The sequence below is a fragment of the Watersipora subatra genome, chromosome 3 (assembly GCF_963576615.1).
Source record: "Watersipora subatra chromosome 3, tzWatSuba1.1, whole genome shotgun sequence".
Lineage (NCBI taxonomy): Eukaryota > Metazoa > Bryozoa > Gymnolaemata > Cheilostomatida > Watersiporidae > Watersipora > Watersipora subatra.
In genome coordinates, this window is record NC_088710.1 from 557 (window position 1) to 243,208 (window position 242,652).

Here is a 242,652-nt window from a genome sequence, read left to right on the forward strand (position 1 = left end):
AACCCCAAACCCCAAACCCCAAACCCCAAACCCCAAACCCCAAACCCCAAACCCCAAACCCCAAACCCCAAACCCCAAACCCCAAACCCCAAACCCCAAACCCCAAACCCCAAACCCCAAACCCCAAACCCCAAACCCCAAACCCCAAACCCCAAACCCCAAACCCCAAACCCCAAACCCCAAACCCCAAACCCCAAACCCCAAACCCCAAACCCCAAACCCCAAACCCCAAACCCCAAACCCCAAACCCCAAACCCCAAACCCCAAACCCCAAACCCCAAACCCCAAACCCCAAACCCCAAACCCCAAACCCCAAACCCCAAACCCCAAACCCCAAACCCCAAACCCCAAACCCCAAACCCCAAACCCCAAACCCCAAACCCCAAACCCCAAACCCCAAACCCCAAACCCCAAACCCCAAACCCCAAACCCCAAACCCCAAACCCCAAACCCCAAACCCCAAACCCCAAACCCCAAACCCCAAACCCCAAACCCCAAACCCCAAACCCCAAACCCCAAACCCCAAACCCCAAACCCCAAACCCCAAACCCCAAACCCCAAACCCCAAACCCCAAACCCCAAACCCCAAACCCCAAACCCCAAACCCCAAACCCCAAACCCCAAACCCCAAACCCCAAACCCCAAACCCCAAACCCCAAACCCCAAACCCCAAACCCCAAACCCCAAACCCCAAACCCCAAACCCCAAACCCCAAACCCCAAACCCCAAACCCCAAACCCCAAACCCCAAACCCCAAACCCCAAACCCCAAACCCCAAACCCCAAACCCTAAACCCCAAACCCCAAACCCCAAACCCCAAACCCCAAACCCCAAACCCCAAACCCCAAACCCCAAACCCCAAACCCCAAACCCCAAACCCCCCAAACCCCAAACACCCCAAACCCCAAACCCCAAACCCCAAACCCCCCAAACCCCAAACACCCCAAACCCCAAACCCCCCACGCCATCTAAACCCCCTAAACTCCCCAAACCCCAAACCCCCCACGCCATCTAAACCCCCTAAGCTCCCCAAGCCTGCCAAATCCCATACCCCCCAAACCCCCCAAATTCCCCAAGCCCCCATTTCCTAAACCCCAAATCCCCGAACTCCAAACCCCAAACCCAAAACTCTGCAAACCCCCTGAGCCCCCTGAACCCCCCGAACCCTGAAACCCCCCGAACCCCCCGAACCCCCCCCCCCCCCTGAGTTCCCCGAACCCCCGAACCCCGCGAACCCTGTTAAGTTAACCGAATTAAGTAACACTGTATCAGTAACTAAGACTTTAATGCATTTATTCATTAGTTTAGTCCTGATGGTTGTTTCGTTTGTCGGTTGCAATGTTGAATCGTTGAGCTCACTGCATTTGATTCTAATAATTCATGACAGACTTATTCCACAAAGTTGTAGTTCGTCATCGATAATATTTTATTAAGGATCTATCTTTTGAATCTTGTTATTTATAACTTCTGACTGTCAGTCGAGTGTGATAATTTTTCTTCATTTTCTCCTTTTTTTTAATTGTGGAGCCTGATTCATGCTTCTTATGGGAGTTTGACTATCAGCACATCAAAGTTACCGAGTTGGAGGCTGTCGGTCGCGGTATCAATTTGGCGATCGCGTGGGGGTTCAAAACCTCCACATTGGCTATTGATTCGCTTACAGTTGTTAACTGGTTGACCAACACCATTGATGGACGAAGCAGTGTCTGAACAAATGTGATGCGGAGATGCTTGTGAAGCGTCGTTTGAGGTTGATTTGGGACACTATAGCCAGGTGTGGACTTGCAGTGTCCGTTCACTTTGTTTATTCCGTAGAGAATAAAGCTGATCAGATGACCGGGGTACCAAGACGTTGGCTAGAGTACCGAGAGGCTGACTGTGAAGCAGCTGAGGTGTCAGCTGCGGCTGTCAGCGGCGAAAGTCTTAGAGACGCCATTTGGGCAGCATGTTTGCCGCACCATTTGGGGGTTTACAGGACGCTTTTTCTTGCATGACAGATTCGTAAAGATCTGTCACGGGAACATGTAAAGACTAACCTGGATGAGTGTGAGGCATGCCAGCGCATTGACCCTGCATTCCGGGGCGAGAGTATTGTGGTCGTTGGAGATTTGGCCGTACAGGAGAACTGGTGCTGAGTTGCTATCGATGTGACTCATTGTGGTGACGGTCCTTTTCTGTTAATGGTGGACTGTGGGCCATTGCATTTTGCCATCTGGTGCAGGCTGCAAACTGAATCTGCAGCCCACATAGTGATTCAGCTGTGTGGCATCATGGTTGAGTGCGGGCCATGTTATGAGTTGTTGCTGGACAACTCAGTGGCATTCAGGTCAGAAGCTATTCATCAGTCTGCTGACAGGTAGGGATATTCTTTTTGTTTTCGAGCGGCCTATGCTCCTGGCCGTAATGGAATAGTAGATAGAAATCATCAGACAATCAAGAGGATTGCCGAATGGGGTGGGATCAACCCGGAGGAGGCGATTTTTTGATATAATGTAACGCCTCGAAAGGAGACAGAGGAGACCTCTGTTCTTTCAGATGTGCTATTTCGATACCAATGGCGAGTGCCCTTTGATATCAACAGTAAGGCATCTGAGGAAGATGTCAAAAGCTGTTTTAGTGTAGGTGATGAGGTGTGGGTGAAACCATACCCCCCATTTTGCACAAAACAGTGGACGCTAGGTCAGGTTACCAGCGTCGTCTCTAAGCACTCAGTGTGTGGATGGCATGCTTAGGCATGTAAAGGATGTCAGGTGACGGTGCTATGGCAACGACACAGGTACTGGTCATGTCAGCCATGGACTTGTCAGTGACATTCGACCTAAATCATTGGGTCTAGGTGGCAACCACTTTCCGGAGGCGGATGCCAGCAGTATGCCGCCGGTGGAACAGGCTATTGACTCTGTATTGCCTGTTGGGCCTCTAAGTGAAGCTGATGAGGAAGCGGCAGAAAATCAGGGAAGTGACGGAGCGCAGCTGCCAGCTGAGGAAGTCGAACCCGAGGCTAATGCAGACAGGCCAGCGGTCAAAGCGAACAGACTGCCTGAGCAGCCTGAACCGCTTAGACGGTCATAGCGTTTGCGACGGCGTCCTGCATATTTGGATGAGTATGAGTGCTAGTCACTCAAGACCAATGCATCTTTCATGTGAGCTTTGTAAGAAGCTGGGGGAGATGTGGGATATTATGTAAATTTTCAAGGCTTTCTAGTGATTAGATGGTAACAAGGGAATGGCTTTCATGAAGAGCCAGGGCTTTGAAAAGCTAGCTTTTCACAGGAAAGCCGAGAGACTAACAGGTCTCGCTATATAAGCAGGCGTTAAACAGATGCTTGACAAAAGGCTCAGTGGAGAGCAAGTAAGCTGATCATCAATTTACACTGTGGAGATCGGACTTGAGAGTCCATTGGGTAGCAGTGAGACTGCTGATTTGGTTTGCCTTCAGGTTGGCAGTAGTGACTGCCGTGAGATCAGTGACAGCATTCCGCTGTGGGTGTGTATCGCTGTGGTATTGAAGGCTGATGGCAAAGGGGAGGTTGGTGTGTCATCATGGCACCTTAGCGCTGCTTAGCAATATCCATGTTATATTGCTAACATGTACTTCGCTGGTTGAGCCCCAGCCAATCCATTTTGCTAGCTAGGTGGCACTTAAACAAACTGTACAATCTATTGTTATTGCATTCTAATATCAGCTCATCTAGCATGTTGCTATCTCATCCTTACTCACCCGTTTGCTTCTTCACCAATTCCTAATAAAGTTTACAATCACAAACATGTACTATTACTGCTTGTCTTGGTTTTATGTTATGATGAGAGAAGGGTGAATTAATCGGGCTACACTCATGTTTAACTCAAATTAAGGCTACTATCATTCATGGGAACCATCAGATGCAGCTAACGAGAGCAACTTGTATGTCAACTTTCTGATAGATTACCTTACCAATTGCTGTTAGCTCTACTCTAAACACACGCCAGGTACTCTTAGCATTATATTTGATTTCTCTTTTTTTCAAGTTTACAGAAACGCTCGCTATCCCTTTTATAAAATTTTTCAGTTCTTTAGTCATCCTCATTTATTTTTTCTTGGTCATTTTTATTACATGTGAGCTGCTCAGTTTTCACTCTGTGAACTGAAATTTTTGTTGTTATAAAACACTCTTATACATGGGCTACGCTTTAGCTTGTGAATTGATTTATAAATTGATTGACTAGCATGTAGGAGCATATATAATCATTTTCTTTTGCCATCTTTTTTATTGTTCACTTTGATATAGAATCATTCATTTTTAAATTGGTGTTACTACCAATATATGTTTAGACTAGCTAAATATCTCAGTAGTATGAAAATTATGATGCTGCTCCTTGTTGCCTTTCTGCGTACTCAGATATCACTTCTGTTGTTACAATTTGCTACAGGATTTGTAATTTTCTATTTGTGAAGTACCAGTAATGCTGAGATTGTCTGTTACAATTTTTGCTATTTTAGATGAAACAGAATGTATGGACAACTTCTAACACTTTCAGTGAGTCTTTTGCTGATAACCCTAGTGTCAGCTGAAAATGGCAGCAATAAAGGTAATGAGCTCTGATATATTTCAGTCTCAGTCTTTTGTACTGATATCAACTTTGACCAGCAAATACTCTACACAAATGATGTCAACAGCTACATGTAACACTTGTAAGGGCCTCCCTGTGACCTTTGAAGCTCATATCTACAAACTGCCACATTTATATTATTGTTAAATTATTACTGACAATTCCATTATACATTTCATGTAATAGTTGCATCTGAATTAGACAAGTTCAGAAACTAGCTCCAAGAGGCCAACCTAGGAGACAGGTGTATTGGGTGCTGAGGTTTTATAAATGCCAATGTATTTTTTCATGTGTTTGATTTCTCTGATCTCCACTATTGCAAGTTTGACACAAATCTTTGCATTATTGTATGTTAAATTGTTACCAACATCATCTGGTAACGCTAATAGAGTAACAAACTATATTGGGGTGTCAAGCATGGCTGGTTCTGTGTCAATGACCAGCTTATTTTATTTTTCTTTTGAACTACTTAGTAACAGCTATGTCAGTTTTGAAACTTATGCTGCTACAATATCTTACTTAGGGATTGACTGTCTGTCCAGCAGTACGAACATAGGATTTTGGATGGAAGGACCAAAAAGTGCTGACCATGATGACGCCCCATCTTCTGTTGTTTGCCCAGGTAAAAACTTGATATTTCTTACTTTTTAAATTGATTGAAACACATGAAGTATTGACTTCCAATGCAGCAGTGAAATAGGTTAGTTTATTCGTCAGATAGTAGTGTAGTGGTCAATATGTAACTTGTTTTTTTTTGTCTGTCACTAACATGTGAAAGTAGTGCAGTAGCTAATATCTAACTTTCTTATTTTTCTCTTTTACTAGCATTCTCATGTCTTCATCATTGTCTTGTTTCACGTTAACACTATATTTCAAAACTTATCGTGTTTTACCAGCCATAGACTTCGATATACTGATTAATTTGGATTATTTTATGAGATTTAAAAGTCAAATGACTACCCGGCTTTGTTGGAGTCAATACTTTTTCTATAAAACTTGAATTAAACTTTATGTAGATGATTTAATAATCTCACATTTAAACGTTAATCAAATTTGCTTCAGCATATAAACATTATCATTTCCTTAAAAAAATTAAAAGGCCAACAGTCTGTGTTTTAAAGCTAATCAGCAATGTTGACATTAATTGTAAAATATAAAACTGGTTGAATTTCATATAAATGTTTCAATCTCATCGTCGTTCGGACAAACAGCTTTTTAGAAAAGGACATTCAGTAAAAGGTTCACGGAACTGATGGTTAATATCCATAATTTTTTCTAGACAGTTCCGTGATAGCATTGCTTTGATACTAGTCATGCACACAGAGGCAGTTTATGGATAGTAGTGTTTAGTGTACTTTCATATTTTACTATTTTTAGAGAATTTCTATGCAGCTGAATGTGTTTGCAAGGATGAGCTTTTCTGCGACGGAACTGCTTTTGATGTCTCTAACGCAAGACACTGCACAGCCTACCAGCAAGCGGGGGCAACATCTCGGGCTGTGGTGAGTTAACGATTTAATACGTTTTGTACTAGAAGCCGAGAGTATTATCCATATAAAGTTATTATTTGTTTTGACATATAGCTCAAAGTGACAGTTTTAAGACAATGTGTGACTATGAATGAAATATAGCGTATTATAATATTATGGAAAACATGTGATAGTAATGCTACTCATGAAACATGAATAATAGTAATGTTTCTTCTACCAATTACAATAGCATATGTACCATTCTCACAGCAAAACCGTCATGATATCTACTCTACTATGTAACAGATGGTAAGATATTATTCTTTACAGGCTATGGTGAACTGCAAATACTCTAAATATCTACAAGCCAAGGTTGTCAACCAAGACCTCACCATAACATCCCAGCCAATTCGCTGTCCAACTGGGTGAGCTTTTTATGAGATAATCATGGAAGTTTCACAAGTCAATATGAGACGTAGTTCATCTGCATTTTATTTGTACATGCACTTAACTTCACCTCAATCTTGTAGTATCTCTACTAACTGTATGTAGTCTCTTTAAAACAATTAATCGATCATGTCATCTTTAGTCTATTTTCAGTTTCATAGTTCTTCTTAGTTTTTCTAACTTTATTGCAAATTTTAAACTCTTTTAGCTTCAACATGGTATCATGTGCTAAACAAGACCCATGGTCACATGGTAGAGAGACTCATTTTGTGAAAAAGGTAGACATCACCGAAGAGCTCACATGTGGCTGGGCAGCAGTACCAAATAACATCCAGCGTTACGTCCATATATCAGCCATGTGTATTAAGGATGAGGCATGTGCAGATGATGTTGCTGGATAAATATTGCATGTATTTTGTAAATGTTCATAGAGCGGAAAGCTCAATAAAGTTGTGAAACATCTGATAGTTTTCCATCAACTGATAAATCACTTACTATTTTACTGAAAGAACAGACAACCTTTAACAAATAAAACAACGAAAAACACTTTTCGTTTTTTAGAGTGTTAAAAGGATAGACAATTCTGAAAGCTGATATAGCAGATTAATCACAATTAATAAAGAAAGAGTCAAAGTAGTGTCAAGTTCTGAAAAATGTTAAAAGTCCCAGGCTGTAAATGAGGTATCTTTGATATGACAGCTATTTGCACCTAGGTACACCTACTCATGAGATCTACTCTGGTATGACAGTTATTTCTACCTAAGTACACCTACTCATAAGATCTACTCGAATATGACAACTATTTCTACCTAGGTACACCTACTCATAAAATCTACTCTGGTATGACAGATATTTCTACCTAGGTACACCTACTCATAAGATCTACTCTGGTGTGACATTTATTTCTACCTTTAGGTACACCTACTCATAAGATATACTCTGATATGACAGATATTTCTACCTAAGTACACCTACTCATATGATCTACTCTGATATGACAGATATTTCTACCTAAGTACACCTACTCATATGATCTACTCTGATATGACAGTTATTTCTACCTAGGTACACCTACTCATAAGATATACTCTGGTATGACAGATATTTCTACCTAGGTACACCTACTCATAAGATCTACTCTGGTATGACAGTTATTTCTACCTAGGTACACCTACTCATAAGATCTACTCTGGTATGACAGATATTTCTACCTAAGTACAACTACTCATATGATCTACTCTGATATGACAGTTATTTCTACCTAGGTACACCTGCTCATAAGATCTACTCTGGTATGACAGTTATTTCTACCTAGGTACACCTGCTCATATGATCTACTCTGATATGACAACAATTTCTACCTAAGTACACCTACTCATATGATCTACTCTGGTATGACACTATTTCTATCTAAGTACACTTACTCATTAGATCTACTCGAATATGAAAACTATTTCTACCTAAGTACACCTACTCATTAAATCTACTCGAATATGACAACTATTTTTGCTTAGGTAGAAATAGTTGATTGGCAGAAATAACACACACTCAAAAGCGATCAAAGAGTTTTTTCAAGTTTGTAAGGAAACTTTTTAATACTCATCATTGTGTGAGATCTTGTGAGCTCTATGATTCGCTCTATGATTCGCTCTCTGGTTCGCTCTATGATTCGCTCTATGATTCGCTCTATGATTCGCTCTATGATTCGCTCTATGATTCGCTCTATGATTCGCTCTATGATTCGCTCTATGATTCGCTCTATGATTCGCTCTATGATTCGCTCTATGATTCGCTTTATGATTCTAGGCAGCAATTGCGCATATCTTATCAGCAGCTAACAATATCTCTTTCGGCATCGCCTTTTTGCTCATCTTTCCTAAATAGTATCTATAAGGATATTCTAAAACTCTTCAGCTGGCAGTAGACATGTGAATGTTAGCTTCTCGCGTAAAGAAGATTGAAGTCATCAGTTTTTACAACTCTACTTACTTTTTCATTGGCTCTGCGAAAAATTATCTATGTTTGTTTAAACATCTGCTCTATCTTCTCAGGCTCTTTTGTGGTTTGCTTATCTTATCGTGAACTATAACTGCTGACTTACTCCAGTTGGTTGTTTGTGTAATCGGTTCCAATTTATACAGTAACTTGAGTGCTGCTGATCAAAAACTACGCAATATAATCGCCAGCTTTGTATTTGTGAGTTTGACTAGGAAAAACTTCCAAATCAAGTTGCTTTCATGAAGACCAACCTAACTTCTCAGAGTTCAACTAATAGCATATCTTGGTAGTAAACTTTTCATCAGATGCAGTGACTAGCCAACTTTGTTAAAATAATTGCTACATCCATATATAAATCACAGTGTCTGTTTGTTGCGTGTTGTTCATCCAGTTATAACGATAAAGTTATAGCAACAAAGAATCTCCTTCGTACTGGATTAAAACTTGCACCCTTCAAATCGCAAGTCTGCTAACAGTCGCGCACAACCACAAGGCTAAACCATTCTCATCACTCCCATCGTTCGTACCACATACTGTATATCTTTTTCGTGATTACACACGCTAAATGTGCCCTTTTTATTATTAATTAATATTAATTTTTGTAAAATAAACATGAAGTATACATATACTTCATGTATACTTATACTTACAAAATGTATATTACAAGAAGTAGTAGAAGCTAAGTAATATAAATATATCTTACGCCAACAGCTAGCTGTATCTGCTCGTGAGCTCAGTTTTGCACATCTACAAGGCGTCACTGTCAAAAGAGGATGAACTATTATAAATGTTCTCTTTTATAACATTTTGATTAGCCTGAGGTTAGATGTATAAGCGTTAAGGGTTGTGTTTTTAGGTTACTGAGGTTGGTCATTGAGGGAGCACTTTGTTCAAGTAGGTCATCGGAAGAAAGCTGTCCTAGTGGGACAAATGTTGTAGTTGCGTAATGTTGCTTCTGTTGTACGTCAGGGAAATTCACCATATCGATGAAATGATATATTCAGTTATTTTGCCAATGTCCGATGTCAGCTGGGAGAAGATTGTTTTTCAGCTTCTCTTGGTGATTGATTCTCCTCAGTTTAGAGTTCTTAATCAGCATGTTGCTGCTTTTTAATTATTGGGCTTTGAATGCCTTCAGGGATCTTGTTGCTGGTGTGGCTTGCTATTTGTACATTCCGATGTGTGCATTGTATACCGATATATATTATAGCTGTACCACCCGGCATTGTCCAGGTAATAAAAAAGTCTTTGGACAGAAATTTAATTTGTATTTAACATACAACAACGTTTCCCATTTTACTTTCAAACTACATATCATGAGAGAGGTGTTTTGTGTAGTTGAAATAAATTAAGAGAAAAATAAAAACAACTGTAAAGGTTTTAAAACTTTGTCAAACAACTGTACATTTCAAGCTAGTAGCCTGGCATATTGCCAATGGAAAATTCCACTAAGCTAGTTAATAAGGCTAGGCTTTCAATGACGGTACTCCATGACTTTACGTCTGCATTGTTGTCCAGCTCCGCTGTTCTAATAATAGCTATAGCCGGAAAACCAACAGATATATGACAGACATACTTCGAGAAATATATATATAGATTGTATATCTTCTTGGGCTTACTCCATTCTTTGGCGGTGTCTTAATATCTCCCAGCAACGGCATAATATATGCATATATATCTAGTAATCTGTCCTATTCCCAGTCGGTATTGAGTTTTAGTGAAATGTCAATATAACAACGCTCAGAAGTCATTTAAACAGTCACTACTTTCTTTTTCACTACCTTTCTTGACTACTTGTGAAAACTGGCAAGTTGTATATCAGTGTGGCAAGAGTCTGAAATTCCTTACCGCCTAATATACATGTATGACATCATGGAGGTACCAACTTTTTTAACCCCTTTGAAGTGATGCATTCTTGAGTCACTAACATACCCCAATTGGTGAAGGATTATACTATTGCTGGCTCATGCATCATGTCATCATGTATTTGAACTTTCATCAGCAATTCTCTAACAAATGCATACTCTTGTTCTAATTGCAGTATGAAACTAAATACATACATCTGAGTTTAGCTTGATTCATTTTAATAAATTTGCAAATAACCGTTAACTTTAATGCAACTCCTTTAACTCCATAATCTAGCAAACCATATTTTAAATAATGTATTTTATATAACTGATGGCCTGTAGCTAGTAATCAGAATAAAAATGTATAGATTCACTGCAGACATCATTTTTATTAAACTAAATGTTAACTGGTGTAAAGTCATAATTGGATATCTGCATAAAACAATGCTATTGCTACCATGCAAGTGCTGCTGCATTGGTTTTCACATGCGAAAATAGTAGACCGTAGGTAGCGTTATTGGCCTTTTTGTGTATGCTAAAATGAGCGGGGGTTTAGTCATTGAATGCCGCTGACTGTTTTGTCATGAAAAACAATCGCGTACATATGGTCATTTTGGCCATTATCTAGGGCAAATGCTCTGAACAGCGAATTTAACTCAGTAATGCCCAGGCTGTAAATTAAATATTTTATTTGATTAGCTTTTCCGTTTCTGACTCAATTATCCTCACTAATGCCATCCCAAATATTGTTCTTCAAATTCACATTTTGCTATGACCTAAACTTATGTGGCATATGATGAGATGCACTGGATCACAGTTCATGATCATATGACTATTAACATTTTTGGCTTTTTTATTATTTACCGTTCAAAGTGAAAGTAAATTTTTTTCTTTGACCAAAGCTTCTTGTTCTTTCATTCCCAAAATATAAATATCGCAAAATATAAACATCAGCTAACTAATTTCTAGACGTAAATTAGTGAGACCTTTTTATTCTTTACTAAAATACTATGAGTAATCCTGTGGGAGTATCTTCCAAAAATTCCTGACGAAGAATTTTTAAAACACATCAGAGATTTGGGAAGATAAATTCAACTCTTTCACAGGCCAAATGAATGTCGCTTATATTTTGCACTCTCCTTCGGCAGAGCGACATTAACCCTTTTGGATGCAAGAAATTTGCTAACTTACTACCAACTTGTCATAGATCTCTGAATAAATATGCAGTTGGAAAGTTGATACATGTCTCCACCAGTTGATATTTGTTGCTTGCAATTAACCTACGATGATTTTATAGCCTTTGTTGCAACTTGTTGGAGCTTTCAAGTGTTTTATTTCACTTTAAATTTGAAGGCATGTTTCCATTTTGTAGCTATATTTAATAAGGTTGCATAAAAGCTCACTGCAATTGTTGATATTTTTGCTACAGTTAGCAACCAAAACTGTTTTTTATGTGCAATAAAAAGGAGTTAGGAGCGTCGATCCATTGTAAGTCAAGTTCAGATTATCACAATGATGCTATTAATTAATATATTACAAATCTCCAAATTTACGAGCTATATAGTAATAATCAATCAAAGGCTACAAATATAATTATATTCAATGACAAGCGGACATTAGCAAACATATTTATGATACATTCATAAACAATTAATTTTTCTAAAACAAGAATATTAGCATTGTTTAAGTTGCGTTCTGATTGTTGCTTTTGTTTGGAACCATTTCATATGCTGGCTGTTCAATACCTTTCAGTGTCTCCTGACCTCAACTCCTCTTTGGCACAGCTGAGCTAGTCGATATTCGTGTCCAAACAATTTTTGTAGCTGAGCAAAATTTTTAGGCGTTGCAATTTAGAATATATACTTCTTGTGCAACTAATGAGAAACTGCTTGTAATCAAAATAGCCTCAAAATTTTAGTCTCAAAATACATGGTAAGCACAGATTTCATTGTAAATGCTAAAGCGTCTTTCGCATACATCAACATATTAAGACCGCATTAGACAAGGAACTACTATTAGCCTGACACAGTTACTAATTATATCTTTGGTTTTGCATTCAAAGTTTTAACAAAAAACCTTGAAGACTTGGAGTTGGAGAACGGACTTCGGTACGAACATAAACGAACAAATTGTTATTGATGTAACTGAGTCACTATTAGTACGGTTTTGTGGACACTTTTTTACTGATCACTTGCTATTAAAGTTCGTAAAGATCAAAAATATCAAATAGTGGTAGTCAAATAGAAGTGGTGTTCAAATAGATGGGATGTTTAAATAGAAGTGGCGTTGACTTGAAGAGGTGTGCTTTATTTTTCAATTCTTGTACCAGAGTGGCACTCAAATGTAGGTGGCGGTCAAATAAAGGTGGCGTTCAAATATGGGTTTTACGGTAAGCAAGTAGTGGTGTACAACATTGTCAAAGCTGTGTTGTCAACCATCTAACTGCAGCAGTATTCTTGTTTTCATCTACTCTGTAATCATATGAACTATGGCCCTTTTTTCTTAGAGCTGACTCATTGTCCATGATTCTTGGAAGCCTGTTCTGTCTGACAGTACCGTCTGTCTGTCTGACAGTACCGTCTGTTTGTCTGACAGTACCGTCTGTCGGTCTGACAGTACCGTTGTAGTATATTGCATCATCTCTAAATATTTTCGATAAAGGTATATTTGTGAAGAGATTGTCAGTATACGCATTGTAACTTTGATGTATAGGTAAAGTTTATGTAAGCTTTGCAACGACATCGCCTCCTTGACCTAATTTTGTCTGAGTTTCATCACAAGCTCGATAAACATCGAAATCACTCCGCAGTCTTCTAATGTTAACCCTTGCCTATATTTTCAACCCGCTAGGGTGAGGTTTGCTTTTTATATACTGTAGTATTGGACTTCTAATTCATCTATACTGACACATCATTTCATCAACTGATGAGTGTGCGTCTGGTACGATTGCTAGACATTGTGTCCTCGTAGCGTTTAGTCAAAGACGAATTTTCCATAATTTGTCTTCCCGCTCTGCATCATTCTCCATAGATGCTTTATCTATGAAGTGGATCATGGTACTGAGTAGTTCAAACTTATTCTTTGGCATGGCACCACTGACTAGCTTATATACACTCTCAGCTTCTCAGTCTTGACGCGCACTAGCCATTCTAAGCCTAACTAAGCCCATTCAAAAAAAAATTCCTATCATCTGCTCAAATTCTTTCGTTGTGGTATTGGCACTCATTCTCATTTTCTGGACATTGCAAGCCAGTACCTTTTGTGAGGTTACTTATTATGTCGGGTGGTACAAACCTCTGAAAGTATTTATAAGGTGTGAGTAGATGTTGATTTTCATTAGATTGCTGTGGTGAATTTTCAACGTCTCCTGAAGGTAGACCAAATTTCTTCTTTCCCTAGGGATAATATGGCTTAGTATATCTGGGCGTGGAAGCAGACTGTGGAACTAAAATCGCTGCTGCTGTCACTCTCACAATCATATTGAGCATCATCATAAGTTTATCTTTTTATGCTAAGCTTTACAGAACTTGTAGTCTATCCAGCGTCTAATTCAAAAAATAAACTGATATATTATTTTTCTTATAAAATGTCATATTTGTATTTCTTATACGTGTTAGCTTGTATTCACCAGTGGATTTTGGAGTTTAGCCTTCATCTGAATTGCTATCGTCCTCAAAGGTTTTTAAATCACTGTCATTCGCGTCAATCATATCGAGTTTCCACTCTAACATGTTTCTTATGTAATGCCATGATTGTTAAGTTTTACCTGGTTTGCAGTATTGGATCTATACAGATAAATTAATGCGTGTAAAATTTTCCACTTCTAATGTATGTATGGATTTTAGCTCAACATTATTAACAGCAAATTTCATGTAGCATTGACAAAGCTGCATTTTGGATAGTTGGTGCTATTAGAGTAGACTGTTTTTAACCAGCCAGGTATAAAAGTATCTGAATCAAACATTGACTGATAGTAGAGCAGGAGGTCATCAAAAAGCTGTTAAAAAGTGATTTATTCCTTTTAAAGGTGGACTATGTAATAAGAGTGGCATCTAGATCAGAGTTTTGAGCTGATTTCAAGTATCTGGTTTCTACGCTTCTCAGATTGTTCATTTTTGAGCAATATAATTAATATATTATTTTAATTGAATAGATGTCTGTAATGTTTTATGTGCTTCTACCAACAATGTGATAATGAAAATGGCATATAAATACTAAATAATTAGCAATAACCCAAGTTGGAATCAATTCTGATAACACTAAAATATTTATTTTTCAAATATTAGAATAATATTAGAATTGTATTATATAATATTATGTATTCTCAGTTTGGTTAATATTGTGGCAGCTTTACAGTTTGTCCTTGTTATTCCGCAACTCCTATATCATTACAGATCTGCAAAACAAAATGAAAAGTATTTTTAAAGACTCAGACCAAGTATATATAATGTTTTAGTATACATATATTCATCATTAATGGTTATTATGTTGAACCACGTACTTTATTAAGCAAGTGAAATCGCAATTACCCTAGGACACTTATGTATTCGCGTCATCTAACTTTCGCATTTTCGCGGTGTCATCCTCGCGCGAAAATTTCATGAGCAAAACTTAACTATCATAACGAACGAGCGAAAACGTGAAGTTAAATTGTTCATTGATATCCACAATAAAATCGTCATATTAGAAATGCAGGCAATTTTCGTCTGTGGTTGGGCTCAATGGGAAATTTCTGGTAAACCCATTATAGCTAATACACTGACTGAGCAGCATGGCAAAGCAAATTAAGATGATATCAGTTTAGTCACCGAATTTGTAACTGATGAGGATGAAAGTCTGGTAGGTGAAGTCATAAATTTGAAGAATAATTATTGTAGTGATGAATTTTATTACCAACCAAAAACAATATCAACCCTCATCAGGTCTAACCACATTATCTCGTTCACTGCCAACCATGTACAAATTCGCTATCGGCCTAGTGCTAGCCATTTTACCGAAATTGCCGATATTGCTTCATGATATGTATACAGTATTTTTTAAGTTCAATCTCTATCTAGAACATTTTTGTTACATATTTTATTTTGCCAACATTTTAACCAATATTGCTATGCAAAAATTCAATGTATCTCTACTTGTGCGCGATGATCAAGCTATGTGAAGCTACGATCGATCAGAAGCTAAAACGATCCTCCACAATGTTCCTTACTCTTACAAAACTATTACATTCACCACTGTCAGAGACAGTGCTGCTACTTTAATTATCTGCATAATCACGAAAATCTAAATCTTAATTGGCTATAATGTCATCAACAACTAATTACCTGTTTTATGACTCGCGCGCGGTAGTTAATGAGCTCAAAGAAAAATGTTTGTTTTTAGATTAGAAATTCTCAAACAAAAGTTTAAAATTGCTTCGTTGTTTTAAGCTGATTTTATAGAGAAATCTTCGGACAACACTGTCAATTTCATAAAACTCTTAAAGGTTGACTTGCAACAAAATTCACATTACAGTTATTTGGTATCAAAAGATTCGCCATGTCTTACTCTGTTGTGTAGTAGGTGCCAAATATGTGGGAATGCGATTAAAAGCTCTTAAAAGCGAACAGAAAATTGCAGCGACACGAGACCGCCCTAGTTTGGATTCGTTTTCCAAAACGGCTAAGATGTGACGTATGTGTGCCGGATGGTTTATGTTTACACTTTCATGCATCCTTATTCGTCGAACTATTTTCACAAATGTACTTCACGCTTGCGATAAAAACCATGTCTATTGTTCTTACGCGTCTATTTTATCGGCATCGTAATGCTGCAACTTTGAGCATTGATATCTCAAAACATAAAATAAAAATATGCTTAATTTTTAAAACTTAGCTTGAACGATTGCATGTCATCCTCTGATAAAAATGATGAGCCTTTTGGTCCGCTATGATGGTCGAAAAATGCTGTAGAAGTTGTTCGCGCCATATGGCAGGAATTGTAAGTCACATGATCAGATAATGTTAGTTTCAGTTCAAGTTTGATCTATCGCAAATAACAGATACGCTTTCTCGTATTAAACTTGTTAATTTCAATTTGTCATAATCTCTAACGCGCCACATCGGGTTTGTGCAACTGGCAAGCTGAGAAGCACCTTTTTTCTTAGCCAAGAGCAGAGAAAAGACCAAACCTTCACCGGGCGTGGAGCAACTGGGTGAAGCTGGATGTGACAAACTTTATTTATTCGCCTACTTACTCTTACCTTTGTTTTCGCCATTTCAAAGACGACATGTTTTCTAACCTGTTTGCATACTCCACATTCCACCAAAGCACGTGAGTAATTTATTTTATGAACCACTTGTACTAGTAGTAGTAACTCGGGTTATTTTCCAGTATTCTCCTAATACTACTGTATTAATTTATATTCAGTATTACAATATTAATGTCATTTAATTGTAATATGATATTATTAGTATTTTATTTTTTTAATTACGTGTATTATTCTTATTATAATAACAAAACTAATCCATACTGCATATCTATCTGTAAAACGTAATGTCATATTTATCTATAATTGATAAAATAATGTTATAAGTTTCACGATTAATTTCGCCAAATTTCTTAACCCCACTCACTTATAGATATGTTATATAAAATAGTTATTGTCATTTTCTGGTATCATCGTTAATAGCATATAGTATTATTAGATGATTATTATTAGTATTAGATAATGAAGAGTTTGTGCCAACCACTGAAGACTGGGCAGAGTTTGAGTGCTATGTTGGCCAGCGTCAAACACTCTCCAATTACATGTAAGATAGAGCTGAACCTAACCAAACTTGACAAAATATAAAGAATATCCATAGTTATTACTCACATTTTTATGTTCACAATATCATGGATTCTGATAAGGTTTTGTAAAATTTGTGTCATGATTGCATGGCTATATATTTATTCTTTTTCTGATCAAGCAAATATGATATAATAACAGGAAATGATGTTGTACAAATCTCATTGCAAGTCAACTATTGTGTTGTGATTTCAGACCCAAATCCTTCAAAGAGGAGAAAATAATAGTAAGTGTGACAGCACTCCAGCGACTATTTCACTGTCACGCCTGCACCCTCCCCTGCTCATTCACGATGGTGCGAGAAGGCGGATGGGTAGAGTTCAAGGTTACATGTGCCTCCTGTCACCAATCGTACACTTGGGAAACAACTGCCAGGGTGAACAGAGCTCACGTCATCAACCCTCTGCTGGCAGCTGCATCACTCTTTTCTGGCGGATGCCTTACGCAGAACCTCCGTTTTCTGTCGCTCCTGAACATCGCGATACCAAGCCACAGCGTTTGCCTTTACCAACAAAGAGAATACTTACATGGTGTGAGTCTTAATATTTACCCATAAACTTGGAAAATGTGAGTAAAAGCTAGGCACACTAACTGAATAACGATATTTAGAAACAACTTTTTTCTTGAAATGAAAACATGTCATCCTTCAATCGAAATATATTATAATTTGAAATTCTGATTCTTCATCATAATATAACACAAAAGGGGGAAGAGGATTCTACATTCTTAGATTAATGATATGATACAAATTAATCTGGTATAATGAAGTTTTACAATATTTTACAGTGTATTGATGAGCAGTACACCCTACATAACGAGGGACTGATGGCAGCAATCGATTGGGAGCTTGATTTGGCAGGTGACAGTAGATGTGATAGTCCGGGGCATTGCGCACTATACGGGGCCTACACTATGATGGATCAGAGCTGCGGTTTAATAGTCAGCAGCCATCTTGTCAAGGTAAAACTTTGACAGTTTTTACTTCACAGCCTGACAAAAACCGAAATTTTTTAGTAGTTATTAATACATAAACATGAAGTTGCTGATCTAGCTAAATAATTCATTCAAATAATGTGAAAGTGATTGTTGGTCGTAACTTTTTCACTTTGCAGTCAACGGAGACCACCAGCTCTAACGCCATAGAGCTGGAAGGCTTCAAGCGATGCCAGTCCAATCTAATTTCCTACGGCCTGAGAGTGAGGTCCATTACAACGGATGTTGTTACAAAAGTTGTGTGCATACCACAAGCTTGTGTTTTGGCTTATGCCGCAAATTCGTCGCGGTGAGCGACGGCCTCTACCTGCCTGCTTGGTGTCTAAGATTCGGGCTTTTTTCCCACCAACGGATGATGAAGAAGAGTTTGCAGACTTGCAAACAAGATTTGCGGCATAAACCAAAACACAAGATTGCGGTATGCACACAACCTTTTCCGAGCATTTGGCGATGGCTCCCCAAATGGGAATAGATTATCTACCAAAACAATTATTGATAAACACTAATTGCTGATCATCAAAATAATCTCGATCTTTATATAATAAAATCATAAAACTAATACACTCTCTACTGTAGTAAGTGTACAAGCCAGATATAACAATTCTCCTTGTGTTCCACTAGTTCAGAATATGTGTGTTCAACCAATGCATTAAATGTGTAACACAAGAATTGTGGATAATGCATGACACATTAGCATAGCTTTGGTGTTATTGGCCTTAAATGAAAATCCAACTCACTATGATATCACAGGTAATTATTCCACCCCAACTCAAGGGGTGCAGGCGCCACAAGTTCGTCCACACCAGGATGCATACACAGGCATTCATGCTCCCCGCGGTCATGGAGATGATGCGCAAACTCAGCATCATGGCAGCACAAACATTCAAGAAGAGATGGCATGTCTTGACAGCGCTTGCAGACACACCACTCTGTAGCCGGTAGTATTAGCTCCTAAAGAAATTAACAGATATGCCTATGCAACCATAGCTAATACATCGGGTCGATGTTATCCAACAGTATATCAGTGCAGCACTAGATTTAAATATTAAAATTGTTAATGTTGTCATTCGAGAAAAATCTGTAATTATTTTTTCGCAATATGAAGCGATAATTATCATTATTAAAATCATGTACATGTATATAATAATAATATTCGTTCTATCACTCTTAAGCTAAAACTATTACTACTAGCTAGCTTGGCACATAAGAGCTGGCTAGTGGCGGTGCTTACTTGCTGGGAGGTTTGATTCTGTTGAGGATCTTCTTCAGATAGAGCGTCAGGCTCGAAACGCCAGGGTCTTAACTCTTCAGAATTTGACATTTTTTATGATCGCAACTCGGACATGTACACGTATGTTGAATAGTCGGACGAAATGACCAAGCTGAAACTGTAAAGTAGCGAGCATCTATATTTGATACGGGGTCTTAGGTAAAACCCGAAATGTTCGTCATAAACTATTGCTACGATAAGTTTGATATTGAGCTTTGTATTGGCCTTTCAATTCACGCGAGAACATCACGTGACAAGACAATAACCAAAATCCGCGGATACGTCATCGAAATCAAGAGATTCCAATCTACGGCGGCTTTTTGTTTTTGAGCTTTTAAGAGCTTTTAATCACATTTCCACATATTTGGCACCTACCACACAACAGAGTAAGACATGGCGAATCTTTTGATACCAAATAACTGTAATGTGAATTTTGTTGCCAGTCAACCTTTAAAGACCGTGGGTTATGTAGTCAAGGAATAATAAAATCAGGTTACCACGCAATTGCTGAGAAAGTCCAAAAATGTGTTTATGGCAGTGTCCCCTAGAAAACGCATAAATGCGTTTATGGCAGCGAAAAGGTTAACAGTTTTGGTTGTGAAGTTGGTTGTTACCCATCTATTTTCTTCTTGAGATTCGAGTGTGAAAGTCACGGCGGGAAGGACCTAGACATCATTGATAGTCCAAGAAACAAATGGCAGCAAGTCATCAAATTGAATTATTGATCTCACCCACACATTTCAACCTGCGGTTCACAAATACGAACTAGTCCCAAATTGAATTTTTTTTCTTATTAGCGAACCGGACCTGAAGAATGTAATCTGTTTTTTCCACTGCATTTATTTTCACATCACTATATTTTCGCACTTATCAGAGCCGCGAAATTAAGTTGCAGCGGAGTTTTACTCTGTGTGCTACTCACGAAACTAAATACTAGCAAAATACAAGTGTCCTAGGGTAGTCAGTCTTTTATACGGTATGACATACATGTAAATGTATTCTAATCAAACATGAAGCACACCTCTGGTTACAATACCACTCGATTACTAACCTTCTAATTCACAGTCATCTGAGTCTTCTGCATCACTACTTTCTTCTCCATCCTCTTTATTTCTATTGCTACAGCAGCTGCGTCTGCACATGTCCGTACACTTGAGATCTTTATTGTTGCGCTGACAACGACGAGACTGGCACCAGTTTTGCATCGACAAAACATGTCCATGAGCACATCAGGAGCAGACCTGCCAACCCAAGAGTGGGGCAATGCGTGATATTTTGTTTTGGGGCAACTGATGTATCAATGATAGTATATATAAAATTGTGGAAATTGGGGCAAAAATCTCACGCATTTCTCACGCATTTTAATTTTTTCTTTGGGGTGATTGCGTGAGTCTCACTCCCAATGCGTGAGAGTTGGCAGGTATGGTCAGGAGGTGCTAGTTGTTGTGTCATCCATCTAGCTTTAAACTCTTCACTTTCCATAAACCATCCATGTTGCTAGGGGGAAGGGGCATTGATGATGATTTGCTTGGCTCTTTTGGAAGTCGCGGCCTGATAGGCAGCCCTAGATATATAGATTTAACTCATTTAGTGTGGGTGGTAGGTTTGATTGTGATGTGCGAGACGGTGAGCAGAAGATCTTATACCATGCTTCATTGATAGAATTTGTCTCTTCACCATATAATCTGCACATGAATGTCTCAATAGATTCTTTTATTGCACCATTAACTTCAAAATCTGTTCCCAATAATTTCAGTGTGTTACAGAATTCAGGATTGTTCTTTAGCAGCTTGAAGAAAGTTATCTTCCCTTTGGAATAGAATGCGCTTACACTGTCGCATCCACTTACAGCATGGAGCCCGAGCAGTGCTTTGCATCGTTCGGGTGTGAGGACGGTAGGCAGACAGCCTATGTTTACATATCTCAACTGCTCCTTACCACAGCAGTAAATAAGTTTCAGTGATGGCAGCTCATCCACTAGAGACAAACAGCTTAAGAAATCATCTGTGTCTTGGCATTTGACTAGAACTTTTGAGCTGGGTTTGTCTTCCATTATCTTTGCGATATGTGAAAACATGCACCTATCTGCCTCCTCGTGGCCTGATGTCAAACTCTATTTGGCTTACAGCGATTGATACATCAAGGTCATAGCTGATCATGTGGCATTCATCAAGCGTGTGATACATGCTTGCAATACTAACTATCCATTGCAAAAGCTGACTTGCAACCATGCCAAAAGTTGGAGGAGCTTTCAGGGTCTGAATTTTGGCCATAGCATCAACCACAACAGTGTCAAAGACTGGTAGCTGATCCTGGTTAACATAGATTGATGGTTGATCATCAATATCTTTCTCAACAGCAGCCATTAGAGCCGACTTAGCAGTCTTCAATATAGAGCCATCAGAGTTAGCCAGGGACCAGCTGATGTTGCCAAGAGAGAATGATAACACTTTTCTCAAATCCAACTTGGCTGATCACTAACAAATTCTCAAACAGTCTGTTCGAACACTCTAGGACTTTTTCTTTTGATTTTTTCTTAGCTGATAGTAATATTAGGAAGGTTTTGAGCTTGTTTGACTTGATGGATGCATTGAAATCAATCTTTTGGGTGCTTAACCTCTTCTGGACAAATTCTGAAAGCTGTTTCTCTCCTATAACATTTGCCATTTCAAGATCCTGCTTCACTTCAATGGAGGCTTTTGCACCATTGTAGTATGTACTAGCTTGGTGGTTTGAAATGCAAATGGATTTATTCTTGCTGTTATGAGTCTTTTATGACTTCCCTCATTTTCTCATCTGCCTTCCATGCCTTCTCAAGCATCTCATAACTTGCTGAATCTAATCACCAACCTCACTGATCACCAACCTCACTAATCACCAACCGCAATCACCTGCTAACTAATCACCAAGCACTAGCATCTTCATCATGTCTGTTGTACAGCTGTTCGTTCCGGGTGAGATAGAGTCCTGCATTGAGAGGCCGATGACTTTCTGGTAAACCCTATGATTCCACCATGAGACTTCGAGTCTCTTTTAACTGTTTGCTCAATAGATTGATCACAAGCGATAGAGTTGAACGGACAGTGATGTCATGATTGATAAGTAAAATACCCCTTCTTCATAAGAGCCTCATACACCTTGCTATGCGATAGTTTCAGATTAGTCATCTCTGCATAGTACAGCGTGCCATATTTAGCGTAGTTTGTTTGGTCATATGCAAAAATCCAAGTAAGGATCATACATGTAATTTATCTATCATTTATGTCCAAATTGTAGACTAACACATCATGTAAACTGCAAAGAGTTAGTTTTGCTGCTCACAAAATGTGCAGACAAAAATAAAAATGTTTTCTTTTACTCCCACCAAAGTACCATCATCATGGAGTAATCATCATGAATTTGTAAAGTAATAAATATCTCGTCTCACTGCTTCTGCTGTATCACAATCTTTCTGTTTCTTCTCAATTCTTTTCTCAGCTCTTTCCATGACGAGTTTGTTACAATACTTTTTTATAACAGGCATAATGACATAACAAGTCTGAACTCCCATCAAAGTTCTCAATGCTTAACACCTTTTGAGCAATTTCACCTTGAATGCTCTCTTCTTCCAATATCAGCCATCTGTTTGAATACTGTTTGGCCATCTCATATTGAAGTTTAATCACTCTGACTAGGTTTTCATTCACAGACTGATCAAGACAGTGAAACAAGCTGTCTTGCTGCATCCTTGGCATGGGTTAAGGAATGCTGAGAGTTGACACATTGAATCTCAAATAAAAGCATTTATTAGTTTTCGAGATTATAAAATAGTTTTCTTTGTCTGATATGTAAGGTTTTCCAACCAAACTTGGAGTTGCCCCTCCCATTTCGAAAGTGCTTTCTAGCTCAGAAATGTGCAAACACATACATGTAGGTGTAGAAACATTATAATTGAATTCAGCGTAAATTTCTGACTATGAAACACCTTTGAGTAGCCCACCCTCTGAAGGAAAAGGCTGAAAGATAAGTTTATGTTCCTGCTCTACTATGAGTAGAGATTTTTAATATAGGGTTCGCATACAAGCATCGCAGTAGCTGAATGAGCCAAGCAGGTCTTATTGTGCTCAATAATAAATGACACTAAATGGCTAATGTGACACATTTTTCACATGGAAATATTTCTCTCTGAAATTGTTTACCCTATGGAAAAACAAAAAAGTAGTGGCTAAAATTAAAAACAGGCATCCTTGAACACAATTATGGAAAGTAATAAGTTGTAAACTTACCATTTATAATGTTTTTCACTTGAAGCTTTAGCAGTAGTGAATAAGACTTGACAAAATGAAGAGCAACAAATTCAAAATGGCTCTCAAGTCATAATTTCAAGTAGCCAATGAAGATTAGTCTGCATGCGTTTTTAGCATTACAGATGGATATTGTAATAATAGCAGCTTCATGGTTTTAAAAGCTATCTCGTTGTGCTTTCTAAAAGCGTTCTGCTTTTTGTTACAATAGCCTGTTCATAATACCTTCTCTTTGTTCACAACTGTCAAGATGAACACAGCTAATAAAGTTTCTGTCAATAAACTGAATGTTCAAAGTATTTAAACAACAATGGAATATAGTAACAAAAAGCTTTGCCTATATGTGGGTATTAATATCTCAAAAGCTTCCCGAGTGTTCGGTGACATATGTGTTACTATGGGCACTATCGGGTTCTCATTATGCCCTTTATTATGGGATGCCAGATTATGTCAATGTAAACCTTGTAGAGTTTTGCATAATGAAAAAAATCTTGGTTGGTTTTTGTTTAAAATGTTGAAACCATATTCTGACAAACTAACTAAAAAATATAACATTATTTGTGCTTTCATTGCTAATTGAACTGGAAGTACATGTTCTATATGCGAATGCATACTATCCATAGCGCACATATTGACAATGTAGGTTCCTGACATCTAATTAAATATTGATAGAAAGGATGGTAACTCTAACAGCTTATTATAAACATGCTGCAGGCTGCATACATTCTCCTTATTATAAAAGTGCTGCAGACTGCATACATTCTCCTTATTATAAACATACTGCAAGCTGCATACATTCTCCTTATTATAAAAGTGCTGCAGACTGCATACATTCTCCTTATTATAAACATGCTGCTGGCAGCATACATTCTCCTTATTATAAACATACTGCAGGCTGCATACATTCTCCTTATTATACACATACTGCAGGCTCCATACATTCTCCTTGTTATAAACATACTGCAGGCTCCATACATTCTCCTTGTTATAAACATGCTGCAGGCTGCATACATTCTCCTTATTATAAGAATGCTGCAGGCTGCATACATTCTCCTTATTATAAGCATGCTGCAGGCTGCATACATTCTCCACCCTTGTCCTTTGCTTTAAATGCATTCATGACTTTTAATATAAAACTGTACATATTCTGTACTGTCTCTCATAGTTTACTATAATAGTTGCTAGCTAAAAGAATTGAAAGAATTATATTCAATTGCATATAAAACCACACATCTTCAGTTTAAAACAATAATTTGCTGTTGCGCCTGTCAATAGTGGCTAAATACATACAGTCTTTTCACAGCCAGTGCTTGAGCCACTCCTAAGGACATGGCAACTTCTAGTAGAATAACATATCAAAATGCACTAGCACAGTTGTTTTAATTTTTAAATATTTCATTAGTCTACTGATATTTTATGAGAGTGATGAAATCAAATTTGTCAAGTTACGTGCTATTTTCCTCAGTACATTTCCAATACTATTTAGATTAGAATCGTGTATTACTAAGGGTGGTTTCTTTAGGTTTGCACCTCAGTTCCCACAAATAGATGCGCTTGATAAACATACATGATAACTTTAAAGGATCCGTTAAAATGATTCCGCAAACAACACTCGGCAGTAGCACACCAATCATACATTTTGTAAATACGATATTGTAAATAACTCTGCAATGGCTATAATAAGTAATAGAACGCGCTTGCTACATTAATGCTAATTTCATTTTTGTTCCTACTTAAGTACCCTCAGAGGCAATAATCACAAGAATGCTGCACATTGATTTCTCTTGCACTATTTAGGTCAGGGGTTCTCAACCTTTTTCGTTCAATTCCCCCCTTTTGCCTTTTCATAAATTTGATTCCTCCGCATGACTAAAAACAACCGATACAAAATATAATCCTATTTTATTGTACACATCTAAACATATAACAACATAATATAAATTTTTATACAGCACACAACAAAACATGACCGTCAGCACGGCGGTGGCTCAACTTACTATCTAATCAAAATCTGAATAGATGTATTCACATATATATTTGGGTTCTGACTAGTAGCTCATTATTAGCAACTAGTGTTATAGATGAAACCAAAATGTTAAATGATGAAACCCAAACTTACACGGCACTGCAGGACATAAATTAAAAATTTAACAAATCAGACACCTCTCCGTTTTCCCTTGTGTATTCAAAATTCTCCCCAAATTGGAATTCTTCCCTGGTTGTGAACCACTGAGTTAGATTGTCCATCAATATTTTCAGGAAGTTATAGAATTACCTGTTCTAACTGCATTAATGCATTTGTATACTTTTGTCAGTTGACAAACTCTCATTCTACAATTTCTGGTTTTAATTTTATCTAAGAAATATTTGATCTGTTGGGTATGTCTAATATCATATCCGCTTACATGCAACACTACTTAATTGGCATATCTAGATATTGTTGTAGAATGGTTATGGAGTTGGTAGAGAAAAGGTCAAATTGTTCTGGTACAGTGTACAGGCACCATTGCCACCACATATATGACAACTGCGACACCCTTACACAACCCAGTTTAATATCTATAAATCTCAAAGTTTGTCTGTCTGTCTGTCCTTCGATAGCAATTAAAATCTTACAATTAAAATCTTGCATCCTGCTGGATTTGAACTCACAAAGATTGCAACTGCAGGGGTGTAATACATTTGTTGAACCACGAATCTACGAAGACTCCTACGGTTCATGGCTCTTACTATACACTGTATGCACCCTTTTCCCTATTTAACACGCTAAATGACGTATTAAACAAAACTATTAACTCTATGAAAAACAATGACTATTTTTCATGTTTTTGGGAACTTCTACTTCCGGTTTTTCATAAAGTTTAATTGCTATAACAGTGAAGGCTAATACTTTTCATGTAAACAATTGTATTATCTCAAGTAAGAATAGCCTCCAAGGAACACATTCTCTCCCATTCGGTCAGACAAAGACACTCCGACATCTCATTTTTACATTTGTACCAGTATCAAGGGGTACCAGTATCGTCGTATTCAAAGTTTTGATGGATAGCTCCTGGTGGAACAGTAGCCTTTATTACACTACACACTTTTATGCCCGAATTGTTATTCAACGTTTCCAGGCTTTTTATTTTTTTGTCTCAATTCGTATTAATTGTATCATTACCAAATCTTTTATTGAAATTGTAGCAAAACAGACTTGATTTAGTTATTGCTTGCTAATTATTTCACATTTACATATAAACACTTTTATAGTTGTTTTATTTTGTTTCTTAATTTATGTGACCTGCACAAAACATTTCCCTCATGATATGAAGCTTGAAAGTTATTGTTTGATAAAGTTTGAAAGCCTGAACAGAAATTTCATTTTTTCTCTTAATTTATTTTAATTGCTCAAAACACTTTTCTCGTGATATGAAGTTTGAAAATTGGAATGGCAACTGTTGTGATATGTTAAATAAAAATCAAATTTCTGTGCAGACTTTTATTACCCAGGCAATGCCGGGCATTCAGTAGTGCATGCGTATAAGGCATGCGTATAAGGCATGCGTATAAGGCATGCATATAAGGCATGCGTATAAGGCATGCGTATCAAGCATGCATATAAGGCATGCGTATAAGGCATGCGTATAAGGCATGCGTATAAGGCATGCGTATCAAGCATGCATATAAGGCATGCGTATAAGGCATGCGTATAAGGCATGCGTATCAAGCATACGTATAAGGCATGCGTATAAGGCATGCGTATCAAGCATGCGTATAAGGCATGCGTATAAGGCATGCGTATAAGGCATGCGTATAAGGCATGCGTATCAAGCATGCGTATAAGGCATGCGTATAAGGCATGCGTATAAGGCATGCGTATAAGGCATGCGTATGAGGCATGCGTATAAGGCATGCGTATCAAGCAGACATATAAAGTGTATCAATAAAGAAGCGTATCAGTATTATACTTTTTATTATAATCATTTTAGAACTCTTGCTGTCAAACTCATCTTACTCTCAGAAGGTTGTTCTCTTCAACCTTTGTTACAAATTCCATAGGTTCAACGCGGCAGGGACCAATCAGAATGCTCAACAATCAGTATTTGTACTCTAAGGGGCTCGCAACGTGTGAGACTCTTCGACCTTACCAATTGGAAGGCGTTTCATGGCTAAAAGGTATGTGTGTAGCATACCATATACACTACATTTCATCATCAATGACCAAAGTAAATGCAATTTTTATTTTACATTTTATATTCAAGCTAATACCACCAGTTTTGCAAAGTTAATTGATTATCGTTAATGGGGCCCAAATTTGTTACACGAGATGCAGTTGTGACAAACTTATTTTAGCTTAGGTGTTATTTCTATATAATTCGCTTTCCTTTGATTAATGTATAGTAAGAGCTGTAGATTAGTGTGAACTCCAGAGTATATGTCACATGTTTATATGTCGCATGTCTATATGTCACATGTCTATATGTCACATGTCTAGATGTCACATGTCTATATGTCACATGTCTAGATGTCACATGTCTAGATGTATGCTTTTATGTTATTACCTGCTAGTTGGGTTTTATTGAAATCTTGTTCAAAAAAATACAAGGAAATTCGAAAACATTGAACAATTTGGTATTAAACCGGTGTCCTAATATTTGACAATATATTGCATAAATTTAACTACTACAAAAATGTAAGTATTGTGTTTCTGAGTTTAAGTGAGCAATCTGACCAGATGTACAGCTGATGGATATCAATTCTGTTAAACAGATCGACTCCTCTCTCAGTCAAATTGATATTTTATTGCTTTGAGGCAGAACACTTTATTTTCATGCGGACATTCGCAGACCATAAGTCTAATAAGCTAATAATGAGTTGTATACGTGTAATTTGCAGTATCTACGTTGTATAGCATAGTCAGTCACAGAAAGCTTACTTAAGGTTTTATGTTTTTTTTTTGTATTTTACAGCTCATTATACAACCAGTGGAAAGAACTTATTTTCTGATCATGGCAGGATATCAGCCCTTAAACTAACTTGAATGACATTTCATGCAAAGAAAGAATTTAATATTCCAATTAGACTTGAAATAGTTTGATTTCTTCAAGGACATGTGTCTTTCCAAAGTAGAGGGTTTTTGCAAAGGTCCCAGTTGCCTCCAGGCCAACAAATCCATGTCTGTTAGTTAGAAAACATTTTGAGATCTGTGGTTAAGTGGCCTCTTCCTGTGATTATAAAGTGCTATGAAAGAGGAGATGGCGGGCTATTATGTGATGAAATGGGACTCTGTAAGACATGCCAGGCTATATGTTTCTTGATGTCTGTATCCAGCATTGAGAGACCAACATCTTTAATGGTCTGTCCCTTGACCGTCCTAGATACTTGGAAGAAGGAGTGCATCAGGTATCTACAGTTTGTCAGCCTTCACAATATCAGAGTTCATTACACATCCTTGCAGCAATTCTTTCTTTACAGTGTTCTTTTTCTATTCTTCTTTTTCAAACAATGCCAAATTTCCTTTGATAGCAAAGTTCGTATAATATTTGACTCTTGACTGTATGATTCCTCATTCATTAGCAGGTAGTTGTGTGAATACTGCCAATTGTGTTTCTTCTCCTTTTTTTCAATCAATGTTTATGAACTGTTTTACATTTTTTATAAGGAAATTATGTTATTAATTTTGTGAAACGTTTCCATAATTTTTATAATAATCTCACTATCTGCAGCCTGCCTGGGCATGAGTGTACAATGAGACTCCACTCAGATAATGGACTATTCTGCACACAGTTTAACTGATTGTCTTTTACATGTCTTTAGTAACAACTAAACATCATTTAGCATGTCTGCTGAAAAGAGACATTGTGAGTGTATAAAGAGACATTATGAGTGTATAAAGAGACATTGGGAGTGTATAAAGAGACATTGGGAGTATATAAAGAGACATTGGGAGTGTATAAAGGGACATTGGGAGTGTATAAAGAGACATTGGGAGAGTATAAAGAGACATTATGAGTGTATAAAGAGACATTGGGAGTGTATAAAGAGACATTGGGAGAGTATAAAGAGACATTAGGAGTGTATAAAGAGACATTGGGAGTGTATAAAGAGACATTAGGAGTGTATAAAGAGACATTGGGAGTGTATAAAGAGACATTGGGAGTATATAAAGAGACATTGAGAGTGTATAAAGAGACATTGGGAGTGTATAAAAAGACATTGAGTGTTTGAAGTGTAAGGGTTGTTATGGGGGTACTCTATGGTGACAGGTAGGCACGATGACTCGCGGGCCAGCGGCCCGCCCAAGCCGCGTAGTGGGTAGAGGGGGGTGCGGGGGAGAGGTGGAGGGGGTGCGGGGGAACTCCCCTGCAATTTTTTTTTAAGATAGTCTGTCTTATACCTAATTTCCAGTTTTTTAGTGAGAGAACAAATATTTTGCAATGGTATAATTGGTATTATTTTATTACACAGTAAATTCATCTTGAGTGCTTAACTTCACAGATATATTCATTAAAATGGAAATAAAATGAGTTTGAAAGAAACAATCAGTGCAACAAAAAATTAAGAAGGGAAATTTCAAGTTTTTCCAAGAAAATCAACTACTCAGGAAAAATGAGAATGGTTTAATTTTTAAGCAAGCACATACAGCCTCATCTTTTAATATAGACACAAAAGGAAACCTAGCAAACAGAGATCACCTTAAATTTCAATAATATCACCCATTAAAGGCGTGCCCCAAATAGCTAAGAAACCAGCGAGTCTTAAATTTAATGGCCTCAGACTTCCATCATTCCTAATCATCTAAGATGAAGCTTAGGCTTGATGTAGTATTAGCATAATTTAGGTAACGAGTCGGTCAGTTATACGTAATACATTAATTTATAAGCATTGCCTTGCATGATATTAAATATTTGGAGCTGTGTGATACACATACACTCATCAGATATTCTGGAAAAAGCTTTGTGAATAATTGAGGTTTCATAATAGCCTGTGCACCTGATGTGAAAATGCTATCTCTTCCACTTGAGAGCTATTTGGGGTACACCTTTAAATAAACTGAGAGATTCACGTTGGCATCACAATGAAAGTAAATGATCTTACCATTTCTTTGCCATAATTCTATCATTTTAGTGGCAGGGCTGTGATAAGCTACCATTTCTAGTTCAGGTCATGATAAGTAAGGGATTTATAAGTTTCTAGTGCAAAAGGTAGATAGTTAGTATGTAGAATGTTAGTAAGGTAAATCAATCATCACATAATCTCACTTCCCTTTGAAGTAACCATCAATTGGTCCATGACGATTCATCATTAATCAAGTAAGAATGATAATGAAGAAGCAATTTGCTTTAGAACTACTAGATAAACTAGATAAGTTTTCTGAGAAAGCTTTCTTCGGTTAGCTCAAGACGAAAAAATGCCTGCACACGGAATAATCCCAAGCTATTTGATGATGTCTTTGGACAGGTGACAAGGACGCCCGTTGATTGCGTTGCTTGAAGAAAAGTTGGAATGAATTTATGCTTTTCACAAAGTAGCATAGTTGATCCGTTGAGGCGAGGAACTTGCTCAATGATTAGTGGCGCGGACGTAGTGTCACACCATCCGATAGTGCTTACTGTTTTCCGCTTAAGAGACACTCAGGTTAAAAGATTGAGAAAAAATTATGTGAATATTTGTTGACTTCATAGAGATTTTATCGCTATGTAGTCATTTTATCGCTATTTTATCGTATATGAGAAAACTAATGTTAGGGGATACGCTTTCCAGAGAGTACCCCCATAATTTCTTCTTAGGGATACGCCGTATCCCTGCGTATCCCCCTATTTCCAACACTGTATTCAGGTCCAGTCCTAACCGTAATGTCTGACCTGAATTAATGAATATTGTTATCCTCAGAGCCGTCTAGACTCAAGAGCATTGGTCAGCCTACATCCCTTGAAGGACTTGACGATTAGCATCTTTGGATTCGTGCCTGCTCAACATGTCTGCCTATGTTTATAGGTACATTATCGTAGTGCTCTGAGGAAGTTTAACTCACAACTACGCGGTAGAAGCGATTTTAATTGAATGTCAAGGCCTCAATGTAGTAGGCCCAATCTCTGGGCACCGTGATCCAGGTATGTTTATTTACATGTTTGATGCATGATCAATGCATTTAATATTGGCCCACAAAACTCAAAGTCCATCAAATTCATCAAAAGGCCATTCAGTACAATATGCCTAGTTGGGTACCTTTGGTTACTAATTAGCGTGGTAAATGTCAAAGCTTTGCTCAAATATAGGTGGCCCTTGAATAAATAGTGGTGTTCTATTTTTCAACCTTTTTATAGTGGCCTTCAAATAAAGGTAGCGTTCAAATACAGGTTTTACGGTATATAGATCTTTTATCTAGAGTTAATTTCTTCTTATTCTTTTTTACAGATACTTTTGAAACTGAAAACACAATCTCCAAGATTAAACTATTAAATATATTGATGCAGCTTAGAAAATGTGTCAATCACCCATACCTTTTTGAGGGGGTAGAGCCTGAACCCTTTCAACTTGGAGAGCATCTCGTAGAGGCCTCAACTAAGCTCATAGTCTTAGATCGAATACTTCAGTATCTCGCAAAACATGGTCATAAAGTTCTTATTTTCTCGCAGATGATTTGCATGCTCGACATTCTCCAAGACTATCTCCACTATTATAGAGGTCAGTATTCAACAATGAATGCAGCTTAAAGATGTGATTGCGTCAAATTTTAGTTGATTTGAACAAAATGTATTGATTTTTTTCTATTAGTTGATTTGCGGTTTTAGGTAATCTCATTTTCAAGATATTTGAAGATTAAAATCGACAAACTTTGATCACAGTAAAAACACTAAAATAAAAGATGAGCCCAGACTTGCCCAAAATGATATATATAGTGAAACAGTCTGTATCTATCCATCGTATTCACATCGGCTATTGCGATAAAAGTCTAATCCTATGCAACTTTATTAGCATGTATTTTATTTTGTATTTGCTCATGTTGGCTAGAATAAAATTTTAAATCCATCCACAAATACATTATGATGAATGTTTCAAACGCCTCAAATAAGGGAAATTGAAAACTTGTCATATTAACTTCCTCTAAATGCTGTGTACACATTTGAGTGCCGTCTAACGATTTTGTCTGTCTATGGTAATTGGGTCATCGAGTTAACTCATTTCATCGCAGCCTTTGTATCAGCGAAGTTCTCAGTTGCTACTCCACACTGGAAACTAGTTACTAAATAAAATAAGCCAGCGCATCTTTGAAAAGAATATGTTTGAATATATGGCGAAACCAACTACATCCCTAAAACAGTCATGTGTAGTCAACGTCATTAGTATCAATATGTAGAAAAAAATTTACTTGTCACATTTGATTAGTTCATTCAAGTACAAAACAAATGGTTTTATGAGTTGGCCGAAATAGTGAATGCAAAACAACATCAATTTTTTTGAAATTAATTAACCCACCGATCCTTTGGCTGAGGAAACGAGCAAAATGTCGTTTATCGGTCCCGTGGAGAAACGAATTTTCAGTCGCTTTCGGTAAACGTTTATAAAGCTGTCGCCTAGTAACAATAAACAAAGGATATAAATGCTAGTAAATCTTAAATTTTATCGACAAGATATTTGTCGAATAATCACAGTGTGCAGCCATCATCTGAGAGGTGTTGCCTTCTGCTAAAAGCTAAAGAAATCGCAACTCCTTAGAAAAAATGGAAGTTGGAAAAACCAGTCAACATACGGCTCGACGTTCAAAGCGAAGGCAAAAAAATTTATTTGATCCCGCGATTGTTAGTGATCTTTTGTCCAATCAGTATGATAATAAGTCAGAGGATAGTTGTGATGTAAACTCTGAAGACTTTGAATATACAGAGAAAAGTGATGGCTATGGTAGCTCGGACAAAGACGATGCTACTGGTGTTGGCTACGCTGTGGCATTGTATTCTGCCGGACAGAATATGGTTCTAAGCATTTCATACATAGACAACTGTACATAGCCATATATTTTTTGTAATAGTACATAAGTAAATGAATGTTTATGTTCAAAAGATTTTGTTAATAGAAATAAACTTCAGTTTGAGCTATGCATGTTTTTATAATACAGATTATATTGAATTTTCAAAAATAAATTACACGGTTTTCGGCAGTTTCTGCGGGGCTTTTACCTAGCCAAAGGGTTAATAAAGCCATTTTTACACCTAGTTGGCGGTTTGTGGACTCACCTGCTTTCACGTAGTAGCATAGAGCCTAAATTTTTGAACTTTTAACGTTTGGTCCGTTGGAATTGAGTCGAGCTATGCAAAAGTACCTGTCAATACAGCCCTGATTACATTTCATCCATCCATATATCAGACACTATTTCAGAACAGGCGGAAATGGGGCTATGATGTATTCAAGATGTTCTGCAAATCATGTTTTGCATTATCTTCAACCATGTTATTTTATGATATAATTTTTACACGCCAAAAATTTTTCATCGACATAATTTTTTTATTAAAAAACATCCATCCAAGTCGTGGCCACTCACATAGTTTCAGCTCATATAATAGAACAAATTAATCAACTGCAGCAAACTCAAACAAAACATATCATGGTTTGTGCTGCACACATTCATGTCTCTCTTTCCCATTTATGGCAGTTTCCAAAATGACACAACTGCTCCGCTGGTGGCGCCACATAAACATCCTGTAATCAATAAAACAAATGTAATAAATATATATGTCATTCCTAGAAATGTCGTTCTAACATGTATCTACTGAAAGCCTTCAATTTGGGAGTTAGGTAGATTGTGAGTGTAATTTTCAAAATGAGTAATTGTTTAACGAAAAGCATAAGTACGCCAAGCCAACAATTCGAAGCTTTGTTTCTGGGAGTTAAAGATGAGCATTGGTCAATCGATTTTCCTCACTTTCTACAAGTGAGAAGTGAACATAAATTCTAATCATAAATCTAATTCACTAGGTAAAGCTGCCAAAGAAAATTTGAAGCAAGTAATATAGCTTAGACTTAGATAACTAGGTGAAACGATGAAAAAGTTATGAAACGATAATTCGATATAGCAAAAATAAATTTATCAATTAGTAAATGTATTCATAAGTACTAAAGTTATTACCTTTATTTTAGTATATATATATATAGGATACTCAATGTTAAAAATAAATTTACCTCAATTCTCCTATTTTCCTCTGCAGCATAACGCTGCTGACGCCTGTCAGCTCTAACCATAAACTGTTTGGCTCAATCTTTAACCACCTGATGCTCAGAAAAAACTTGAGTCACCTTCGCTGGAACTGGAAGCTTTGGAACAATTCTGTTGTTCGTCAATAAAACGTGTCGTTGCAGTAATTCAGTAAATTAAGAAGTTAATTATTTCAGTAAATTAAATAAGATGTCGATGTGTAAACTAGTAATTGAGTAAAATCCTAACTACAAGAATCTTCGAGATTACAGACAACTCGTTTTACGAGCGGTAACATCTATTATGACCTATAAAAAGATTTCGTGCTGATGATTGGCTAAAGAAGAGATCTTATATTTATCGCTTGTGGACTCTTTTCATATGTATCACTATATAGGTCATGAATAAATCGCCCGCTGGAATCTGAGCGTTTCAGAAAATGATCTCATTCAAACGCTTATATCTCTGGACAGGGTCTACAAAGACCAAAATGACATCAAATTGTAGCTATGTTTTAGCCTTTTATTGGTCTCAATATCATTTGATCAACTTTTTTGACGCAATTACATCTTCAAATTAGAATTGTCTGCTCCTCATATATAAATTTTTACTGCTCATTTATTTGATTTGGGTGCTTTTTTTTTTAAAGTATTTTTACTGTTTAAAGTTCATCTAAAAGGTTTTATTTTGAAACCTGCCCATGGAGTGGTGTAGCATCTGAGCAGTAGATTTAAGTAAGATTTGCCTCGCCTTCACATCGAACAAAATATTTAATGAGATAAATGATCTCTAATTTTGCTGCTGAGTTTTTAGTGATTCTAATAAGATTAAGTATCGTAACATACAAAGTGAAAGATAACTCCCGCGGTATTTTTGGTGCTAGTCGCTTTGCTGCTGACTTTTTTGCAGGTTGAATGAAGCCCAAAGACTTTCACCCACAAACTGTTTTAACTCAGTACACAATGCCAAGAAATAGTTTTGTACAGCGAAGAGGTTTCTTCTATGCTCAGGTTACTTTTGTGTTCACAGTGTTTGGGTATTCATACGGGTGTTCATTGACAATTCCTTGTTGACACAGTTGGCTGTTGACTTTCCTATTCAGCTAAACACACTTTTAAACCCATAAATTGATTAGCTACTTTAATTTATTGAAGTTTGTATATTTACTATATATTTATATTTGCTGCGCACGTTTGAAGCTCAGGCTATTAGAATCCTTTACTTTTCAGGCTATACATATGAACGGCTCGATGGTTCAATGAGAGGCAAGGAACGGTTTGTTGCTATCAAGAACTTTAACTCAACCAAGCAAACATTTGTTTTTCTGTTGAGTTCAAGGGCTGGAGGTCAGGGGTTAACTCTTACAGCTGCTGACACAGTGATATTCTATGACCATGATTTCAATCCTCAGGTACCATTGCTTCCAAAGTATGGCTTCATATTTTTCCATCTTATTGCGCTGTGATATTTCATATCTCCTATGCATCTCTGCCATATATATATATATATTTGTGTTCCTTGCCTAAGCTCTGAGCTGCACTGATGAGGCTTCAATAGCCGAAACAGTACTGTCTGTAGCATGAGTATATATATATATATATATATATATACACTAATAAATCATTTAAAAGCAATACTTATCTTTTTTCAGCTACTGTCAGTTTCATGATATTCTCATTCGTCAGGCTGTGTTGGAATAAACAAGATGGTGACTAATCTCTTCTTGGCTATTTTTCCCTCCCTTTGTTCTTATTGTTTAATTTCTTCTTCTTCTGATTGGCTGTTGGTTAGTAGCTACAAAATGAGAGAGAAGATAATTTCTGGAATGACGACAGGTTGAGACTAATTCAGATTTTTTATTAAGTGTTGCTAAGTCAGGTCTATTAATGATGTAGTATTTTTCTGTCAAACATAGGTTGCACCTTTTGCTGGAGTTGTTGTAGGATTTTGTCTGCTTTAGTACAGTCCAGTCTAGTTTGTAGTTAATGTCTTGGTCTTTCAGTCTCCAAATGTGTTTGCTTAGTTCAGTTGCGTTTCGCTTGGTGCTGTTTTTGATACTATTTTTGTGGTTACTATATCGTGTTTTAAGGTCAGTTTCACAAAGTCCTATGTATGATTCAGTAGTGTTGTTGTCTAGTCGTGTCACTTTGGCTTGGTATATCACACTTTTTTGCAGGCAGTTTTCATTAAGTGGGCATTCACTTTTGACTCGGCAGTTACAATTTTTGTCATTTACTGGGGTTTCATTGCTTTTACCAAGGATTTTTTTGTTGTGTGCATCAATTTTACTCTTCATGTTGGGCATTGTGGAATAGCTGATTTTTACTGTGTTCTTGTTGAATATTTTGCCTAGTGGGTTCTTTTTGTCAAAGCATTTGTTTACAATTTTTAAGAATATTTTGCCAATGTTAGTCTGTACATTGCTGTTATATGGTGGGTTGTACCATATTACTTTGCGTTGCCTGTTACGTTTTTTAGTTGTGGTTTCTGGTTTGTATTTTAGCCTGTACTTGTAGTTACTGTCATTTAGTGCTTGCTGGTATGGTGCTTTTGATTGCTCAAAAATATGTTTGTTAGCAGAGAGTCGAGAGAGTCTTTTGTTGACGTTTTCTGGTAAGTTTTTAATTATGTTAGGGGGGTGGTTACTTTGGGCATGAACATATTGTATGTTGTTGTTGGGTTTAGTGTATGGGCTGTGTGTACCACTGTTTAGGTCTAGGGTTACATCTAAGAAATTGATGATTTTTTGGTTAGCTTCAATAGTGATTTTTAGTTTGTTCTGTTTGAATGTTTTGCATATTTGTTTCTTCATGTTTTCAATGCTGTTTTCAATGAAAACATGAAGAAACAAATATGCAAAACATTCAAACAGAACAAACTAAAAATCACTATTGAAGCTAACCAAAAAATCATCAATTTCTTAGATGTAACCCTAGACCTAAACAGTGGTACACACAGCCCATACACTAAACCCAACAACAACATACAATATGTTCATGCCCAAAGTAACCACCCCCCTAACATAATTAAAAACTTACCAGAAAACGTCAACAAAAGACTCTCTCGACTCTCTGCTAACAAACATATTTTTGAGCAATCAAAAGCACCATACCAGCAAGCACTAAATGACAGTAACTACAAGTACAGGCTAAAATACAAACCAGAAACCACAACTAAAAAACGTAACAGGCAACGCAAAGTAATATGGTACAACCCACCATATAACAGCAATGTACAGACTAACATTGGCAAAATATTCTTAAAAATTGTAAACAAATGCTTTGACAAAAAGAACCCACTAGGCAAAATATTCAACAAGAACACAGTAAAAATCAGCTATTCCACAATGCCCAACATGAAGAGTAAAATTGATGCACACAACAAAACAATCCTTGGTAAAAGCAATGAAACCCCAGTAAATGACAAAAATTGTAACTGCCGAGTCAAAAGTGAATGCCCACTTAATGAAAACTGCCTGCAAAAAAGTGTGATATACCAAGCCAAAGTGACACGACTAGACAACAACACTACTGAATCATACACAGGACTTTGTGAAACTGACTTTAAAACACGATATAGTAACCACAAAAATAGTATCAAAAACAGCACCAAGCGAAACGCAACTGAACTAAACAAACACATTTGGAGACTGAAAGACCAAGACATTAACTACAAACTAGACTGGACTGTACTAAAGCAGACAAAATCCTACAACAACTCCAGCAAAAGGTGCAACCTATGTTTGACAGAAAAATACTACATCATTAATAGACCTGACTTAGCAACACTTAATAAAACATCTGAATTAGTCTCAACCTGTCGTCATTCCAGAAATTATCTTCTCTCTCATTTTGTAGCTACTAACCAACAGCCAATCAGAAGAAGAAGAAATTAAACAATAAGAACAAAGGGAGGGAAAAATAGCCAAGAAGAGATTAGTCACCATCTTGTTTATTCCAACACAGCCTGACGAATGAGAATATCATGAAACTGACAGTAGCTGAAAAAAGATAAGTATTGCTTTTAAATGATTTATTAGTATATAGCTGCTCCAATACATTTGTTGAGCACTCTAATTTTAGTAATACTAGCCCATAATTCTTAGGAATTTATAGTTTATATATATATATATATATATTGATAGAAGCATGGATTATATATTGATAGAAGCCTCCTAGTTGGGAAATATAGTTCTATATATATATATATGTATATATATATATATACTAGCTGCATTACCCGCCTACAGTAACAGATTCACGTGCAGCATAAGGTTTATTGGGAGTTGGCTTTCATACTGTAAAACAACTCCAAATATGCAGTTACATCTCCCTCTCTCCATCTCTCCCTCTTTCCCCTCTCTCCCTCTCTCCGTCTCTCCCCTCTCTCTCCGTCTCTCCCCCTCTCTCTCCCCTCTCTCTCCCTCCCTCTTCTCCCTCTTTCTCTCCCTCTCTCTTCCTCTCTCTCCCCCCCCCTCTCCTCCTCTCTCTCCTTCTCTCCCTCTTTCCCCTCTCTCCATCTCTCCCCTCTCTCTCTCCCCTCTCTCTCTCCCTCTCTCCCCTTTCTCTCCCTCCCTCTTCCCCCTCTCCCTCCCTCTTCCCCCTCTCCCCCTCTCTCTCCCTCTTTCTCTCCCCCCTCTCCTCCTCGCTCTCCTTCTCTCTCCCCTTCTCTCCCTCTCTCTCTCTCTCCCTCTCTATCCCCACTCTCCCTTTCTCTCTCCCTCTCCTCCTCGCTCTCTCCCTCTCTCTCCCCTTCTCTCCCTCTCTCTCTCCCCCTCTCTCTCCCTTTCTCCCCCCTCTCCCTCTCTCTCTCTCTCCCTTAGTTCAATGCAACACTTGCGGATAGACAACATTTTTGGTTTTTCTGTCGGACGCATGAAGAAATAGTTTTCGGCATGTGCCTACTTTTGAGCAGGCGACGTATAGCTGGTCATGGCTGATGCAGGGTGACAGTAAGTCGATAGCAGCTGCTCTCTTTCTTTTCACAATAGCGTATCGCAACCCTCGGAGTACTCGTGAAAGTTCTGTAATAGTAAGTTACAGTAGGCCTACTAGTAGCTGGAAAAATAATAGTAACTCGGCTGCTGAAGGAAATGAACATGACCCACTATCACGAACAGCGGCAAATCCAACGTTATTAAGTAGTGGAGATGTGGCAATTCATATACAATACAACATCGTATAAGAAACACTTACCTTTTTGATGTGGAAATTTAGTAGGTGAGAAATGCGTTTTTCCAGTGGCTCCAAGAAACAAACGTTTACGTGACCTTCTCGGTACACGTTGGCAGTAAATATTAATTGCATGTAAATAACTACTCGTTAATTTATTTTATTTAATAAATAGTACATTTGTATAGCTGTATAGACACCTTTGTATAGGCCGCAGAACTCAGGAAGGCGCTTTTTAACACGGCAGAAAATTTGCTGTTTAAAAAGCGTGCTAACCGGGGATTTCGGTTAATGCGCCCGAGCGGTGAAAGAAAAACAACAGAATGGCCACACCTTTATATAAGCCGGTTGGCTCAAATCGTCAGAGAAAAGTAGCGGCTAATAGTCCATATTACGACATTACGATATTTAGTATTCATATTAGTTCGGTTGGCTTCGTTCGACCGAATGGAAAAAGAAAGACCGCTCTATAATTTATTTACCGTTACTACACATATTAATTCAGTTCGCTTCGTACGACCGAAATTCGTACTGAAGTAAACGCTCATAGCCAGATGAACAACACTCTTGTACAAGGTGGTGGCCCTGAAGAGGGCCCTTTGGGGGAAAAATCAGCTCGGAACTATAGGCTATAGTCCGAGTCGATCACGAGAGTCAGGTCAGATCGCGAAGACTACTCGCTTTGGAGGAGCATTAGAATTAGCATGTTAGAACTAGCTTACGGTATTTATGGGTAATAAGCGGGCGTATCGGAGAGAGGACTTGTAAAGCGGAGGTAATAGACACTCGTTTTGTTTGTTTGCGCTAACTTTTGTGGTAAGATTTGACTGGATCTTATCGTTTTGCTGTCTTATCCATGCGTGTAACCAATTACAGTCAGTAAAATTGACCTATATTATTTTAACCAATTATCTTAGTTTTTGCCATTTTTGTGTGTATATAAGAACATGCAATCGTGTTGTTAGAGTGTTCTGCTCGTGTTGTGCTTTGTGCTGATATTTGTAAATAAACTTTGACGCTTTCTCAAAGTTTTGTTAATTGATTCATAGCAGACTATCTAGTAGGGAGCACTAGCTTTATTTGTTTTGTCTTCTCCTCATAAGCCGTGGCTTAAGACTGCGTTTCATAGCTGCAGCCACACAAGGCTTCGAGGGACGACAGACAGATTTGGCGAGTCTGTAACGCTGTGCGTAGGCATGTGGTATTAGACAGCGAACCACAGCTGCATCCACGCTAGTGCACCACCTCAGCCAGACAAGTGTTCTGCCAACTAATAGGAGCTAGACATTTAATGATAGTTGGATAATTTCATGCCTGAAGCCGAGTAACTCTAACTTCCAAGAGTTTTGTTCAGGAGTTACCGTGTTGGGGTATACCGGCAACCAGGTTACGAGGCCAGCGTTCGGTCTGATCCTACGAGGCCAGTATTCGGTCTGATCCTATGAGGCCAGTATTCGGTCGGATCCTACGAGGCCAGTATTCGGTCTGATCCTACGAGGCCAGTATTCGGTCTGATCCTACGAGGCCAGTATTCGGTCTGATCCTACGAGGCCAGTATTCGGTCTGATCCTACGAGGCCAGTATTCGGTCTGATCCTACGAGGCCAGTATTCGGTCTGATCCTACGAGGCCAGTATTCGGCCTGATCCTACGAGGCCAGTATTCGGTCTGATTCTACGGGCCTGTGTTCGGTCACAAATTCGTCAGGGCCAGTCTTCGGTCCAGCTTAGTCAGACTTAGGGTAGCTCCCGTATAATCTTGACGGTCGGGTGTGGCATCATTAGCGAGTATTACTTTAGTACGACGATTAAAGGAAAGACCGCTCTAGAAGGCGGACACTCAATCAAACAGACAGACAACGATTGCCGTTTATATAGTAGATAGAGAACAGCGTTTTTCTAGTGGTTGCAAGAAACAACCTTCACATGACCTTCCCGGTACACGTTGGCAGTAAATATTAATTAGATGTAATTTACTACTCATTAATTTATTTAAAGAGTAGTAAATTTTATTTAATTCACTACTAATATTTACTACTAATTTAATTTTATTACTTATATTAATTAAGTTTGCTTCGTACGATCGAATCGAAAAAAAAAGACCGCCATATAATTTATTTATACTGCTCATATTTGGGAGTTATCGGTGACTCAATATATCGAGAAGACAACTCATACTATTAGCATATCAGTATTTATCGTCCATCCCTACGATGAATAGTAGGTTACGTATTATAATAGAGGCGTGTACTAACCGGAGATTCTCGTTAATGCACCCTAGCAGTAAAAAAAAACACAGAATAGACCCGCCCTTATATAAAAGTAGCGGCTAATAGTCCGAAAAGTACGGTACTCTAAAAAGCGAACAGACAGATACACAGATAGATAGACAGACAGACAACGATTGCCGTTTATATAGTAGATATACACTCATGCTACAGACAGTACTGTTTCGGCTATTGAAGCCTCATCAGTGCAGCTCGCGACATTCAAGTTTGTCGTAATAGATCGTTAACTGTGTCGACAAAAATAAGAATAGGGTAGCCGCACAACTGTTCATAAATACAAGGGCAATCGATTGGTGCAGGTGTTACAATGTCAGTCTACCAGTCTTAATGTCACGAGTTGGAGTTTCGTTGAAAATTATCTTTATCCTAACCTTGGCCCCTGGATAGTGGTTTCAGTGATAAACGACGAACAGGTAGAACTGCTTTTTATAATAGAAAGATTTTGTTGTTGTAGAAGAGTAAGCAAATCATTGTAAATGAACGTCGAAAATGTGCACTCCTTATCAACTTGAAGTAAACTTACCGCAATCATGGTCGATCAAACCAGGGAGATGGGTCATAAAAAGTAGAAAGTTGTTGATGCAAACCAGTAATTCTACTGTTACGGTACAGCTCACAAATTAAAAGAGTTAAGTAAAGTTTTTCTTTTTTGCATGGCCAAAGGAGTGAGTTTGAAAGATCTTAGAACGGATTTGGCAATTTACATGTATTTTACTGTTCTTATAACGTAAATTCCCTATAACGTAAATGTTCCTGGAACAGATTATTTACGTTGTAGGAGCGTCTACTGTATATATATATATATACTGTAAAACCTCTAGTTGAACGCCATGGCGCTCTATTTTTCAACTCTTCTGTGATGGTCAATTGAAGGCGGCGTTCAAATAGAGGCTGGCGGTCTACTTTTTAAATAGCTTGTCAGAATTTTCGGAAGATAAATTTAGCCCTATTATGGGCAAAGCAAATGTCGCCTATATTTTGCCCACCTTTGCCGGTGTACCGATATTAAACATTTTGAATGCAATAAATATGCTAACTTACCTCAAACTTGTCAAAGATCTTCTAATAAATATGCATCAAGAAACCGAGAAATATCTTTACCAGTTGATATCCATTGCTTGCAGTTGACCTGCGATGATATAGCCTGTGTCCTTCTTTGCAATTTGTTTGCATTTTCAATATTTATTTCATTTTGAAGTTGAAGACATATTTTTATTTTATATCTATATTTAGCAATCTTGCATAAAAGCTCATTGCATTCACTGATATGTTTGCTACAGTTTGCAGCCAAAACTAGCTTTTTATGTGCAATAGAAGTGGAGTTATGAGCATCGATCCATTGTAAGCCGTGTTAAGATAGCCGCAAAATGCTATTAAATAACATGCTATAAATCTGCATATTTATAAGTTATACAACAATAATCTATCAAATGATACAAATATATAAATATATATTCATGAACAAGTGACATAAACAAACCACACTTATATTACATGCAGAAACAAATTTGCACGTTTTTAAAACACAAAATGTTTTCATCATTCGCTCGGATAGCTGCGTTCTGATTGTTGCTTTCGATGGAATGAACATCTTGTAGTTGTCCAATACCTTTCACAATATCTTCTGATTTTAATTCTTCTTCTGCACTGCTGAACCAGTCGATATTAGCATCCAAACAATTTTTCGGCCGAGTAAAACTTTCACGTGCTGCATTTAGCACTGATGCAGTGCTAAAAGTTTGTTCACTAAACGTATAACCTTTGGTCCGAAATTTGCGAACCGGTTTTTATATGCATGTCCTTCAAAGTATTAAGGACCGCGTTAAACAAGGAACTACTATTAGCCAGAGATAGTCAGTAGTTATTTCTATGGCGTTGCTTTCCAAGTTCCATCTACTATCATAAATTTAAGCCGTTTTTTTATATATATGTAGGCTAATTCAAAATAGAAAGACCGCGTTATGCAAAGATTCACTACTTGCCTGAGACCGTTATTGATTATTGCTATGGAGTTGCTTTCAAAGTTTTAACGAAAACAACGAAAAGCTTTGGAATTGGACAACGACAGAATTAACTGTTATTGATATAAACGATGCATTATTAATACGATTTTGTGTACACTTTTCTACTGATCAGTTGATAATATTGGCTCAGAAAAATCAAATAATGTCAGAGTGGCTGTCAAATGGAAGTGGCGTTCAATTGGAGAGTGTCTGTCTATTTTTCAACCTTTCTCTCAGGGTGGCGGTCAAATAAAGGTGGCGTTCAATTAGAGGTTTTACGGCATATACAATATATAATTATATATAATAACTGTGCTACTTGACGTTGCCCGGGTAATAAAAAAGTCTTTGAAAAAAAATTGATTTGTATTTAACATAAAACAACATTTGCTATTCTAACTTTCAAACTACATTTCATGAGAGAAGTGTTTTGTGTAGTTGAAATAAATTAAGAGAGAAAATAAAAACAATGGTAAAGTTTTTTAAACTTTGTCAAACAACTGTAACTTTCAAACTTCATATCATGAGAAAAAGGTTTTGTGCAGGACAGCTACATTAAAAATAAATAAAAACAACTGTAAAGGTTTACAAACAACTGTAAGTATGAAATTTCATAACTTGAAAAAAGTGTTTCGGTGAAATAAATTAGAAAGCAAAATAAAAGTTTAAAAGTTGCATGCCAATTTTCGCGTGGCAGTGTTGGCATGCGAATATATCGTAGGCCAGGATTGGCAAAGTTTTTTCTCAAAGAGCCAAATTTTGAAGTTGTGAGATTTTTGGGAGCCGCATAATATGTGTATTACAGTATAACATTTCATACTGATAATACAAGTTTGATAGTTGTATTGTAATTAAATTTATTTATTAGAATACTTTTACAATAGCATAGAATAATGTTGAAGTGAGCCTGAAGAGCTTTGTTTAAGTTAAAATTGAGTGAGATAATCCGGCTCTCTACTGCAGCGTACTATTCTTAGGAGCTGAGATACATGGAATTGTTTATGACTGCTCATTATCTCTTGGTAATCTGGCTCTCTACTGCAGCACACTATTCTTAGGAGCTGAGATACATGGAATTGTTTATGACTGCTCATTATCTCTTGGTAATCTGGCTCTCTACTGCAGCACACTATTCTTAGGAGCTGAGATACATGGAATTGTTTATGACTGCTCATTATCTCTTGGTAATCCGGCTCTCTACTGCAGCGTACTATTCTTAGGAGCTGAGATACATGGAATTGTTTATGACTGCTCATTATCTCTTGGTAATCTGGCTCTCTACTGCAGCGTGCTATTCTTAGGAGCTGAGATACATGGAATTGTTTATGGCTGCTCATTATCTCTTGGTAATCCGGCTCTCTACTGCAGCGTACTATTCTTAGGAGCTGAGATACATGGAATTGTTTATGACTGCTCATTATCTCTTGGTAATCCGGCTCTCTACTGCAGCGTACTATTCTTAGGAGCTGAGATACATGGATTTGTTTATGGCTGCTCATTATCTCTTGGTAATCCGGCTCTCTACTGCAGCATGCTATTCTTAGGAGCTGAGATACATGGAATTGTTTATGACTGCTCATTATCTCTTGGTAATCCGGCTCTCTACTGCAGCATGCTATTCTTAGGAGCTGAGATACATGGATTTGTTTATGGCTGCTCATTATCTCTTGGTAATCCGGCTCTCTACTGCAGCATGCTATTCTTAGGAGCTGAGATACATGGAATTGTTTATGACTGCTCATTATCTCTTGGTAATCCGGCTCTCTACTGCAGCATGCTATTCTTAGGAGCTGAGATACATGGAATTGTTTATGACTGCTCATTATCTCTTGGTAATCTGGCTCTCTACTGCAGCACACTATTCTTAGGAGCTGAGATACATGGAATTGTTTATGACTGCTCATTATCTCTTGGTAATCTGGCTCTCTACTGCAGCACACTATTCTTAGGAGCTGAGATACATGGAATTGTTTATGACTGCTCATTATCTCTTGGTAATCCGGCTCTCTACTGCAGCACACTATTCTTAGGAGCTGAGATACATGGAATTGTTTATGACTGCTCATTATCTCTTGGTAATCCGGCTCTCTACTGCAGCGTACTATTCTTAGGAGCTGAGATACATGGAATTGTTTATGGCTGCTCATTATCTCTTGGTAATCCGGCTCTCTACTGCAGCGTACTATTCTTAGGAGCTGAGATACATGGAATTGTTTATGACTGCTCATTATCTCTTGGTAATCCGGCTCTCTACTGCAGCATGCTATTCTTAGGAGCTGAGATACATGGATTTGTTTATGGCTGCTCATTATCTCTTGGTAATCCGGCTCTCTACTGCAGCATGCTATTCTTAGGAGCTGAGATACATGGAATTGTTTATGACTGCTCATTATCTCTTGGTAATCCGGCTCTCTACTGCAGCATGCTATTCTTAGGAGCTGAGATACATGGATTTGTTTATGACTGCTCATTATCTCTTGGTAATCTGGCTCTCTACTGCAGCATGCTATTCTTAGGAGCTGAGATACATGGATTTGTTTATGGCTGCTCATTATCTCTTGATAATCCGGCTCTCTACTGCAGCATGCTATTCTTAGGAGCTGAGATACATGGATTTGTTTATGACTGCTCATTATCTCTTGGTAATCTGGCTCTCTACTGCAGCATGCTATTCTTAGGAGCTGAGATACATGGATTTGTTTATGACTGCTCATTATCTCTTGGTAATCCGGCTCTCTACTGCAGCATGCTATTCTTAGGAGCTGAGATACATGGATTTGTTTATGACTGCTCATTATCTCTTGGTAATCTGGCTCTCTACTGCAGCATGCTATTCTTAGGAGCTGAGATACATGGATTTGTTTATGGCTGCTCATTATCTCTTGATAATCCGGCTCTCTACTGCAGCATGCTATTCTTAGGAGCTGAGATACATGGATTTGTTTATGACTGCTCATTATCTCTTGGTAATCTGGCTCTCTACTGCAGCATGCTATTCTTAGGAGCTGAGATACATGGATTTGTTTATGACTGCTCATTATCTCTTGGTAATCCGGCTCTCTACTGCAGCACACTATTCTTAGGAGCTGAGATACATGGAATTGTTTATGACTGCTCATTATCTCTTGGTAATCTGGCTCTCTACTGCAACATACTATTCTTAGGAGCTGACACAAGTGATCTTGAGTCAAAGTGGATCTCAACTTGCTCTTGATATTATTCATGTATGAAAACACTGATTCACATATATATGTTGCAGCAAACACAGTGTGCAACCATCTTTCTAGTTGAGCAAACTGGGGATATTCAGCCTTTGTTGAAGCTTTCAAGTAGAACCCTTCCTCAAGTTCATCTACATGTATATCTGTACCTTTGAGGATACACAACTCCAGTTGCAGAGATTAGACATTAACACTTTTCAGTGGCAGCTGAGTAACCCACTCTTCATTAGGCTTTGCCTTCTGAGGTGCTTTTATGAGGCGTATGATGTGTTTCAAAGATTGAAACTGACTGAATCGATTGTTAAACTCTTGTTGCAGCTTTTCTATAAAGTGAGTGTAATCAGCTGTACAAGAGGCCATTTCTTAATCTTCATCTAAAAATGCTTTTAGAGTAGGAAAGTAAAGCATGTCACCTTGCACATCCACCAGAAACAACTCCAACTTATGAGAGATGGCCTGAACAGCTGGTATTTTATCAACGATAGTCTTGTTCTTTCCTTGAAGCTTGAGGTTTAGGTCATTCAAATGGCCACAGATGTCGACAAGGAAAGCAAGGTCACTCTAATATCTTTAGAAGAGCTCATCATCTCTTGAAACTGTCTTGTATTCAGGCTTGTGCATGTATTTAAAAATGAGGTTAGCTCCTGACGGATACTTCACAACCTCGACAGAGCATTTCCCTTATTTAGACATCTAATGTTATTGTATGTTAGTAAATCTTCGCAAGTGGCATTGCTTTCTTTGAAAAACTTTCTTCAGTTTCTGTGTCTGAGAGCTGATTGACTTCTGAGGAAGTTGATCATCTTCATAGCCTTACACACTAGTTGTTGAAAGTGATCATTTAGTTTTCTGCATAAAACAGTTTGGTGGATGATGCAATGGTATGCTAACATTGATAGCATATCCTTCTTCAATCTGACTATGACATCTTGCTTTTTTCCAACCATGGCTGGTGCGCCATCTGTTGTTACAGATATGCATTTGTTGAGAGGTATCTTCATATTATCAAGTCCTTTAACGAGGGCATCATGGATCGCCTGGCCGGTGGTTTCTCCTTCTAATCCAACCAAATTAAGAAGCTCCTCATTTATCACTTCACCATCAAAGAATCTGTAACACAGGGTATAGAACTAAAGCATAATACTATGCCTTATAAAGAAACATGCTGATGGTTCATAAAGAAAGATGTAGTATAAATGTGTGGGTTGGTGATTTTGAAACAAGTATACATGTAAAATAGGTACATCCTTTTTCTACTTGGAGTTGTGTTCTCTCTTTACTGTTTCTTAAAATGCACTTGTATGACTTCAGCTTGCAAATACATGGTAAAAATGGCATTACCAGTTGTTAATGTACATACAGTAGCCTACATACCTTACAAAGATTGCTAATCGAACTAACATAACTGCATCCATAGTATCAGTAGATTCATCAATAGCGATTGATAAGTAATCTGCCTGGTCTATACGGGTTAGCCAAGTCATACTGAGATAATCATTAATGCTTTCAACTCCACCAGTAGCAGTTTTCCTAGGAAGTAGTATTGCCTTGACTTTACCAATCTCATCACGCTTTTCTGAGAAAAGTGTCTTTGACACTCGTAAAGAAGCTTCTGTAGCACGTTTATCAGCAGCTGTAAAAGAAACTAGCATATTTTATAAAAAACTTAGTGATTTTTTAAGTTTATCTAGCTTTAGATAAGCTACAGATCCCAGTGGAAATTTAGTAGTAAATTATCTGTGCTTCATCTCATGATGTCGTTTGATGTTCATCTTCTTGTTAGCGGAATTGCTTCCTGGCACAATAGACATTGCGGTTTGCCATGCCTAAAGATGAACGCATATTCCAGGGTTCACTCGTTTTGGAATTATCTTGTAGATTTTTTTTTAATCCGTTTATTTTGTGAGGCTCCTATTCTAACTCTAGAAATGGTTCATTTTGTTGAAGATCCCATTGCTACCCCTCCCCCACCCCGCTGCATTATGCAATTGACATGGTCAACTAAGACACAGCATCTTATATAAGCCAGCATTATGAAATCATGATGAAATTACTTCCTGATTAACATTTCTGGAGCATTCTAATTTTGTCATCTTTAGGTCAGCAACGGACGTTATTACATCGGTGAATCTACACGTGCATGATGCCATGAATTGTGACTCATGATGCATGCGTAGACTATATATAATGCAGTAATAATGCACTTTTAAATAAGCCTAATATGTCACAATGCATGTAGTTGTGTACAGTATATAATAGGGATATTTCTATATACGTTAAAAGAGTTTGAATTTTCAGAGTTGAAAGAGCCGCAACAAAATTTGCTCTAAAGTCGCACTTTGCCCAGTCCTGTCGTAGGCTATAGACGTAAATAGAGCAGTGTAGAAACCCATAGTCATATTCTAATGCAATCACTTCCTGGCAAAAGTCATCGTCATTAAAAATAATACTGAAATACTATGTTAACCTTAGTATAGGTATCTACAATGACTTTAGTGTATTTTGTGATTATGATCTGCAAGGTAATATAACATTACAATATACTACATGGAGAGTTCTTACCTCCGAGACAGACGTGTAACATAAACGCTGAATCTAACTTAAATGAATTTAGTTTACTTAACGCATACTTGAAGGAAGTTTTAGTATGTATTTTAGTAAACTTCAAACTTCTAACTAAAATTTTATCATTTATCCATTTGCGAATCGTTTTTATTATAGCGGATACCAGATATACTGGAAAACGGATACGGATAACTCGCCATGGCGAGTTGAACGAGGTATATCTTTTATTAACGTATATAATCAGTACACAAATCGCCAAATTTTAAGTTCGAGATAAATTATTGTTGATATCGTGAGGCGGAACAAATTTGCCCTAACGCAAAAAGACGAAGCATTGTGTTGCATATATATATACTCTGTACATACGCAGTGATGTAGAAAATAAACGGACTGCCCTGAAATTTTGACTTAACTTGCATAAATATCCTGTCAAAGTTGCTAGCCAATGCTTTGAAGTTGCACTTATTATCTATCAAAGTTGCTAGCCAATGCTTTGAAGTTGCACTTATTATCTATCAAAGTTGCTAGCCAATGCTTTGAAGTTGCACTTATTATCTATCAAAATGAAACTCTGAGTCTCCTCTATTCAAATATGTTATTTAAAACCCATTTGAATTAATTAACCACTCAAAATGCAACCTTGAGCTGCTTGCTAGTACAAAAACTTAAAACCAGGTCTTTTTCTGTAAAGTATTAAGTTTATTACAGTGAAAACTTATTAGGTTTGCTATAGTTAGCTGTGAACAAACGCTGCATAAATTGCAGCATTTTGCATTAGTTGCAGAAAACTGGCATTTCTCTAGACTATTTTAGTAACATATTTGGGTAGAAGAGCCTCTGAGTTTATGTATATATTAGTGATTTCGCATTCTCCTGATTCAGTAGTTTCCAGATCCTGGTGATGTTATCGAATTTGACTATTTTCAAAATTTATTGCGCTTCTGAGTTGGTGTGTAGTTGCGTAATAGCTCCTGTATTAGAAGTCAATTTTATGAGATAATAACACCTGTATTTCTCATTTCCCATTAATGACAATATAACGCTTGTAGTCATCTTGATAAGTTTTATAATATTACAAGGTGTTTTTGTGTGATGAGCTAGTCCTTTGATTTATCATATCTCAACTGCCTCTGCTTTTTTGCGAGGAGGCAACTCCTAAATTTGCTCTAATTTTAGAATAAATACTTTGGCACAAATAATCTAAATTATTCGATTTTACGACAGTCGACTCTCATAGAAACAGACTAATAGGGGTGGTGTGTTATCCGTTTTAAACACACCACTGTTAACTGTTTAGCTTGTTGTTTCATTAAACTGATGCACCCAAATAGAGGTGTACATCTATATATATAAGAAAAGCCACTTTACTAAAGCCAATATACATTGCACTATGTACTGTACTGTACTATACCATATATGGCATGAAATATTTTAACTCTGGGAAAAAATTCTAAGCTAAATTTTAAAAATTGTAATACAGGATAGACAACTTATGCAATGGCAAATTATTGGCGAAATGTTTTATTCACGCAAAGTATTGTAACCATTTTGTTTTACTGATTAATAAATGATTCACTCATTCAAATCATTATGTGGTCTAACATATCTATAAATCATGTAAAATTATATTTAATCATCATGAGAATTCAATAGCATGCAAATGATATGATTGAAAAACATACACATTTCACTCTAGCCAGTGATTTACATAAATAGTTCCATAAAACAAGTGTTTCTTATGTTTAATAATTTTCTAAGTATTTACCACATAGCATAAAAAATCCTTTATCAATAGTTTGAATGTAACTGCACTTTGATCGCAGCTGCTATGGCCAACTTTGTCTGTCCTATCCAATATCTCGACTAACAGGATTGGTTTTAACGAGAGATGACTGTAGTAACACTTTATTAAAAATAAAATCACTTGTTATGGAAAACGTAGCGAGAAATGATAATACAGTGTGAGATTACCTCATTAGCTATAAGCTCAGTAAAAGGTTGTAATGGACACCGAACAACCATTATGTTAGGTTTGTAGAAAACTGAGCTCCCAGTATGGAAGGTTAACACCATCAAAAGTTGAATCTAAATATTATTCTCAATGTTGGTATGTGTATCATTCCAGCTATTGCTATTAAAATCTTGGAATTAAAAGTCCGCATACTGATGGATTTGAACTCAAGACCATTACAACCACAAGTTTCTTTTCCAGACACTCTTCCACTGAGCTACAATGGCATATTGATCACAGATGTTATCATATTCCCTATACAGTATGCACACGCTAATTATTGCAGTGTGTCCATGCATTACGATGCGGATTTTCATTTTGTTTTCTCAGTTCGTATTAATTGTATCATTACCGAATCATATTTTATTGTAATCGTAGCAAAACCGACTTAATTTAGCTATTACTTGTTAATCATTTCGCATATACACTAAACCCTTTTATAGTTGTTTCATTTTTTTTAATTTAATTGACCTGCACAAAACATTTTCCTCATGATGTGAGGTTTGAAAGTTACAGTTGTTTGACAAAGTTTGGAAACCTTTACAGTTGTTTTTATTTTCTTTTAAATTATTTCAACTACACAAAACACTTTTCTTGTGAAATGCAGCTTGAAAGTTAGAATGGCAAATGTTGTTATATGTTAAATACAAATCAATTTTCTGTGCAAAGACTTTTTTATTTCCTGGGCAACGCCGAGTAGTACAGCTAGTATATATACATGTATATGACTGAAGAGCCAAGGATAATTCCTTGTGCTCACCACTAGTTACCTGACTTTCTGGTTATGCTCCTTAGGTTGACCTGCAGGCAGCTGCTCGAGCACATCGAATCGGGCAAACTCGACCCTTGAAGATCATACGGTTGGTCGCAAAGTCTACTGTAGAAGAAGTGATACTTGCTCGAGCGCAAGAGAAACTAAGGCTAACCCGGGCTGTTATGACAGCGGATAAAGGTGCTTGTTTCTTATTTAGCACTTCTTTTCTGTCGGCAGAGTAAAATCAATCAAGTTGGTTTTGCTGTTCACCGAATTTGGCTGTTTAAATGGAAATTCTTTTTACCAATTTTCTGTTCATACATCGGAACATGAAATGACAATACATGTATTTCGTTTTTGTGAATCATTTTTTAACTATGAATAAATTGTTTCTTATTTTCTACAACTATAGGTGTTACCGCAGGTTAATGCATATCTCTTTTTTTGACAGATCTTGAAGATTATCCGTCCAACCAGGCATCAAAAGATTTACAAAATATGCTGAAATATGGCTTGACATCACTTCTGTTCCCTGACACTAGAGATGATGAACTTAATATCAGAGAGCTACTAGGTGAATCAAAGAACTCAAGGTGGGTGATTGAGGGATTTCTTGCTGAGAATGGCCAAAAAGTCAGCAGTCAACAAATCGAAACAATCTACCAGTTTGAAGGTGAGCTGACATTCTGGCATTATTTGGTTGAATTGGTCATGTCATAGAGAGTGTTACATATTTGGGCAGTATGAGCTGGGTGCAATTAGGAGCTATTTGTATTTATCAGAATATACTAGAACTTTTACACCGTTAGTCTCATTCTTGAAGGCTTGTTCACGCCGTATTTCAGCGTTGATGCCGCAATACTTCGGTGATCGTCAATGATAACAATCTTCACACTATCACAAACCCATCCGCTTTTGCATCAGCAAATACTCCGTGGTGTAGTGTTTTCATTTTTTTTAATATTTATTTGAAGTAACTTTTTGTTTTCACATGCTTGAATCAAATACTAGTCTCCTAGCAAGTATCATGAAGAAAAATAAATGAACCATTCTATCCGCGACAGCGAATTACCATTGTCGATATGGTGCGAATTGTGCAAGCGGCCCATCGATGCTCGGCGAAATATCAAAAAGAATTGACAGCTGCAAATTTTCTTGACATATCCGCATTGCTTCATCGCTGCTATCAGTTTGCAGTGCACATAGTCGATGATGAATGGTGAAAAGACAACTCCTACATACGTACGTACCGACGTGTAGCGATACGATGCGGACCAGCTTTGACCCTCTGTAGTTTTAGTGGCTCCACTTTTCATTGTTTTTTGGTGTGATTTGATATCACAGCATTCTTGTAATCTATGATTTGAGCCTATACATGTAGACTACATCACTTTGTCTTTTGGTATGGTGCAAAATCTGTCTCAAGTGCATAATACATCAATTTTTCATGGTGAAATGTGCATTCTTTCCGTACGTCTAGTGTTAAATTCTGTCTGCCTGCACTATACATGTATAACACTATAACGTTGTGTTTCATTATATATCATTATGTCTATGTGTCAAATAATGCATTAATTTCATGTATTCAACGTGATAATCTCTTTCTGATCAGTGTGACATTCCGTCTGCACATTTTTGCAACATTCTATTCCTGATGGCAATCTGTCTGTGTATAGAGTGTGATATTCTATGTATCCAGTTTACTATTATATCTCTGTATCCAGTCTATGATTATATCTGTGTATCCAGTGTACTATTATATCTGTGTATCCAGTCTACTATTATATCTGTGTATCCAGTCTACTATTATATTTGTGTATCCAGTCTACTATTATATCTTTGTATCCAGTCTACTATTATATCAGTGTATCCAGTTTACTATTATATCTGTGTATCCAGTCTATTACTATATCTGTGTATCCAGTGTACTATTATGTCTGTGTATCCAGTCTACTATTATCTCTGTGTATCCAGTCTACTATTATATCTGTGTACCCATACTATTATTATATCTGTGTTTCCAGTCTACCATTGAATCTGTGTATCCAGTTTACTATTATATCTGTGTATCCAGTCTATGATTATATCTGTGTGTCCAGTCTATGATTATATCTGTGTATCCATTGTACTATTATTTCTGTGTATCTAGTCTATTCTTATATCTTTGTATTCATTCTACTATTATATTTGTGTATCCAGTCTACTATTATCTCCATGTATCTATTATACTATTATATATGTATATCTATTCTTCTATTATATATGTGTATTCAGTCTACTGTTATGTCTGTGTTTTGGGTGCACCATTCAGTCAGTCTCCAGTTCAATCTTCTGTCTTGTGTACCCATCATACTATCTGGTCTATTTCTAGTACAATATTTAGTCTGTGGACCCACTATAACTTGCTGTCTACATATTTTAATAGTATTATACTTTTGTCTGCGTGTCTAGTATGAATTTTGTTCTGTGTATCCAGTAGGACATTTTCTCTGTGTGTGTGTTGTATAACATTTTCTCTGTGCGTCTAGTATAACATTCTATGCTACAGGTAAAGACTATTCCAAGGAGGCAGAAGCCAGCAGTAGTGCGAATAATGAAGCATTTGAGGAGAAGTTAATAGCAGAAGTGAAAATAGTAGATTCTGAAGAGGAGACAGGGAAATGGCGGAGGAGAGTACCAAATTCTGTGAGTATCTTTTTTTAATTTTTACTGTTGAGAAGAAACTGGTCCGTAGTTTTTGGGTGTGCCGAATATACGCCAAGTCCTCTGACAATCTAATCATGTACCGGTTGACTTGGATTGCTCAATCTTATCATGGCTTCAGATTGTTACACAAAGGCAGATTTGAAGAGCCTGATGTTGAACGCTATCGTTGTTATTGCTATGGAAACAAAATAATTGATTGTCAACTTTTGAAGCATGTTCAATTGGCTTATTCGCATATCAAAGAAAACTTCCATTTCAAGGAAGCTCTTCCCCAATCCTTTATCTAAATAAGGATCGTGGTGGCCATTCGTAGCTGTAACTATAAAGGAAAGTCTAAACTACTTTACATGTTTTTTTCAACTTTTTTATTCAAATATTGGGTAATAGCCTCTCTAGCTCCTTGTCTCAAGGCACATTATAGCATCTCAAGACCAGCATCACATTTTATTAGTATGTGAACTTGATTATCGAGTTATTACACATCATTGTATCTAAATGTAGATTCGTCTGGTTGAGGCTAACATATACAATACGTGTGTCATAGAAAGATGGTTCTTCGAAAATATTCTATTAGTAAACGCAAGATTTCAACTTTCGAATAAATGAATACAAACTTTTATTCAAGATGAATTTCTGATGATTCTTGTTGCGAGGAAAAGTCTCGCAAGCCTTTTGTTTTTATTTGTAACTAAAAACTTAGGAAACTTGTGAAAAGTCACTTACAGCTCACACTGGGCAAATAGTAGTTGTTAACCATCCCTAACTTAAAAACTAAAAGCTATTTGTTTGCTATATGATAGGTAGTATTAAGTTTGCTATATGTGAAGTAGTACTAAATTTGCTATCTGTTAGGTAGTATTAAGTTTGCTATATGTTAGGTAGTATTAATTTTGCTATATGTTAGGTAGTATTAAGCAAAATACTAAATAGCTGTCATGAAAAAAGGCAAGTTGAAGCAACTGCATCTCATCAGAAACTGGAATAAAATTGGTTGCACTTAATAAACATCCTATTATTTGATTATATACAGTGTATATTAGTTGTGTTAATTACATGTATTTGGAATAAGACAAATTTTAAATTCAATTGGCGTAAGGTTTGGCCAAGTTTTCGGTGCATTTCAAATGTGGGAATGGCAATCACTTCACTGTGAAATATTGTTAAAGTTAAGTTATTGTGATAAAATACTCGATTGTGGTCGGCTCATATTATGTAACCAGTGGTGTCTCCTAGGCAGGTTTATTGTGAGTAAAAGTGTGAGCACAATACAAACACTGAGTGCAAGTTTCAGATGCTCAGACGTGAGAGCTGGGGCCTTGTCAGATCACGTGAGCTGAGAGTTAGTGCCTTATCAGATCATGTGAGCTGAGAGTTGGGGCCTTATCAGATCATGTGAGCTAAGAGTTAGGGCTTTATCAGATCATGTGAGCTGAAAATTGGGGGCCTTATCAGATCATGTGAGCTGAGAGTTGGGGCCTTATTAGATCATGTGAGCTGAGAGTTGGGGCCTTATCAGATCATGTGAGCTGAGAGTTGGTGCCTTTTTAGATCATGTGAGCTGAGAGTTGGTGCCTTATCAGATCATGTGAGCTGAGAGTTGGGGCCTTATTAGATCATGTGAGCTAAGAGTTAGGGCCTTATCAGATCATGTGAGCTGAGAGTTGGGGCCTTATTAGATCATGTGAGCTGAGAGTTGGGGCCTTATTAGATCATGTGAGCTGAGAGTTGGGGCCTTATAAGATCATGCGAGCTGAGAGTTGGGGACTTATCAGATCATGTGAGCTAGGAGTTGGGGACTTATAAGATCATGTGAGCTGAGAGTTGGGGCTTTATCAGATCATGTGAGCTAAGAGTTGGGGACTTATAAGATCATGTGAGCTGAGAGTTGGGGCCTTATCAGATCATGTGAGCTGAGAGTTGGGGGCCTTATTAGATCATGTGAGCTGAGAGTTGGTGCCTTATCAGATCATGTGAGCTGAGAGTTAGGGCCTTATTAGATTATGTGAGCTGAGAGTTGAGGCCTCATCAGTTCATGTGAGCTGAGAGTTGGGCCTTATCAGATCATGTGAGCTGAGAGTTAGTGCATTCTCAGAATGCGAATACTGAGTAATCTTTCAGTTTTTTATTACTGAAAAAAATATTTTGGTAAAATGTTTCCAAATAATATTTTTCACAATTTGTGGCTTTTATATAATATGTAGCTTCTACATAATATATGGCTTCTACACGTATGTAATCTTTTTTTAGTACTTTATTGGCTATAATTCTATTTCTAAATAATATTTTTTGCATTGAATGGAATAATTGTAATAAAATTGGGTAAAAATAGTGTTTAGTTTTTTAAACAAACGAGAGAGATTATAATGCATGAAATAGAATACCTAATAACCCATAGGTTGTGTTTTAAGAAGGATGTGTAAGCTGCCTATGCTTATGCATAAATGAAATATTTTTCCCTTGAATGATGGTTTTGATCAGGCAATCTGATCAAACCATCATCCATTGATATTAATCTTTTCAAAACTGACCTTTAACAGCTCTGCGAAGTATTCAATGCCAAGCTGTCATTGTTGGTCTACAGTTATATTTCATGACTCTGTTTTGTAGTTCTAGTAACCCAAGTGAAAGTGTGATCAGAGTTGACACTCAAAGCTTTCTTAAGACGATTGTAACCAAAGAGTCTACCATTAGTGGTCGTTTTTTTGGTATCGAAGTTCTTTTTGGGTTTTTCAACTTGCATCAATTTACTGTGCAGTTTCTAATATTAATGTAACAGGGGAAAAGTTGTTATGCATATAGATGGCCTTTAAATAAAAAGCAGCTAGTGACTGTCTAAGATCCATTTACTACACTCGCTAAAGCTTGTATTAGAGCAACAATTATCTAGTGTGTGTGCTCAAAATATCTACATGTATTTGCCAAAATACAAAACTATCTGCATGTACTTCATTATAATGCATGTATTGGGCTCAAGCATATCAGCTATCAATATTAAGTATACCTCCTAAGGGAGCAGCCATGATCTAGTCATCGGTAACGCTTAACCTCTGAGTAACCGGTTGAGGTTTAATAGTTTTAAAGAAGATCGCTGTTTTCTCTTTCCCACTTCCTTACTATTTCTTTTATCATTCATCAATTATCAACAACAACAAAATTATTTATATTTTTTAAAGCTATGGCATAGGTAATCAGTGCAACCTCGTGTGTGTCATAAGTCAATATCACATCTGTTTATTCAAAAGGGATTTCGGCATTCAGAGATTTTACTATTCCAAGATTTCCGTTGCACCACACATCCTTTTAAAAAATTTGTGTGAATTTAGATGATATTTGTTTCTCATAACCTCATGTGCAAGCATTTTGATCTGAGCGCATTAGCAAAATACATTTAGTCTTGCAGGATTGAGGGGCTATTGCATAGGAACTGTACACATGAGTTTTTGACCGTTGAGTTTTATTGGCCAATGAGGAAGCTCGTAAATAACATCTCCGGTGCTCTGTTAGACATCTGTTCCACATGATGACTTGAGGATTTCGCTCAAATGCCAACTCATCATTTTAGCGCTGACACTGAAGCCTATGCTTAACGTTGTCTACGTATATACATAATGGATTAAGTGGATTAACTCTGAATAATATAAATTAGTTGGTAAATGATTGCTCTGATCTCTAGTTCATTCTACGTCAATGTGTTATTTATATTTAACATAATGCTATGTACAGGAATGCTATGAGCACTGCATTATGGATTATGGACTGCATTAGCGATGAAAATGATACATGGCGTCAATATTTCTTATTGCGTTTGTCTGAAATTTAGTAAGTGGTTATATGACCATTCTTGCTGGCTTGGTGTTATAAAAGGTTTGCTTGTACTTCTAAGACGATGATAGCATGGATAACATTTACACGAACTCCATTCATTGCTATGGTGCAATGTTCAGCTTCACACAACTTCATATGGACATTTACTTAAATTGTAAATGAAGATTTACCTAATAATTTTGTTGTTTACAAATCATGAAATAATTTCTTTTATGTTCTCATGCAGACGGCGTTGAGTTGGTGTCACTTCATAAACATGTTGTATTCAAAGTGGGTACATGCGTATTGATTCCTACAGATTCTCATGTAATGAAATAACTAGTTATATGTGTGTTTATTCTCATTGATTTTTTCTCATAAATCTCAATGAGATTTATCTTCTCAATTGCTAGGCCCCTGCTCATCATATACAACTGTGGCATGTCACATACAACTGTTCTATTCAACTGTGACATGTGACTCTGACAAGAAACATAAACCTGTAGTATAGGACTGTATATAAAACTGGCAGGTGACACACAGCCGTGATGTAAGACATAAAACTGTGACAAGAGACGGACAACCGTGATGCGAGACATAAAACTGTGACAAGAAACGGACAACCGCGATGTGAAACATAAAACTTTGACAAGAGACAGACAACCGTGATGGGAGACATAAAACTGTGACAAGAGACAAACAACTGTGATGTGAAACATAAAACTGTGACTAGAGACAGACAACCGTGATGTGAGACATAAAACTGTGACAAGAGACAGACAACCGTGATGTAAGACATAAAACTATGACAAGAGACAGACAACCATGATGTAAGACATAAAACTGTGACTAGAGACAGATAACCGTGATGTAAGACATAAAACTGTGACAAGAGACAGACAACCGTGATGGGAGACATAAAACTGTGACAAGAGACGAACAACTGTGATGTGAGACATAAATCTGTGACAAGAGACGGACAACCGTGATGTGAGACATAAAACTATGACAAAAAACAGACGACTGTGATGTGAGACATAAAACTGTGACAAGAGACAAACAACTGTGATGTAAGACATAAATCTGTGACAAGAGACCGACAACCGTGATGTAAGGCATAAAACTGTGACAAGAGACGGACAACCGTGATGTAAAACATAAAACTGTGACAAGAGACAGACAACCGTGATGTTAGACATAAATCTGTGACAAGAGACAGACAACCGGGATGTAAGACATAAAATGATGACAAGAGACAGACAACCGTGATGTGAGACATCAAACTGTGACAAGAGACAGACAACCGGGATGTGAGACATAAAACTGTGACAAAAGACGGACAACTGTGATGTAAGACATAAAACTATGACAAGAGATAGACAACCGTGATGTAATACATAAAACTGTGACAAGAGACAGACAACCTTGATGTGAGACATAAAACTGTGACAAAAGACAAACAACTGTGATGTGAGACATAAATCTGTGACAAGAGACGGACAACCGTGATGTGAGACATAAAACTGTGACAAGAGACAAACAACTGTGATGTAAGACATAAATCTGTGACAAGAGACCGACAACCGTGATGTAAGGCATAAAACTGTGACAAGAGACGGACAACCATGATGTAAAACATAAAACTGTGACAAGAGACAGACAACAGTGATGTTAGACATAAATCTGTGACAAGAGACAGACAACCGGGATGTAAGACATAAAATGATGACAAGAGACAGACAACCGTGATGTGAGACATAAAACTGTGACAAAAGACGGACAACTGTGATGTAAGACATAAAACTATGACAAGAGATAGACAACCGTGATGTAAGACATAAATCTGTGACAGGAGACAGACAACCGCGATGTGAGACATAAAACTATGACAAGAGACAGACAACCGTGATGTGAGACATAAAACTGTGACAAGAGACAGACAACCGGAATGTGAGACATAAAACTGTGACAAGAGACAGACAACCGTGATGTAAGACATAAAACTGTGACAAGAGACAGACAACCGTGATGTAATACATAAAACTGTGACAAGAGACAGACAACCGTGATGTAAAACATAAAACTGTGACAAGAGACAGACAACCGGGATGTGAGACATAAAACTGTGACAAGAGACAGACAACCGTGATGTAAGACATAAAACTGTGACAAGAGATAGACAACCGTGATGTGAGACATAAAACTGTGACAAAAGATGGACAACTGTGATGTAAGACATAAAACTATGACAAGAGATTGACAACCGTTATGTAATACATAAAACTGTGACAAGAGACAGACAACCGGGATGTGAGACATAAATCTGTGACAAGAGACAGACAACCGTGATGTAAGACATAAAACTGTGACAAGAGACAGACAACCGGGATGTGAGACATAAAACTATGACAAGAGACAGACAACCGTGATGTGAGACATAAAACTGTGACAAAAGACGGACAACCGCGATGTAAGACATAAAACTGTGACAAGAAACAGACAACCGTGATGTAATACATAAAACTGTGACAAGAGACAGACAACCGGGATGTGAGACATAAAACTGTGACAAGAGACAGACAACCGTGATGTAAGACATAAAACTGTGACAAGAGACAGACAACCGTGATGTGAGACATAAAACTGTGACAAAAGATGGACAACTGTGATGTAAGACATAAAACTATGACAAGAGACTGACAACCGTGATGTAAGACATAAAACTATGACAAGAAACAGACAACCGTGATGTAATACATAAAACTGTGACAAGAGACAGGCAACCGGGATGTGAGACATAAAACTATGACAAGAGACAGACAACCGCGATGTAAGACATAAAACTATGACAAGAGACAGACAACCGTGATGTAAGACATATAACTATGACAAGAGACAGACAACTGTGATGTGAGACATAAAACTGTGACAAGAGACATCTGCTATAAACATGCTCAATGTTCGAAACCGCCTTGCCTGATTTAATTATGCAGGATTTTCAGCCATTATTGACATCTGTACATAGAAACTCCCATTAGTATCTTGCTTTCTAATACTTGCATTAATGTCTTACACCTTTATCACAGCATTATCACACTTAGGTGATACGCCACTTAAACAAATCCAATATGGTAAGACAGAATGGTTCTGCTTAAAATTGCCAGAGATATGGTTATATTTCTAGTGAAACAGCTCAAGTGGTTGGATCCATTATATCTATAAATCCATTATATGTATACCAGCATTTTAATATCCTTAAAATGACTTAGAATAATATCTCTTTTGTTAAACTATTTTGTGGATATATTTTGTGGTTTGTTTGTATTTGTATACGACCAACAATTAACATAAAATTGCTTAAGAAATTAACTTAACTTTTTAAGAAAATCTTTTTTAAAAGATTAAGTTTTTAAAACCACTGTTTTAGAAACAGTGGTTAAAACTGTCTAAAACCAGTTTCTGTTTTTAAGAAAGACCAAAAACATATTGAAAATGTTGCAAATATTATGTCGTGCTATTTTATCGTTTATTATATAATCTCTACCACTGTAGACTCACTACCACTGTTTTCTGTATTCCCCAAAAGGTCTCACAATTATTAGGCTTATTCATTTAGCGAATAGACATTGTGGAGTTTTTTAGCACAAATAGTTTTCTTTAATAACTGTTCCGCTCTAAATGTCTGGGTCTCATTTGTACCTTAAAACCCTTATTTGAATGCCACCTTTAATGAAACGCAACTATAGAAGGGTTGAAAAATACAGCGTCACCCTTTAATGAATGTCACCTCTATTTGACAGCCACCTTGACATTCTTTGATCTTTATGAAACCGTAATAGAAAGTGATCAGTAGAAGTGTCCGAAAAAGATATTAAGAATGACTAATAATCCCACGACCAAACACGAGCGAAGCGATTGGTTGGGAAATTCATGATGAATGCATATATGCACGCAACTCCCGAAAAATTATTCGTTAACAGCCGTTACCAAACCCTTGTACCGAAATCTCATCAAAAGATTTAACCATTTTGGTGTAGAGTCGTTTAAGTATAATAATGATACAAAACACATATAAAAAAATTTAAATATGCTACCCAGCCTTTGAAAAGTTTTTGCAATATCCTAAAACTAATCTATCTGATCGGATTATACATATTAGACAGATTAATTTGGCCAAAATCGCGATAAAAACTTGACAAGCTTTTTCTAATCAAAATTGAGACCGTGCACATTTCACGAGAAAAACGTGCGCATTTCACCAGTCTATAGCATGGTCTAATTGCCGAAGGTTTCTGTAATTAACGTAAAAGTACTCAAAAGTTATCGTTTCTTTTTTACCGATTCTACCGGACTCTGACATTTTGGACACTTGTAACGAGTACTTTGGTATTCCAACTGATGTCCAAAGCAGTGATAGTAAAGGAAATGACGATGATATTTTTTTAACGATTTTTACAATATTACCTATAAAATTATTACAATATTTAATTGTAAGAATAATTATTTGATTTCATAAGATTTAGTTATAAGAATAATCATTCGAATTTACAAGATCGAAGTATATAGTGACCGATGGTGTGCAATATGTTACTGTTATTATTTTCTAAAGATTTTGTTGATGGTACTACGGCTGTGCTCAATATTGCGGTACTGCCAAACCGTTTTTAATATCTGAAAAATTAAGTACTAGGCCTACATTTACTTGTAGATATACATCTATTTCTATGGCAACCAGCTAAAATCTGTTTAGATTTTTAAACTCAGCATAATTCTTTAGATATAAATACAGAAATCTAGATAAATATCACAGCTTCTTGATATTGGATGCTATGACCAATGATATACAACCCCCAGCTATATAGATAATTATATATATAATTATATATATGTATATACATGTATATATATTTATATATATGTATATATAACTATATGTATATATATAATTATATATATGTATATATATAACTATATATATATATATATATGGATTATGCAAAGCAACATCAACCACGAAGCAGAGGTACGTCACAAAGCCATTACCGAATACAAGAAACGCCTTCGGCAGGTCTTACGGAGCCAACTCAATGCCAAGAACCAAATCATGGCAATAAATACCTACGCACTGCCAGTAATAAGATATCCAGCAGGCATAATAAAGTGGACTGAGGAAGCCATCAAAAAAACAGATATAGCAACTCGTAAACTGCTGACCATGCATGGAGCACTTCACCCAAAATCTGATATTACTAGATTGTATCTTGATAGGAAAGATGGCGGTAGGGGACTCAAAAGTGTACAGCAGACAGTTAAAGAGGAGAAGCAAAGCATCAAAGCATATGCAGCCTCCATGGCCATCTCAGATAAGTTGCTAGCTGAGTTTCAATCGGCTGCTCTTACAACGGACCTATGCCCTGATGATGAGGAAATTGACTGGCACACGAAACCTCTTCATGGTGCTTACCACCAACAAATATCTAAGGTTGGCGATCTTCACCAGACATATATGTGGCTGAACAAAGGAAACCTAACGGCCAATACAGAGTCGCTAAACATGGCAGCCCAGGAGCAAGTGCTCCCAACAAGGCAACTCCAAACGAAAATCTATCACACCAGAGACGATCCTAGATGCAGACTGTGCAAAGATGCACCTGAGACCATCCAACACATCATCAGTGGACGCAGGCAGCTAGCAGGGAACGCATACACTGAGCGGCATAATCATGTAGCAGGTATTGTGTATAGAAGTCTATGTGATGAGTATGGCCTTAATAAACCACAGCACTGGTGGGAAGCTCCTGGTAAGGTCAATGAAAATGACCGCGCTAAGATCCTCTGGGACTTCTACATCCAAACTGACAAGCATGTCCTAGCAAACCAACCAGATATAGTGGTGGTAGACAAGGAGAACAAGAGGGCTACTATAATAGATATAGCAGTACCCAATGACTACAATATAGCCAGCAAAGAAAAAGAAAAGGTAGAGAAATATCTCCCTCTTGGAGAAGAAATTGAAAAATGCTGGAATGTAAGAACAACTGTAATCCCTGTAGTCATTGGGGCACTGGGCGCAATAACACCGGCGCATAAAATGTGGCTTGCCCAAATACCAACAACAATCAACTCAGGTGAGTTGCAGAAAAGTGCGCTATTGGGAACAGCTAAGATCTTGAGGCGAGTGCTCAAACTCCCAGGTCTCTGGTAGGAGACCCGAGTTAGAGCAGAATTTACCACCCATAGGGGGTATCCGGGGTGAGGAAACAATTTTATATATATATATATATATATGCTTTGAACAAAGCATCAAAGCCTATGCAGCCTCCATGGCCACTTCAGATAAGTTGCTAGCTGAATTTCAATCGGCTGCTCTGACAATGGAGCTTCGCCCTGATGATGAGGAAATTGACTGGCACATGAAACCTCTTCAAGGTGCTTACCACCGACAAGTATCTAAGGTTGGCGATCTTCACCAGACATATATGTGGCTAAACAAAGGAAACCTAACGGCCAATACAGAGTCGCTACTCATGGCAGCCCAGGAGCAAGTGCTCCCAACAAGGCAACTCCAAACAAAAATCTATTACACTAGAGACGATCCTAGATGCAGACTGTGCAAAGATGCGCCTGAGACCATCCAACACATCATCAGTGGATGCAAGCAGCTAGCAGGAAACGCATACACTGAGCGGCATAATCATGTCGCAGGTGTTGTGTATAGAAGTCTATGTGATGAATATGGCCTTAATAGACCACAACACTGGTGGGAAGCTCCTGGTAAGGTCAATGAAAATGACCGCGCTAAGATTCTCTGGGACTTCTACATCCGGACTGACAAGCATGTCCTAGCAAACCAACCAGATATACTGGTGGGGGACAAGGAGAACAAGAGAGCTACTATAATAGATATAGCAGTACCCAATGACTACAATATAGCCAGCAAAGAAAAAGAAAAGGTAGAGAAATATCTTCCTCTTGGAGAATAGATTGAAAAATGCTGGGATGTAAGAACAACTCTAATTCCAGTAGTCATTGGGGCACTGGGCGCAATAACACCGGCGCATAAAATGTGGCTTGCCCAGATACCAACAGCAATCAACTCAGGTGAGTTACAAAAAAGTGAGCTATTGGGAACAGCTAAGATCTTGAGGCGAGTGCTCAAACTCCCAGGTCTCTGGAAGGAGACCCAAGTTAGAGCAGAAAGTACCACCCATACGGGTTAACCCGGGTGAGGAAACAATTTTTTTATTATATATATATATGTATATTACACAGCAGATTGCCATTTCACTTCTAATATTGCATTTCTCCTATTGCAGGGAGAGATCTTTTACAATCAGGGAGAGATACATACAATCTTTTCCTTTCATTATTGCTGTTTGTTGTACATACATGTAATAACACCCAGTACATTACAGCTACCATTGCAGCTACCATTGCAGTTCTCCTACTGCACTGCAGTGCCATTTGACTGCTAATATTGCATTTTTCAACCAGCAGTACCCTTTCTTTTTCCGTTATCACTTTGCTCGTGGGCTGTATGACAGGGGAATTTCTAATGTTATAATAATTATAACAATACTTACAATAGTTTCAATACTAATAATTTTACATCAATAACAATTTTTTTGTTGTGACTGTAGTGGCTACAGTGCTATTATGCTTATTGTGCCTATTCAGCTTTATGTAGCTTTATGTATAGCTCTATGTATAGCTCTGACTATATATTGAATGTTTAATTAATGAGCAATCAGTCTGCTTCCTGCAACTATGTAGTAAAGAAATATACTCATTAAATTGTCTATTCATCAAAACTTTGTCTTATTAATCAAAATATTATTGTTACCATGGTTTTTGTGACGGCTACCTGAGAAGATCGATCATCACAATCATCAAAACTACACTCTGATTCGAAGCCAATAAGGATTAAATTCGATCAATTTGTTTTCAGACTCGTCGATGTTGTGATTTACAATCTGTGATTAAGACTTGAAAGCATCTTTCTGAATGATAAGAATACTTTTCAAAAACGTTGTAATAGCAGTCATGGTTTATGGCATATTGACGTCTGTTTGTCCACTACAAAAGCTTTGCGGATTTTCTTTTAATGTTGAAGGTGATGCCATCGAAATAATAAATAACTGTATCTGGCTAATAGCAGTTCCTTGTTTAACTTGGTCTCATACTTCGACATAAATGAAAAACAGTTTAACATAAAAGCTGTGGCTGATGACGTGTTGGCTGATGTCGTCCCACCTGAAAGAGTACAAAATATAGGCGGCATTAGCATCGTTTTGCCTGTTAAGGGTTGAATTTATTTTCCCAATTTTTTAGGACAAACTAGTCGAAAAAATTTAGTGCTGATCTCTATTGGGATGTCATGATGTCTCCCATGATGGCCTCCTATTGGAGGCCATCATGGGGAAGGGGTTAAAAAACGCGCTATGGCGTTTCAATAGAGGTTTTATGGTAGCTCCATCTGTACTCGCTTGCTTGAGTCATATGCTAGGTATGAAATGCCATGTAGTCTCATATAGCCTCAACATATACTTGTACATCAGTGAGTAAATATTTTAGTGTTAGGCCACAATCAGACCAAATTGGATCGGCTTTGGAATGCTCTACTGAAGTCGGAAGTTTTCCTACATCCTGTTTGACATGGTATTCTCGATTTGATCCGCCGTATTATCATTTCTGTATAGTTGGTTTTGAGTATTCATTACACGGATTCATCACAGCAAAGAGTGTTACTAGGTCATATATTTCTGGATTATCCATAGATTAGTGTTGATGCATCCCCGCAGGTTACCATGACAATATTATTGCGCTTCTAACGATTCACCAACTCGTGATGCCAACATGCAGATCTTTGCCTCTGACACCATTTATATTGTTAAGAGTTGCCTGCTCTCCGTGCTGATGTTTGTGTGTTGCTTGCTGCAGGACACAAACATCAGCACCGAGAGAACTGTTTTAAGGCTAATCGTAACCATTGTAAGCTTGAATAACTGTACCTTTTTCAGTTTTTTGTATTATTATTGAAGAAACAATACCCTGGTGTTTTTGTTAGGCCTTAGCAAGTCTAAGTCTGGCAGATCGTCCCACTAGAAAACCGCTTACACCCGCACAGCTTGAAGCTAGGAAAAAATAGGGAGGCATTTTTAAAGAAACAACAAGAACAGGTTAGTGAAGCTATTTTTGGAAGGTGTTTGTGGATAAAGGTGGAATGGCTTTTAGCAGAAAACATGCGACTCCAATTGTATTGGAGGATCTAGTACCTGGCTTCAGCCACGAAATTTAATGGTAATAAACTGTTATCTTACCATAAAGTGCTACATGGCATTGCATTTGCTAAATTTTTACTGCTTCATTTGTTGCATTATAATGGTCGCCATGGTGTTGCATGGGTACAAACTAGTCATATTTCCAGCTTAGAAAAGTGTTAAATTTCTTTCCCAAAAGTTGATTTTCTGTGTGAAAGTGCTAAAGGTTTGTTAGACCCTTAACCCTTTCACTGCCACCATGTACAAATTTAGCTATCGGCCTACTGCCAGCCATTTCATCGAAAATTGCCAACTTTGCTTCATGATATGTATACATTGTTTTTCAACTTCAACCCCAATCTAGAACACTTTTATTATATATTTTATTTTGCCAACATGTTAGCAAATAGTGCTATGCAAAAGAATTCAATGTGTCTATACTTTGTGCATTACTAAAGCTATGTGAAGCTACAAGCGCTACGAAGCTAAAACGATCCTCTACAATGTTCCTTACTCTTACAAAACTATTACTTTCACCACCATCAGAGTCGGTGCTGCTACTTTAATTATCTGTGTAATCACGAAAGTCTGAATCTCAATTGGCTATAATGTCATCAGCAGAAGTAATTCTCTGTTTTCTAACTCGGGAGGTACTTACGAAAGCCATAATAACACTAAATAGTTCGAACGTCAGAAAAAAATGTTCGTTTTCAAGTTTGAAATTTCCAAACAAAAATTTAAAATTGCTTTGGGATTTTAGGCTAATTTTATAGAAAAATGTTCGGACAACACTGTCAATACCATAAAAGTCCTAAAGATCGTGGGTTATGTTGCCAACAAATAATAAAATTAAGTTATTACGCAATTGCTGGCCAAATCGCAAAAATGCGTCTATGGCAATCTACCATAGACAACGTATAAATGCACCTACGACAGTGAAAGGGTTAACAATGCTCAGGCCCACTGAATTATACTACCCCTGGAATGGCATTGGCCTATCTAAACCAATGAACTTCCGTATGACAATTTGAGCGCCATCTTGAACAATGCTTAAAAGGTTAAACAAAGGGTTAAATAAAGGCTCATGTAAATATGACTTAGCACTGTATCAAACACTGGGTGTTACAAACACAAGGTATTACAAACACTAGGTATTACAAACGCTAGGTATTACAAACACTGGGTATTACAAACACTAGGTATTACAAACACTAAGTATTACAAACACTGGGTGTTACAAACACTGGGTATTACAAACACTAGGTATTACAAACACTGGGTATTACAAACACTAGGTATTACAAACACTAGGTATTACAAACACTAGGTATTACAAACACTAGATATTACAAACACTAAGTATTACAAACACTGGGTGTTACAAACACTGGGTATTACAAACACAAGGTATTACAAACACTAGGTATCACAAACACAAGGTATTACAAACACAAGGTATCACAAACACTAGGTATTACAAACACTAGGTATTACAAACATTAGGTATTACAAACACTAGGTATTACAAACACTAGGTATTACAAACCCTAGGTATTACAAACGCTAGGTATTACAAACGTTAGGTATTACAAACACAAGGTATCACAAACACAAGGTATCACAAACACTAGGTATCTCAAACACTAGGTATCACAAACACATAGTATCACAAACACTAGGTATTACAAACACAATGTATCACAGACACTAGGTATTACAAACATTAGGTATCACAAACACTAGGTATTACAAACACTAGGTATTACAAACACTAGGTATTACAAACACTGGGTATTACAAACACAAGGTATTACAAACACTAGGTATTGCAAACCTGAGAAACCAAAAAGGATATCAGAAAGTGTGTACATGATGGAAATGGGGAAGTGTTATGACATTAAGGCTATAGTTCGTTACCATAGAGATATGATTGCTGTTCTCTCAATGTTAACCAAATTCATGAGACTCAATCTTTTGTTCCTCATCATCATAGAAATTAGCTATTTAAATTTATACATGTTACCTTTTTATCACAATTTTACGGGTAAAACTTGCAGTTGCTCATGTCAACATTCTCCAACAACTGAAATTATCGATATACATGTATGTCTATTATGCATAAAAGGTAGCTCTCATTTTTTGTCTCCGATGTCATAATTAAAATGTTTACTATAATAAGAGTCGTGTGTGTCAGTCTGTCCGAAGCCACGCTCAGAACTTTGGGAAAAGATTTCACGGCTCAGAATTCGATCCAACCACCAACCCATATCTGAGAATACTTGTGTACATAATTATTACACATGACGATCTCTCAGGGTCCACGGCACGGAAAGTGTATTAGTACATATAAAAATGTAAATTGTGCTCTTTTCATGTAATATTGTGATTCAAATTGGCTGCAAAAAGTTCTATTTTTCTATTCTACTTCTGTATTTCTATTTTTTCCAATTTAAAGATTGGAGAAATATTCAACATGTGTGAGTCAATGGTTTTAAACATCCGTTTCCACAATTATACACTCTTGTGAAAAAGTTACTAGCAGTTGTTATAAATAACTCAATAATTAAAACACAAAATAAAATATATAACATAAATAAGTACTATAATATAAAGTTACTCTGACTAACCAAACAGATAATTTTTTGTTGCTTGCTGATTTACAAAGACATCGAGTGAAACATGTAATAAAGTATGCTACACCATTCAGCACTTTCTTATACACGCTTCTATAAGCAAAGCCAAATTTTTGACATGTGTATATGCCCTGTGCGTGTACATTGAAAAACTATGCAATATTACAGTTGAGGCTATATATCATTTCTGTCTGATTGTCTCTGACGTACAGTAACTACAGTGCTATGTTGAGGCTAAATATCATTTAGCCTCACACATAGCACCACATAGTACCAGCTTTACTGATCATTGTGTTCTGCACTTCTCCTTAATGATCAGTAGAGCAGAATATTATTTCTCATGGCGCCACTCTCTTGTTCATCCGCTTGAATGCCATTGTTCACACAATTCCTTTAACTTGTTTTTTGGGATTAGTACGCTGCAAATGTACATTTTTATGAACATGAAATGTTATCACATGTTAGCAACTAATAATATATCTTGAAAATATGTTATAGGCTTCCACTTTATTGTAAATTTCATTAGTATTGAAATCCCAGTTCTTCTGCTATCGATGTATATTTCTCAAAGTTTGTGCATGTTTGGGTATGTCCAGCTATAGCTATTAAACTCTTGGATAGAAAGCTTGCTGTATTTGAACTCACAGTGATCACAACCGCAGTCTTTTAATCCACACTCTTAACAACTGAGCTATACAGACCTTATAAATGTGTTGCACTTACCTTATAGTGTATACCATACACACACACATACAGTGCAAAAGTGCACGCCAAATGTGCACTTTTGATTATTAACTAATATTACCTTTTACATCTGTTTTTTTTTAAATTGTTGAAAAATTTCTTGAAATTTCTTGCTACCATTACTTATTCTTTTCATTTGTAATTTTTAATTGTGCCATTTCAATTTCAAATATGGGTTACACATCTATTTCCAGTTTTTCGTAAGGTGTGATTGCTAAATTGGTAAAGGGCAATATGTTTCACACGGACAATTATATTATCTTGAGTAGGAATAGCCTCTACATTCTCTCTCCATTCGGTCAGACAAAGACAGTCCGATATCTCATTTTTACATTTGTACCAGCATCGAGAGGTACCAGTATCATCGTATTCCAAGTTTTGATGAATAGCTTCTGGTGGAACAGTAACCTTCTTTATACACACACACATTTCTATGCATGAATTGTTATTATTAATTCAACATATTCTGGATTTCAATTTTGTTTTTTCAGTTAATATTAATTGTATCAATACCAAATCATCATTTATTATAATCGTAGCAAAACAGACTTAGCTATTACTTGCTAATTATTTCACATTTACATTTAAACACTTTTATAGTTGTTTTATTTTGTTTCTTAATTTATTTGACCTGCACAAAACATTTTCCTTGTGATATGAAGTTTGAAAGTTAAAGTTTGACAAAGTTTGCAAACCTTTACTGTTGTTTTGATTTTTCTCTTAATTTATTTAATCTGCACAAAACGCTTCTCTCATGTTATGAAGTTTGAAAGTTAGAATGGTAACTGATGTTATATGGCAAATAAAAAATAATTTTCTGTGCAAAGACTTTTATTACCCGGGCAACGCCGGGCATTCAATAATCTGAATACATATTGGAGGGATGACATCAAATATCTTTGATGCTATCAGGCATCTCTCCGCGCTCGTCTATCATTGACTAAACATCTCTTAGGAAGATTTTCTATTTGGCTCACATCAATTGCTAACCAAATGTCAACGAATTTATACAAACTTTTAGCAGACATTTTATTGTTTTTGTATAGGGAGCACGTTTTTACCTTAGATTTAGAGTGTTTTATATAAAACATACATGCACTTATTAGTTTTGTTTGATATTTTATTAATGACCTAGTAAAAAGGGCCTTTACAAAAATATAATCAAGTAATCAACCCTGTATGTGCGATTAATTTAACCCAGACTCTACCATGACCTCATCACTAAGCCTGCATTTCTGTGCGAGTGTCTCTGACGTACAGTAACAATAGTAACAATAATAACAATAGTAACAATAATAACAATAGTAACAATAGTAACAATAGTAACAATAATAACAATAATAACAATAATACCCTATTGGTTATTATTTTATTGCTAGTTTAGATTTTTGAATTGGATTTTATGCAGTTTATATAATGCATTCACTTTAATGCTCTATGGGCAACTACATGCTTCATCTATTAACGATTTGTCATATGTGTTTGGGTTGTGAAACAAATTTAATTAATTACAGCGTAATGTTGCGCATAATATTCGGTCCAGCATTTAATGGTTTTATCATACGACTCAGATCTTGGAACGAGTTAACTTCTTATGTAGAGATTCAACTCTATTAAAGTATTTCAATTGATTGGATAGGTATAATAGGGGTAAAGTTTCACCATGGTCAAACCACTTTAGCGTCATACATTCCTGAACAGATCAGCAATGGGCCAAAATAATTTTGAAAACTTTTCGAAATTCCTGTGTCACCTGGGCCAGTTAGCTCTCACATGACTCGCTCAAGTGTCTTTTGGTGAACACTGCGCCTGTCACTAGAGGGCACCAACTTATTCTAGCTTAGTCATTCTGGTGTTCCATCAATCAAGGAAAGATTAGATGGATTGTTTTTCTAATGTAGGCTGAGCTGCGAGCAAAGAAAAAAGAAGAGCAAAAGCTTCAAAAATGGTCAGCAGCTGGTTATAACTCGCGCTCTGTCACCCTACCATTCGAGTTGGAAGATTCGGAGGCTACGGATACTGATGAAGATGAGGTTGAGTACATGCACTTTGTTAGCGGCGACGTAACAGCCAGTAGACTTCAAGGTCGTAGTAGTGCAATGTGTAGATGACTCTGGGCAGTGGGGTATTGGTGGGGTATTCACAGCTTTAAGCGATCAAACTAAAGAACCGGAGCTCTACTATGATCTAGCTGGAAATATGGGGGACCTGCATGAAGGCGATGTCCATGTGGTGGATTGTAATAATGTCTCAGGCTATGATGAATACAGTGTTGCACTTATGGTAGCCCAAGATCGCAAGCTGCGTGTGAAGCAGGGACTGTTAGCTACCTGCCTGAAGAAACTGGCTCAGGCTAGTAAGGATTTGGGTGGACGAAGTGTGCACTTACATAGGATAGGTTACAGTTCACCGGGATTTGATTGGTACAGCACAGAGAGACAACTTCGCAAATATTTGTCTAACCGCAAGATACACACATACATCTATTATTATAGACGCCGAAAACGGCCAGCTTCCCCTCTCATATCTACTGTCAAATCTGGATGTAGCAGCGATGTTGGTCCATCCCCTTCTTGAAACGAGACTAATGTTTCCCACCAATCCATCTCTGAAAACCCATCAGGTGTATTTGAGGACCTTTTCACAGATATTAACTTTTTTATCGATGCTGCATTAGAACCCACTGAAAGGAAAAAGCTTAAACGATATATAATAGCCTTTGATGGAAACATTGAAACCACAGAGACTGAACACACTAATTTTGTGGTTACTGCGGGTGCTTGCAATACGGCCCCGAATGCTAAGTGCATTCTCATTGAACCAAATTTTGTCTTCAATTGTGTTTGTGAAGGCAGACTTATTTGCGCTTAAATTCATGTGTCGGTGTTCTTTTTCATAGTTTTAGATGTTTTTATTTGTAACTTCTTTTGTTGCTAAACACCGCTTGATTTGCTTAGCAGTAAAGTAGATGGTATTTTTATGTAAAAGTTTTTACTGCTTAAATTTCAGTATGATTGTTTCATCTTGTTGATGCCTTTTCCTTTGTAAACATGAGGATTTAAAACTTCTTTTCAAATACAATTTTGATAGCAAATCTGTAAATTAATTCAACACTACTGTGTATTGTAATATCAGTCAAATGATTACAATTTTTATAACTTTTTTTCTCATTTGAAAAAACGTGGTCATTGAGAGACAAAGTTATATTTTTTAATCTAACAGGCAAATAATAAAATTATGTTTTGCCATAAAAATCCACGAATTTGCTAATGCATATATTGTGCATTGGGTCTTCCTTGAATTAAAAGCAATTTTGTTTGAAGCTCTTCATCTTCTATGTTTAGTCGCATTATTAAATTCAAACTGATTTGAAAATGAATCTGGAATATAGGAATCCAAGCAGTACCACTGTGCAGTCATCCACTAGTTCAAATACCATTCAAGGTTGATATGACATCATGTGTGTAAGCATAAAAGGCTTATATGACATCATGTGTGTAAGCATCAAAGGTTTATATGACATCATGTGTGTAAGCATAAAAGGCTTATATGACATCATGTGTGTAAGCATAAAAGGTTTATATGACATCATGCGTGTAAGCATAAAAGGTTTATATGACATCATGCGTGTAAGCATCAAAGGTTTATATGACATCATGTGTGTAAGCATCAAAGGTTTATATGACATCATGTGTGTAAGCATAAAACGTTTATATGACATCATGCGTGTAAGCATAAAAGGTTTATATGACATCATGCGTGTAAGCATCAAAGGTTTATATGACATCATGCGTGTAAGCATCAAAGGTTTATATGACATCATGCGTGTAAGCATAAAAGGTTTATATGACATCATGTGTGTAAGCATAAAAGGTTTATATGACATCATGTGTGTAAGCATAAAAGGTTTATATGACATCATGCGTGTAAACATAAAAGGTTTATATGACATCATGTGTGTAAGCATAAAAGGTTTATATGACATCATGCGTGTAAGCATAAAAGGTTTATATGACATCATGTGTGTAAGCATAAAAAGTTTATATGACATCATGCGTGTAAGCATAAAAGGTTTATATGACATCATGTGTGTAAGCATAAAAGGTTTATATGACATCATGTGTGTAAGCATAAAAGGTTTATATGACATCATGCATGTAAACATAAAAGGTTTATATGACATCATGCGTGTAAGCATAAAAGGTTTATATGACATCATGTGTGTAAGCATAAAAAGTTTATATGACATCATGCGTGTAAGCATAAAAGGTTTATATGACATCACGTGTGTAAGCATAAAAGGTTTATATGACATCATGTGTGTAAGCATAAAAGGTTTATATGACATCTTGCTCATTGCATTTAATAAACTCTCTAAAAGTGATAATCTGACAACATGTTTTGCACGAAAACGGTATTTAGATCTCATCATTTAATAATGTATATAATTATAGCCCGTGAACCACCATCTCATCTTTCTAAAGCGTGTGCGCTTAATGTGTTGAAAAGCCATGCAGTTCTAGTAGTTGCCCATCATTACTCATTTTACTTTTAAACAAATAACATCATAATGATGCTTGCTTTACAATTTCATTGTTAAGTTTTATGGGCTAGCAAGACTACACTGATTGAACAAACAGTTTGAAGCCTTAGAACATAACAAAAAGGAGCAGTGAGACTACTAAACTCACTCTAGCAGCAATCATAAGCTCATGTTGAAGAAAAACCAAGCTTCCAGAAATAACCAAAGAGGCAAAAAGGTTTTGTAAAAAACAGTATTCTAAAATAGAGCTCGCTAGATTTTTAATGAAATACATAAGAATTAAAGTATTACAAGTTTCTATTAAATTAAGTTTATGATTATTAGGTTTCAACTCCAGGAGCATATTGAGTCCACAAATCTCATTTATTTATCTGGTTATGTAGATCATGACTGAAGCCATACAAATATTTTAAACTAAAGGAGATAACAGTCAAGTCACGTATCTTTTAAAAGATATATAACAATACTTAAGGATAAAGGCAAAATGTGTGTTTCTCTGGCCAGTGTGGTAATATTTGTGATAAAACTAACCACCCAGATTACCCCCTCCTCTCCCTCAGCACTAGGATGAGGCAATCAATTTAGCCAGATGTTCATTCAGAGGTTATTCATCCATAGCTGAGGGTCGCTCACTCTCATCATAAGGTGACTTAACAGTTTAAGAGATTAGGTTGCCCATATAAATAGTGGCATCACTGCACAGGACTTCATTCACTCTTTGAAAAAGACTTTGTAAAGAAGAGGTAAGTTCGGAAAGATTTAGCTCAATCGAGCAACATCTCCAAGTAGTTATTTACAAGTCTGGGTAGCTTAGGAGCGCCGTTTGAGATAATTATAAAATTCGGTGTAACAATAATAGCATAGATATGATTCTCCCTTAAATTTAAAACAATTTGTATAACCGATTTTAAAAAAGGTATAGCATAGCTGTTTTATATAGGAAGCGTTTTCAACTACAGCAAATTTTATTATGTTCTATTGAAAACTGAACTTACAAATGCACTATTACTTTACTTAATATGCTAAACAGATTAGTTAAATAGAGGTTTTGTACTGGCATTAAGGCAACTTGAAACACACACACATTCGTCTCATAAAGAATTGCAAATATTTTGGTTTAATCTATTTATAGATAAATATAGTTATACTGATAATATCACAGGTAATGTAGATATTTTGACTATATATGGTATAAAACAATTATGGTGATATGTAACAAAATTTCTGATTTTAATCAAATTTGAATTTAAAAATACCGTATGCCTGCAAAGGCCAGCACTAGTATTTGGAAAAATTATATTAGAGGCAAGCAATTTACTATTAAAAACAATTTTAATATGCAAATTTGCAAGAAGAAAAAGATTTCATTAAACAATTGTGCAGTTTAATATATCTCAGCGGGAGAAAAATATATTCTGCCCTGTTTCTGTGTTGCATGGTGTAAAATGAGTCGGATACCTGACGAAAACAGTAATAAAAAACGATTGTCTAAAAATTTCCAGCAACATACACTTCTAATTTTATAAGCGATGTAACACATAATCTACTGCTTTGCAGACGTAGTAAACAAGAATGAAGCTGATAGAGCTGCTTGTTCTACTTGGCGCAGTGTTCTGTGTCATGGCCAATGGAGGAAGAGGATTTGGAGGGTAGGCTATTGTCAGTTATGCATCAAGTTTAGGGCAAACAAGTGATTAGTCAATAGAATTTATAAGTTGACCAATCAGCAGTAGATACCTACATTGTATTTAACCAATTCATCCATCTATTGTGAGTCACATCCAAGGTTGTAAAGATTGATAAGTGTTATGATGGCAGAGTTTTAGCTAGAATACTTCATAGACATGGTTTGGTGTGACCCACAATGCACTGCTGTAGCTAAGATCTGAGATTATCACCCAAACACAATAAAACAGCATAAAACTTGTTTTCCGGTACTTCAAGTAAGAAGCTTTTAAGATTTTTAAATTCAGAAAATGAGACTCATTTACTTGAAAGATGTAATAAGTTATGATTAAATTAATAATTTGACATTAGAACCTGCTATTCGATTTACATGTATAAAGATCAGATAATAAAGAACCATTTTAAGATATTGCATCACCATTGTCAAAGTTATTACTACCCTAACAATTGATATTTGGTTTAGAGGAGGACAAGGAGGCAGTTTTGGTGGTAGCCAAGATGGCGGTTTTAGAGGAGTGCAAGGTGGTGGCTTTGGAAGTGGACGAGATGGTGGCTTTAGAGGTGGAGGAGATAGTGGCTTTAGAGGTGGACGAGGTGACGGATTTGGAGGTGGACAAGATGGTAGATTTGGAGGTGAAAGAGATGGCGGATTTAGAGGTGGACAAGATGCTAGATTTAGAGGTGGACGAGATGGTAGCATGGGAGGTGGCAGAAATGGCGGCTTCGCAGGTGGACGAGGTGGTAGAAGAGATGGTGGCTTTGGAGGTGGACAAAATGGTGGCTTCGGAGGTGGACGAAATGGTGGCTTCGGAGGTGGAAGAGATGGTGGTTTTGGAGGAGGACCAGGTGGTGGCTTTGGAGGAGGACCAGGTGGTGGCTTTGGAGGAGGACAAGGTGGTGACTTTGGAAGAGGACCAAGTGGTGGTTTTGGAGGAGGAGCAGGTGGTGGCTTTGGAGGAGGGCGAGGTGGTGGCTTCGGAGGAGGAAGAGGTAGTGGTTTTGGAGGAGAGCCAGGTGCTGGCTTTGGCGGAGGACTAGGTGGTGGTTTTGGAGGAGGACCAGGTGGTAGCTTCGGAGGAGAACGAGGTGGTGGCTTTGAAGGAGGACAAAATGGGGGCTTTGGAGGAGGGCTCAACAATGGCTTCCGAGGAACACAAGGTGGACTCTTCGGGTAAGAGAGTAATTACAGAAAACTTAGAAAGTAGTACTCTAATATATTTTGGATCTGTAGCAGCATATAAATCCACACATGAGCTGTCCACACATGTAACATCAACTGTATTCATTTAATTAAATGCGGTTAAAACTCAGAACTTCATATTCATATCTCCTCGTTGTTAGAAAATGCAGACAATGCAGATTGTTATGAAAATCTGTTTTCGGCGTTCTTCTAATAAAACATTGAAATTTTTGCAAAATTGACAAATGAAGCGCGTCATAAAAATCACACACTGAAGACTTTTAAACATTTATAGTTATATACTAACTATATACTTATTTATTACTTGTGAATGTCTTTAAATGGTGGCACATTGATTGACTTTGACTTTCCCCATCGTAACAAGCTTCAAGCTTTCCATGTAGCAACCTGATATTTGCTATATACATTTCTAAGCTTTTGATTTTGGGATGGCGTTTACAAGGAGCCTTTGGACTAATATAAAAGTAATTGTTCCGAGTTGAGTTCCAGCCCGTTAAGTACTACAGCTGATAGTTGAGTACCAGCCAGTTAAGTACTACAGCTACTAGTCAAGTACCAGCCAGTTAAGTACTACAGCTGTTAGTTAAGTACCAGCCAGTTAAATACTACAGTTGCTAGTTAAGTACCAGCCAGTTAAGTACTACAGCTGCTAGTTAAGTACGACCAGCAGAACTTACTCCTAGCTACAATACAAGTTAACGTTTAAGCTCAAAGATCGTTCTACAGCTAAAGTTTTACTAAACGATTTAAAACTTTTGGGAATGATAAAGGATAATCATTTTCTATCATGTTTTTATAGAAAATGATTTCAGTATTAAAAGTCTTGTTTAAAAACAAGTTAAACATAATGCAACATAAACTGTTTTTTGTACCGGTTGGCAATTTCACTTAATTTTAAGTAAACTGTGTATTTTTTTGGCTGTTACGCAAATATGAAGCCCATGATGTATTTGTTTTACTGTATACATGTACGCAGTGAAAACAAATACATCATGGCCTCCATATTTGCATAACAGCCAAATCATGGATTTGAAACAGTTGCTATCTTTACTAGTTTCAGAGAAATAGCAAAATATTTTTCAAAGCTCCTAAAGATTACAATATTAGTTTTCTTATTTGTTTTTACATTCCCCTGAATGCTGGAAAAGACTGCAGCATGTATGCAATGTATGGACTAATGACTCAGTTATGCAAATTATACAATCCTACTGATTAAATGTGGCAAACCATTAATTTTTGTAATGACTTCTTTCTATCAGAAAAGAGACTTCTTTTACCGCAAACCAGTTCTCCAAATGCCAATCAAGAAATGAATGTGTCAAACTTCACGTTCGCTAATCACTTTGTTTAATCTTACGGATTTATGGATTATGTATGTATTATATACATTATTAGTGTGCCTCACTGTCCCCAACACCAACCATAGGAAATAACTTGGAGCTTGTTATTCATACCATATATGGGAAGTAGAATCATAGAAATGATCCTATAGTATATTTAATTACCAACTTAATCATAGTTCATAAAAACTTGATAATATTTTTGCACTAATGCTGATGTTAAACAGATTTTCCTAGGAATTAGTTTAGCAAACAGCTTCATAAAAAATAGAGAATTGTTTTACAATTTATCGGAGCTACAAGAAAACGCAGTAAAATTGGTTCCACTTAGATTTCTCGATTAATTTTCTTTCATCCTCTCATATATCTTCTAATACTGTAACAATAGCAATAATAGTAATAATAGTAACAATAGTAGTAATAGTAATAATAGTTGTTTGTTGCTCACTCCTCTCATACCTTCTTAGTTATGACAGCTTTGCATCACTTCGTTTTATCCGAAGATATCCAATCTAGGGTTATTATGAAAGGTTCATCTCTTTGAATTCATATTAAATGATCTCATATCAAGCTACTAATTTGCTCCATGCAGTGCAGTGTATCAGTGTATACAGGTTACAGCTATTATGTAAATGGCAAAATCATGCATCTAGTTTATCAGTTGAATATTAAGTTTACTGTTATTATTGTTTGCTTTGATTTTTGCATTTGCATCCATTTTGCATGTTTTTGTCACGTGCACATGTATATTGTAGGCTCTATTAACTGAGATAAGGGATGACTGAACACGTCGCACACCATTAGTACCACCAAAGATTCTTATTGGCTGTCAACTAAATCATGAGCTTCTCATTGGCCATCTGCTCAATCATCGGAATTGTTTGGTGGTTACACTTATTATGCCAGCTATTTTCATTATCTACTGTTCCAAAACAAACAAACTTAATCTGGAAGTTCTTTTTTATTCATAAATTAGAAACACGCCATTGAGGTGACCTCAAATTTTTACCACTGTGAATGTCGCTAATAAATATTTTTTATATTTATAAATTTTTATACATTATTTATGTAGTTAATAAACCTTGAATAAATCACAAAATTTTATACTTGCATTGTTCACAAATGCTCTCTAAAAATCTTAACACTTTAAACTGTTTCGTACAAATTGGACAGTTAAACTTAGCCCTGTACTGTTTTGTACACTTAGTTAGTTCAGCAAGAACTGTACATCTGTACACTTAGTTGGTTCAGTAAGAACTGTACCGCTGTACACTTAGTTAAATCAGTGAGAACTGTACCTCTGTACACTTAGTTAGTTCAGTGAGAACTGTACCTCTGCACACTTAGTTAGTTCAGTGAGACTGTACCTCTGTACGCTTAGTTAGCTCAGTGAGAACTGTACCTCTGTACATTTAGTTAGTTCAGTGAGAACTGTACCTCTGTACACTTAGTTGGTTCAGTGAGAACTGTACCTCTGTAGACTTAGTTGGTTCAGTGAGAACTGTACCTCTGTACACTTAGTTAGTTCAGTGAAAACTGTACCTCTGTACACTTAATTAGTTCAGTGAGAACTGTACCTTTGTACACTTAGTTAGTTCAGTGAAAACTGTACCTCTGTACACTTAGTTAGTTCAGTGAGAACTGTACCTCTGTACAATTAGTTAGTTCAGTGAGAACTGTACCTCTGTACACTTAGTTAGTTCAGTGAGAACTGTACCTCTGTGCAATTAGTTAGTTCAGTGAGAACTGTACCTCTGTACACTTAGTTGGTTCAGTGAGAACTGTACCTCTGTACACTTAGTTAGTTCAGTGTGAACTGTACCTCTGTACACTTAGTTGGTTCAGTCAGAACTGTATCTCTGTACACTTAGTTAGTTCAGTGAGAACTGTACCTTTGTACGCTTAGTTAGTTCAGTGAGAACTGTACCTCTGTACACTTAGTTCAGTGAGAACTGTACCTCTGTACACTTAGTTAGTTCAGTAAGAACAGTAGCTCTGTATACTTAGTTCAGTGAGAACTGTACCTCTGTACACTTAGTTCAGTGAGAACTGTACCTCTGTACACTTAGTTAGTTCAGTGAGAACTGTACCTCTGCACACTTAGTTGGTTCAGTCAGAACTGTACCTCTGTACACTTAGTTAATTGAACGCTGTACTCATGCACATTCTAATAATGCACTAAAAACTGCATCTCTGGACACTTAGTTAATTCACTTGGAAGAACTCAGCCTATATCGGTTAGTATTGACAGCATGCCCAAACAGTTTCAGTGTTTTTAATCATACATGTAAGTTTGTTCTTATATAACGTAAGAGCTGTCACAGAAAAAAACAGTTGGCAATTATGTAATTGCATAATTCTGTATAATTATTTAATTAGTTCAACTGATAGAAATTAATATTCAAAGCCAAGAGGGGTTTAACTTGGCAGAAAACTTTTTGCAAGGGTCTTTTGCACTTAAATTTTTATAAAGAATTTACTATTGGCAAATTGATCGCGAGTCGTAAGTTGTTTTCTATTCGAAATTATTTATCATCATTCAGCATCCTTCACCTTTGGTCATGAATTTTTTCACCCTACAGTATGTATAGCTTTATAGTAATATATATATATGCGTAACACTGCGCTGACTGTGTGTTTGAGGAGAAGAAAAGGCCCAGAAGCATTTGATACTCATCCAGTGACTTCTTAGAGTTTTCATAAAGCATAACACCAGTCAGGGACTATAATTTTTCATCCTGCTGGTAATCTCCATTGATTTTTATGAAGTTGATGTTTGTTGGTAGATGCTTAGCGAACACACAGATACACTATTGTAGCATAAAAAATAAAAAAGTATGCTGGATATGGTAAAAACAGTTATATATCATAGTAGAGCAGGAACATAAACTTATCTTTCAGCTTTTTCCTTCAGAGGGTGGGCGACTCAAACAAAGGTGTTTCATAGTCAGAAATTTATGCTCAATTCAGTTATAATATTTTTACACCTATGTGTTTGCACATTTCAGAGCGAGAGAGCACATTTAAAATGAGAAGGGAAAAATTATCATCAATGCCCCTTCCTCCTAGCAACATGGATGGTTTATGGAAGGCGAAGAGCTTAAAGCTAGATGGATGACACAAAAACCAGCACCTCCTGATGTGCTCATTGGCATGTTTTATCGTTGCAAAACTGGGTGCCAGTCTCGTCGCTCTCAGTGCAATAATACAGATTTCAAGTATACAGGCATGTGCAGATGCAGCTGCTGTGGCAATAGAAATAAAGAGGATGGAGATGAAAGTAGTGATGCAGAAACTCAGACGACTGTGAATTAGAAGGTTAGTATTCGAGTGGTATTGTAACCAGAGGTGTCCTTCATGTTTGATTAGAATACATATACATGTATGTCATACCGTATAAAAGGCTGATTAATTGCTATTTCACTTGCATAATAAAATACGCGCTTCAACATAATAAGCATTAATGATGAATATATGCATACCAAAATATTATATATACATGGTCTGAGTCTTGAACAATACTTTTCATTTGGTTTTGCAGATCTGTAATGATATAGGAGTTGTGAAATAACAAGGACAAACTGTAAAGCTGCCACAATATCAACTAAACTGGAAATACATGATATTATATAATACCATTCTATATTATTCTAATATTTGAAAAATAAATATTGTAGTGTTATCAGAATTGATTCCAACTTAGGTTATTGTTAATTATTTAGTATTTATATGCCATTTTCATTATCACATTGTTAGTAGAAGCACATAAAACATTACAGACATTTATTTAAAAAAATAATATATTAATTATATTGCTCAAAAATGAACAATCTGAGAAGTGTAGAAACCAGATATTTGAAATCAGCTCAAAATTCTGTTCCAGATGCCACTCTATCACATAGTCCACCTTCAAAAGGACTAAATCACATTTTTGATAGATTTTTAATGCCCTCCTGCTCTACTATCATGGCTATGAATAAAAGCTTAAATTATCTATAAAATCCAACATCTTCATCTACATCTCTTAGCGAATTCTTACACCTACATAACCAAGACCACCAGGCATGAGCAGCCAAAGAAGAGTATGATGAAGTACCAACAAGGTTTGTCTCCTCCTGACTTTGAACTATTGCAGTACCTGTTTTGTATTTATACTAAAACTCTTGAGCCGTGATCAGCTTACAGGTGATAAGAATGATGTATAAATAACAAACTAGAGCAGACCAGAAACCTTTCAATGAAACTGAAGCACATAGCAAACAAGCAGAGCTTTAAATTTAGCCATTTAATAGGTTAAACACTTCACTGCGGGAAACCAAGTAAATGTTTAAAAGCTATATAACACCAGAATGGCGAAAGAAGAGGCGAAATCTGAAAACAATTATTTCTTTCAAGTTGACTCTCTAATAGCATAACTACGAGTTGACTATTATAGGTCTTCAGAAGTCTGCTGTATAAAAGGCTGAGGATAAGCTATACAACTAACTTGAGTCTTTATACAGCAAAGGTTAGACTAGTGCCAATAGGAACCCATAGACATAGGATATAAACACAAAGTTCCTCTAAGAACATTTATGTCTGAGGAGTCAATACCCAGATATACAACTTTTCTTATACAGAAGGATGTGACAAGTTTTGACCAGATTAAATTGTATGGGACTCTTCATATAACAGTTATACAGCGGCTGTCTCTGTGTAAGAAACCAATGCAATCCGCCCTCTCATATTTTGTCTGATACAGTTCGAACATTTAAGCAACCCTTGATCAAGAGTGCCACAGAGCACGAACTGGTTTAGAAGTTGGATTCAAGATCACATCAGCGACCTAGTCGGAGCTTACTAATTATTCATAGTGATGTGTTAATCTTAACCTTCACCTTAACATTTACTGCTGCAAGTAAATGCTACATGTTGACCAAAACGATGACCACTGTTTTGGGAGTCAGCTGCAGCAGGGACCACTACTAATAGCTAATTACCATACAAAAGTTAATTAGCATACAGAAGTGAGTTTTAGCTTGCTGGCTAGTGCAGCTTTCCTTACCATGGCAACGCTATGATTTTTGAAATACTAGTACTACCTTGACGTACAGGAACTTGTGTACTATCTTGACACGCTGGAGCTTATGTAATATAGGTACTACCTTGATATACCAGAGCTTATGTAATATTAGTACTACCTTGATATACCAGAGCTTATGTAATATTAGTACTACCTTGATATACCAGAGCTTATGTAATATTAGCACTACCTTGATATACCAGAGCTTATGTAATATTAGCACTACCTTGATATACCAGAGCTTATGTAATATTAGCACTACCTTGATATACCAGAGCTTATGTAATATTAGTACTACCTTGATATACCAGAGCTTATGTAATATTAGCACTACCTTGATATACCAGAGCTTATGTAATATTAGCACTACCTTGATATACCAGAGCATATGTAATGTTAGTACTACCTTGATATACCAGAGCTTATGTAATATTAGCACTACCTTGATATACCAGAGCATATGTAATGTTAGTACTACCTTGATGTACCAGAGCTTATTTAATATTAGTACTATTTTGATATACCAGAGCTTATGTAAAATTAGTACTACTTTGATATACCAGAGCCTATGTAATATTAGCACTATCTTGATATACCAGAGCTTATGTAATATTAGTACTACAGTACCTTGATATACCAGAGCTTATGTAATATTAGTACTACAGTACCTTGATATACCAGAGCTTATGTAATATTAGCATTACATTGACATACAAGCAGAAAACAGTATAAAATTTTATTTGCAATTCATGTACTGTATTATAACTTTATTGTTTATAACTATTCAATGGTTTCATTTATTATATAATAATTAGATTGAATGCAAATAAAAAATACACTCAGTTTTATCATTCATGTAGAATGCAAAAATTTACATGTTGTTTTTCAATGAGTATTTTGCTTCGAAGTGTTGACACCATTAAGCTTGGTCACTTGCCATGAAGTGTCATCACTGTCACTTGCCATGATTCACTGATCATATAGCTTTGTATAGCAAAAGAACATAGCCGATCAATGGAGACACTAGTAGACAATACAAAAGACGCGAAGCGTAGTTGTCAAGACCTTTTACAATATGATATATACAAAGTCTTCGTATGGCTTGTTATGAATTGAGGTGAGATTAAAAGTTACGTGTATCTCTCGGTCTATTAGTGTGCACAGGTTTTCATCGCTTTTTCATATAAAATCAGCAGCACTACGAAGCCTGCATCATTCTATCTACTATATCTCTAGCATATCACTAGTCTCAGTACAGACTCCAACAACGATAAAAAAGGTAAGGAGTTTGATCTGCTACTGACTATGTCCGCTCCTTGTTATTATGCTTAATTATACTTAGCTAAAGTTATTACTTTAATTTGATTGGCAGGAAAAAACTGGTTTTTATTATAGTTGAGGTTCTCTGGTTTTACCTTTTCATTTAATGTTATTGCACTTCATGATTTGTGCTGGCCTCCCTGCATGTGTGTGGGCTGAGAGCCTCCTGTGTGTGGGCTGAGGGCCTGCCTGTGTGTGTGGGCTGAGAGCCCCCCTATGTGTGTGGGCTGCAGACCTGCTTGCACTATTGAGGTCATGTGTGATCAGGTTTGGTGTTGAAGGAAAGAGAGCTTTTTAGAGCTAGATAAATTGTCTGGAGTCACTAGAGTTAACAGAAAGTAGTATACACTACACCATAACAGCTCATTTCAACTCTTCTGAAAGGTTTACAGTTTGTTGTTGACAGTTTTTACACAGTTCCACTATTAGTTTCAAAAAATTTACATGTAATATAAAACTTAATTAGTTCCAATCTTGTAGCAAGGTTAGTAAAATTTCTGTATAAAGTTTGCGGCGATTTCAGTTAACAGTGCAGCTCACTTCTAATAGGCTACTAAAATATTAAATACAAACTGTTTTTGTTACTTGGATGATGAGGCAAATTCTTTCTATAAATGCAACAGAATACACTCCACTAAGAACACACATTTAGTCCGCACTCTGAACAAAACATCTTTGAGTGAATTTAAGTATTTAAAAAACTTTTTTGAAAAAAGTTTGCTTACAAAGTAATTTTAGCAGGAGTTTAGTTAACCCTGTATGTACCTTCACAGAGTAAGTCCCTTTTTTAATGTAATAGACCTTTGCATTTGTATTGACTGCTGAGTAAATTAGTCTGAACTCTGTCAGTTTATTCGTTTCTTGTATTTACTGTAGAAAAAAGAAGCTAAAGAAAGTTACACGATGAAGATATCTGTCATTCTGCTGCTGGTAACACTTCTGCTGACCGCCATGGGGCAGCGACTTTTCACTGGCCAGTCTAGAGGAACTTTTCGTAACCGCCGGAGACGACTCCAAATAGAAAACATGATATTTGGAAGGTATTGTTTGATAGCTAATCCAGTTTTACACTTTTCTTTGTGTTAATTTTGCGCCTAGCTTCAAGTCTGGAAATTTTTGTGCTATTCATTGCTCTAAAAAAGCATCAATGAAAATGAATGCAGATTATCTGTACATTTAAACATACACCTATCAAACCTACAGTCATCTTTAGGTCTGTAATTTAGTGTTGATATCAATGTTTTACGCATAAAATTTACACCATTTGAAATTAGTAAATAACAGTGTTTCTATGGTAACCCGACAAGCTTACTCTATCAGATTGTTATATGTAAAACCATTAATAAGTATCGTCAAACCTCAACTTATAATAACCTCAAAATACGGTGTAAACCTTTTCAAATGCGTAACTACACATAAAAAAATATCTTACGCAGCATTCAATATTCCTTTTGCCAGGGCAGCATTCAATATTCCCTTTGCCAAGGCAGCATTCAATATTCCCTTTGCCAAGGCAGCATTCAATACTCCCTTTGCTAGGGCAGCATTCAATATTCCCTAAGCCAGGGCAGCATTCAACATTCCCTTAGCCAGGGCAGCATTCAATAATCCCTAAGCCAGGGCAGCATTCAACATTCCCTTAGCCAGGGCAACATTCAATAATCCATTTGCTAGGGCAGCATTCAATATTCCTTTTGCCAGGGCAGCATTCAATATTCCCTTTACCAGAGCAGCATTCAATATTCCCTAAGCCAGGGCAGCATTCAACATTCCCTTAGCCAGGGCAGCATTCAATAATCCCTTTGTTAGGGCAGCATTCAATATTCCTTTTGCCAGGGCAGCATTCAATATTCCCTTTGCCAGGGCAGCATTCAATATTCCCTTTGCCAGGGCAGCATTCAATATTCCCTTTGCCAGGGCAGCTTTTTAACCGAAAGTTCAAAATCTAAGGAAGCTTAAAAATGAAATTGCAAGTAATGACAACGAATAAAGTAAATTTATTTAAATTTCATGTAGTTCGTGTTAGAGTAATTTATGCCACGTAGAATATGCCTCTACCGCTCTTTCTACCACAGATATTACACTCTACCGCTCTTTCTACCACAGATATTACACTCTACCGCTCTTTCTACCACAGATATTACACTCTACCGCTCTTTCTACTACAGATATTACACTCTACATCTCTTTCTACTACAGATATTACACTCTACCGCTCTTTCTACCACAGATATTACACTCTACCGCTCTTTCTACCACAGATATTACACTCTACCGCTCTTTCTACCACAGATATTACCCTCTACCGCTCTTTCTACTACAGATATTACACTCTACTGCTCTTTCTACTACAGATATTACACTCTACCGCTCTCTCTACCACAGATATTACACTCTACCGCTCTTTCTACCACAGATATTACACTCTACCGCTCTTTCTACCACAGATATTACACTCTACCGCTCTTTCTACCACAGATATTACACTCTACCGCTCTCTCTACCACAGATATTACACTCTACCGCTCTTTCTACTACAGATATTACACTCTACCGCTCTCTCTACCACAGATATTACACTCTACCGCTCTTTCTACCACAGATATCACACTCTACATCTCTTTCTACTACAGATATTACACTCTACCGCTCTCTCTACCACAGATATTACACTCTACCGCTCTCTCTACCACAGATATTACACTCTACCGCTCTTTCTACCACAGATATCACACTCTACATCTCTTTCTACTACAGATATTACACTCTACTGCTCTTTCTACCACAGATATTACACTCTACTGCTCTTTTTACCACAGATATTACACTCTACTGCTCTTTCTACTACAGGTATTACACTCTACCGCTCTCTCTACCACAGATATTACACTCTACCACTCTTTCTACCACAGATATCACACTCTACATCTCTTTCTACTACAGATATTACACTCTACCGCTCTTTCTACCACAGATATCACACTCTACATCTCTTTCTACTACAGATATTACACTCTACCGCTCTTTCTACCACAGATATCACACTCTACATCTCTTTCTACTACAGATATTACACTCTACCGCTCTTTCTACCACAGATATTACACTCTACCGCTCTCTCTACCACAGATATTACACTCTACCGCTCTCTCTGCCACAGATATTACACTCTACCGCTCTCTCTGCCACAGATATTACACTCTACCACTTTTTCTACCACAGATATTACACTCTACATCTCTTTCTACTACAGATATTACACTCTACCGCTCTTTCTACCACAGATATTACACTCTACCGCTCTCTCTACCACAGATATTACACTCTACATCTCTTTCTACTACAGATATTACACTCTACCGCTCTTTCTACCACAGATATTACACTCTACCGCTCTCTCTACCACAGATATTACACTCTACCGCTCTCTCTACCACAGATATTACACTCTACCGCTCTCTCTACCACAGGTATTACACTCTACCGCTCTCTCTGCCACAGATATTACACTCTACATCTCTTTCTACTACAGATATTACACTCTACCGCTCTTTCTACCACAGATATTACACTCTAGCGCTTTTTCTACCACAGATCTTACACTCTACCGCTTTCGCTCCCAGACCTTACACAGTGCATAGCCTACATGCTCTTTCATGTTCCTCCAATGTAAATTAGCGATGCACACCCCTTTATATTTATTATATTTTGTTACTGTATTTGTTTATTTTCCACTCTTTATATTGTTTCATGTAACACATATATTTGAATGTTATGTGTAATTGCCTGAAATATTTCTCTTCATAGTAAAAACTTGAGCAAATTTGAGAATTGAACAGATGGAATGGAATGTGCCATGTTCTTGCAATCATATTTCTTCTGAAATTTGACAACCTTGAACAAGATGCAAACCATGGAATGCCTTAACTTTTAATGTAAAGGTGTAAGCATGATATGAGGAAGTGATTAGTCTGTTTATGATGTTACAGACCACAAAACGCACTGAGAGGGGCTGGAGGTTACAGAGCTCGGTAAGTTGTAACATGGCCTGCTCTGAGACAAGTTACATAGCCTGCTCTGAGTCAAGTTAGATTATTATGGGCCTTTTAATGTGAGATGAATATTTTTGGTAATGTTCTAAGAGTTAACTATCATCCGGTTCAAGTAGACACGCAACTAATTGATTGTCCCCCTGCTCTCTAGTCTATTAGACAGTTTTGTTGACAGCCATTTGCCATGCTATTTTGTCATAACAGTTAATTGTTACATGTTACAGTCAAAAGACCTAATATTTGCTAGCTGAAAAAACTGTCAAAATTATGATAATTATGGCGCAAAAATTTGATGGTTTATCTACCCACAATACTTAACACTTACTATAAGAACTGTTACATGTCATTCATGCAGCTAACTTGGAATCTATCAGCAGCTAGTGCTTTGTACGAGTGATATATACATGATGCTTGGCTTGTACTAGTAACATACACGTATACATTATGCTATGCTTGTACTAGTAACATACATGTATACATTATGCTATGCTTGTACTAGTAACATACATGTATACATTATGCTATGTTTGTACTAGTAACATACATGTGTACATTATGCTCTGCTTGTACTAGTAACAAACACGTATACATTATGCTATGTTTGTACTAGTAATATACATGTGTACATTATGCTATGCTTGTACTAGTAGCATACACGTATACATTATGCTATGTTTGTACTAGTAACATACACGTATACATTATGCTATGTTTGTACTAGTAACATACATGTATACATTATGCTATGTTTGTACTAGTAACATACATATGTACATTATGTTATGACTTGTACCAACTAGTAGCAAGTGGTTAAACCAACACCAACTTTAAAACCAACCACAATACTCATCCCAAATGTGTATTAATAACTTTATTTTTTAAACGCAAAACAATTTCATTACCATTAGAATATAACCATTAACAGCAGGTTTAAAGATAGGCATATAGATTATTCTATGTCAAGGTTACTTTGGCTTGTTAGGCTATAGAGACAGCTGGTAAGCTAACATTCAAGGCTACAAATTCAATGTTTCAGAAACTAGTATAGAGATTGGCTCCCAACCCGTCTGAGAAGACTCTGCAAGTTTGACATTTTGAGTTGAGTTACACTTCTGAATTGAAATTATATAACTTTATGGTTGAGGGGTTTTAACTTTTATTTCAAATGTTTGTTTCTACATTTTTCTTGAAATAAAAAATTTTCTTGCGCAAACACTGTTGCTCATACAACTCAGCATGGAATGGCACTTGTTCACCTGCTACCACCTGCTGTCACCTGCTACCACCTGCTGCCGCCTGTTACCACCTGTTATTCTACGTCAACTAAGTATCCTATAGATAGGAGTTGCTATCAAGTCAGGTCTCTATGGTAAAGATCAGTCATTGTATGTGACGAAAATGATTGAGTGAATGCTCCATTTATCAGGGTTCATATAGTGCTGCCAATATCCATTACAGTTGATAGGCGCGATAAACATGCTTTTGCTCACAAACAAATTCATTCATCCATGATTGGATAAGCATGGTCTGTCGTGGTGAAAAGAAATTATTGCTGCTTGATTGCTGCCAATTTTCAACAGGGTAAGTTTCTTTTATGGTGCTAACTCTTAGAGGAGCCGTAAAGAGCACATAACTACAAAAACACATTACACAGGTTTTATAGCTACATCTGGAAAAGGAACCTGAAATGTTGAAAATATAACGTAAAAGCTTTAAAGTCACCTAAATTAATTTGTTTTCTTTTATTTTTCTGCACACACAACAAAGGAAGCAAAATGGTGAAAAGGAGGTTGTTTAGCGTTATTGCTTCCACCTTGTTGCAACAAAGATTGAACTTTACTAACTTCCTTCAGAATAGGTTGTTTGAGATTTTCACTCTTGTGCCATTAGTTTATGTGTCAGCTTGTTGCACCAAATCTCAAATAGGTTCCATTGACCTAATTTAATGACCTATTACTGATCAAAGAAGAAATACGAATATCATTTCTCAGATTTAACCATTGTTATCCTTAGGATCCAATTGTTACATTCCTCCTAATTAGATAACTGATAATTAGTATTTTTGTCTGACTTCAGATGTGGTATAAGAATATTTATTACTCACATATGTAGTAATATATAATGATGATAATAATGCATTAATGCGCTATCTTTTATTCTGCCACATTTTAGTGACAACAAGTCAATTAAACAAGGTTATTTAATATCTAGAAAAGAAATACAAACTTACTAAGATAATACGTAAGATTATATGGGTGAACCAACAAAGCTCACCTTATTATTAACACAAAGCTCACCTTATTATTAACATGCTAGTTTGTGAAAGGTGACAAAAACAGAGAAAGTGAAGTGTTTTCGCAGAAATTTTCTTTAGAAAAGTAAATCTTAAACATACCCAACTATAACAACTATAACTGCACAAGATAATGCATAAGAGTTGTGCTCTCTTTGCTCACACTCCAAGGTACTCCATTCAATAAATAGTTTTCATTAGTAAAGAATTCCAAAGGGAACAAATAATTATAATGCAGTATAATTTAATATATGATGAATATATATGTATTTTTAATTTACTTCTACTATTTATTAATATTATTATTATTATTATTATCTATTATTATTTACTATTCGAGCTCAATTATAAAACAATAATTTAAAAGTAACAGATCTTCATCATATAAAAACTGATAATTTCAAAAATAGTGAAAGTAATTGACAGAGTATAGTTAACTTCCCATCTACTACCATCAACTATCTTGTAATTGAATTCAGCAGCATGTATCAACAGCCTTAAAGCTCCCTCTTTACCACGATGTTAGGCCTTATCATTTTATAGCAAGCATGTTAACCAAACTACCTTTAATAATAATTTCACAATAATAGTGTCAAGCACCTGGGCTATGTGTCACTTCTGTACATGAACATGTGAACTTTAATAATTTCACTTGTTTGACAGATTAGAATCCTAAATCACTTTTTTTCTTCAAATCAAATGATTTGAGTACTCAGATATTTGAATTACCACTGAGGTTGGCACAGCTTTGACTATTTTGTGGTGAATTGTAAAGTTATTTGACATTACTACAAGACACAGACAATTTATCACCGAGTGACCTACACTAATTCAAATTTGGTAGACTTAAGTTAGAACCAAGATTTAGAAACAGATCTACACATGCAACTGAACTGACTGAACAAAAGTGGTTTTTGCAACAGTTTTTCTATTTTCAGTGATTATTGGTTACTGATGCTGAATAGCTTTGAGTATTAGACTACACAAATCTGCCATTATGTGTATTGTTTTGCATATTTTTATACATTAAGGTTAACAACATCTTGCAGTAATAATAGTAAAATGAGATACATGCCTGATGCTAAAGAAAAATTAAAGTAATGTTTTATAATACAAAAAATAAAAAAAATATACATGATTCTAAATTACCACAAAAACAGTAAAGCTTTTAGGAAGCTTTGCAAAAAATACATGAAACAATATTGCAAACCAGTGTTCATATTTTCCAGTATAGTTGGGTTAATTTAAACATTTTAGTCAAGTTCAATTCAGGAGCAGTTTGTCGACTCATGTATATACATTCAGCTGCACAAAGGTTCTGCAACAAACAAATATTACATTATTATTTATTAATTTCAACTAGAATGTTTTTGCTCATCAATTCACATCAAATGAACATAATAATAAGATGACTATTTCTATTAAACTGCTGCTAGGAAACAGTTTAGCAATTTCTAGATCAATGATTAAGAAAAGTAGTTCACAAAAGAAATTTCAAACAGACAATTTGCGAACATTGCTTTTTTGTGCAAATTTTTGAGAAATTAACAAAACATTTAAATTCCAAAGATGAATTTATATTAAAATAGTATTTGCTACATTTACTAAATTTTATGCTTTGATGTCACTATACACAGGTATCAGGTGCTCTCATTAAAATGCTAGAAAAACTTCCATATGATTACATGGTCCAAATTTTTTCATGTTTTAAGATTTTGACTTTGCATTAGAGAAAAGCAATAAATATTTCATCAACTTACCACAACTTTACTTTGACATCTCTCTACTGCTTTCAACGGATTCCAATATTAAACCACTCTGTTTGCTCAATGGTCTGTTTGTAGTTTTTATTATTAATCTTTGAAGTTGTTGATGAGAAGGCCTCAGATCTGGTTGCTCTGGTAGTTTTTGCACTGGTGTTGATGCTAGACTTGAACTCATTCGCTCGGTTGCATCTGAATCGAATAGTTGAGCTGGTTGTATTGGAGTCGCTAATATTGGAGGTTGTTGCGTTTGGAAAGGCTGTAACCGTGATATGCCAAAATCCTCGGCAGATCTGCTTGTTTGAAGCTTTTCTCCTCTAGAGATCGTGGAACTTTCTGTGGAAGAACGAAAAAGTTTTGCTTTGGTTGGCGTAGTTGCATGTTCGATTGACTCCACTTCATCTGATTCTTTCTCTTTACTTTCTAAAGCAGTATCAACTTCTCGGGAATGAAAATGAACCACAGGAAGTCTTTTCGTGTTAAAAATTCTTGTAGGTGATTGGGCCAGACCTGGTAATTTATGTAGATAGCTGGCTACAGTTGAGTGTCGAAGCTCTATGTTTACTGGTGCGGGTCGTCGTCGATATCCAATTGCTGTCTGTGGTTTGTTTGCTTCATTTTCGCCACTTTCCAACAATGAGGCAGAAGTTGATTGAAGTTTTAATTTGCGCTGAAAAAGGATGTGAGGAACTGGCCTGGTAAACGTTCCTGTTAGTTTGTGACTGTCAAATGAAGCTGAGTAACCCTCTATGACCTGTGCAGTTTCCATAAATGCATGATTCTCCATTGAATGTTTTGCTGAGGGCTCAGCTGCATTTATGGCTGCCATGTTAACTGAAGGCTTGCTATTCAGTCGTTCTTTGCTCACCAAAGGCTCAGTGCTTTTACTTTTTTTCTCATTCTTTTCTGAAATAAGACTTTCAACAGATTCCAGACTCTTGACTGATTCCATAATTTCAATTGATTTTTGACTTTCTGCTAGTCTTGAACTTTTTTCTAATTCAGAATAGTCTAGAAAGCTTGCATTTTGTTGGACCGGTTCTGAACTGTCTTTTAGTTCTGCAATCTCTTTCAATAGCAGAGTCTTCATGGATTCTGAATTCTCCACAGCTTCTGGACTTTCCAAAGATTCTGAACTCTTCTCAAATTTTGGACTCGCTGCTGATTCTTGACTCTCTACTGAATCTGTATTCTCCACTGATTCTGAACTCTTTACTGATTCTGAACTCTCTAGTGACTCTGAACTCTCTAGTGACTCTGAACTCTCTAGTGACTCTGAACTCTCCACTGATTCTGGACTCTCTAGTGACTCTAGACTCTCTAGTGACTCTGAACTCTCCCCTGATTCTGGACTCTTTACTAATTCTAAACTTTCTACAGATTCTAAACTTTTTACAAATGTTGAACTTTTCACTAATTCCAATTTCTCCATGGATTTCAAGATTTCCGCTGATTCTACACTGTTCACCAATTCTGAACTTTTTACAGAGTCTTGACTTTCTATAGATTCTGCATTTTCTACATATTCTGGACTTCCTGCAGATTCTGAGCTTTCCATTAATTCCTGACTCCCTATTGACTCTGGACTCTTCACCGATTTTGAACTCTTAACTGATTCTAGAATCTTTAGAGATTCTGGACCCTCCACTGCTTCCACACTCTCGACTGATTCTGAACTCTCGACTGATTCTGGACTCTCGACTGATTCTGGACTCTCGACTGATTCTGGACTCTCGACTGATTCTGGACTCTCGACTGATTCTGGACTCTCGACTGATTCTGGACTCTCTAGTGATTCTGAACTCTCTACTGATTCTGGACTCTCGACTGATTCTGGACTCTCGACTGATTCTGGACTCTCGACTGATTCTGGACTCTCGACTGATTCTGGACTCTCTAGTGATTCTGAACTCTCCACTGACTCTGAACTCTCAACAGATTTTGGACTCTCTAGTGATTTTGAACTCTCTACTGATTCTGGGATCTCCACTGATTCTGGACTCTCTACTGATTTTGAACTCTTTGCTGATTCTGGACTTTCCACTAATTCTGGACTATCGACTGATTCTGGACTCTCTAGTGACTCTGGGCACTCCACTGACTCTGAACTCTCAACAGATTTTAGACTCTTTAGTAATTCTGAACTCTCTACTGATTTTGGGATCTCCACTGATTCTGGACTCTCTACTGATTTTGAACTCTTTCCTGATTTTGGACTTTCCACCGATTCTGAACTTTTTACGGATATTGAACTTTCAACTGATTCTAGACTCTCTACTGATTTTGGACTCTTTTTTGACTTCAAGCTGTCGATTTCGAGTCTCTTCATTGATTTTAGACTTTCCATAGACTCTGGACTTTTCACAAGTTCTGAAGTTTCTACTGATTCTGGACTATTGGTGGATATCAGAATCTCTGCTGATGAAGAACAATCCGTTGATTCTGAACTCTTTGTTGATTCTGGAATATTTGCTGACTCTAAACTTTTTGCAGATACTAGCCTCTCCACAGATTCTATACTTTTTGTTGATTTAGAGCTTTGCTTGTCAAAGGAAGGCACATGATATCTGGAAGGCAGTGCAGCTGCTTCAGTTAGAAACCTCGGTTTAGGTGTAGTTGTTGTTGTAGTTATTAAGGTCTGGCTTGGGTACCATGGTCTTGCAGATGTAGAAGAAAGCTTTGTTCCTCTGCGTAGATATTGCTGTTTTACTGGCTGAAAGCTGTTTGAATAATAAGTTCTTGCAACATTTCCTGGTGAATGAGACTTAGCAACAATCGGGCGTCCATCACGGGTGATACCGATCACAGGCTTACCAAGGCTGGTCCTTCCTACCCAGCTGTTAAAAATGCAACACAAAATTAAAGAAGCAACAAATCATTGTGCATTAGAAAGCAGTATTACGAACCAGTCGCTGTAAAATTATTAATATAAAATAATGCACCATTATTTTAGAGGCTAATAATAAGAGTTATAACTAGCACATTCAAGTCAATCTGTCAATGAACACGCTGGCTAAAAAATATACTAGTTGCTAATGATAGTGACGTATCAGTGTAAAATGATTGTACTAGGCTTCCCGGTATTCAGAGAAGGCCGTTCGTGGGTATTGCACAGTTCTCTGGCAAATTACACTATTCATGCAATGAATTATTATATCAATAACCACATGTTTTCTTATAAATGTTCAGTTAACAAATTCAATCACCTTGGTCGAGGACGAGGTCTGTAATGGAGGTTTCTAGGTCTGTAAGAAGGCTGCCTCACTGAGGAGTGAGGTGAGTACCACAGTCTAGATGGTCTTGTCACTCTAGTTTGATGAAAAGAACGTATTCGGGTAGGACGAGGTCTGCTAGGCCTAGGGCTATAATTGTGTGAAGTTCTTGGAGCTGGTCCGCTAGCTGCCTGCCAAGAAGAAGCTGAATGCCTTGGTCTGTAGGTGGGCCTTGATCTGTGAGTGGTCGTAGGTCTGTGGGCGGGTGTTGGTTGGTAGGTGGGCCTTGATCTGGAAGCAGGCCTTGGTCTGTTTCTAGAAAATGTTGCAGTAGGTCTGAGAGAGAGGATCGGCTGCGTAGTTGTCTGTGACTGATGGCTATTCCAAGGGTGAGCAACCAAATGTCTAGCAGCGGGAAGAGAGTTGCTGGACGTTGGTGTTTGATAGAAGTCTTTGGTCAGAGATGTAGAAACAGCAGATGTTATCAACATAATAAATGCAAATGAAATGCTCGTCATCTTGCTGAGATGGCTCAAATGAATCCAGAGAGTCTACAAATCAGAGTGAACATGCATCAATCACATAGGTCAATAGGTCAATAGTTCAATAGGTCAATAGATCACTGAGTAAAACCATGAGAGTCATATTCTTCATTGCTATAAAGGAAAAGTTTAAGTAAAGTTGGCATGGTGTCATATGGTTATTATCTTATCTTGTTAATTGTTTCATCAAAAATAGTAGGGTTCAGTCAAGCACGTATAGTTTAATACAAAAATCTAAATGATTACAACACGTGACATGACTTGCACCAACCAAATAATTCCTAAAAAACCCTAAATATTAATTAAATATTTTGAGTTATTACAGATACAAAGTGTAGTTTTCAACTTACCAAAATGTTTTGAAAACTTTCATAGAACAAAATTTTTATTTTTCAAGAGCAAAAATAAACAAAGTACTATAATTCAGACTCAAGTTTCATAAAGAAACAAAACAATAGTTCAAAATTAACACTGCTGATTTCTGTTCATTAAATAAACAGAAATTTGTTAACAAACCCAATTTTTATTTGTTAACATGTTAAACTTCTTAACAACTTTGTATCGTATGTTCTTTAATGTAGCAGAAGATAGACTCTTTGAATAATGAAGCTGTGAAAATTTTCTGAAATTTTTCTTCCTCACCCTTCCTGAATGAGTTATAGGCTGTCTAACTTATTTGTTGCACAAACTCTGCCCATAACCTTTTTTGCGCTTTTGCTGGAAGTCTGATTTTTGCCAGTTTTAAGAAGTATGAAATTATTGGACTGAACAAAAAACCTCTGGGGGCTTCAAACAGAGGAAGATTCACCTTAGATCTATCAAAGCGTATAATGAAAACAGCAAATTATAGTTTACCATCATGAAAGCCAAGTTACAAAAAATTAATTTAGTTTCAAATTAGATGTGGCATCAACAAGTGCCTTATAATAAGATTGTAACACATAATTATATGTTAAATGTTATATTTGAATACTGCCACACACCCTGTCCAAAAACTGTTGATTTATACAAATTGCAAATTAGAACTTTTTTCTCAGTTTTAAATACGTATGCAAGTTTTATTATTTTAACAATTTGTTTTAGACTCAGTATTCAAGAATAGAATAATTTGAACACCATAAGATGTAGAACTCTAAACATTTATTACATAATAGCTGATCTTTTAAATTTCAAACATTTAAGCTAAAAAATAAATTATACTATTTGAATATCAAATATTTTACAAGCACAAATAATATCAGACAACCTTACCTGAAGGAAGAAATCGTACTTGCAGCTCCAAAGCTTTGGAAGGCGTGAGAGGATCTAATGAAAAAGTGCAAATTCTGAGCTCTTATATAGTTATAGCTTGCCCGGTGCTTTGTCATTTCTGACAAATCCAAATAGTAGAATGAGTTGTTGCAATAGAGAACTGCCCCAAGGCTATTATACCACAGAAGGGTGGCTATTTAAAGAAACACCATAAGTGTCTCATTAATTAGACACTAATCAAATCTCTTCGAATTTCTGTTGTCTGGAGGATGTCTGCAAAAGATGCAGGGAATATCTGTGGTAATTTCCTGTCACAGTTCTTTAGCCCCCTCAGGTTATGCACTATATATAGCTATATTATTGACATCCCTATCTTACTAAATACGCATATATGTTTGCAAATTATAGCTGCGTTGACCTAGACAGTCAATGCTCTATAAAACATCAGAAAGTATTGAGGTCGTATGTTAGTATCATCTCGGCTGTCCAAAATCGTACTTCAAGTTATGAAGGGGAAAAATTCAAATGAACGTATAAATAACAAGTTTCTATGTATCCTTTCCAACAGACATACAACATACAGACAGACATACTTCTGTTTAGTTATAGAAACAGAAAAAGTATCAAAAAAGAAAAAATCAAAAGAAAGAGCATGGCAAGAGTTACTGACTAGATAACCACAGTTAGGTTACCGAGCCGTGAATTATATACAAAACTTATGTGGATTATTATCTTTTCACTCCAATCTGTTTGCCAAACAGAAAGTATACGTAGAAATATGACTTGACTAATAACAGCTACAAGGCAGTAGATTATGGCACAAATTGAGCAAGGATTAATTTGATTACCATACAACGCTTTGAAATCTTTTCCAGCTATGTATTAAACTATGTGAAAAAACAAAAAATTTAAAGATTATTATTATACAAAATTATAACATATTATTAACAAATTATTAACATATTTATAAAATTTTTGTAACATATTTATAACATATTTATAACATATTTATGACATATTTATAACATATTTATGACATATTTTAACATATTTATAACATGTTTACAACATATTTATGACATATTTTTAACATATTAATAACATATTTGAAAAATATTTACTAGAAATTCCACTGTCATACAGCCCACGACCAAAGTAATATTGAAAAAAAGAAAGGGTACTGATGGTTGAGAAATGCAATATTAGCAGTCAAATAGGATAACTGCAAGGGTAGCTGTAATGTACTGGGTGTGGGTGTTATTATATACAACAAATAGCAATAATGAAAGGAAAAGATTATATGTTTATATCTCTCCTCCTGCAAAAAGAGAAATGCAATATCGACCAATATTAGAAGTAAAATGCACTGTTATAGATTTTTAGAAAATCTGTACTACGTAGCCATTGTTCTGTAGTCATCCAAACTTATAATTAATTATTGTAATAATCTCACAAGAACTGTTAAAAAATATCATCATCATTTCCTTTACATATAATTCGTTGGATATCAGTTAGAATACAAAAGTACTCAAATGTGTCAGCAAATGAAATTGAAAATGAAAAAATTGAAATCGACAAGAATGAAACGATTTCTGTACTCCTATGTTAATTGCCGAAACCTTGGGAACAATGCTATAGACTGGTGAAAAGTGCACGTTTTTTTTGTGAAATGCCCCAGACTTTATCGTTCTATTCTCTGTTCCTCGGCGTTTCAATTTCCGGTCTTAACTTTTATTAAACCAAGCTTTTCAAGCGTTTTGTGACGATTTTCGTCCTAATAAATCTGTCTATTTATGTATAATCCGATCAGATGGGTTAGTTTTAGGAATTTGTGGTAACCTTTCAAAGGCTTGGTGACATATTTAAATAGGTTTCTATGCGTTTTGTATCATTATTATACTTAAACGACTTCACTGAAAAATATTAAACTTGTTGATAGGATTTCGTTGCAAGGGTTTGGTGACGGTCGTAAACGGATAATTTTTCTGGAGTTGTGTGCACATGTGCATTTATCATAAATCTCCCAATCAATCGCTTCACTCTTGTTTGGTCGTGGGATAACATATTTATGACATAGTTTTAACATATTAATAACATATTTATAACATATTTATGACATATTTTTAACATATTCATAACATATTTAGGTCATATTTAAAACATACTTAATACTAGTTTTACCTGTTGCAAATTTTTTCAACTTTATTGTTCGCCCCTCTTACCAGCCTTTAGGCTGTAAGACCGTATACTGTGATTACCTCAGGAACCTGAAGTGAGGCTGGCTTGGTTACCGACCCGAATGGGACGAGTTATTGTACTGTTGGTACAAGAGCAGTTCTGGTGTCTCATGCACAAGGGTCAATAGACACAATTATTAGATGTAGATGTAAATAGACGCAATTATTAGATGTAAATGTGAATAGACACAATTATTAGATGTAGATGTGAATAGAAACAATTATTAAATGTAGATGTGAATAGACACAATTATTAGATGTAGATGTGAATAGACACAATTATTAGATGTAGATGTGAATAGACACAATTATTAGATGTAGATGTGAATAGACACAATTATTAGATGTAGATGTGAATAGACACAATTATTAGATGTAGATGTGAATAGACACAATTATTAGATGTAGATGTGAATAGACACAATTATTAGATGTAGATGTGAATAGACACAATTATTAGATGTAGATGTGAATAGACTCAATTATTAGATGTAGATGTGAATAGACACAATTATTAGATGTAGATGTGAATAGACACAATTATTAGATGTAGATGTGAATAGACTCAATTATTAGATGTAGATGTGAATAGACACAATTATTAGATGTAGATGTGAATAGACACAATTATTAGATGTAGATGTGAATAGAAACAATTATTAGATGTAGATGTGAATAGACACAATTATTAGATGTAGATGTGAATAGACACAATTATTAGATGTAGATGTGAATAGACACAATTATTAGATGTAGATGTGAATAGACACAATTATTAGATGTAGATGTGAATAGACACAATTATTAGATGTAGATGTGAATAGACACAATTATTAGATGTAGATGTGAATAGACACAATTATTAGATGTAGATGTGAATAGACACAATTATTACATGTAGATGTGAATAGACACAATTATTAGATGTAGATGTGAATAGACACAATTATTAGATGTAGATGTGAATAGACACAATTATTAGATGTAGATGTGAATAGACACAATTATTAGATGTAGATGTGAATAGACACAATTATTACATGTAGATGTGAATAGACACAATTATTAGATGTAGATGTGAATAGACACAATTATTAGATGTAAATGTGAATAGACACAATTATTAGATGTAGATGTGAATAGACACAATTATTAGATGTAGATGTGAATAGAAACAATTATTAGATGTAGATGTGAATAGACACAATTATTACATGTAGATGTGAATAGACACAATTATTAGATGTAGATGTAAATAGACACAATTATTAGATGTAGATGTGAATAGACACAATTATTAGATGTAGATGTGAATAGACACAATTATTAGATGTAGATGGGAATAGACACAATTATTAGATGTAGATGTGAATAGACACAATTATTAGATGTAGATGTGAATAGACACAATTATTAGATGTAGATGTGAATAGACACAATTATTAGATGTAGATGTGAATAGACACAATTATTAGATGTAGATGTGAATAGACACAATTATTAGATGTAGATGTGAATAGAAACAATTATTAGATGTAGATGTGAATAGACACAATTATTACATGTAGATGTGAATAGACACAATTATTAGATGTAGATGTGAATAGACACAATTATTAGATGTAGATGTGAATAGACACAATTATTAGATGTAGATGTGAATAGACACAATTATTAGATGTAGATGTGAATAGACACAATTATTAGATGTAGATGTGAATAGACACAATTATTAGATGTAGATGTGAATAGACACAATTATTACATGTAGATGTGAATAGACACAATTATTAGATGTAGATGTGAATAGACACAATTATTAGATGTAGATGTGAATAGACACAATTATTAGATGTAGATGTGAATAGACACAATTATTAGATGTAGATGTGAATAGACACAATTATTACATGTAGATGTGAATAGACACAATTATTAGATGTAGATGTGAATAGACACAATTATTAGATGTAGATGTGAATAGACACAATTATTAGATGTAGATGTGAATAGACACAATTATTAGATGTAGATGTGAATAGACACAATTATTACATGTAGATGTGAATAGACACAATTATTAGATGTAGATGTGAATAGACACAATTATTAGATGTAGATGTGAATAGATACAACTATTAGATGTAGATGTGAATAGACACAATTATTACATGTAGATGTGAATAGATACAATTATTAGAATAGCCGTGTAAAAGAATGTAGTTAAGCTTCAACACACAAAAAAAAGTAAAAGGTTTTTTACTAGAGTAAAATCATATGATAGTAAATACTGCAACAAAGTAAATTGTTTCACAGCATAAAATAGGCGGAGTAAACTAGGGTAGAAATCTGCAGCAGCGACATCAAATTTAGCATATATCGACAGACAAGTACGGAATATTTTTATATTTAGGCTATAAGTAAAAAAAGAACCAATTTTGTGAATTTCAGATTAGAGTTTATGATTTTATGACTAACTTGAATAATAATAAAATACATAGACTTTAATAAAAAAGGAGCTTGTTCTGTTGTCTAGCATCTTCTGCGTACCCAACTCTTCAATTTATTGAGACTAAAAGTTGTTGTCTAGCATCTTCTGCATACCCAACTCTTCAATTTATTGAGACTAAAAGTTGTTGTCTAGCATCTTCTGCGTACCCAACTCTTCAATTTATTGAGACTATAAGTTGTTGTCTAGCATCTTCTGCGTACCCAACTCTTCAATTTATTGAGACTATAAGTTGTTGTCTAGCATCTTCTGCGTATCCAACTCTTCAATTTATTGAGACTAAAAGTTGTTGTCTAGCATCTTCTGCGTACCCAACTCTTCAATTTATTAAGGCTAAAAGTTGTTGTCTAGCATCTTCTGCGTACCCAACTCTTCAATTTATTGAGACTATAAGTTGTTGTCTAGCATCTTCTGCATACCCAACTCTTCAATTTATTGAGACTAAAAGTTGTTGTCTAGCATCTTCTGCGTATCCAACTCTTCAATTTATTGAGACTAAAAGTTGTTGTCTAGCATCTTCTGCGTACCCAACTCTTCAATTTATTAAGGCTAAAAGTTGTTGTCTAGCATCTTCTGCGTACCCAACTCTTCAATTCATTGAGACTATAAGTTGTTGTCTAGCATCTTCTGCATACCCAACTCTTCAATTTATTGAGACTAAAAGTTGTTGTCTAGCATCTTCTGCGTATCCAACTCTTCAATTTATTGAGACTATAAGTTGTTGTCTAGCATCTTCTGCGTACCCAACTCTTCATATTATTGAAAGTTCACCTTTATATAAAAACGAGCGCAAAGTGCAAGTGTAAAATGCGTTCTCTTCCCTCTCCCTCTTCTCCTCCCTCGATGCTTTGTTTTACCTGCAAAGGTTAGAGGTTTAGAGGCTATGCGCTGATGCCGTCATATTTTGTACATATTCACCAGGCTCTAGAGGTGTTGTTAATGTGAGCAGCAAGAACTCTATGCGGCTGTAGGTGTGTGCTCCAGAGAATTATACTAAATTACAAAATTAAACTTACAATTTAAAAGGTGAATGGTACACTTAACACATGAGACAGCTACTTACCTCATCTGAGACACCTACTTACTTCACCTGAGGAGGTTACTTAGCTTATCTGAGACACCTACTTACCTCATCTGAGACACCTACTTACTTCACCTGAGGAGATTACTTAGCTTATATGCGACAGCTACTTACCTCATCTGAGACACCTACTTACTTCACCTGAGGAGATTACTTAGCTTATATGAGACAGCTACTTACCTCATCTGAGACACCTACTTACTTCACCTGAGAAAATTACTTAGCTTATATGAGACAGCTACTTACCTCACCTGAGGCACCTACTGACTTCATCTGAGGAGATTACTTAGCTTATCTGAGACAGCTACTTACCTCACCTGAGGCACCTACTCATCTGAGCTGTGCAACCAGCAATACTTGATTTGAAAGCAGGAATATGAACTATGACCCTAACAATTGGTTCTGTCAGCAAAGGAAGTTGCTTTAGCTATTGATAGTAACCATAGTAACCATCGTGACTTCATGATGTTTAAGCCTTCAAATTGTTGCAACATTTTGACATTCTAAATGCAACTTCCAAACATCTACTTGATGTTCTTTTTATTTTTTGCCATTTTGATTGCTCTTTCATATCTTTTAAATAAATGAGTTTTTTTGCATAACCCTTTGTAAACCTTCTGGTTAACATTTATAGATAGTCTATATATCTTTGCATAGTAGCTCAAATTTTAGACAACTAAGAGAATGTGTCTTCTCTATAATCTTTTGTGCTTTTTCAGTCAAATGTTATATTATTTGCAATTGTAATTTACAACTATTTTTTAAATGACCACCAACCAATAGCAGGACAAAAAGTTATACATAAAGACACATACACCTAGTTTCTATATGCATACTAGTGTCTTACAAACTCGATGTTAATAAGTTGCATTTTTATGCTGAATTGAGTTTATGATAAATATAACAATTCGCATTGCGTTCGTATCAGACTGGCAAAATTGCCTCTTGAGGGCCAATTTAAAAGTTCTCAGCAAGTTTATCAGACCAGAATATAAGAATATTGTAAACACATTATTTGCGAGTTTTAAGCAACTCTTTTATATAGGCCACATGTACTTTTCACACCTTGTATGCATTTTTTATCTATGAAGCAACCAAAAGTGAATTTAGAATGAGTTCAAACATATTTTCTAAATAATTTTTAAACTAAAGCAAAATATATATATTAATTAATATAAGTAGTTAGTTAAGCTATGTTTATGTTTTAAAGTAACTGAATGATGAAACATAAAAAAGGTAAAGTAAAATTCCATGCCAAAAAGGAATTCTACAGTAATAGTAATTAGTGAAGTGATTGCCTATATACATACATGTGATGATGTGTATAATATTTACTATAAACATGTATATAATAAATATTATATTCTAGTTCAATTCTAGCATATTTAACATATGTATATTCATACATACAAAACCTATTTATACAAATACATATAAATTTTAGCAAAATTCAACTTCAAAAAATCATCACAAATCAAAATTGCATATGACGTGTTGGGATTTATTTATAAAATAGTAAAATACTAGTTATCCTACTTGACATGAGATCAAACACAGAGTCCAATTCTTTATCATTTAAATTGTCATTACAAGGATTCTCTTATGAAATAAAAAAAATTTCAAATTCAATGATTTTTCGTTGTATCCGCCCACAACCCCAATCTATTTGTCACATCTGCTATAATCCATTCATTCTTTTTTTAGGCACATGAATCACGATTCTTGATAGGAATCTGTCTTATTTGCCTCTTTTTTGTTAAAAACGTACCAAAGGTAGTCGTTTCATTCCTTTTCATTGTCGTTTCGTTCAATACGATGGTGATGTATCGTTTTTCGTGCTTTGTGGTCTTCACTAGAACTGTTGTCTTTCATTCTTTTCTTAATCGTTGTTAATATTGCCGACAAAATAAAAAACAAGAATGTTTTTGCTGATGGCATTTCTGAATGCTGTTTCTTCAGCTCCGCATCACCCGCCTCTGATGCTGACTGAACTATTAGAGTTCAAACTATTTGAGCCACAGAAGGGGACCGAGTTATACGGCAGGTAAATGTTAAAACCAGGATTTTAAACCCAACTTTAGACCTCGGCATACACCGTTTCACTAAGAATTATAAAATGTATTTTATAATTCTTAGTGAAACCCTGTAGCCTGTGATAGGTGCATCTCACCATCACGTACAGGGTGTGACACTAAATGCTACTATGTATTACAATATATCAGCTAGGAAGTAGGGTTCATTTAGATTACCGTTATAGTCCAAATTTTAAAATCTGCAAAAGCCGTTTTATAATCTGCTAGTATACTGGGTGCTATAATTACGTCTTGCATATTGTCCGTTGATAGGTTATTGAGAGTTATGTAATTATTCTCAGCATCAGACGTTAATTGCTCCCTACCTATGCATATTAACAATTGGACTGCATATTTTTTAGTGTAATTTGTTGCCTATTAGCATTTTAATTCCATATTTATAGAACTTTCACTCATTACCCAGAGTGTCATGAAAAAATACTTTCATAATTAGCGTGCCTGGTTCAACTCTATAAAAATTATTCTTACCATAAACTCGTGAGAAACTGACTTAAATTGTTAAAGTAGCTCTAAAATATTTAGGGATGGCTGTTAATTAATTCTCCAGGTGCCACTTCCCTGGTGGCTTGCAACACCGAGTCAAATAGTACACATTGTCTCGCTACAGGTTTTTAAATGTATATTATAAATGGAGACCTCTTTTATGCCCTTCTTTGCAAGTTTATTAGTCAGTTTCAGCACCAAATTGGAAAGATGAAGAGTTTATTTTTATGTGTAGTTCTCTTTTAATTTACAATTATTCCTGCTATTATACATACATGTATATGTATGTTTAATAGCAGGATGTATATGTATATGTATAATAGCAGGATGTATATGTATGTATAATAGCAGGATGTATATGTATATGTATATGTATGTATATTAGCAGGATGTATATGTATGTATAATAGCAGGATGTATATGTATGTATAATAGCATGATGTATATGTATGTATAATAGCAGGATGTATATGTATGTATAATAGCAGGATGTATATGTATGCATATATATATATATATATATATATATATATATATATATATATATATATATATATATATATATATATATATATATATATATATATATATATATATAATCTATCACACTAGAGACGATCCTAAATGCAGACTGCAAAGATGCACCTGAGACCATCCAACACATCATCAGTGGATGCAAGCAGCTAGCAGGAAATGCATACACTGAGCGACATAATCATGTCGCAGGTGTTGTGTATAGAAGTCTATGTGATGAGTATGACCTTAATAAACCACAACACTGGTGGGAAACTCCTGGTAAGGTCAATGAAAATGATCGCACTAAGATCCTCTGGGACTTCTACACCCGGAGTGACAAGCATGTCCTAGTAAATTAACCGCATATAGTGGTGGTGGACAAGGAGAACAAGAGAGCTACTATAATAGATATAGCAGTACCCAATGACTACAATATAGACAGCAAAAAAAAGAAAAGGTAGAGAAATATCTCCCTATTTGAGAAGAGATTGAAAAATGCTGAGATGTAAGAACAGCTGTAATCCCAGTAGTCATTGTGGCACTGGGCGCAATAACACCGGCACATAAAATGTGGCTTGCCCAAATACCAACAGCAATCAACTCAGGTGAGTTGCAGAAAAGTGCGCTACTAGGAACAGCTAAGATCTTGAGGCGAGTGCTCAAACTCTCAGGTCTCTGGTAGGAGACCCGAGTTAGAGCAGAAACTACCACCCATACGGGTTAACCGGAGTGGGAAACCATTTTATATATATATAAATATATATATGTATATATATAGATTTATATATATTTACATATATACCGTAAAACCTCTAATTGAATGCCATGGTGCTCTATTTTTCAATTTTTTCTCTATAGTGGCAATCAAAAGGAGGTGGCGTTCAAATAGGAGCTGGCGATGTATTTTTAAAAAGGCTCATCAGAATTTTAGGAAAATAAATTTAGCCCTTTTACGGGCGAAGCAAATGTCGCCTATATTTTGCTCTCTTTTTCTGGTAGAATGATCTTTTAAATGCAATAAATCTGCCAACTTACTTCGCACTTGTCAAAGATCTTTTGTTAGCTATGCATTGAAAAGCCGAGAAAAATCTCTACCAATTGATATCTATTGCTTGCAATTGAACTGCAATGATATTATAGCCTGTGTCCTTTTTTGCAATTTGTTGGCACTGTCAATTTTCAGCTCATTCTAAATTGGAAGATCTATGTTTATTTTAGATTTATATGGACCAAGGTTGCATTAAAGCTCTTTACCCTTATTGATATGTTTGCTACAGTTTGCAGCCAAAACTAGCTTTTTATGTGCAATAGAAGAAGTGTTACCAGTGTCGATCAATTGTATGATCATATTACCGCAAATATGCTATGCTATAATAACAATAAATAATATGCTATAAATTTGCAAATTTATAAGTTCCATAATGATAATCTACTAAATGCTACAAATATATATACATGAAAGAGGGGCATAAGTAAACGATACTCATAATACAACAGCGACATCAGAATGTCTTATATCTCCATTATTATGCAGCGTATACATCAACATCAGCATGTCTTATATCTCCACTATTATGCAGCGTATACATCAACATCAGCATGTCTTATATCCCCATTATTATACAGCGTATACATCAACATCAGCATGTCTTATATCTCCATTATTCTCTATTTTGTCTATTCCTGCAGGTGATCGGTACCCCAGGTAACTAACGTTAGACAAAATGGTTTCCGTTTTTACACATCAGACTTGATTTCAGATTTCTTTTTTAGATTATTTAAACTGTTTCAGTAGTACAACTGTAATATTTTCTTTTCATATATATATATATATATATATAACATTTTTCTGTGTCACTAAGCTTAAAGAGCCGTTCTGAAGCGTGTTCTTACAATGTTGTTCCACACACAATAATCTCTTTCCAATGAACAGATTGTTGATCATTCATCACTCACAATTTTCTTTCCAAGAATTCTCAGCAAAAATCATCTCATGGTCTCGCAGATACAGCAGAAACCTGACATCAATTCTTATGACCATTTTTTCTAATGGCCTTACAACTAAATTTTCAATTTTTGTTTCAAGGCCACAGGCTATGTATGGACTTAGCCTACAACCTTTTTCTCTAAAAAGGCTGCAGAATATGTATCTCTAAAAGGGCCACAGGTTATGTACTCTTTAAAGGTCAGAGAGTGCTTTTACTTATATTCACACGGAGAATTTTTACATAATATGACCTAATGGAAGTTGATAAGCTTCTCGTACATTCAGTGCTCTGTCTGTAATCGTAATAGAAAACCATCAACTCTTAGCATAATGAATGTATAGGCTGGTAGCCAAGTGCCTCGATGAAGGCTAATATGGGAAGTCTAAAAAAAGGTTTGCACAATAATTTCGGCCTCACAAATGTTAAATCTCGTTCAATTCCTTTGTTAGCCCTGCGCCAACTGGTACATAATAATTGATTCACACAATCTATCACTTGTGTGATTAAAGACCTTTCTCTACAACCCCAGATAATGCATGAGTTAATCAATGAGAATGTCTGCTAGCCCCATTGTATTCTTGGTGATGTATAGCGGTTGTCTTTATTGATATTTCTATATATAGATTTTACAGTTTGATGATAACTTAATGGCGCCATGTAGACAACTCAATGCCACCTGAAGTAAGATTATGGTTATATGTATGGCTAATTTGCAACATCAGATTTGTAGAGGGGCTTTCTTGTGCTGGGCATATTGAGAGTATAACAACAGTACTATTTAGGCAGTATTATGCTGCTATCTGACATGTATTCTGGTATGTTTTGTCAAATAGTGGCATCTGACAAAGCATACCAGACTCATTTTTGTTTACCAGGTCAAATTTAACTGCAGATTCCATTACATGATTTGAAACAAAAATATGTTGCCAAGAAACATATTTTTTGGTTTTTTGCAAGTAGAAGGTATGATGAGCGTTTAATGTATACTAGCGAAATCATTTTCTCTAAAGCTAAGCAATAAGTACCAAGTAGTTGATCAATTCTTTATCGTCTGCTGAAAGTTTAACTTTGACCATATATGAATACTTCCTGTCATTATGTAACGCTATCTTTATTTATTTTTTTCTATTTTTTTAGTGTAGAATTACTAGGGATATAAATATTGATCACCAGGCTCAAGGTCAAGATCAAGTTATTTGTTACACCTACGCTCTGTATGACATAGATACGCACACTACGGAAGATAAAAAAGGCAAAAATGTTCTCTCTGAGGATTTTTTCATGTAAATTGTGGTATCTTTTGCATATAAAAGCCATATCAAATGAATTATTTGCATAATTCGATAGGAAAAAGACAGACATGCACAAAAATATTCATTGCTTTTTCTGTGAGTGAGCCATCTTACCGGTCATTCTTTGCTGTGACCAAAGGCTAGCAAGATCTCATTCAAATATAGCTTACCTAAATGTAGCTCTAATCTTCCTAAAAACCTCTAACTTTTTTAACAGCAAGTAGATTGTGGCTATCTCCAGTTATTTCCCTCTCTAAAAGCCTTTTCATTTCTAATACGTGTTTTTAATCCCTAAAACACTAATTCTTCTTGTCTCTTCCTTCTGACTTTCTCTCAATATCTATATATCAATTTGATATATCACAATATATCAAAGTTGTATCAAGGTCATGTCCAGGTTATATCAAGGCTATATTAAGGTCAGCTTCAAGTCTGTTTGAGTTAAATAACTAGAGAGAGAGGTCAGAGAGAGGTCAGTGCTGTATTCTCTGTAATGCCACTTCAAAATATAATAAGCTGTTTTTAAGTACTTCGGCACACATCTGCTGCGGTTCTGTAGTTGTATAATAGCTCATCACAGTGAGCCCAATTAATAACTGCAATTTTTCTCATCAATAATTTTTTCATTTAGGTTACAAATATGGATTTGTCTCCTTTCATGCCTAATGCTCTTTATTTAGACACCGAATAATCCTAAAAATGGTTTGTGAATATGAAGCTTTCGTAGAAATGAAATCAACAAATTTCCTTTGTTACAGCTTAAAGATATAATTAGTAAGATTCTCAAGTTCAATAGACAAGAGGCAATCTTCTAAATCTTTCATAATGAAATGTAATTGGAATTATGAGAATCTGCTGATTTACTTATCAGATGTAGTTGCTTAGACTTTAAAGTATGACTTTGGTTAATTAATCAAACTTTTATAAGGATAAACAAAGTACTTACTTGTACACATTCTGATCACCCAACAATTCTAAAAATGTTTGTTTACCCCATAATCCGGTCTTTGTCAATAATTTAAAGAATGAAGCATCTTGTTTGCGAGTCGTATGAAAAACTATGGCAACAACTAATATCTGTTGAAATTTGACAGAACACATCACTTCTAAATTTGTCATTATATTTTCATTGTCTTGTAACACCTTTCATATTATTTTCAGAGAATCTGAGAATTAATAATTAGAGTAATGATATCTACTATATTTTAACTTTCAGCATTGTTGGTCTATCATCGGTAGTCCAAAAGAACGGCGCAAACTGGTTTTCTCATTGTAGCTTAGCAACCGAAACTTCTAACATACATATATAATCTTTTGTTTTATGTTGCTATGTTACCTTTTATGAATAAAGGTATTTATTATAATTGGAGCAAAATGTTATAAATATTTTTAATGCAGAGCATTAACTACAACTAATCACAATTACGACTATATTAAGAACTCATTGATATCTCATTCTAGAACAGTATACACTGAAGCTTGAGTAGAAAGTTGTTAACTTCCTTTTTTTAAATAGTACGCAATCATTGCACAAAGCACAGATCTATTTTAATGACTTTACCACTCTTCATCCTAAGCAATTTTCACCAAACTTTAATTCAATGCTTTCAAAATATATTACAAAACAAGTGGTCATATTGCCATTAAAATTCTGATGTTAGAAATTTTCTGACAAATGAAACTAGGTTATTGAACCTTTTTTTTAGTAACATGAACATAAACATGTATATATGCTGACTATATAAGCATGTATATATGCTGACTATATAAACATGTAGATATGCTGACTATATAAACATGTATAAATACTGTCTATATAAACATGTAGATATGTTGCCTATATAACATGTATATATGCAGACTATATAAACATGTATATATGCAGACTATATACACATGTAGATATGCTGACTATATAAACATGTATATATGCTGACTATATAAACAAGTATATATGCTGACTATATAAACATGTATAAATACTGTCTATATAAACATGTAGATATGTTGCCTATATAAACATGTATATATGCAGACTATATAAACATGTATATATGCAGACTATATACACATGTAGATATGCTGACTATATAAACATGTATATATGCTGTCTATATAAACATGTATATATGCTGTCTATATAAACATGTAGATATGCTGTCTATATAAACATGTAGATATGCTGTCTATATAAACGTGTATATATGCTGTCTATATAAGCATGTATCTATTCTGTCAATATAAAAATGGAAAATTATATCTTATATTATCTTCAAATAACTGATTTTAATAGTTCTCCTTTTGCTTACTTATCTACTTGACTGAGGCACACATGTGTTGAATATTCTAACCCAAGTAAAATATAATTACAATACCTGGCCTGACTTCTGCATGCGGGAGAATCAAGGCCATTGTTGAATGTTATCTATTGTTATAAGTTATCTATTATTTTATGTTGACTATTGTCACGTCTTAATTAAGTTGACAGTGTTCAATAAAAAACATTTGAGTTAAATTTATATTTGCTGAGCTGAATTCATAGTATATCTTTATTAATCATATAATTTTAATCATAGGTAATATTATAAAAAAAACATGTAATTTCCTTTTTAATGTGTTAATGGGCTAGCCACTCTCAGTTCACCATCTGAAATTAGTTGATATTCTTAAACTACCACTTTAAACAGGATTTGTTGTAAACAGTAGCGTGAGTTAAAGAAATGCAATAAGTAGAAATGCAGTACGTAAAAATGCAGTACGTAGAAATACAGTATGTAGAAAACAGTAGCGTGATTTAAAGAAATACAATAAGTAGAAATGCAGTACATAAAAATACAGTACGTAGAAATACAGTACGTAGAAATACTGTACGTAGAAATACAGTACGTAGAAATACAGTACGTAGAAATACAGTACGTATAAACACAGTACGTAGAAATACAGTACGTAGAAATACAGTACGTAGAAATACTGTACGTAGAAATACAGTATGTAGAAATACAGTACGTAGAAATACAGTACGTATAAACACAGTACGTAGAAATACAGTACGTAGAAATACAGTACGTATAAATACAGTACGTAGAAACACAGTACACAGAAACACGGTACATAGAAATACAGTACGTGTAAACACAGTACATAGAAATACGGTACGTAGAAATGCAAAAAGCTGGCATGTACCGTACTAGGGTAAAAGTGTGAATTGAATGCATTCTATAAAATGCGGAACAGAAACTGCAGATAAATATTCTGTTTTATTTTCCTCTTTTCAGTTATTTTCTTTATTCTCATGTTGATGAATGATGCTAATTGATCCAAACACTCTTTGGATTGATTGTGACCTTTCCAATCATTAGTCATAGCCAATATAGCAATAGCCAATAGCAATATTAGTATTAGCCAATATAGCAATAGCCAATAGCAATATTAGTAATATCCAATATAGCAATAGCCAATAGCAATATGAGTAATAGCCAATATAGCATTAGCCAATAGCAATATTAGTAATAGCCAATATAGCATTAGCCAATAGCAATATTAGTCATAGCCAATATAGCAATAGCCAATAGCAATATTAGTAATAGCCAATATAGCAATAGCCAATAGCAAAATTAGTAATAGCCAATATAGCAATAGTCCATAACAATATTTGTAATAGCCAATATAGCAATAGCCAATAGCAATATTAGTAATAGCCAATATAGTAATAGCCAATTGCAATATTAGTAATAGCCAATATAGCAATAGCCAATAGCAATATTAGTAATAGCCAATATAGCAATAGCCAATAGCAATATTAGTAATAGCCAATTATTCACCAATTGTGTAAGTCAACTGTTGGTAAAGGCTTGAGACTAGTGCTGCACGATATAATTCGATATGACGATATATTTCAGTAGATGATTTTATATTTGGTCAGTTTTCAAGTCAATATGAATATCGAAGCCGATATTTTATGGAAATATCGGCTGATTTTATTTTGCAAAAGTTGAGTTGTCTGTCCTTTTTAATGTAAGGAGGGAACAACTCCTGTTTTTCAACGAATATTGACCCATATCCTCTCATATCGTTCATGTTTAAGTCCAACATTACATTTCGAGAGAAGAAAATTCCAATATTCGATAAATTCGATATATTTTGAGACCAAATAATCGAATGTACATGCAAAGATATCGTGCAGCACTACTTGAGACAGATAATGTGCTCAGCATTCCATGAACACTCTTCCAATGTAAACCGATTTGTCAGAGCGGGAAGTTATTTTTATTTGTCATTTGTGACATCTAACTATTAAAAACCCTTAAGCCTTCCCCTTTCATATGCGCAATCACTGAGGCAAATGTATGGAAGGCACAATTAATTGAGGTTAGCATGCCAAAGTTGTCAACTAGGTAAGACATAAAACTTCCTACGGCATCTTAACTACTCACTGTGTTTGCTATAATGGCAATATCATTGCTGTTAAGATACTCCCAGCCTAGCTTCCTCCTTCACACACAATATACCTACTATGTTGTATAGTGTTTTTTATAACTTATTGTGACCTAATACATTAGTTTATGTTATACTACGATATCTTAAATTTTATTATGTTATACTATGCAATGTAATACTACATTGCAATTCATTTTCTATTTTGCTTTCTCATCCTTTATAACTTAATTCCATTTTAAAATATTATTTTATTTTTATTGGTCTATTATGCTACATAATATGTTATTACAATGTATTATATTATACTGGTATATATATATGTATATATATAAATATATATATACTAGAAATTATACTCTCATACAGCCCACGACCAAAGAGATATTGGAAAAAAGAAAGGGTATTGATGGTTGAGAAATGCAATATTAGCAGTCAAATCGCACTGCAGTGCAATAGGATAACTGCAATGGTAGCTGTACTGTACTGGGTGTGGGTGTTATTATATACAACAAATAGCAATAATGAAAGAAAAAGATTATGTGTTTATATCTCTCCCCCTGAAATAGGAGAAATGCAATATTGGCCAGTATTAGAAGTAAAATGCACTGATTTTATTAGAATAACCAATACTATTAATATAGTAATAATATAAAACCAATACACAATTTTGTTTACATTTAAAAACGTCATAGTTTTATAATCTCATAAGTATAATCTCATAATCTTAAAATATCATAAGAGCCGTTAGCAAAAATATCATCGTCATTTCCTTTACTTACACCGCGTTGTACATCAGTTAGAATACCGAAGTACTCAAGAGTCTAAAATGTCAGTTACTTTGAAATCGGCAAAAATGAAACGATTTCAGTACTCCTACGTTAATTACAGAAACCTTCAAAAATGCTATAGACTGGTGAAATGTGCACGTTATTTTTTTGTGAATTGCGCACGACTTTATCGTTCTATTCTCTGTTGCTCGGCGTTTCAATTTCCGGTCTTAACCTTTATTAAACCAAGCTTTTCGAGCATTTTGTGGCAATTTTCGTCCAAATTAATCTGTCTATTTGTGTATAATCCGATCAGATGGGTAAGTTTTAAGATAATGCCGATGGTTTACAAAGACTCGGTAAAATATTTAAATAGGCTTAAATGTGTTTTGTATCGTTATTATACTTTAACGACTACAAAACAATGGTGAAATTTGTTGATGAAACTTCTAGACAAGGGTTCGTCTCATTGTTGATGATTAATTTTCGTAAGTTGTGTGCACATGCATTTATCATAAAAATTCTCATACTTCGCTTCCGTTCGTTTGTTCGTGGGATAAACAAATATATATATATATATAAATTTTAGTTCAACCGTGTCTGATGAGGGCATCGCACGAAACAGAGATTTGTAGTGCGATTACTAACAGTTTACTTTCTTCTTAATATTTTTTTTCAAATATTTCATACTCCACTAATTATCTTTTAGGTTTTAGTGTAGAGTTCTCTTTCTATAGGTTTGCTTTTGTACCTGCTTTTAGTTACTATATATATATATATACACATATATATATATAATTGTTTCCTCACCCCGGATACCCCATATAGGTGGTAAATTCTGCTCTAACTCGGGTCTCCTACCAGAGACCTGGGAGTTTGAGCACTCGCCTCAAGATCTTAGCTGTTCTCAATAGCGCACTTTTCTGCAACTCACCTGAGTTGATTGTTGGTATTTGGGCAAGCCACATTTTATGCGCCGGTGTTATTGCGCCTAGTGCCCCAATGACTACTGGGATTACAGTTGTTCTTACATTCCAGCATTTTTCAATTTCTTCTCCAAGAGGGAGATATTTCTCTACCTTTTCTTTTTCTTTGCTGGCTATATTGTAGTCATTGGGTACTGCTATATCTATTATAGTAGCCCTCTTGTTCTCCTTGTCTACCACCACTATATCTGGTTGGTTTGCTAGGACATGCTTGTCAGTTTGGATGTAGAAGTCCCAGAGGATCTTAGCCCGGTCATTTTCATTGACCTTACCAGAAGCTTCCCACCAGTGTTGTGGTTTATTAAGGTCATACTCATCACATAGACTTCTATACACAACACCTGCGACATGATTATGCCGCTTAGTGTATGCGTTTCCTGCTAGCTGCTTGCATCCACTGATGATGTGTTGGATGGTCTCAGGTGCATCTTTGCACAGTCTGCATCTAGGATCGTCTCTAGTGTGATAGATTTTCGTTTGGAGTTGCCTTGTTGGGAGCACTTGCTCCTGGGCTGCCATGATTAGCGACTCTGTATTGGCCGTTAGGTTTCCTTTGTTCAGCCACATATATGTCTGGTGAAGATCGCCAACCTTAGATATTTGTTGGTGGTAAGCACCATGAAGAGGTTTCGTGTGCCAGTCAATTTCCTCATCATCAGGGCGTAGGTCCGTTGTAAGAGCAGCCGATTGAAATTCAGCTAGCAACTTATCTGAGATAGCCATGGAGGCTGCATATGCTTTGATGCTTTGCTCCTCCTCTTTCACTGTCTGCTGTACACTTTTGAGTCCCCTACCGCCATCTTTCCTACCAAGATACAATCTAGTAGTATCAGATTTTGGGTGGAGTGCTCCATGCATAGTCAGCAGTTTACGAGTTGCTATATCTGTTTCTTTGATGGCTTCCTCAGTCCACTTTATTATGCCTGCTGGATATCTTATTACTGGCAGTGCGTAGGTATTTATTGCCATGACTTGGTTCTTGGCATTGAGCTGGCACCGTAAGACCTGCCGAAGGCGTTTCTTGTATTCGGTAATGGCTTTGTGACGTACCTCGGCTTCGTGGTTGATGTTGCTTTGCATAATCCCAAGTACTTGTACCCTTCTTCTATATCTTTGATGGTATCATTTGGCATTCTTAGGCTATCTGTTAGCATAGAATGGCCTTTCTTAAGAATTAGCCTTCCACATTTCTCAATACCGAAGGTCATTCCGATGTCCTTGCTGTATACCTGAGTGAGATGTATTAGCGAATCAATGTCCCTTTATTTGTTAGCGTACAGCTTGATGTCATTCATGTAGAAGAGGTGGTTTATCTTGGGGCCACTCTTAAACTGGTACCCATATTGAGTCTCCTCCAGCATATTGCTTAGAGGGTTTAGGCATAAGCAGAAGAGCGGCGGTGATAAGGAGTCACCTTGATAGATGCCTCGCTTAATTTGTACACTCGCCAGCTTTTTGCCATTAGCCTCCAGTTCTGTCTTCCATTTGGTCATTGACATGGTTTTTCCAGTGTAAATTTCCACATTGCAAAGATGCACCCGAGACCATCCAACACATCATCAGTGGATGCAAGCTGCTAGCAAGAAACGCATACACTGAGCGGCATAATCATGTCGCAGGTGTTGTGTGTAGAAGTCTATGTGATGAGTATGGCCTTAATAAACCACAACACTGGTGGGAAGCTCCTGGTAAGGTCAATGAAAATGACCGCGCTAAGATCCTCTGGGACTTCTACATCCAAACTGACAAGCATGTCCTAGCAAACCAACCAGATATAGTGGTGGTAGACAAGGAGAACAAGAGGGCTACTATAATAGATATAGCAGTACCCAATGACTACAACATAGCCAGCAAAAAAAAAGAAAAGGGAGAGAAATATCTCCCTCTTGGAGAAGAAATTGAAAAATGCTGGAATGTAAGAACAACTGTAATCCCAGTAGTCATTGGGGCACTGGGCGCAATAACACCGGCGCATAAAATGTGGCTTGCCCAAATACCAACAATCAACTCAGGTGAGTTGCAGAAAAGTGCGCTATTGGGAACAGCTAAGATCTTGAGGCAAGTACTCAAACTCCCAGGTCTCTGGTAAGAGACCCGAGTTAGAGCAGAATTTACCCCCCATACGGGGTATCCGGGGTGAGGAAACAATTTCAATTTTTATATATATATATACATATGGGATTTGTGTCCCTTGCCTAAGCTCTGAGCTGCACTGATGAGGCTTCAATAGCCGAAACAGTACTGTCTGTAGCATGAGTATATGCTCCCTTACTTCGGTTTGGTTGAGCACTCTGTGAGAGGTGTGGCACTATTAGCCTTTGTGCCAAGCTCATCACTTTTGTGATTTGAGCACTCTGGTGCTAGCACATTGACTTTCTTAAATTCTGTGAGGCAACCTAGTTGTTTCATGGCAGGGAGTCAACTCTCATTGGTAATGGGGTTTGTGTCCCTTGCCTAAGCTTTGAGCTGCACCGATGAGGCTTCAATAGCCGAAACAGTACTGTCTGTAGCATGAGTATATATAGAAATATATATATAAAAAATTGTTTCCTCACCCCGGATACCCCGTATGGGTGGTAAACTCTGCTCTAACTCGGGTCTTCTACCAGAGACCTGGGAGTTTGAGCACTCGCCTCAAGATCTTAGCTGTTCCCAATAGCGCACTTTTTTGCAACTCACCTGAGTTGATTGCTGTTGGTATTTGGGCAAGCCACAATTTATGCGCCGGTGTTATTGCGCCCAGTGCCCCAATGAATACTGGGATTACAGTTGTTTTTACATTCCAGCATTTTTCAATTTCTTCTCCAAGAGGGAGAAGACTGAGATATATATATATATATATATATATATATATATATATATATATATATATATATATATATATATATATACAGTAGATGCAGTATGAACAGTCTCTTGCATGAAAGTGCTCAATATTAAAATAGAGCGATGTAAAATTGGGTAAAAATGAAAGTTAAAGTTAAGTTTAAAACAACTTTATTACTAATAGTTTCATATTGCCATGCAATAATCATTAGCCATGCAATAATCTGATGATTATTGCATGGCAATATGAAACTATTAGTAATAAAGTTGTTTTAAACTTAACTTTAACTTTCATTTTTACCCAATTTTATATATATATATATATATCACCGCTGCTCTTCTGCTCTTCTGCCTAAACCCTCTAAGCAATATGCTGGAGGAGACTCAATATGGGTACCAGTTTAAGAGTGGCCCCAAGATAAACCACCTCTTCTACATGGATGACATCAAGCTGTACGCTAACAAATAAAGGGACATTGATTCGCTAATACACCTCACTCAGGTATACAGCAAGGACATCGGAATGACCTTCAGTATTGAGAAATGCGGAAGGCTAATTCTTAAGAAAGGCCATTCTATGCTCACAGATGGCCTAAGAATGCCAAATGGTACCATCAAAGATATAGAAGAAGGGTACAAGTACTTGGGGATTATGCAAAGCAACATCAACCACGAAGCAGAGGTACGTCACAAAGCCATTACCGAATACAAGAAACGCCTTCGGCAGGTCTTACGGAGCCAGCTCAATGCCAAGAACCAAGTCATGGCAATAAATACCTACGCACTGCCAGTAATAAGATATCCAGCAGGCATAATAAAGTGGACTGAGGAAGCCATCAAAGAAACAGATATAGCAACTCGTAAACTGCTGACCATGCATGGAGCACTCCACCCAAAATCTGATACTACTAGATTGTATCTTGGTAGGAAAGATGGCGGTAGGGGACTCAAAAGTGTACAGCAGACAGTGAAAGAGGAGGAGGAAAGCATCAAAGCATATGCAGCCTCCATGACCATCTCAGATAAGTTGCTAGCTGAATTTCAATCGGCTGCTCTTACAACGGACCTACGCCCTGATGATGAGGAAATTGACTGGCACACGAAACCTCTTCATGGTGCTTACCACCAACAAATATCTAAGGTTGGCGATCTTCACCAGACAAACATGTGGCTGAACAAAGGAAACCTAACGGCCAATACAGAGTCGCTAATCATGGCAGCCCAGGAGCAAGTGCTCCCAACAAGGCAACTCCAAACGAAAATCTATCACACTAGAGACGATCCTAGATGCAGACTGTGCAAAGATGCACCTGAGACCATCCAACACATCATCAGTGGATGCAAGCAGCTAGCAGGAAACGCATACACTGAGCGGCATAATCATGTCGCAGGTGTTGTATGTAGAAGTCTATGTGATGAGTATGGCCTTAATAAACCACAACACTGGTAGGAAGCTCCTGGTAAGGTCAATGAAAATGACCGCGCTAAGATCCTTTGGGACTTCTACATCCAAACTGACAAGCATGTCCTAGCAAACCAACCAGATATAGTGGTGGTAGACAAGGAGAACAAGAGAGCTACTATAATAGATATAGCAGTACCCAATGACTACAATATAGCCAGCAAAGAAAAAGAAAAGGTAGAGAAATATCTCCCTCTTGGAGAAAAAATTGAAAAATGCTGGAATGTAAGAACAACTGTAATCCCAGTAATCATTGGGGCACTGGGCGCATTAACACCGGCGCATAAAATATGGCTTGCCCAAATACCAACAACAATCAACTCAGGTGAGTTGCAGAAAAGTGCGCTATTGGGAACAGCTAAGATCTTGAGGCGAGTGCTCAAACTCCCAGGTCTCTGGTAGGAGACCCGAGTTAGAGCAGAATTTTCCACCCATACGGGGTATCCGGGGTGAGGAAACAATTTTGTTTTATATATATATATATATATATATATATATATATATATACTCATGCTACAGACAGTACTGTTTCGGCTATTGAAGCCTCATCGGTGCAGCTCAAAGCTTAGGCAAGGGACACAAACCCCATTACCAATGAATATAGACCAGCGAACCTGATGCTACCAAACAAACATATGTTGGCCTGACAGAAGGCTCATCCAAGAAAAGATATTACAACCACCGTAGCAGCTTCAACAATACATCAAAACGAACATCAACAGAACTAAGGAATTCTACATGTCAGCTTAAATATCTGTCCATCCAGTACGACATCAATTGGAGAGTATTGAAGAAAGCGAGTAGTTACAATAAGACCAGTAAACGCTGTAATTTGCGCATTTGGGAGAAGTACTTAATTCTATACAACCCTGAGCTTGCAAGCTTGAACTCAAGAAACAAACTTGTGTCAAAGTGCAGGCATTCAAATAAGCAGTTAATTTGCAATGCTGTGACATGAGCCAATTAAATTATTGTATTATATGTAGCTGGCCTTTATCGTTAAGCTACTCAATGTGTTTTTGCGTACAGTCATATGAGCTTCAGATCATTTTAATTTTACCTGATGAATGGTAACAACCATGAAACTTTAAGTAGTAAAATGTTTTAAAAGTTTTCAGTTCTTAATATATTTTATATATCTATATATATATATATATATATTTCTCAATATTTATCAAAGTCTGTCGTCATTGGAAATCCGGGTATAAAATAAAACTAGAATAAATGTTCCGTACCGAAGAGGATTCGATCTCGGACCAAGCCATTCACCAGTCTGATGCCTTGCCCACTAGACTACGGAAGTGAAATTGTTAGCCTGCCAATATAAGTCATTATATCAGAGCAAAACCTAACGGCTTTGCATGTGACGCGGGTCATAGCATAACATCACGAGAAGCTGTTCGCCCACATTATTAAACTGGCTAATAGCAAAACTCTCACTACTTCTCATTGTTTATAAGACAAAAAACTTTTCTCATATTATTAGTTTAAAAGTTAGAATGGCAAATGTTGTTATATGTTAAATACTAATCCATTTTCTGTCCAAATACTCTTCTATTACACGGGCAACGCCGGGTGGTACAGCTAGTATATATATATATATATATATATATATATATATATATATATATATATATATATATATATATATATATATATATATATATATATATATATATATACTGTATATATATATATATAAAATTGTTTCCTCACCCCGGATACCCTGTATGGGTGGTAAATTCTGCTCTAACTCGGGTCTCCTACCAGAGACCTGGGAGTTTGAGCACTCGCCTCAAGATCTTAGCTGTTCCCAATAGCGCACTTTTCTGCAACTCACCTGAGTTGATTGCTGTTGGTATTTGGGCAAGCCATATTTTATGCGCCGGTGTTAATGCGCCCAGTGCCTCAATGACTACTGGGATTACAGTTGTTCTTACATTCCAGCATTTTTCAATTTCTTCTCCAAGAGGGAGATATTTCTCTACCTTTCCCTACCTAAATATATATATACATATATACATATATACATATATACATATATACATATATACATATATTAATACATATATACATATATATATATATGTATATATATATTTTTTTATATATATATATACATAAATATACGCCCTGTGTCGCAGGGGCTAGTTCACAGAGCGCTATAGTCACAGCGTGGTAGTACTACCATGTAACTTTCCAACAGCTAAAAATGTTTAAATGTTTTTTCTACGAAGTTGAAAGATGAATCCTTACTGTTTATTCTGAGAGTTGGCAAACTGATTTAAAACCCATTTTTTGCCTACCAAGCCTATTTTTCTGAAATATTCCCTGCAAAAAAGGGTACCATAGTAATTAACTTAATTAACGGTCTTTTGTTTAATCATCTCGGTAGGCTGAGTTGATTAAACAAAGGACCGAGACTCCTATTTTACTGAGACTCGGCCCAGTTATAGCCTCGGTTTTGGGATCAGCTAGGCCGCCGGCCCTGATTTTTGCGCTCTGCTGCCGCAAACTAACTGATATTATTAATCGTTATTACGTGGTCATGTGTATTAAACTCTAGTAAACTAAAGTTTACTACAAAGTTTACTGTTCTAAATGCTCCAGTAAACTTGGTAAATCTGAAAATTACATTAGGTTTTTAAAAAATATTGTTCAATCCCTATTTGCCGATAGCATGTAAGCGAGAACCAGAACTAATATCATAGAAGTGAAGAGTTGTCTATTTTTAACTTTTGCCAAGTCAAGATAACATAACCCATTATATGGCATGCCACTCAACGGGCTTAGTTGGGTCAATACTACTGTCCATTAGTATTGGACGCTCAACACTTAATCTACATATATATTTCTTACTGTCCGGGTATGTCCAGCTATAGCTATTATTGTAGCATTGTGCCCACATGTTACGAATCCTCGAGTAGGAAATTTTGATCCAAGGCGTTATTATATTTAATATATCGTAACCACATGCTAATTATATTAGCAAAGCACCCACACATTACGAAGCCCCAGTTAAGAAATATTTTGAGACCTATGTACATTTGTGCAGCACGATGCGTCTTCGTCTTTATTTTTTAGGGCTAATTTATTCAGCCCCACGATATCAACAATACTTTATCTATGAGTTGTGGCAACTTGTGTATTGATTATATACATTATTAAAAGATATGTGTTGCTCACCATGGCGAGTTCAGCGTTATTCATGACGGTAAATCGGTATCGCAAACATAAAATCATTTAATGATAAAATTTCAGGTAAATGATGTTTTATTAATACAATGCGCCCACAAGTCATTATGCCCCCCTAAAACACGATGCTTTCCGCCAAACCGAATCAACAAACATTTCTCTTGAAATAAATATATGGCGACTGTTGTAATACTTTTCATTTGGTCATGACGATTTTTAATTTTTGATTTCACACATTGTATTAATTGTATCATTATCAAATAATCTGTTTCGTAGTTGTGGTATGTTTATCAAACACTCAGTTTATTCAAATTCAAAACGCAAGTGAATCTTTCACACAAAGTCATTGCATCAAGCAAGACGTAATGTAAGCATTGCAATAGGCTGTACATTCTACATAGGCAATGGGTAATACATTCTACATCCCCTCTTGATCTCAAGATCAACTGTCGTAAAACCATACAGCATAACATCTAATAGATCTCATGATTAACTGACTTGTACAACCATTACAGCACAAAGTTTGATAACCACTTAGGAAGACGTCTATCTCAAACAGGTCTGTTTTCAAAGTCACTATTTTGATCGAGATCAGAGACAACAGGCTCTCGATTCAACTGAGCATTGTTATCAAGCAGGTTTGAAGTACTAAACTCAACTTTGACCTAATTAGACTCTCTGGTTGGCCTAGTTAATACATGTATACCATCTGCAATGTCGCCTTGATGAGCCAATCTAAGGTCAGACACATGCCTATTTGTGCCATCGACTTCAACCGAAGTGCTAGAAATTTATCTTTGTCACTCTTCGACATTTCCACTTATCAAAGCACCTAGCATTAACTGGCTTGACATAAAAAGTGTCTCCAACTGTGTATGGGTTAAGGCTGCAGTTTCTAAGGTCACTAAGCATTTGTGGTATTTCTGTCGATTTGGTCGCCCTTGCTAAGCCACTGCGATAGCTGTCTAGTTCTTCCACAGGCACTATACCATTGGAGTTTGGTGAATCGTTATACCAATATGCCATTTCTTCAGGTCCTTTACCAGTTCTCATGACTGCTCTTTTTATAGTGTGGTGATGTCTTTCAATTATTCCATTTCCAGTAAGTTTATAGGCACAGCTGAGGATCTGCTCTACACTCTATTTTTGCAGAAACTCTTTCATTCTAGCGCTTGTAAAACATGGGCCATTGTCACTCAGAAACTCCTTAGGAGGTCCAGGTTCTTGAAACACATTGTCCAACTGTTTGATTACTACGTCTGATGTTTCATTAGCCAGTTTGAACCAAAGAGAAAACCTGCTAGGCCCACAATCAACAATAGTCAGATAAGGTCGACCGTTCCCATGAGTTATATCTGATGCAAGGCGCTCTCATACATTTGCTACGTTTAGCTGACCATGATCCCATTTCATTGGATGAGTATCTACACTGTTACACATAAGACAAGTTTTCACTACTTGCTCAACTATGTCTTTCTTGATTGTTCGTCCAAGCTTTTTCTGTGCGAAGTACAGGGTTTTGCTGACACCAAAGTGGTGGTCTTGATAAACTTTATTTACGTCTTCTATCTCATCTGTGTTAGAAAGTACAAGCCCTGAGCATGCAACAACTTGTAGCCATTTCTTTGGTACTCTGGTTAGGACATCCGACTTGTTCTCACCTGATGGAACAAGTTTGATCATTAGTGTTAACCCGTATTCATCAATCAGCTGACCAATAATTCCAAGTCTACGTCGAATGATCAACTCACTGAGGCCAGCAACCTTAGGCCTTTTGGTATCTTCTATCACTGAATTTATCCACCCATAAACAGTAGTTGAATCTGTGATTACTTGTACATTTGTCATTTTCCACTTTAGCGCAAGGTTGATTCCTTTCAATGCAGCTTCTAGCTCAGCAACATTTATATGAGCACCATCATCCTCTTTACGTAGCCATGCTGCATCCTCAACAGTGTAACCATCTACCTCCAGAGACACTCCGAGAGCCAAGTTGCTGGCGTCACACTACACAGTACACTGATAGGTCTTCTTGACATCCCACTTGCCTCTCACTGGGTCTTGTTCTTGTACTTTAGAACTAGGAACTGTTTCAGACCAGTCTAAGTCATTAGTCAATCTCTTTACATAGCTACAAGCAACTCTTAACCATCCAGCAACTGGGTAATGTCCAACTAGTTTGCCACAAATGGAAAAAGGTCTCTTTTTGTAACCTTTTCTGAAACTACAGGCAAATCACCATCTCGCTTCCAGTTGTACTGACCATCTTCTGCATTGTTTACTCTACGACCCAACACATGAGTATCTGATAGTGTCAATGGGTCTTTTGCCACAAGTCCAAACCTTAGTAAGTGAGCTCTAACAACATCAGCTTGAACCACTTCTTTGTTTACCCAAATGTCATCAATGTAGTGATCAGTTCCATTGCAAATCTGTTCGTCCAATGAGAGCACTTTATCTATGATCTTAGACATTATCTTGGGAGCAACATTCAAACCAAATCCCATGTGTGTCATTACATACGTTTTACCTCTGTACTTCACTGCCTGGAATCTTTTCAGACTGGGCTCTATATGAATTTGTAGATAAGCCTTCTTCAAATCTAACAGACATGCTTTGCTTCTCCCTAACCTCCAATCTCGCAGTTTTTCTTGGCAAGTTGCAGTCTCAACACCTGGATTACTGTGAATATAGTTGTTTAGTTCACGGTAATCCATAGCAGGGCGAATCTTATTGGGCTTGTTTGGTTGTTTTGCAGCCATCAATAGAATTATCCCCTCTACATGACCATGGACTGTGCTATCATATAACTCCAGCCATTCATTATCTATCCAGCATTGCACTTCTTCATCAAACTCTTTTCTGTCATCATCATTTATCTTGCATTCAGAGCAATGATTTTGTAGAATCGGTTCATCATTTTTTCATTTCCATTTGACAAACCATGCACTACCATCAAACCATGCTATGAAATTTTTATCATCAATCTCTAAACTACTCTGGTGTCTTGTGCCAACACTTATCACTGGCACCTCACCACCAAACTTAACACCATTGTGAACATCAACATTAACTCCACTGAGTTTAGCAATAGCATCCATTCCCACTATCACTTGTGCTCCACCTACTAGTGCTGACACAATCAAGCACTGCAGAGGAAGCTCTTCTTTTTTTGTGACATTGACTTCTAAAACAGTTTCACTCTTACACTCAGTAGTTTTACCGTTTAACATGCTGACAATTCGAACAGAACCGCTAGGCCTTTTACCCAATTTAACACAAAAATCATCTAAAATCAGTCTGTTCGCAACCAGTATCTACAAGAGCTCTTGCCGATACTTTGTTTACATATATATCAATAAATGGTAGCACCTCTTTGCTCAGTGGCTTGTAGCGGGGAGAGTATCCGGTGCAGACACTTCCCCATTCTCATTTCCCTTAGAGCAATTCCTAGCTATGTGATTGTCAAGCTCTTGACAGTTGTAACACTTTATTAGCCTTTTTGCACTCTTTACAACCTTGGATGGGCACTGGTGGGCTCCATGACCTCTGCCATTACAAATTGAACAAATCTGTCCAGCAGGTTTTGAGCCTACATACCCCATTGCGCAGACTCCTTGTGCTCCATCATTGCTAGACATAATCATTTTGGCTCTCATGGCCAACTCTGACAACGAAAGTTTTTCAATTGCTGAAATGGATTTTATCTGGGTAGCTACATCAATTGGTAACCCAGCCACAAAAGCACACTTCAACAAGGGTTCTAGTACTGTTTGGCCAATCCGAGCTACTAGCCTACGCAAATCTGCTAGGTAAACATCAACAGTTTCTCCTTCTTTGAATATCCTTCTTTGTAGTTGTCCATATGCGCTAAAGTTATTTACTCCAAAAGCAGTCATTAGCTCCTGTTTAATCAGTGCATAATCCTTTTTAGTGTCGGCTGACGGTTGTTTATAAATGGCGAATGCCGGTCTAGACAGAAAGATTGGCACAAAAGATTTCAATTCCGTAATATTCTGCAGCTCAGCTACAAGCTCTAGCTTGTCACACCACTCCGAAAAGTCACCACTGTTTTCTACGTCTTTATAGGTTTTACTCAAGTCTGAAAGTTTTACTGCCATTATTGTCACAGTTTTGCCAAAATAACTTGTGGTATGTTTATCAAACACTCAGTTTATTCAAATTCAAAACGCAAGTGAATCTCTAACACAAAGTCATTGCATCAAGCATGGCGTAATGTAAGCATTGCAATAGGCTGTACATTCTACATAGGCAATAGGCAATACATTCTGCAGTAGTTTACATACTTGTTATTTATTTCATATCTACATTCAGTTCCCTACTTATTTATTCCAGCTGCTCAAAATACTTTTTTCCAGCTACATTACGTTCATTGGATTTTGACTTGGTACCTTGCGCTCCACAATCATTAAATAGGAATAAAGATTTTGTTCATTTAAAAAATCTTTTTACGTAATTTTTTTTAGTTAAAATTAAAACATCTTTGTTTGTTTGTTCCTATCATTGCTCGCTTTGTGTATTAGCTTTTACATCTTTCATTCTAAACCTAACCAATTAGAGATTTGTAATACATTTCACATTTTGCAACAAACATTTCTAAGATTATCTATTAGATTATCTGTAAGATTTACTGTAAAACTTATTGTGTAAGATTACAAGTATCAGTTATTTTTCACTCCCTTATATTTACATACATTTACATACCTTGAGAAATATATATATAGGCAGATTTACATTCTCTTATTACATTTATAAACTTTGTATAACATTTTAAGTTTATAATAATTATAAGGTTTTAGAGTTTGTTGCATTATTGTTTATATTTCAACTTGCATTTTTAAACATAATTGGAGTATAATGTCGTGTTTGAAGTTTAAACATTATTAATTTTTCTATTACTGTTATTATTACTTAGTTAGTTTCCAATCTTTATTATTAATATTAATTTTTATTCAGCCATTTTTGGCAAACACTGTTTTAAGAAAGTTTCAGCTATACAAAATACTACCATATTCTGTCATATTTTTTATTAATCTGTTAAATATATGTATTCTCAAAAATTGCACATTGTCTAATGCCTCCAAAGAAAAGAACATGTTCTGCACAAAATCATTTCCTCAAGATATAAAGTTTGAAAGTTACAGTTTGACAAAGTTTGAAAACCTTTACAGCTGTTTTTATTTTCTCTACTAATTTATTTCAACTACACAACCCACTTCTCTCATGATTTGTAGTTTGAAAGTTAGAATGGGAAACATTGTTATATATGTTAAATACGAATCAATTTTTTGTCCAAAGACCTTTTTATTTCCTCGGCAACGCCAAGAGCAAAGCTAGCTAGTATGCTATTAAATATTGGAAATTTTATTGGAATTCTTTGTTTTGCCAGTAGTGAGTATTGATATTAGATATTAATTGTTATAATATAGAATGGCTCAGTATTAGATACTGATATTGGTACTAGATATAGACAGGCTCATTATTGGATGTTGGTATTGGACGTTGGTTTTGGCGATTGAGAAACTAAATATTTAATAATAGTAAGCATGCTACTGGATATTTATTTACTAATACTATCTCAATCATATTATATACTGGTATAAAATGCTTTAGGTTTTATTACTATACATGAAGTTGATGTTCAATTTCAGAAACTTCATAGTAGTGCAACGTAGTAGTGCAACGTAGTAGTGCAACGTAGTAGTGCAACGTAGTAGTGCAACGTAGTAGTGCAACGTAGTAGTGCAACGTAGTAGTGCAACGTAGTAGTGCAACGTAGTAGTGCAACGTAGTAGTGCAACGTAGTAGATCAACGTAGTAGTGCAACGTAGTAGTGCAACGTAGTAGTGCAACGTAGTAGTGCAACGTAGTAGTGCAACGTAGTAGTGCAACGTAGTAGTGCAACGTAGTAGTGCAACGTAGTAGATCAACGTAGTAGTGCAACGTAGTAGTGCAACTCATTAAACAAAGTGTAATTGTTATAAATATATATATTTTAATCTTCATTTATATTACTTTTTAATTTGTAAGCTATTACATTGATAACATCTTTATTAAATTTTCATTAAACACTAAATTTAGCTATAAATATTGTATGTTAAAATTGAGATAGGCTGTGACCCACTGTGAGATAGGCTGTGACCCATTGGAAGATGTTTGGTCATTTGTACTCTAATACAATGTTCTCGAGAATTAAACAAATTATTCAGTCTGTTCAATATATAATATTATTATTATAGTTACTAATGATAGTAAAAAATGCCGTTTGAAATTATGTGGCCAGTATTATATTTTCTTATTATAGAAACACCTGCAGCTGCTGGTGTTTGATTTCTGAAGTATAATTGCTTGAGTAAACAATGGGTATCATACACATATTCTAATTGCTGCAGTTGGTCGGTTCCGGTGTTCGGTATCACTACATGTATGTAGATAGTGATATTGCATGAGTTTACACTCAGTATGATTATTGAATATTGATACTGAGATATCACAGCCTGCAGTATTTTATTATTTGCTAGAATATTTGATATCATTATTGAGTATTGATATTATCATATTATGTATATAATATAGTATAATGAGTATGTGATATTGTCAGATGAATTATAACATGTCAACATTGGGTAATGGATATAGTCAGATAATGTATCGGATATTCACAGCTAGAGTATTGGATATTGACAGCTAGAGTATTGGATAATGACAGCTAGAGTATTGGATATTGACAGCTAGAGTATTAGTTATTGACAGCTAGAGTATTAGATATTGACAGCTAGAGTATTAGTTATTGACAGCTAGAGTATTAGATATTGACAGCTAACGTATTGGATATTGACAGCTTGAGTATTGGATATTGACAGCTAAATTATTGGATACTGACAGCTAGAGTATTAGATATCAACAGCTAGAGTATTAGTTATTGACAGCTAGAGTATTAGATATTGACAGCTAGAGTATTAGATATTGACAGCTAGAGTATTAGATATTGACAGCTAGAGTATTAGATATTGACAGAGTATTAAATATTGACAGCTAGAGTATTGGATATTGACAGCTAGAGTATTGGATATCGACAGCTAGAGTATTGGATATTGACAGCTAGAGTACTGGATATTGACAGCTAGAATATTAGATATTGACAGCTAGAGTATTGGATAATGACAGCTAGAATATTGGATATTGACAGCTAGAGTATTAGATATTGGCAGCTAGAGTATTGGATAATGACAGCTAGAGTATTAGATATTGACAGCTAGAGTATTGGATATTAGAATTGAACATCGGAACACTAATTGAAAGCATTGGAAGTATTAATATTGGACCGGTTTTTGCGAATTGTCCCCAATCATATCACGCAACTAATTGTCCCCAATCATACCACGCAACTAATTGTCCCCAATCATACCACGCAACTAATTGTCCCCAATCATACCACGCAACTAATTACTGCACAAAAGTACATGTATTTTAACACTCATGACTTGCACCTCGAAAAGCACTAAGTGGTAGTGGAAGTGGATATTTGGCTGTGCGCAACTACTTTTACCCTTAGCTTTCATTTATTCGATATAGAAATATTAATAATAAGCTTAGTAATCACGAAATATGACATAAATTAGTAGAACACAGAATTAGTTTGAATCAATTGGCAATATTTCCCTATTTTGAAGGAATAAATCAATAAATGATCAAATCAGTTTCACATGTCAACTTAACTGTATATATTCAACTAACCCAGCTCTTTAATTGTTCATCTTTAGAGCCTGCGAGCAAGAGTCTCAATTGCTTTCACTTCTTTGCGTAAACATGTAGGAGTAGATAACTTATAAATGTACACACATCTGCTCTGATACACAAAAAATATAACAAAATGATTTTGCCGAAAACTTGTAAGATACAAGCTGAAAAGACAGCAAATTACGTCCCTACCAAATTAAGAAATTATACAGATTTGTTTGGAAAACTATTACAGACCAGTCAACAAAACTATTGTCAGCCATAATTAAAAATGCTGAACTATAAGATCATAGCCTGTAGTCTCGCAAGAATGACAAATGATGAAGGGCTTATAACCATAAATTTGATTACAAATAGTGGAAACCATAAATTCTGACTTTGGGAAACCTTAAATTACTGTCTACTTGTTAGCCATTGTTTGATTTCCTACAGCATGAACAGTATGGACTCATAAGCAGAAAGAGAACTTGCAATAGTCTGTGCTCAGCTGCCTCATACTTCTATGTTTTTTTCTGATTCGAAAGCAAAAATAAATCATGATATATGCATGTTTAATAACTAGTAATATTTTGCAATCAGAGAAGAAGAAAGGTGAGTAATATGACCGCAATTAGCATGAAACAGATTTAAATACAGTAAGAAATTGGTATTTATTTATTAAGCTTCTACTGGGAAGTGTAATCAATTACATCTCTGTCACATTACCTGCGCTTGTTAGTTGATTGCGCGGGTAGCAAATTAAATATGGTGAAGCTTTGATGTGGATGATTACATGGCAGAGAACTGCTTAAAATCTCATGACATCGGTAGTTGTCTTAACAATGTAAGGGAAGAATTCACTCTTGGCATTTCAAGTGTAGTTGATATGCTCTTCGCAATGCCAGTGTAGTTGACATGCTCTTCACAATTCCAGTGTAGCTGACATGCTCTTGGCAATGCCAGTTTAGTTGACATGCCCTTGGCAATGCCAGTGTAGTTGACATGCTCTTGGCAATGCCAGTGTAGTTAGCATGCTCTTGGCAATTGCAGCGTAGTTGACATGCTCTTGGCAATGCCAGTGTAGTTGGCATGCTCTTGGCAATGCCAGAATAGTTGACATGCCCTTGGCAATGCCAGTGTAGTTGACATGCTCTTGGCAATGCCAGTGTAGTTGACATTCTCTTGGCAGTTGCAGTGTAGTTGACATGCTCTTGGCAATGCCAATGTAGTTGGCATGCTCTTGGCAATGCCAGAATGGTTGACATGCCCTTGGCAATGCCAGTGTAGTTGACATGCTCTTGGCAATGCCAGTGTAGACAGGCAGAAAGCCAGACAGGCGCCAGTTTAGTTAGGCTGACATTTTCTAGCTGTTTTACAAATGACAACTTTTATTCGTACTCAAAAGTACTCCAATGTGAATGAAAATGATCATTTGTTCAATGATAGTTCTGAAAAAGCTGTTCAACTTTTCACTTACAGCTCCTTTCACCGTAAGTTGAGAAAGTGGATGGTTAGTATTTCGATGCAGCAGATTTATATTGAGAGATAACAAAAGTGTGCTTCAGTTGTAACCTTGTGCTCTCAGTCTAGCAACTGGCTGAAAATGACTTTACACACTGGTAACACTGCACACTGGTAACACTACACAGTGGTAACACTACACAGTGGTAACACTACACACTGGTAACACTACACACTGGTAACACTACACAGTGGTAACACTACACAGTGGTAACACTACACAGTGGTAACACTACACAGTACACAAGTAACAGTTGTATAAATATATTCTGTTAAATAATCACCAAGTACTCCACCAATTTGTTGTTTCCTCAAGAGCAGCGTATACAAGTACGCAATCAATTAGCAAAAGTAGGCAACTCCAAATTTACAGCCATATTTGAAATATTTTTAAGTTACCAATATTTATCATGATAATATCATCTGCCAAAGAGTCTTCAGCTTATTCATCTAGAATCTAACTAACAAAAACTTTGTTTCGTTTCACTCGTAACGCGAGACCATTTGAAGTGAGAATCTTGTTGATGAACAATAAATGTAATCTCGCTATTTGGCAAGCTGATTGGTTAAATTCCTTGCTAGTGATTTGTTGATCTGTTAATAAAGTTGTAGTAAATATATGAGATTACAAAATCTTAATGATAACAAAATATTTGGTCTTCTGCATTTCTTGAAAAATGAACATTAAAAATAAGATCTGAGCAGAGATAGCTTTAGACGGTTATCTGTCAGTCGGATATCTGTCAGTCAGATATCTGTCAGTCAGATATCTGTCAGACAGTCTATCTGTCAGGTGGTTATTTGTCAGTCCGGTATCTGTCAGTTGGGTATCTATCAGTTGGGTATCTGTAGGTTGGGTGTCTGTCAGTCGGGTATCTGTTGGTTGGTTATCTGTCAGTCAGATATCTGTCAGTCAATTGTTGGTCAGCCAAAGCGAGGAAGTTTTCAGTTGTTAGAAGCTATTCACAACTTTGCCGGTTGGAAATAACCTTTAAGATCAAATGATACTGTAGAATATTTCAGGCTTTTCTTTTGTCACATTAACTATTTTACCAATTCGCTGAAACAAAACAATTAGTAAGACAGATGTACAGATCTTCCTGAGCTTTACAAGCAGGATGCACCTCAAAGCTCAATGCATTTAAAGCAAGACAACTGAAGTCATTACAGCTCAAGTGTTTGCAGTAGTGTACATGAGTAGGACAGTAGGCGCTCCTACAACGTAAATAATTCGTTCCAGAAACATTTACCTTATAGGGATTTCACGCCATACGAACAGTAAAATATATGTAAATTGCCTAATCCATTCCAAGATGTCTCCAAGCTCACCCCTTTGGTCATACAAACAGGAAAAACTAGATTTCTCTTTTTAATTTGTTGACTGTACCGTAACTTGGAGTATTATTTGTTTGCATCAACGAGCTTTCTCCTTTCTCTGATCAATTTCAGTGTTTTTTAGACTATGATTGCAGTAATTTTACAACAAGTTGATGGGAAACACACATTTTTTATGTCCAATTACAGCAATTTGCTTATTTTTTTAAAGACAGGATAATCTATTCTGTAAATTAAAACTTTGAAAAACAAGTTTTTAAACGTCTACAATAAAACAAAACAAAATACATTTCTACTATAAAAAGAGCAGTGTCTACTTTTTCGCCATGTCTACTTTTTTGCCATCTATTTGCATTCAGGGGTCAAGGTTAGAATAAAAATAAGTTTCAATAATACTCCAACTTGTAATATTTAATTGGTAGACCTACGCTAGAACACATACGCTAATCGATCGCCTTTAAGCATTTCTGAACAATTACGCAGCTACTCATGCTCGGTTTTGTCAACACATCTGACGATCCATCATGACGATCTAGCACAACGAACTAAAATGTCGTGGAAGTTGTGTGAATAATACATACATTGCTATACGTACGTAGTTTTTTCTACCACAAGCGCGGCGAAATTTGTTACTATTCAAATATAGAATTGGAGAACTTGTCCCGACTTGACACTTTATATTATATGGAATTTTTTACGTAGTACCAAGCAAAAACTTTGCATAAATATTTTATGTTATCTGAATTTTACGTTATAGAGTTGTCTGCTGTATTTACATACTTCTTGTGCAGAGAAAGTTTCTATATTCTCTGTAAGTACAATGGAGAAAGTTTCTATATTCCCTGTAAGTACAATGGAGAAAGTTTCTACATTCCCTGTAAGTTCAATGGAGAAAGTTTCTATATTCCCTGTAAGTACAATGGAGAAAGTTTCTATATTCCCTGTAAGTACAATGGAGAAAGTTTCTATATTCCCTGTAAGTACATTGGAGAAAGTTTCTATATTCCCTGTAAGTACAATGGAGAAAGTTTCTATATTCCCTGTAAGTTCAATAGAGAAGTTTTCTATATTCCCTGTAAGTACAATAGAGAAAGAATAGAACTGTTTTCTTTAGATTATTAATACAAGGGAAAAAATAAAATAAAAACCAAAACAAATATACAAAAAGCAATCTGAAGAAAACAATGTGTTTAGTGAAAGGGTGTTCTGCTGCAACAGTAATTGTGGGTACTCAGTGCACATCGTCAAATGTAAACCAGTATTACTAGTTTTATCCAGACAGCCGTATCAAGTATTGAGGGTAGGCAGTGTTCATACCACATTTTGACCCATGTCTATGCGTTGTTGGAATAAGACATCAATTCAGTGGTAGTTGAAGCTTGAAAGGTATTTATGCTAATGACTTCTGCTCTTTAACTAAAACGTACTATAAGCTTTGATCGAACCCTACTCCTTCCACCAACACAAAAACAGTGCCATCTTCAGTTCATCAAATGGTCACGCATCTACAAGCCATTGAGCTTTCAACTCGAGCAAACCTGTCAGTTGTGTAAAAAGATGGATTTGATCTTAGAGACCATTCATGCCTCAGTACTGAGTGTTCAGCACTGGACATAGCTATACAGACTAGAGCTGCATCACATTTAACGTTTGCATTGTTCAAGGTGTTATACCGCACAACTAACGAGTAACACACATACGTACTATGTATGTTACTTGTTAGCACTTGTGTGCTACCGATCCCTAATTATGTGTCACTTGTCAGTAACACACACTCCAAGGTCTTTTGAATTGCAAAAATTATTCACAAACTGTAGGTTAAACCAGTTTCTCTGTCGTAAGGTAGAAATTAATTTACCATTTCAATCTTTACAACTGAATAGTCTTAAACACGTGCACTAAAATAATAACTGTAATAACAGCAAAAACAATAATAATGATAATGATAATGATAATGATGAGAACAATATCCAAAGTAACAGCACCAGTAATAATAACGTTAATAAATAAATAATAATGATAGTAATTAGAACAATAATAATAATCCTAATAGTAACAGTAATAATAATGCTAATGGCAAGACTGATACCATAAAACCTCTATTTGAAAGCCAGGGCGCTCTATTCTGTAATCTTTCCTTTAGTGTAGCACTTTATTAAAGACGGCGTGCAAATAGAGAGTAGCGTTGTATTTTTCCAATGACTCATCAGACTTTTAGGAAGCTAAATTTAACCCTTTTATGGATGAAACGAGTGTCACCTATATTTTGCACTCTCCTTTAGGTGGAGAGATACTAACCGTTTTGGATGCGAGAAATCTCACATCCAAAACCATAACTTATGTCCGACTTGTCATAGGTCTTTACATAAATATGCTTTGGGAAGCTGAGAAATATACTAGATGATATTTATTGCTTGCAATTATCTTATGATGATTGTATAGTCTGCATTGCAAATGATTGGAACTTTCAATTTTTTGTTTCATTCCAAATTTGAAGGCGTATTTTAATTTTATAACTACGTTTTATAACTACAACTGTATATTTAACAATGTTGCATAAAAGCTCATTGAACTGATTTATGTGTTTGCTACAGTTTGCAGCAAAACCTGGCTTTTCATGTGCTATAAAAAAGGAGTTATGGGTGTCGATCCGTTGAACTATTTTATTGCCTTCTGGCTTTTCAATACCTTCCACAGTGTCTGCTAACTTCAACTCTAATTCTGTACTGCTGACCTAGTCGATATCAGCGTTCAAATAATTTTTTTTAGCAGAGCACAAATTTTACCCTATGCTAATCAGAAAACTTTTCGCGAAAGCAATGATAAACATTTAGACGCATACGGGCTAAGCGCAAGTCAATAGCCTGAAAATAGTAGAACAGATTCTATCATAATTGTAAAGCATTTTTGCATATACGTCAAAGTGTCAATACCATTTTAAACAAGGAACTACTATTAGCCTGATACAGTTATGAATTATTTCTATGACATTGTTTTCAAGTGTTTATTTAATGCTCAGTGGTGTAACCGAGTTATTATTAGCACAATTTGGTGGGCACTTTTCTACTGATCACTTGTTATTATTAGTTGGGTTCGTAATCAATCAATACGACTATCAGCAATGCTAATCAAAACCCAAACCAATTTACTTATTGGCTACGAAGCATCAGAACAAGTTATATGTTTGCTATCAAACAAAAATTGTTTTCATGAGGAAAGCCCCTTACAAAATTCTACTTACTGCGCCTCATCTAGATGAGTAGAGAAACAGTAGGTTACATAAACAGATGCAGTTACATATGAAAGGACATTCGGTTACATATTAGGAGACATACAGTTAGATATTAAGGAACATACAGTTACATACTAAGGGATATACAGTTACATATTAAGGGACATACAGTTACCTATTAAAAGACATACAGTTACATATTAAGGGACATACAGTTACATATGAAGGGACATACAGCTACATATTAAGAGACATACAGTTACATATTAAGAGACATACAGTTACATATTAAGGGACATACAGTTACATTTTAAAAGACATATAGTTATACTAGAAATTCCCCTGTCATACCGCCCACGACCAAAGTGATAATGGAAAAAAGAAAGGGTACTGTTGGTTGTTGAAAAAGTAGTTAAAATAGGTCAGAATTCTACAAAAGTAGAATTCTTTAGTTAGGTGTTGTAGGCGAAGCCTAGAATGAAAATACATTCACTCTCTGTCTCTGTCTACTAAAGAATTCTCTGAATCAGATGAGTTGTTATTATTATTTTGAGTAGCGTGTTGTTGAACATTAGCATATGATGTTGATGGTTGCTGTGAGGACCTTCAATTTCTCCGCCACTGTAATAATTGGGAGACACGTGGACAGCCACTGCGACGACGAGGTGTTCTGGGAGGTTGTATGTCCATGGTAGTTGTCAAGTTGTTTTGAAATAAAATTCAAAAGGTCAATTATGCAAAGCAAAATGCTGTATAAAAATCAGACCTAGTCTACTACTATCTCAAACTTATGTTTTACAACAATAAAATAAATATTAATTCAAGCTGTAGACCTAACCTACTGTACGTAATTTAACTAACAACAGCAATAATGAAATATGTTTATTATATCTCTGAAATGCAATATTAAAAGAAAAATGGCAAACTGCCATGTGATATACAGTTTGAAAGTTGGTTGTGTTGTGAATGTAGAATGGTTTTGACAGCGATATGTAACAGAAAGCAAGCATTAGCATTTACGCGTCTGGAGGTTTTCTGCAAACTGAAGTGAAATAAAGAAATGTTCTTGTCACAAAGGGGCATTGTATTTTGGTCCTAGCTTGTAGATAATATGTAAAGAATTCTTCTTAATGTTGTAGTTAACAGTTTACGTTAATTACAGAAACCTTCGGTAATTAAACAATGCTATAGACTGGTGAAATGTCCACGTTTTTTTTTGTAAAATGCTGGCGACTTAATATTTCTACTCTCTGTCGTACGGCTTTATCGGCATTTCATGTGCCGGTCTTAATTTTGATTGAAGTAGGCTGTAAAGTTTTTATTTTGTTTAAGGCCAAATTAATCTGTCTATTCATGTATAATCCGATCAGATGGGTTAGTTTTAAGATGTTTCGGTAACCTTTCAAAAACTTGGTAACATATGTAAATAGGTTTATATGCGTTTTGTATCCTTATTATACTTAAACGACTCTACATAAAATGTTTCAATTTTTTGACGATATTTTGGTACAAGGGTTTGGTCAAGCCGTTAACGGATAATTTTTCGGGAGTTGTGTGCACATATGCATTTATCATAAATCTCCCAAAAAATCGCTATGTTCGTGTTTGGTCGTGGGATCATAAAGAAATATTTGTGCGCATTTGTGCGTGCGTGGGTGTGCGTGAGTGTGCGTGGGTGTGCATGTGTGCATTCGTGTGTGTGTGTGTGTGTGTGTGTACGTGCGTGCGTGCGTGTGTGTGTGTGCGTGCGTGTGTGTGTGTTTGTGTGTGTGTGTGTGTGCCTGCATGCATGCGTACTTGCGTGCATGTGTGTGCGCATGCGTTATTACCTTTATGATAAGATCAAAATAGCTGCATGCCACAATTCGCTGTTTTTCACCTGCTCATTATGCTAAGCTCATCAGGCTTGTCTTGAAAATTAACCCAATTTTTTTTACTACACAGTTTTTCTCTAGGTAATAGTTTAATGCACAGTGTTGATATATTCTGATATATTGAGCATGGTATAATCTCTATTCTACATGTAGTTTAATAGACAGGGTCTAGTGATATATTGAGAGTGGTATAACCTTTATTCTACATGTAGTTTGATAGACAGAGTCTAGCGATATATTGAGAGTGGTATAACCTTTATTCTACATGTAGTTTAATAGACAGAGTCTAGTGATATATTGAGAGTGGTATAACCTTTATTTTACATGTAGTTTAATAGACAGAGTCTAGTGCAGGCAATAGGTAGCTGTGCAATTGCAATGTTTGCATTATACAGTTTGACCTTTAAAAAGGCTGCCAAAAACGACAGGCAAGGTCCAGGTTACTTGGGTAGGCTATGCAATAAACTTAGTTTATTGCATAGCCTACCCTGAATATGCAACAAACTTAGTTTATTGCATATTTAAGTTTTGCAATAAGTTTTGCAATAAGTTATGCTATAACTAACTTACAACTTACAACAGTGTATAAGTTTTAGTTTATGAAGACCTTTGCTGGCTGATTAAATGTAAGATGCTTTATTCCTCCACAACAACCACTGTATAAGGGAATAAATGGAATAAGTGATTCTGCAGAGCTTACAAGGTATGGAAGCAACTACCAATACTGTGTCAACATAGTACGCAAGCCACATTCTCACACGAATACCTCACAGCAGTGAACTCTCCATAGAATAGCAGAATATTCCATATAAAAAGCCAGTACTAACTGATGTATAAGTGTCTGTATAAGTGATGTATAAGTATTCACCGTGTTTGTAACCAATTGTTCACCGTGTCTGTAAGCAATTGTTCACCATGTCTGTAACCAATTGTTCACCGCGTCTGTAAGCAATTGTTCACCGTGTCTGTAAGCAATTGTTCACCGTGTCTGTAAGCGATTGTTCACCATGTCTGCAACCAATTTTTCACCGTGTCTGTAAGCAATTGTTCACCATGTCTGTAAACGATTTTTCACCATGTCTGTAAACAATTGTTCACCGTGTCTGTAAACAATTGTTAACCATGTCTGTAAACAATTGTTCATCATGTCTGTAAACAATTGTTCCCCATGTGTGTAAACAATTTTTCACCATGTCTGTAAACAATTGTTCACCGTGTTTGTAAACAATTGTTCACCATGTCTAAAAACAAATGTTCACCATGTCTGTAAATAATTGTTCACCGTGTCTGTAACCAATTGTTCACCGTGTCTGTAACCCCTTGTTCACTGTGTATGTAAGCAATTGTTCACCATGTCTGTAAACAATTGTTCGCCATGTCTGTAAACAATTGTTCACCATGTCTGTAAACAATTGTTCCCCATGTCTGTAAACAATTGTTCACCGTGTGAGTAAACAATAGTTCACCGTGTCTGTAAACAATTGTTCATCATGTCTGGAAACAATTGTTCACCATATCTGTAAGCAATTGTTCACCACGTCTGTAAGCAATTGAAGATCATGCTATGATCAGCTCATATACCTTGTTGGTAAACTCTAGTATCGTTTCCTGAGAGCAATTATTGGTCCCTCTTTTTTACAGAATGTTTTATATCTCTTTATACAGAATGTTTTATATCTCTCTATACAGAATGTTTTATATCTTTTTCATGTTGATAGTTTTGTGGTTTTTCACCTTTCTTTCTAATAAGAAGTCACAAACTTGAAACAGCAGTTGCATAACGTCTGCAGTCATCTCTTTTTCCGCTCCCACACACTGCGGTTGTAGGAGAGGCTCCTGACATTGTGAGTCACCCTTCAGTAGGTAGAGAACTGATAATTTAAACAATAACAGTTAGCGATAATAAGCCTCATTTAGGTGATTGAACTGTCAAAAAGAGAAGACTAAGGGGAAAACAAAAGTCCTGTATTAAAACTTGTTTGGTTGTGATAAAACAATGGCACCTGTAAGTTGACAAGACTGTTTTTTAATGTAAAGAGCAAATGTTTACCACTGGCAGTTTGTCTATTCTGGTGGGAGATAGATAGTTGACTACCGCAAAGAGCTAACCACCATTTGTTTTTCTCATGTGGTACGCAGTGCAATACTAGCTCTTTCAGGTGACAATGGCGGGAGAACTATTAGTTTGAGATAACAATCTGTCTTACACCTGAATTATGGCTGTGGCTGTGTCTCAATCTTTCAATGATAATAATCGGCCTGAACCAAAAGAAGATTATTATAGATTTATTACTCAGCATCTGCCTTTTCAAAAGGCAACAACACGCCACAGGAACAATATGCAACAGGAACATCATCCTACGAGAGCAAGCTATGGAAACAACATGTTACAGAAACAACATACTAAGGGAACAGAATGCAAAGGGAACAACATGTTACGGAAACAACATGTTAAGGGAAAACATGCCAAGAGAGTAAAATTTTAAGGAAGCGACATATAAAAGTGCAAAAGAAAAAAATCTCAAAGATGCAGGAACCGCATGCTACAGGAACCGCGTGCTACAGGAACAGCATGCTACAGGAACAGCGGGCTACAGAATCAGCGTGCTACAGGAACAGCGTGCCACAGGAACGGCATGCTACAGGAACAGCATGCTACAGGAACTGCAAATGATAGCATATTCAAATGTACACACTAGCTAGAGTTATCTAATAAGGCTCCAATTGACCTTCACATTCATTATTGTTTAACTCTAATATCATTTCTAAAAAGTAGTTATTACTCTTTTGATGCAGAATGTTTTACATCTTCTTTTACATTAGGAGTCTTCTCATCCGTGACCTTTCCTTTTGATTAAAGATTGTACTGTAATCATTAATATAGATTGCACATCTTGCAGATTTCCTGTTATGCGCTAATGCCCATCTACATGCCCATCTACATGCCCATCTCATGCCCAGCTACATGCCCATCTACATGCCCATCTACATGCCTATCTACATGCCCATCTACATGCCCATCTACATGCCCAGCTGCATGCCCAGCTACATTTCTCGTTGGAAGTGGCTTACTCTTTGATACATCAATCTATAAATTAATAAACCTCTGACGGCGCAAGGAAATTGTACAGTCTAGTATTAAGCTGTTATATGACACTAGTAGGGAGGTAAAGAGGCAGGAGTGACACCAACAGAACATGTATGATACTGTTATGGTAAATATATAGGTATTATAATAGCTCTTGATGAACCCGTTGATAAGATGATCCATACTTACTGTGACAGAACTAAATGTCTGCTTCGTGAATTGTGTTTTTGGTGAAAGAGGCTGAAGGTCTAAGCCCTTGTGGCATTCTGTTCAGAAAATACATTCACTCTCTGTCTCTCATCTCTCATTCTGTCTCAACAGATTCAATATTTAGACTAGTAACAGGCCGCACTCTAACAAATAATTTCCAATTATAGAAGAAATAGTACCATAAATCCCCATTTTATGTAGCAAGCTAAACTAACATTTGATTATTAAAGTAACTCATTATAACAGCAGATGACAGCAGATGACAGCAGATGACAGCTGATGACAGCAAATGATAGTTGATGACAGTAGATGACAGTTAATGACAGCAGATAAAAGCAGATGACAGTTGATGATAGCAGATGATGGTTGATGACAGCAAATGACAGGTGGTAACAGCAGATGCAGGTTTAGAATGCTGGTTTCACATATTTTTTTATGCAAATTGACTATTGTGACTGTTTTTATTTGACTATTGTCAAAATTCGAGAATTTTTTTACTCTGTGTATTTCCAACTTTTGGATACAGAACACAGCTGAAACAAGCAAAAAGTAATCCTCAACTTTTTAAGCATTCTATGTATGATCTCTAAGAACGATCTATTTATGCTTGTATTTACCTTTCAGCAACAAACACTAAACCTGTTGGTACGGAGGCTCTTTAGGTCTCTGTTAGGTCTGCACTGGGCTGATAAGTATTTGGTGCTGACTGACACTCTCACCATATGTAAGGACTAAAAACATATCTAGCACATATAATATATAAAATATCACATGAATCTTTGATTTAAGAATGAAATCATAAGAAATAGAACATTAGACAATTAGAGTTGGCAACTTGTCAAGAGTGGTCAACTTGTCAAGAGTTGGCAGCTTGTCAAGAGTGGTCAACTTGTCAAAAGTGGTCAACTTGTCAAGAGTTGGCAACTTCTCAAGAATGGTCAACTTGTCAAGAGTGGTCAACTTGTCAAGATTGGTCAACTTGTCAAGAGTGGTCAACTTGTCAAGAGTGGTCAACTTGTCAAGAGTGGTCAACTTGTCAAGAGTGGTCAACTTGTCAAGAATGGTCAACTTGTCAAGAGTGGTCAACTTCTCAAGAGTGGTCAACTTGTCAAGAGTGGTCAACTTGTCAAGAGTGGTCAACTTGTCAAGAGTGGTCAACTTGTCAAGAGTGGTCAACTTGTCAAGAGTGGTCAACTTGTCAAGAGTGGTCAACTTGCTTGCCGACTACTATGCTTGGGTTAATGACCGCTATAGCCAGTAGCCATTATGTGTAGATCTTTAGATTGCACCTACCTTGTTTTCTGACTATTTTACTCTAAGCGCTTGTTTGTTGTTACAACACTGGCTGTGCTAGCAGTACCATACTATATCACCATAACAGTGATCTAATTTTGTCATGCAGTCAGACAGAACAGCCTGTACATGCCATGGGCTCACAGCGTCGTTAACAATATGATATTTTTAAATATTTCAGGTAAAAAACTATTCTAAGAAAGATTTTTAAGCACTAGCAGAAAACACGCACAAATATTTTCAATAGTAACAAGTGTGAATTTAGGGTGATAGTTTCCATTGCAAAATTTAAGCTTTGAAATTGTAGAAATTTATTATCAGATTCAGCAATGGTAAATGTGCTACGTTAAACAAAGTTGAAGTGATAATGAGGCAAACTTATTATTATTCTGTCATCATATGTATCTCTTTATTTCTGCTCTGGTTAAAAATACTTGTTTGTTGGCTTCAAGAGTTCCTTGTTAGAAGCCAGATTTTTATTGTTGGAATTTAAGCAAATTTTCCAGAATTGAAAAAATGACAATTATACCACAAAATTATTTACACAAAACTAAGTAAAGAGAATTATAAATATTCTTGTCAATTTTGTAGCAATTTATGAAAATACAAACCATTCAACCGGCTGAGAAATGAGAAAAACAGGACTTTTTGCATCTGGCATTTGAAGTGAAGAAAGCTACTGACTTCATTTGGTTGACACAGATTTTATATTCTCAAACTCTAGAGCCACTAGCTGACAGGGATTTGACAGTAGGTTTGGTAGGTGAGCTAAGCAATTGTAGGCTGAGTGGTTATGAATATGGCTCATTACTTAAGTTGTATTTCGTTTCCCATTGCAGCTAATAGAATTCTATCTGAGTGTGTCTCAATGATTGATTGCTAAACAACAGAGCGGCAATCGCAAAAAATAATGGTAGTAGTTATATTGTCAGGCAATTGATGACTAGGGCTAGACGATTGCAATAGGCAGAGAGTATGTAGCATTAGCAGGAATAATAATTTTATAAGATTAGTGATTTATCAACCATGATGGATCGAAACTTAGAAAATAGATTTCCTTCCAAACTATTTTTTTACACATACTTGATGACTTGTCAAGTTAGTTATACATGCTGTGCATGACTATTACGTAAATTTGGAGTGAAGTGACCCGCTGCTATCTTACCTGGATGGTAAATAGATAGCGCATCACCTGATTAATTAAATGAAAGCCAAATATTTTAATATGATGAACTCGTCTTATCTGAAAATTGTAAAAAAGAACAAATTGTATGGCAAATTACAAGTTTCCTCAGAAGGCATTTCCTTTTGAGAAAACTCGCTGGTAAGGCCTGAACTCAGTCACACCCAAAAGGTAAACCATAAAGTGCTATAGCTGCAGCTGCTGTAATAACCTATCAGCAACCTTGACCTCTCTAGAATTATTAAAAATCGTCAGTTCGAAGCAAAAGATAAGCAATCTATATACGGTATATAAATCGCTATGGTATATGAACTTCGGTATGCACTTGGGCATGTCCGTCGACATGTCCGTCGGCACGCCTGTCACTAGCAAATGCTCGCACTCTGCTAGATATGAACTCACGAAGATTGCAACCGCAAAATTTGAACCGCAAGACTCGAACTGTGCACTTACCCACCGAGCAACGCTGTTCTCACAATTCTATTGTTTTTCTCACACAGCATATACCCTTTTTCCAATTTCACACCCAAAATGACGTATTAATTGAAACACTACAAACTCTATTAGCTCTATGAAACACGATGCTTTTTCGTATTTTTGTGAACTTCTATTTTTGGTTTTCTGCAGGGTTCAATTGCTAAATTGGTAAAGGCCCTTACTTTTCACGAGGACAATTTTATTATCTCTAGTAGGAATAGCCTCTATAATCTCTCTTCGTTCCGTCAGACAAAGAAAGTGCGATATCTCATTTTTACATTTGTATCAGTATCGAGAGGTACCAGTATCATCGTACTAACAGTTTTGATGAATAGCGTTTGCTGGAACAGTAACGCTATATACACACACCACAGACACACACCTACACGCACGCACGCACACACGCACACACTTCTATGCAAGAATTGTTATTATTAATTCAACATATTCAGGATTTTTAGCGTAGAATAGTGATACTATAATAGCAGGTATAGGATAGTGTTGCGTAAATACATAGTATCTAGCACAAATGCTGATATGAATGAGAGTGTTTCCTGCTTGTTTTCAGGCGATTAAAGAAATATCGGCAAGGAACATCCGCAAGGGATATCAGCAAGGGACATCAGCAAGGGACATAAGCAAGGGACATCAGCAAGGGATATCAGCAAGGAACATCAGCAAGGAACATCAGCAAGGAACATCAGCAAGGGACATCAGCAAGGGACATCAGCAAGGAACATCAGCGAGGGACATCAGCGAGGAACATCAGCGAGGGACATCAACGAGGAACATCAGCAAGAAACATCAGCAAGAGACATCAGCAAGGGACATCAGCAAGGAACATCAGCAAGGGACATCAGCGAGGGACATCAGCGAGGAACATCAGCAAGGGACATCAACGAGGAACATCAGCAAGGGACATCAGCAAGGAACACCAGTGCTACTTCTGATTAGCTTCTTAACAACTTTGTTCATGCCAGTTATTAATGTATGGAAGCTGATGGGGCAAAATTTACATCCCTTCCTTTGGTCCGGCTGTTCCTACTATCTCTTTATGTAAGTCATATTGTAAGGGCAATTCTGATTTATGGTGTTTAGCATGACAACTCAAGCTCGTATAGGGTAAACAAACTACGATTCTGAATGAGTAAGTTGAGTACATGGTTTGTTTACATGTATATACATCTCGTGCAAGCCAGTCAGCTCTTGCCGCTAACAAAGAAAGATTGCGTAAACCCTTAAAACAGCGAAGAGGTTGGGGTTTGGGGTTTGGGGTTTGGGAGGTTGTAGAAACAAATATTTAGGCAAAACAATGTTTTTAAAGTAAAAATATTTTTTGTGATTTTCATGCTTTGTTTTACGGACTAAGTAATTTTAATATTACTGTGAAAGTTAAAAAATGCTTCATCTTTATACCCCTCATAGATGCCAGTTCCTAAGGCTATAACACAGACAATAAGACAAAAAAGACAATAACTAATTGCTGGTAATGCGCTTACGTTGCCTATAATTGGTCACAGCCTTTCAGCATACCAAAGCTGACTGCTTGCTCTGTTGAGCCAAGATGATTCAGAGTTATCAGTCCCTAGTTTTGTTAGTTTGTGCCTCTACACATACATGAGAATAGGATGGATATCAATGTACCTTATTTTAATCTTCCATATAGTTATACAACTCACAAGGATATCTGATATTGGAGCAGTTTATCTTGCTAAACAGCATGGTTACCGTATTTTCTAGCAGGCATCATGGCTTGGGTCCTTCAAACACCATTACGGGCAACTATCATGACGCTCCAAACTGCTTGTTGGCCTCCACTATACGTATGACCAAGCACTTTTACAAGGGCCAATTCATGCTTCAAACCAACACTACCATTTTCCAAGGTTAACCATTAAAATTAGAGAATTTTTTGTTTTAGTCAGACCTTGTGTGATTGATTACTACATTTTTTAATTCTACCCGATGAAATATTTAGCAATTCTGTTTAATTAGATTGGGGTAAATCTGAAGGCAACTCCGGAGAAATGATGAATTGAGATTATCAACTGTTGCTGTTAAATTGTCATCATCGATGTCATTTATTGAAAGTAAATCACATGTTCTTCCTTCCCTTTGCAAGATAGGTATCAAACTTTTGCTAGGTTCCATTGCAGATTTTGAGTTTGAATTTTGATTGAGGCTTCTTCAAATAGACCCTATGCTTATTATGTGTCTTTAAACTCGTGCTTATAACACCGTATCTTATTACACCATATTTATCTCTAATTTGTCAGGCAATTGTATTTAGATTATTTTATGGCATACCCACCTAGTTTAGAGCGGTTTGACTTATATATCAACCTATGACAGCATTTTCATCTGAATAAACAATATAATATTACCCTCTGGTTCTTATCTGAATAAGCCACATAATACTATGCTCTGTTTATTATCTTAATAAGCCACATAATGCTATGCTCTGGTTCTTATCTGAATAAGCCAATGAAATTGGTGCCTAATGTGAGTCAGTCTTTGGTACATAAGTAGATAGGTCTGAAGACTTTTGAAGAACACCCTTGATTGCGCTAGCAATGCTTATTAAAACTGTGACTGGTTATGGCTAGCACACTCATCTCACTAAATAATCACAGTGTGTCATTGTCACTGACATATTATAACCTGGTTATTACTGTCACCAACCACCTGTTCACTATTGTCACTGTCACTGGAAATATCAGAATGATGATTACTCATGGTCACCAATCATCTGAACACTCTTGTCAATACTTGCGTAATTAAACAAAACAGGAGATGAATTGCAAATCAGCGGTGAATTCCTAGCGAGTATGTGGAAATGGGAGTGGTTTACATGTGCACAAATATCAAAGACGAGTCTGAATTTACTCTTTTGTCAAGTATAAATAGTTAGTTGCCAGACGTACCATCATAGTTAATTTTTTCTGCTGCTCTATAAGGTAGGTTTTACAAATACATATAATATAATAGATATAAATACTGAGTTGTCACTCGATAATTTGAGTCAACATATTTTCCATCTGTTGCAATTACAATTACTAACTGTTGCAATTCTGCTCAAATTATATTACAATAGTTTGATATATATTACAATACTTTGATATATATATTACATTACTTTGATATATATATTACAATACTTTGATATCTATATTACAATACTTTGAAATATATATATATTACAATACTTTGATATATATATTACAATACTTTGATATATATATTACAATACTTTGATATATATATTACAATACTTTGATATATATATTACAATGCTTTGATATATATATTACAATACTTTGACATATATATTAGAGTACTTTGATATACTAGCGAATAATCCTTTAGCGTTGTTTGCTATCCTAGCTATTTGAGCCCTATATATAGCCCTAAAGTCAGCAGTAAATAGCTTGTACCACTCTTGTGATTAACCTAACATCCTGGCAGCAGTCAGAATCCTGGTGACAGATTTCAGAGCAGCATTGCACCTGGTTAAGAGATCTACTGTGGCTGATGCAAACACTGCTATGTCTGATCTGGTACACTACTGTAAGTGGTTGACTGAGCATGCGTCACTGGTTGACTCACAGTGGTTTTGCAAATGATTATTCCGTTGACATATGACTGAATCAGAAGAGTGAGAAGACCACATATGTGTGATTTACAACCCTGCCTATAATAGCTTTTGTAACTAGATAAACCCTTTGCTTGACACCTCACAGCATCATTATACAAGTAAAATGAGCAGAATATCGCTTGGAATCAAAGATATGCTAATTGCAAATTTCACAAGGAGATGGGAAATACCAGTCATTCTCGACTGCATCTGAAATGATAATTCAACAGAAACTGTCATATTTGTTTGACCGCCTATGTGTAGTAGGAAATAGCGCATGCTAACAGAAAGTCATTTGCTTGTTACAGTTTCAAGGTGGTCTTATTTGATTGTGAAGATGAAATCAGCTTTATCCTTCATGATCCTTAGCTTTGCCTTTGTGGCAGGCTATCCAACCAACCAGCGACCACAACCGCCCAATAGAGATGTGCATTCACCAGACCCCATACCTACCCAACCAATAGTATACATGAACCCTGTAAACATGCCATACAGCTCATCAACATACAGTCCTATGACAACTCAGCCTATTCCTTATGTGAACCCAATTGATATTCCTGCCAGCCAACCTTCAAACAGGAGAGGAGGTCCGGCAGGCAATCGGAGACAAATAGCTGTGCCATTTAGTATAACAGCTCCTGCGCGCAATCGGCACAATTTCCGCATAGGACCTGTCAATATGGTATTTGGGCAACATTTTTCTGCAACAAACCTGCCACTGACTAGAGCTAGGCCCAAGTAGGTGTCTTCTACTCCCTATGCTGTGCTTATAAGCTAATGATAGAATGTTTATTGGCCGTAAACAGAAACTTAAAGGATTTCAAATGAAACTGCTGTAAATTTGTTGTAATTGTTAAATTCAAATGTATACTTTGTTGCCAATATTGTTGGTTCAGGTCCTAGGTCTAATGCTGCATTGATTAAAAAACGTTTTTATTACTTTTTAATAATGATTTCAAATCAAATTCTTCCGGCTACAAAAATACTATAATCATTTATTTTTTAGTTTCGTTTTGTAACTCCATTCAATGCACTAAAAGTAGGCTTTATTATTTTAGTCTGCAAAGCCAGCACCCTTCAGCTTCAAATAGACCTTCAAATAGACCATGGTATGTATCAACAGACTAAGTATAAACCCATGTAGTATGTATCAACAGACTAAGTATTACCTTCACATAGACTATAGTATGTATCAACAGGCTAAGTATAAACTCATGTAGTATGTATCACCAGGCTATGTATAAACTCATGTAGTATGTATCAACAGGCTAAGTATAAACTCATGTAGTATGTATCAACAGGCTAAGTATAAACTTATGTAGTATGTATCAACAGGCTAAGTATAAACTCATGTAGTATGTATCAACAGGCTAAGTATAAACTCATGTAGTATGTATCAACAGGCTATGTATAAACTCATGTAGTATGTATCAACAGGCTAAGTATAAACTCATGTAGTATGTATCAACAGGCTAAGTATAAACTCATGTAGTATGTATCAACAGGCTAAGTATAAACTCATGTAGTATGCTATGCTATCATATTTTGCCTGCTGATATGTGTTAAATATGTACAATACTAAAAGGTTTTAAGGCAGCGTGATTTAGATGAACTCTCTTACCTGATATAATAGTAATATTAAAATAGTACTAATATATATAATACTAACAGTACTTATGATGCACAAATATTAATCATAATAGTGATAGATTTCCTTCTGCGTGTACATGCAAAGGAGGACAGCCAAACAGAGGTCTTCATTAAACTTGAGAAACATAAGATAGAAATTCTTTAGCTGACCTAATTTTTATGTATGTAGTTTTCCAACCTCCGCCCATGCATTGCTAATGTAATGATTGCCAACTATTTATCAGCTGAATGAGAATATTCGACCAATCAATCTGTAATATATTTATGATAAATGCAGGTGGTATGGCAGAACTAGCCTAGGAAGACCTGTGATTGGTGTGACAGACGACGGCCGACCTATTACAGAACCACGAAAGCTCCCTGGCAATCGACACTCTATTTTTTCTGCAGCTGGCAGCAGAGCAAGAGGAAACACAAAAGGTCATGCTATGGAAAGCTTTTCATCAGGAGACAGCATTTCCTTCGAAGATGCTAGAAGAAATGGAAATATTGGACACTCAGATTTTTCTTCATTTAGCCGATCGTCAGAAAGTTGGGAAAGCATGTCGGATGAGCTCCATCATAACCGGAGACGAGTGCGATTCTTTACCGATCGTTTTGGCCGACAAATGATAGAACTACTACCTTCATCAGAGAGTGACTCATCCGGCGATAGTATTTCTTATGAAGATACTTTATTTGAACCTAATGGCTCGTACAGCGCCTCATCGGGTAGTGAGTCGTCTAGCGCAGAGAGAGTGAGTATTCCAAGAGACAATCAACCAAAATGTTTTACAATATTTATTGCTGGTACTACTACGCTAGCACATCGGAATTGTTGAACAGCGACCAATAATTGCTCAAGTATTTTAAATAATTTCATAAAAATCTGGCCTGTGCCTTAATCTACATTCTCATAACGTATCTATTTTGCAGGATTTCGCAGGATAGCCGATTCAATAGAAGCAACGCTACCTAAGGTAAACATGTTTTAATGTTCATCAATTTGGCATAAGAGATAATGAGAGATATTCTCCAAGTTCTTTCTGTTAAAAGTTAGTTAAAAGCAGCTAAATCAAATCAATGGATTAATGTGACTATTCTGTTGCTTTCTTAACCAGTAATATAATACTTTATATTATGGTTATAATGTCATGCTAATCAACCAAATCATCATTTTAATATGGAAAGAGGCATCTTGTCTACCAAAAGTAAGGTCATAATAAGATGTCATGTAATTTTGTAGGGAAATGCTGGTTACAAAGTTTATATGGCTGCCTACATTACTCGGAGACATTTCAATTGAAAATTAAATTATTTTACATATCTGCCACCAGGGCACAAGTTTTTTATTTCGACTTCATATTGCAACTTATTTTTAAACCATTGTTGTTAAATTTGTTGAAATATATGATTTTTCACAATTAAGCAATTAGTATTTTTGGGATGGTTGGGTTAACCTCTAACTTATCAATGTGATAATAAAACCTACGATAATTGCAAAGCTAATACATGTTTCCTTAAGGGTTTTTTTTTGCTCTTGCACGCTCTCTAAACAGATGAAACCAAATAGCATTATTTATTTCGCTTAAACCTGCGCATTTCGCCAGACAAACAGCCATTAAATTGACAAAAAAGTGTTAATTGGAACACGATGCACTCATCAGAAAGAGAAGATAACTTCATTTACTTTTAATTACTATGATTGGGGTGAGAATGGTGGTAAAACTTGCCCTGCTTATACCATGGCTAGGATGTAGCCAAGTTAACTGAAATAGTCACAGAAGCTCACTAAAGAATTCAAAGAAAAAAGAATTAACGCTCCTGAAAAGCTCCTGCGAGAGCCGGAGAAAGCAGTTTCTTAGCGCAATGCATTACTCATAGCTGCCAATGATGTTGGTGGAAATGGATATTATTCGAATGACCACTCACATTAGGGAGGACTACTTAAACTAGGAAGTCTGATGACTAGATGTCTAGTAGGCTAAAATTAGCTAGTTATTTCTGGAGTTTGTGGTTATACAGAGACGATATGCAGATGAGAGAACAACCTGTTGATATCAAGGACAATAAGCATTGCAGACTACACCTACAAGTTCACAACAAGAAAAAAACCATATGAATGTAAGGGTGTTTAAATATGCAATGCAAGCTGTTACACTTTGTTAAACCGGTATGATGTGAGGCAAACATACATCACAATGCCACAGGACTTGGTGAAGCCATCAAAATCGCCAGTAAACTAGCTGAACCTTTACTCCACCAGCTCTCACCATGACAAGGGAAACAAGCTAGGGTTTTAATGTGACAAATAACAATTGCTATTATTACCATAGACAGTAAGTAACACAATTACAGAATGTTATATATCCCATTCAGCCTTAAATATACAACTCTATTGTTCATAGTCAGGGTTCTTCTTTAAATGTTATATATCCCATTCAGCCTTAAATATACAACTCTATTGTTCATAGTCAGGGTTCTTCTTTAAATGTTATATATCCCATTCAGCCTTAAATATACAACTCTATTGTTCATAGTCAGGGTTCTTCTTTAGAATGACAAAGCCCTCAAGAATGGGTTTGAGCGAGATATATTCCTCCGTTGCTAGCTCTTCTCTCTCACCATGGGCCAACAGTACAGGAGTTCTGTGAGTTTGAAATTCTGTTATGGTTTTCGGCTTGCCCGCCTGCCCAACCACATCAACAGCTTATGGAGAAGAAATCGAACAAAATACAATAAACAGAGTGCTGAGCTGGTTACAACCTGGCTACAAAGAAACCGTCATTTACATTTTTTTGCTCATCTGTGGTAGTATAAGTCTGAAGGAGACACGAATATGGAACTAGAGGTGAAGGACACACCTATGACTATGACGTAACAGACTATGAAATGCATTAAACAGAGATGCTAATTAAAGTCACACGACCTACCTAATATTATTAGATGCTCAAACTGACCGTAAAACTGACAGTATAGGATTGAAGATTTCAATGAGATTTCTATCTTAAACAGATTTCACCACATTAGTTCTTAGCCTAAACCTCAACACAAATTATTTTAGCTAGTGATAAACCAAAACATTTTTTGCAGTATTGTTAAGACAGCAGACATAAAAATCGAGTCAGTATACACCTGTCCTACCCTGACAGTCACTGGAAGTGGTCGCAACTCCTCATCAAATGTTGTGAGCATCCTTGGCTGAATGGCGGAGACGAGGTGGAAGAGAATGTAATGTGATTTACCAAGGATTACTGAAAGCAAAGATGAGAAGAGTTACAAGCTAGCCATCTAATAAATGTAAAGCCATTTACAAAGACAATACTTACACATCCCGATATCAACAAAATTTTAAAAACTCACTACCAACATTGTAAACAATAAGTATTTCATGCCACCGTGTGCTTTCAAATCATATTTCATCATATTGAGGCAAACAGAAGTGCAACAAAAACAATAACAAAAATAATCATCAGATATCATAAGTGAGCCTATTAATAGAAATCACCAACTTGAGAATTCATATTTTCTGCTGAACAATCATTTCATTTACAAATATAACTATAAACCATAATTGTTTATTATAATCATATACCATAACTATATATTATATTAAATATAACTATAAACTATAATTGTTTATTATAACCATATACCATAACTATATATTATATTAAATATAACTATAAACCATAATTGTTTATTATAACCATATACCATAACTATATATTATATTAAATATAACTATAAACCATAATTCTTTATTGTAACCATATACCATAACTGTATATTATATTAAATATAACTATAAACCGTAATTGTTTATTATAACCATATACCATAACTATATATTATATTAAATATAACTATAAACCATAATTGTTTATTATAACCATATACCATAACTATATATTATATTAAAAATAACTATAAACCATAATTGTTTATTATAACCATATACCATAACTATATATTATATTAAATATAACTATAAACCATAATTGTTTATTATAACCATATACCATAACCATATATTATATTAAAAATAACTATAAACCATAATTGTTTATTATAACCATATACCATAACTGTATATTATATTAAAAATAACTATAAACCATAATTGTTTATTATAACCATATACCATAACTGTATATTATATTAAATATATATATAAACCATAATTGTTTATTATAACCATATACCATAACTATATATTATATTAAATATAACTATAAACCATAATTGTTTATTATAACCATATACCATAACTGTATATTATATTAAATATATATATAAACCATAATTGTTTATTATAACCATATACCATAACTATATATTATATTAAATATAACTATAAACCATAATTGTTTATTATAACCATATACCATAACTGTATATTATATTAAATATAACTATAAACCATAATTGTTTATTATAACCATATACCATAACTATATATTATATTAAATATAACTATAAACCATAGTTGTTTATTATAACCACATACCATAACTATATATTATATTAAATATAACTATAAACCATAGTTGTTTATTATAACCATATACCATAACTATATATTATATTAAATATAACTATAAACCATAATTGTTTATTATAACCATATACCATAACTGTATATTATATTAAATATAACTATAAACCATAATTGTTTATTATAACCATATACCATAACTATATATTATATTAAATATAACTATAAACCATAATTGTTTATTATAATCATATACCATAACTATATATTATATTAAATATAACTATAAACCATAGTTGTTTATTATAACCATATACCATAACTATATATTATATTAAATATAACTATAAACCGTAATTGTTTATTATAACCATATACCATAACTATATATTATATTAAATATAACTATAAACCATAGTTGTTTATTATAACCATATACCATAACTATATATTATATTAAATATAACTATAAACCATAGTTGTTTATTATAACCACATACCATAACTATATATTATATTAAATATAACTATAAACCATAGTTGTTTATTATAACCATATACCATAACTATATATTATATTAAATATAACTATAAACCATAATTGTTTATTATAACCATATACCATAACTGTATATTATATTAAATATAACTATAAACCATAATTGTTTATTATAATCATATACCATAACTATATATTATATTAAATATAACTATAAACCATAGTTGTTTATTATAACCATATACCATAACTATATATTATATTAAATATAACTATAAACCGTAATTGTTTATTATAACCATATACCATAACTATATATTATATTAAATATAACTATAAACCATAGTTGTTTATTATAACCATATACCATAACTATATATTATACTAGAAATTCCACTGTCATACAGCCCACGACCAAAGAGATGGCCAGAGATATTGGCAAAAAAATAAAGGGTACTAATGGTTGAGAAATGCAATATTAGCAATCAAATGGCTGTGCAGTGCAATAGGATAACTGCAATGGTAGCTGTAATGTACTGGGTGTGGGTGTTATTATATACAACAATAAGCAATAAAGAATGGAAAAGATGTTTATATTTTCCCCCTGCAACAGGAGAAATGCAATATTGGCCAATATTAGAAGTAAAATGCACTGATATTCTTAGAATAATCAATTTTATTAATATAGTAATAATAGAAAACCAATACACAATTTTGTTTACATTTCACAACGTCATAGGTAGCAATATCAAGAAGTTGTGGTATTTATATAGGTTTTTAGAAAATTTATTTAAAAAGTGTTTGGTCATGACAAACAACAACAATGAAAGGAAAATATTACGTTTATATCTCTCTCTTGCAATAGGAGAAATGCAATGTTGGCCAATATTATAAGTAAAATGCACTGATATTATTAAAATAACCAATATTGTTAATATAGTAATACAGCAATAATAGAAAACCTATGAGCATTAATGCGTCTCGAAGATTTCTGCAAACTGCAGCAAAATAAAAGCTGTTATAAAAGTGTTATAAAGCTATAGGCCTAATTTACTGTAATGTATGTAATTCAACAACGATAAAGAAATATGTTTATTATAATTCTGAAATGCAAAATTAGAAGTAAAATGGCAAGCTACTGTGTACTATACAGTTTCAAAGTTGGTTGCGTTGAATGTAGAATGGTTTTGATAAGCGATCTTTAACAGAAAGCGGGTAGGAGCATTCACTCGTATAAAAATGTAGCAAAATAAAAAATGTTCTCGTCATGAAGGGGCGTTGTAGTTTGGCCCTAGCTTGTACGTAAGTTGTAAAGAATTTCGGCTAACGTTTTAAATAATGAAACCTTCGGTGATTGGACAAAAAACATAGGCTGATAAACGGTGTACCACAATTTCGTACCTGTAAATCGGTCTACGCCTCAAACGGTCTACATTTATTACAAAAACCTTCGAATAAATTCGATTACAAGTAAACAGTACCATAGACTGGTAAAATGAACACGGTTTTCTCGTGAAATACGCACTACTAAATTGTTCTACAATCGGTCGAACGGCTTTATAGGCGTTTCAATTTTCGGTCTTAACTTTTATTAAACCGAGCTTTTCAAGCTTTTTGTGGCGATTTTCGTTCAAATAAATCTGTCTATTTGTGTATAATCCGATCAGATGGGTAAGTTTAAAGATAATACCGACAATTTACAAAGACTTGGTAACATATTTAAATAGGTTTAAATGTGTTTTGTATCGTTATTATACTTTTACGACTTTACATTCCGATGCTTAAATTTCTTGATGAAATTTCTAGCCAAGGGTTCGTCTCATTGTTGATGAATAATTTTCGTAAGTTGTGTGCACATGCATTTATCATAAAAAACTCGCACACATCGCTCCGCTCGTTTGCTCGTGGGATAATCTAATAACTATGAATAATAACATAAACTAATAACCATGAACAGTATGCAATAAATTAAATGCCTCCCAAATATGACACTTAAAGGAAAACAAGAAACTTACGATTCTTAGAGTCGAGACATGCTGTGAGTGAAGCCAATAAACCAGCCACTACTACAGGGTGCATGAGTGTCCTGTCACTATCATTGGAAGGGACTCAGTGTGAGTGTACCTTTTCCTAAATGTGTGAGACCTTGGGCTAGCCTTACTGTGAACAGATGGGAAGGGTCCTTGCTATAGTAAATAGCCAGCTGTCTCAACATGGCAGCTAGCCTGGCATTGTTTGTACCTGCAATGAAAAGCTACTCAATATATTCCACTGTATAAATCTATTAAAAATTAGAAGCATCATAATTACTAGCAATTCCCCTGTCATACAGCCCACGACCAAAGTGATATTGGAAAAAAGAAAGGGTACTGATGGTTGAGAAATGCAATATTAGCAGTCAAATGGCACTGCGGTGCAATAGGATAACTGCAATGGTAGCTGTAATGTACTGGGTGTTATTATGTACAACAAACAGCAATGATGAAAGGAAAAGATTATATGTTTATATCTCTCCCCCGCAATAGGAGAAATGCAATATTAGAAGTAAAATGCACTGATATTATTAGAATAACCAATATTATTAATATAGTAATACAGTAATAATAGAAAACCAATGCACAATTTTGTTTACATTTCAAAACGTCATAACCAACAATATCAAGAAGTTGTGATATTTATATAGATTTTTATAAAATCTATTTAACAAAACTATTTAGAAAAAACAATAACGGTAACATATTGCCCAACATCGGTTACTATATACTTCGATCTTGTAAATTCGAACGCTTATTCTTATAATTAAATCTTATAAAATCGAATAATTATTCTTATAATTAAATCTTATAAAATCGAATAATTGTTCTTATAATTAAATATTGTAATAATCTCATAAGAATCGTTAAAAAAATATCATTGTCGATTCCTTTGCTTTCACTGCTTTGGACCTTAGTTGGATTAATATTTAGAGAAAACAATAACAGTAACATATTGCCCAACATCGGTTACTATATACTTTGATCTTGTAAATTCGAACGCTTATTCTTATAATTAAATCTTATAAAATCGAATAATTATTCTTATAATTAAATCTTATAAAATCGAATAATTGTTCTTATAATTAAATATTGTAATAATCTCATAAGAATCGTTAAAAAAATATCATTGTCGATTCCTTTGCTTTCACTGCTTTGGACCTTAGTTGGATTAATATTTAGAGAAAACAATAACAGTAACATATTGCCCAACATCGGTCACTATATACTTCGATCTTGTAAATTTGAACGCTTATTCTTATAATTAAATTTTATAAAATCGAATAATTGTTCTTATAATTAAATCTTATAAAATTGAATAATTATTCTTATAATTAAATATTGTAATAATCCCATAAGAATCGTTAAAAAAATATCATTGTCGATTCCCTTACTTTCACTGCTTTGGACATCAGTTGGATTACTAAAGTACTCATAAGTGTCCAAAATGTCAGTTACTTTGAAATTGGCAAAAAAGAAACGATTACTTTTCAATACTTCTATGTTAATTACAGAAACCTTCGGCAGTTGGACAATGCTATAGACTGGTGAGATGGGCACGTTTTTTTTCGTGAAATGCGCATGACTTAATTGTTCTATTCTCTGTCGCTTGGCGCTTCGTTGGCCGGTCTTAATTTTGATAAAAATAAGGCTTGTCAAGTTTTAATAATGATTTCAGGCCGAATTAATCTGTCTATTTATGTATAATCCGATCAGATGGGTAAGGTTTAGACAATTTTCTACAAATAATAAAGACTTGGTAATATATTGAAATAGGTTTATATGTGTTTTGTATCGTTATCATATTTGAACGACTCCATTGAAAAATGGTTAAATTCGTTGATGAGATTTCGGTACAAGGGTTTGCAACGGCCGTTTATGAATAATTTTCGTGAGTTGTGTGCGCATATGCATTTATCATAAATCTCCCAAACAATCGCTTCGCTCGTGTTTGGTCGTGGGATTAAGAAATAATTTCTAACAAACAATTCTTCTAAATTTGTATGTATGTTAAATATATATTTAAAATTGTTTAGGATGGGTAACTCACAAGTTATTTATGGTCTAACATATGCTATATAAGGCAGGTAAAGACAAGAACAAAAGTGATCTAATGTGTATGATACAATGTGTATGATACAATGTACATGATACAATGTGTATGATACAATGTGTATGATCTAATGTGTATGATACAATGTGTATGGTGCGTAATGAATGAAAATAGCTTTATTAAATGTTTATCATACACTCTAACTTGCAACAGGGTCAGATGGAGTAGGCAACTCCCATTATTTAATGCGTTATTTATGCATCTTTATACCTGCTAAGAGTTCACCTCGCACTGACCATTGGTCAATTAGTCAATGTAGTATAGCTATCTTGTTGTTCATATTTTGTAATAAAAATGCTCTACATTCAAAAACTAGTTTTCTTTTCACCTACTAAAAGTTATACGCATTTTATACAAGCCTGAAAAAACATCAATAAATAAAACTTGATGCTGCGAAATGACCGAGAATGGATCAATATTAAAACTTCTCAACTCTCTATGAGCAAGCAGGTGTACACAGGTGGGTCTACATACATTGTACGTACTTATTCCAAAACTAAACCAGTTTTAGAAACTTATTTTGAGACAATTGCTGCAGTAATATAAAGAAATCGTGCCTGAGAAATAATTATACTCATGCTTGTATGTACCCTAGGACACTTATATTTCGCTAGTATTTAGTTTCGTGAGTAGCATGCAGAGTAAAATTTTGCTGCAACTTAATTTCGCAGCTCTGATGAGTGCGAAACTATAGTGATGTGAAGATAAATGCACTGGAACAAACATAATTAGATTTCTCGGTTCGGTTCGGTTCAGTGGTAAGAAACTTTTTTTCAATTTGGGACTAGTTTGTAATTGTGAACCGCAAATAGCATTGTGTGGCCGAGATCAATAATGCAATTTGTTCGCTTGCTGCCATTTGTTTCTTGGACTATCAATGAACAAAGCTATTTAATTCCGCGTTTTCACTCGTTCGTTATGATAGTTTAGTTTCGCTCATGAAATTTTAGCGAGAGGATGACTCTGAGAAAACGCGAAAGTTAAATGAGGCGAATACATAAGTGTCCTAGGGTACATGTATTTGGGTAGCAAAGGAGAGAGATGTTACCCAAGGTCAGATACATACAAGTAGTCAAGTTATTTAGAATGAGATTGATGCAAGTGATAGTGCTAATAACCTAGAGTAAATGTAGAGTAGCAATCACCTTACCTACAGTCAATTCACTAGTTGCACTCATTAAGTTTTACAAGTTGACTACAAAAGGGTGCTTCACAAGCTTAAACAAATGTCATATCCACTACTATAGTGTGACACGGTAACCTGCACAATTCTGTCATATCCACTACTAAAATGTTGCACACTAACCTGCTCCAACTATGCCCATGGCAATAATTGAATTAACACAGACTTCATGATCAGAGTTGTGTGAGAATTTACTGAGGGTATCCAGTATCTTCAGTTTAGGATTCGATGCTGAGAGTAGTGCTAAAGCAAGAGGTACTGCTCTTTTTATTACCGGCTCTCCATACCACAACTAAAAATGAAGTGCAAAGATATTTGTTTTAAACTTGTAATCATTTGCCACAAAACTTCTAGCAAACTCAGAGATTGGGATTGCTAGGAGTTTGCTCAGAATTCAACAAAACATCTGATATGATGAGAAGCATAGAGAGAAGCATAGAGAGAAGCATAGAGAGAAGCATAGAGAGAAGCATAGAGAGAAGCATAGAGAGAAGACACACCAAGTTTCCAAAAGAACGGATACACATTTCAACACCGATCCCTTCTCCCATTGCTATCAGAGCAATACCAAGTACAGCTATTCCCTGGTGAGCTATATGCTTGCTGTTGGGCTTCTCGGCTGTCAATTCTGTACTGTCTGTTTCCATCTTCTCTGCTGTCGCTGCATTCTTGTTCTTTTTAGATTTCGACTTGTCTGTCTTCTCATTACTATCCTGCAGAGCACATGAATTCCAATTTGTAATTAAATAAATTTTTTATATTATGTTTATAAATCTCAAGCACAACTTTGTTTACTGTCGCAAACTGCAAAAAATTTGTTCTTGCAAGTACTGCATAAACAACATTTCAACAAACTAAAGAATAAATGAGAAACTAGGTTGATGGATAAGTTCTACCTGTAAAACACGTTCAAATAATTTGCATCCTCCCAGAGAATAGTGACATCTCTGAATACATAATGAAATGGCTATATTGAAAACAAGGCGTCATGAGTCAGTTCTCAAGCAGAGACACACACACACACACATGCACACACGCACATACACACACGCACACATACCTCTTCTTTCTCCTCATAGTGCTCTGAACAGACATGTAAGAGTTTCTGGATCTTAAGCATATTGCCTGTGCCCGCATATGCACAAACATCCACCAGTATCTCAGCCATGGATTTGACTGGCTCCGAGATAACCTGACAACATAGACTGATGAAATAAGTACATCCACCAGTATCTCAGCCATGGATTTGACTAGCTCCGAGATAACCTGACAACATAGACTGATGAAATAAGTACATCCACCAGTATCTCAGCCATGGATAACCTGAACACAACATAGACTAATGAAATAAATTATAGAAAATCCAAAAAATTGCAAAGAGAATGATAAGACTGAAAGTTGTGTTTTAAAAGATTAGAAGCCTTCAGATACCTTCAGAGCAGCGAGAATAGTATCAGCATCTTCCTGTTTTTCAAGGTACGTCAGAGACAAACCCATGGCTAGGAATTTACTGTATGTTGACTTCAGATCGGCCTCAGATTTTTCCATCAGAGTTTGCAGAATGGTAGAAGCGACATCTCCATTACAGCTGTCCACAGATGTCATACCGCAGGCAAGAGCTGCCATGCCAACCACCTACAAAGACGGGAAACAAGTCTGATGAGGTTGGATTTATAAAATGTGTTTCTCAACCTAAAATATAGTCACTTTCGAAACGCTTTATGAACTTTTGCAAAGCAAAGTTTATCATCAATGTAGACAAACCAGCCGATTGCAGATACTTTTAGCATGAACAACTAATGGTAATTATCCTTAGTATAAATAACTAATGACAGCCATTAGCAGCATGACCAGCCAATAAGTAGAACTAAAATAGCTGTATGTAGTACAGCGGAACCTCTAGTTGCAAAATTAGTTCATTCCAGAAGACGCTTTGTAAGTAAAAAATTTGGTAAGTAGAAATGTATTTTACAATGAACCCTAAAACCCATGCCAGAAAACCTGCATATAACATTTACTTATATTATAAACACATGTGACGGCGTATCCCTAAAACAGGTTCACGTTAGAATAATATTATGTAATAAATTTGATAAGAGCACTCGGAGAAAAAAGAATTACGTATAAAAACTGTGAATGGTAGGTTTGTTTACCATTGGCTGTCTAGAGAAAACTGAGCGAAAATCGCGACAAGTGGGGGGATGGCGGTCAGAAAAAGTAGATTCTGTATTGTAATAATAGTTTTGCTTTTTTCAGAATAAATCTTTTAAGAATGTAAGCACAAAAATTGATTTACATTGACTCGAACCATGAAACTGCATCATCATATAAGAAACACAAAACATACAGAAACAAAAGTTTTCCTACTCTGCATGTGATACATGATAACTTTCAATTTTACAACAGACAAAGGCAAAACAATTAGCATTCACCGACTAACGGTAGCAAAAGAAACTGAGTGGGACCTAGTGTACATTATACCAACGGGAAGCAAACAGAACAAATACAAAAATAATTTCAAATATTCGTATAAAGAAACATTTTGTGTAAGTCAAAGCAAAATTTCTCCCAAAAGACAATTCACAACTTCGAAACTTTGTATGTAAAGTCTTGCGTAAGTAGAGATGTCACAGTAAACAGCTGGTGCCAGTGCTTAGCTACAAAAATGCTAAACCAAATCACTGTACCAACGAATAAACTGTAACTACACTACCCTTACATTACATCCAAGAACTAGCACTAGAGACAGAATCTCATACCATGGCTACACTACCCTTACATTACATACATGAACTAACACTAAAGACAGAGTCTCATACCATGGCTACACTACCCTCACATTACATACATGAACTAACACTACAGACAGAGTCTCACACCATAACTACACTACCCTTACATTACATACATGAACTAACACTAGAGACAGAGTCTCACACCATAACTACACTACCCTTACATTACATACATGAACTAACACTAAAGACAGAATCTCATACCATAACTACACCACCCTTACATTACATACATGAACTAACACTAGAGACAGAGTCTCACACCATAACTACACCACCCTTACATTACATACATGAACTAACACTAGAGACAGAGTCTCACACCATAACTACACCACCCTTACATAACATACATGAACTAACACTAGAGACAGAGTCTCACACCATAACTACACTACCCTTACATTACATACATGAACTAACACTAGAGACAGAGTCTCATACCATAACTACACTACCCTTACATTACATCCATGAACTAACACTAGAGACAGAGTCTCACACCATAACTACACTACCCTTACATTACATACATGAACTAACACTAGAGACAGAGTCTCACACCATAACTACACTACCCTTACATTACATACATGAACTAACACTAGAGACAGAGTCTCACACCATAACTACACTACCCTTACATTACATACATGAACTAACACTAGAGACAGAGTCTCACACCATAACTACACCACCCTTACATTACATACATGAACTAACACTAGAGACAGAGTCTCACACCATAACTACACTACCCTTACATTACATACATGAACTAACACTAGAGACAGAGTCTCACACCATAACTACACTACCCTTACATTACATACATGAACTAACACTAGAGACAGAGTCTCACACCATAACTACACTACCCTTACATTACATACATGAACTAACACTAGAGACAGAGTCTCACACCATAACTACACTACACCCACAGAAGTACCAATCCAAGACTAGCTGTAACACTCATTATACCTGCAAGATACAATATATATATATATATAGATATATATATATATATATATATATATATATATATATATATATATATATATATATATATATATAATAGATAAGTGGTCAGGCCTACTGCTAACAGCACTCTACGCTCTAAAAAGTGCGGAGTGTTATAACTAACTAGAGTGTGGAATAGGTTAATTTTACTTATCTTTATTCCAGATTGATGTTTTATTCTGGGGTCACGACAGGTGTGTTTCGTGCTGGTGCACTCTTCAGGTGACTTGTGTTGAATACAAGTCACCACAAGTCACCTGAAGAGTGCACTAGCACGAAACAGACCTGTCGTGACCCCAGAATAAAACATCAATCTGGAATAAAGATAAGTAAAATTAACCTATTCCACACTCTAGTTAGTTATATATATATATATATATATATATATATATATATATATATAACTATGCGTACTAAAAAACTACAAGTTCAGGTTAAACATTTTATTACTTAAAGTTTCGTGCGGTATGCTTGCACTCTTCAGATAAAATGTTAAAAATAATAAATATTCTACTAGCAGTAAAGCTGTATAAGAGCTAAAAGCTAGAGTCTTAAGTGACACTGTTTCTCAGCAGGAATTTATTGGCATGACGGCAACTGGATAGCATTTCGTTGCGCTTATTTAAGGTGGCTAATTGAGGCTTGCATATTATGTAATACTTCTCCCATATACAGAGTTCGCATTTCTTAGTGGTAGGGCTATAAGGTCTTGCAGTTTTTAAGATTGACCATTTGATGTTGTGGTCTAGTCCGCTATCCTTTAGTTGCCATATATATTTACTTAGCTCTGTGGCATTCCTTTTTGATGTATGATTGAAGGAAGCCTTATGGTTGGTATATCTAGTTTTGAACGTATTTTGTGTCAAGCCGACATACACTACGTCTCCTCTGTTCCGTTGTTGGTGGTGACTGATGCTTGGTAAGCGACATTCTCTGTTAGGCACTTGCCATCCATAGGGCAGCTGGCTCTACTTCTACAGTTACATGTCCTGGAGTTGTCATCACCACGAGTAGGTACTAACAAAGCTTTATTGTGAGCGTTGATATGGCTTTTAATATTGGACATGCACCTGTAGCTAAGTTTGATTGCGTTGGCATTAAATACTTTATGCAGTTTATGACCAGGTGAAAATTCTGTTCTTATGATGTTCAGAAACTGCTTTCCTATGTTGGAGGCAACATTCATACTATGTGGCGGGTTATACCATATTATATTCCGTCTTCGCTTTTGCTTGTTATTGGTGGTCTGGTCGGATTCTGGCAAATATGATAGTTTGCAGTCGAACCCGCTTTGTTGGAGTGCTTGTTGGTATGTTGGTATGTTACACTCAACCTGACAAATGGAGAATATAGACCATATATAAAGCCTTCAGATCAACCCATCTATGCACATGCAAGGTCAAACCACCCACCATGCATATTGACGAACATACCTAGAGCAATAAATCAGAGATTGTCAACACTCTCTTCCAGTAAGGATTGTTTCCAAAGAATAGCTCCCACATACCAACAAGCACTCCAACAAAGCAGGTACGACTACAAACTATCATATTTGCCAGAATCCGACCAGACCACCAATAACAAGCAAAAGCGAAGACGGAATATAATATGGTATAACCCGCCATATAGTATGAATGTTGCCTCCAACATAGGAAAGCAGTTTCTGAACATCATAAGAACAGAATTTCCACCTGGTCATAAAACTGCATAAAGTATTTAATGCCAACACAATCAAACTTAGCTACAGGTGCATGTCCAATATTAAAAGCCATATCAACGCTCACAATAAAGCTTTGTTAATACCTACTCGTGGTGATGACAACTCCAGGACATGTAACTGTAGAAGTAGAGCCAGCTGCCCTATGGATGGCAAGTGCCTAACAGAGAATGTCGTTTACCAAGCATCAGTCACCACCAACAACGGAACAGAGGAGACGTATGTCAGCTTGACACAAAATACGTTCAAAACTAGATATACCAACCATAAGGCTTCCTTCAACTATACATCAAAAAGGAATGCCACAGAGCTAAGTAAATATATATGGCAACTAAAGGATAGCGGACTAGACCACAACATCAAATGGTCAATCTTAAAAACTGCAAGACCTTATAGCCCTACCACTAAGAAATGCGAACTCTGTATATGGGAGAAGTATTACATAATATGCAAGCCTCAATTAGCCACCTTAAATAAGCGCAACGAAATGCTATCCAGTTGCCGTCATGCCAATAAATTCCTGCTAAGAAACAGCGTCACTTAAGACTCTAGCTTTTAGCTCTTATACAGCTTTACTGCTAGTAGAATATTTATTATTTTTAACATTTTATCTGAAGAGTGCAAGCCTACCGCACGAAACTTTAAGTAATAAAATGTTTTACCTAAACTTGTAGTTTTTTAGTACACATAGTTTTATATCAGCTCTGTTTTTACTCTTAACATTGAGCACTCTTTTTACTAATGTGTATAAATATAACTTTTATATATATATATATATATATATATATATATATATATATATATATAAACATACAGTAGACACTCCTACAACAAAAACAATTTGTTTTGAAAACGTTTATCCTAAGGGATATTACGTTATTCAGACAGTAGAATACGTGTAAATTGCCTTATCAGCTCAAAGATATCTCAAACACACCCCTTTGATCTTCCAAAAAGGAAAAATATATGTGCTTGACTTTTGAAATTAATGACTGTACCATAACTGTAGAACTATTAATTTTTATCAAGAACTTTTCTCCTTTTTCTTCTTGTTTTCACTCGGTTCACAGCCCACGATTGCGGTAATTTTACAAGGATTTAAGGAGAAAACATGCCCGCAATGTCAATTTACCTCGAGTTTTTTTAAATTCTAGGCGGTAAGGTCTATTTTGCAAAAGAAAAACAATAAAAATGTTTAATATATCTAAAATAAAATAAAACAAATATTACTTAACTATAATAAGAGCGGTGTTTATCTGTCTGTCAGAAAGGTTATGATGAAAAATAGGTTTCGACGATAAGTCAACTCATGATATTCAGATCGGTAGACCGACTTTCTAGCACCTACACCGAACAATTGAATAACTACTTACCATTATCTGTGCCTTAATGACACATATGACAATTTCTCATGACGAATTAGATCTCCAGAGTACTAGTATATACAACAAAGATTGATAGCCCTGTATGTTGTCTTCTCTCTCAAATGCGATAATAGGTAAAGCGATAATTTTAAGCCTAGCCACGAGATAGGCATTTTTCAAATCGATTTTGAGAAATTGCACTGACTTCACACTTTACGCTATGGAAATGTTTTACATAGTTCAAAGCAACCACATAACATAATCTTTTGACGTCTCATGGTTTATGTTATAGGAAGTATTCATTATAGGAACGTCTACGGTATATATATATACATGTATATATATATATATATATATATATATATATGTATATTAATATCAAATACATATACCCTACGAGACAATATTATTCGCGGAGTTATATTTGGCAAAAGTTGTCTTCCCATACATTTTTGTGGACTATACAATGTATATAGTTGCTAGACTTGACAATCTCTCGCGCCGGACAGACTTGCCACGGCGGACAGACCTGGCACGGCGGACAGACCTGGCATGGTGGACAAACCTGCCACGGTGGACAGACCTGCCACGGTGAACAGACCTGCCACGGCAGACAGACCTGCAACGATGGACGGTTTGCCATAGCAGGTGGGCCTGCCACGGCGGATGAACCTGCCACGGTGGATGAACCTGCCACGGCGGACGGACCCGAAGCAGTGGACAGACTTGCCATGGTGGACAGACCTGTCATGGCGACCTGTCATGCAACTTTTACAGACCTGCCACGGCGGACAGACCTGCCATGGCAGACAAACCTGCCACAACAGACCTGCCACGACAGACAGACCTGCGACAGCAGACAGACTTGCCACAGCAAACAGACCTGCCATGGCAGACAGACCTGCCACGGCAAACAGACCTGCCACGGCGGATGAATTTGCCACGGCGGACAGACCTGCCACGGCAAACGGACCTGCCACGGTGCACAGACTTGCCATGGCAGACAGACCTGTCATGGTGAACAGACCTACCACGGCAGACAGACTTGTCACGGCGGACAGACCTGCCTAGGCAGATTAACCTGCCACGGCGGACGGACCCGCCACGGTGTACAAACTTGCCATGGTCGACAGACCTGTCTTGTCATCAGACCTGCCACGGCAGACAGGCCTGCCACAGCAGACAGGCCCGCCACTGTTTTAGTATTACTAAACAAAACGGAAATATTGTTTTTGATAATGAGGCAAGATTGCTGTAGTTTTCTCTTTAATTTTATAATCTTTTGTACATACTGCTACATGTAGTTACATCTAAAAAAGCTTTTACAAATTTTTTTACAAGTTATCATCATTACCTTTTTTAACTTGTAATTGTTAAATGCGCGGTTTCAATTTCAAATATGTGAATATAATGGCACAGTTTCAAATGTGTGACTATAACAGCACAAATTGAAATGTGTGACTATAACAGCACAAGTTCAAACTTCAATTTTCGGTTTTTCCCTAGGGCATTCGCTAAAAATTGCAAAACTAAAAACTGTTCACATTTGAAACTCTCGAGTAGGATTTGCCTCTTCATTTTGTCTCCATTCAGTCAGTGCGCTTCACTGATGTATTTAATTTCTATGTTCATACCTGTATCGAGAGGAATCAGAATCGCCATATTCAAAGTTTTGGTAGATAACTTTTGCAGCCGCAGTAACCTTTTTTATACATAGACTTCTAAGTAACAATACTAACTGTTATTAATAATTCAACATATTCATGGTTTTTATTTTGTTTTCTTAGTTGGTATTAATCGCATTAGTATTAAATCATTTTATGTTGTAATCATTGTAGCAAAACAGATTATCTAGCCATTACTTCCTAATTATTTCAAACATTCAAACACCTTTACAGTTGTTTTATTTATTCTTTCAATTTATTTTAACTGAACACAACACTTAATTCATGATATGAAGTTTAAAGGTTAAAATTGTAAATGATGTATATGTTAAATAAATTTAAAATAATAAATTTGAATAATTTACATAATGAAATAAACACACAGAAATAAACAAACACCTTCATTTAAAAATTAAAAGGAAATAAATGTTGATTTTCAGCGCAAAGATTTATTTCTTACTTTGCATTCAGTTAGTCAAATCAAATACATACCATTCAGTTAGTCAAATCAGATACATACCATTCAGTTAGTCAAATCAGATACATAGCATTCAGTTAGTCAAATCAGATACATACCATTCAGTTAGTCAAATCAGATACATAGCATTCAGTTAGTCAAATCAGATACATAGCATTCAGTTAGTCAAATCAGATAAATACCGAATGTAATTCATCAACTTCAGTATTACAAGTTGTCGGAGGTTATTTCAGTGAAAAACTGCAAGAGCGACTTTTGACGACGACATACGGAATTCTGAAAAAACTGTGACAACCTTGAACAATTTTCTCAAGAATTGCGATGCGTTGTCTATAAGCGCAATTCTAACCCCAACGATGGGTACAAAAATGTTTGGAACTCAGCTATGTTTACTGATGACACCTGGCGACTAGTTTTTGATTTGATGTAGTAATTATTTCTAACAACTCTAATCATTCGCGGATTTTAACCATTCGCGGAATTGCCTGCCAGCAAATTTTTAAATTCATCGAATAATATCATCTTATAGGGTATATACATAACATATATACATGTATATTTGATTAGGTATTTGTAAAATTAAATTTACATAATATGTATTAAAACACTAAAGGTAAAGCTGTAAAACACCATAAAATTAAATAGGTAGATCGCTCATTAAATGTTAGAATCAAGTAAGTTTGAAAATGAAGGGCTCATACATGATTATATGTGATTTGGACTAGCATCAATATGATACAAGTATTGTAAAGGTTTTGTGCGACCTTCACTTTCCTCCACTAGTACAAGACTTGTGCATGAGTACAATACATATATTTCTGCTTAGTTCATCAAGGTGTACAAGAAATGAATCAAGTGACAAGCAATAAACAGGCCCAGAACAGCTCTGCTCTACTAGACAAATGTTCGGGCTTACATAGCTGCTAAACTCTGCCCCTGTTCTGCTTGGTTAGCCCCAGCATGACCCGGCTCAGTCTAGCTCGGCTCGGTCTTCAGTTGGTACGGCTCTGGCTTGGCTATGCTTGACTCGGCTGTACATCGGCTTGGCTTGGCTAAATGTAAGAGGACGCCATCCACCACACACTTCCCCCATTGGCGACTAGAGTCTCCAATGCACATACTGTGGGAGGACTAGCTGGGCCAGAGCCTCATGTTGGCGGGCTCCATAGTGGAGGCGCTCTATCTTCTCCAATAGTAGCTGGCGTTCCCGGCCTTCCAGGTGTCCCTGCCACAGGGTCGCCTGCATAGTCTCAGCAGCCCTCGTCCATTCTTGTGCGACCTGCGCTAGCAACCGGGCTCGGCTGCGCTGCGTCTGCAGAAGGGTCTGGCTGGCCGGAGTCCGACCTATCACTTGGGCCAGGGTGCGTGACCCGGCGGGCTCCACGGTCGTTCTGCTCCTCCTGGTCAAAGCTGGGCGGACCCAGGCTGGGGGGCATGGTGGTGTCCCAGCCCGCTGTGCTCCTCTCCGGGAGCTGCAACGTCTCCTTTCTCTGGTAGTGGGTGTGCAGGCAGCCATCGTCAGGGAGCCCTCATGTTCTCCTGGCAAAACTGCTCCCAGGAGTCTTGATCCACCAGATATACCACCGGCGCCACTCCTCCTTGCTGGTGAGTCGCGTGGTTTAGTAACATTTGATCCCTTGACATGTGCTGCCAATTGCAGGAGCACACAAACACGGCGTAGTGTTGCAGCATGTGAAATTGAATCCGCCGGGTGCTGGCTGTGAACTGGCAGATCCGGCAAGTTCCAGTTTGCGCCTGCTCTTCCGCCCGTGCCACAGTCCGAGGAGACAGGTACTTAATGGTCCTCACGATGGTCTTCTTCCGTGGCCTGACCCTCTCTGGCTCCGGCTGCCTCACAGGTGTGCTTTGCCTCTCGGCAACGGCCAGCGGAGAAGAAGACAACTCCGGTGAAGGGGGACTGATCTGTCTCTTCTTCGTGCGTACAGCAGCCACCCGGCACTCCTCTTCCACTGGTTCTGGCATAACTTCATTCAGTAGCTCCTCTACGCTATCTTCTGTCAGAGTGGCATCCAGTAGCGCCTCTGCTCCCTCCTCTGTAATCTCCAACACGGCCGAATCTGGCTGTCATGCCTCATCCCTCTCCGTGTTAATCCCTTTGTAGGCCACCACGTTTGCCGGTGTTGGCCTACCCACTCCTTCTCCAGTTTCTTTCAAACTCACTGTGACCAAAGTCAGTAAATCCTGTGGAGATGTGTTGCCTTCGCTCTCCATCTTTTCCAGCGTTCTGATGTCGTTCAGAGAAAACGAGTGCTTTAATAAGAAATCTTTGGTTGCGTCCGTGAGAACTGTTCTACCTCCTTCCTGCGCGACCTCCGAACCATTTTCCATTAATTCCATCGAGTAGCAAATACCATCTTCGTATCGTTTCGGCTTCCTGGTTGTCCGGGCCAGCCTTGGATTGTGCCGGACCGGAGTTGATTAGATTGCGGGGCTGATGGGATCTCGTGTTGCAGTCTTTCCGGTCTCTACCAGGTTTGATTCTGGTTCTCCCGGAACTTTATTCCGTGTTGCCGGATTGATTTCTTCGGAACTAGGAGGGCGTCCTTCACTTCCTTCTTTCTTCAGTCTGGCTGGATTTTCCCCAGGGGTTACCTCTTCCCCTCGATTCTTTGCAGCCTCTAATAGCAATTTTTCCCAGCTGGGGGGCGGCATTATTGGTACAGGATCTATCCTGCCCTCCTCTTGCCTTCTCTCCGGCCTGCTGGGTCAAGCGCCCTTCATGTTTGGACCCCTCCTGGCTCTAGAGTGGCTGGGGCCTGCCTCAACCTCTCTGGGCAAGTGTGGTAAGGCTTCAGCCTTTCCTCACCCTGGATGGAATACTGTCCCTACCGTTCCACCAGATACGTGTGGTTTCCCTAGGCCTTCAAGACCTGGTATGGTCCCACAAACTTTGCCTGCAGCTTGGGATTTTCTCCTCGTCTTCGGCGTTTGTCCGTGAGCCATACCCAGTCGCCTGGAGCATACAGCGATGGTTCTTCCTTATCCTCTTGTTGCACCTTTATCTGGCTTTGCCGGAGCGCCTCGTGCACTGTCTGCAGCCTCCGCTGCACCTCAAGAGCGTGCTTGTAGGCAGGAAAGAACTCGGTCGGTGGGGGGTGACTTTCCAGCTGGTCTGGCAACCTCAGCTCCCATCCCAACATTAGCATGTCACGGAGTGACATGCTAATGTTGGGATGGGAGCTGTTTCTCCAGTTTCTCCAGTCACGGAGTGGGGGTGCCTCTGTATGCCCTCATCATGAAAAAGGCTAAGCCATTCTCATCACTCCCATCGTTCATACCATATACTGTATATCGCTTTCGTGATTACACATGCTAAATGTGCACTTTTTATTATTAATTAATATTAATTTTTGTGTTTGTTATTTTTTGGAAGCCAATTTTTTAGCCATTACTTATTTTTTCAATTTGTAATTTTCAAATGTGCTGTTTCAATTTCAAATGCGCTGTTTCCCTCCCATTTCCTGTTTTTCCTAAAGTTTGATCATTGAATCTGTAAAGGCTAAATCTTTTTCATGAGAACATTTGTATTATCTCGAGTAGGATCAGTGTGTACATTCTCTGTTCAGTCAGAACAAGTGTCAACGACAGTTGGATATATATTATTTTGCGTTTGTACCAGTATCGAGAAGCATCAGTATCGTTCCTCAAAACTTTGAATACAAGCTTCTGCTGCAACAGTAACTTTTATATATATATATGTTTCTGTGTAGTCATTGCTATTATTAGTTCAACATATTCATGACTTTGATGTTGTTTTCTTAGTTCATATTAATCGTATCAGTATCAAATCCTTAGTCAATATGACCATTGTGGCAAAACAGACTATCTAGCTATTACTTGACAACTATTTCACATTTAAATACCTTTAAAGTGGTTTTATTTTTTTCTCAATTTATTCGAAACCACTAAGCTAAGCTGTTTTTAACATTTTCATCACTTTATCTATTTGCACTCGCTAAACATGTTCTTCTTATTATTAATTAATATTACTTTTTGCGTTTGTTTTTTTATAGAAATTTTTAGGCTTTGGAAGCAAGTATTTTTTATCAAATGTCTTAGTATGGTATAAATTCTGGACTACAACCGCCTTCTTATTCAAAATACTTCTATTGGCTGATTGTGCTGAAAGCCATAAAAACAAATATCCAAAAATCACTCAATGATGAGCTAAGGCTATGGTGAGCTCACAAGTTCCTAGGTATAAAGTTAGAGTAAGTTCAAATACTAGTCTATACATGTGTCAGTGTTTGTCATTGGTCAGTTGGCCTTTTGGCCTGTTGGCTCATTAGTCCATTGGTTCATTGGTTCACTGGTCTGTCAGTTCATTGGTTCGTCTGCTCGTCGGTCTGTCAGTCTGCCGATTCGTCCATCTGTTTGTCCATTGGTGCATTGGTCCGTTGGTCTGTTGGTTCGGTGATTTGTTGGTTCATTGGTCCATTGATTTGTTGGTCCCCTGGTTCACTGGTGCATTAGTTCGCTTGTCCATTGGTCTGTTCATTTGTTGGTTCGTTTGTCCGTTCATTTGTCTATTATTTCATTTGTCCGTTATTCCGTTTGTCCGTTTCCTCATTCATCTGTTGGCCCGCCGGTCCGTTGGTTCATTGGTTTCGCTGGTCCGTTAATCAGTTAGTTTGTTAGTTCATTAGTCCGTTGCTCCGTTGCTCCATTGTTCCGTTGCTCCATTGTTCCGTTGGTCCGTTGGTTCGATAGTCTGTTGATCAGTTGGTTCGTTGGTTCAATGGTCCATTAGTCTGTTGGTTTGTTGATTCAATGGTCCATTGGTCCATTGTTTCATTGATCCACTGGTCTGTTAGTTTGTTGGTCAATTGGTCTGTTGGTCTGTTGGTCTGTTGATTCATTGGTTCGTTGGTCCGTTGGTTCATTGTTCTGTTTGTTCATTGGTCCGCTGGTCTGTTGGTTCGTTTGTCTATTTTTGTTAGTCTGTTGGTCTGCTGGTTCATTGGTTCATTGGTCTGTTGATCCATTGGTCTATTGGTTTGTTGGTCTGCTGCTCCTTTGGTTCGCTGGTCCACTGGTCTGTTGGTTATATAATACAGTATATTAATTATAAAAAGGCAGTATTAAAGGATGATGTCATAGTTTAGCACCATAAATTATGATGTAACTTCATATGCAATCTATCTATTATAGATAGATAGATAATATGTGTCACAACACTTGTTGTTGTAGAAATATATATTTCATATTTCAAATAGAAATGTTTAGAGGTATCGGTTGTCTTGGATGAAACCCCTTTAATTGGGCAATAAACAGTTACTTGCTTTAGTTAAAGGCCTTTAACCCGATGACCTCTACTAGTAGAAAAACAAAAAAAGTTGGCTACAGTAGCGCAGTAAACGCCTAAACTATAGTTAATATTTGCCAATATCTCCACAACTAGTTGATAAATTGCACACATTTAGTATACTAATCGAAAACTAATAGAGTGTTATTATGGTGTTGTGTCACTTGTGTGTCAATTATTGATGTATCTTTTTTCTAGATATATTGTTAGCTGTTTTGACTCACATCAGTTAAATATATAGAACTCATGGGTCAGTCTGCAAATCCTTTGGTCTTACTGGTTGAATTTATGTTCTGCATACACTCTTTAGGATTCATGGTCTAAAAAGCAAAATTATAAAATTTTCAAACAGACTCCATAATTTTAATCCAAATATGCTCTAGCTTGCCAGTCACTCAAGCAAAACAACACTCTAGTATTATTAGGAGTTACGCCTCCTTAGTTTATTTCAGTTTTAATTTTCATCTTGCTATATACTTGTGGCTGCCTGATGAATAACAGAGTTATTTGATTACATCGATCATTTTACATTCCCATTGATAACTTCATGCATACTCTACACAAGTAAAAATAATGAACCTGCAGACAACACGATGTATGATGGTCGGTTACTATGTGAGAGTTGTATTATCCTGAACCATCTGTTTTATGTATTGTGTGTGTGTGTGCGTGCGTGCGTGTGCGTGCGTGTGTGTGCGTGTGCGTGTGCGTGTGTGTGTGTGTGTATTTTCATCAACAGAAACAATAAAAAAACAAACTGCATATTAGTAAATATATCAGGTTAAATACAAATTAGGGAGAAAATGAAAAAAAACTTTAGCAAAATTCACTCAACCTGAGCACGAGATAATGATGATGGAGCCATAGGTGCACTGTAGCCCAGCTAATGTAGCGCAAGTCCCAAAAATAGCCAACAGCAGCAGAACAAAGGCAGGCCTCAGCCCACCCCAGTCAGAGAGACAGGAATAGCACTTTACTTGTTTTTTAAAGTCAAATCTGTTTAAAATTTTCTTCAATCTGTCAGGTAGGTTATTCCAATAAAAGGTTGTTTGATATTGAATAGTTTTTTGCCCAGCACTAGATGTAAATAAGGGAATATGAAGATTTAGAAGAGAGTGACGAGTGCTATAAGAGTGTGATGGTCCCCCATTCCCAGATGAATGAAATACAGTATGACCCCTTAGCAGCAGCTTTAACGTATATATGTAACTTATCTATTGGTAAAATATTAGTTTGAGTAAACAATTCTTTTGATGGATAGTCAAAGGGTTTATGACATATAATTCGCACTAGCTTTTTCTGAAAGATTTTAATTTTATTTAAAAATATGTCAAGCAAGTTGCCCCAAGATTCGAGGCAGTAAATAAGTTTAGAATTCACTAAGGAGTTATATAATGTAATCATTATTTCTCGTGGGAAGTGCTTTGATAACCTATAGAAAAGTTCAACCGCTAGACGAAGGTCCTTTAGTATATTAGATATATGAGTAGACCAATTCAGATTATTGTCAAGCCAAACACTTAGGAATTTAAAATGATCAGTCTGGTTTAATATGTAATTTCCTATTTGCAGAGAGTGCATTTTTAAATTAAATATGTTCTGCGGATTTTTCATAAGCATATAATTAGTTTTCTCAATATTGATTGTGAGTTGGTTACTGATGCACCAGCATCGGAAGATTTCCAAATCTGCATTTATCTGAGGTAACATGCTGTTAAGGTTACTTGATTCTAGAAAAAGAGTGGTGTCATCCGCATAAAGAATAGGTTGTAAGCATTTTAATGATTTGCAAAGATTGTTTATATAAACCAAAAACAGTGTTGGGCTCAAAATTGAGCCTTGTGGAACACCACAGGTTACCCGCTTTTCAGTTGAAAGTACACCACTAATTTTTGTTCGTTGAAATCTGTCGTGTAAATAGCTTTTAACCCAATTAATACTTTAACTACTGAAATGTAATTTTATTAGTTTTCATAAAAGTATATCATGGTTAATGGTGTCAAATGCTTTGCTAAAATCAATAAAAATTCTTAAAACACTGTTTCCTTTATTAAAAGCCTCAAAAGTTGTATTTGTAAAAGCTGACAAAGAGTCAGAAGTTCCACGTTTTGCTCTAAAACCAAATTGATAGTTATTCAACAAGCTATTTAGTTCAAGATAGTTTATTATTTGATCATTTACTAGCCTCTCTGATATTTTACTAAAAATAGGTAAAATAGATATAGGTCGATAATTTGAACATAGAACACGATCACCTTTTTTAAAGACAGGCTTAATTCTAGCAATTTTCATCTGTTTAGGAACCATGCCTTGAGTAATGCTGTTGTTAATTAATTTAGTAAGAGGAATTACTAATGACTGGCTAGCTGCTTTTAAAATTTTACCAGAGATATTATCTAGCCCTGAAGCCTTGTTGGCTTTAATGGACTTTATTACATTTTCCACCATACTACTGTTAACAGTTGATATATTAAAATGTGTGGTACGTGTATTTGAATGTGAGTAATTTTCAGTACAGTCAGACCGTAAGTTTTGGAATTTAGAAGCCAGTTGATGTCCTATATTACTGAAATAAATATTTATTTCATTTGCTATCTCAAGACTATCACTTGATTCTGCAAGCAGTTTGCTTGTAATTTTAATCTTTTTAGGCTCTCCAGTGTTAGATTTTTTCAATATCTCATTATTTAAAATTTTCCAAACCTCAGTAGGGCTATCACAGCTTTCAAATGCTAATTTGAAATAATTAGATTTGGATTTTCGCAACTCACTGGTGAGCTTGTTTCTTAAAGCCACATACTTAGCGTTTAGCTTGATATTTAGAGGGGATTTTAAAGTCTGTTTAAATAGTTTGTTTTTATGCAATAACTGTTTTTTTAATTCAGAAGTAACCCCAGGTTTATTTTTCCTAGCAGACCCATTAATTTTTTTCTGATTTGATGGTTGCAAAGCAAGCAATGATTGATTGCAGTTTAGATAAAAGTTTGTTATATTGAGATTCAACATCAGCAGTGTTAATATCCCATTTTACTGCTTTCAAATTTTCCAGTTAGATTTTTATAATGAATCATCTCAAAAGTCTTTAGTTGGTCCTGATCATCAGGCATTTCATTTTGGTCAACAATTGCCAAACTAGGGAAATGATCGCTAAAGTCAGCTTCAATAATTCCAGAAGTTATTTGCAATGCATTTTGATTTGTTAGTATATGATCCAGATAAGACCATTTTTGGAGATGTTGAGTAAAATGTGTAGGAATGTCAATTAAGTTTGTTAGGTTATAAATAGCTAATCAATTCAAGTAGTTCTCGCATGCCTGCAGCTCGAGGGTATCTATATTTATATCACCTGTGATAAAATGAGTGGATGGGCAAGAATATGAGGAAAATGATAAGAATCGCTCCAGGCTGTGTAGAAAATTATTTACATCAGAGCTGGGTTGTCGGTAGATAACAGTTAGAGTGGAAGTGTGACAAGCCTCAGTACCATCCCCATCACTCTGCCGGAGTGAACGTCAGCACCATTAATTTTCGCAAACTGCTGCTCGACTGCCAACCCACAGCGCATAAAGACTCCAGCACCACCACCTCGGGCATTAGTGTCATCTGTATTTTACCCTTATGATCACAGCTTCATTTTAAAATTAAATAGATTTTGGTATATTCATTAGAACACCAAAAGAAGAGTTGTTTTCTCAGATTGTCGTAGTTGTGTTCAGACTTGAGGAAATCTTGGTTATGCTCTGCTAAACTATTTGAATTGATTTTATATTAATACGACATGTATATATGTTACAATCACATGTGAGAGATTCTTGCTTGTTACTAGCAGTTGTCAAATGATGCACTGTTTATATTTTATTAAATGTATTTTATTAATTTTTGAAACCTGTCTGTTTAACCCTTTGTGTGAATGGTCTCTTAGCTCGCATAGTAGTACTATTAACCAAATTAAAATTTTCCTCCTATCGATTTATTTCGAAACATACATGTAAGTACAATAACTGATAGCAACTTACTTTCGGATTGGCTGAAACAGTCACTTTAGCAAAGTTTGTGCAAGCCCAACTTTATTTAGAGAATGAATGCTGCCAACTTCTGTGTAATAAATCACCTGACGTAATGAGAACATATTTAATCTACTTTAAATCAATTATAGTGACACCCTAATACATATATCTGGTTTTTGTCTTTAACAATATTTTTATAATAGTAAAAATCTTGTTTAGCCATATCAACTCAACTGTATAGGGGTCACATGACCCACTCCTTCAGTGAGAGTTATCATGTTTTTAATTTCCTGAAGAAAGATCTTCCTTTTGGTAGTTGTCCACACATTGCAAAACTTGTAATTGCAGCATATTAGTAAAAAAACAGACAAGTACAAACTGATTTGCGGGCAGGTTTTAAGTATGAAAATTTCAGGAGCAATTTATTAGTGGTTTAAGCACTTCTTATATGATGACGTATTTAAGCTGCTATCAACATAAACCAGAGAAGACTGCTGCTGCCACTGATGCTGTTCAAAACTGCGGAATACTTGAAATAACTGATCACAACTCTCCTTACTAGCTAGTTTCAGTCAAACTTGTTATATTTCAAATTCTGTTCTTATCAACATCACTTGTAATCATGCAGTTATTTTATTCATTCTGTACCATATTCTCACCTTGTTAGTCAGGATTGCAGCTAGTATAGAAACTGTAGTGATTTGATTGGTTGTCTACTTGTCAGCAACTATATAGTTAATCAGGCCTTAAACTTTTTAAATTTTTTCTTCCCATTTCTCTAAAGTTATTAATATTTCTGACATCGGCAAGATTATTGAAGATTCTACAAGTTGTCCTTCATGAAATTATGTCCAACTATACTTAATACAGTTTAGTTGTACTAAATCTTATATTACACACATACATAATACAACATATTGTTGCGTTTTGATTAATTTATTAACATCCATGTAAATAACCTCAGCATACAAAGTAGCAACTCAGTGTTAGGCCATGCCACAGAACGCTTGTGGACAGAGTTTGTAATACTCCCCTGTGTACCTGTAGATGATATCATTGCTCGAGCAACGCATAACCAACAATGGTACAACCCAGTCTCTGCAGTTGGACCCAGCAACGGCGTATCCATTTATTCGTGAAGGTCTACCAGCTAGTAAAGGAACTGCATCATCTGACCATATAGAAGTGAATCCACCGCAACTTCTAGCCTTTGGACAATGGTCCAGCATTCGAGTACCTATTAAAATAATCATGATTTTTGCTGCGACTGCACAGCGATTATACAGCCCAAAATAGCCAATTAAATTATATATAGCAGTAACAGGGACTCTCTCCTATTCCCCATTAACAATGTATGTGTGTCTCACTATTTGAAACGCATAAATATGGTGTGTACTTTTATTATTTAGCAGTAAATCATTTACTAGGAGTGCAGAGCTCAGACTCTTTGCTGCTAGTTTAATTGTAGGAGAGTTGAATATACAGGTGCTTTATACAGGTATCAGTTAGTTATGAACTTGCTGGTGATACTCATGTATAAAATGCACATGTAAGAGTGATTGCTGGTTAGTGTTATGCTTATGGCTGCATCTGAAACCATGATTCCTCAGCTACACAAAAACATACCGTATAAAAAAGTCGTTTCCCGTTTATAGCATCAACTAAAAACTGATACTTGAGCCAAATTAGGATAATATTATTAGGATAATTAGGATAATATTATTAAATTAATTTACTCAGTCATTTCTATATGATGAAGGCAGCAAATTGATTTCATGCTTCTGTAAACTGTTTTACCTGATAGTATTTGCTTTAACTTATTCTAGAGTTCAATGGAATAGTACATTGATTAAGGATTTCTCATTGAATATAATTCTCTGGGTGTACTCTAATATAAAATCAGTAAAGAATACAAGAATAGAGAGGTCAATAACTTTTGGCCCAAAATAAAAAGAAATTCTCATAACCACTATCAGGTGTTTGCAAATATCTCACCTGCATCTCCTGAAAATCTAAACCATTGAAGTTGGCTCTGGAGGTCACAGGCATAACCCCCTGGCTTCAGCTTCACTCCATCATAATTAACTCTCCAATAGTCAGTCAGGTTTGTCGCGCTCTGGCATAACTGATGGAAAGACACGTCGGTGTTTGGCCCACCGATTATTTCACAGCGGAAACCTGCGGTTAGCATAACCAGAACAGCAAGTGTTAGAAAGACAGACATTGTGAGCTATATGCACTCACTTGTAGACATTCACTGCGTGCCTAGCATATGCCTGTCTGACATCCTACAATGGATGTGAAGAAGCATATGGTGTAACAGAAAAGTCTTCTATTAAAAGAAGACATCCAATTAGGTGAAAGTTGATCATATTAATGAGACTTCGTCTATCTTAACATTGCCTTTAGACTTCTCATACTTGGTTATGTGTGACACTCTTGCTTTTGGACTCACTAACTTAAGGCAGCATTTTTAATATTATTTGCATCAATCTTTCTTTGCTTTTTCACTTACAGAGACAGTTTTCTATTCTTGTTTATTTTAGTTCAAATGAGCCATCAGAGTGTAACCTTTTTAGCTTAAGTTGTTTCTCTATTTGGCTGAGTTGTTCTCTCCTGCTACTAGAAGCATGGATGACTCAATTATCTTCATTTACCTTCTGAGTGATGCTCTTATTTTGCTCCTTCGTAACTAGGGCTTACATGCCAATTCAGCAACTGAATACACTGAATGCACAGAATAGAAACAGGAAACAGACAACTACAAGTACGTAAAACTCAGCGCATGATGTGTAGCTCATGCACAGTCGAGACTGATAGGAGACAGCTAGCAGACATCATCAAAACTTTGATCAGTAAAGCTAAGCAAGAAATAATGCCCAAAAGCTGCCACGTACTTCAAATACCCACTACAGACTGTCTCTCTCCCATCTTACTTGCATCCTAGTATAATTAGATTAGATATACTCTAAACCGAAGTTGGAGGAATTCCTAGAGCTAAAACTGTTTACTTTATTGCAATTTTACAGATGTGCTGGATATTCTCATAGTATGTAACCAGTAAGATATATTTGTCATTGTGTCTTCCTTTTTTTGTAGTAAACTCTGTATTTTGCATATTTTGTTCTATGATAAGAGAAGAGTCTTTTACCCAAGCTTACAGTGTTCTCAAACAACTACAAGGGCTGATATCATCTTTGGGAAACAACAGATGCATCTGGTCAGGGCAGCTTGTGAATTAGCTTTTTCTCAGATACTGTAGCTAGATCAGCTATTGATTGTTTTGGAAAACATTCCAAGTATTTTTGCATTGCATTTGACTTTTAATTTGTTAAATTGACAAAAGTGTTTAGTTTTTCTCTTGCAAGACTTAAAAGTTCTGCTATTATAACTGTTTATTTTTTCCAATCACTTTTATTACTAGAAATTTCCCTGTCATACAGCCCACGATCAAAGTGATAATGGAAAAAGAAAGGGTACTGATGGTTGAGAAATGCAATATTAGCATTCAAAGTGCAGTGCAATAGGGGAACTGCAATGGTAGCTGCAATGGTAGCTGCAATGGTAGCTGTAATGTACTGGGTGTTATTATGTACAACAAACAGCAATAATGAAAGAAAAAGATTATATGTTTATATCTTTCCCTGCAATAGGAGAGATGCAATATTAGAAGTAAAATGGCAAGCTGCTGTGGAATATACATATATACATACATATATACATGTATATTTATACATATATATATATTTATACATACATATATACATACATATAAGTATATATATATTTATACATACATATATATAAATATATATATATATATACATGTATATATAATTGGGCACAGCCGTAGTGCTTTAGAAAAGAAATAACAGTAACATATTGAGCACCATCGGTCACTATACACTTCAATCCTGTAAATTTAAATAATTATTCTTATAACTAAATCTTATAAAATCGAATAATTATTCTTACAATTAAATATTGTAATAATCTTATCAGAATCGTTAAAAAAATATCATCGTTATTTCCTTTATTTCACTGCTTTGAACATCAGTTGGAATACCACAGTACTCATTATAAGTATCCAAAATGTCAGAGTCCAGTAGAATCGGCAAGAAGAAACAATTAGTTTTCAGTACTTGTATGTTAATTATATATTGTACCGTTATGAATCGTTAAAATAGAAAAAGAATCGTTACAAAAATATGATCACCATTTCTTTTACTTTCACTGCTTTGGACATCAGTTGTAATACCAAAGTATTCATTATAAGTGCCCAAAATGTTAGAGTCCAGTAAAATCGGCAAAAAAACCATTACTTTTCAGTAATTCAAAGTTAATTACAGAAACCTTTGGCAATTAGTCAATGTGATAGACTGGTGAAATGTGCACACTTTTTTTCGGGAAGTGCGCACAACTTAATAGTTCTACTCTCTGTCGCACCGCCTTATCGGCGTTTTGTTGGCCAATCTTAATTTTGATTAAAATAGGCTTGGCAAGTTTTTATATCGATTATTAGCCCGAATTAATCTGTCTATTTATGTATTATCCGATCAGATGGGTTAGTTTTAGGATATTGCGGTAACCTTTCAAAGACTTTGTGACATATTTAAATAGGTTTATATGTGTTTTGTATCATTATTATACTAAAACGGCTCTACACAAAAATGGTCAAATTTGTTGAAAAAATTTTGGTACAAGAGTTTGGTAATGGCGGTTAACGGACCATTTTTCGGGAGTTGTGTGCACATATGCATTTATCATAAATCTCCCGACCAATCGCTTCGCTCGTGTTTGGTCGTGGGATAATTAATTTGCTGAGCCATACATCTACAAATTTGCCTTTTGTTATGTGAAACTTTCTACATATTGGCTGCTCTTCAACTTATTAGATGTTTTATAAATTAATCCAGCATCAAACATATATGTTATTGATCACTGTTGCTATACCTTCTTACTTATCTTATAGCCATATTAACTATCTTGGAGTTATCATAACTTTACTCATTTACCTTGATTAATACCATTCAGAGCTCTAAACTAGTGTTAATATGAACTATATCACCATCTAAGCTTGTAGTTTAAAAAAGATGAAGCTGTTTCTATTTGTTGTTCTTTGTACACATTTTATACACTTTTGTACTCACTGTACACATACAAATGTATATAAATGAAGTTGTTACAGCTTGCTCCATGAATTATCATTTCCTATTTGTGATACCAAGTGTGTCTGTTACAAGTATATGGGATGAATGAAATGTGTCTGCTATGTGTATTTGGCATGATAGAGCAAGTGCTTGCAGATGTAAACATACCATCAAATAGTAGTAATAATAAAGTGGTGTAACTTCTAAAAAGGTTCTACTAAAGTTACACATAAGTTAGTCAGAGAGCAGAAAATTTTTAACAGTTGTAAGTATGTAGCAGCAAAGCTTTTTGATCACTACAGAAAAAATAAAAGAATAAACTGTACTAAGAGGTAAAATGGCAGACTGCTCAAAATTAATATAGACTTAAAGTCAAAGTGGTTTTGGGTTCCTGTTATTAAAATATGCTAAAAAATGATATTACAAATAAGGTATGCTTTACTACATCACCTATTTATACCAAAGTACACCTTCTCATAATATTTACCCTTCTATGACTGCTATTTCTACCAAAGTACACCCTCTCATAATATTTACCTTTCTATGACTGCTATTTCTATCAAAGTACACCCTCTCATAATATTTACTCTTGTATGACTGCTATTTCTACCAAAGTATACTCTCTCGTAATATTTACTATTGTACGACAGATATTTCTACCTAGGTATACCTCGTCACGAGTTCTACTCTGGTATAGCAGATATTGCTACTTGGGTGCACCTACCCATTTGATCTACTCTGGTGTAACAGCTATTTCTAGTTAGGTTTACTGGCTCATGAGGTTTTATTTTTCACTTACCGCAGCACTCAAATGTCATATGAAAATACCCGACCCTTACAGACAAACCATTCTTCCTCTCTTCACATTATTGAGAAGCCAAGTTGAACAAAGCTTAACACTTCATCAAAGTTTTCTACCAAAGTAAAGCTGCTAGTTACAAATTGTTAAAAATTGTCTTAAAACAGTTTATAGCAATTGTTTAAAAAGTTTTATTTTCATTATTGCATTTAAATTGCACTTCATTATGGTAGTCATTTGGTTCCAGATAAATAACTTTTTCACACTGAATAGCTAGGTTATGATGCTGCGTTGTTTCCTTATGATATATATGGCTGACTTAAACAGAGAGAGGCATTATCCCACGACCAAACGAGCTGGAGCGAAGTTTGAGAGTTTTTATGATAAACGCATATGCACACAACTTACGAAAATTATTCATCAACAAAGTCGCAAACCATTGTCTCAAAATCTCATCAACAAATTTAACTATCGTTTTGTAGAGTCGTTAAAGTATAATAACGATACAAAACACATATAAGCCTATTTAAATATGTTACCAAGTCTTTGTAAATTGTCGACAGTCTCTTAAAACTTACCCATCTGAACGAATTATACACAAATAGACAGATTTATTTGGCCAAAAATCGTTATTAAAACTTGCTAAGCTTTCCAGTCTTAAAGTTAAGACCGGAAATTGAAACGCCGAGCGACAGAGAATAGAACGATTAAGTCGTGCGCATTTCACAAAAAAAGAACGTGCACATTTCACCAGTCTATAGCATTGTCTAATTGCCGAAGGTTTCTGCTATGAGCGTAGGAGTACTGAAATCATTTCATTTTGTGCCGATTTCAAAGTAACTGACATTTTAGACACTTTTGAGTACTTTGGTATTCTAACTGATGTCCAAGGCAGTGTAAGTAAAGGAAATGACGATGATATTTTTTGCTAACTATTCTTATGAGATTATTACAACATTTAATTATAAGTTAGGATGACTACAGAACAATGACTACGTAGGCAGACCTGCCAACCCAAGAGTGGAGCAATGCGTGAGATTTGGTTTTGGGGCAATTGATGTATCAATGATAGTATATATAAAATTGTAGAAATTGGGGCAAAAATTTTACACATTTCTCATGCATTTTCTTTTTTTTTGGGGTTTTGCGTGAGTCTCACGCCCAATGCGTGAGAGTTGGCCGGTATGTACGTAGTACAGATTTTCTAAACATCTATATGAATATCACAACTTCTTGATATTGCTAGCTATGACGTTTTGAAATGTAAACAAAATTGTGCATTGGTTTTATATTATTACTATATTAACAACATTGGTTAGTCTAATAATATCAGTGCATTTTACTTCTAATATTGTCCAATATTGCATTTCTCCTATTGCAGGGGGAGAGATATAAACATATAACCTTCTTTTCATTATTGCTATTTGTTGTATATAATAACACTCACACCCAGTACATTACAGCTACTATTGCAGTTATCCTATTGCTCTGCAGTACCATTTGACTGCTAATATTTCATTTTTCAACCATCAGTACCCTTTATTTTTTCCCAATGTTTTTTTGGTCCTGGGCTGTATGACAGTGGAATTTCTAGTTAAATTTATTTATTCAAAATACTTTGTACTGTATATATTGCAGTCGATGTAAAAGATTTGTTTCTGCTCTAATCATAGTAATAATTCATTGAATTTTTAATACCAGTGATAGACTTCTGCATAAGATCAAAGTTTAGGGGTGACCAAAAGTTTCACAGCAAGAGTTTATTAAAGAGATGCACAACAAATGATCTATTTATAACTATGGTCATGTTTGCCATCATTTCCTGATAATGGACAACTAGCTGTGACAACACAAAATAAGATTGTAGCTAATTTAATATGGATGTTACAACAGAGTAAAAATTAAAAGCAGGTATATCTACGTAAAAACAGCTGTCATATCAAAGTTGATCTCATGAGCAGGTGTACCTAAGTAGAAATAGCTGTCATATCAAAGTTGATCTCATGAGCAGGTGTACCTAAGTAGAAATAGCTGTCATATCAAAGTTGATCTCATGAGCAGGTGTACCTAAGTAGAAATAGCTGTCATATCAAAGTTGATCTCATGAGCAGGTGTACCTAAGTAGAAACAGCTGTCATATCAAAGTTGATCTCATGAGCAGGTGTACCTAAGTAAAAACAGCTGTCATATCAAAGTTGATCTCATGAGCAGGTGTACCTAAGTAGAAATAGCTGTCATATCAAAGTTGATCTCATGAGCAGGTGTACCTAAGTAGAAACAGCTGTCATATCAAAGTTGATCTCATGAGCAGGTGTACCTAAGTAGAAACAGCTGTCATATCAAAGTTGATCTCATGAGCAGGTGTACCTAAGTAGAAATAGCTGTCATATCAAAGTTGATCTCATGAGCAGGTGTACCTAAGTAAAAACAGCTGTCATATCAAAGTTGATCTCATGAGCTGGTGTACCTAAGTAGAAATAGTTGTCACATTCAAGCAGATTCAGAAAACCAACCGCTTCATAGTTTAAAGCAGGCTGTAGGTGTGTAACAAATACAGCTTCCAAGTCAAGCTGACATGTTCGCATAGTCAGGCTGACAGGATTTCTAAGTCAGCTTGACAAGTTCTCTAAATTAAGCTGATATGTTAGATGCCTGTATGCAGACTCTGTGTAACCAAATGTTAGTTGAGGGTTTGGCACCTTTTATGTCATAGGGCTTTGCATTTAGCTCTATTATAGTACAACCTAACAGATGATGGGAATTATTATATGTCCCTTGTAATAAGACTTTCTGGCTCCGCCCTTGCAAATCTCTTAGCCGTTCAACCAAATCTAATCAGGTTCATATAAATTATTGTAAAAATCCCAGATTTATTCACATATTCTTTTCTACTGCCAGATAGGAAATCTTGCGCACCTAAAGTTTGGGTCAGCCAGCAGAGAACATGAAGATACTAAAATTTCTTTTATTGGTAACTCTTGGTAAGTTACAGTTCGAGAGCACCGCCGGAGGACAGCGTTTATTGGAGTCATTTTCTTTCAGAGTCCTTTAACTGTTGAACTGTGTTTCAGAACCTAGAGATATAGGGACCATCATTTTGCTCTATATAGGGGTAAAGGTATTAGCCTGTATCTGTGTATATTTCTACACCATTGCTCCACTATCTTATACTTAACATAGTGCTTGCAGTGGCAGGCAAATCCTCATTGTAATAATCTCCTAAACAGCTGGTCGAGTTCTGGGATCTACTCAAAAGATTTTCCTATATTAAGTATCTTATGCTTTTTTGGATTTCCTGTTTGTTTAGCTTCACCATTCAATTACATGCGGGCAATTTCCCAGCTGATTTCCCAGGCAAAAGTTATAACAGTGAAATTTGTTAAGTCCTTTATAACCATGAAAAATGAATATTGAGAATATTTTACCCTGTTATATGTGAGACCTCGAGCGCCCTTGCACACATACTAGCCATATACCACAGTATATAACCAATAATTTAACATAATGTCATACAAGTTGTGATATAAGCTGTCATAGTGCTGACGGCAATTCTGGTTGGTGTAAAAATGTTCTACGGGCAGCAAAAATATAATAGAGCTTCTAGATATCAAATAAAGATAATTAATTCAAATAGCATTAGATGTTATGCTAAACAGCTTCAACGGAAGGGGGGGAGAAATGAATCACAAAGCACATAGGAAATACCTTGACTTTATAGTGATAAAATACAGTATTGATTAAGGCAGTGCATGAAACAGTGACCTGTGACATGACAGCGTCAAGTGTAGTGTCATCAAGTGTGGCACACTCAGGTCATACTTCATGTACATAGTTAATCTGCAGATCATCATGTGTGGTACAGTCAGGTAGAGAGGTAACCTGTAGAACAGCATGTGTGGTGCATTCAGGTAGATAGATAACCTGTAGAACATCATGTGTGGTACACTCAGGTAAGGAGGTAACCTGTAGAACATCATGGGTAGTACAGTCAGGTAGAAAGGTAACCTGTAGAACATCATGTGTGGTACAGTCCGGTAGAAAGTTAACCGGTAGAACATCATGTGTGGTACATTCAGGTAAAGAGGTAACCTGTAGAGTTGAGTATGTCTTTTCTCAAGACCATGTTGCACCTCTTTGGTATTCTGATCTGCTGTCAGAGCAGCGAGCATACAATATGGTCTAAGCATTGCAACAATTTATCTATATATTTATTAGGTTATTTAGTTCTGTGGTCTGTATATAGTTCAGTATTTTGCATATAGCCTAGCATATAGCCTAACATGTAGCCTAGCATATAGCCTAGCATATAGCCTAGCATATAGCCTAGCATATAGCCTAGCATATAGAGATACAATTACAGCAAGTATACCATGGTATACTTGATAGGCATGTGGCCAAAGAAGGTAATGAGCTGTGTGTATCACTTCCACTGCATCATTAAGCAAGTTTATTTAAAACGTTTTATGATCATTAGGCCTTTGAAAATGTGTCCCATTGGGACTATTTAGGTTTTTTATTTTGGTAAATATGCTAGAATTCTAATACTCATAATTACTTATGACTTTATCAATTTCATTTATCAATTCTAACAGACTAATTGAAGTCAATTATTAGGTGGCATGACTGGCACTAAAAATATAGATTAGATTTATCTATGCTGACACACTTTGTGAGGTGTTAACATCATTATCACTCATCAATGTGGACATTCATGCCAATTAACACCCCAACAGTGTTAAAGCTTAATAGCTGATGTTGAGACAGCATCAAAAACAAATACAAAATGTTGGTTGTGGAAAGTTAACATGAATAGGTGTACCTAACTAGAAATAGGTGTTATACCAGAGATCACATGAGTAGGTGTACGTACCTAAGTAGAAATAGCTGCTTTATTAGAGATCACATGTGTAGGTGTACCTAAGTAGAAATAGCTGTTATAATAGAGATCCCATGTGTAGGTGTACCTAAGTAGAAATAGCTGTTATACCAGAGACCAAATGAGTAGGTGTATCTAAGTAGAAATAATTGTCATATCAGAGTAGATCTCATGAGCAGGTATACCTAAGTAGAAGCAGCTGTCGCAGTAAAGCAGATCCAGTTGTTTCATAGCTTAAAGAAAGTTGTAAGTGTCTAACAGTTGTAAGTGTGTAACAGTTGTGTGTAACAGTTACAGCCTCCAAGTCGAGCTGACATGTTCCCTTAGTCAGGCTGACAGGTTTTTCAAGTCAGCCTGACATTTTCTGTTAATCAAGCTGACATGTTCTGTAAGTTAGGCTCTCACACTTTCTAAGTCACGCTACTGCGTTCCTAAGTCAGGTTGATATGTTTTTAAATCAAAGTGGCACATTGCAGGATGTAGCTTCGTTCTAGCAGACTACCCATACTATGGTAAGTTGCTTCAGTCAGGATGGAGCAATCCCAGGCTACGAGAACAACTAGATGGAGATATCTACATCGCTGACTCTTCCAGAGTTCAAGTCGTTGATTTTACCTTTGACAGCTCACTCGGAGGTAAGACTACTTAAGACTCATTTGTCTTGTGAACCAGTTTGGTTTAGCTTAAAACTCCCTTGACAAGTTACATCTGATACAGTTTATCTGGTCGTGCTATTTATAGAATTATTATCTTTTGGGTGTGTCTGTTCCCAGAAACACTTATTAAATAGCATGACATATGTACAGACTGTTAATAGTACACTCTTACCTTTGTATACCCCTTGAGGGGTACGGCTATATATTGTATAATTTTAGTTTGAGCTTTTCTCTTTTAAGTTGAAGACCTTGTGATTGATGTACTACAACTTTTGTTGACAAAACTTCAGGTTTATATATACATATGTCTACGTATATACTTGAACACATTTTGATTTTACATTTTAGCAACCGTAACTACAGTATTAGTCTCTTAATTACCTGACTGAAGACAAAGCTGTACATACCAAAGTTACTAATAGACTCATTGTATACAAATATATTGACCAATGAAAATTGATTTCTGTCAAGTGAAGACTATGTCGACCTTGTTGAAATTTTTGTCATTATGGTTGGAGCATGCTGATCGTATTAATTGTCAATTACAAATCATCAACAGTTTCTGACAGCCTTAAAATATATGATAGCCTTAGCATTTATAATAGCTTTAGTATTTATACAGCACTTGCACTGTTCTATTGTTATTTAAGAAGAAAATGGTAGCTAACCTGCATTACATTTTAATCATGAAAATCAGATGAATACAGAAAGAACGAGGTCATAAAATGAGTTCAAGGTCATAAAATGAGTTTAAGGTCACAAAATGAGTTTGACTTCATCAAGTGAGTTTGAGATCCTAAAATGAGTTTGAGGTCGTGAAATGAATTTGAGGTCATGAAATGAATTTGAGATCATGAAATGAGTTTGAGATCAAGAAATGAGTTTGAGGTCATGAAATGAATTTGAGGTCATGAAATGAGTTTGAGATCCTAAAATGAGTTTGAGATCATGAAATGAGTTTGAGGTCATGAAATGAGTTTAAGGTAATGAAATGAGTTTGAAATCATGAAATGAGTTTGAGGTCATGAAATGAGTTTGAGATCCTAAAATGAGTTTGAGATCATGAAATGAGTTTGAGATCCTGAAATGAGTTTTACGGTAATGAAATGAGTTTGAGATCATAAAATGAGTTTGCGATCATGAAATGAGTTTGAGATCATAAAATGAGTTTGAGATCCTGAAAAGAGTTTGAGATCCTGAAATGAGTTTTAAGGTAATGAAATGAGTTTGAGATCATAAAATGAGTTTGCGATCATGAAATGAGTTTGAGATCATAAAATGAGTTTGAGATCCTGAAAAGAGTTTGAGATCCTGAAATGAGTTTTAAGGTAATGAAATGAGTTTGAGATCATAAAATGAGTTTGAGGTCATGGAATCAGTTTGAGATCATGAAATGAGTTTGAGGTCATGAAATAAGTTTGAGATCATGAAATGAGTTTGAGATCATGAAATAAGTTTGAGATCATGTGAGTATCTGATTTCAAATATTATTAGCTTGTGTTTTGAATTAACAGCATGCATTATAGAATTATGCTAATCAGGAATTTGTGAATTTCGCAAATGGGAATTTGCGATCACCAAAGTATTGTGGGTTGAACACCGTTATACGGCGATATAGTGTAAACCAGTTTATACATTTATATGCGCCAGTTTTGCTCCACTAACCTAGACCATCATGTTTGTTCACAGACAATGTGTCATGCAGCTGTCAGCAACGCATTGGTGACACGCTGAAAACACAAATGCAGAATTTTGCTGGCGCATGTAGCTGTGCCTTTCACTGCTGCATCCAAAGCAATGTCATTCTTTATCAAATACTCATATTTTCTAATGCATTTTTAATGCTTACCTTTGTCATGCAGATGAAAGAACATAATTTTGTATTTAAAGATGCAGCATTTATCCTGGGTACATCACAGTCTTATGGAGAGGTCATGGCAGCTGGTGGATTTGACCCCACGGCTGTAGTCTTAGCAAACCCAACTGCAGAGACGTACGTCGTATATTCAACTCAATCTGCTTTTATGGCTGTTAAATGTTAGTTTGATATTGGTCAGGTTGAATCCCTATGTTCAGCTATGATATCCGTCTAATAAAATTTTAGCCTTTCATCTTTAGCATTGAAGTTGCTATGGTAACGCTTACCATAGCAACTTCAACCTTTACGATAAACACAGTTCTCTTTACCTGAGAACGTGTCTCATATACACACTTCAGTGGTACAGTCGGGTGCATGCACAGTCTTAATTTATCAGAAAAGAGTGTAAAAGTTATTTTGTGTTACTTGTATACAAAGATAGAAAGCTCCATTTTTATAATTTTAATATACTGACATAATATGACATATGTTTTTTTATTTTTTTGCTGTCAGTCTAATTTTGCTGCAACCTGGCAAAAAGAATTTATTACATTCTTTTCATTCAAATATTTTAAACTACTAGTAATTATTAACAATTCATGAAATAATGAGTAGTAGGCCCTGTTTTCAAAAACAAAGATTATTTTGCATGCTGGTACCACACCTTTTTATTGTTTGACATAACGCATAATGTCCCACTTTTATGGTTGACTTTATAAGTAAACATTAACTTCCTTGAGAGCTTTTCTAGTGAATTTTCTACTTAAATTAATATCATAATACTTTGTAATAAGCTGGATATTATTTCCTAAACTACTTGACAGTTAAGCAATGACTTTGCAGATCTGAGACACAGATTAGCTATGGCAGGCTTAATGGCACTGCCATGTTATTGCTGTTGCTGTAGCAACCTACATTGTTATTTGAAGAGGGACATTCTTTCACATCATCTAAATACATTTATGTATTTGATCTACTATATCAGTCCAGCAATAATAGCTTTTTATTTTTTCAACTTGAACCCTTGTTATACAATTCTTTTAACCTCTTCTCTAAGGCGTATTTTCTTTTTCTCCCTCTTTTCTTCTGATATCTGTAGCAGTTTGAGGGTAACCAAGTGATCTGACTTCTGTAGCAGTTTGAAGGTAACTAAGTGATCTGATACCTGTATTAGTTCCAGAATAATCAAGTTATCTGATACCTGTAGTAGTTCAAGAGTAACCAAGTGATCTGATATCTGTAGTAGTTCAAGGGTAACCAAGTGATCTGATATCTGTAGTAGTTCAAGGATAACCAAGTGATTTGATATCTGTAGTAGTTCATAGATAACAAAGTGATCTGATATCTGTAGTAGTTCAAACATAACCAAGTTATCTAATATCTGTAATAGCGCAAGGATAACCAAGTGACCTGATATCTGTAGTAGTTCAAGGGTAACCAAGTGATCTGATATCTGTAGTAGTTCAAGGGTAACCAAGTGATCTGATATCTGTAGTAGTTCAAGGATAACCAAGTGATTTGATATCTGTAGTAGTTCAAGGATAACCAAGTGATTTGATATCTGTAGTAGTTCAAAGATAACAAAGTGATCTGATACCTGTAGTAGTTCAAGGGTAACCAAGTGATCTGATATCTGTAGTAGTTCAAGGATAACCAAGTGATTTGATATCTGTAGTAGTTCAAAGATAACAAAGTGATCTGATATCTGTAGTAGTTCAAACATAACCAAGTTATCTAATATCTGTAATAGCGCAAGGATAACCAAGTGACCTGATATCTGTAGTAGTTCAAGGGTAACCAAGTTATCTGATATCTGTAGTAGTTCAAGGATAACCAAGTGATCTGATACCTGTAATAGTTCAAGGGTAACCAAGTGATCTGATACCTGTAGTAGTTCAAGGGTAACCAAGTGATCTGATACCTGTAGTAGTTCAAGGGTAACCAAGTGATCTGATATCTGTAGTAGTTCAAGGGTAACCAAGTGATCTGACATCTGTAGTAGTTCAAGGATAACAAAGTGATCTGATATCTGTAGTAGCTCAAGGATAACAAAGTGATCTGATATCTGTAGTAGTTCAAGGATAACCAAGTAATCTGATATCTGTAGTAGTTCAAGGGTAACCAAGTGATCTGATACCTGTAGTAGTTCGAGGATAACAAAGTGATTTGATATCTGTGGTAGCTCAAGGATAACCAAGTGATCTGATACCTGTAATAGTTCAAGGGTAACAAAGTGATCTGATACCTGTAGTAGTTCAAGGGTAATCAAGTGATCTGATATCTGTAGTAGTTCAAGGGTAACCAAGTGATCTGATACCTGTATTAGTTCAAGGGTAATCAAGTGATCTGATATCTGTAGTAGTTCAAGGGTAACCAAGTGATATGACATCTGTAGTAGTTCAAGGATAACAAAGTGATCTGATATCTGTAGTAGTTCAAGGATAACCAAGTTATCTGATATCTGTAGTAGTTCAAGGATAACCAAGTGATTTGATACCTGTAATAGTTCAAGGGTAACCAAGTGATCTGATATCTGTAGTAGTTCAAGGGTAACCAAGTGATCTGATACCTGTAGTAGTTCAAGGATAACAAAGTGATCTGATATCTGTAGTAGTTCAAGGATAACCAAACGATCTGATACCTGTAATAGTTCAAGGGTAACCAAGTGATCTGATATCTGTAGTAGTTCAAGGATAACCAAGTTATCTGACATCTGTAGTAGTTCAAGGATAACCAAGTGATCTGATACCTGTAGTAGTTCAAGGATAACCAAGTTATCTGATATCTGTAGTAGTTCAAGGATAACCAAGTGATCTGATACCTGTAGTAGTTCAAGGGTAACCAAGTGATCTGATATCTGTAGTAGTTCAAACATAACCAAGTTATCTGATATCTGTAGTAGTTCAAGGATAACCAAGTGATCTGATACCTGTAGTAGTTCAAGGGTAACCAAGTGATCTGATATCTGTAGTAGTTCAAGGGTAACCAAGTGATCTGATACCTGTAGTAGTTCAAGGATTACAAAGTGACCTGATATCTGTAGTAGTTCAAGGGTAACAAAGTGATCTGATATCTGTAGCAGTTCAATGATAACCAAGTGATCAGATACCTGTAGCAGTTCAAGGATAACCAAGTGATCTGATACCTGTAGTAGTTCAAGGATAACAAAGTGATCTGATATCTGTAGTAGTTCAAGGATAACCAAACGATCTGATACCTGTAATAGTTCAAGGGTAACCAAGTGATCTGATATCTGTAGTAGTTCAAGGGTAACCAAGTGATCTGATACCTGTAGTAGTTCAAGGATAACCAAGTTATCTGATATCTGTAGTAGTTCAAGGGTAACCAAGTGATCTGACATCTGTAGTAGTTCAAGGATAACCAAGTGATCTGATACCTGTAGTAGTTCAAGGATAACCAAGTTATCTGATATCTGTAGTAGTTCAAGGATAACCAAGTGATCTGATACCTGTAGTAGTTCAAGGGTAACCAAGTGATCTGATATCTGTAGTAGTTCAAGGATAACCAAGTGATCTGATACCTGTAGTAGTTCAAGGGTAACCAAGTGATCTGATATCTGTAGTAGTTCAAGGGTAACCAAGTGATCTGATACCTGTAGTAGTTCAAGGATAACAAAGTGACCTGATATCTGTAGTAGTTCAAGGGTAACAAAGTGATCTGATATCTGTAGCAGTTCAATGATAACCAAGTGATCAGATACCTGTAGCAGTTCAAGGATAACCAAGTTATCTGATATCTGTAGTATTTCAATGATAACCAAGTGATTTGATACCTGTAGTAATTCAAGGGTAGTCAAGTGTGTTTTTATTTTTAGTAAACAAACAACAAGATTAAACATGGAGTGTGAACATAAAGTGAACATGCATTTTTACAGTTATAGGGTTAGTTATACATGTCTAAATTAAAATGTGCTTTCAACTTGGTAGCTTTAAAGCTTTGCAACTTCCACTTCTGTGGTTTCTTCCAACTCACATTTTCTGCTTCCCTTTCAGGGTCATCTTTTTTCAGACTTCAACTCCAACTTGTTACTTAACCTGGCAACCAATCATTTACATAACCCAAACATAAAAAATTCTAGTTTATGCTCATGTAGTTATTGGGCAGTTTAACCGATTTTAACACTGGAGGGGCCACCTATTAGCTAAGGCTGTACCAGTTTAGGATCCAAGTCTACTGGTAGTCATTCTTACTCCTTATACCAGCAAATGCAATGAGACACAAATTTGTCTTTTGTTTAAGAGTCTTTGTACACCTGTCTGTCTGTTTGTCTGTGATGAATTAATCTGTTAATATTATTTACAAAAACAGCTCATTTTTATTATTGTGTAACTTACTTTTTTAATGCATAATAGTTCCTATGCTGAATAATTATTATATAACTGATGTATATAGGTCATTGTACTACTAGAACTACAAACTCATAGTTTTATAGATAAGGCTGCTCTTATTCAATTAGTGATTTCAATTTCTTCATATGAGTTCAGACTCATACAAGTTTATTCCTAAAATACTCATTCTGTAGAAAACCTTTTTATCCAAAGATAATCTTGCAGAGTTTCCTTGTTTGTTTCAACCCTGGTGGTTTACTACTACTAATAGTTCAGGCGTCTCACATATGTAAATCTTTCAATTAATCTTATTTCTTCACTAGTAATGATTATGCTTAACTTATTATAAGCTTATGCTTATTATGATTAATAGACATCATTGTGATCTCTTTAAAGCTGGTTTTATGAACATTTGTAACCACATGTTAGTACCTGCCATCACTTGCCATCATATCTGTCAGTTGCCTACCTGAAACAGATCTAGAAAAGTGCTGAATCAACATTTTGACATACTCGAACTATCATGCTACAAGTTGTTTCATGTACTCCGTGCTATCTTTCCTAGTCTGGAGTGTTTGAAACAGAAGCTTCAGTCGTCCACATTATATCATATTATTTGCTGGAGTTGTATGCATTAGCCAGTAGACTTCACCATGGACTCTTCTAGTATGATGAGCAGTTTTCTTATTTCTTACTCACATCTGATGGATGCTGATCAGTGAATGACTGTTACAAGATGAGTGAGGATATTTTGTAGGTCAGGTTTAAGGTCATATGAAAGAGAGAAACTGGTTCTTCAACTTCCTAATGGCAGCTCTATTACGCAATTTACTTACATAGGTGTGGGAATACTTTCCAGTATGGTAAGAAAATCTCAAACAATAAAATTCACCATGATGAATCAGATCTCTGACTGAAAGCCTGGATAAGCTAGAATATTAGCAATTAATGAAGCATTTATTTCTTTAAAATCAACAGCGGTATTAAGTTCCGAAGTCTCCTGTATCCTCAAGTTCAGAATTAGGTTTTGTATAAAGATGACTTTTGTTTATGTATTTTATGTTGCTGCCTTTTCCTACACCTGGACTCTTTCGTAGCGGATCTTCTTTAGTTTAACTCATATCTATACATTTGAAATGAAAGCCCTAGTGTACATACAGATATCTTATACATAGAGGATATGTGTATAGTGTACATACAGATACCTTATACATAGAGGATATGTGTACAGTGTACATCCAGATACCTTATACATGGAGGGTATGTGTATAGTGTACATACAGATATCTTATACATAGAGGGTATGTGTATAGTGTACATCCAGATACCTTATACACAGAGGGTATGTGTATAGTGTACATACAGATACCATATACATAAAGGGTATGTGTATAGTGTACATACAGATATCTTATACATAGAGGATATGTGTATAGTGTACATCCAGATACCTTATACACAGAGGGTATGTGTATAGTGTACATACAGATACCTTATACATAGAGGATATGTGTATAGTGTACATACAGATACCATATACATAAAGGGTATGTGTATAGTGTACATACAGATACTTTATACATAAAGGGTATGTGTATAGTGTACATACAGGTACCTTATACATAAAGGGTATGTGTATAGTGTGCATACAGATACCTTATACATAAAGGGTATGTGTATAGTGTACATACAGATACTTTATACATATAGGGTATGTGTATAGTGTGCATACAGATACCTTATACATAAAGGGTATGTGTATAGTGTGCATACAGATACCTTATACATAAAGGGTATGTGTATAGTGTACATACAGGTACCTTATACATAAAGGGTATGTGTATAGTGTACATACAGATACTTTATACATAAAGGGTATGTGTATAGTGTACATACAGGTACCTTATACATAAAGGGTATGTGCATAGTGTACATACAGATACCTTATACATAAAGGGTATGTGTATAGTGTACATACAGATACCTTATACATAAAGGGTATGTGTATAGTGTACATACAGATACCTTATACATAAAGGGTATGTGTATAGTGTACATACAGATACCATATACATGGAGGGTGTGTGTATAGTGTACATGCAGATACCTAATCCATAGAGGGTATGTGTATAGTGTACATGCAATTACCCTATCCATAGAGGGTATGGGTATAATGTACTTGTAGATACCTTATACATATAGGGTATGTGTACAGTCTACAGTGTACATATAAATACTTTATATATAAAGGGTATGTGTACAGTGTACAGTGTACATACAGATACCTTATATGTGCATGGTATTTGAAATGATTTGTAGGCCTCTCACAGCAGCAGAATAACTAGATTAGTTTATTTGCTGATTGTCATACTCATATGCCTTGTTTATAGAGGGTCAATGTAGGCCTGCCTAGATTTGTGTAAATGCTCAATAACTGAATGCCTGCCATATACCAGGAATGTTATTGCTGGTGTCAACCGCGAATCATCTTTTCAACCTATTTATTACCATATTAATAGGATAATGTTGAAAGTCGCGTGTAGAAGATAACTCCAAGTTTATGATAGTTATTCAGCACACCTTTACCTCATCAACGCTAGAGTTGTTTTTTTTACCATTACAACAGTTATTACATACATTTCAAGGAGCTACTAGGAGGAGCAGATATTCCTACTAGCTTTAGTGTTCCGGCTCCAGTAGAGATAGGGACATTTACAACGCGTGCCCATTTGGTCAGCTCTGGTACTGTCACTGTACTCACAGATCGATTGATTCAAATTAAAGCATTCACTTATGATGGCAATGGTCCAGGTATGTATTTCTCAGTGGAACTCTTGTGTCGTATGTGAAACTTTTAGTAAATAAATGAGGTTGTCAGAGACTTTACAGTCCATTAAAGCAATAGTTTCAATAGATTTAATTAGCAACACCATTCATAGTTTAAGTTAATAGTGTGCTTCATAGACTTATCTGCTAGCATATTCATTAGTTTTGTGCTACAAGTGCCTCCAGTAAAGCCTCAATATGACTTGGATGCCTGTTGGTAATACATATACATGTAGATAGCACATGTTCCGGTCTTTCTCCTTCAAGGTTCAATTGATGTGTAACAGTTTGGAAATTTCCTAGAATGACATCCAAGTCCTATTGCTTTTTGGTACAAGTGCATTACTCCATCTTGCACATTTAGACCGTGACAATCTTAATTGTTCACGATGCCAACTCATTGGTTTGGACAACTATTCACTTTAGGAATTAGTGAGTCATAATTTCCTGCTACTCTAAAACTCTGGGTTACTGTACAGGCTTGTCTCTCTCTAGGCCTATAAACTCTGGGTTACTGTACAGGCTTGTCTCTCTCTAGGCCTATAAACTCTGGGTTACTGTATAGGCTTGTCTCTCTCTAGGCCTATAAACTCTGGCTTACTGTACAGGCTTGTCTCTCTCTAGGCCTATAAACTCTGGGTTACTGTACAGGCTTGTCTCTCTCTAGGCCTATAAACTCTGGGTTACTGTGCAGGCTTGTCTCTCTCTAGGCCTATAAACTCTGGGTTACTGTACAGGCTTGTCCCTCTCTAGGCCTATAAACTCTGATATTTTAATCACAGTTTTGCTAATCAAGATGGCTTGAGAGCTTGAATCTCAACCAATGTTTAGTTTTAGTAACTGAAAAAACAACGCTCTTGCTTTGGTTAGTAGATGAGTTTCTAAATTTAAACTAAGAACTAGTTGCGAGTTATTTTTATTGCAGATGCTTTCTTTTACGTTGGTACTACAGACAGAGTGTCTATCCAGAGAGCACCTTATGGAATAATACCAGATGAAAATGGAGTAACGTAGGCTTTATTTCTGTTTACTGCTTGCCAAAACCGTGTTCCGGTTAAACTATTCTGTTTTGGAATACCTGAGACTTGCAACAGCTACTAACAGCTATTAACAGCTACTAACAGCTACTAACAGCTATTAACAGCTACTAACAGCTATTAACAGCTTATTAACAGCTATTAACAGCTTATTAACAGCTATTAACAGCTACTAACAGCTATTAACAGCTACTAACAGCCACTAACAGCCACTAACAGCTATTAACAGCTATTAACAGCTATTAACAGCTACTAACAGCCACTAACAACTATTAACAGCTATTAACAGCTGCTAACAGCTACTAACAGCTATTAACAGCTATAAAATGGCAAACCTGAATATTTTTCCTCTTGCATATTTTGATGTTCATTATAACCTATTCTTACCTACTTGCTATATGAAAGCACTTGTTATATGCAAGCGCTTGCTATATGTAAGAACTTGCTATATGTAAGCGCTTGCTATATGTAAGCACTTGCTATATGTAAGCGCTTGCTATATGTAAGTACTTTCAGTACAGCTTTTGTTGGCCTGTTAACAAACCGGGTGTAACACTGAGCCGTTAAACTGTGTTATGTTATGAGTGAAAGTGTGGGTTTCAGGAATCTGTCATATGCTCTGGATTATTCTAAAAAAACTTGCTTGTGTTTTGTCGAATTATGGTTCACTGTTTTTGCTTATTTTTTTCATGTCTTCCCTAGAGCTACGAAGGCAGGCCGATACAACTCTAAAGACATAACTCTCACCCTCCCCAGCACCATATCAGCTACAGATCTTAAATGGCTCAGCATGTTTTGCATCTCCTACAGCCACAATTTTGGAGAAGTTGTCTTTCCAAGCAACTTGAATGTGCCGGCTCATATTGATACAGGTGAGGATATGGTGTATGATTGGCTCAAGTAAAAACCTATAGAATAATTTGCTCAGTTATTCATTGTGTTAAACATATTTTAACATGCACTATGAGTTGGTTTGTTAAAACCTATTTAAGGCTGGATGTGTGGTTCTGTTGTAACTTGCCATTGTTGTCAAAAGAAAACCATGGTTGAAAGAGAGTTCATAACAACAGGAATTGTTGAGGGTCTTCCACTGACTTCTGTGTTCAGTTGGTTAGTAGCTACAAAAGTATTTATGCAGAGGTCAATGCTCCTGTTGAGGCATTGTCTCCATAGTGTCTAGTAATCGGCCTTGGTTAGTGGTAGCTACAGTTGTCAGCCTTAGTGGTTGCTACAGCTGTCAGCCTTGATCAGTGGTAGCTACAGCTGTTAGCCTTGGTCAGTGGTAGCTACAGTTGTCAGCCTTGGTCAGTAGTAGCTACAGCTGTCAGCCTTGGTCAGTGGTAGCTACAGCTGTCAGCCTTGGTCAGTGGTGGCTACAGCTGTTAGCCTTGGTCAGTAGTAGCTACAGCTGTCAGCCTTGGTCAGTGGTAGCTACAGTTGTCAGCCTTAGTGGTTGCTACAGCTGTCAGCCTTGATCAGTGGTAGCTACAGCTGTTAGCCTTGGTCAGTGGTAGCTACAGTTGTCAGCCTTGGTCAGTAGTAGCTACAGCTGTCAGCCTTGGTCAGTGGTAGCTACAACTGTTAGCCTTGCTCAGTGGTAGCTACAACTGTTAGCCTTGGTCAGTAGTAGCTACAGCTGTTAGCCTTGGTCAGTAGTAGCTACAGCTGTTAGCCTTGGTCAGTGGTAGCTACAGCTGTCAGCCTTGGTCAGTGGTAGCTACAGCTGTCAGCCTTGGTCAGTGGTAGCTACAGCTGTTAGCCTTGGTCAGTGGTAGCTACAGTTGTCAGCCTTGGTCAGTAGTAGCTACAGCTGTCAGCCTTGGTCAGTGGTAGCTACAACTGTTAGCCTTGCTCAGTGGTAGCTACAACTGTTAGCCTTGGTCAGTAGTAGCTACAGCTGTTAGCCTTGGTCAGTAGTAGCTACAGCTGTTAGCCTTGGTCAATGGTAGCTACAACTGTCAGCCTTGGTCAGTAGTAGCTACAGCTGTCAGCCTTGGTCAGTGGTAGCTACAACTGTTAGCCTTGCTCAGTAGTAGCTATAGTTGTCAGCCTTGGTCAGTGGTAGCTACAGCTGTTAGCCTTGGTCAGTGGTAGCTACAACTGTCAGCCTTGGTTAGTGGTAGTTACAGTTGTCAGCCTTGGTCAGTGATAGCTACAGTTGTCAGCCTTGGTCATTAGTAGCTACAGTTGTCAGCCTTTGTTAGTGGTAGCTACAGCCGTCAGCCTTGGTCAGTGGTAGCTACAGCCGTCAGCCTTGGTCAGTGGTAGCTACAGCTGTTAGCCTTGGTCAGTGGTAGCTACAACTGTCAGCCTTGGTTAGTGGTAGCTACAGCTGTTAGCCTTGGTCAGTGGTAGCTACAGTTGTTAGCCTTGGTCAGTGATAGCTACAGTTGTCAGCCTTGGTCAGTGGTAGCTACATCCGTCAGCCTTGGTCAGTGGTAGCTACAGCTGTTAGCCTTGGTCAGTGGTAGCTACAACTGTCAGCCTTGGTTAGTGGTAGTTACAGTTGTCAGCTTTGGTCAGTGATAGCTACAGTTGTCAGCCTTGGTCATTAGTAGCTACAGTTGTCAGCCTTGGTCAGTGGTAGCTACAGCCGTCAGCCTTGGTCAGTGGTAGCTACAGTTGTCAGCCTTTGTCATTGGTAGCTACAGCCGTCAGCCTTGGTCAGTGGTAGCTACAGCTGTTAGCCTTGGTCAGTGGTAGCTACAGTTGTCAGCCTTTGTTAGTGGTAGCTACAGTTGTTAGCCTTGGTCAGTAGTAGCTACAGTTGTTAGCCTTAGTCAGTAGTAGCTACAGTTGTTAGCCTTGGTCAGTAGTAGCTACAGTTGTTAGCCTTGGTCAGTAGTAGCTACAGCTGTCAGCCTTGATTAGTAGTAGCTACAGCTGTCAGCCTTGGTCAGTAGTAGCTACAGCTGTCAGCCTTGATCAGTAGTAGCTACAGTTGTCATTTGGTTTAAAATATTATTGTATTGTTCCTCTCGTCTCTGTAATTTACCATTTAGCTGAAACTTAATAAAAACTCAATGTATTTTTTTTACGATTATGAGTGTCTCCTTCCATTGAAAACAGATTCACGTTGAACTATGAAAGTCTCATGTATGATAAGGCAAATATGATGAGTTATGGATTAGAAGTAATGAAGCTGTTAGGGTGAGCCACTTATTATACATGTACTTGTCAACTCTCTGAACATTATATGATAAAACTTTTACAAGGCCTTCAACTATGTTGTCTGGAATCACTGAGTGGTTAATCTTGACTATATTAGAGCTCATAGCATCTGTCTCTGACTAGAGTAAACTAAGAAGTAAAACCAACCAAACACACTCAGACTTCTTAGTAATTGCATCAATGAAATTATTTATAGCTGCTGACTACTTTGTCACATGTTTTATTTGATTCACTATAAAGCATTAGCTAAGAACCTATCATGTATTATAGCACTAGACATTTTGTGTCCAGCGGGTAAGCGGGTAACGGCCTAACAGTTTCAGTGTATGGATTGTAGTTGTACCAGCTGCCAATGAGGAAGTTAACTGCGAAGCACTGAGTGATGACCTTCAGATATCTTGGTCCATATCTGGAGGCAACATTATTATGGAGTTGGCTGGAAGAATCGGTAAGTCATGGCCATTAGTTGTTAAAATTATGGTAACGGTGCTTCTTAGGTCGGTAAAACGCGCATACAACGCATGCGCAACATGCATACAAGGCTCTAGCAACGCACAAACATTACGAATACAACGCGCATACACTAGCATCACAACGAAAAAAACGCATTAAAGAGCTCAAGGTTGCTATACAAAGGAGTTTAATGTTTTAGATAACTGTTTTATAACAGATAATAAATAGAATACTTTGTGTAATGTTTTAGACTTGTTTTATTAACACACTATAAATATAAATATTTTGTTGTTAATGCGTTGTTAATTATTAGTGTCGGAGTTGTATCCACAATGTATGTGCGTTGCTAGTGCATTGTGTGTGTGTTGCTAGTGCGTTGCTAGTGCGTTGTATGTGCGTTGCTAGTGCGTTGTATGCGCGTTTTACCGACCTAAGATGCACCGTTACCAAAATTATTGCTTTCAATGAGATTGTTTAGAAATTATTTACAAAATAATTCGGTGGAAAACTTTGTTTTAGCATTGAAACCTTCCCTTCTAAACAGAGATAGTGCAACAACAATGTTTTTAATTAACGTCATTGTGCAATATACGTATATATATATATACATATATGTATACAATATGTGTATATATACATATATTGTATACAATAATTGTGTACAATATATGTATACAAGTAGTCTAACTAACCATTGGCTGCCTGAGGACTGGCGTAAGTAGTCTGACTATTGGCTATCTGAAGACTGGCCATAACTAGTTGAGCTAACTATTGGCTCTCTAAGAATTGGCCATAAGGAGTCTAGCTAACTATTGGCTATCTGAAGACTGGCCATAACTAGTCGAGCGAACTATTGGCTGTCTGAGAATTGGCCATAAGTAGTCTAGCTAACTATTGGCTGCTTGAGGACTGCAGGAAATACCCGTATTCGTCCTGGTCATGTCATGAGATGCTACTGGAAACCTTTAAGGCTGTTTGATCAAGAGTTGTCTTGCCATGTAAATTAGTTCCACCTAAGCAAGCTAATTGGGAAACTAGTTGATGAGTAAAGTTACATGTATCTGTATTGTGCAATGAAGGTTAGACTAATGTAGACTGAATGATTGATGTATGAAGGCACAGTGACACACCAGGAACATCTTGCTCTAATGAATAGATAGCATGGTCACAACACTCTCTGATTATTCCTTATCTGCTTTACAACTGCTATTACACAGACAGGAGCACTGACTACATGGCATTTGGACTGAGTGGCAGCACCGAAAGACCCATGATGATTGGCTCAGATGTAGTGGTAGTCGACTATAGAGAAGGCATGGAGCCTCGAGCAATAGATTATTATATTGAAGGATACTCACAGGTACATGTATAAGCGTTGTTAACAAACCTTGTAAGTAGGTACATACATGTACCTACTTGTGGAAAAGTTTTCAAGTTCAGTCTACTAGTTCAATAGGTTTTCTAGATAAGAGTTGTCCGTGTACTTAATTCTCAAATGTACATATCTGCAGCTTGAGTATGTGTATTCAGTGCTCAACATTTGGAGGAGTGTGTCCAGATTCAAGTCCATTTCTCTCTTCAAATGATGATGCTTCTGTGATAAATGGAGAGGTAAATCAAGGGATCACACGTGTGTCGTACCGCAGATCACTGACCACAGGTACACAGGCTAGACAGTCACTTGATGCAAAATTTATATTTTGCTGTGATTCAATAGATGCTATTTACTTATTGTACCTTTGATCTTCTTTTATATATACTTGTACCGCCTATATTTTCTCAGCATTGAGTCACTCTGTAACTCTCCATGCAACTATATACCTACAGCTGACATTGCAACCGGCAAAGATCAGGAGTATTTGACAGATGGCACTTTTCAGCAGATAGTCTGGTCTGTTGGTCCAATTAACTCCCTCGATCAGGCAGCTAAACACTATACTGTTGGAGGACGAATAACTGGTAGGAGTTATCCGCTCAGCTCTCTAGTTTAGATTACTTTAGTAAATCTGAACAAAATCAAACAGTAATATAATATTTTCTTCATCTGCGTGCATTTTTCTATTTCAGCTTCAAAAACTATCAACTTTGGGCGATCAAAAATTAACAACTGTCCAGTATTTGGCGTTCAGGAAAGACAGGAGTTGCCTCTTTTCAAACCTCATCACCTTTATGGAAAGGAAGGAGTTGTCTTCACAGTAGAGATCGGTCCATCATGGTCAGAGCAAGGCTATAAAGCTATCACAGGTAAAGAGACTGAACGCCTTCCTGATGAGGCTGCAAGGGCTTTAAAACTAGACTACTATTTATCCATTTAAAGAATGGTGACAGAAACTAGTAAACAACAAGTAGACGTCATACTTGTCACAGTTGCAGAAAGAATACTGACGAGCATCTTCATTGTTATTATTATTATTGTTATTATTATTATTATTACGGCTGCTACATTGTTTCTCTGTTTCTGCCAAGCTTTAATTTTAAAAAACATTAAATATATTAAAATATATTATTATCCTCTTAAATTGTTAACAAATTTTGCCAGGTAATCTCTCTTTTTTATCACCAGTACACTTTAACTGTGAGATCTGAAAAGATTTAGCCTGTTCACTCTCGAAGCGTCTCATAGAAAACTTACACTTGTTTGCCTAAGGTAAAGCATTGGAACATATATTTAGTTTTTAACAAACTACCGTAGCAAGTACATGTATATATTTCAACTTCCATTCTACGTGTAGCTGGGGCACTATATATAAACTAGTATGTATTTTGTTTAACATTTGCTTTGCTTTGTATAGATTTCTATTAGGATTTCTCTTGCCCTGTCTATGCAGTATGAGCTATTAAACTGCATTGTGGGTTTGCTGTAAGAAAAGATGTACAGTTAAATGTGCGCCGATAATTTGCTGTTTAGATTTTTCCAACGTTTCTTCCTAGGCCTCCCTTCATGGGGCATAGCTTGGTACATCAATGGACTCCTTGTACCAGAGTTGCATTTGAAGAGAGGCGTGTCATATACATTCAAAGTAGCTGGAGGAACTGACAGTAGGGAAGCATCAAGATACCACCCCTTCTATTTCACCGATAGCCCCGAAGGCGGCTATGGACAGGTAGAGTTAAACTAACCTGTTTACCAACTTTCATACACACATCTATGATGAGGTCTGATCCTTCCTTTGTCCTTGATGAGAAACTTTACCTTCTGTCATGTGTCCGTACCTTGGTTACAGAACTTCATGTATAATTAATGTTTGTATCTTTGGTCATACATATTCACTGTCAGTCATACACCTTTGTTTCCGGTTACAAAATTTCGCCTTTTGTTACAAAACAGTTTTTTTGTTACAAACCCTCTTTTTGGTTACACTCTTTTATTTTAGTTAACTTTTTAGTAGCAGAACTTCACTCATTGTTATATATTGTGGTTGCGTTGCAGTCTGGAGAAGGGAACATCTATGAAGGAATGGTAGCAGAAGAGCTGCAGAACTTTGCAGGTAATTGTTGTACCCTGACACTTTGCATGCCTTCAACCTGCTTTTCAGGTGTTTATGCAGCATTCTGCTAGCCAATCAACAGCCACAACATACCCCTTAAATTATTAGACAATTTGTATTTTTCAATATTTTTCTGCAGTGGGTGACTATTGTGAGTGGAAGTTCAACATTGAAGCAGAAGACAAAATTTACCAATGTTTTGAGGAATTACAGAAAGACCTCTATTTGGAGTGTGTAAATGACAGCATCGGGTACACGGAATTTGTTTTCACTCCTGGCAGCCAGCATCCAGACACCATCTACTACCAGGTAAAGAGAAGATGTCATGGAATGGCTTTAAGCTATTGAGTAGCGATCAGCTCATACTTTAAAAAGGCAAAGTTTAATTAATAGACCAAAACAGAAGTTTATTTAAGGATACAAACACGAATAGTTCACTGCTCATCCCATCTCAGTGAGCTTATCTCAGGCTCTTTGTTTAGCAATGTGCCATAAACTTTGAATAGTACAAAAACATGCCATTTAGCAATTGTTACATGAAAGGTTTTGCTGCAAAACTGACCGAGCTGATCTAAAATTTCTGATATTATATTAATTATAATTATATTAATAAATTTATAAAATTTCAATCAAAATTATTATAGAAAGTAATATTTTTATTGAAGGGTTTTTTATGAATTATCCTTTACATATGAAGTTAGTTCATTTTGAGATCTGCCTTGAATGTTGGAGGAAACATTCGTATGACAACAGATTGTAATTTGTCCAACCATTTTGACAGCTGAAAGACTTATTATAGTCACTGCAGGTAATGACAGATGTAAGGTGAAAGCTACGTGTAGAAAACTAAATTATTAAAGAAAAAATAAATACAAATATATTTTCATTACTACTTTACTCTTTGAAGCATACAAGGTGCAGTGTAGGATTCCCTAGAGACATACAAGGTGCAGTGTAAGATTCCCTAGAGACATACAAGGTGCAGTGTAGGATTCCTTAGAGACATACAAGGTGCAGTGTAGAATTCCTTAGACACAAGGTGCAGTGTTGGCTTAGAGACATACAAGGTGCAGTGTTGGCTTAGAGACATACAAGGTGCAGGGTTGGCTTAGAGACATACAAGGTGCTGTGTTGGCTTATAGAGATATGTAAATTTAAAAACAAAGGTAATAATAAATGCGAAGCACACCTTACTGCAATCGTGACTAGGTACGGTTTACATTAACTTATTTTATACCTTCTTATTTTTGTTATGTATTTCTGTGTCTTAATTTTAACCTTTACCAGCTCTTTCATCCTGACACTCAATGAGCCACAGAACTTTATGGATCTAAAAATGTTCAAATGCTACTTAATGCATTAAAAATTGTATATTCATGTGACCATGAATAGTGGTTGTACTGTACAAGCAATTTATAAAAAACCAAAGGTCATTTTATTTTAAGTGTTACACCCACAAGAATCTTGGCTGGAAAGTACGTATCTATGATGAGCTGCCTACAGAGGAAATTCCTGCGCAGGATTGCACTGCATCTGCTGGTTGGTATTGCAGAGCATAAAGTCCAATGGCTGCCTCTAGTTACCTCTAATTTAGTCATCTGCAGGTTTTACATCATCATTAACCTGAGGTCAGATAACTCTTCATGAAGATAAGATATCCATTTGTAAATAACTTTTCACAAATACAATGCATCCGATTCTTGGGGTGTAGGTTTAGCAATGTGTAGACTCAGCTATGTGTAGACTCAGCTATGTGTAGACTCAGCAATGTGTAGACTCAGCTATGTGTAGACTCAGCTATGTGTAGACTCAGCTATGTGTAGACTCAGCAATGTGTAGACTCAGCGTTGTGTAGACTCAGCTATGTGTAGACTCAGCTATGTGTAGACTCAGCAATGTGTAGACTCTGCATTGTGTAGACTCAGCTATGTGTAGACTCAGCAATGTGTAGACTCGGCTATGTGTAGACTCAGCTATGTGTAGACTCAGCTATGTGTAGACTCTGCATTGTGTAGACTCAGCTATATGTAGACTCAGCTATGTGTAGACTCAGCTATGTGTAGACTCTGCATTGTGTAGACTCAGCTATGTGTAGACTCAGCTATGTGTAGACTCAACAATGTGTAGACTCAGCAATGTGTAGACTCAGCTATGTGTAGACTCAGCTATGTGTAGACTCTGCATTGTGTAGGTTCAGCGTTTCAATGGTACAAATATGCAGCAAAATGTATTTTTAACTTTTATTTATTTTTTATGGTTTAAATTAATGTACTTGACTCAATTTTGTCAACTTTTTACATTCATCTACAAAACTGATGTTTCAAGAAATTTTGGGGATTTTATGTTGGATGTGCTTTATATGTAGAGACACACTTTAGTCAAATTTTATGTTGTATGTCAAAATGTCTGTACATGTAGAGGTAAAACCTAAGTTGAGGTTTGACTTTACAGTATATTCTGTACTCAAAGGCAGCGCTTTGTGGCAGCACTTGATGACTCTCTTAAAAAGCTGTCTTAACGTGCTATTTTAAACTCTACAATATGTTATGCTGTATAATATTCTTTAAATACGCACTATTAGTTCCCGTTCTATAATATAGGTTGTCTAAAGCCTTCATTTTATAGTTGTAGGTAGCTGCATTTCTCCTGATCCTCTAATAAGCCAGAAATGTCGAGGTTCAGGCACTATACAGTGCTCAGAAGTGACAAGGAGACAATGCAGAAGCTGTGAGACCATACAAAGCACTTGCTGCAATGCATGCTGGGTATGCAAGGACTTGAGAGAAGAGCGGTCAACATGCAGAGCTATGAGACGGAACTGTTCCAATAGGGAAGAATCTCTGGAATGTCGAGAGCAGTGTAGCGGGGCTAACAAAGAGAAGTGCTGTAAAACTTGCTGCAGGCTTTACCCAGACACCTGCTAAAACCACGGCTTTTAGCTTGTAATGTCATTGTTAAGTCACAGCCTGCTTTCGCTGCTGCCTTGGCTGCTGCTCTCTTTTTCTTTTCAATAAAAAACTATCGATGTAATATGCATTAAATGTTATCACACATTACTATTATATGTTATAATTATATATTATACATTGTTATATATTATACATTATTATATATTATACATTATTATATATAGTATATTTACCAACGAAAGAGATGAGCAATTTTTTCACTAAAATAAGGTTGTAATTTGTAATCTTCTTAAGGCCTCTACAGGCAGGTCTGTAGTGCAGCTTGTCACATGATGAATGCTGACACGGAACATGCCGGCAGCTGTCGGACTTGGAGCACAATAACAGGCTCATCATAATTATGTACAGTAGATGCTCCAATAACGTAAACCTCCTCTCACGTAAATTCCACCTAATGTAAGAAATGATATAAAGTTTTTGTATTTCATAAGAAATTAAATATAAAGTAAAGCGTCAAGCTGGTGCAAGCTTTCAAATTTGATTTGGCAAACAAGAGTCCCATAGCCTTAAAAATACCGTGTTCTTTCTCGCCGCCGTTGCAAGAGAAAACAATGTATAGAGGTATCTCTATTATATGTACCCTGGCAGTCTATAGGGGTATCTCTATTATATGTACCCTAGTAGTCTATAGGGGTATCTCTATTATATGTACCCTGGTAGTCTATAGGGGTATCTCTATTATATGTACCCTAGTAGTCTATAGGGGTATCTCTATTATATGTACCCTGGTAGTCTATAGGGGTATCTCTATTATATGTACCCTAGTAGTCTATAAGGGGTATCTCTATTATATGCACCCTGGTAGTCTAATGTGCGCTGAAAGATGTTCACATGTGCCGATAAACAACAGCGATTAAGTAGCTGCCCAATTCAGTGTGTTCAGGTGATGAAGTGCCGGTCTACTGAGCTGAATGTCACGAGCTGGAGTCTTGCTGGAAGAAATCTTTCATTCTATTCTTGAACTCCAGTTTTAGCCAGACGGAGAGATAGACATACACCGCTCTTATTATGGTAAACATACATGTTTGCTTGATTTTATTTTAGACATGCAACATTTGGTATTTGCAGTGCAGACCTTCCTGTCTAAAAAAGTTACAAAAATCAATTTAAATCGACAGTACAGGTGTGCAAAGACTACAGTAATTATGAACAATAAGCCACTTAAGACTACAGTAATTACGAACAATAAGCCACTTAAGACTACAGTAATTACGAACAATAAGCCACTTAAGACTAAAGTAATTACGAACAATAAGCCACTTAAGACTACAATAATTACGAACAATAAGCCACTTAAGCCTACATTAATTACGAACAATAAGCCACTTAAGACTACAGTAATCACGAACAATAAGCCACTTAAGACTACAGTAGTCACCAACAATTAGCCACTTAAGACTACAGTAATTACGAACAATAAGCTAAGTGAAAGTGATTAGAAAATAAGAAAAAATCTGCTGATACAAACCAATAATATTACAGATATTGTACTGTAATTAATTTGAAAAATTGATTTTGATTTTTTTCTTATTTGAAAAACCAAAGGGATGAGTGAATTTGGAGCAATCTTAGAACGGATTAGGCATTTAACGTGTAGCTTATGTTACAGCTCGTACCACATAAAACCTCTGTAATGTAAACGTTGTCAGGGCCGATTGTTTACATTGTAGGAGAGTCTACTGTTTTTGCCATATTTTTTTCATACAAATCAACATGATTTGCGGAGTTATCTTTCCAATAATATAACAACAAATAAGTATCAAGATTGTCTCCTCAACAAGAAAGAATTATACTCGTGTCACACGAGCATCACATTTCTTTCATACTTGTACCAAATTTGTGTCATATTGGTCAATGGTCATGTTACGTTTGTGTTACGTTTATATTACGGTTATATTACGGTTATGTCTCACCTCTCATAAGTGTCACGGTTATGTGTGCCACGCTCGTGTGTCACAAATATGTCACATTTGTGTCACCCTTGTGTCCAACTTTTCCTCAGTTTTTTCGAATTTTTTATTAATGAGAAACATATGTTGACATCAACATTACATAGACAAGTGCTGCTGCCAGGATTTATCTTTGTACCAGTAGCTTCAGACTCACTTACTCAACTAATATAGATACGCTGTTTTTGCGTCTGACATAATGACCTCTTCAACACATTTCAGGCAGCCTTTTTTAAGCTCAGAACTTCTACAGGAATTAATCCTCAATTCAAATCTATGAGTAACGAGTGTTAAGATTTCTGGCTACGTAGCACTGAAGTTACTATTGCAGAGATTCGTGTTTAGCTGAAAATGCATTATAAACATTATGGGCAAGAGGAACAGTAAGAAGATTGTGAAAGCTTTGAAGCTTGGAGTTGTCTTTTCATCACAACAATTTTCTTGAAGCCACCATTACAGGCGCATGTATATGATTAAAAACATACAATCAAAATCACATCAGTAGAAAAACTTACACAGTTATTATATAGCAGGTATTCCACCAATATACCTGCTATATAATATACCTGCTATATAATATACCTGCTATATAATATACCTGCTATATAATATACCTGCTATATAATATACCTGCTATATAATATACCTGCTATATAATATACCTGCTATATAATATACCTGCTATATAATATACCTGCTATATAATATACCTGCTATATAATATACCTGCTATATAATATACCTGCTATATAATATACCTGTTATATAATATACCTGCTATATAATATACCTGCTATATAATATACCTGCTATATAATATACCTGCTATATAATATACCTGCTATATAATATACCTGCTATATAATATACCTGCTATATAATATTTACAAAATATTTGTACCTTATCACAAATACAGTCTTATAAACTTGAATAAATTATTAAAAAATTCATTAAAACTTATTTTACAAATAACAAGTAGAGAGACCATGTCATTGTTAAATACAACATTGTGTTGTCTAGTCTTATCAAAATTTGGGAATTTTTTAAAACTAAATGGTTCTTCTAAGCGATTCCCTCACACAGCTGTACAAGGTTTAGTGAACAAGAGTATAAACTTTCTAGCAATATTGGAACCTAACGCGCTAAATCAATTAGACATACCCTAAATGAATGGAATCAGAACACAATAGCTTTGATCAATAAATATAGAATGGAGGCACCGGCGCAGGCAAAATTGTTTATGATATCTCTCCCCATTCTTTGTGGCTCAACTCCTGCGCCTACGCACAATAACAAGTTCCTAAATAATTGCGTAATCACTAAAACTCCTTAAACTGGAGAAAATTGTGTTGATACTCCTCGAGGCCATAATTTATTACGCAGTTGAAACAGCCAATAAATTGTCAATACTAATTAGCTCTACAATAGTTCTACATGAAATTTGCAAGCATGAGCAAAATTAATTGTAACCCAAATATTGATCGGTATTCATCTATGTGCAGGCATAAGCTTGAAGAAACCAATAAAAGATTTACACAGTCAATGTCTTCTGGTTGGAATACAACTGGCTCAGTCGGTAGCCATCCTATAGGACAAGACTTTCTACATCATCTCTTTCCTTAGCAAACATTCCGGATGACTTGTTGGACGGTTTAGCTTCTTTCTGTCACGACTGTGTAGTTGGTAAGTATACAGTTTTACAAACTGGTTCATCCCGCTATAACGCAGGCAAGTCAACTAAATTTACCTACCAGAGGTTTCCTCTGCAAATTCTACATTGTTTTTTTCGTGTTGTTTAGCATTACGGAGCTTGTACAAAGATGATGCTCTCTATACACTGAAGTCATGCATGTTTTACCATTTACAGAGCTGTCTGTAGTTGAAGACTTAACTCTCTAACTTGACCCTTTATCTTCTCTGACTGCCCAATTTGTTAGATATACATGTAAGTGTTTGTCAATAAGTGAAAGCGAGGCATGGTACACAGCTGATAGCTGTCAATGACTCCAATATTCCCTAATAATATATGCAACTGCTGTGTCACATCTCTACCTAGCAGTCTTTGTAAACTGATAGCTCTGGTGGTGTATTATTAAATTGTCAATAAGAATGTATTATTATGTTTCTCCTACGTGCATGACCTTTTCTTCAGTGTCTCCTCGTCTGATATTCTAGATAGTAATTGTTTTAGTGTCCATTACCGAGTCTCGTCTTTGTATCTTACGTGAGTTCAGATGGGTAGAATCAGTAGTGATAATCAGCTGAGAGAACTTACTTAATAGTCTTCAATAAAGATAATATAGTTGCAGTTGGGTAAGCCTGTTTTTACTCTGTTAGGTTTTTTTCTTATAGAAACTAAGTTTAATTTAAACAATCTACAGATTTTTCCTTTAAGCATTCTGGTTCATGAGCAGAGTTAAAACCAGAGCGGTTCCAACTCAGTAGTGGTTTGAGAGCTTCAATACTCAAATGTTTAAAACCGACAGTTGCTGTGATTTGATTTGAGTTCATTTAAGCAAAGGCAAGAATAATTTAGGGCTTGATTTAAAAAACAAATAAAGTACTTTAGGATATAGCAAACAGGTTTGATTACTAAGAAACATGTTTCCATCTACCTGTGATAATAGACAGCTTATTGAGTTTAACATAAAAGTAATAGCTAAGCCAGATACTTACACCTATTACTGCAAAAATATCATCAAGAGTTGTTTGCATAATGAATAGGAACAATAGTGATGATAGAGCAAGAACATACAGTGTATACTCATCATGTAACAATGAACTTTGCAGTACTATAGCATCATTCTTCAAACAGGTACATCTCCTTTCCTTCTTAGATGTTCTTTTGCTCAATAACCACATCAACTGGATTAGGATTTAACCCGTCAGCTGTCACTTAAGCGTATCAGCTGCGGATTTCCTATGCTAGTTATTAGTTGACTAGTTGACTTGTACACGTGAGTTGATTTTAATCAAACTAGTTTTCAAATCATTTCATTTTATTTCAAATGAAATAATTGATTTGGGCACTGCTGTAGCTGACACAAAGAATCGAGATACATATAATCATTATTCTGTACTTATTGTAACCACATAGTATCAAGAGTACTGAACTATATGATCTAGTAGCTTCTTCTTGTTTGGGACAAAGTAGCGCAGACCTGTTTATATCGTATACAGAATGTTGCCAAATCGGGAAAGTTTGCTGACAATGTATGTATAAAGACTGATATAGAATCAATAGACCCACTGAATCAGCCTGTTTATCAGATGAAACCACTCAGACAGTCTAAAATAACCTATAAAACTTATAGGTTAGTTTGGTTTCTATTAATTATTCATATCGAGCATGTGCTGTGTCAATACATCGATCTCAGGCTACACACTACTTATTGATGTCCACAGGAAATGTCAATCGTAAGAGGTTCCTCCTCTGTTATTTATTAGCTCTTCCGGTCAACTTAAGCGTGATAATGTAGTCTTCAACTCTTCCTCCTGCTCAAGAGAGCTGCTCGTGTCTCCTCGTGCTGACCGTGTCATAAGTTTTGGTTTCAACTTTTCTTTGTTAGAACCGAAGGTGAGATGGAGGTCAACATTATCGGCCTCGTCGCTGTCGTAGTTTTTTACATTTTAATCTTGGCCGTTGGAATAGTTGCTGGCAGAAAGAGCAAGTCAACAGAGAGCAATGCTGACACTGAAGAGGTTATGGTGGCCGGCAGAAATATTGGACTCGTTGTTGGCGTGTTTACTATGACAGGTAAAGAAGTGATATATTTATAGAATCAGTTCTGTCGAAGCCTTTTGTTTCATCGGTGGCTTCACTGTTACATCATATTTTAAAAGTTTAGTTTTTTATATGTTGTGGTTATGTACATCTTGTTTAAATGGCATGCTCAGGGTAAAATTGTTCCCCAGCCTCTCATAGATACCTAGCTTAACTGTACTATGTACTCAGCAAAACCTTTCTTTTGGCAGCATAGTGATGGAAGGCAAATTTGCTTTTGAAGAAGTGAATTGTTGAAGGCCAATGCAAAGCGCATTATTGCCGATATGTCTTTAAACCGATCAACAATTGCAAAGACTTGTTGTCGTAAATACATTGCCAAAAACTCAAGCTTAATTGTTAGGTATTCATTTCTAAATGGGAGTGCTTTTCAAGTGATTGTGGGTTTTAGAAATTTTAAACAAATTTGAACATAGTTTGCGTTAAACTAATAGCTGCTCACTTGAAATCCGGTAAGGTTTAAAAGAGGCTTTATAAAATTTTATTGCAAGATTTCAAAAATTAGTTTTTCAGCAGTTTACCAGCCAATCTAGGTATTTGAATTCATGCTTTCACCATTGGCCACTTGGACAGAGTTAACCTTGAATATATTGACCAACTCCTAATATAAGAAGTTGTACCTCACTTAGAGCAATAGTTTCTAGCTTGACAGTTTTTTCTGTGATGTCACGCAGGTTAGAAGTGATGGGAATTCCTACCTGCAGATAACACTATTCTGATACTTTGCTTATTTCATTTTAGTGGAAGTTTTTTTATCAAACTTAACAGCAACAATTTTATGCATACAAACATGTAATTGGTGTTATTTTTAGCAACATGGGTTGGAGGTGGATATATCAATGGCACATCAGAGAATGTCTACAGACAAGACGTTGGCTTAGTCTGGGTTCAGGCACCATTTGGCTACTGTCTCAGCCTCATTTTTGGTAAATATGATATTCTTACATATAAAGACCTCACTGCTTGCGTGTCTGCTTCATATTGTTTTATGGGTCTTTAGAATCTCTTAAATTTTTCCTGTTTTATTTAGGAGGCATATTCTTTGCTAAGAAGATGAGAAAGGCTGGATATGTTACAATGCTCGACCCTTTCCAGCAGAAGTTCGGAGAGAGGATGGGAGGCTTGCTGTTTATACCTGCACTTTGCGGTGAAATCTTTTGGAGCGCTGCCATATTGGCAGCCCTAGGTCAGTAGTGTATAGTAGCCTTAGGTCAGTATTTTATAGTAGCCCTAAGTCAGTATTCTATAGTAGCCTTAGGTCAGTATTCTATGGTAGCCTTAGGTCGGTGGTTGATGGTAGCCTTATGTCAGTATTCTATGGTAGTCTTAGGTTAGCATTCTATGGCAGCTCAAGGTCACTAGTCTATGGTAGCCTTAGGTCAGTGTTCTACAGTAGCCCTAGGTCAGTATTCTATAGTAGCCTTAAGTCAGTATTCATGGTAGCCGTAAGTCAGCATTCCAGGGCAGCCCTAGGTCCGTTGTCTATGGTAGCGTTAGGCCAGTATTCTATGGTAGCCTTGGCTCAGTATTTTATGGTAGCCTTAGGTCAGTATTCTATGGTAGCCCTAGGTCCGTGGTCTATGGTAGCCTTAAGTCAGTATTCTATGCTAGTTTTAGGTTAGTATTCTATGGTAGCTCAAGGTCAGTAGTCTATGGCAGCCTTAGGTCAGTAATCTAACTAAATCTCCAATTACTGCTTATCTAGATATGTGAGTCTTCCATGTTTCATGAACCTACGTCCATATTCACTCTGCAGGTTCTACACTCTCAGTAATTATTGGTCTGAAGATAGAAATATCGGTCATCATATCTGCCTGCATCGCTATCCTCTACACATTGTTTGGAGGCCTCTACGCCGTCGCCTACACAGATGTGGTGCAACTTATCTGCATATTCGTTGGTCTGGTAAGAACAAGGACGTCTGGCTGCCCAGAATGTTTGGCATGAGTCGTGCAATCAAGCATACTCTGAGGCTATGAATCAAGCATACTCTGAGGCTGTGATAATTGATTAAATATTGGTTTTTAAACCTAGTTGAGGTTTCTTTAAATTCAATTATGCTTCTGTCAAACTGGCTTATAGATTTGACCAGCAAAACTAAGCTTGTCTGTTAATTGACTTAGTTCTTTCTATCGATAAGAAATGCAAAGATAATGGTAGCGGTGTTTAGGAATCTTGCGCTGGCGTGATTGCTAATTTACGGGGAGCCGTGTCAAGGGACGGCGGTTTGCCCACATGCCTATTACATCCTTCTTTCTCAAGGGTATGCAATCTTGTAGGTTGTCTCTGCTCCATTTGTTCTCACAAATGAGCATGTTCGTCCCATTCTTGAGACAGCGCAGAACAGTGTCAATGAAAATGGCACAGCAACTACTGGCTGGTTGGGATCCCTCGAGGTTGGCCCAAGCATTGGGTACTACATAGACACCGGTCTAATGCTCATGTTTGGAGGAATCCCTTGGCAGGTAAGGAATTATATTCTTGTAATATCTGAGTCACACTAAAACTCTACCAAACCAGCGGAAGCAGCTTTCCACAAAGGTCATCTCGCTGAAGTACATGTAGTTAGTATCTTATTATCTGATTGGTTACTGAGACATGGCCTTAAGCGAGCCTAGTCGCAGATCATAGTCTATGTAAAATCTATTAATTCTAGACAAGCGATCTATCATCTTTTTAGGTCTACTTCCAGAGAGTCCTCTCTTGCAAGACTTCTCAGGGTGCACAACTCCTTTCATTTGTAGCAGCTTTTGGTTGCTTTATCATGGCCATTCCTCCAGTGCTAATAGGAGCAGCAGCATTTAGCTGTGGTAAGTACACTGAAAGTATTTACATGTAGATATAGCAAATACAGTCAAACCATTTTGGTGAAATTGATAAAGTCAAACCATTTAAATGTGGTAGATACAGTCACACTATTTAGCTGTGGTAAGTACAGTCACACTATTTAGCTGTGGTAAGTACAGTCACACTACTTAGCTGTGGTAAGTACAGTCACACTATTTAGCTGTGGTAAGTACAGTCACACTATTTAGCTGTGGTTAGTACAGTCACACTATTTAGCTGTGGTAAGTACAGTCACACTATTTAGCTGTAGTAAGTGCAGTCACACTATTTAGCTTTAGTAAGTACAGTCACACTATTTAGCTGTGGTAAGTACAGTCACACTAATTAGCTGTGGTAAGTACAGTCAAACAGAAGTAACCTTTTGGTTACACTCATAGAGCCGATTATTGCAAATTAGGAAAATTTGCATTTCACTCTTAGTATGACATTTATTTTTACTGTTTTTGTTATGGTTATATTATGGTTGTATTATATTATGGCTGTATTACATTATGTTATATTATATTATGTTAAATTATATTATGGTTATATTATGTTATATTATACTATATTATGTTATATTATATTATGTTATATTATATTATGTTATATTATATTATGTTATATTATAGAAGAAAAGTTATACAATTCAACCTCATAATGCTGTCTGGTCATTAATAGACATTCGTTCTAGACCTCTAAAGATTTAGTGTGAATGAGGGAGTTGTAAGTGTCGCTAGCCCGCTGAAGGTACATGTATTTGTTAATACATGAAAAAGTTTTCATAGTAGATAATATAAGTATAAACATAAATATTCATAGTTGTTAACAAAATTAACATACATGTTTATAGTGGTTAATAAAATTATTAACATAAATGCTTAGTCATTAATTAAATTAATAACACATGTTTTAGTAGCTGATAAAACAGAGATCTGAACAGTTGAGCATTTTGTGTGAATATTTGAAATTTGTGTGCAATTGGATACTTGCTAGAAATCATGTAGATTTATCACTTCATAAATTATTGATCAGCCACTGAAGACCTAACTATAAAATTTGATGCGCTTTCCTAATTTGGAGAGTTGAAACAGGCTAGCACTGCAAAGGTTGCCAAACTTATGTACAGTAGCTGTATAACAAATGGTAGAGGTTATTATTGTTTAACTGTTAGTTCTGTAGTCTGCTTCACGTCTTGTAAAGGCAGCCAGCGCTACTTGCTGCCTAACTGCTTACATAAAATGAAGCTCATCAGCATCTCTGCATGGCTAGAAAATACCAGAAAACAATCATTCCTTTTAGACTGGGAGAAAGCTCTCAATAAGTCAACTGTTCATCACGCTCCTCCTGATCCAACAATGATTCTTCCGATGTCACTGCAGTACCTTGTGCCACCCGCTGTCTCATTTATCGGTCTGGGAGCGATATCCGCAGCTGTAATGTCTTCAGCTGATTCGTCCATTCTTTCCGCTAGCTCAATGTTTGCAAGGAATGTCTATAAGCTAACAATTCGACCAAAGGTACGAAAAATGTTTAGAAACAGGATACGAGTGTGTTGAGTCAAGATAAGGCTATGATTGTAGTAAGAACTAGTTTGAGATGAGGTGATGATGGAAGTTGAAACACCTAAATCTTCATTCTATTTTGTAATTCTACATCATTAGGCTTACTTTGATCAAGTAGGTGAATTTTATACCATCATTAATATTAACATAACTTAATATCACATGAGCACATTTTATGTAACACCAGCATTATTTCTCTTCTGCATATTTGAAGTATATTATGTGTCTACATGTTGACATCCCTATTATACTTTAATAAAAGTCTACGGCTCTTTTTTGCAGGCGAGTGAAAAGGAGATTGTGTGGGTCATGAGAGTTTGTGTGTTTGTTTTTGGGGCACTAGCAACTGTGATGGGCATTCTTATAAAGACTATATATGGCCTCTGGACTCTCTGCTCCGATCTTGTCTACGTAATCCTCTTTCCCCAACTCGTCTGCGTTGTTTACTGCCCATTCGTAAGCAAACTTATTATAAACTCTTTGCCTTCATTGATTGGTTACTTTACGTCATGATTACAGAGGGTAGAGACGTATGCTTATATGTGCAGGTCAACACATATGGCGCTCTCAGTGGATATATCGTTGGTATTACCCTAAGGCTGCTAGGAGGTGAAAGTATTCTCAAACTCCCACCAGTCATCAAGTACCCTATGTATGAAGATGGAGTACAGAATTTCCCTTTCAAAACTCTCAACATGCTCATTGCATTGTTCACTGAAATCGCTGTGTCGGGTATGGTTACGTTTGATCTGCTCAGTCGTGTCATGCCAATATTACAGTCGCTGTCTGTAGTCTCTAGAATGTTCTCCATACCTGCTAGATGAGTCACGAACATTGTATTCATTTGCCTTTAGCTTTAATGAAAAGGCTGTTCGACAAGGGTACACTCTCTCCCCAACATGATTTCTTGAAAGCTGTTGTTGAAGAGCGCACAGGCAATGCTTATATTTCATCTACAAGTGGTATGGCTGATAAGACTGCAAGTAAAACAGATGTCACTCAACAGGAAGCAGATGAGGTAAACTCTATAAAACTATAAATAATCTATATACATTTTTCAAAGTTAGTCGTGCGTGTAGTCGTTCATCATTGTGATTGTCCAGCTATAGTTATTAAAACCTTGGAATGAAGAATCCGTATCGCATGAGATTTGATCTCTGAACCTCCCATTCACCAACCCGACACCTTACTAATTAAGCCACACGAGCTCAGTACATTCATCAGGCAATAAATGTCAACATATGGGAGCAAATACGCTACCGCTTTCCGTCACAATGCAAAGTGATGGTGTAACGTCATGAGAAGCTGTAGCTCTTATTAGTAAGCTTAATCAAATTGTCCTTTGGCAATGTGCCAGGCTAATAGCGAGTGGCAGGCAACTCTCATTACCTCTCATTGTTTACAAGCTGATTTTAACAACCAGGCAACGCCAAGCATCCAGCTAGTTTATTTTTAAGTCTCAACTCACCTCATTAGCTTAATTCATTTCCGATTTGGTTCACTGCATTTTATGAGCAGCCATTTTTCTAGCCAAACTTGTGTCCATCGGTTCAACAACTGGCTAAGATTAAATACCTACTGCAATTAAGTATTTTCTTATTACAGGTTGAGTTGACAGGTTATGACCCTAAGTATGGTGTGATTTATCAGGAATCTGAGTCGAAGCACCTTATGCCTCCTCAGACCATTCAACCAATCGTTCCAGCAGCAACCAACTAGTTAAAAAGATGGTACTGTGGGTTAGAAGACTCGAAGGGAGACTCTAAGACTCAACAATCTTAGCCAATTCGAATACCTCCTTATGAAGTAGCATTATTTTAGCTTAGAGCCTTACCCTATTCATTTTAAGTGGTCGTATAAAAACAATGGTTGGAGGTGCAGCTTGGTTAGTAGGTGTTAGTAGAGAGTTGTTAGACATTCCTTATTAGAGAGAAAGATAGAAACAATGATATATCCATCACTGGCACTATGTCAACAGCGTGCTGATCCAAGTATTCGCAGTTTCTGTTACCAAATAATTTACATGTTAAAGTGATGTGTTGTTTCACATTTAAATCACGGCAGCAAACTGTAATATCCTTAATATTCTATTGACTGTTTTTGAGTGCCGTTAGATATTTATGTACTAAATGCTGTAGAATTTATCGAGTCAGTTTTATATTTCTATAAAGAGTTTTAAGTTTCAACAAACTCAGTCCAGTGACAAATGATGGCAGAATTGACTCTGACTACCGAACAGATTATAATGGCAAAAAAACAGACGTCTTTGCTCGCATAAAATAACAAAAAATTAGTAAACAGCTATTTGAAGAAAATCCTCTATTTATATTTAAAATGTACTACCTATGATCTGGCCTATCTGCTAAGCTTCCTACACTGCTACTGAATGTACCCAACTATAATGATATATTGTTCATGTAAATTGTGCTCAGTTGAAAACATGTTTTCGCCACGATGGTCACCTTTTATAACTCTGCCAAAGAACCAATTAGGTCGGGCTATATTGATCATCTGTGTGAATTGCAGCAGAGTTCACATATGGTGGCAGAAGTTGACAATGAAGGTCAATGTTGCTCCAACATTTTGAGCAGTTCTGTTGCAGATTTGTTGAAGTTTTCAACTGGTTTGGGTAAAAATGTATGATGCGCTAAAGCTACCATTGAATTCATCATAAGGCATTCTGAATTCCAGAAGTACTTTTGCTAAAGGATTAAAGCACTGCTTTAGTTGTGTGCCATGAAAGTCTGGGAAGAGCGGCTTCTTCAAGTCTTAGAATTTGTGTCTGTCTTGCAAACTAAAGACGGCCAGTTGTTATACCCTCATAGAGGCAGCATTCGTATTTGACTTCAGAGCATGCATTCAGTCTAAGGAGTTACTTTCAAAAGAGCTACTCGCTATAACAGAGTTGGAGCATAATCAAATTGTGACATTAAAAATGTCACAAGATCACATAGATTGTCTGTCTGTTCATCAGAGTTTGCAGCATGGGTGGATGTTTAGATGTGCTTAGATCTGCAATTTGTACCCTTTTTGAGCAACAAATATTTGCATCATCATCTGCTAATCGTGCTGATTCAGATGTTAGCGGTGCCGTATTTGGTCTGAAATGGTCCACGAGGACAAGGCTTTCTGGATGATCTGTATTTTGAAAGCTCATGCGAGGACACAGATAACACATATTTAACAGTTTGAACTCCTTTTCACTGTCATCTATGAAGACCAACATAACATACTGCACAGGAGGATACATAGAATGTAAAATGATTTAGCAATTGACCTGCGCTAAATGCACGGAACAACTGAAGGCAAGGTGTTGTCCTTCCTCACTCTTTTTAGACCATCATGTACTGTATATTCAACACTACCTCTACCATATACAACGCACTTAGTAGGAGCCAAAGACAGGAGGATCTTACATAACCCATCCAAAGCCTTGTTCAACGCGCTTCAACTGGTGAAATTAATATTTTGTTCCATCTTCAGAGAGAGAACATAGGACAGCTCCATAAACTTTAAACTCCTATCTTGAAGGCTATATTAGAAGGCAGCAGAGCGGTGCTCTTCTCTCATCGGTTGAGCATGATAACTAGCTGCAGGAAAAGTTTCTCATGGCTACCCTTTGGCAAAACACATTCTAGCTCACTCATTAAGCTCTGTATGCAGTAACATGGCAAGGTATCTATAGGGGAGATACGCATGTAACAATCTAGTGACAAAAACTACCAATCTCGAGTCTCAGTCATTGATGGTTTATTTATCTCATATCCATTTAAATTGTGTTAAAATTATATTTTGTGGTAACTGGAAGGCAGATACTGTACTATATTTTATGTGAATATTTGTTAATTTGTTTGCAGTCTGTATTAGTCATTGTAATATATGACAGGTGAGAATATGGGGTGTGTATGTGTGTGTTTGACTGACTAAACAACAACTGACCTCAAGTTAGTAACAGCTATATAGGATAATACAATATTATTGACCGTAGCTATACAGGATAATACAGAATAATAGACTAGCTATACAGGATAATACAGGATAATAGACCAGCTATACAGGATAATACAGGATAATACAGGATAATAAACTAGCTATAGAGGATAATACAGGATAATAGACTAGCTATACAGGATAATACAGGATAATAGACTAGCTATACAGGATAATACAGGATAATAGACTAGCTATACAGGATAATACAGGATAATAGACTAGCTATAGAGGATAATACAGGGTAATAGACTAGCTATACAGGATAATACAGGATAATAGACTAGCTATAGAGGATAATACAGAATAATAGACTAGCTATACAGGATAATACAAGATAATAGACTAGCTTTACAGGATAATGCAGAATAATAGACCAGCTATACGGGATAATACAGGGTAATAGACTAGCTATACGGGATAATACAGGATAATAGACCAGCTATAAAAGATAATACAGGATAATAGACTAGCTATACAGGATAATACAGGATAATAGACTAGCTATACAGGATAATACAGGATAATAGACTAGCTATACAGGATAATACAGGATAATAGACTAGCTATACAGGATAATACAGGATAATAGACTAGCTATACAGGATAATACAGGGTAATAGACTAGCCATACAGGATAATACAGGATAATAGACCAGCTATAAAGGATAATACAGGATAATAGACTAGCTATACAGGATAATACAGGAAAATAGACTAGCTATACAGGATAATACAGGATAATAGACTAGCTATATAGGATAATACAGGATAATAGACTATAGTTATACAGGATAATACAGAATAATAGACTAGCTATAGAGGATAATACAGGATAATAGACTAGCTATATAGGATAATACATAGTAATGACTTAAGCAGTATCGGTCACACAAATATGTAAAATATAGTTTGCATGGATTACAACATGTGATGACTTGATAACAATTTTCCAGGCATTTATTTCCAGATATCGTGTATAAATTATTGAAGATATGTGAAACTTTCTACAAATATGAAAGAGTAATCTGTACAAGCTATTGTAGAAATTCTAATTTCCATCTTTCTGTTCATACATGTTGTTATTGCAATGTAATTGAGTCAACTTTTAATACTTAAAAATAAAATGTTGTAGTGTTGAAATTCCTGGACTGGTATGTGAATAGATTTACACATACTATAGAACTTGTAGTATGCATAAATGTCTATTACCACTGATCATATTAGCATTATTAATTTATTACCATTATCTGTCTTTTACCGTTGATCGTTGGTTACATTACTTAGGCATGCTGCCTTAATCTAGCACAAATAGTGTAAGAGCTTAATTATGTTTTAAATAATGATGTGAATTGTTATCAATTTTGAGAGGTCAGCAACTTTTCGCTGCGAATTTGGTAATATGAAATGTGGAAGTAGATTTTATGTGTGCAAATGCAAAGTTATCTTTATAATAAAATGTTTTTGAACTTCAAATTGACATCTAAAATACAATTATAAGTGGCGAGAGGACTCTTTACAGCTACACTGAAACCGTCAAGCTCCTTAGATTTTATTTACGAAATGGCATGCATCTAGGTAGAGGTAATGTGTAGTTTTTCCGATTGTATGTCTGAAAACATAGCTTTTACTGCAAGTTGTTTGTTTTAATAAGCAGCTCATTCAAAAATGGGGGACCATCACCTATGTTCACAAAGATTCTAACCACTCGCCTAACATCATTAAAATTATACTACTGGCAATTAACAAAAGACTCTCAGAAATTTCATCAGAAGAAAATGCCTTCAGCAAAGCTGCCCCTATTTATCAGGAAGTATTAGCAAAGAGCGGATACCAACACAAGCTAGAATTCTCCTCACCTAGAGCTCAACAACTAAAGGCAAGAAATAGACAAAGAAAGAGAAATACAATCTGGTATAACCCCCCTTACAGCAACACCGTACACACCAACATCGAGAAAACTTTCTTCAAATTAATCGATGAAGAATTTTCCACTGACCACCAGCTACACAAAATCTGTAACAGAAATATTATAAAACTAAGCTATAGCTGCATGAACAATGTGAAACAGGCAATCAACTTTCACAATCAGAAGCTACTATCACTGAACAATCAAGAAACAACTAATCCTGGCTGCAATTGCAGAAATAAGAACACCTGCCCATTACCAGACAATTGCCTAGCAAAATCAGTGATATACCAGGTAAACGTAACAACCACCGATAACAAAAAACCTGTAGCCACATGTGTAGGGCTAACCGAAAACAGCTTCAAAACTAGATATAGCCATCACAAATTGACATTCAAAGACATTTTTAAACCCCACTCTACCGAGCTAAGCAGCTACATATGGGACCTCAAAGAAAGCAGCACCGACTATCACATAACTTGGAAGATTTTATCACACGCCAAGCCTTACTCTAAAAACAGCGGAAATTGCAAGTTATATACTTTGGAAAAATATTTCATCATTTACAGACCTGAGAAGGCAACTCTAAACAAACGTAGTGAACTAATATCTACCTGTAAACATTCTAAGAAAGATCTTTTACGAAATAGCGTTACATAATAGACCCCATCCATTTAGCTTTTAATACCTGAGCTTATATTTCAGTTTACCAGCTAATACAGAACTTCATGTATAGTCCTCACTGAGCATTTTATCTGATGAGTGTTACACACCTTTTGTGTTATATAGAACTTTTAGTAATTTTTATGCTTCGTCAAATTTTAATAAATTTCTTACCAAATTTATAGTAAGCTCTGCTTTAGTATTGAGCACTTTATGCTGACTTTTAGCCTATACTTTATTGTAAAAGTTTCAAAATAATTATAACAAACAAGATGACGACATGCTTTCATTAGGTTGGAAATCAATGTATCACCTTCGTCATAATCACTCCATAGCTTCATCAACCCTCCCTCAACTGTCTTAGATGATTTTTCAGCCCTTTTTGTGTTTTTTTGCTGATTTGAGTTTCTCATTGATTACAGTGAATAATGTAGAGATTTGAGCACCATTGCTAAATACCCTGAGGTGGAACTGCCGGTGCCACCCTTCTACCTCGTTGGTGGTTCTTGTAGGACTCGTGAACTGAGCCCATGAATGGGTGGCCATATAGTCGATGTCATCCACAAAAACCTGATATACTCAGCAAATCCTTCGTCTGTCATCTCTGTTTGCCAGCCTAGACCACCATCTTTGAATAGAGTAGCAAACCCTAATGTCTGTACCTTTCTGTGCACAGTTTGGGTTCAGTGAAAATGGGATCCATGCATTGGTACATTATACATGTATATGGCTTTGGGGGCTTTCCATAAACTTGTTGGGCAAGTAATAAATTAGTTTTGTTGTCATGTTGCAAAAAGATCAGCCTTGTTTAATAAAACCAAATGGTTTCTATATTCTCATGTAGTCTGCGGTTTATTGGAATTTCGCAATAATATGTTGTTTTTTTCAACAGCACTTGCCTGTTGAAGTAACTTTCCTGTTTTATATACATATTGTGGGAATAGCAGTATCATACAATTAGCAATATGCATGTTATCTAATATATCAAGCTAGACAAAGTCAATTACATAATGATACTTTTTAATATTCTCTAGAACATGTTGCTTTTTCATGTCCTTCTAGTCTACTTTGTAGAACATCTGTCGATCGGGTGAGGATGATAACAGCCAGAAGAAAGATATATGGCAATGTGTTATTGACGTACAAATACTACCATTTCCAGATGTACCACTGACATGATGGTGCTAATATGCGATTAATGAAAAAATTGAAAAATCAATCTGCACTGGATGTTTGTATTTTTTTGCAGAATAAATTTTAAACTCGTAATTTATCTGCTGATTCAATTGATGAATTGAGAAAACTTCAGCAAGTGAAAATACTACTGGAATGTGTATTTAGCATATGAACTGTAGTCGGTGTAAAATTGGCGTAATCCCTCTAAATTATACATCGGAAATCTATGTTAAAACAGCCAACTTATGAGATATCCATATTAAGATTCTCTGTCATAACTCTTTCTCTTCTTGTGAACTCCGATCTATCAATGTTTTTGTCAGCATCCTGGTAAATAATATATAATATATTTATTAGCATACTTAAGTGGGTAATATAGTAACACTGTAATAAAATTAATATATTTGAAGTATGAGTGGTAGTTGGAAGCTATTTATATCTTTGATTTACCAGGTTTTGGCTATTGATAAAACAGTTTTGCAAAATTTAACTGCCAAAACTCTTTTACATATTACAAGTGAGTGTAAAGGGCAAACAATTCATCATAATTACATTTATTTGGCTCTATATTTAAAGATGTATATATAGAAACGCTAACATTTACTAATTGAGCAAACCATCCTTTTATCTGTTGGCATTCGCTTACAACCTACTGTATGTACATACTAGCCATATGGATTTGATCACATGAGAGTTGTCTTAATAATGATTTGACAACTCCTTAACACGGACACCAAATGCTGCACTATTCAGTTGAGATACGTTATATTGTAATAGCATTGTGATAGATTTATCATGTAGAGACATTCAAACGATTTCCCTAAAAATGCATAAACGATGATCTCAACCAGCTGTGAAGGAAGCTCTATGCAAGAGTAGGACATAATGTTAGACAATAGAAGACAAACAAACACCTCCAAATGTATGCCATGATATATTAGCTGACAATTGAGTATCACTTTTTGTGATAGGCCGCCCATAGTATATAGAAATATTCAGCTATCGATGTGTGTTTGTATGTACGGTATAAGACTAACAACTTAAAAAATCAATTCACCTATTTTTTGCTTTATGACTCATTAAAATATAGTTTTAACCTTAGAAACAGTTTTTACTCTGTGGTAAATGAACAGCTTTTAAAACTACCATGATCCCAATAATCTACTCAAAGTAGATTTATATATTTTGTTTGATGACCATAAAATGAAAACATTGCTTTGCACCCTCATCATTACATGTGCTTGTCACGCAATTTTATACTTTTTTAGCATTATTGATTTGTGTGTTTTAATTCTTAGTTAAAAGTGTATGTGCGTGTCCCTGTGTATACATATATATGTATAGCTATAGCACATATATACTATATATGCTGTATACTATATATGTATATACATACTGTATACATACTTATACTTTTTTAGCCGTATTGTACTTTACTTACTGATGTATTTTTCGTGTAGAAGGGATAACAAGATCTGATCTAAAGATACTTTATTTACATATACAATACATCCACACATATATACAATACATTCACACACATAAACAATACATCCACACACATATACAATACATCCACACACATATACAATACATCCACACACATGTACGATACATCCAGACACATATACGATACATCCACACACATATACGATACATCCACACACATATACAATACATCCACACACATCTACAATACATCCACACACATATACAATACATCCACACACATATACAATACATTCACACACATAAACAATACATCCACACACATATACAATACATCTACACACATATACAATACATCCACACACACATATACAATACATTCACACACATAAACAATACATCCACGCAAATATACAATACATCCACGCACATATACAATACATCCACACACATATACACTACATCCACACACATATACGATACATCCACACACATATACGATACATCCACACACATATACAATACATCCACACACATACAATACATCCACACTCATATACAAAACATCCACACACACACACATCCAAAACATACATTCATCATGTCATTCTTTCTTTTATACATTACACAGTTGGCCACAGTTAGAGTAGGTGTAATATCTTAGATCGTAGGTATAATCATAGAGTTATCTCCCCCAGATAAATGGGAATAACACGGGAGATAACTCTATGGGTATAATCTCCCAGCCTACGATGTTACCGTTGATACCTACCGTATGCTACCTACCTAGACTCGCTAATGCATAGCCTGTCCACGTAATTTTACCACATTCTCCACCCCTAAATGTAGCTCAGATATGGAAAACATCAAAATGCTACATCGGTAGAGTAAATTTCATGGTGAGATATAATACAGGCTGTGAGAACGGTTAATGCTACCTAATATACTGTTAGAACTAGTATACCGGTAATAGGTAGATAATATAGGCTGTTAATCTGGCGTAACTTTATCGTTGTCCCGTGTTGACGTTTCGTTTTATATTTTTGCTGAGCGGAAACAAGGCTGTCCAATAGCCTTCAACCTCTGCTTGATTCGTCTTTTCATCTAGATTGGATCGGTGTCGTATAGTTTCACAGAGTCTCGTGACCAAAAGCCGAAAACAAAAACGCTTGATTCCAAACAAACCCGGTCGACATACTGATATCTAATGGAATATTCTTACCTCGCTCTCAACATCTCACTCTTTTGCATTTACTTTACTTTATTACAAAAAATAATTGTAGTTTCTTGTAGGGAATTTTTTTCAAGTGGTGTATAATACAACAATCAATTTCTGAGCGACTGCCAATGGGAGTAATTTTTGTTGGTTAGTGTTGCGGCCTCTCCAATATAACTTATATAAAACAATAATGGGCGCGGCTTGTTTGTTTGGAGCCGTGTGAGCTCCGATATGCGCATCCGTTATTAGCAAAACTCGGTGAAGTTATACAGCTCTGTACTGGCAGAGTCATATAGCTTTAAAAAGTCTCGCGACCAAAACCAGAAACAAAAACGTCCGATTCCAAACAAACCGTATCGACATACTGATCTCTAATGGAATTTTCATACCTCGCTCTCAATACCGCTCTTTTTTGCATTTACTTTACGTTTTTACAAAAACGTTATTAGGAGCTTTTTGTAGGAAATTTTGTTTTCTTTCAAATGATTTGTGATACAACAATCAATTTTAAAGCGACTGCTAATGGGAGTAGTTTTTGTTGATTAACGTTGCGGCCTCTCCATTATAACTTACCGGTATATAAAAATAGTAGGCGTGGCCTGTTTGTTTGGAATCGAGCGAGCTCCGTATACGCTTCTGTTGGTCGCGGGACTCTGTGAAACTAAACGGCTCTGGATTGGATAGAAACATTGAACTTAACCCCTGGAATGGCAATCACGTGACTTGTACGTTGATAATAATACGTAACGTATGCGCCATATTGGAGAGCTAATCGAATGCTAGTTTCGTTTGTAAACAAACGGTGAAAAATGACAGAAATGTACTTGTTGAATAGTTATTTTCCAGCTGGGTGTTAATGAAAACTCCTCCTACACAACGTTTAGAGTGCCCTGATAGAAGAAAACCTATTTATAACATATGGAGTGGGATATATCAAATGATAAGTAGATGTAAAATAGATTTTCGTGGATCATGTTATTCATACAAACTGTTGTATTACAAATGCATAAACCCAGCAAATGATATATTCAGGCAAATAACAACTGTTCCATTATATTAAAATTTATATTACACATGCATAAATGCATATGGAAAAACTTAGCACATGAAGTATTTCAATAAAAACAACACATAAGTGTGCTTCCAAAACAAACTGTTTTCAAGATTTAAGTGATAATAGCTTATGAATGTATGATATGTATAATACAGTATCTGTAAAAGATGGAATGAACTCTTGCAACAACTAAACAGAAATTAAAAACAATTGTAATAGAGAATAATCAAAATAATGCAAACAAGGAAATGCAGGCATTAGTGTAATCAAATGATTAAACTTATACATACACGTTACAGAAACTGTGTAAAAGGAGATTTGTATAGCACTGGATATTGAGCCAAGGTGCATCAGAGTTTCTTAGAACTAAATCAGATTAGGAATAACAGCACAACAACAGCTGCAGATGAATATTACAGTGATTACATTGTTACTGGCCTTTAAAAAGTACTACTTTAGTATTGTATGCCACAAAGATGCACCTTGCAGTTTGAGTGTAGGATTTTAGCATAATGATGCTGTCGGAGGTCATAAAATGACTGAATAAGGTTTTTCATCAATGACGCAATGGTTGGATATGCCATCTGCCGTATCCGTAAGGTGTTTCCCAAAGCATAACACATCACTAGATCTTACACTACTGATAAAATACACCACACAATGGAGTGGATTTGGCTTTGTATGAATACGAAAGTATTGATCTGCAACTAGCAGGATCCTGATGACATCGTCTGATGGACGCACCAATCCTCCATTGTTTTGTAGCTTGAGTAGAGTATAGAGATGTCGGTACTGGATACTTGATTTAGTGGTAACCAGCAACTGACGGCCAATGTCACGACAGCACTTTAGTTAGCTTTTGCACAATGTAGCCAGCTATATAGACTATACTGTTACCTATAACAGAAATTTGACATCTGAAATCATTGAGTTCCACAAACTGATCAACTTCTGGAGTAGCCTGTATGATGAGAATCTCATTTTAAGCAGTAACATTACCTGTCTTACTAGCATCTGATTGTGCACCACATTTGCTGATAAGTTTGCGAAAGGTAGCCTTAAACTGAGTAACAGTAGGATTATTATTCCAACCACCTAAACAAAAGCATCAATTATAACAATTACATAAAATCAACAAAAATGAATGTCTTATTCACATAAACACAGTACCCTTAATATACAACAATACAACTAATAAAATAAACGAAAATAAAACAGCTCAAAACGCTACCATATCACTATGTAAAATGAGAATGTGGCAATTTTCACTGGAAGTCATTCATAACCCATTTTAGGCATAAAGCTTAAAGATGTAACTTGCAACAAAATTCACATTACCGTTATTTGATATGAAAAGATTCACCAAGTCTTACTCTGTTGTGTTGTAGGCAGGGTTGTTAAAATTCGATGATTTTTTTTAAATTTAAAAAATCGATTTTTATTGATTTATGTGATTTTTTATTTAAATCGATTTTCGTAATTGTTTTTTGTTTCAAAAAGATGTTTTGTGTTCTAAATTGCAAGTTATTGCTATAAATTTGGAATTTATGATTTGCAGGGGTATTATGTAGTTTTATTACAACTATTAGGAAATGACAAAAACATTTACACAGTTAACACACGATAAAAAGGACAGCATAATTCATGCGTTGGACATTAAATCCCAGAAACGAAGATGAAGAATCACAGAGAACAGATCACACAACTGCTAAGCTGCAGACATATTCATAGGCACTTGCTGTGGCAGCTGTCACTGTTTTGCGTGCGGTTTGAGGTTTTTAAATTTTTTTAGATATATCTACTTTAAGTTGAGCAACCTTGCAGCACTGTGCTTGACAATATGGTTTTAAATTCAATCATTGAAAAGTATCATTCAACATTGAAAAATATTACCTTTGAATGACTTCAGTCGAACGTTTTAACCTGCTGTCAAGACATGGATCATTGAAATGTTCGTTGCAGATAAGTGCTCAAGGATCAGGCTTATTCACTCTTCTGCGGTTGCGATACCATTGTAAATAATGAGAGTTCTCAGTTGCTTTGTTTGGAAATCTAAAAATTAAAATGAAACTGTAGTAGTTAGTTAGCAACAGTAGTAATAACAATAGTATTATCACTCTTATCTCCTTACTGCTAACTATATCCAGGTATAACAATAAATAATATTATAGGCACGACAAAAATTTCCTTCAAATATAAATATTTAGACATAACCTAATGGTTTGTAGTTCCAAAATATTAATATAAAAAAAATTCCAGTTTTAAATAATAAAAAACCTTCGTTCTGAAGGAAGAACAGTTCACTCACTAGCTTATAAATTTATCTAATCACCGACAAAATACAGTCAAACTCGTACACTCAGTAGTGACGCTGATCGACTCTCACTCACCCAGTGACTAGTGTAGTAGAACTAACTAGTGGCAGTACTAACTAGTAGTAGCACAATTAGTAGTAGTCGTAGACTTGAGCAATAGTAATAGAACCAGACCTGCCAATCCAAGAGTGGGGCAATGCGTGAGATTTGGTTTTGGGGCAATTGAAATATCAATGATAATATATATAAAATTGTGGAAATTGGGGCAAAAATCTCACGCATTTTCGTGTTTTCTTTGGGGTGATTGCGTGAGTCTCACGCCCAATGCGTGAGAGTTGGCAGGTATGAATAGAACTAGTAGTAGAAGTGACTCACTTGTGAAATGTCATGCCTTTTCCTTTAAAAGTCCATTCTTGCGGTTTTTGCAGTTCATGGAATAGCAATAGCACTGTGCACCTACACCCTTCTCTCTCTTACATAAATTATTAGTAGTAATCTCAGTAGTCTGTTCCGTTGATTGAGCGGTGTATTCGTGATCTTCCATAGCTGTTAAATCTAAAATTAGATTTCTTTCTCACATTGAACACAATGAAATTAACTCATACGCTACCTGAAAATGGCGTCGGCCAGATTTCCGTACTCGCAAATGACCTTTGCCCTTTCAGGGGTTTTTAGTTCAATGGATAGAACAATCGCACGAAATGCAGGCTCCGTATATGGATAGGTGACAGGTCTATGTTCCGCACGCCCTATGTTCCGCAAGGCCCTATGTTCCGCACTTTTCCGCAAAATCGGATAAAATTTCTGAAAAGGACAGACAACTTCTAAAGCAAATGCAATTATTGCTGTTTAAATTAAAACCGTCGTTGTGAAATCACGCCGTTGGGAAAATACAAACCGCTCTGCTGAACTTGAGAGAAAATAAAAAGATCTGACGAATGAACGTTCACTAAAAATTAGTAGTGATAATACACGAATTATCAAATTAGAATACGCAAAAAAAACCATCTTTTTCAGTCATTTTTATTTTAAAGTAATATAGATAAATTCAAAGGCTACTTCATTTTTTATTTAATTATAGACAAGCGTTCATGTAAGCCTACATTTCTAATTATAAAAGCCATAAACTCTATATATCTCACTCCATAACAATATTAACATAATTATGTAAGCCTATGTTACGTACTTTGTAATATTATACAATTTTTCTTCTAGGCGTAATGTTCCACCATATGATATTGTATGCCAAGAAAACCGACGCTCTACACTAAATGATATAGTAAATAAACATAATCATGAGGCTATGTTCCTCACTCAATTATAATACTGTGTAAATATAATCATGAGGTTTATACTCCTCACTCAACTATATTATAAATAAAATCATTAGGGCCAAAGTTCCTCATTCGATTATATTATAAATATAGTAATAAGGGCCTATATTCTTAATTCTATTATATTATAAATATAATCATGAGGGCCTATGTTCATCACCCTAATATATTATAAATATAATCGTGATGGCCTATGGTCTACACTCTGTTATAAAGATAACCCTGATGGCCTGTGTCCTTCATTCTATTAGCATAAAAATAAAAACCGTGAAAGGCCTATGTTCCTCACTATACTTTATTATAAATATAATTATGTTATATTATAAATATTTTATTAGTTAAATTATTTATATTATTAGCTATGTATAGTTACGTATATTATAAACATAATATGTTTCTCATTTTATTGTAATATAAACATAATCATGAGAGTTTTTGTTCGTCACTCTATTTTATTATAAATGTAACAATGTTGTATTATATATATTTTATTAGTTAAATTATTTATATTATCAGCTGTATATAGTTATGTATATTATAAAATAATATGTTCTTCATTTTATTATATTATAAATGTAATCATGAGGGTCTCTGTTCCTCACTCTATCATGTTATAAATATAATAATGAAGGCCTATGTTCCTCGCTCAATTATAATATAAATACAATAATGAAAGACTATGTTCCTCACTCTATTTTATTATAACTATAACAATATTATATTTTTAATATTTTATTACCTAAATTAGTTATATTATTACTAGTTACGTATATAGTTACTCACTCATAACTATATATAGTTATTTATATTATAAATATAATATGTCCCTCATTCTATTATAATATAAATATAATCATGAAGGTCTCTGTTTCTCACTCTATTTTATTATAAATATAATAATGAGGGCCTATGTCCCTCACTCAATTATAATATAATTATAATCATGAGGGCTTATGTTCCTCACTCGATATTGTACAACGTACTCGCTTGAGCCTATGTTCCTCACTCGAGATATTACGATATAAGTATTCACTAGGGCCTAAATTCCTAACTCCATAACGAGCATACTACACTTGCTTGGGTCTATGCTCCTCACTCAAGATTGCGCAATATACTCAAAGGGCCTATACTCCTCACTTCATAATGAGCATATTATAAGCCCTTGGGTCTATGTTCCTCACTCGAAATTGGGCAATATAATTAAAGGGCCTATACTCCTCACTTCATAATGAGCATGTTATACTCACTTGGGTCTATGTTCCTCACTCAAGATTGCGCAATATACTCAAAGGGCCTATATTCCTCACTTCATATTGGGCAATATACTCCCTTGGGCCTAGGTTTCTCACTCGATTGCTTGGGCTTATAATCCTCAATTGGTAATGCGGAACATGCTCAAAGAGGCTATGTTAGTCACTCAATCCTGATATAAATACAATCAGTAGGATCTGTGTTCTTCATTCTGTTATATCATGAATAGTCATATGGCCGAGGTTTTTCCTTGATATTGCATGTTAGTCTTGCTAGATCATATAAAGCTCTTAAGATCTCATAAAGTCAGACACGGCCATTTTTGGCATGATTGTGAGGCGCAGCACATTGGAATGCTCCCTCGCATACTTTACAGCCTAGATGTGAACTTTTGCTATCATTTATGCTGCTTTAGGCAGCACTTGGCACCAACTATCACTGAATGAGGTTTCATCCTTGTCATGTAATGGATTGAAAAATTATTAAATATCAAACCTGGTGTGATAACCATAATTTGACATCAAAAACTGATTTGTGATCAATTGCAAAAATCTTCTGAAGTTTTTGACACATGATATTATTGTTCAGCAAGCTCATATCTCTACTACCCTTCTACTAAAAATATGTACTGTTTTGTTTTTTAGGACCAAGTTTAATGATTCTGTGAGGTTTGAAAGAAGACTACCACCTGTGACGCGCGGAACTGTGACGCGCGGTACTGCGACGCGTGGGACAAGAATAACACTACGAAAAATCCAGAATTTCTCTACGTTTTGTAGTATTTAGACAACAAATTGTCATGATTTGGAGTCACAACATCTACCCATATACATGTGGTCAACCAACTAATAATTTAAAATTAGTATATATTATACTTATTTTATTTAACCGTGAATTATAAGACACATACGATTCAAAGATTGTGAGACTTTTATGCAGTAAACAATTTTTTCTTAAAATCGTCATATTCTGCCGTTATCATTTTCTCATTTTTTAGTAAAAAGTACCACAGTGACCTGATAGTTACCCCTGGTGCAATAACTGGAGATACTTTAAGAGGAAAGTTCATCTGGGTGGTTCTTTTGTCGTTGGGGTTTGGCTGCATGAACTTCTTGCGTGCACTGTGCATGTACTTTATAGTTCAGCTACTTTCATTGGCCTTTGCAATGAGAATTTCTCCCGTGTTGACTTCAGAGTCATAGGCCAATGCGACCAGCATTTGTGGTGAAAACTCCATTAATGTTTGTGAAGTATCTCTTGTGGTAACTTCTTGATTAGGTTCGCTGCTCTGTGTGTGTGGAATTGGCTGCCAGGTGGGATCAATCAATCAGAGCAACATAACTATTTTTTAATTGCAATGTGATGGCACGATCAAATGCCATGAATTAAAGGCACCATGGACCAGGGTTCTTTGCACATTTGCGCAGTTTCAGTAATCTTATCTTTTGAGATAGAGAATATCTTTATTGGTTTCGCTGATTTGGAAGTTATTGTTGTTGCAGCTTTCGCAAATGACTGCAGAGTTTACGACATACTTTTTTCCGGTACACTGCCATTAGCACCTGTTGTTTGATGCTTTTCCTCAATACCATCTATTACACCTTCGCCATGCGATGTGATTTTTGTAATCATACATTAAAAACACACATTCAGTTCAAAGATTACCTCACAATTTGACGGGCATCACGCCAAGTGTTTGTATCAGTAGGGTAATATTGACCAACTCCATGTTTTGAGTTCGAAACATCGTAAATTAATTCTAATTTTTTATTTCTCTCAAAGAAACTGGCTTTTTTGCCTTGGAATATCCAGCGATGTTTTCCCATGCAAGGTATCAAAATGAAATCTCAAACAAAGGCAGACATCGTCATATTATTAAAATTGTTCGGCGTGTCACAAATACTTCCATGTGCCCATAAAACCGAAACTAGCTATATTTTCAGCTCATTAGCAAGTTTGGCTGGTCAAACTCGCCAATTCTCGCCAAATCTCGTTTTATAGATAAAAGATTTTTACCTCAGATAGCTTAGGAAGAACAGGCTGCAACTAAATGCACTAAAATTGTGACACGTGGAACAAGCTATTCTTTGCTCACGCGAATGGTAAAAAAAAGTTGCATTTGTTAGGAAAAAACGCCTAAGCTAAAAATCTACTTTTGTATTGATTATAAAAGAAAAGCAAAATTTATTTCAGAATGAATAGCAAAATTTTAAAAAAGATGACCTATTGTGCCGCCCGTCACACACCATACCAGAAAAATCTACTTGCATACCCCATATCATCATGAGAGATTATTTCATTATAAAAACTTTCTTGTTTCTGTATGTCTGAACATGTTTACTCACTAATTGACAGAAAATTATGATCACAAAAAAGTAAAAAAAAATTGCCTATGTGTGTGACCCTATGTTTGGCTCTGCCCAGTCGG

At 36.1% G+C, this 242,652-nt stretch overlaps 6 protein-coding genes, 2 long non-coding RNA genes and 2 pseudogenes across 9 annotated transcripts; 7 read left to right on the top strand and 3 right to left on the bottom strand.

Annotated features, from left to right (window-relative positions):
* The first annotated feature begins 3,322 nt into the window (after positions 1-3,322).
* On the top strand, positions 3,323-75,235 carry LOC137392280 (chromodomain-helicase-DNA-binding protein 1-like; annotated as a pseudogene).
* On the top strand, positions 55,495-81,917 carry LOC137390098 (uncharacterized). Its single transcript, XM_068076348.1, has 4 exons — positions 55,495-55,592; positions 78,155-78,246; positions 78,747-79,454; positions 81,580-81,917. The coding sequence occupies exons 2-4, from the start codon at positions 78,170-78,172 to the stop codon at positions 81,587-81,589; spliced, it is 795 nt and encodes a 264-aa protein (XP_067932449.1). The 5' UTR covers positions 55,495-55,592; positions 78,155-78,169; the 3' UTR covers positions 81,590-81,917.
* A 6,242-nt stretch (positions 81,918-88,159) lies between these two features.
* On the top strand, positions 88,160-92,405 carry LOC137389514 (uncharacterized). The gene is made up of 3 exons (XR_010978069.1): positions 88,160-88,246; positions 91,196-91,237; positions 92,295-92,405. It is a non-coding gene; the product is annotated as an uncharacterized lncRNA (long non-coding RNA).
* Positions 92,406-94,607: 2,202 nt separating this feature from the next.
* LOC137392281 (uro-adherence factor A-like) lies at positions 94,608-129,424 on the bottom strand. The gene is made up of 6 exons (XM_068078951.1): positions 129,224-129,424; positions 128,405-129,070; positions 127,650-128,198; positions 98,521-99,077; positions 95,312-98,151; positions 94,608-94,869 (listed from the first exon to the last, which is right to left on the bottom strand). Exons 1-5 carry the CDS (start codon positions 129,422-129,424, stop codon positions 95,319-95,321), a joined length of 4,806 nt encoding a protein of 1,601 aa, XP_067935052.1. The 3' UTR covers positions 94,608-94,869; positions 95,312-95,318.
* A 21,616-nt stretch (positions 129,425-151,040) lies between these two features.
* On the top strand, positions 151,041-154,906 carry LOC137391029 (uncharacterized). The gene is made up of 6 exons (XM_068077368.1): positions 151,041-151,101; positions 152,087-152,516; positions 152,837-152,887; positions 153,706-154,165; positions 154,344-154,387; positions 154,654-154,906. The coding sequence occupies exons 2-5, from the start codon at positions 152,116-152,118 to the stop codon at positions 154,356-154,358; spliced, it is 927 nt and encodes a 308-aa protein (XP_067933469.1). The 5' UTR covers positions 151,041-151,101; positions 152,087-152,115; the 3' UTR covers positions 154,359-154,387; positions 154,654-154,906.
* Positions 154,907-155,439: 533 nt separating this feature from the next.
* On the bottom strand, positions 155,440-165,359 carry LOC137390064 (26S proteasome non-ATPase regulatory subunit 2-like; annotated as a pseudogene).
* A 5,939-nt stretch (positions 165,360-171,298) lies between these two features.
* On the top strand, positions 171,299-171,703 carry LOC137392284 (300 kDa antigen AG231-like). Its single transcript, XM_068078955.1, has one exon. The coding sequence runs from the start codon at positions 171,299-171,301 to the stop codon at positions 171,701-171,703; it is 405 nt and encodes a 134-aa protein (XP_067935056.1).
* Positions 171,704-190,949: 19,246 nt separating this feature from the next.
* LOC137391252 (protein Skeletor, isoforms B/C-like) lies at positions 190,950-213,920 on the top strand. 2 transcript variants are annotated; one of them, XM_068077667.1, is made up of 17 exons: positions 190,950-191,037; positions 193,409-193,567; positions 195,479-195,581; positions 200,553-200,658; positions 202,441-202,606; positions 203,547-203,631; positions 204,361-204,530; positions 207,167-207,277; positions 208,500-208,642; positions 208,813-208,942; positions 209,110-209,247; positions 209,350-209,526; positions 210,214-210,386; positions 210,713-210,770; positions 210,910-211,079; positions 212,216-212,309; positions 213,396-213,920. In XM_068077667.1, the coding sequence occupies exons 1-17, from the start codon at positions 191,001-191,003 to the stop codon at positions 213,692-213,694; spliced, it is 2,319 nt and encodes a 772-aa protein (XP_067933768.1). In that variant the 5' UTR covers positions 190,950-191,000; the 3' UTR covers positions 213,695-213,920. The 2 variants fall into 2 exon arrangements, with proteins under 2 accessions (XP_067933768.1, XP_067933767.1); XM_068077666.1 differs by having other exon boundaries at positions 209,110-209,241.
* A 4,677-nt stretch (positions 213,921-218,597) lies between these two features.
* On the top strand, positions 218,598-226,044 carry LOC137391937 (high-affinity choline transporter 1-like). Its single transcript, XM_068078501.1, has 12 exons — positions 218,598-218,646; positions 219,259-219,446; positions 220,286-220,399; positions 220,504-220,659; positions 221,230-221,378; positions 221,753-221,938; positions 222,154-222,283; positions 223,602-223,819; positions 224,147-224,320; positions 224,413-224,596; positions 224,719-224,882; positions 225,470-226,044. Exons 2-12 carry the CDS (start codon positions 219,272-219,274, stop codon positions 225,581-225,583), a joined length of 1,764 nt encoding a protein of 587 aa, XP_067934602.1. The 5' UTR covers positions 218,598-218,646; positions 219,259-219,271; the 3' UTR covers positions 225,584-226,044.
* A 9,598-nt stretch (positions 226,045-235,642) lies between these two features.
* LOC137391775 (uncharacterized) lies at positions 235,643-238,184 on the bottom strand. Its single transcript, XR_010978171.1, has 3 exons — positions 238,015-238,184; positions 237,218-237,376; positions 235,643-236,221 (listed from the first exon to the last, which is right to left on the bottom strand). It is a non-coding gene; the product is annotated as an uncharacterized lncRNA (long non-coding RNA).
* Positions 238,185-242,652: the final 4,468 nt, after the last annotated feature.

What these genes read in the sequence shown, in the direction of transcription:
- LOC137390098 (XM_068076348.1), top strand. Translation starts at nt 78,170, where the DNA reads ATGAAGCTGATAGAGCTGCTTGTTCTACTTGGCGCAGTGTTCTGTGTC. An exon ending in GGAGGAAGAGGATTTGGAGG is followed by an intron (nt 78,247 to 78,746) that starts GTAGGCTATTGT and finishes TATTTGGTTTAG; the next exon opens with AGGAGGACAAGGAGGCAGTT.
- LOC137392281 (XM_068078951.1), bottom strand. Translation starts at nt 129,424, where the DNA reads ATGTTAAACGGTAAAACTACTGAGTGTAAGAGTGAAACTGTTTTAGAA. An exon ending in GTGTTAAGTTTGGTGGTGAG is followed by an intron (nt 129,071 to 129,223) that starts GTGCCAGTGATA and finishes TCTGAATGCAAG; the next exon opens with ATAAATGATGATGACAGAAA. An exon ending in AGACCTCGTCCTCGACCAAG is followed by an intron (nt 98,152 to 98,520) that starts GTGATTGAATTT and finishes CATTTTTAACAG; the next exon opens with CTGGGTAGGAAGGACCAGCC.
- LOC137391029 (XM_068077368.1), top strand. Translation starts at nt 152,116, where the DNA reads ATGAAATCAGCTTTATCCTTCATGATCCTTAGCTTTGCCTTTGTGGCA. An exon ending in CTGACTAGAGCTAGGCCCAA is followed by an intron (nt 152,517 to 152,836) that starts GTAGGTGTCTTC and finishes TTATTATTTTAG; the next exon opens with TCTGCAAAGCCAGCACCCTT. An exon ending in AGACCTTCAAATAGACCATG is followed by an intron (nt 152,888 to 153,705) that starts GTATGTATCAAC and finishes TGATAAATGCAG; the next exon opens with GTGGTATGGCAGAACTAGCC.
- LOC137392284 (XM_068078955.1), top strand. Translation starts at nt 171,299, where the DNA reads ATGAACCTGCCACGGTGGATGAACCTGCCACGGCGGACGGACCCGAAG.
- LOC137391252 (XM_068077667.1), top strand. Translation starts at nt 191,001, where the DNA reads ATGAAGATACTAAAATTTCTTTTATTGGTAACTCTTG. An exon ending in CTTTGACAGCTCACTCGGAG is followed by an intron (nt 193,568 to 195,478) that starts GTAAGACTACTT and finishes TTGTATTTAAAG; the next exon opens with ATGCAGCATTTATCCTGGGT. An exon ending in AGGCTATAAAGCTATCACAG is followed by an intron (nt 209,527 to 210,213) that starts GTAAAGAGACTG and finishes GTTTCTTCCTAG; the next exon opens with GCCTCCCTTCATGGGGCATA.
- LOC137391937 (XM_068078501.1), top strand. Translation starts at nt 219,272, where the DNA reads ATGGAGGTCAACATTATCGGCCTCGTCGCTGTCGTAGTTTTTTACATT. An exon ending in TCTGCATATTCGTTGGTCTG is followed by an intron (nt 221,379 to 221,752) that starts GTAAGAACAAGG and finishes GCAATCTTGTAG; the next exon opens with GTTGTCTCTGCTCCATTTGT. An exon ending in TTGGAGGAATCCCTTGGCAG is followed by an intron (nt 221,939 to 222,153) that starts GTAAGGAATTAT and finishes TCATCTTTTTAG; the next exon opens with GTCTACTTCCAGAGAGTCCT.